Raw genomic sequence first — 218,133 nt, 5'->3', positions numbered from 1 at the left:
CATGATTTAATTCTTCCCCCCCCTGTTTTCTTCCTAAATATGTTGCTTCTGCATCTGCCTCATTCCAAGAAGCTTTCTTTAAAATTATCTTTTGAGGTAACGCTCTTTACCTAATCAGGTTTTTCAGTCTGTTTGAGACAGTCTGTTTCCAGTAAATAATTCTGTCTCTTCTAAAAAAATGACTTCTAAATTTTATCAGATTATCAGATTAGGCAATTGTTTACTTTTCTACCTTTAAGAAATTCTCTAAGCATCTTTCTGAAGTACAAATTCTTGTGCAAGTTAATCTTGTTTAAACACATCTTTTTTTTTTTTTTTTAATTCTCTTTCCAGTTATGCAGAAACAATTTGCCCAAAGCAAAAAAGTGCAGCTTCACTAGGTATTTTGCCATAGGTACAAAAGGGCTTTTCCCTGATTGCTTTGTGTCCTTTGTTGTGCTGAATGCTGTTGTGCATTTTCTTTCTCTTTTAAAAAGCTGAAACAAAGCCGTGACCCAAATCCTCGCTGAAATGAAAATAAATCAGCTCCCAGCAGCGGGAGATGTTTGCAGATGAGACATATACACGTGGCTGGACCCAGGAAGTGTATATAAATAAATAAATAAACAACCCCCAAATCCTTCCCCAGGGCAGCAGCTCTACAGAGGGGACTGGAGACCCTGGGCACGGCCCCTCGGCCAGGAGTCGGGGATGCCCTGACTCGCACAGACATGGCCCCCAGTGACCTGCTGCTGTGGCATCCCCTGCATCTCCTCCTGGTGGGATGGGCTTGGTGGACAATCGGGGAGCTGGGAAACATGGTGCCCCTTGCTGGGACCACTGGGATGGCACCCGAGTCCTCAATGCACATCATCACTGCTGTGAGGTTATCACCACTCTGCAGGAGGAGAAGACTTCTTTTATTGCGTGCTGTTTTGGTGGGAAAGGGTAATTGAAGCTGACAAGTCTGCATGCCAGACTCCACCACCTGCTGAGTCAGCAGATGGTCTCTTGGCTGACAGACAAACACATCCCTAAATAAAAGGATGTCAAACAGGCTTTTGCCACAGGCTTGTGGGCTCCTGGAAGAGCAAGTCTCAGCTGGCCGGCTTGAGGAGGAGCCGAGCTGCTGGTGCACCAGCCAAAATCCTGAGATCCCCAGGGGAGCAGTGGAAGGTTGTGAGGAGCTCTGAAGGCTGGGGGAGAGAGCCACAGGTGTCATGAGAGGGACAGTCTCAGCACCAATCTCTTGTCAACACCAGCTAGTGGGGTGGTCAGGACAGTCCTGGCCCCACAGGTCTCCCTTTCTCTCTGCGCAGCATGGAGAAGTTGGATGGATGCCGTAGGCAGCTTTCCAGTGCCTGGAGGCATCTGATGATCTTGGGTCCTTGCATTGCTCTTTGTCACTTGCTTCTCCATCGGTCATCCTGGAGAACAGGTCACGCTAACCCAATCACAAAAGGACACCTATCTTGGTCTTAAGCCACAAGGGCTGCCACTTGTTCCACCCTGTGATGCCTCCAGCAAAGGTTTGGGGAAGCAGTGGTCTGCTTCCATGTTAAACACCATGCCACATCCCCAGACCCTGCCCAGGCTGTCCTCTTGGCATGTCCTCTGGGAGCAGGAGCAATACCACTTCTTGCTTTCCTCCTCCTAGGAGCCAACAGCTCCCACCCAAGACACACACAGGGGGTTAAGACAGATTGAAATCTTACACAAGCCAGTTGATCTTGTTCAAGCGCTGGTGAGTTTACCAGCCAACACCCTCTTCGTTAAACCATTTCTGGGATGATTGGCACCTGGACCAGCATGCATGGTGCCTCCAAGGGCGCAGCTGTGGGCTGCGGGGCAGGGTGCTCTCATTGCTGGGATGAGGACACCATCACTGGGAGAAGGAGCCCCAGGACCAGGCAGCACAGGGCTGGGACACCCTCTTTGAGGGCTCGCACTAGGTAATTCAGTGTTTTCATGAAAAAGGTGACAGAGGCACGTATTTTCGTAAGCAAAATTCCTCATGCTAAACATGCATTTTAGCCAAAGGTCACGGCATACCCAAACCAGAAATTAAAGAGGAACAAAGATGCTCTTGTCCCCACTCCACCTTTTATGCACTGAAATTATATCAGGATCAGGAATGAAACAGATAGAAGGCAAAAGGCAGGGTTGAAGTCTGAAGACTGCCAGAGGAGAGAGAAAATCGTGAGTGTTATGAGAGGTCAAACCTCAGCCCTTTGGGTTTCTTTCTACCACTGAAGAATGACAGGGGTATCACAGTTCAGACAAGGGGATCATGCCAGGCACAACATGAATTTCACAGTTAATATTTCCTCTTACTTCTCCTCTACTCATGTCTTCCCTTATGTCTTCTTACCAGTTCCCAGCTTTCTGCTCCTTCACCAGGGATTGTTCCAGTCTCTAGGATTTCATTTCTGATTTTTTTTAACAGCTATGAACACAAGTGATAGCTGCCTATTTTTTGATTTATTCATTTTTTACCATAACCAGAACATGCACTTGAGAAAGCAGATATTTGCAGGTGTTAAATACATTTGTATTTCCACTTTCTTATTCAGAAACACCAAAGAAGTTGGGGAAAAAAAATTGTGTCTGGAAAATGATGTCCCAGTATTGACAAGATATGTTGGAAAGAACCAGACAACAGCTGGAGACAGCAGAGAAATGAGGAGGGCAACTGGCAATCCATCCCATTGCTGCTGTGATTTCTCTATTCTGCCCAAATTTCTCATGGCCTGGAAAACTAGCCTTTTTGGGATGGCCTGGAAATCTCTGACTTTATGGACAATGTTTTTTCCTTACTTCTCTTAAGACCAAATACTTTAGAGATATGGGTGCATAGGCAAAGTCTCAGATATAGCCACCAGGGTAAGTCCTGGTTGGCAGTTATTTAAAGGATATTGGTTGAGGCAGCATTTCCTTGCTGTGCTTTGTTGCATATAGATGCAATAAACTTTCCCTGGAAACATTTTGGGCAAGAAAAAGAAATGAGCCATGCTTTGGAGCATTCACCCAAGGAGCCCTCAGAGGCTTCAGTATTTGTAATTGGTCAAAGTAGACTGATGGAGAAATTAAGGAAGATATTGCTCTTCTCATGAGCATTCAGTGCTCTGAAATAATCAGACGTGTCTCATGCTGCAGAATCGTTCTCCCACAAAAGAAGAGCTGGCTCTGGGTGAAACTGGGTGAAACTGGATGAAACAGGTGATGATCTGAAGACAGGTCCATCTGAAGACAAGAACCTGAAAGTAAATCCCTTTAAAATCACACCAGTTAAAAAGGTGAGTGGAATCTTTGTTCAGACAAATGACGTGTCCCTCACAATACATGTAAAGTGATGGTGAAAAGCTTCCTTTTGAGATGGAGATAGCTTCAATAGCATCCGAGGGATATATACTCCCCTGTGCATCCCACAAAATCACGACTGCTGTGGAGATATTTTTCCAAAGCAAAAATGTTCATGTCATCAAGCACAGTGAGGATTGGAGGGAAATTGCAATAAATACCGATTGTAGATGATTTTCTGTCTTCTCTGTATTAAATGGATTGAGTTTTGCTCATTTCAACAGTAAATTAATCAGCCTGGAGGTTCTGTTGAGCAGGTCTGCTAGTGCACATGTTAAGAATTCCTCAGTCGCCTTGATCTGCCTCCTGACTAGTAACTCACAACATGAATCTATAGTAATCTGTTGTAAGGCCAATATATTCCCTTGTATTTTTACCTCTTTATCTGGATCACGAGCTGCCCATTGGTTTTGACAGCTGTCCATACATTTGGTGATTAGGACCTGTGTGGGAAGAAATATACCCTCACCCTATTTTTTAAATTCTAAATAATTAAAGAGGTCAAACCACAATACAGACAAAAGCCCAAAATAGGCCCATGAGCACGTGAGTAGAAATTGGCCATTTTCAAGTTTGGGCTGGAAATCCCAACTCCTGTCTCAAAAGGCAGGTCCCGCTGCAGGCTCTGTAGGAGCAAGGGCACAAAAAATCTGCAGGCTGTTTTTTTGGGTGGAGCTCAGCAAGTTTATACCTGGGTTTGACACAACGCCAGTGACAGCCAGACCTGCTGGTCCTTGTTTCCTGAGTTTCTCTAGTCTGGTGCAGCAAATTCATTCTCCATGAAAGATCCCAATCTGGTAAGCAATATAAAACAGTGGTTAGGACTTTCTCTGAGTTCTCATCATTTTATGGATGAAATAACATGAGTCTGATCTCGTTTCACCTGAAAGAGGAACCTGAAGTGTGTTATTTGAAGGTGCAGTCTTAAGTATGTATGTCATTCATCCTCAATAGCCTCAGCATTATGCTGCAAACTGACAGCAACAGACTCCAATCCTGCATACCAATTTCTTACTCTTATCAACCTTTTATTAGGCAATCTATCGACAGATTGACTTTGACTGATGCTCCCTGAAGTGAATTCTTCTCCTTTTACTATTCAGATACAGGTCAGGGATTGGTATACCTTTGCAAACACTGAGCTGTGCACTCTAAATTAAGCACAGTGTCTTGCAGAGATCCACAATGCAGCTGGTGGTGGTGGTGGTGCCACCAGATGCCTTATGGCAATCGATGCTTTGAGACTAGCTTTCTGGTCCCACAAGCTGCTTGACTGACGTCAGTTTGGGTTAGAGAGCAATGCTTTATCCTTTAAACACATTTTTCACTCTGTTAAAAGGCGAGGGATGTGGAGATTGCAAATTAATCTCACTGAGTCTTAATCCACTGTCAGCATTTTTATTTGCTTTGGATTTGAGGTCCTAAAACCTTCTGCTCTTTGGATCACTGTAGGCATCTTTTACCATGTGCAGAGACTTGCAGGCAGAATCACGCACAACTCTACAGGCAAACAACTATTTTACCTATTGGCGAGCACATGTAATAAATAGGTGGGGCTAGCATACTGTTAGGCTAAACACGAATAAGCTCACTGCACCCGATGCAGGCACTGATGAGTGGCTCTGTTGGTTGGGCAATTATCAGTGAGGTGGGGAGATGCTGGTGTCTGTTCCTTGGAAGCGTTTGAACTCCCTGAGTTGCTGTTTCTGATTGTCCACCTCTTTAGTCAGGTTTACATGCCGAGGTTTTTCTCCCAAGTCCTGGAGTTGCTGACAAGATAGAAATAGCTCAGTTCTGGTCACTGGGCATCACCGAGAGGGACTCCCTGTTGACTCAAGTCATCTTCTTATTGGTGTCAGCTTCATCTATTCAAATTGCAATACTCTGCCATTCCCACCCCCAGCATAAAAGGTGGAGCTCTCAAACCTTTGCTTGCACCACTGAGCAAGGTGAACGGCATATACAGAGGACTCATCCATATCTGGTGCTGGGCTACTCTGCTGCTACAAGCCAACAGATTAATGGCTTTGGCAATTGCAGGACTTATCTCTGAATAGTCCCGTTGGTAAGGTAGAATCAGGAAAACGAGATGCTCTGGAAACATGTCTCAACACTGCTTCTGACTAGTGACATTGTTCAAGGTCCCCTGTTTTCACCTAATTATTAAACATCATTTAGCTGGTTCTTCTGTTTCTGAAGCATCTTTCTCCATTTTTTCTTACTGAACTTGTGGCAAATTTGCACATGCTCTTGGATCTATTTCTGTGCATGTGCCCACACGTGTACTCAAAGAAGGAGAAACGCCTTCTGCAGGTACTCCTCTGCAGATACTGTGACGCTCAGCAGCCAGATAGCTCTGGTTCATGTTAGCCACACTGCATGTGTACAGGCTGCTTTCAGACAACCAGTCTCGTGAGCTGTTCCCAGACTCTGAAACTAAGTCACGGCGCTACGAATTCCTGCCCTGAATGCTGCACAAATACAGGCAAAAAAAAAGATTATATTGGTTGCAAAGAGCCATTAACGACTTAACCTCTCCAGGGTAAACAGTTGCTGGAATTTACTCTTCTTGTCTTGATGTTTTTTTTTCATTTAAACACTAAGAGGCTAAACCGGATGAGCATGAAAAGCTTGGCAAGAAACAATGTGACTGGAGAGGGACAGCTAGGCGGATTTATGAGGTGAGGAAGGGCTCAACCCCCCGAGCTCCTTTTGCACATTTTATCAGCAGAAAATCACCAGTTTTTGAACTTTACTCCGTGTAGCCGAGTCCCTTGCCCTGAGCCCTGTGAAATTCTGTTTTTGACTCCTGCCTTTTGTTCACAGTGCTCTTCCCATGCATCTTAAACTTAGATAGACTTCACCAGGTGAGCATCACACATCTCTTATGGTATGGATGGATGGATGAATGGATGGATAGATAGGCAGATAGATAAGCAGGCAGACAGACAAATAGATAGATAAGTAGGTAAATGGATGGATAGATAGATACATAGATAGATAAATAGAATAAATAGGTAGGTGGAGGGATGGATAGATAGATGGATAGAAAGAATAGATAGGTAAGTAGATAGACAGATATTTTTCAAATATACATGCTAAGAACAGAGCATTATTCTTAGGTAACACTGTGGGCCATGTTAAATTCAACTTCCTAGAAAACACAGCTGGGTTTTTGCCATAAGGTGTATGCCAGGAGGTGACGTGGGATGCTATTCTGGGTGGGTTATCTCCCAGGAAAGACCTAGCCTAACACCAAGGCCCAGATGTTTCCCTTTCACCACCTCTCAGGCATGTGGTGTGCATCAACCTCTCTGGTTTCATTCTACTGGAGGAACGTTTCTCTCCTGCAGTCAGTGCTGACTCCCTCCAGCCTTTCCAGGGCTCACAGACAAGGTCACTTTCCACCCCTCCTTCACCTAAACCTACAACCCAAAGCACACGCTCAATTTCTGGAGTAAAATTTTGTGCTTGCCATGCTCTGAGCCAGCAAAAGCTAAAAAAAAAAAAAACCAAATGGTCTCCTCCACACCTCACCCCAGCAATGGCGTGCAAACACAACCCCCGTGAGGCCCACCAAGCAAAGGGTTGGAGTTTGGCTGTGATGCAAGAGTTTATTGCAATCTCTAGTCACAGAGGGCAGGCAGAAATTACACCATTAATTACATTTAAGGCATTAAATCAGTGTGGAGTAGGGTGATAGGAGACATTTTTAAGACGGGAAGAGCAGAGTGGCAGCCCTCACACAAAACCTGTGCCCCTAGGCACATGCAAATGGGTGGCTCCTCCATCCCTGGGCAGCACATGGACCATTCATGGATTTTGCTCCATCAGAGCGACCATCTGCCTGTACATTCGCTGAGGGGCATCCTGACCCCAGTGGTGGTCGAAGTGGTTCCAGTCAGGGAAGTGCTCGTGACGAACAAGGTTGGTGATGCGGGGGAGCAAGCGCTGGGTCTCCAGAGGGGGATTCACCCAGTCCTCCCCACCGCTCCACAGGGCGATCGGCACTGTCATGTCTTCTATCCTGTACAAGGGCGGGGTGGCCTGGGAGAGGGGAAACGCTCCAGGTATTTGCAGGCTCTGACACTAATAGCACTAATGGATGGGGACTGCTTCCCCTGGCATCCCAGAGGACTCAGACCACACTGGCCACTGGAGGAGGCTACCCCCATCTTGGCGCCAGTCAGCCTCATCCTCTGCTCCTCCTTCCACAAGTGCCCATTTACCTGGTTGTACTTTTCCTGATTCTTCTCCCCATAGTCAAACTGCTTGAACTCTGCGGTTTTGGCAGTCTGGAAGGCAGAGGAGACAAAGGGTTAACCCTGTGCTGGTAATGCCCAGGATCAGACCCACTGCAAGCAAAGGGCAGCAGCAGGGTCCAGGTGAGCACTCTCTGCCCAGCACAGCCCTGGTGTCTGGGCTGGTGTTTGCTGATGCCCATCCCATGGGCCAGAGCAGAGGGAGTCCCAAAAAAACCTACATGGGGTCCTTACCTGGGACAGAGACAGGCATCTGGGTGGCTCTGCCTTGGCCAGCCAGAAGCAGTAGCTAACAGCTGTGGCTTTTGAGACACCTTGGTGCAGCAACTTAAAAAACACTTTTAGTGGCTTTGTCTGACTCTACCTTCTTACCTGTCTCCAAGGACAATGAAGCAGCATTGCAAAATACCGTATTCACAGATTAAAAGAAAAAGCATTGGTTACAGTTGTTATAAAATCAGAGTCTCTACCTGTCCCCAGTGGAGAAGAGTTTTTACTGATGTATAGTCTGGAAAATGAGCTAGGTATACATCCAGTCGGCTCTGCAGGAAAAAGAAAGTATTTTCTAATTGAGTTGGGAATGATGAAAATCTGTCTAGGCGAAAAAAAAAAATCATTTGGTCTTATAACTGCAATATAAATGTTATATGCTTCAGCAGCTTTATCCTGTTCAGAGCTAGGAGTAGCTTTTAAAGGTAAACCAGTTAACCACTGCTTTAAAATGGAAATACAACTGGTCCAGTGAATTTTTTGTTATTTTGTTCTGTAAACTTGTTGCAGATCAGCAGAAAATGAGGCAGGAGTTACCTTTCCTTTGCAGACAAGACCACAAGTGATTCTTTCCTATCAAAGCCTCTATTAGATTTAATACCCCAAGAAATCTCCAAATAACCTCTGCCGTGAACAGTGCTTTTCATACCTTATTTTGGTTTTTTATACTCGTTTTTGTATCTCATTAGCTATCTCCATGTGTCTAGGAAAACTGGAGATAGTTGCGACCTGGAGACCCTAATGCACCCACCACGTTCAAGTTCTTCTTGTTGTACCCGCCAATAAGGAAGATCTCGTTTTCACAGACTTCAGCTGTTAGCAGGTTGCTGCATGTCTTGGCAAGGGTGGCTCTCTCCTTCCTCCCCACCAGAGTCAGCTGTTTTGTTCCAAATATTGCCTGCAAGAGGGCAAGGAAACATGTCACAGTGGGTCTTGCAATACACGTCCCCTCTCCACAGGAACTGCTTGTCCCCAGCCAGTGCTGACAGGCAACTCCTCAATATGGTTGTTGACACATTTGGGCTAGCCAGCCTTTCAAGGAGGTTGACCCACGGTCGCACCTGACTATTAGAGCAACATGAAACCATCACTGTCCTTTCCACACTGGGCTGTTGTCCCCATCATCCTGGTGCATCATCTCTAAGGTACCAGCTTCCAAAGCTCACCCCAGGATGGCCAGGCTCATACCATTCATCTGCCACCTCTGTTGACAGGTGCTCCTCAGGTGGACCGCATCCAGCGAGAGTGTCACCTCCCCTTCCAGCCCTTCTCCAGCCACTGGAGCAAAGGGTGGAAGGGAGGCAGTGTGGGGCTGCTCTGAGCACCTCCTGGGCTATGGGACTGGGGTGTGGTGAGATCAATAAGCAAAAGCATAAACAGTAATGATAGAGAGGTACAGATATTTTAAACAGTGAAAACTGGTTGTGTTCAACTGGGTGAAGAGGGACATCCCTGCTCTTTGGGACCTTGGGATCGCTCATCTTCCCACACGCATCTCCAACGCCTGTCACAGGCATGGGTTCAGTGCATGGCAGCAACACGGGGAATGTGAGTTGCCAAAAGCTCCTGGGTTTTAGTAGCAATAACACACAAAGACCTCACATACCTTCAGCACCACGTCTGGTAAAAACGCTATCTTTAACACAGGGCCTTTGACATGATGAAAGGTGTACAGAGGAGCCAGGGCAAAGAAGAGTTTGATTTTCTCTGCCAGGTGTGGCATGCTCGAAAACGCTATGAAACCTGAAAAGCAGCAAGAGATCACATCGATAACCTCAACAGCAACAGCACTCATCCCAGACCTCCTGTTTGAGACGCAGGGTCTAAACAAAATGAAGCTGCAGCACTCCTGGATGTCAGCACAGCCCAGGATGGATGGGCAAGACGCAGAAAACGTCTCCCATGCAGAAGGACCAAGAAGTCAGGTGGGGAAAGTGGCTGCACAGCCAATGCAGCCCTGCCCCCAGCAGTCTCCAGTTTGGGACAGACACTGATGTCCCTCTCCCGTGGCATCCTGGTGCCCCACTCCCACCCACCACCCTCTCCTTCTCCTCACTCACCCAGAGAGTTGCCCTGAGCATGGCCGATGTAGAACAGTTTCTCCTGCCCAGTTTGCCTTAGGATGAAGCCCACCATAGCAGGGAGGTCGTACATGGCCATCTCATGGAAGCTGGGGAGCAAGGGGAGAAGCTAGAGGAGATGTTCATCTCCCAGCCTCCCATGGACATCAGGTGATTGGCACTGACAGCCCAGCATCCCAGCCCTTGGTGGCCTCCTCACCTGAAATCCCAAAACTCCTCTTTGTCAACAGAAAGGTTCAGGTGCCGGCGGGACCAGCTGTTGCCCCGGCTGTTTCCAATCCAGACGTCATACCCTGCGTCCGCAAGGATGAAGCCCAGGCTGCTGTTGGGGAGGTTGTCCACCCAGTCACCACCATCTAAACTGAACCCGTGCACTATCAACACAGGTGACCTGGATCCTGAAAGATGAGAAATCAGGTACTTCACACAAGAAAACCCTTTCCCATATGGAAATAAAACGGCCTTGTGCATCTCAGTATTATTTTCTGCAGGTTGCACATTAAATATTCCATTCTCCCATTATTTCCCTGGCTCTGCTGGTGCTTTTTTTGTTTGAAGGACTTTTTCCACCCCTGGTCCTGAGCTATCACGGAACCTTGGACCAGGGCAAAGGGTTTGCTCCAGGGAAGGAGCTGCTGCGGCTTGCTGAGTTGTGCTGCCCCATCCTGGATACAGCAAAACATGATGTGGGGCTCCTGCATTCCCAGGGACAGCTCAAGGCAGCTGGGCAAAAACTTCTCGTCCCTCTTCCAGCTGCTGAAACCATGTCTGAAGGCACAGGCATTCGCACTGGCTTCCCGTTGCACACTGCCTCATCTCTGAGCCACTGCTCAGCCCCTGATGTCATGGCTGCTTCACTCTCGCTGAAGCTGAGCCCACCTGAGTGCCCAGCGTCCCCCTTGCCGTGAGGAATCCGGTTGAGGCTGAGGAAGTAGCCGTCCTCTGTCAGCACATCATACTCCTCGCTGGGATACCCATGGAAATGGATCTTCTGGCTCTGCAGGGACAACGGTCCAAGGGGAGAGGGTGACCCATTGGTATCCATTATCCTGTGCCTGACCCAATGACACCCACTCCTGCCACCCACACTCTCCGATGTCACCTCCACCTGTGCACATGAGACCTGAAGGTCCATCTACATAAGAGGAAGACCAGGGAGAGGCCAACCTCAAGCTGAGGGCATGAAGTGAGTGACACCCATGCAAATATTGGAAACTTGATGCCCCAAGCCCTCTGGCTGACCCAAAGTGCAGATGTCAGGGTAAGGGATGGGGAGAGCCCAGCTGGTCCATCGGGGAGGACTTCGGGCACACCACCTGTGGAAGCCCAGGTCCTGCGAGGATGTGTTTGACCTCCCAGCACTTACAATGTTCATGAACTGCTCAGGGTTGTCATGGCTCACTCCAGCATGTGGGATGGCATTGCCCAGCCCCAGGGTCAGGCACAGGGCCACCAGCAGCAGCCACATCTCGCCTCTCCGCAGCACCTGAGGGATAACAGTGTTGGTGTGAGCAGGATGGTGGGTGTGCCAGAGGCACGAGCAAACACCATGCAGCTCTGGCACTGCTGGCAGTGCCGCCAAAGCCTGATGCTGCAATGTGGAGCGGGTGTTTCCAGCCCAAACCATGCCAGCTGCAGCACCATACGGGACCCTCTACCTGGCTCTGGGCACTTTGCAACATCCTGCAGCTCTGGCTGAAGCCAGCTGAGCAAGAGCACCCAGTGGCACACGGGTGGTGAGGGCTGGGGTTCCCCAGGGGGTGCAGGGGATGAAATGGAAAGAGGCCACATCTGGCCTGAGGGGCTCTGAGCCAGGCACAGCTGGGGCTGGCAGGGGCTCAGGGAAAGCCATGTCTGTGGCTGCTGTACTGCCCTTTTGCCCTTCCCCAGGACTCCTCCTCCAGACACTACCAGAGGCTGCTTTTATGGTTCCCACCTTGAGTGTTAAAGCCTTCTGGTGCTGCTGCTCATCACCTGGCACAAGCGAGTCCCCTCTCCAGGTGGGGATTGCTGCTCTGTGGGGATGTGGGATGTGACCAGCCTCTGAGAGCCCATTGTCTGCCTGAGAGCCACATCCACACCATGCGGGTGGAGGGCCACCAGCTTAAGCTTTGTATTTGTAGAGGTGTCTTAATATGTCACTATTATCTCACCATGTGCTCCTGGTGTGCCCTGCCATACCCAGCACCTCAGCCCAAGGGGATCCAGACTTCAGGACAGGTCCAGTGAAGTCCATTTCCCTGGTGACCCTGTTGCAGGAGCTAGAAAAGACTCTCTGCCTCCCAGAGGAGGTGTCTGGGCACATTTTCCCAGCATCCTTCCAGCATGGGAAGGTCTTCCTGGGCTGCTCAGGAAAACGGGAACACCTACCCACTGCACAGCACCATGTGGGCAACAGAAAAAACTCACTATCACCCATTAAAACAAAGTGTCAACTCAAGTCTTGCTTTGTGTTCAAGTACACCACCAACATCTTGGTTCCTGCGTCTCCCTCTGCAGGTGAGTATGTCCTGGGATTAAACTGCTGTAATGGTCGAAGGAAGGAGAGGTTTGATTGCCCCGTGATCCTGTAGACAAACTGCACTGCTAAACCCAATCTCCCTGACTGGCATTTGTCCTGTCCAGTTGCTGAACACCAGTCGCCACAGCTGCAGGCTGGATCCATTGGTGCAAATCACCATTTTAAGGTGCTTTTAGTCTGTAGTCCCTCCAAACTGCATGTGGAAGGACGGTAGGAAGGACAGCAGGAAGGAAGGAATTACAGCGGCCGCCTTCTCACCAGGCTCAGTTGCACACATATGCAGGCAAGACATTGTAGGCCATGCCTGGGGACATCAGAGACAGACCAAATTACTGAAATAGCCACTTCAGCAAGCAGTGTGGAATACAAGGGACAAAGAAGCCAAGCCTGCACAGGAATTAGGAGATGCCAGATACAACAATATGCTTCCCAGTGCTGTTTTCCTGTTGCAAAACCCACCCTGAGTTTTCATACCAATTGCATTTTCTTGATGAGCATGTCACTTAGGAAACAGCTTCTTTCCATTGGGTCTACACCTTGGCTTCCAAGGTTTGGCTGGACAAAGCCAGGGCTGGCCTGAGCTAGCACGGGGGATGGTTCTGCTCTGAGTAGGAAGTTGGACCAGATGTCTGCAGAAGTCCCCTTCAAAAAGCTGTGGCTGAGCTGGACCCAGCCAGAGCAGCCTTTCCCCATCCCCTGGGCAGAGAGGTCTCTATCCTTGCTGAGCTCTGTCCCCATGGTCCATGTCTCCTACATTTGCAGCCAGTCCTGCGCATCATCATATGCAAGAGGACCTTCCACTGCCCCATGACCGGCAACAGCCCACAGGCCTGTGGCTTCTGTGGCTCATGCCTGGCTCACAACCCTGCACGTTTTGTGCAGGGTTGTGAGCCCAATGTCCCCTCACCCAGCTCCTGAGCAGTGGCACTAAGATTTCCCATATGTCTTGGAAGTCACTGAGCTGAAGGCTCTGCTGCCCATGCCAGTGTCATCTAGATACTATGGTGGCACACCATGGTAGCCATGACCTGTGACAAGCTGTGCCACAAAGCCCACAGATGTCAGTGAGAGCACTAACAAGTATTCAGCCACTTACTTACAGAAGCAACCCCTTCTGGTATCCCAAGAGATTAAAGCCTTTGTGGCAAAGGAAGAAGGATTAGTCACTGTACATACCTGTGGCATACACAGCAAGCACTAAAAGACTCCTGGGGTTTGACATAAAAACACGGTAGGAACACATAAAGACCAGCCAAAACGACAGTCCCCACCTCCTGCACCCAAGCCTTGGGGTCACACAAGTCATCAGAGTTGTGTCCATTCCCACATATCCAGCGCGGTCAGGAGCCAGCCTGTGATGGAGCATTCCCTGCTCCCGCCCCAGCAAGGGAGGACTCAGCAGAGGAGATGTCAGCTCACTGCCTCGCAGGGCACCTCCCTGCGCTGCCCAGCAAGCCTTGCCTCCACAGAGCCCAGCCACAGCAGGCCCATCTCCTCCAGCCCCCGACTGTCCATCTCCAGCTGGCACAGCCGCACACTGCCACACTTCAGAGCTTCAGCACCGCCTGATGGCACACCTGGGCTCAGACCCTGGGTGTTTTGGACCACTCAACTCAGCTGTAGGTGCTCCCACCACTTGCCTCTGGCACGAAGCCGAAGTATGTACCAGAGCATATCAACAAACTTGAGAAGAGCCCAACAGTGCCTTCCTCAGAAGAGAGACGGCAATGCATCCCACCATCCAAAACCAGAACTGCTATCTCTAATGGCAAACTGCTGCTCTGCTGTGAGTCCTTGGGCACAGGAAAGCAAGACAAAGGAGAGCAGAGATGGTCTCTGCTCCTTCTCAGGGGTGCCATTCCCCACACATCAGCCATGGGTAATCCAACCAAGACAAAGTTAGGGATACAGGGACACCCCATCCCCTCCACACAGCCAAAATGGATGGAGACTCAAGAAAATGTCTAACCACAGCCAGGAGGACTCACAGCACTCCCTCAGCTCACTGGTAAGCACCACAGCTCATGCTTGCAAAAAACGAGGAGCTCAGATGCAGAACTGCAAAGCAGACCCTTCAGAACACACTTTAACTGCGATGGTGACCAAAACGCCCAAGTTCTCCATGCATAAAATGAACAACTGGAAGGATAATAAAGCGTCTTGACTCGGCTGGGATCCTTTCTTTCAGCAAAAGCCTAGGCTAGAAGGAGAGCACGCATTGCACATCAACCTGACCTGCTGCTCCAGGCCCGTCTGTGCAGTCGGGAGGGTTGGTGGCACTGAGTGAACCTGTCCTCTTGGCTTATAAAGAGACACGGAGAGGCTGGGACTCGTCTGTCAACATCTGAAGGCCCAGTCCCTCTCCGATTACACCGCCCATTCTTCCTTTCCAGCCCAATGATTCAGATGTGTCATCCTGAACCCCAGGGAGCTCAGCAGCAAAGCGCCACATCTTGAAGGTAGATAATGAGCTATTGGGCAACGTCCCCATCACCGAGAACACCCAGGCCTTGTGGCATCCTGCAATTGGGTGTTGCATTTTTGGCATACCTCTGCAGAGGGATTCCAGCTGCCTCGTCTGTAGTACAAAGGGCAACATGCTCTGGGGTTGCCAGACAGGTCACTGGCTGCTCACACTTGGCTTTCCTGGTGTAGGTACCCGTTGGCAATGTGTGTCAGCTCTGCATGTCAGCAGCAGGCACAGGGATGACCATGCTGCCTAGAGGAGGTGGCACAACCATGCCTGGGTTGAAAGGGAAGAGGCAGAACTCACCCAGGAAAGGAGGAAGAAATACCAGGTTCACATGACACTGACAGTCTGACTTTCATCAGTGTGGAGATCCCACGAGTGGAAATCCAAAGGGTGCAAAGCAAATCTCACGTGGGCAGGCATGACAATCATCCCTCCACGATGGCTCTGTGTCCACAGGCCCCTTCAACCACATGTCTTGGAGCTGGAGCTCCATCACCTCTCCTCCTGCCAGGAGAGCAATGGTGGTGGGAAGGGACCGCTGGGGGTCTGCATCCCAGCCTCCCGCTCACCACGGGACTGTTGCCAGCACTGTGGCTCTGTCTAGCTGAGGTGGACCCATGTGACTGCAGAGCAGCATCAAGGAAAAAGCCAGATGGAGGAAAACACTCATAACCAGCCTGGCATATGGGACAATCATCACTGAGCCAGTAATTAATGCATTAACGGTTTCTGGTCTATGCTGTGTTTCAGAGCTCCTGTGCAGTGCTCACTGAGAACAAGAGACTGGGGTCCCACCTGGGTGTACTTCTCCCATATCTCTCATGGTTGAGATATTGGACCTCTCCACTTTCTGCCAGCTGGGGAAAACAGGACAGTCAGTATGGGAGCTGCACAAGGTTATAGCCCAGATCCTCCCTTCCTTGCACCACCCCATGGACCCTCAAGAGCTTGCTGAGAACCTGGGACCCCCTCTTCTCCTGATGGGATGTGGGTATTGATGCACAGACCAAAGCACAGTGGCACCTGCTGCCAAGCCAGGGCCGGTGGAGCCCTGGGACAGCAGGCTTGCAGTTCACACGCCCCAATGTATTGCCTTTGACCATGGTCCCTGCATATAAGACAAACAATAAAATCTGAAGTATTGGCCGTAAACATTGTTTTGAAAGTCCTCTCCCCATGCCACAGCCCTGCTTGTACCCTCCCTGGGCATTTACTGCCAGCCACCTCTGAAGATGTGCCTGCCCTGGCCATGCTGATGTGCCCTTGGTTTTGAACTGCTTTTGGATGTGACTTTCATGGCAGCAAAGATATTAAGTAAGAAGGGTTCCTCCTGCCTGTAGGTTATGTAAGTCCCAGGAACCACAAATCTGACAAGGGACTCCAAGTCAGTGCCTTGATCTGAACAAGTAACAAATGTGTTTTCCCAGCATCAGGTCTCCACAGGACAACCTGCAAGTCACGCTCTTTGCAGGCAGCTTCAAGTCCAAAGTCTGTGACGCAACAGGTCATCTGGGTTAGAAGAAAGCCCAGACCAGGACTAAATTGGAACCCACTCATTTCACAGCACAATTGTTCAATACTCAAGTCAGGATGCATCATTTCCAAGGTCAAACCAGCTTGACTGGAGAAGACCCCTTTCACATCAGCTCCATCTCTCTTCCTTGGGTCCTGACTCATGAGCCTTAATGGTAGAGTTTGCACTCGGAGGTTATTCAAGAACATCACTTTGGAAAGCAAATTGGACTCATGCAGCAAGACATGAGGTGATAGGTCTATTGCCAATGGCTGCCTATACGTTGGTCTAAGGTAGGTTTGCCTGAGCAGCTTGCTCTTCCTGCAGCCAGGTGTATGACAGATGAGGAGCTGCCCTGCCTAAAGCAGATGTAGCTGTTTCATGCACACAGCGGCAGCATCCACTCCATAGATGCTTACTTTTTCTTGAATTAGGGTGCTAGCACAAACACCACAATCCTCCCTGAGAAAAGGAGTCCCCATGCAATGGGAGGATGTCCATCATATTCAGTGCTACCAAACCAACTAGGTTTTGCTCTTGCACCGGATTGCTCTGAGGTGGTGACTGCAGGCCATAGAGATGTCCCGCCCTGTCTTCCATGGACCAAGCTTATCCACAGCCCCGGAAGGACAGTGTCACCTCGGTTGAAGGAGCTCAAGGAATGAGCTTCCAGGTGGGGAATCAGCCCAGCAGAAGACAGAATGTGTCACAAAGTGCTGGTGACTTTTGGAGTGGTATCACCGGTGAGCAGAATATGTCCTCTGTCAGCACGAAATACCTCTAGCTTGGATGGACTCAGGCTTCTTGTGTTTTTCGCCAGCAGAATTGTTGTTTGTTTGTTTGCCTAAATTTAAATGCTCACATGAAAGAGCAGGATGTGGCACTTTGCGAGAGCTTCGTTTAATTACAGGGCCTTTGGACGCCATTCCCAGATGAGGTCCTGGAGGAAGCGGGCTGGTTTGGTAACTCAGTGCAAGGCTGTAACCACTCACATGACATTTCTTTGAGCACAAATGTCAGTACTCAAATTCAGGGCTCACAGTGCTGATAGCACAGTCCAGCAATCCAAAAGGCAGCATTTATTACCCTGCAAACTTGTCCTGTAGCCTTTTCCAAACTCTTTTACAGTGGCTTGTGCAAACCAGAGCATGTATCTCTAGTGCTTCTGGTGAATATAGCATGTTCAGTAGAGGATGTTTAGTATTTTGAAGTATGTGGAGAGGACACAGTGCAAAACCAGTTTGGGGTTTTTTTGAGTCACCTGGGGTATTGGAGAAAATGCAATGAAACCCAAAGGAAGCATAAGAAGTATAGAAGACTTGCAGGAACACTTTCACTGACTCAAGCACCTACAAATAGCTCTGCCAATGACCTTGGTGCTCACTGCACTCCTACTTGGTCCAGATGGCCATGTTTGTAGCCTCTCCTGCCTTGAAAACAGCTACACAGAGGTGGCAAAATACCAGGCTAGGAATGCCCTGCCTTAAGTGACCTTTCAGGCAACATCAGGTGTGGACCTGATGAGGCAAAAGCGAGCATTCTTACAAGAAAAGAGAGTGAAAACCATGCTGAGAAGTGCCATAGAACAAAGTAGGCATTTAATCATCAGCTTGGCCAAGAAAAAGATCCAAGGCTCCTTTTATGCAAGATGTTGTACCTTGTACTGAAAGGCTCAGCCACAGGTACCCAAGAAGAATGTAAACACAAGTAAAAGGTTAAGAAGTGGCAGAAAAGGCCACTGACATGCAATTGCTAGAGCAGAAGACACGCAAGATATTACTGGATGTCAAGAAGCGGAAGATTTCACAACAGCTTCCCATTTGGGGCAAGACACTTTTGTACTCTAATGACTTCTACCCGGCCCTACAGCATTACAGGAATGGTATTTCCTGTATCAACACTCCTAAAGTGTTGTCCCAAGAAAGGCCAACATAATAAATTATCTCTTGTCCAGTCCCCTGCAGAACAAGATCAACAGCTGGTGAAAGGTCCAGCAATACAGCCACATTTTAGGGGGAAAATAATTCTCAACAGATGTAATTAAGCACTGTAAATGTGCTCAGAGTGTTGGCGGAATGTTGTCGTGGTTTAACCCCAGTCGGCAACTAAGCACCACACAGCCACTCGGTCACCCTCCCCACCCTGGGTGGGACTGGGGAGAGAATCAGAAAAAAAAAAGTAAAACCCATGGGCTGAGATAAAGACAGTTTAATAGGACAGCAGAGGAAGAGAAAATATTAATAATAATAAAAGAATATACAAAACAAGTGATGCACGATGCAATTGCTCACCACCTGCCAACCGAGACCCAGCCCAGCCCTGAGCAGTGATCACTGTCCCCCGGCCAACTCCCCCCAGTTTATGTACTGAGCATGACGTCACACGGTATGGAATAGCCCTTTGGCCAGTCTGGCTCAGCTGTCTTGGCTGTGCCCCCTCCCAGCTTCTTGTGCACCTGGCAGAGCATGGGAAGCTGAAAAGTCCTTGACCAGTATAAACACTACTTAGCAACTACTAAAATATCAGTGTGTTATCAACATTATTGTCATCCTAAATCCAAAACAGAGCACTATACCAGCTACTAAGAAGAAAATTAACTCTATCCCAGCCGAAACCAGGACAGATGTCCATCCCTGGAGATGCTCAAAACTGAACAGGACAAAGCCCTAAGCAGCCTGATCTAGTTGGAAAATCACCCTGCTTTGAAACTTGCTAGAGACTAGAGACCTTCAAGGGTCTGTCCAACCTAAACTACATGCCTGTCTGAGCAGAAGCACAGCGGGAGAGATGCCCCAACTGTTAATTGACACACACACTGTTGGACCAGAGGACTGCTAGACAGATGAGGAAGTCTCCTGAGCAGAGGCTTTGGTGCGACTAACCCCCACAGAGGAGTTGATCAGGAGCTTTGAAAGGTGGGGACAGCCAGGACCACTCTGTTGAGCCACCCCGCTCCACAAACCAGGGTCCTGTGACAGCTCAAGTGCAACAGATGCTGTTGAAGCTACAGAGGAGGGCACATAGGTGTACATGTCTGAATGTCCAGCTGTCCTCTAGACCAGACATTCCCTATCCAGACATCATCCTCACATGTGGCAGCCTCTTCTCTGGAGACCTTCCGAGGTTACAAGGCCTACTGTAAGGCCCCAATTGTGCTTTTGTAGTGTAAAGTACTTGGTGCAGAGAAAACATTAAGTTTTGTCTCTTCCTTGCTCCATAAGTTGCAGGCATTGCTCCCATCAAATATTCAACATGACCAATGCTGTGTGTGTCTGTGTGGAGCTCTGCAAGACCTCTGATGAGGGGTAGGCATCTGGTGGTGTTTTAGGTGGATCAAGAGTGGTGCCTGTTCCTTACAGCTCCCCAAAATCTACAGGGCAGCCACATCTGCCCAGTAGCTGCATTCAGGTGTCTGTCCCTGCTGAGACCCACATTTGGCATCACTGATGGCATCACTCCTGAATCCCATGCCTTCTGCCCATGCCCAGATCTCATGCTGACTCATGAGGAAGCTTTCCAAGAGCTCGTCTCAGCACAGATTCCCAGCAGCAATGCTGAGACCTCTGGGACATGCTCCCCTCCAGCACATCACCCATACCACAGCATTCCCACAGCTAGAGGCAGTGATGCTGGCTGTGCTTCGGTCCAAAGCTCAGCCTTCAGGTAACTCCAGGAGCCTGTGCAGGCCAGAGACGCCCCTTTCAGTAACTCATTGGTACAGCGAGGGACCATTACAAGCCATCTGTCCCACTAAGATGCTGACCACCAGGTCTAAAGGCTGCTCCTTCTTTTGTTCCAGGAACAAAAAGTGGCACCCAAGAAAGAGCAGATCATGTGGTCTTGACATCTACAACAGATCAACAGTTAAGTCTTCAGGTGAGATACTGATGAGGCATAATTGGTAGCTCCCACCTGCAGAGACCAGGTGCCCCTGGCAGCTTGGCCATCAGGAAAAGCCTTGGGGAACCCTGGAGCTGTTTCCTGTATAGCAGAAGTTGTTATCAAATAGCAGGTGATGTGTCTGTCCTTCCTGAAGGAGTTGTTTCTTCTACTACTGCCCCAGTCCCTGTGTGCAGACACAGTGGAGAGCCCTTGGTTTTCTGGCGGGCAGAGCAGAAGTGAGAAAATTCACCTTGGAGGGAAGAGGGCACGGGTAAGACAGACTCCAGGAACCACAGTGGGAGCCACCTTGGTCTGGAGTGGCAGTGCCAGCTTCCCCAGCACTCCAATTCCTGGCATACCTGAACTCGCTGGGCACCTCCAGGTACTGGAAAGTTGTCCGCAGCTCTGGGCAGCTCAGTCCATGGCCATGGCACAGCTGAGAACATGCTGTGACCGGCCCTCTCATGACCCTTCTGCCCTCAGAGTCCTTCACAGCCCTCCACTGCTTCCCTGAGGACTTCGTGTGCTTCCAGTACATGACCGTAGCAGCTTGGCTCCTTGCCAAGCTGGCAGGTCACGGCTTGCTCTTCCAAGATCCTGTGAGCCCCACAGCAGAAGTGCGTTTGACATCCTTTTATTTAGGGACACGTTCATTAACACTGGCGGCCACCTGCATGCCACCCAACAGACTCTGAGAAGGTGGCCATGGATGACACTGCACACTGTTTTCAGCTGAAAAAGGAGGAAAGATGTCACAGGGTAGGCAAGCTGCAGAGCTGGGATGACACAAGCTCATTCCTAGCACACATGGGCTAGACTTGGGCCACCATGAATCACTCAGAGACATGGGGATGTGGCCAGGGTGTGAGGGAAGACTGCTCTGAGGACCATTTTCAGGAGCCACCATTTGCATGGCTGCCTTCAAGGCAGATGTCAGAAGCAATGAGAGAAGAGACTAGGCTTGGGAATTACCTTGCCCACTGCATAAAGATGGGCTGGAAAGAGGTCTTGTATTTTATTGCTGTTTAAAGACCAAGGCACCCCATCAATCTGGCTCCCAGCCTTGTCCCAACCCAGAGCTGCCTTTCCCCCACCAATTCCAGCATCAGCGACAGCCTCCACCAGCAGAGGTGACATGAGGGTCTTCTCCCTCGGCTTCCCTACCACCACGGCTTGGGCATCCAATACTAATCCAGCTACACCTCGAAGCCTTACCCTCTCCTTCCCACCACCCTGGAGCCTGCAATGGCTGTTGGGTTGCTCCCCAAAGCCTACTCCTCCCTAGCCCAGCTCACAACCTTCAAGCTGTGGGTCTCTGCGGCACTCACATACCATCCTGTCACCAGAGCACGCTAAGACAGAGGAGACTCCCATAACTCTCAGAAAGGAGCCCTGTGATGCACAGAGCTCTGCAGGCAGACCTGCACAGACCTTCTCCTTGCAGGAGCTCCTCATAAAGCCCCCAGGTTTAACAGAGCCAGCTCCCACCAGGATGCAGGCAGGGACACTCCCCACCAAGGGCAGCAGGTAGAAAGGAGCTACACCCAGCTCTGCCCGTGATTGCTGTGTCCTTGCAGACAGCTCCTGGCCTCCAGGCTCACCTTAGTTTCCCTCAGTGGCTTGCAGCAAAGCCTCCTGAGTCTTCCTTAGTCCTTCAAAAGTCCTTCTTTTCACACCCTCTCCAGAAACACCTGCTCCCCTCCATGCCTCTCTGCACAAGCCCATGGCTCTCCCTATGCCAACCCCCTCTATTTCTTCAGCTCCTGCCCCACCTCCTTAAACTCTCCTCCCAGACAGGCTCAGCTGCTCCAGAGGAAGGATGACTCTTTGCCTGGCCCTCCTGCTCCCCTCAAGACAAAGGAGATGATGCACACACGAATGCAAGCCCCAGGAGGGGGTAATTCCCTCTGCTTGGCACTGGGGAGGCCAAATCACGGTGCTGTATCCAGTTTTGGGTTCCCAGGGACTAGTGAGACACCCCCAAACTGGAGTCAGCCTGGGGACACTGTGGTGATGGTGGGTGGGGGCCAGAGCATGTGAGGAGAGGCTGTGGGAGCTGGGCTTGCTCAGCTGGAGATGAAGAGGTGAAGGGGGGCCCAATGGGAAAGGGGTCACCCCCTGCCCAAAGGGGTCTTAGAGGCACCGGGGCTGGACTCTGCTCAGAGGGGCACAGCAAGAGCCCCAGAGGCACCAGCACAAGCTGCATCATGGGAGACCCCGGCTGGTCCCAAGGAAACAGCCCTTCCCCATGTAAGCGGTGCATGCCTGGGAGGGGGCCCTGAGCAGTGGGGGATCCTCCAGCTCAAAGGCGGGTATCCACCCACTGAACAGGCTCAGATGCATTTCAGCAGGTTGCCTGGCAGATCCAGAAAACCGCTCACTGAATCAAGCCCTCATCTTTTCCTCTCGGCCAGGGCAGCCACATGTCAGCACAAGTCCCTTTTGTCACATCCTTCAGCTTGTGAGCACCCGGGGACCTTTTCTTTCCTATTTGGGGGTGAAAAGCTACTGCATATTCCCTGAGAGCACCCAGCACATGTGTGATGAGTGTCACCTCCCTGTGGCCCCACCCATCCATGTAAGGGTGGGCTCCCAAACGTGCACCTCACCGAGAGGCTCACAGAGCATCTGAGGAGGCTGTTTCTAAACCACCCACTCAGCCACCACCATGTTTCTGTTGGCACAGTTTAAATGGTGCCCAGTACCTTCAGCACAACCAGCATGCGCATGGTCAATAACCAACAAAATCATAGCTGGAGTCAGAATGTGCTTTTCCCCACCAAGCAGGAGCTGAGAGGTGTGAAGGGCCCTGGGGACACTCAGGTGGGAAGTGATGGAACCTGGGAAGATGCATCTCCAGGGCTGGACTTGCCCCTTGGCCAATGCAGCACGCCGTGGCCACACACCCCACTGCCCAGGCAGGAGCCTGCGAGGGGGCTGCTCTACCACTCACAGCCCAGCGTCCAGTGGACAACTGCCTCTCCTTGACGTCAACACGGTCTTTCCACCCTGCTGTCAACCTTTGGTGGATAAGGTAGCAATGGAGCTCAGTGCAGACTGCATGAAACCTTGCTTGTCCCCCTGGTGACAAAGGAGGAAAGCAAACTGGAGACAGAGGTGCCCTGGGGCTTTTGGGTTGGATTTTTTTTCTGTAACAGGCTTTACACTCTGCTACTGACAAACCAGAAAAGCCTGAGCTCAAGTTTTTTGTTAAACTCAACAGCATGACTTATCAATGCATTATAACAAATGCAATGGAAACACACCTCTCACCCAGCTGAAGCAGCACAAAGGTGGCCAGTGTCATTACAGTTCATAACATGGATGGTGAGAGGGCTGGACCTGGCCGGACTGCCCTTTCCCATCCTCCCAGCAGAGACGGCTCCATCCTCAAAGAGTTCCTGCCCTGGGTGGCCATGGCTAGGCTGTAGAACCACCTCATGAGGTGGCACCTCATGCTCAAGGAGAGGTGGACGACCATTCGGGTTTTTTTAAATATACCAAAACGCTACACTTTCTGTGAAGGTTTGGGCAGGAGATCATCTCCCTCACCAGTGCTTTCACAGCACCCTCTCCTGCCCAGGCTTTCCCTTTTCCTTCAGAGAGCACCATCCCATGGACAACAATCAGTCCATGACCAGACATCAGCTAGCTGAAGAGCAGGTAGCACTGAGAAATTTAGGAAGAGTACACGTGATTAAAGTGGCTTTGGGCAGGCGGTCTCCTTGGAAGCAGAGCCATAGCACCGAGGGGATGGGGGACTGAGGAGACAGGAAGGCAGAGTCACCAGGATGCAGTGACCGTAGCCCCCCGAGGCTGTACACCCACCCCAGGGTCTCCCAGAAATGCTGATGCTTCCACAGGAAGCCCCTCAAGAAGCAGGAGACTTTGTAAACATTGCTGTCAAATTGATATAAACAGAATAGAATATTTCAGTTGGAAGGGACCTACAACTATCATGTAGTCCAACTGCCTGACCAATTCAGGGCTGACCAAAAGTTAAAGCGTGTTGTTAAGGGCATTGTCCAAATGCCTCCTAAACACTGACAGGCATGGGACATCAACGACCTCTCTAGGAAACCTGTTCCAATGTTTGAACAACCTCTTGGTAAAGAAATGCTTCCTAATGTCCAGTCTGAACCTCCCCTGACACAGCTTTGAACATTCCCAGGCATCCTGTCACTGGATCCCAGGGAGAAGAGCTCAGCACCTCCCTCTCCATGTCCCCTCCTCAGGAAGCTGCAGAAAGCAATGAGGTCACCCCTCAGCCTCCTTTTCTCCAAGCTAGAAAAACCCAGAGTGCTCAGCCACTCCTCAAAGGACATGCCTTCCAGCCCTGTCACCGGCTTGAAGGATCTTCACATCCTTCTTAAATGGTGGGGCCAGAACTGCACACAGTACTTAAGGTGAGGCCACACCAATGCTTACATACTAAGGCTATGGGTCCTGATGAGATGCATCCCAGAGTCCTGAGGGAGTTGGCTGATGTAGTTCACAAGCCACTCTCCGTGATATTAGAAAAGTCATGGCAGTCAGGTGTAGTCCGTGGGGACTGAAAAAAGGGATGCATTGCACCCATTTTTAAAAAGGGTAAAAAGGAGGACCCTGGGAACTACTGATCTGTCAGCTTCACCTCTGTGCCTGGGAAGATCATGGAACAGATCCTCCTAGAAGCTATGCTAAGGCACATGGAGGACAGGGAGGTGATTCAAGACAGCCAGCATGGCTTCACCAAGGGCAAGTCCTGCCTGACCAACATAGTGACCTTCTATGATGGAGTGACTGCATTGGCAGACAAGGGAAGAGCTATGGAAGTCACCTATCTGGACTTCTGTAAGGCCTTTGACATGGTGCCTCACAATATCCTTCTCTCTAAATTGGAAGGATATGGATTTGATGGGCAGACTGTTCAGTGGATAGCAAACTGGCTGGGTGGTCGCATCCAGAGGGTAGTGGTCAATGGCTCGATGTCCAGATGGAGAACAGTGACGAGTGGTGTCCCTCAGGGGTCTGTATTGGGGCCAGTGCTGTTTAATATCTTCATCAATGACATAGACAGCAGGATCGAGTGCACCTTCAGCAAGTTTGCAGATGACACCAAGCTGAGCAGTGCAGTTGACATGCCTGAAGAACGGGATGCCATCCAGAGGGACCTGGACAAGCTGGAGAAGTGGGCCTGTGTGAACCTCATGAGGTTCAATAAGGCCAAGTGCAAGGTCCTTCACCTGGGTCAGGGCAATCCCTGGTGTCAGTACAGGCTGGGGGATGAAGGTATTGAAAGCAGCCCTGAGGAAAAGGACTTGGGGGTACTGACAGATGAAAAGCTGGATGTGAGCTGGCAATGTGCTCTCACAGTCCTGGGCTGCATCAAAAGAAGCGTGGCCAGCAGGTCGAGGGACGTGATTCTGCCCCTCTACTCTGCTTTGGTGAGACCCTATCAGGAGTACTGCGTCCTGCTCTGGAGTCCTCAGCACAGGAAGGACATGGACCTGTTGGAGCAGGTCCAGAGAAGGGCCGCAAAAATTGTCAGAGGGATGGAACACCTCTCCTATGAGAAAAGGCTGAAAGAGCTGGGGTTGTTCAGCCTGGAGAAGAGAAGGCTGCGGGGAGACCTTATTGCAGCCTTTCAATACTTAAAGGGGGCCTACAAGAAAGATGGGGATAGTCTTTTTAGCAAGGCCTGCTGCAACAGGACAAGGGGTAATGGTTTTAAACTAAAGGAGGGTAGATTTAGACCAAACACAAGGAAAAACTTTTTCACGATGAGGGTGGTGAAACACTGGAACGGGTTGCCCCATCCTTGGAAACATTCAAGGACAGGCTGCATGGGGCTCTGAGCAACCTGATCTAGTTGAATATGTCCCTGCCCATTGCAGGGGGGTTGGACTAGATGACCTTTAAAGGTCCCTTCCATCCCAAAGCATTCTATGATTCTATGATTCTAAATACAGAGGGATAATCCCCTCTCTTGCCTGGCTGGTTACACTGTGTTTGACGCACCCCAGGATGCGGTTTGCCCTCTTGGCTGCCAGGGCACACTGCTGGCTCCTATTGAGCCTGCTGCCAACCAGCACCCCCAGATCCCTTTCTGAAGGGCTGCTCTCCAGCCACTCCTCTCCCAGTTTAGATTCGTGCCCAGCATTACTCTGACCCAGGTGCAGAATCCAGCATTTCAACTTGTTACATTTCATCCCATTAATCATTGCCCAATGCTCCAATCTACCTAGATCCCTCTGCAAGGCCTCTTGTCCCTCAAGAGAGTCAACAGCACCTCCAAGTTCGGTATCATCAGTAAACTTGCTAATGGTGCCTTCAACTCCTGCATCCAGATGGTTGATAAATGTATTGAACAGCACTGGCCCTAGAATTGAACCCTGAGGAACACTGCTGGTGACTGGTTGCCAGCCAGATGTAGCCCCATTCACTACAACCCTTCGAGCTCTGCCCTTTAGCCAGTTCTTCACCTAGCACACTGTGAACCCACTCATCTCACAGTTGGTCAACTTGTCCAGAAGGATGCTGTGAGGGACAGTATCAAAAGCCTTACTAAAATCCAGAAAAACACATCCACCGCCTTCCCTTCATCTGCAAGGTGGATGACTTTATCATAGAAAGATATCAAATTAGTTAAACAGGACTCTCCCTTTGTGAACCCATGTTGACTGTGCCTGATGATTGCATTATTCTTTAAATGCCTTTCAATAGCACCCAGTATAATCTTCTCCATAATTTTTCCAGGAACTGAGGTTAGACTAACAGGTCCGTAGTTCCCTGGATCTTCCCTCACGCCCTTTTTGTAGATTGCAATAACATTGGCTAGCTTCCAGTCAGCACGGACCTCCCCAGACTCCCAAGACCTTTGATAGATGATCGGGAGGGGTCCTGCCATAACATCCATTAGCTCCTTCAGTACTCTGGGATGAATCCCATCAGGCCCCATGGACTTGTGAACACTCAGCTGATGCAGCTGGTCCCTTACAATTTCAGTGTTCACAAATGGAAAGCCACTGTTCCCACACTCGTGGTCCTCCAACTCAGGAGACCGGCCAGCCCAAGGACTATCGGTATCATTAAAGACTGAGGCAAAAAAAACCATTGAGCGCCTCAGCTTTTTCTTCATCCCTATTAGTCCGATGACCATCTTCAACAAGCATCAGTCCAATGTTTTCTTTAGACCTCCTCTTGCTATTAACGTACTTTAAAAAGCCCTTCTTGCTGTCTGACACAACACTGGCCAGTTTCAAGTCTAAATGAGCTTTGGCCTTTCATTTCTTCATATGCGAGCCATGGCTCTGTCATCTTCCTGTGAAGCCTGACCTTGCTTCCAGAGATCGTACAATTCTTTTTTTCCTCTTGAGCTCCGTGAGGAGTTCCCTGTTCAGCCAAGATGGCCTTCTGCCATGCTTGCTTGACTTATGAAACAGTGGAATTGCCTGCTCCTGTGCTTCTCCAAGGTGCTGCTTAAAAACTGACCAGCACTCGCCGACTCCTAAGCTCTCAACAGCAGATTCGCAGGGGACTCTGCTAAGTACATCCCTGAATCTTGAAATCCAGGGTAGCAACTCTGCTGTCCTTTTTTTCTCATTACACTGACAATTTTAAACTCAACTATTTCATGATCACTGCGGCCAAGACAGCTCTAAAGGACCGATAGAAAAATGTGGTTTTGTCTCGACATTGCCGCTGTAGCGCCATCCAGCGTCGCGCTTCGAGAAAACCCTCTTCTCCACAGTTTTGAGAAAAACAACCTCGTGCGCCTGCGCAGGGACTAAAGGCGCGAAAAGAGCCGAGGCAGGGGCTAAAGGCGCGAAAAGAGCCGAGGCGGGGGCAGCACGTCCGTGGCGAACCGCACGTACACATTTGTGGTCTGCGCATGCGTGAGAGCCCCTATATAAGGAGCACACGTGGTTCGCGGCGGTGGCGGTGTGTGAGAGTGTTGCTTCCGTTCCTGTACCCTCCCTCACTCCCTCGGTCCCCGACGAAGCCTGAGGCCACCAAAGATCCAGCGGAAGATCACCAGACTTGAAGCGGTGGTGATAAACTCCTCCTTCTCTTTGTCTCTCTCTCTCCCCTATTATTTTCCTCTCCTCCCTTGCCCTCCCTCCTCCCTCCATTCTCTTCTCCCCTCAAATAAAAGTAAAAGGTTGTATGACATCTGACCGATTCCAGCATCTTAATCTCATCCTTGGGATCGTATCAAAACCTCCCCTGACATTGGATCAGGACATCTAATTGGCGTCATGGACAGGATCCCTTGAGATGAGTGTCATACAGCGTTATGGTGTGCTGAGTGATTGTGTGTGAATGAGGTGTACAAATAAGTACGAAGCGAGTGCGGAGTTCCGATCCGCAGTTCTGCTCTCCCGCGAGGGAAGCAGTCAGAGACAAATGAAGCACAAGGAAGGAGTGGGTGTTGAGACCTTTGTACTGAAATGCGCGTAGTAGTTTGTGATTTGACCTCCTGAGGGAGGATAGGGGAAACTTGAATTTTATGGTGTGACCCCCTCAGGATGATATCCCCTTTGTAGACTCTCCTCTGTCTCATACTAGCTTATGGTCTGGCCTCCTGGGGGAGTACAGGGGAAGCTTGAATTTTACGGCGTGACCCCCTCAGGACGATATCCCCTTTGTAGGCTCGTCTTTGTCTTGTAGTAGTGTGCGGATTGGCCTCCTGGGAGTGTATAGGGGAAACTTGGTTTTTCTAAGGTTTGACCCTCCCGGGATGAACTCCCCTTTGTAGGACATGGCTGCCCAAAAGGCAGGCGATTTTTGTGAAGAGACGGAGAAATTATATGAGTTTTTAGAAACATACCGCTCTTGCCCCTCACCCCCGGGACGAGATTGGGCATGGGACCACTGCTTCCAACTGCAAAGTGTTACGGACCGAATAGCGGTCTTGCATAAAGAAGCTAAAGCGAAGAAGGGGAAGGGGAAGCCATCATTTGTGCTGTGTGAGGAGCATGTCTGGCAGCGGTGGTGGAGGGTAAGAAACGAGCGCCCTGCCAATCGGAGGCTGTGGCCACTTCGTTGCAAGCGGCAATAATACCGCTGCGAGAGCAATTACTAGAGACCAAACGGGCGCTAGAGGAGGAGAAGCACCAAAATATGATTTTGAAGGAGGAGCTGAGGGTTCAGCTCCTGAGGGAGGCAGACACCCCCGCTGAGGCGGAGGGAATGGTGGAAGAGAAAGGGGTATGCCAAATTTATCCCCAGAAAGATTTAAAGCGATTAAGGGAGACTGTGGATAACCCCCGCCATATGTGCCCGCTGGTAAAGACAGAATACATATATGAGGACGATAGCGACAACCGTCCCCAAGTTGTAACCAAAGAAATCCCTTTTACCGCCACTGAATTGGCTAAACTCCGAAAGGATTTTGCTAGGACAGCAAGGGAGTCCGAAACCGAATATGTGTGGAGGGTATCCCTGTCGGGGGGGCGGGATCATGCTATCGGAAGAGGAAGCAGAGGGGTATTGGGGCCCTGGCGTCTTCCTCACAACGGGCGATCACCGGGCCCCATGGTCTCTGACCCAGAGGGCTGCATATTGGGTGGGGGGGCTGAACCCATTAGAGAGGGGGGATTCCCTAGCTATAACTGGTTCGGTCGATCAACTACTAGAAAACGTACAAAAGGCGGCATGCCTGCAAATGATGTATGACCGGGAACTTAAACCAAACCTAAGCTCTCCGATGTTGCTACCGGTAGACCCCGAGCGGCTGACGCCACTAATAAGAGGACTCCCCAACTCGTTAAAACCTATCGGGATCCAATTACAGGGGAGAATTCTAAATGTGCCTCGCGAAGAGCGAATTGCAGCTGCCCTGGAGGGAATGGTAACCCCCGAACAGCGGCAGTGGGGGAGGAAGGTGTGGACCTGGGGGGAGATAGCTCAGGAACTGATAAACTATGGGAGGAAATATGGGCCAGTAGGCAGAACTTACCACAAGGTGGAAACTAGGGCCGTGTGGGCAGCGGAGCCGGCAAATAAACCGCTGGCTTTTTCAGGGGGAAGGCCCGACCCAACAAAAAGGGAAAAAACCCTGCTCCGACAAGAATTGTGGCAGAAGGGACTGCAAAAGGGTGTGCCCTGAGACCTAATGGATGGGCTCCCCACCAAAAAGTTAGAGCTCCTGGTGCGGAGGTGGTCCGGGCAAGGACCCTCTCCCAAACCGAACCCACCTTCCACCCCAGCACTGGACAGGGAGGAGGGGTTCAAGGGGGACGAAAGGGCGGCGGGGAAACTAAAACCTCTGCCCCCTCAGGGTGAGGGGGGAGGCGGGGGGTGGATGTTCATTAGACAAGTCACCTGCAACAATAAAGGGGACCTCCTCATTACCATCGCAGTAGGGCCGAGGAAGAGGCCTATGACCTTTTTAATTGATACGGGGGCCCAAATTACAGTAATAAAACAGAGCAAGGCAGAACGGTGCGACATTTCAACCCCTTCTAAGCACCTGATAGTATTAAATGCCCTAGTGAAAACCCAATCTGTGCCCATGACCCCGGTAACCTTATGGCTACCAGGAGATGAGAGTCCGGTGAACACCATGGCGGCTGTAGGACCTTTTCAAATGAATCTCCTGGGAATAGATGTTTTAAAAGGGAAACAGTGGCGGGACACCCAGGGGAACTCGTGGTCCTTCGGTGTTCCCCAGGTCAGAAGATTAGCCAGGAGCCCTAGTGCAGAAATGCGCCTGCTGCAAGCAGTGCCTCCCCTTCCTCCTTCCTGGTTGACCAATGTGAAACCCTACCCGCTGCCCTTGGGAGCAAGGGAAGGCATCATCCCTGTACTAGAGGACCTGAAATGGCAAGGAGTCATAATTCCCGTACAATCCCTCTTTAACTCTCCTGTGTGGCCTGTTAGAAAACCCAATGGTAAATGGAGATTAACTGTAGATTACCAGTGCCTCTATAGCAATACCGGCCCTTTAACAGCTGCCATGCCAAATATTGCCAAATTAATTGCAACCATTCAGGAGCAAGCCCATCCAGCGATGGCAACCATTGATGTCAAAGACATGTTTTTTATGGTCCCACTGCAGCCTGGGGACCAGGAGCGCTTTGCCTTCACATGGGAGGGACAACAATATACGTTCACTCGACTGCCCCAATGATATAAACACTCCCCTACGTTGGCCCACCATGCACTGGCACAAGAACTTAAAACTATCCCCATACAAGCAGGAGTCAAAACTTATCAGTATATAGATGATGTGCTTATAGGAGGGACCCAGGTAGAGGACGTTGAAAAAAACACAACGTGATATTGTCACCCACCTGGAATGGATAGGATTGACAATCCCACCCAAAAAGGTCCAAACCCTTTCCAGTGAGGTAAAATTTTCAGGAATCTGGTGGAGGGGGGGGATGGCCTATATTCCCCCAGATACCCTATCCTCGTTAGACTCCCTCAAAATACCCGAATCCAAAAAAGACTTGCAACACGCTCTAGGGCTGCTTGTATTTTGGAGAAAACATATTCCAGACTTTTCGATTATTGCTAGACCACTATACAACCTACTAAGGAAAAAGGCTCAGTGGGAGTGGACCCCAATCCACGAGGAAGCCTTGCAGCTACTAATTTTTGAGGCAAACGCCCATCAAGCCCTAGGGCCAATTCACCCCACCAATCCGGTTCAGATTGAATGGGGATTTGCCCGTACCAGGCTCTCCATCCACCTGTGGCAGAAGGGACCCGAAGGGCCCACTCGGCCCATCGGATTCTACTCACGCAGCTTCAAGGACGCCGAAAAGCAATACACTACTTGGGAGAAGGGGTTGTTTGTAGTTAGCCTAGCTGTACGGGAGGCCGAACGAACTATTCGGAAACAGCCGATAGTCCTTCGGGGCCCGTTTAAGGTGACTAAAGCAGTCTTGGCAGGGACCCCACCCCCCGACAGGGTGGCTCAGCGGGCGTCCGTAAGGAAATGGTATGCTCAGATGGAACACTATTGTGAGGTCTTCTCCGTTACGGAAGGGGCCGCTAAAATGCTAACTATACAAGATGAGGCAGACTTAAATAGGGAAAACCCTCCACTTCCCCCCGTGGTCAAAGTAGCTCCCCCGTTTTCAGAGCAGGTCCTAAACGCATGGTTCACTGACGCTTCCTCGAAGCGGGAAGGGAAGGTTTGGAAATATTGGGCTGTAGCCCTTCAAGTAGCAACTAAGGAGAAAATAATTACGGAGGGAGAAGGCAGTGCACAGGTAGGAGAGCTGGTTGCAGTGTGGAGTGTTTTTCAATGCGAAAGCCAGACCACCTCCCCTGTGCACATTTATACAGACTCCTATGCAGTATTCAAGGGCTGCACGGAGTGGCTCCCGTTTTGGGAGCAGAATGTCTGGGAAGTCAACAGACTACCAATCTGGCAGAAGGAGAAGTGGCAAGATATTCTCGAAATCGCAAAACGGGGGACATTTGCGGTGGCGCGGGCAGCTTCCCACCAACAAACCGATACCCCAGCGGGCCGGTGGAATGCAGAGGGGGACGAGTTGGCCCAACTAGCCCCGCTACCGAGCACCCAAGTGCAGGAGAACTGGGAACACCTACTAGAGGGGCTACATGTAAAGCGGAGGCACTCAGGGATCAATGATTTGTACCGGGAAGCACAAGCTCGGGGATGGCCAGTCACCAGGGAGGAGTGCAAGACTTGCATATCCTCCTGTGAACAATGCCGTGTCTGTTTGGACAGACACCCCCTGGAAAACGAGCCCCTGCACCTCAGGGAAGGGAAAGGTTTGTGGGAGGCCTGGCAGATCGACTGTATCGGGCCCTTCCAAAAGTCCACAGGGAAACGTTACGTATTGGTGGGGGTTGAGATAGTCTCCGGACTTGTACAAGCACGGGCTTGTGCGAAAGCAACTGGGGAAAATACTGTAAGGGCCCTCAAATAATGGTTCGGGACCTTCCCTAAACCACAGACCATCCAGTCAGACAACGGCACACACTTCACCGCCAAAATAGTCCAAGAATGGGCGGCTCGGGAAGGGATTTTGTGGATGTTCCACACTCCGTATTATCCACAGGCAAACGGGATTGTGGAACGGACCAACGGGCTGCTTAAGCGCTTTTTAAAACCCCACCAACCAGGATGGGCCGAGCGGGTGGGGGAGGTGGTGACCAATGTCAATAATTGCTGGGGTATAAACGGGTACCCGAAAATTGCGGCATTTTGTCCGCAAGCCCCAGCCATGGTACCTGTCTCTCGAAACCCCAGCTCCCCCAGTGCACCATTTTACTCTCCTAGCCAGCCGGTTCTGGTTGAGCTTCCCACCGTGGGAGCTGTGCCTCTCGTATTAGATACCCCCCCTAAACAAACATACATGGAAAGCAAAAGATACCAGTGGGAGAACCCACAAAATCCACACCAAATGGATTATTCCCTCCTTCTAACCCAAGGAGCGAGTTTTGTTCCTGTTTCTGTTTTTAAGGGCGGCGATAGGACCACGATGCACCTACTACTTTGGATCATTTTAACTCAGGGACACCTCCATGAAAGTGACGAATGACCACTCCCTCTACCTTCCCCTCCTCCATACAATCCCTTCGAGAACAATGAGTTCGTGTTATTAGCGAAAGCCGTGAGTCAAACTTTCAATCTGAGCCACTGTTGGGTTTGCGGCGGACCCCTAGGGCTATCAAGTTGGCCATGGACATCCGCACCCCTCACCCCAGACCAAATTGTAAGCAACTATAGCGAAGCCACAGACAATCCGTGGGATGACAGTGGGACCTGGCCAATTCAGTTTCCAGCTAAGGGGCAATATTGTTTGAATCGCACCCAGAAAGGAGGGGTCAAAGTGGGAGAAAGCAAATGTCAATGGACTCTTACACGTAAGCCCCTCGACAAGGAAAGGGACCTGTGGGTGTGGCTTAATGAAACAGGATGTAACCAGGGGTTTAAGGGATATTGGTCAAGCAAAAATGAAACCTTGATTCTCCGGCATTACAAACAAACTTGTAAATGGAGGGGTACTTATGGGGCTTGGTATTGTACCGGCCGAATAACAGATGGGGCAACCACCTTTTTCAGCCCTCTGGGTGACAAAGACACAACTTACTTTCAGTTTCCACCGGGGAAACACAGGCCATTTGCTCAGGGAAATAAAGCCAAAAAGGGGCATTATTGGATTTGTGGGAATACGGCATATAAATTCTTACCCGCAGGGTGGTCGGGAGTTTGTTATATAGGGATCATAAGGCCCCTATTTTTCCTCCTGCCAAAAACTGGTGGACCCCAACTAGACGTAAAGGTGTATGATAACCTCAGGGATAGAAGTATTGCCCGTAAGACGCGATCTACCAAGGTAAATTTAGGTGGGACACAAAAATGGGGAAATGACTAATGGCTCCCCGAGCGAATAATTGAACATTATGGGCCAGCAACCTGGAATCCTAACGAGCCCATTGCAGGGGCAAGAGAACCAATCTATAATCTAAATCGAATAATCAGACTACAAGCGGCCCTAGAAATTATCACCAACAGGGCCGCTGATGCCATAGACCTATTAACTCGACAATCTCAACAAATGTGCACGGCAATCCTTCAACACCATATGGTTTTAGATTATTTATTGGCTGAAGAGGGAGGGGTGTGTGGAAAATTAAATATCTCTAACTGCTGTCTAGACATGATGATGTGGGAGAAGTAGTTCTCCAATTGATCCAAAATACCAGGAAAATAGCCCACGTCCCTGTTCAAACCTGGAGCGGTTGGAACGGCGATTTGTGGTCCTGGTTACCAGGGGCACCATGGGTCAAACAATTAATATTGTATTTGCTATGTGCAACTGCCACCTTACTGTTCCTACCCTGTATAATTCCATGTTTTATTCAATTAATTTGACATGTGTCAAATATGGAATTTGTTCCTAGCGCTCCACCTGATGGTGTAACAAAAATCCGTACCATCCATCAGCCACAACCAACCTCAGTACCAATCATTTAAACCCGTTCCCAATTCCTCCTGAAGGAAGAAATTGCATATTGCCAGTTATTGTTAACCCCATTTCCAATGTTTACCCTTCAAAGTTAAAGAATTGTTAAAGTCATTCGAGAATGAGCTTGCATTGAGCAATACCTCAGTTAATCTATGTTAAGGTATTCCTTCACCTGAAACAATGTTGTTCCCTTCTTCCTTCCCACAATTTTCCTCCACCCTTATCCCCAACTCTCTCAACTCCCCGTTTTCTTCCTTTCTCCCTTTTTTTTCCTCTCTCTTTCTCTCTCCCTTATGCCACCAAGCTGCAATGTCGAGCCACAGGGTGGTGTAAAGGACCGATAGAAAAGTGTGGTTTTGTCTCGACATTGCCGCTGTAGCGCCATCCAGCGTCGCGCTTCGAGAAAACCCTCTTCTCCACAGTTTTGAGAAAAACAACCTCGCGCGCCTGCGCAGGGACTAAAGGCGCGAAAAGAGCAGAGGCGGGGGCAGCACGTCCGTGGCGAACCGCACGTACACATTTGTGGTTTGTGCATGCGTGAGAGCCCCTATATAAGGAGCACACGTGCCCTTCGACGGGGGCGGTGCGCGGGACTGCTCTTCCTGTTCCTGCACCCTCAAGGCCCCCCCCCCCCCCCCCCCTTTGGTCCCCGACGAAGCCTGAGGCCACCGAAGACCCAGCGGAAGATCACCAGACTCGAAGTGGTGGTGATAAACTCCTCTTTGTCTCTCTCTCTCCCCCCCCTATTATTTTCCTCTCCTTCCTTGCCCTCCCTCCTCCCTCCATTCTCTTCTCCCCTCAAATAAAAGTAAAAGGTTGTATGACATCTGACCGATTCCAGCATCTTAATCTCGTCCTTGGGATCGTATCGAAACCTCCCCCGACATTGGCTCGGGACAACAGCCATCTACCGTCACATCTCCCACGAGTCCTTCTCTATTCACAAATAGCAAGTCTAGGAGGGCATCTTTCCTAGCTGACTCCCTGAGTAGTTGTGACAAGAAGTTGTCTTCTACAAACTTCCAGAATTTCCCAGACCTGCTTGTCACAGCAGTATGGTATTCCCAGTTGATGTCTGGGAAGTTGAAATCTTCCATAAGGACAAGGGCTACCAATCCAGAAATTTCTCCTCATTGCCTATAGAATAACTCATCAGTGCTTACATCCTGGCTGGGCAATCAGTAGTAGATACCCACTACAACATCTCCCTTGTTTTCCATCCCCCTAATCCTCACCCAGAGGCTCTCAACCACATAATCACTGACTGTAAGGGCTGTACCATGAAACCTCTCCCTTACACATAGTGCGACACCTCGCCTGCCCTGCCTACCCTTCCTGAACAGCCTGTATCACTCTATCCCAGCACTCCAGGAATGGGACTCATTCCACCAAGTCTCACCAATACCAATGATACCGTAGCTCTGGGAACTGGCCAATGCTTCCAGTTCATCCTATTTGTTTCTCATACTGCGTGCATTGGTGTGCAAGCATTTCAGGTGCACTCCTGAGCCCTCCATGCTCCTGGGAGCAGTGTAAATGTTCCCACTAGCACAGAATGAAGAGTAGGAATGGATAGCAGTCTGAAGGTTGTACTAGGCTCTGCAGTTGTCTGGTGACTTCCCTAATTCAGGCCCCAGGGAGGCAGCAAACTTCCCTGAAAAGAGGGTCCGGTCTGCAAACGAGTGCTTCCATTGCGCACAGGAGGGTATCACCAACGACCATAACTCACCACTGTTTCTTCTTGGCACTGGTCTTAATGCAGGTTTTGTTGCAAGGTGTTGGTCTCTCTGACCTTGGCAAGACTGCCTGCACAGGTTCCTTCTCTGTCTCTTACGCGCTTCATCTACCGTACCCAGGGCCTTGTACTCTTGTACTTGTTCTGTAAGGGTATCTTAGAAGATAAGGAGGGGTTTCTCTTACCACTCTGTGCTGTAACCATCTTCCACCCCTCCTTGTCCCTTGTGACACTGCCTTCCTCCTGGCACAAAGCAGATCTTGGACCTGACTCTGTAGTGGCCACGCTGACTTGGCTTCTATGTATCAGATATGGCAGAGTACAGCTCCATTGATCAGTCTCCCTCTCAGCCTCTCAACTACTCCTCAGTCTGCCCATCTCCTCTTGCAGCTCAGCCACCAAGCAGAGCAGTTCATCAATCTGGTCACACCTCCCACAGGCTTGCTTGCAATCACTTCCCACCCCTAGGAATATCCCTTCACACATCCCACAGCCAGAAACCTGGGCGGTTGCATGCGTTCAAGCAGGAGCTCTGCCTGGGTGGCTGCATTGGTTCTACCAGGTGCTAGAAGCTCAGGAGAAGCAGAAGACACTGCTTTTTGCCAGGTAGTCACCATGCTGCTGCCGCTGCTGGTGCTCCTTGCACTGCTCCGGCATCCATTGCAATTGCACTGCTCCAGCATCCGATGTGACCTGGCTTTTATGAAAAAAAATTGAATCTGTCTATAGGTGTGTCCCCAAAGGTCATGTATCTTTCAAAAAATTGCATTCCAAACAGTTTCAAAAGGCAGCAAAAACTTTCAAAAACTTGAAAAAATCTAAGAAAATTCAAAATGTACAGATGTTAAAATCTCTGAAAAATCCATTTCAAAAATGAAGCAAGTCCAAAGGTCCCTCGTTCTGCGCTGTCATGCAGGCTGGTAGTCAGCAACATTTTCACATTTCCTTGAACGCCAAGTGCTCTGGTTCACTGGCTCACAGCCAGACAGAAACTGCATCCCGTGGCACTACGGGCAGATAAAACCCATACGTGGTGGATGTTCACTCCCGTGACTCACACTGTGTTCACACCAGTCCTGTTGGGATCCAGTACTAACAGCAGCCCCGATGAGCAAGCAGTCCAATGGTTCACCTTGCAGTTGCTTTCAAGTAATCCCTTCCTCTCTCTCCCCCCTTCAGTGGGTGTCTGTTGTTACAAGAGGAAAATAAAATAACTTTTAAAACCTATGGAATAAGCTTGTTTTTTAAGCTCAGAATTCTTAATTTTTATCCCAATTTTGTACATGGATTTTTTTAATTGCTTCTAGACAGATAAGAGAAATACATTGCTTCTCCAGTAATGACCTTCACTTTGAATCCTGGAAGCCTGGATTGTGCTGTGGTGCTGAGCCTAGCAAGCCCCCTACAGCATCTTCCTTGTTAGCTGATCCTTGGTACGCACTGCATGCTGCAGCCCTTCCCCGTTCAGGGCCAGATGTTGGGCTGAGCTTGCAGCTTCCCAACATAGACCCCTTATACAACCCTCTGCCCGGCTGGGGATGCCAACGCAGTCCAGATGTCCCATCAGCTGCAGGCTGGTCTCCTTTCAGCAGATGGCAGATAAGCCTGCCAGCAAGAAAATGCTGATGCTTTGAGATCTGATTGTGGCTGTTTTTCCTGACTCTCTCATGCCTTAATAGTCCATGCAGTAATTCACCCTGAATTGATGTCATTCTGGGGGCCTCCCAGCCCAATTTTTTCCGTGCTGCAGGAGAGGCAGGGAGTACCCCTGGGGCTGCAGCACTGGCAATAGTGAGATACCGGCTGGGGCTGGTGCAGGAGGCGAGGGGCACATCTGCATCCTGGTGGTGCACAACACCTCATCAGATGTGCTGGATCCTCCCTGGAGAGTCTCCATCCCACAGCAAGAGCCGTGTCATGGTCTGCATGCTGGAAATATCTGGGAACACCTTGCTGAAGGCTCAGTTCCTGCTCTGCTCTCTCTCCATCAAACTCAGGTTACAGGGGAAGTAATGTGGCCCCAGACTTGATGCAAGGACCAGGAGTGGCCATAGCTCCACCAGGATCCTCTCTGATGTCCTGTCCCCAAAAGGAAGGCAAGTTATCTTGGCCTTTATATATGCTGGGAGGAAGAGGCGGTGATTTCTTGTCTCAGCATATTTGATTCTGTTTTTCCACCTCTCCTCCTCTCCTTGCAGGGGAAAAATCAGACTCTGGTCTGAGTCACCACTCATGCAAGGGTGAGCCAGGCTGGGAGGGCTTCTAACACTACCTCCAGCTAGTCTTTAGTAAAGACCAGTCATTACAGCTTCAAATCAAGGTGGAATTATTTAGGCTTTCTAAAGAATGCATGTTTGCATTTTAGCAAGCGTGGCTTGGCCAGACCTGGCAGGTATTGACACCAGCAGAGGCGACAGGAGCCTGCAGGGTGCAAAGCCAGCACTGGGTCGCTGCAGTGTGCCAGCGCGTGGGCATGTTGGCAAGGAGCGGAGAGGTGGCCTCAAAGGCAGTGCTGCCAAAAATGACACCCACAGCCCGTGCCACCCCTCTCTGTCCCTGCAGGGAGCTCCTCAGCCACTGGGCAGTGGCTGGCCAAAGGCATTGCCAGCTAGGAAGAGGCAAAGTCTGTGGGACAAGTGCAGGATGGGCAAAACACACCAACGAGGGCTGTGATAAGTGCCCACAGAGATAATTCACCAGGTGGAGGTAACTGAAAATTGGGTGGGCATAGACACGCAGCAGAGAAAGTTACCTCTCGCTGTGATCCAGATGGGCATCCTTTGTGCTCAGTAAGGCATATCCTTCCACCAAAACTGCACCCCATGGCCAATGAGAGCAAAAGGTAGCTTCATCCCCAGCTTCTTCCCTCCCTGGGGATGGATTTCTTTTTCATTTTTTAAAGAGCACCCCCAACAGTCATTATTGGGGGGACTTGGAGGTTTTGCACTTCCAGGCAGTGTCTTGTTACACACCAGGGGGCAGGGAGAAGAGCCAACAAGAGCTGGATGGGTTTCCCACAGGAGCTTGCTGGGATGAGCTAGGCTGGCCCATGGCCCATTCACCCTGCAGCATCCTGAGCACCCACACCAGCCCCATGCAACACTGCCAGCCCCACGCACCCTGCTGTGCCCCATGCACCAATGCCAGCCCCGTGCACCAAAGCCAGCCCCATGTGCCAACACCAGCCCCTTGCACCAATGCCAGCCCCATGCACCAACACCAGCCCCGTGCACCAACATCGGCCCTATGCACCAACACCAGCCCCATACACTAAAGGCAGCCCCAGTGCAGCTAGAGAGTGGTCCAGAGGTTGTACATCCTCCAGTCCACAGAGGTGACGGGTGACATCAGATGATGCTGTGCTGCATCAAGTGGAAATAACCAGTTTGTTACAGCTCTCAACTCTTCTGTAGTGACACAAAAATATTCCCAAGTGAGCCTGGGTAGGAAGGGTGTCTCCTTTCAGAGCAGACTCCAGCCCTCAGGTAAATTACACGTTTGCAGGAGGAAGGATTAGAAGAGGCAGTGGCGACCTGTGACACTCCTGAATGCATGGAGCAGAGGCAATGCATGGTGGACAAGAGCAGTATGCTCGGGCGGTGGGGACCTCCTGCTTGGCAGACATCAGGAAGAAAGGCACTCATGCCTCTTGTGTTGCAGCGCCTGGACAGTGATGGGTAATCCTTCCTCCTTGGGTGCCTCTGCCTTTGCTTAGGCTGCCAGCAAAGGGTCACCCCTGGGGACAGCAGGAGAGAGCTGTAGGTAGTTGAAGAGCCCCACAGATGGGACAGTGGGGCTTCCCTGGGAGTCCTGGGTCTGAAGGAAAGTCGTTCATGTCGTTCCTTCTTGCAGGAGGGGTGGTGGAAACACTCGGGGGTCAGGACCATGCTACTGGTGGAAGAGTAGCTTCCCTGCTACCCTGCTGCACCTCTTGGAGGTCACCAGGAGCTCTCAAGGTCTGCTGAGCTGAGGAACCCTTCACAAAGGGAATATTTTTGCAGGTTGGCTGTTGGGAGGGAAAGGCCATCCCAGGCAAGGCTCTTCCCTTGAATTTGCATGCTATTCTATTGATGTTACACCATAAAAATGCTTTCTGTCTCTCCTTGCTTTTCTGAAAGGCTCAGTCTTAAAAGTAATGAGACCAAAGTCTTCTGGGGCCAGGCAGCTGCGGGAGGGCTGTGTTGAGTGCACGTGGCTGCTGCCCTTGCTGTGCCTCCCACCTCTGCCCATGTGTCTCAGAGATCCATGTGCTCCTCAGGAGCATCCCAGGAATGATCCCTCAACCGCCCTTCCCCAGGGAAGGAGAGCCCCGCTGCACAGCAGGGGTGTCGGCAGTGACAGGCAATGCAGTGAGGGGTTCCTGGTCCCAAATCACAGCCGGGGGGGTTCAGGGTGGAGGTGAGGAACCCTTCTTCCCCCAGAGTGGGGAGCAGCCAAGGGAGGTGGGGTGTCACTGTTCAGGGGGGCGCAGTCAGGGCTCTGCTGGGCCAAGCCACAGCCACCACGACCTCATGCTGCCGATACCCCACTGTGAGCAGGAAGGTGGACAAGGGGTGTCCCGAGGTTCACTCCAGCAGAGCAGCAGTGTCTGCATGATATTCCATGTATCTGCTCCAGAGACAGCAGAGGGAGCAGGTGGCCTTTTCCCCAGCTGCAAAACCACCTCCTGCAGCATGGGAAGCCAGTGCTTCCAGCAGAAGAGAGAAGGGACGATGAGGGTTAGCTGGGAAATGACAGAAACCTGCTAGTTGTTCTCCTATCTTTTCCCAGGAAGATATTTTGCAGGGAAGCAATGGGGTGGATGCAAGATACCTGGCGCTGGTATCTGGCCGTGATCGCTGCTTCCCATGCTGCCCAGCACAGTCACATGCATTCGTAGGGGATTTGGCAGGGCTCCCTGCTGTGAGCTCCATGCAATTTAAGTATTTAACCATGTTATACAAGAACTGAGGCAGTATTTCTGTTGCAAATTTGTTGTCTCCAAAAAATAAAATGATAGTAAGAGGGTTTGTGGCAGGAACATGCCAAAGCAGATATACTTCAAAACCCCTCCCAGGAAGAACAGCAGGTCTCCTTGGATAGTATTTCACTTAGGTTTGCAAAAACAACTCAAGTGTGTCCCGAGGTCTCTTTCAGCCATAAGGAGAGCCCAACCAAATCACATTATTTGATTTCATATTAAGAACAAAACCTCCATGGTCCTGAAACTTAAAATAGGGTGGTTTACTCCTGATTAGTTCAGTTATCAGTTTAACCAAATAATCTATTCTTCTGACCATCCAAGCCATCATTTTAAATGAATAGTCTATAATCATCCCCTCAAAGACCAGATTTGCCTAGGAGGGTATAGCTGTATACATACACATGCATTTTTCTGAATACAAGGATCTGATGGAGAATGTGTGATTAAAACGTGATGGAGTTTGGACTCTGGCATTATTCAAGATAAGGAAAATGGGCCATTTTTTGAACCAATTAGATGATTTCAAATTTATAATTATTTCACCTGTTGGGAGGTCAGGTTCATATACTAACAGAAGTGTAGTGCAGGCCAAGTGAAATGTGTGCAATCCCTGCCTTCTGTGTCAGTTCCAGCAATGATGTCTCTCACACTGATCATGTTGACAATGTTTTGCAGAGCACCATGATGTGGCTGTTCGTAACCATTGCTTATTTAATGTACATCAGTGACAAGTCAGATGCAAGCCCCAAGGCATCCATGGATGTTGTAAGTCCTGATTTCTCTCCCTTCTTTTCCTGCTTGGGCATGGAAGCTACCTATGCTGCCATAGTCTGGACAGGACCAGTCTCTATGTCTGTATCCTCACCAGCATTTGGTACCAGGGTTTTATTAGAGTTTTTGTCTCCCTGTGCTTACGTACACAGAGATTTATGGCAGACATTTATGGGGGAGTTCGGTCCAAGTCAACAGCTTTGGTCAACACAGCTGTCTCAGGCTTGGAACTTCACTGTCATTGCTGCCCTGCTCTTCACAAACGTTGATTGCAACATGAAAAGCAACAATGGGTCTTTCTTTACCAGACCTGCTCAGGAAGTAAGGAAAACTCACACCTGCCAAAAATTTTAGCTGAAGTCATGACATCACCTCAGCGTTGGTGGAAGGGACATTGGGAGGTCCCTACTCCACCCTCCTGCTGACAGCAGGAGTCACCACCACCACCAGCTCAGGGCAGCCACTGTTGGCTTCGCCCAGCCGGTCTCCCTGATACCCTCCGGGATGGAGACCCTCACCTCCCTGAGGACCCGTCCCACGCTGTCCTTCCCTTACCACAGGGTGAAATTGTCTGCTACCATGGGTACCCCTACGAGGAGCATGAAGTGGTGAGAGACGACAGCTATTATCTCACCATGCAGAGGATTCCTCACGGTAGAGACAACCCAGGAAGCATGAGCACCTCCCATGAAGCAGAGGCACAGGGCTCCAGCATGTTCTATCCCCGTAAGTGCCATGAGAAAGTCGGCCTGCCGGTCCAGGGACCCTGAGAGCTTTGCTGGGCTGGAGTAGGTCATGGTCAGGGCTGCCTTGTCATGGGCTGGGTCCTCAAAGAGACAACTTTCCCTGTAGGATTAACCTCAGGAGCAGAAGAAATGCAGGTGCCCACCATGCCGACCTTCTTGTTCTGAGAGGATCTGCTCCAAAGAGAAAGGAAAAGATAAGGAGAATGAATGGGACAGAGAAATCTTGCCCCAGGTTTTACCTAAGCTCAAAGCCAGCCAGTGGAGCAGCAAAAAGCCATTTGTCAGCAAAAACCCCCACATGTCCAATCCAATGCCATCCACCATTTTGGCTCCTTTCTGATCTTCACTTGAACCACTGTTTCAAAGTGGAGGGGGTGATCCCCCATTCCTGGCAGGCTGTCCCTCTTCTAGGAAGCAGGAGAACTGGAGTATGAACATAGCAAATAAGTGTAAAAAGTCAGCCTTCCATTCAGGACACTTTGTCCTCAGCTGTCCAGGGTGGAAATGTGAGTCTTATATTGAGGGTCTAAAAACCAATGGAAAAAAGAGAAAAAAAAGGAAAAGAAAAGAAAGTCACTTCTATTTCAACTTTTTCATGCTGCAACGTGTGGCTGCCCTACTGCATGAATTCAGATATCCTTGCGATGACCCTGTTGTGGCTGTGAAGTTGGATCTGCTTTCAGCAGGGTATTGGAGCAGAGACCTCCAGAGGTCCTTTCCAAACTGAACCTTTCCCTAATCTCTCTTCTACTCTCTTCCTAAAGCACTTCAGGATTCCTGGTCCTTTGTAACAAAGATCTTAAGTTTGTTCTGGGGAGCTGAGAGTTGCCCATATGGCTTAAAGTGGGCAGAAGTGGGTGGAGGAATGCTCTTGACCCCTCCAGTACCCATGTCTCTTGCAATGGGGCATCATGGTGTTGCCATGCCGTGGGAGGTACTTAGACTCTGCTGGGTTTTCGATGTCTCCTGGTCAGAGCCGGAGTACCTGAGCACCATGAGGAGGGTGGTCTCCATGCAAAGAGCACAGTCAATGTCCAGACAGACATGAGGCTTGGTTTCTTTCTTCCTGGGAGCATGACTTACTGAGCTCTATTCAGTGTGGAGCTGAAACTTTTTTTTCAGATTCACTATATCGATTTTCTCTGCCCTGGGATAACCAAAGACCCTACTTCAAAAACACCTCTCCAAAGAGGCTGAGGACATAGGTGACCATCTCCCTGCACTGGAGTCACTTCCCCAGGGGGTTACTGCCAAAGCAATACCTGGATGTGAACAGTCAGTTTTGCTAGTGGTCAGAGAAAATGATCCTCCTCTCCTTTCTTCAGCTCCAAAGCCCACAGACCTCCTGCAGCATGGCCTGGTGTTGGAGGGAAGCAACTGCCTTACCAACTTGCCCAACAGCAGCCTGGGCTTCATCCTCACCGATACTGGCTATGATGTCTGGATCAGAAACAGCCAGGGGAATAGCTGGTTGCAAAAGCACGAAGAGTTTGAGTTTCACCAGCAGGAATACTCAGCTTACAGGTATTTTCTGTGAAACTGAAGGGTGAGCAAGTACCTGGTACCCTCAACAGTGTCCGTAGGCTGGAGGAGCAGCGCCGCTGACAGTCGCATCATCTGCCAGTGGGCATAAAACAACACCACTAAGATGCCATAGGGATGCCCATACCTGCCAGAGCCCTCACCCGCTCCCGAGATAGTCATAGCACCACTTGCTGTGTCCTGCCCGTCACTCTCAAGGTCAGCAACAGTAATTTTGTCATGTGTCTGTCTCCGTTGCAGCTTTCATGAAATGGCCATGTATGACCTTCCAGCAACGATCAACTATATTCTGCAGAAAACTGGACAGGAGCAGTTATACTACGTGGCTTACTCTCAAGGCACCATCACAGGTACTTAGGAGATCAGACCACTGTCAGAGTTACATTAGCTGCGCACCCCGCATTTGGGAGTGTTCTCCTGAGAGCCTGGACAGGGAGAGTAACGTCCGGGCATCTCCAAACAACGAAGGGAAAAGAGCAGGTGAAAATCCCAGTTCACTTTAACAGAACAGTTTTGAGCAGTGACAGCCCAAAAACGGTTGCAGTGATGGCTTTTGGTGCATCCCACTGCTGCCAGAGCCCCAAGAAGGGCTTGCAGGAGCTGCAGCTGGGCTGAGCAGTCAGGCTGGGAGCTGAAATGCATCAGCAGCAAAGGCTTCAGGTCAAGTCACCAACCTCCTAGAGCCACCTCCAAGGGTCCTTCCAATGGGCACACACGCCTGGGAGTCAACAACTCCTTCAGAGATAAGAGGCTAGGGTCTGCTTCCTTATCCCTCTTGCAGGTTTCATTGCGTTTTCATCCATTCCTGAGCTGGATCGCAAAATCAAGATGTTTTTCGCTTTGGCTTCTATCACCACAAGCTCAAATATGAAGTCACCCTTGGTAAGGGTCTTTGACCTCCCCAAATGGCTGGTTAAGGTATGTCCTTGCCACATGCTTGTCTGGTGTGAAGGGGAAGGAGGGAACGGGAAGGTCTCATCACCTGAGACATGCAGTGCTTGTACATCACTTCCATTTCCCTGCCCTCTGTGTGCCCTTTGCATTGAGCAGGTACACTACTACACTCTTGAGCCTGCGGGGCATTAAACAGTGTAAAGCATGCTCCTGTCCAGCCCTAATCAGAGAAGAGATAAGAAATAAAATATTGGGTTTGGGTCCATCCTCCTAGGAGAAACCTGTTGTAGGAAGATCAGGGCTCTTCCAGGGCCATGGCTATTTCTGAAAAGACAAAATTACAAAGCACAGCAAAGCTGTGGCAAGGAAGACACCTTTTGCCGACTCTCAGGAAATGCTTTTGTTTTCCTTATGTGGGAGAGAGAAGAAAAGTCTGGTGGAAACCAGTAATGAGTCTAACTGTTTTCAGTTTCTGGATTACACTTCTTAATAACATATTGATTAGGGGAGGAATTGTGAATTTGCCTGTTTGTGTCACTATATTCTTAAAATATGCCTAGGAGCAAGCAGGGCAAAGGATAAAGTCCTCTCTCCACAAAGATGTACAAATAATAATAATAATAGTGGTAATAATGAAGTAAGATAGGGTCCACTGGGCTCTGTGTGGTTGTAGTGCCTTAAACCTCCAGAGGAGTAGCGAGGTTTTCAGCACAGACATCTCGCCATGTGCAGGCGAGGGAGAGCTGCTTGTCCAACACTTCCCCTGCTCAGGGATAACTTTCAGTGGCTTGTAACGCTGGCAGATGCCCACCGCCCATGATGCAACTAGCATCCCCCACCCTGTGCCCTGTGGGGAAGAGATGGGTCGCAGAGGGCAGGTTGGAGGGTGAGAAGGGGTATTGAGCCCAGCACAGCAGCTCTCCAGAGACAAACTGTGGGTCTTAGCAGCACACTAAGTGTCTTGAGATGGTGGGATGGGGCTGTTGGTGCATGTCATTGTAGGACAACTGCAGTGGGCTCTGTTTGAGTTACCATCAAAGGGGACCGGCTGCAAAGGTGTTTCTCTTTCCATCCTTACAGCTAGGACTGACCACAGAAGAAAACAGGACGGGGTGAGGTCTCAGGGTGTAAGAATTAGTTATTTACTGCAAGGCTGTGCCCTGGAGCAGCATTCTTGCAGGACTGCACTGTGTTCATGCCATGGATATCAATGCAAATGCAAGACGACTTTTCTGTCTTTGCAAATAAACACCCAAAGCTTGGCAAGATGTTTCCCCAACAGACTTCTGAAAAGTTTGCAAGAACTTACTTATGTTTAGTTAAAAAGTACTAACTTTTTACTTCTGAAAATTTATAAGAATTACAGGGTTTAGTCTCTTCTCTTTCTGTTCAGGTTATAATGTTTCTGCCACTTCTGTAATTATCTGATGCAATGTTTGTATTGTATTGTCTTCATTCATTGGCAGTCTCCCATGACGGAACATTTTGGTGAAGTTGTCTAAATCAGATTCTGGGAGCGCTCTGCTCTCTATGGCACTGCTGCTTGCTTCCCATCTCCTGTTAAAGGATCAACAACAGTTGAAGCGGTGCATTTTGGAAACAAACAGAATGGTAAATAATCAAGGTGCTTGCAGCATAAATATTGTGATGTTCTGTCATCTGGGATTGTCTTGACCAATAAATGGATTGAGTTACATGGCAAGCTGTGTTGATCTTGCTGGGACTGGAGTCCTTGCATGTCTCAAGTCTGTCGGGCAGGTCAAAAGTCATCAGGCAGGTCCATGGTGATGGCATAGGTCCAAGGTCAGGCTGGGACATCAGCCCATGATGTCAGGGTCCAGATCAACTCAATCTCTTGCCCTTAGACTTCACAACGCAGCACAAGGCCTTCACCACCCAAGTGAATGTATTCATGGCACAGCAGTGCTCCCTTTTTATTCTCCATGTGTAGTAAACCAGCCTAAAGTCATATGCCTACATGTGTGGAGGATGTTGGTCATTCAGCCACTTACTTAATTTTCTTCCAGATGTGCTCATGCAAAGCCATTCTTGATCTGCTTGTGTATGGCACACATACACAAGGCAGAAGGCCAAAAGGGATTAAAATTGTGTCACATCCTGTTCAAAATACAGTAGTTACACCATGTTTGCTGACCTAGAATTTTCTATCAATCATTGCAGTCAATGCAAAAAAAGGCAGCACACGCATGAACTGCAGAGCATATAGTCAGCTCCAGGCTGTGTCCACACTAGAGAGGTGTCCTTCCCACTTGAGGATTATGCACAGGCACATGCTTAAAGTGAAGTTGAGCTTTTGTAAGTAACCCTAGGATTGTTTTGGTGTCTGCTTTAAGCAATGTACTGGCCTACGCTGTTATTTAGAAGCTGATTTGTACCAGGGTTAATCTAGGATAAGGTTTAATTGAGTTATGTCAAATGGTGTATCACCTTTTCATGTTTTTTCGATCCTTAACAACAACCCTGAAAACAGTTTCCAGCAGTCACTGGCATTGCTGAGTAGATTCAGAATTTTATTCAGTTGAGGACATGTTGCTTTCTTATTTCAGGAACTATGAGCAATTTCTGTGTTATTTCCTATGTTATTTCCAAATTTTCTTTTGAGATTGCTAGATGAATGCTTGGAAGAGAGACCTGGTGACTAGTCTTTGAGACTTGTATTTTTTTATATTGGTACTTTAGGCAGATGGGAATGGTATAAGGCCATGGAAAGTTACAGTTAGCCAAAATCATGATCAGGTATAATTACCTCCAGCACTCTTCACAAGCCTGTGTTGATCTCCATTCCTGACCCTGGACTATGTCATGTGGGACATGTTACTGCTCCCTGAAAGTCTCTGATAGCCTAGCTGAGGGGCTTTAAACTAGGAGAGGAACAACCAGATAAGCACTGCTTTCCTTATCAGGTTCTTTATTTGAGCAAGGTTCTCCAAGGTTACTGCAAGGGAATCATGCTTATCCGGCAGGAATTACACAAGAGTTGATGTTCTCTTATTGCTAAAATCAGAATGATACTCTCTTTCCCAGTTCAGGATGCCAAGACCAGATGACAGCTAGGTAAGCATCTCCCTGCTTGTGACTGGCTTACCCTTGTGCTTGGCAAGAGGCAACGGATAAAAGGTAACAACCAGCATCCTGGGTGTACAGTCCAGCGGCTTGTACGTGCATGAAAGCACCAGGAGAAACACCAGAGCAGGAGTTAGAGGAATGGTATGCGTTGACAGCCAAGGACATGATTAACCACTAATCAAACTGGTAAGCGCTGAGAAATGTGTTGCTTGCACCATGATGTACCACAGAGAAGGTGACTCATCAGCAGAAGACCTGCACCTGTTAACAGAAGGACAGCAGTGGGAATACAGCACATTTCATGGGTTGTTTCTCTTCCTGTTAGCCCAACAGCAGGATGGGTTACAGTCCTATGATACCTCAAACAAGAAAATGAAAGACACCCAGCAGAAATGTTGCCTAATATTTATGGAGCGTGAAGTTAACAAGATGCAGAAGCAAAATATCACACCATAGTAACTTTTGACTCCTAAAGGACCTTAGAGGCCAAGAAAGAGTTGGCCTTTGGGCCTCAAGCAGAACCCAGAAGGCATATGGAGGACTGGCAGCCCTTGCCTCCCATGTCACACTTAGGTGATCTTGGCCAGACCACTTGGATACACACATTTTGGCCCCTCTGAGAATGTATGTGTGAGAGTGCTGATTGGTACAGTCTACTTGGTTAGAAAGTTAAGTAAAATACCTTTCTGTTTCTAAATGGTCTTGGGTTTTCTTACATTAGTTCCCACAACAATACTGTAACAATATCCTGTGAGTGTGGTTATGCAGCTTTATTTTAGGATGCCCATGACAGGGTATGTAATATTTGTTTGTGCACCCTACCATGTATTATGGGGTACTGACACTGTAGGTTAATTCTAGTGACTAATTACAATTCTGTTAAGGGTACAATAACAGCTGTATTGTGATGGTATTGCTCTTTCCACCTAAATTTGCACCTATGTGTCAAAACACCCAACTCTGGTCTCCTAACTTCAAATAACTCAAAGGTCTTAATTTCTTCTTTTGTCTAAGCTACACAAGAGTTTCTCAGTAAAAAAATAGCTGCTCTTTGTTGGCAACTTCTCTCCTTCCTACCACAGTTATGATAGGTACTGGTGCAAAATCATACACTAGCCACAGCACTGATACACTGCTCTGATAGCCTTGTCCCCTGGCCTGAGGATGCTGGAGAAGTCTCTGCTGCCTTTCTATCAGTACCTAGTACTAGTACTTAGTACCTCTGCTAGATAACTAGTACTCAGTGGAGGTAGAAGGCAGCAGACTTGACAGTGGATGAAGTAGCTGACCATACAAGTAAATGGTGAGGTCTGTCTTGATGCTGTTGAAGGAAACCTGATGGTAGAGTAGAAAAACACAAGCTGGGTAGGGGTTTCTCCATCCGTACGGTGTTTTTTAACTCCTCTTGGGACACACACTGGAATTGCCCTCTACACAACCTGTAAAGTCCATCTTATGTAGTGGGATTTTTGTGCTCATGGGAGTGGGAAGACGTTTTCAAAAGGCCAAAGCAGACAGAGGGACAGAAGTAAGGTAATGAAACAGTGAAGGCTCTGGCCACACCCACCGTCAGGAGGATAGTGCCCACAAACACAGTCCCTTTGTGTCAGAGGCTGCGGCACTAATAGAAAATTACAGTCTGGTGGATGGAGTAACATAGGCGGGTTTTGGGCTGTGTTTCACAGCTCGCATACTGCTCATAGACTATGGCTGGTATGAACATTAGAAGTCAACCTAATCCATGACCAGGAAACGTATACTCAAGTAGAGTACCTGGTAGCCAGCCGACGGCTTGGTCTTTTAGGTGGCTACCAAGCAGCTACAGAAAGGCGTAGGTTGTCAGGTCACAGGCTAGAGGTGGAGAACAAACACTGTGCAATACCTCTCTCTTCACTCAAACAGAGGCATTGCACAAGCTCTCCTCCACTCTGCCATCCATTGGCAAGACACTAAGCTTGCTGCTTTTCCCGAAATCATTCCAGAGGTTTTACAAACTGCCAGTTGCAAATACAATACCACTTAGGCAAAAGGGCTATGTGGAGGTTGCCTGGGCCACTGTCACTTTTGAAGAGTGGTATAATCACCGAGTGTCTCGCACCCAGGCAGCCAGTGAAGCCTGACCTGTCTTTGGTGTGTCTATGGAGAGGTTGGCATGCTCCTGAGGCCTTGTGAAGCTGGTGGAGCCCAAGTCCTGTCACTGCCCCAGGAGCTCTTCTAAGAGGCATTTCCAAGGTCCCCTGGGAGTTAGGAACTGACCCTTTACAAAGAAAATATTTTGACATATTTACTGCAGCTATCATGAGCCTAAGGTGCAAATCCATAGCTGAAATTCCTTGCCACACCACTCCGGCTACTTTTGGAAACATAATCTTTGCAAGCACAAAAGTCATGACCACATGGCCAAGCAGAGGAAGGTATCAAAGATATGACCAGCGCGCACATTGCTTAATTGGAGGACACATGATGTGGTCCAGTGTGGTGCCAACATAGCAGGGCTCTGACACAACGTGCTCTTTTTAACGCTGGTGATGATAGAGCCACCACCATTCACACCACCAGCCTGATCAGATACGACAGTGGGCTCTGTCTGGTAACGTATTCTCCTCCGCGTAATTCAGATTTGCATTGGAGCTATCCTGAGGGTGAAAAAGCATTGATTGCTTTTTTCTTTGTAACTTGCCTCTTGGTAATACCATAGAGAGAATTACTGGGAATATTTTAGAGGGTAGATATGTCTCACAGTGTGGGACATCCATTGGGAGGAGGAAGAAGGGAGGTAGAGAGTAACCAGAAGGCTGGTGAGAAGATTTGTGACTCATGCTACTGAGTTGAAGTTAAGCTCTAACTTTTAAGAGCCTGGTGAAGCATTAGAAATCATATATAATATTAACTGTGTATATTAAGAAAAGAGCTCTGCTCAGGACAGGAGTCTCCAAGGCAGTCAAAAAGGTTTCTGTTTTTTTCAGGCTACACTTTTTTAATAAATAGTCTTCCTATAAGTCTTTACATGTTTCAGTTCATAGGATCCTTGTGTTAATAGCGGCTTCTGGGTGAAAAAGCTAAACAATAGAGAAACAGCAAGAGTATAGATATGTGTCATATTAATGTGTTCCTTGCATGGTGTAAACTCTTACTTCAGATTCATTTGGTTTATGTGACTCTTGGCCTGACAGCATTTTCTATCACTTTAGTTCTTGCATTATAAAGCTGTTTCTCTTCTTTTCACCATTAAAAATACAAAAATGGGTCTTGCCTAGTACCAGATCCAGTCTGTACGGAGGAGTATGAGGAGACTTGCATGGACTGTAATGGAAGCTGGAAGTGGGAATCCTCTCTGGTTCCCCAGCCCAGACCGTGGTATATGGTCTTCAGATACATAAAGAACTTAACCCATCGTAACCAAGTAGAAACAGACATTCATAACAATGTTAAATAATAATAATAGTAATAATAATAATAATAATAATAATAATAATAATAATAATAATAATAATATTATTATTTTACACAGACACAAGATGTGGCTGTTTATTGCAATCCTGTTTTTGCTGCAAGCACCCATGAACTCAACAGATGCCATCAAGCAGAATAAGGCTATAAATCCTGAGACTTTCATGAATGTTGTAAGTCAGAAGTTTGAATTTCCACTCTGAAAGTTTGCAGACATTTAGCTGGGAGAGAGAGGGTTAGAAAGTATGTATGTGGAGGGGGCTCGGGTCACCACGTGTGCTGGTTTTGTTGAACAGTGTGATATGACGTGGCCACCATACCATCATTAACAAGCCCTGCTTCCTGAAGGAGTCCTCTTCCCCCAGCAGTATTAAGTGCAATTATCAGCAGGTCAGTTGTAGAAGGGAGTAATCCCAGCATGGATTTGATCAGACATCTTCCTGGAGGGTAGAAAGTTCTGTGTGGCTCCTCGTCTTCAGCTGCAGCAGGTTGCTCAGGGCCATGTCCAGCCAAGTCCTGAAAGTCTCTGAAGGTGGGTTTAGATGGACCCAAGACTTAGGCAATAAAATGGCTGAAATTAATCTCTTCTGCCAACTGTGTGGCAAAGCAAGCATACAGTGATGTGTAGGCAGGATCACAGCTGAATTTCACCAGACTGAAACTTCCCAATCTGTGGGGTTTTCAGCATAAATAAAGCTCGGGCAGTGCCTCAGAAGCCCTGCAACAAATCCTATGGAGCTTGTTCTGTTGCCCTTCCAGTCAGCCCAGCTCAGCAGGTTCAATATGCCCTGCCATCTTATCTGCCCCACACATCAGCTCAGAGTGTGACATGACATGTCCTGCCAACAGTGTCAGCTGTTAATAAATCATTTTGGTTTCAGTCTTTGTTTTTGGAAACATTTCAAACGCATGTGCTGCTGCATGCTGCAGCAGAGCCCTGCTGCAGCCAGATCCCCTCCTGCTCGCAGGCAGAAGCCCACGGCTGAGTGTCTCCTCTTCCCTTGCACATCTCGCTGGGGCAGGCATGGGATTCAGGCAGAGCATCCTCTCTGAAAAAAGCTCTCAGAGACACCCCAGGCAAAGCAATGTCTCAGCTGCCACTATGTTTTGGTTTTGCAAAGGCATCCCAGTGGATGAGGGATGCGCTCTTTGAGTCAAATGAGCACCTTGGCTATGGAAAGCTTTCCACCTGGGTTCTTCTTTCCCCAGAGCCAAATAATCTGCCACAGAGGGTACCCCAGCGAGGAGTATGAAGTCCTGACTCATGACGGCTACTTTGTCAGCCTGAACAGAATTCCTCATGGGAGAGAAAATCCTGGGAACAAAGGTATGGCTCTATTTCACAAGGAAGCCAGCAAAAAAATAAAAAAAACTTAACACAACAAGCAGGTGAAGGGATGAACCTTACCAGGCCAGGGGAGTATTTATTGTTAAAGCAAAAATACCAAATCCATGGTATTTCTCTGATTTACAGTCAAGGCTTTAGCAGCCAGCATAGGATAGTGTGCGTGCAGCACAGCAACCGCCTTTCATATCAAGCAGAGACTTGGTTTTAAGTCTCAGAGGGTGCAGGCACATCTTAAGAGAGCTCCTCATTTAATTTTTTCCCCATAAACTTGTGACTTTGGGGTTTGAACCATCTCAGGGACGAGCCTGTACATCTGAGCTTTCACATGGTTGTTGTCAGTGGCCATGGTGCTGAGCTTGTACGGATGAGCACCTGGGGTCTGAAAGGCTTAGGAGGGATGTCTGCAGCCCTCCAGCCTGAGACAATGAGAGCAACCACCACAAGACAACTACGGCAAGGATTTCTTCACCAGGAAACATAATTTAAATGCACATTTTATGTCTTCTGGCAGTGCAAGCAAGAGGCTTTATTGGCCTGAATTTGGGGCAAGTAGTGAAATTCTGGGTCAATGAAATGCGCTGTTTCTTTCGCATCCAGGGGCCAAGCCAGTTGTGTTTCTCCAGCACGGGGTATTTGGAGAAGGCAGCCACTGGGTGGAAAATCTGGCTAACAACAGCCTTGGCTTCATACTAGCAGACTCCGGCTATGACGTCTGGCTGGGAAACAGCCGGGGGACAAGCTGGTCCCGGAGACACCAGCACCTTTCAGCTGACCAGGTTGAATTCTGGGATTTCAGGTGGGCTGGAGCAGATTACAAAGGCATGGCAAACTTCCCTGCCTGTCACTAACCTCTAGGCAGATATGGATGTCCCCAAGCATGCAAGTCAGAGCACCTAATCCCTGTGTATGGCCTCCCCCAGACCTCCCAGTGATGTGCCCAGGGAGAAAGGAGGTACCTGTGACATGGTGCCAACACCTCCCTGCAGCTGCCTGGCCCTGCCAAGAGTGCAGGGCACTGCTGCCTGCATGGGGATGCCCATCCTGCAGAGACATCAGCCCTGTCTTGGGCTTCTGCGTGGACCTCCCCAGCCAAGCCCCCCCAGCAAGGTGTCCACAAGCGTCATTGCCACCTCCCCTTCTAGACACTGTCCACAGAAACCTTGTCTCCAAGAATGGCATTTTAAGCTGCTACTGCTGCTCCAGAGCTGATCTTCAGAGCACTCCTGGATTTCCCAAGCTCATAAACATGCTTCTAGTAGAAAAAGCTAATGAAGTAGGTCTGCATTTCACCATATCACACTAAAAGGCACAGGGGCAGGAACTGGTGCTCCATTCCCTTCTTGGAAAGAGCATCTCTAGGAGCAGAGCTGGTGTTGTAATCCTGATGAGAGCCAGCTCTGGGTCTGCAGAACTGCTGTGTATTGCACCTGAATGCACAGCTGGCCAGGCCCTGCAGTTTCTTTACTGCTAGTCATGGTTATGGGAGGACCAAGCCCTTTCAGGGAAGGATGAGGCCATGGCAGGAAGGATGCCTTCAGACTCTCTGCAGTTTCACCCAGCACGGGGGTCTCCTAGCTCATAGGAATTTTCTCCTGGAAAATCAGCCACAGATGTTAAGCCCTTCAGTACACAAGCAATGCAAGGCAGACAAAATTCACAGGTAAGTTTTCTCTCCTGGTGTTACCTTATAACCAATGCACTACTCCTGTGTTGCAGCTTCCATGAAATGGCAATGTACGACCTCCCAGCCATGATCGACTTTGTTCTGCAGAAGACTGGGCAGAAGCAGATATACTACGTTGGCTACTCCCAGGGCTGCACGATCGGTGCGTTAGAAGGGGTTGCACATCATGCTGCCTGGACCACTTTGAAAACTTTGGTGTTTGCAAGCAAAAAGCAGAGAGCTCCCATCTTTGTGGGCTGCCGAGCAGGCAGGCTAGGTAGAAGGTCTCTTGCAGCAAGAAGTCTCACAGCAGCCATGCTTTCCATACAAGACATCTAGGAGGACCAATGTGCTCCTAGGGTAGTAAGAAAGCTCCTGGTGACCTCAGTAAGCTCCTTGTTGCAAATATAATTCAATCTAGAAAACCAAATTGCGGTGTTCCACCTCAAAACCAAAGGTGTTTTGCATGGAAGTCACAGCTTCTGCTTTCTGATGAAATGCATGGTGCTCCTTCTCACCAGCTGGGCCATCAGGGGTATGAGGTAACCTCTGTGACGATGATACCCTTTAGCAGTGGTTGATGGAAAATGACAGTACTGTTCCCTTCACCTGGTGCATGGGGCAGGACTTCCCATCTGTGGTAGTCACTGAAGTGCCTCATCAGCCACTTGTTACCATAGGAATAAAGGTGTTATCTCCTTTTGGACATCTCTAGCACTAATGTTAAGCAGAAAGGTGGCAAGAAATACCAGGTTTCTAATTGGAGCTAATGCCAGCTAAACAGATCTGGGCGGTGGGTCCAAGCGAACCCTTGGATTAAGCACCTGAAGAAAGATCGACCAAGTTTCAGGTTGTTTTTCTGTTTTCTCAGCGTTCATTGCATTTTCATCCATGCCAGAACTGGCTCAAAAAATCAAAATGTTTTTTGCCCTGGCTCCAGCAGTGATAATCAAGCACGCCAAAAGCCCCATCATGAAAATGTCTTTCCTTCTGGACAGGAAATTCAAGATGTTTCAGGTAGGGGATTACTCCATGCTCTCCTCCCCCAAACACACCAGTGCTAGAAAAGGGGTCATGCCCAGACGCAGGCCCCTGGGCTATCCAATGCAGCAGACAACAGTTAATTCCTGCTGATTTATAAGCACAGACATGATTCTGTGCAAGTGCACTCCTGCATGGTCACTTTGGTGAGCGCATCTTCCTTCCATCTGTAGGATCTTCAGGTGTTGAAAGTGGTCTTTCTATGGGGGCACTTGTTGAATTCCCAGACAGACTGCCTGGAAAAGAGCAGCTTTACTGTGTTGATGTTAAAGACAGTGAAAAATGAATCCAATGCTTGGGGGGAGGTGGGGGGAAAGAGGAGAGTCCCGCATATTGATTTCCCTGGTGTGCATTCAATCAGCATCACCTCCTGCAATCAGCTGTGCACATCTCAGTGAGGCAGGAGGGCAAAGGAGAAGCAGGTTTGACTCCTGTGGGCACCCTGTGCCGCACATCCCCTCACTGCCCAGCTGGTGAGACAGCTCACAGAGATGCCGGCCAGCAGTGGGTCAGGGGAGGCAGTCCGAGGGCTAGGCTGCAGGAAGATGCGAGAAATCAACCTTGCCCTTTGCTTCTGCAGCTTCTGCTTGGCAGAACGGACGCCTCACTGTGGATGAGAAAGCTGTGGAGGTTTCTTCCCGAGCTGTGCAGGCACCCACTGCTGCACAAGCCCTGTGCCAACCTCTTCTTTCTGCTGGGCGGCTACAATGAGAAGAACCTCAATATGGTGGGTGTGCTGCCCTGTGTGGGGGCGAGGGAGCTGGAGCCCCAGGGTGCGCCGCTTGGGAGCACCCAGCAGCACCCACTGGCTCTGCCGACCCCCCTGCCTGCTGTCTGTCCCCTCTCTGCCAAACACCCTGCCCAGCCTGCTACAGCTGCTCACACCCAGTGCTCACAGGCAAGCAGGTGCTCCAAAGCCAACACATGTCCCTCTGCCAAAGCTCTCTCTCGCTACTTCTCCTCCCCAGACAGGAGAAGTCCCCAGGCTCTCCTGAGTGAATGTCAGTGGCCAGGTGGCACTTGGTAGCATCTCTGAGTTAGGGCTGCCTGTCACCAAGACCAGCTATACCTCCCACCAGCACCCCTGGGGTTCAGCCCCTGCTCCCACCCACCCTACATCAAGTCTGCTGAAGCAGCATCTGGGTGACCACAGGTAGTCACGAAGGTCTTGAGCACAGTCCCTGAGCCCAGATGAGGTATCTCCAGGAGCTAGGGGTACCCCATCCTTCATCACCATTCTCCTCCTGGAGCTGTCTCAGAGCAATTGATTTTTAATGAAAATTATGTTCCTGAACCTGACCCAACTCTCTAGGCAGCGTGACTCAGCAGTGGCTGTTTTGGGAAATGCATCATCTGGCAACTGCTGTCCTCGCTCCCATCCATTGGAAAGCAATGATAGCTTGAATATGTTTCCTTGTAGACACGGCTGGATGTGTACACATCCCACTATCCAGATGGGACGTCTGTCAAAAACATGATACACTGGGCCCAGGTAGGTTCCCTGAAATGCAGATGCTTCACCCCTGGGATGGTCCCTTCACTGAGAGTCTGGTATGTCCAGGGACGATGTGAGAGGTTGGGGATCTTGGACGTTAGCTGTTCATGAGAAAGTAAAGGCAAGAAATTAGGTGTACAGAAGAGGCGCTGAATGCAGGATGAGCTGCCCTAGTCCCTCTGAGGACCGGGGGACACTGGGGTGTGCGCCCTGGGCTGTGCCAGGCAGGATGAGGGAAGGGATGGGGAGGCCACAGCTGGATGCTGGGACCAGTTTGGGGCTCCCAGGGATCCCCAAAGCAGAGTGAGCCTGGGGACACCATGGTGATGGTGGCTGGAAGCCAGAGCATATAGAGAGGCTGGGGGAGCTGGGCTTGCTCAGCCAGAGAAGAGGAGGCGAAGGGGAATCCAACAGCATCTCCCGCTGCCCAGAGGGGTCTTGGAGACACTGGGGCCAGACTCTGCCAGTCTGAGCAACCTGCTGCAGCTGTGGCATTGGCCCTGCTTGACCCTCAACCTGGTGCCTCCTTGCAGAGCTGAATTATAGGTAACAAGGAAGGCGAAAAAGGTCTTTTTAGTCAATGCAATTATTGTGCAGGTATCTGAGCTTTCTCCACTAGCATAGAAGCAACTCTTATAATAACTGGGCTCACTGATGTCTCTGTACTCTGAGCCCGAAGTGTCATGAGAAGGTAAGGATGATCAGGTTGTTGAAGGAAAACTCGCCAACGTGAAGTCCTCCAGCAGCATCCTGCACACACAGCTGGTGATGAGCAGGTTTTCAGAGGCACAAGCATTGCACTGGGGCAGCCAAGAAGTCGCATGCAACACCTTAGTTTGTCAACCCACAGATAGGGACAGGCGTGGAGCTAGAGGTCAAAGCATCATCCTGTTAAAAAAGGTGGAAAGTCTGGCTTTGCAGGGATGCCACCTCCTCCTGCAATGTCCCATGTGAGCACCCTTTCATTATGTGGTCCCTTGAGGCGGTCGGGAGACGCTGGACCCATGCAGTAGTGCTCGCTGGCCTCCCACCGCAGATCTATCCTCTCCTCCCAGGTGATGAAATCAGGAGAATTCAAAGCTTTCGACTATGGCAGCGAAAACCCAGCCATGTACCACCAGGTAGGAGGCTGCAGCAGCAGTGCTGGCGGCTGGAGAAGCCAGGGGACTGTCCTGGGTGTTGCAGGGACAGACTGGCTTGCTGGGGTTGACCACGACAGCAGTTCCTCAGTGCCCGCTGTGTCCCTCCAGGAGACACCTCCCTCCTACCAGGTGGAGGAAATGCCCGTGCCCACCGCGGTGTGGTCGGGGGGGCAGGACTGGGCAATTGACTCGAGGGATGTCCGCCTGCTGCTGCCCCGCATCACCCATCTCATCACCTACGGCCACATCCCCGACTGGAACCACTGGGACTTCATCTGGGGCTTGGACGCCCCCAGGCGCCTCTACAGCAGCATTCTGGAGCTGATGAAGGGGTCCAAGTAGAGCAGTCACTCCCCAGGGAGATGCCGGTGGCCTGGCTCCTCTCCCTCAGCTGGAACAGCCCGAGGAGGTGGTGGGACATCCCCTGCTGTCCCCTCCTTCCTGCTGGCCTGACACGCTTGTGGTGACAGTGCTTCCCGCACACCCCTTAGTCGTCGACGTTTGTCCTCCTCCTTGCTTGAGAGCTCCTCAAGGACCAGTGGCACTGTGAAGGCAGGGCAGTGCTGGGGTCAGCCAAGACATCGGGGCAGGCAGGAGCCACCGGCTGGGCAGCGCTGCTGGCAGGGCCCCAGGGTGATGGTGGAGCTGCATCCTGGGCTGCACGAAGGACAACAGGGACCCTCCCACGGTGGCTGCCTAGTGGGTTGGGGATTATAGAGCCCAACCCACGAGGAGAAGGGAGGGAGCTGGGCTTGTTGGGTCTGTCCGTGGGGAGGGGAGGGTGTCTGAGAGCAGCCCCCAACCACAGCACAGGCAGGGATGGAGGGGATGGATGAGGCCAAATCCTTCTCGTCAGCAACAGGCAACACAACCAAGGGCCCTGGCCCCAGGTCACAGCCCAGGGGGGTTTAGGTTGGACGTGGGGAACTCTTCTGCCCCAGACAGGTCCCCAGGGAGGTGGAGGGTATCCATCCCGGGGGGGGGGCCGATTCAGGACTCAGCTGGGCCAAGCCAGGCACTTGCCTGCATCATTCAGTCCCGAGGCTGAACAGCTGGAGGTCCCTGGGGATGGCTGCATGGCTCAGCGTTGACATGCCAGGAACGTCTGTCCTCCATCCCTGGGAGCCAGCGGCCCCAAATGCCCCAGGCCCGGGTCCCCAGGCCACGGTCTCCCCATGAAACTGCCACCAGGCTGGTGCCCCGTAGCAGTGCGCAGCACCCCCCTGCCGGTCCCACCCTGCTGCTTGCTGGAAAACCAGAGGCGGGGAAAATCCCTCCAAAATAAATGCTCAAAGGGGATCCCAGGAGCCTGCACCGCAGCTCTGACACCCCCGCCTCTTCCTTGCATGTAAATATTTTCTGGGGGGCTGCCCGTACTTGGGGCCAGCAGGGATAAGTGCTGCACACCCGCAGCGGTGGGGTGACCCCAGCCACAGCCAGCCAGGCTCGCTGCTTGGCAGGGTGGCACGGCGGGTGCTGCCTGGGGGTCCCAGCTGGGGCCACCCCGGTACCTGCGCCCCACCACCGCCAAGGTGGGCAGGAGGCAGGGCATCCCCCGGGCAGCACCGGGGCAGGAGCGATCGCCGGCAAAGAGCCGCCAGGCGGCCTTGGGGACAGGAAGCTTTAGTCGTGCCCGCAACACCTTGGCAATCACCGGCAAGCAGGAGCTCTGGGGCTGGCCCTTGAGGGCAGCTGCCTGCCTGCGGCACCGCTGCCGGCGCCGGCAGCTCTCCCCGGTGCAGCCAGGATGGGTACGGCCAGGACCAAACATCGGCATCCAGCGGCTCCTCCGCCTTGCCAGGCTAGCCGGCCTCGGCACCAGGCAGCTGCCGGCGCAGGAAGGGGCGAGAAGGAGGGCGCTGAGGCGGTCCCGGGATTGCCCCCTGTCCCAGGAAGGGTCCCCTCTCCCAAACCAGCCTCCTCCCGCCCCCCCTTCTGCAAAGCCACCGGGTTCCTGGTCCCGCTCACCGCCGCCGCCATGACCACGCCCTCCCCGTGCCTCGCCCCTCCCGACCCTCCCCGAGGCACGGGGGGGCGGGGCCTGGCGGGGCGGGGGCGGGGCTCACCGGGGCGGGGCCGTGGCGGGCGCAATGGAGGAGGGCGGCGGGCGGCGAGTGGTGGCGGTGGGCGCGGGGCTGGCGGGGCTGGGCGCGGCCCAGCGGCTCCGCGGCCACGGCTCCCTCCGCCTGCTGGAGGCGGCGGCCCGCGCCGGGGGCCGCGTCTGCACCCGCCCCTTCGGTACGGGGGAGGCCCAGGGGTCGGCACCGGGGGACCTGTCCGGGCGGGGGGCGGCGGCTGTACCGGGGCAGGAGCAAGGATGGGGGAGCTGCACTGATTCCCTCGCCCTGCTTCGTGGTGCCAGTCCTGAGTGGATGGACACGGGGCTGGGGGTGTCGAGTCCTGTGGGCGCAGTGGGATCAAACCGAGCCGGTCATGGGTGGCGCAGGGTGTGCAGTGGGTCCAGCTTTGGGGTGCACATGGGGTTGGGGGTCCTGCTGCTCCCCAGGGACTCCTGCCACATGTACACCTTGGGGTGACCCCCTGCCTCCCCTCCCCGCAGCATCGGGGCTGGTGGAGATGGGGGCGCACTGGATCCACGGCCCCTCGCCAGGGAACCCCGTCTTCCGCCTGGCCACCCACTACAGCCTGCTGGGCCCAGAGGCTGCCCGGGAGGAGAACCAGCAGCTGGAGGCGGGGGGCCACCCCCCGCTGCCCTCTGTCACCTACAGCAGCTCGGGGAGGGCGCTGAACACCCAGGCAGTGAGCAAAGCCCACGACCTCTTCGACACCCTCCTGACCTCTGCCCGCGCTTTTCGGGGGTCCCAGGAGCCACCGGCACCCAGCGTGGGACAGTACCTGCGAGCAGAGATCGCCCGGAGGGTCCCAGCTTTGGGAGGGGGTGAGGAGGATGCCTGTCGGCTCCAACTGGCCATCCTTGCCACCTGCCTCAAGCTGGAGTGTTGCATCAGCGGCACCCACAGCATGGACCTGGTGGCCCTGGAGCCCTTCGGGGAGTACGTCTCCCTTCCTGGCCTGGACTGCACCTTCCCGGGGTAAGTGCGGGGCTCTGGAGGGAGACTCAGAAGAGTGTCTTGGGGAACAGCCCCATCCCCAGCGGCGCCTCCTCCTGCAGCGGCTACAGCAGCTTGCCCGATCACATGCTCTCGGCTCTGCCGGAGGGCACCGTCCTGCTCAACAAGGCAGTGAGGACCATCCGGTGGAGAGGGTCGTTCCACGAGGAAGGGGACAACACCAGGGATTTCCCCGTCCAGGTGGAGTGCGAGGATGGAGACACCTTCCTCGCCGACCATGTCATTATCACTGTCCCACTGGGTGAGGACACCATTTCCTTGCCCTGCCTGTCCCCTCCAACCAGCTGGCGTGGTTGGAGATGGGCAGATGGCGGGCAGGGACTTGCCCAAACCCCTTCCCAGGAGGAGAAAGTATCTCAGACCCCATTTAGGAGCCCAGCAAACAGAACTGACTGATCTTCCTGCAGGTTTCCTCAAGGAACACCACCAGCATTTCTTCCAGCCTCCCCTGCCGGAACAGAAAGCAGAGGCCATTCGTCGCCTGGGTTTTGGCACCAACAACAAGATATTCTTGGAGTTCGAGCAGCCTTTCTGGGAACCCCAGCAGCAGCTCCTGGAAGTGGTGTGGGAGGATGAGTCGCCCCTTGAGGAGCCCAGTGCTGACCTGGAGGCCAACTGGTTCAAGAAGCTGATCGGATTCCTGGTCCTCCAACCACCTGAGCAGTACGTGGCCAGGAGTATTAGTGTTGGGGCATCACAGCCAGGGTGGGTTGGGCATTTTCCAGGCAACGTGAAGGAGCATCTTGGTCCTGTCTGGACACAGCAGCTCTCTTGGGGCAGGGAGGGCACGGTTACCGGTGAGCAGTGGGAGGGCAGCAGGCAGCTCTCAGCCCCATCTTTTCGCCCCAGGCATGGGCATGTCCTCTGCGGTTTCATCGCGGGGAGGGAGTCGGAGTACATGGAGACGCTGAGCGACGCGAAGGTTCTCGGCACCATGACGAGCGTCCTCCGCATGCTGACAGGTACTGCCACCTCCTCCACCCTCGTCACCCCAACGCTCCCCCCGGGGAAAGGCACACTTGGATCCCACCCAAAATCCATGCCCACAGGGAACCCCCACCTGCCCGCTCCCAGGAGTGTGCTCAGGTCCCGGTGGCACAGCGCTCCCTACACCCGGGGCTCCTACAGCTACGTGGCCATTGGCAGCTCGGGGGATGACATCGACGTGCTGGCTCAGCCCCTGCCTGAGGACCCTGAGGACCCCAGGGTAATTGCTTTTGGCCCAGGGGATACAGTGACCATGGGGGGAGTGGGAACTCCCGGGTGTGGGGATGGATGGATAGGGGTGGGAACAGGATGCCCCAGGCCTTGAGGAGCACAGGGAGATGGCATTCCCCACTCCCACTCCATTCAAGGGTCACCGATGCTCGGGTCACCAACCAACCCCCCTTGTCTCTTCCCACTGAGCTCCATGGGGGTCGGGGAACCCCATTTGCGTAAAATCTGGGGACGCGTAGCTCCTTCCAACCACTTTCCAGCATCCTCATGGCATGGGGTGGGTTTCTAAGTAAAGGAAGGTGCCCGCTGCTCAGTCTCTACATGGCTGCAGTGTGAGTCATGCATCCGTGGGGTGCGAAAGGGCAGGGAGATGAGGCTGGTTTAGCAGCCCTGGTGTCCCTGCTGGGCCAGGAGAGGCAGCAGGCCCCCGACGCTCACCTCCCGCCTCACCGCAGCCGCTGCAGCTCCTCTTTGCTGGCGAGGCCACCCACCGCACCTTCTACTCCACCACCCACGGGGCCCTGCTGTCAGGCTGGAGAGAGGCCGAGCGACTCAACCAGCTCTTGGAGGCACCCAGCCCTGCTCCTCAGCTCTGAGGCGGGAAAATAAAACACGTGCTTTGCAGGTTGCTGCCAGTCAGCCTCCTTTATTGAGGGCGGAGGGACGTGGAGGCTTCTCTCTCTCTGGAGGGGGGGTGGATGCGGCTCCTCGGCTCGGGTCCGGCGGGGAAAAAGGGGCTGCGGCGTTAGTACCAGTTGGTGCTGGCGATCAGGAAGCGAGTGTCGTCCAGCGGGGCCTGCGTCGGGCCTGGCTCCGGGGTGGGCTGAGGGGCTGGGGGTGGCTGGGGGGCGGGTTGGGGCCCAGGCTCCGCGGCACCGGGGGCGCCGGGCCCCACCGTCGGGCCCCCCGTAGGCCCCCCAGGCCCCACCGTAGGACCCCCCGTAGGCCCCCCAGGCCCCGTAGGTCGCGGCTCCGTCATGGCGCTGGGAAGACGGGAGTGACGCCCGCCGCAGGGAGCGCCCCGCCCCCCCCGCGTGGCCACGCCCCCTGCCCACCTCTCTCGACAGCCGCGTCGTACCCCACCGCCTCCCCGTCCGTCGCGCCGGATGTGACGAACAGGAAAGGCGCCGCCGCCGCCGCCATGAGAGGGTGGGCGGGAGCGCTGCGGGCGGCCGCGAGTGGGCCCCGGCTGGTTCCTGGCGGGTTCCGGGAGCGTTTCGATTTCGGCGGCCGCGATGTGGCCTCCTGGTTCCCGGGGCACATGGCGAAAGGTGAGGGGTGGGAGCGGGGCGGGCGGACCATTCCCCCACCCCGCTGCCGCCGCCGCTCACCCAGCGCTGTGTTGCAGGCCTGCGGCAGATGCGGTCCTCCCTGCGGCGCGCCGACTGCCTCATCGAGGTGCACGACGCTCGCATATCCTCCGGCACGGCTCTTCATCCCCCCTGGGTGTCCGCCGGGGCAATGGGAGCCGGCACCCCGGGACGCCGCCCCCTGCACCGGTCCCCCCGTGTGCCCCAGCTGCCCCGTCTCCCTCCAGGCCGCCCCTTTTCCCAGTCCCGTACCCCCTCCAGCTCCGCACCAGCCCCATCAGTTCCCTAACTGGTTCCCCCCGGTACCTGCTCCCACACCAGCACACAGTCACTCTCCTTAGCGGCACTCACATCCCGCTGTCAGGCCGTAATCCCATGCTGCAGGAGGCGCTGGGCATCCGTCCGCACGTCCTGGTGCTGAACAAGATGGACCTGGCTGATCCCTGCCGGCAGCCGGTGAGCTCCAGGGCAGGGCTGGCTGGGGTCCTGCACGTCACTGCAGGCAGATGCCAGCAATGCCTTTGCCTATCCCCTTCAGACAGCCTTGGAGCACCTGAAGCAGCAGGGATGCTCACACATTGTCTTCACTGACTGCCAGAACAATGGCAACATCAAGAAGGTAACGGGCTGGCAGCCCTGTGCCCAGCCCTGCTCCTCACTGCTGGCAGCCGAGGGCCATGCACTGATCTCCCAGTCCTGTGGAGAAGCTTCAGTGCCCCACCGTGAGAAGGTGGCACTGCCTGGTCCAGAGCAACCCTCTTTCCCAGCTTACCCAAAGCGCCCCGTCCTCTGCTTGGCCCCCATTTTGCACATCCTCCTGGCACAGTGTCCTCTGAGTGAGTGGCTGCTGCCGGCCTGGGCATGGAGCTGCAGTTACAGCCTTCTCTGTGTTTCTCTGCAGATTGTTCCCCTGGTTGCCAAGCTGGTGGGCAACAGCCCACGCTACCACAGGGCCGAGGTGAGAGGTGGCAGTGAGACTGCCAGTGCATGTGCAGGGAGTCAGGGTGGCCATCTGCAGGTCACCTCCCTCTCCAGCTGGAGGGACGAGGCTGCTCACACGCATGCCAGAAGCGCCGGCAAAGGCCGGGCTGTTTCACTGTTGTGGCTTCCCGTTGCTCCTGGGGTGGGTGGCCGATAACTGGCCGCTCCCTGCCCACGTTCTCCTCACTTCCAGAGCACTGAGTACAGCATCCTGGTGATCGGCGTGCCCAACGTGGGCAAGTCATCACTCATCAACTCCCTGCGGAGGCTGCACCTCAAAAAGGGTAATTCTCTGTGGTGCCTGGGCTTGGGGAGGAGCCACTGGTGCAGCCGTGGAGTGGGTGGCGGCGCAGAGCGTTGCTTGCTTCTCTGACTGTGTCTCTCCTTTCCCCGAAGGGAAAGCCACTGCAGTTGGTGGTGAGCCAGGCGTCACCAAGGCAGTGCTGACCAGAATCCAGGTACTGTCCCCACAGCACAGCTGACTGGGTGGGTGCTGGCCTCTGCCCTCCCCATGTCCTCTTGCAGGAGCTGTGGAAAACCTCGAGGCATGCAGACCTGATCTCAAAGGGTTGCTCAGGTCCCCTTTCCAGCGTGACTTTAACAAAAGAGCTCAACGCCTTGCTCATTAGCCATGTCGATGTCCATGGTGCTAATTACTGAGCTGCGCATGCTAACTGCCCTGCCTCCCTCCATCCCAGGTCTGCGAGAAGCCCCTGATGTACCTGGTGGACACGCCTGGCGTGCTGCCCCCAAACCTGGGGGATGTGGAGACGGGCATGAAGCTGGCGCTGTGCGGTGAGGTGGAGGCTGTGGCTGGGGGCACTCCACAATGCGGCTTCGAGCCCTGGCTGGGCCTGGTACCTGAGGCTGGGGCGGGAGTCTGCTGCTCACAGCCCCCCCAGGGCAGCACATGCTGCCTGGATGCCCAGCGATGGCACATGGACAGCAGGAGGGGTGGCCAGGGCTCGGAGCAGGGCTGGGAGGAGCTGGGGCTTGACTTTCTTTTCCAGGAGCCATCCGTGACCACCTGGTGGGGGAGGACATCATGGCTGACTACCTGCTGTACACCCTGAACAAGCAGCAGCAGTTTGGGTGAGCCGGCGGGGGAACCGGAGGGGGCCCTGGGCTGCATCTGCTGCCTGTGGTCCCAAGTGGGTGGTGGAGGAACCATCCCTGGGGAATTGGGGAGGAGAACCGATGCCGGCAGGGTGTGAGCCACCTCCCTCGGCAGGTACGTGCAGTGCTACGGACTGGCAGAGGCCTGTGACGACATCGAGTCTGTGCTGAAGCATGTGGCCCTCACCCAGGGCAGGACGCAGAAGGTGAAGGTGCTGACGGGCACGGGTGAGTGCTCTGGGGGGGATCTCTGCTGCCTGGGGTGCAGGGGCCAGGCTTTTGGGGATCCTGGGGCGGCTCCAGGCTCCGCTGACACCTCCTTCTGCACCCACTGCCCCCATCTCCAGGGAACGTCAATGTGACAATGCTCAACTACCCGGCCGCTGCCTACAAGTTTCTGCGGGATTTCCGGGCAGGATATCTGGGCAGGGTGACACTGGACTGAGACCTGTCCCATGGGGCAGGGCCACCACCTGCAGCCATGTGGGCTGGGAACACCCCGGTGCCCCGTGGGGCTGTGGACACCTTGGCATGGAGCTCTGGTGTGAAATTTGAAGCAGCTCTGCTGGGGCAGCCCCCCAGTTTTGGACCCCGGGCTGTTGCAAGGGGCTGGGGGGGACAGTGTCACCGCAGTGGGGGGCAAGGCTGTGCCATGGTGGCTGCCCCATGGTGTCACCATGCAGGGCAGCGCTCTCCGTGGGGAGCGCAGCTGCCACCTCCAGCCAAGACAGAAGCCCTGTGGAGCTGTTTCCTCACTGCGGTCTTGGCCCTCTCTGGGACCCCCATCCCCAAATAAAAGCTCCGTGGGCAGGGTGCCGGGGCGGTGGCCATCCCAGGGTCCCCGTCCCGAGCCCCTCACCCCACATCCAGCCACACCAGCTGTCCGCCCAGCTTTATTGCCACCTCCTCGTCCTCCAAACACCACGAGACCCGCGTACAGAGGAGTGGCGTGACTGGGGTGCCCGAGCCGGCGGGGTTTGGCACAGGGTGCAGGGGGAGGTGGTGGAGGGACTTCCCGCGGGGTCCTGCCCCGGTGCTGGCGGCGGGTGACTTGGTGAGGCCGGGCACTGGGTGGGCACAGCCCCAGGAGCCACTGCTAGCCCAGGGGGGTGGGCTTAGCCCCAGGTGGCATCCAGTCCTTGCGGCATTGGTAGCTGCACCGGGCATGGTCAGATCCCTCGAAACCGTCAGCGGCGGAGGAGGGCAGCCAGGGGCCAGAGCCAGGACACAGCCCAGCCTGGCAGGTCCCGGGTGGTTGCAGCGGAGGTCCAGGCGCTGGCAGCAGCCGTCCAGTTGCCATCACGGTACTCGACGCCATCACCTGCTTCCAGCTCACTGGCTAGCCGGGCCCGGCGCAGGGCAGCCCCTGCCACCACCCCGGCCGCTGCTCCCGCTGCCGCTGCCCCCGCCACACGCAGGGCTGCCCCGGCTGAGCCGTAGCGGGGCACCACCGCCTTCACCCGGCCGCGGGCGGCCCCACGGGCCCCACCACGGGCGGCCCCACGGGCCCCACCGCGCCCGCCCTTGCCGGCCACCGTGTCGCAGAAGGTGGCAGCCAGCAGCACCAGCACCCAGCACGCTGCCGCACTCCGCCGCATCCCACTGCTCGGCCACACCTGGGCACAAGGAGAGCCCCGGTGCTCAGCCACGGCCCAGCAGCGGCACACGCGTGTGCACGGCACGGCCTCGCATGCCCGTGTGCACCCGCAGACGCGTGCAGGAGGTGCAGGCAGGAGCCTGCCCGTGCATGCACACACAAGCCCCGTGCGCGAGCTGTGTGTGTGCACAGGGGCTGTGTGCCTGTGCTTGAGTTGCACTCCCATGCATTTCACTCATGCGTGTGCTTGGTTTGCACACGCGTGTGTGTCACCCATGCAGCAGCCCATGGGTTGCATAAACACCCTCTCCCCGCTGTGTGGACGAGGTGTGCCTTGAACATGCTTGCACACACAGCCACATGCACTCACACACACCTGTGCACACAGTGCTTGCACATGCATGCCCAAGTTGCATGCACCTGTGCACTCCCGCGTGCGCCCACGCCCGGGTTGCAAGCATGCACGCCTAAGGACGGCCGTGCACAGCTTACACACGCGTATGCACACCCATGCATGGCTGCACACGCAGCCCCGTGCAAGGCTCACAGACACGCACTTGCATGGCTCGCACACCAACGCGCACCGCTGCGCTGATCGCAGCTGCCCGCGGGTGCGTGCACGCCGGCACGCTGCTCACACGCACGCAGGCGCGTCCCTCGCGCACGCCTGTGCACACACCGCACACACGGACGCGGGTCGCACGCCCCCAGCCTCCCCGCAGCAGCACGCGCGCACGCGCACACTCGCACCCTCCCGCGCACGCACACGCGCCCACCCCCCCCCCGGCACCGCGCACGCCGCCCCCGCCTGCGGGTCTCACCGAGCCCGGCGCTGCCGCCGCCTCGCTCCTCTCCGCTCCGCTCCTCCCCACCGGGCGGGGCGCCAGGGGCGGGGCGCGGCCGCACGGCCTGGGCCAATGGGGGTGGCGCACTGCGGGGCGGGGCCGACTCGGCCAATGGGCGCGGGTGAGGGGCGGGGCGGCGAGGCGGGGCGGGGCCGCTCTGCCGCGCTCCGCCATGGCCGCCTCGCTGCGCGCGCTCCTCCGTCCCGGCGCCGCCGCCGCCGCCGCCGCGCGCCGCCGCGCGCTCCTCCCGCCGCCGCCCCGCCCCCTCCTCGGGGCGCGGGCCTGCAGCGCCGGTGAGCGGGGCACCGGGGCGGGAACAGGGGGGCGCCTGGCCCGGGGAGCAGGCGCCGTGTGCGGGCCCGCCCCTGGGCACCGGGGAGCCGACACCGGGCACCGGGCCCCTGCACTGTGCACGGGCCCTGGCACCGGGTCACTGCACCGTGTATGGGCTGTGGCACTGCGTACCAGGGTTCCAGCACCGTGCACAGAGGCCCAGCACCGCGCACCGGGGCCCAGCACCGTTCACTGGGGCCCAGCACCGTTCACTGGGGCTCAGCACCATGCACGGGCCCAGCACCGTGCATCGGGGCCCAGCACCGTGCATCGGGGCCCAGCTCTGTGCACCGGGGCCCAGCTCCGTGCACAGAGGCCCAGCACCGTGCACCGGGGTGCCTGGACCATGCATCGGGTCCCAGCACCGTGCACCGGCCCGGCACAGGATGGTCACTGGGCGGCACCTGCCCTGCTCAGGATGGCACCGGGAACTCCCCGTGAGCCCCGGTCCCAAGCCCCCACGGGTGACATCCCGCTGGCTGCCGGTGACCGCTGGCACACGCCCGCCACCCTGAAGGTCGCCTTAAAATAGCGCGGCACCGTGGCAGCAGCCAGGCCGCACCAGAGGGCAGGCGGGGGGGGCCTCACCGCGTTGCAGGCAGCCGATTGCCTAACGGGGCGGGGGCAGGGGCTCCGTTCCAGTACCTGGCCGTGCAGAAGACGGGGGTGCGGCAGAGCGTGGGCCTGATCCAACTGAACCGGCCGCAGGCGCTCAACGCCCTCTGCCAGGGGCTGATGGAGGAGCTGCGGCAGGCGCTGGAGGCCCTGGAGAATGACCCACAGGTGGGGGCCATCGTCATCACCGGCAGCCAAAAAGCCTTCGCAGGTAGGGCAGGGTGCCTCTCCCCACCCCAGATATTTTGGGGGGGGTTCGGTGTCCCACCCCGTTTCCCTTTGCAGCTGGCGCGGACATCAAGGAGATGCAGAACAAAACCTTCCAGGAGTGCTACAGCAGCGGCTTCCTCACCGGTTGGGACAAGGTCTCCACCGTCCGCAAACCCATCATCGCCGCTGTCAATGGCTACGCCGTGAGTCCTCCCCCACTTCTCTCCGCGCCCCCTGGTTCAGCCCCGGCCACCCCCTGACCCCCCTCTTCCTCTCCTGTCCTAGCTGGGTGGCGGCTGTGAGCTGGCCATGATGTGCGACATCATCTACGCTGGGGAGAAGGCACAGTTCGGGCAACCCGAAATCCTGCTGGGGACCATCCCAGGTGAGTGGGGGGCACCCGCCAAGGGAGGTCCATCCCAGCTGGAGCGGGGACAGCGGGGACACCCAGGTATCCCTCTCTGGACCTTTCCCTTCCCCAAATGACTCCAGGTGCCGGAGGGACGCAGAGGTTGACCAGGGCGGTGGGGAAGTCGCTGGCGATGGAGATGGTCCTCACTGGGGACCGGATTTCGGCAGCAGAGGCGAAGGAGGCAGGTAGGGGCGTGGGCCAGCCCCAGCACTGCGGGGGTCCAGTGGGGAGCCGTCCCCCCACCCCACCACCTGCCACCGTCCATCCTAGGTCTGGTCAGCAAGGTCTTCCCTGTGGAGAAGCTGCTGGACGCGGCCATCGCCTGCGCTGAGAAGATCGCCAGCAACTCCAAGCTCGTGGCTGCCATGGCAAAGGAGTCAGTCAATGCTGGTAGGGGCTGGGGGCCCAACTGGGAACTTCCGCGGGGGGGCTGCGGGGCCAGGCAGCGGGGTCTCCCCAACTTCTCCCTTGCTCTCAGCCTTCGAGACAACGCTGGCGGAGGGGAACAGGACGGAGAAGCGGCTTTTTTACGCCACCTTCGCCACTGTGAGTAGGGGGGTCAGCCCCATTGCAGGAGGGGATGGCAGGGCTGCTGCCCCTGCCCAGCCTCACCTCTTCACTCCTCACAGGGCGACCGCAAGGAGGGGATGACGGCGTTCGTGGAGAAGCGCAAGGCAAACTTCACCGACAGCTAAGCCTGGGGTGGTGCAGGTCCCTGCGGCCGCCTGCTGCCCGTTGGCCCCCTGCATCACCCCACGGAGGGGGTCTGGGACCCGGTGGCGAGTGATACCTGCCTGGGGTGAGACAACCAGCAGCAGGGACCACCTTTGCCATCGCTATTAAAGGTTTTCCTGGCGCTGCCGGGAGATGGGGTGTCCTTGCTGTGGGGTCCCCCCTGAGCTGGGAAATGTTGGGGTTCACTGAGACCCCCCCACTCCATCACACTGCTCTCCAACACTGGGCTGGGCAAGAGCAGGCTCATGGAGCAATAGGTCCGTGTGTCCCCTGGGGAGGGGACAGCCTGCGGCACCTTCTTGGGCATAACACCAATGCACTGAGTTTGCCCAGCCTCAGCTCCACCTGGGCTGAACTGAGGCCGGCGTGATGGGCTGAGTCCCCCACCCCGAGGCATCATCCTCACCCTGCTTGGGGTCTCGGGGGGAGCCCAAGGAGGGGATCCCCCAGATGTGGGGGCCCTGCACTTAAGCAATAGGTTTCTGGCAGCAATGAGGAGCCCACCAGGACGTTGTGGAGGGAATGGGTTTATTGTGGGAGCTCAAGGGTGGGTAGGGAGGGACAACTCCCCTCAGGAAGCCCCAGGAGTGGCTTCCACCCCTCGTTTCACAGCCCAGGCATGTCTCCACTCAGCTGTGGTGGAGATGGTCACGGTCCTCCTCCGGGCCGCTCTGCACTTCCAGGGAAAGCATCTGGGGTGGCCCACGGGCATCGGCCTCCCTGGCATCATCCTGGGGGTGGTGGAGGTGGTCGCGGTCCTCCTCTGGTCCCACCTGGGCTTGGCGGGGGCCCCATCGAGCCCAGGCGCTGCTGGAGAAGACCTTTATACCTGGTTTCACCTCTTCGGTGATCTCGCCCTTCTCCGACAGCTCCACGGCTCGTATGCCCAGGATGCTGGAAGAAGGGAGAGAAAACAGCAAGGAAAGGTCGCAGTGCATCAGGGTTACTAAATATTCCCCTGCCCCAGGGGAATCCCACTCCATCGGGGTGCAGGGGCCCTGGCGAGACCCCGCCCCAGGAGGCTGCAATTAGGATCTCAGGGAGCAAACAGGCTAATTTAGCCACTCATCCCGCAAATGGGCTGGATGGGTTCGGGACATGAGCACTGCAGCACCCGCAGTTCCCCACTGCCGCCAGCAAAGAGAAACCAGCTGGGGCTCGATGCTCAGTTTGGGTGATTTTGGGGGAAGACGGAGCTGAGAGCCCCTTAATTTTGGGGGGATGCAAAGCAACGAGGGAAATTTTTTCCCCCCGTGAAACGCTTTGCATTTTGGGGTGCTGCTTTGTTGGCTTTTACAAGCCAGATGTGGGTGCGCAAAGGTGCAGGGAGCGCGACTGCCTCTTACATTTCCTTGGCCAAATCCTGCTCCACGTTCAGGTCCTGATGTCTGGTGTTGCTCAGAGCCTACGGGGAGAGAGGAGGGTGCCAGGGGGGTGGCACAGATCATGCGTGGATCTCCCTGTGCCCACTTGTCACATGGGGCAGCGGGAGGGCGAGGCTGAGAGTGGGGCTCACCTGGGTGCCCCCGGGGGCAGGCAGGAGGAGGGCGGCGCCCAGCAGGATGGTGATGCTGCAGAGCCGCATGGCCGTGGGGCTGGCAGAGAGATGGCAGAGGAGCCACGCTGGCAGTAGCTGTTGGCTGGTGCCAGCCTGCACCCAGAGCACCTGCCTGCACCCTGCACCCACAGCTCCTGCCTGCCTCTGTCTGTGCCCGCATCTGCCTGTGCCCAGAGTGCCTGCCTGTATCCTGCACTGAGCAGCTGCCTTCACCCTGCACTCACAGTGCCCACCGGTGCCCACAGTACCTGCCTGCACCCGCAACTCCTGCCTGTGCCTGCCTCCACCCACGGTTCCTGCCTATGCCCATAGTCCCTACCTGTACCCCATGACTGCACCCACACCTCCTTCCTGACCCCCAAGCGCACACCCGTACCCATGCTGCCTGCCCCCCCTGCCCTCCAGTGCTGTACCACTCCATGGCTGCCTTCTGCACGTCACTCGGCCTTTGCCCTGCACTTTACCCACAGGCAGGTGCGGCCGCTCCCAGGTCCACCCGTCCCATGCGTCCTGCGTGGCACTGGGTGGGGCCCCCCTACGCACTGGGGTGCGTGTTCCCCCGTGCAGCTGGGCACATGCAATCCCCAGGCACTGGGGCACATGCAATCCCCATGCACCTAGGTGTTTACATCCCCCGTGCACCCAGGGACGTGCATCCCCCATGCACTGGGGCGCCTGCAATCCCCGTGCACCAGAGCACGTGCGTCTCCCCATGCACCAAGGCTCATGCATCCCCATATTTGACAATAAAGCAAACAAACAGCCACGTTTCTGATCTCTGAATAAATGAACTGTGACTAAATGCACTCTGCAAGCAGTGAGCAGAAGCAGGGACCAGCGCAAAGCCTCTTCAGAGCTGACATTCACAGAGTTTTGCTGTGTTACATAAATAAGGCTTATTAGAGCACAACCGGGCCCTTGCAAGCAGTGGATGTCAGAGGGGAGGAAGATGGCCTCCAGGCAGCCTTAGTTCATAGGGTGCTTTGGGTTGGAAGGGTCCTTCCAAGATCATCCAATCCAGCCCCCCTGCCATGGGCAGGGACAGCTTCCACTAGATCAGGTAGCTTAAAGCCCTGTCCAGCCTGACCTTGACCTGTAGAAAAGCACGAGCTTTCCTAACTCATGGGAAACTGAAGAGCCGAATTTGCCCTCTCAAATCAAACTATGATGGGGTGGCAGCTGCAGCAACGCGCCTGGGCTGAAGCCCTCTCCAAGGAAATGCGATTGCCGCAAAGCCCCCAGGAAGGGATGGAGGAGGTGGTCCAGGCAAGGGGCTCAAGAGACAAGGAATGCCTGCTACCTTCTTCTCTACCTTGTGCTGCCAGGGCACTGCTCAGCAGTGAGGAAGCCAAACGAGGTCAGCTTCAGTAAACGCAGCAAAATGAGAGGAGCCTCATCCAGCGCCATGGCTGACCCCCCTCTGCTGTCTGCTCCCCTGTCCAGGCTGCTTGAACCTCTCCCATGGCTTCCCTGCAGCTTGGTGATGTTAGACCATTCTCCCATATCTGGAAGTTCTCCTGGTTGCATTGCAAAGCTTGGAAAACCCTTGCTACCCTCAAATGGCTGCTGCAGGGCTGGCAGGTCTGTGTCCTCCTGCCGGCAGATGATCTCTGTAGGGGGGGATGCACTCCTGAGCCTGCACCCCAAAAGACCCTTCTGTGAGGATGGGGAGTCTTGGGAGAAGTCCCAGCAAGGTGGTGGCCTCTGGCATGGAGCTGCTCCCTCTTGCTCTGTGGGCGGGTGCTGCAGGGGGAAACCTCTTTTGACTTCTCTGCTGGTGCAGGTGCCGATGTCTTGCTCCTGCTGTGGCATTGAGCGCTCCCCCAGGTCGGCTGACAACCCCTCCCCTTGCTTCTCCCCTATGTCCAGCATGATGGGATTCATCTCCATCGCATGGGTGCCTTCATCTCTCCTACAATAGAAGGAAAATGGGTGAATTTGGGGCGTTCAGTCCCCAAACTGTTTGCCAATGCATTTCTTTCCCTAGGAGAAAGCTTTGGAGGTGTGTGTGAGTCGAAAGCCTGTGCCCCCTCTGGCCCTGCTGTGGTGGATTACACCCCGTTTCACCTAGGGGACCCTGTTCTCACGTGGGGCTGGGTGAAGGCAAGCTCCTTCACCATCCAGATGCTGGAGAACCTGAGCGGTGCTTTGCTTACAGACCTGCACAAGGGAGAAGCCAGGGATGCACTTGGGGACACATTGAATATGTTATCAAAATTCTCTTTCCTAGCTATATCAATTTTATACTATGAAAGTGTATTACTTTTGTTAATACTTATATTAATTCACATTATACACTATAATGTGATGACGGAATTAAGTTTTACTGGAGACTTTGGTATTATTGGTCATGCTTTTCTATGCGTTTGCTGTGCCTGTGTTGCGTGCCCCATGTTTGCACACATCTGTGTGTGATGTGTGCAGGTATATGCTGTACACATGTATCATGCTTGTATGCATCTTGGGCCATGTATGTGCTTGCCTGCAGATGCGTGTGCATGCTGTGAGTGTGTGTGCACATGGATTGTGCTGGTGTGTGTGCATGTGTGCTACCTGAGTCCCGCTCTGGGCTTGTGTTTGCTTGCATGCAGTTATTTGCCAGCGCGGGCATATGGGTACGTCCAACCAGTGTGTGTCCTTCTGATGGCCGCTGCTGGGTAACTCCACCTGCTCCTGCCTGCACAAACAAGCAAGGGGCTGGAAAATTTTGCTTATGACAAATGCTACAAAGGGAATTCAAGTTTTGGCTTGAAATAAGGATTTTTGAAAGCCACTGGCCAGCTGGGAAAGACTTTGCCCGTGGACTCTGGAAAAAGTTGGTAACCCAGAAGAGAGCTAGTCATGAGACCTGAGGATGTAATTGCAATTTTTATGTATTTTTTTAATAGCAAGGGCAGGCATTCAGAGACCTGGAGTCTGGGAAAAAGGAAGGAAGGAGTTTCCAGGTGGAAACTTCGGACCTAAACATGTAAGGGAGAGCAGATTGGGCTTCTTCTGCATGACCTTTGTACCATCACATGCCAAAGCCTGCAGGCATCTCCAGCGACATGGTGCCCGTGTCAAATTTCCAGTTATTCCAGCGGGGGAAAAAAAGCCTCGTTACGGGCTTCCAGTGCTGGAAAGTGATTTTTGGTGACTGCTGGTCCCTGCTGATGGCCATCCCCAGGCAGACATGGGTCAGGAGCACCAGGGAAGTGGGCACAAAGGTGGTGACGGAGCCTGGTCTCTACCATGGCCCGGCTCTGGGAGACCAGTGCCCTGCTGGCGTGAGGGCTGCGGAGGTGTGTGTGTGGGTGTGCGTGTTTGTGCGCATGGAGAGGTGTGGAGGTGTGCCTGGGTGCCTGTGGGGGACAAGGGGGTATGTGTGGTGATGCGGGGGGGGGCAGTGCATGTGCAGGGGGATGTGGGTACAGGGGTGTGTGCACAGGACAGCGGTTATTGGGTGTGCGCACAGGTGTGCACAGGGCTATGGGTACAGGGCAGCTCCGTGGGTGTGTCCAAGCCCTGGCCGGCTGCTCCCCTCTCTCCCCTTTCCAACCTGGACTTCCCTCCGTCCTTCCTCCCTTCCTCCTTCTCTCCATCCCTCCCCCCTCTGCTCCTCCTCCTGCCCCCCTGGCCTGGCAGCAGAGACTCCCCAGCGCCCGCTGTGCCTAGTGCTGCCTGCCCTGCGTGCCACGCTGCCAGCCAGTCTCTTCCAGCGCTGCCTGCTCTCCTCCGGCAGCGATCCTGGCCAGAGGGTTTGCCTGCCGGAGACACCTCTCTCCGGAGGCCAAGGAGCCAGAATTAATGCCGGACAAGCTGGCTGAGTTTTAAACACAGCAAAGCATTTCAAAACTCACAGGGAAATGTCCTACATCTCTGTAAGCATCACTCCTTGCTCCTATTCGCAAGGATTTTTCAGACCTTTTTATCCTTTGCTCCTCCCAGAGAGGGGGAAGGGAAAAAAGCAATTACAGATCTTAAGCTTGGATAAGCTTGCTGTTCCAGCAACCTCTTTTTTTCCCTTTATGGACAATTTTATAAGTGTCATGGTTCAACAGGACCTCGAGACCTGGCAGCAGCACGCTGACCCTGGATCATTTCCAATCAATCTTTTCTCCTGGCAGGATGAGATTAAAAAAGAAGGGAATGACGAGAGGAAAAACAACCTCCATCTCAGCCTGATTTTGGGGGTATTTGGAGCAAAGGGAGGTTCATTCTTCACATCTGACTCTGCCTGGGCTTCAAAACAGCATTTAAATTCTCTACGAAGCAGTTTTGTAAAAATTCCTTTTATTTATTCACCTAGTTGGAAGTCACTTTATTTTAACTCCCCATGGAAATGAGCTGCAAGGCATCAGAATGCTTTTCCTGGCCCGGGTAAACCTTTCACATGGGTTTCAGAGCAAGCACCAAGGAGCAGAGCAGACTTCAGCGAGATGAAGGTCAGGATTAAGGATCAACGTTTTTTTTTCTGTTTTCTTTTTGTCAGTGGTTCCAGCTTCCGTACAGTCAGCAGATTTTATCTTGGAATTTCTTGAATCTATTTTTTGTCCAAAAAGGCAAAAATAAAAAAAAATAATCCTGCGTATTCTCAGCTCCAGCAGCTGATTTCCCCTCACCTCCACGTCATAGCGCTCTGCTGCAGTCCGAGACTCTTTCTGTGAGCAACTGATGCAGAGTTCAAGCCGCCCCATGTCTGCGTGCAGTCCCAACGGCTGTCCTTGCTGAGAGCTTTTAAAAACACTGAGAAAATGGAAGAATTAAATTAAAAGAATTAAATTAATTGCTGTAATCTACACTGCTCTTCCTCTGGATTTTACGTTGATTCTCCCCTGTGCAAGCAGGGCTGGCTGGGAAGCATGGCACCCTGCTCCCAGGCCAGCTGAGGAGGCTGGGGGTATGCAGGGCTTCCTACAGGAAGAGGGAATGACGTCCTGCAGGACATCATTAATTTTCCAATTAGCAAAACTACTAACCACCTGTGCCTTGGGAAAGGAATTTGGGAGTGAGCTAAAAGATATGGAAGTGTTTGTGTAAGTAACGAACCATGGAAAATCAACGGCTCTAACCTTGAAGAGTTAACAAGCTGATAGAAGGGAACATCTTGACACCAAAGACTGGACAGCAGCCAGATCTGATAAAACTGCAGAAACTGGGTGAAAGGTAAATGCCACGAGGGGAGATTGTGACCACTGACTCAATTCAGGACTGAAAAGACTTGCCCCCCGACACCTGAAAGGAGCATGTGTGCTGATTTACATAGCAAGCGAGACTTATTTAAATATAGTTAACCAATAGTGTGTGAAATGTTAATCACTAACCAGTAAGTGTGGATTTAGGTGTGTTTATACTAATCATTTAACCTGATAAATATGTCGTGGTTTTGTATGACGGTGTGCTTGATTTGCGGAATTTCCACCGAGCACCCTGCGCAGAATAAAGCAATGTCGGCTCTCTAAACGGGACCTTGTCATTCGTTTGGAGGGTTTTCTCAATTACAAGCAAAAGGAACAGGGTGTATTTTGCTCAGTGTTATCCCTGCTGCATTTCTGGCAGCAGTTCCTTGCAAGTTTTTCACAAAGCCTGTGCGGTCCCCGCAGCTGCCTGGAGTTTCAAAACAGCATTTGCCATTTCCAAGCTCAGGCAGGATGCAACCATCTATCTAGAAAGCCACTGCTGCCCAGAGCAGTCCTGGCACTGATGAGATACAAAAACTCACAGCACAGAGGCAGACAAATTTATTTGTAGTTTGATTTCAGAGGGGATCAGAAAAGAGACTGTTGTGTCTCAGGAAGGATAAACATAAGCATGGGCCAGTTCTGAAATGCTGCCAAAGGGAGGTGGTATGGAGACATAACGGGACTGTAGCAAAGCACCTCCCAAGGTATTGATGCATCCCAAACTGCTGCGACACAATCCCTGTTTTTGCCCTTCTGCCTTTCCTGTACGGAGCGGGACCCTCGCACGCAACTGCAAATATCCCTGCTCAGCCACGCTGCCATTGCTAACAATTGCGGGCGGCAGCAGCCAGCACCTTCTCATCTTGCACAGATCCAGCACACTGACCTTCAGACTTTCTTCCTTGGTCCTTTAAATCCTCGAGTGGCACCTTGTCCAAAGCAAATTGTGGGTGGGATCCTGGAAAGGGAGACACACTTTGATACACATTAACAGTCCACCTCTCACAGGATCACCGGGACACTTTATGCCTTGTGTAGCATTTCAAACTCCCAGAGTGGGAAGAGCAAGGTATTGGAGGAGCAGGACATCTAAATCACCAAAGTGTACCTCAAAAAATGCATGAAATACTGCTCCACTTTCCCATTTATTCTGCACATTTCATTTATGTTCTGGAGGCCTCTCCTCTCTTTACAACCAGGTGTAGCATGTTACAAAATGTAGTATGCCATTGGGCAGTTGCAATGGTTTGTTGTGGAAGCACATGATCGTGAAGAGCAGAAGAGCAGAATGAGCAGTACAAGTGTGGCCTTTTGACAGCAAATTTTCCTTTTGACCTGCAGTATCACATCAAATTCAAGGGACAGTTTCTCTCTGGTTTATAAGCTGTTACGCTGGACAAAGCAGTGAAGTTTAAAATGTCACCGTGGTAGCTGCAAACTCAAACCACAAGAATCCCTTTGCTAAGTGGAATAGTTCAGGCAAAACCATATTAATCTTAATGCTGAGAGATGATCAAAATAATGAATAAAATGACACCAATTTGGGTGCTGGGAAGAAGGTGGTGACCTTTTGATGGCTACCTTGTATTTCATACAGGTTTTACAGCACATGATGAGGGGGATTTCAAAAGTCAAGCCAGCCTTAGGCAATTCAGTTTCAACTTTTAGTAATGATTTTAAAAAAAGAAAAACAAACAGAAAAATGAGAAAAGATGCTCTGGCCTTGCAAAACCTAAGATTCAGAGCAAGACGTTTACCTGCTTTATTTGTGCCTTGTCCTGTGACTGCATGGGAGCACAGACAGTTACAGTGAAACGCATCAGCTCAGTCCTGAGTCAGCTAGGATGGGAAAGTGTTACAAAGCAGGAACGAAACTTGTTTGAGTATTTTAGGACAGAGTTCTTATCTTCAGACCCATGCCATTCTGCAATACCCTGGGAAGAGATCATGGGCAGGCAGACTAACAGAAGCTTATTGACACGGCTTTCACAGTGTACGCATGCTCTGTCCTTCCTTATGCTTTCCTCTTTTAAAAATGGCTTTTCAAACATACATGGAAATCCTACCTCTTTTATCTTCAACACAGAAACACCTTAAGCCATGCTGCAATAGGCACTGCAAAATGCAATTAAGATGATATGGTCCCAGCCCCAGAAGTTTTTGCCTGCAGACGCCAACAGTACAGACCTGGATTTATTGAGTTGTTTCTCTGGCCCCGAGGGGCCGGGGCTGGCTGCAGGCAGAGGGATCTCCATGTTCTCGCTGGGCCCTATTTCCATGGAGTCTACCTGGAATTGCTCCGACATCTCTGTGCTCACATCCATCGGCACACTGGCACCCTGCTTCGTGGGAGAGCTTGCGTGCTTGGGGCCACTGCAGAGAGAAAATTTTACATCCTTTCTCAGCAGCTGTCACATAAGTGCAGAGCAAAGGAAATGAAAGGTGTTTCATGATGAAACAGGTCAAGTCCAACTTGCGTGAGTTACTGCATGGAGGCACAGATATTTGGCTGCACAAACCACCGGGAGCAGCCAAAAGGCTGCTGGAGAGCTGCGCGATAGGCTTCTATGAGTTTCTACTTAAGTATTCAGGGTTGCTGCATTATAGCACACAGCTTTGTCCTCAGATTCTTTCCTTCAGTCCATAAAGCGCAGCTCATTCAATGGGCTTGATTCCCTGAGAGGGCTGTCCTTTAGCTGACCTACTGATGCCATGCCGCAGCCAAAGGCGACCGTTAGCTTTTCATCCCTGGCTAAGGCGTCAGCAGCATTTGTGGTCAGCAGTTTCTTTCTTCCCTAAATGCCAAGTAACTTTAGTAGTAGGCAGCTGGCCCTGCTTGCAAAGTCTTTAACCAGCTCTTCCCTTTACAGCCTGGCGTACCCTGAAATGGTTGGAGCAGAACACGTTTCACCTTTCGTTACCAGACTTGCCCCGAGAACATTATGCTGTGATGTGATGGCAGCGGCTGACAGCCTCTCAAGTCCCCTCACTGCTTCTGTAATCAGCTGTTTCCACGTCCAGAGCTGCCTTACATCACTTCTAACCATTGACACACAGAAAGGAAAGAAGTTCTGAAGATCTCCATATCTGAGCAGCGGGTTGGACTAGAGGGTCCACATCTTAGCTAGACCAGGCTACCCAAGCAAGCTTTGGAAGACTCCACAGACCCAATCCCCTGTCCCTTTGGGCACCCATCCCAGGGCCACACCACCCTGCCAGGCAAGAAATTTTCTCTCTATCCCATCACCCAGGTCTCTGAGGAAGGTGTTAAACAACATCAGTCCTTGTATTAATCCCTGTGGTGAAAGCAGTGCTTGAAGTGAGTGGCCAGCTGAGAAAGCCATTCGCCAAACTTACAAAGCATCCCTCTGCTCTACTTGTGCTTTTTGGGAATGGGAATATTGCAAAGGGTTGGAGGGCAAAGCAAGAAACATGCACAAAACAACGCAGAGAGATGCTGGGCTTTGCATTTACACTTGAGACGATATGAAGGGAGTGGAGCCTGGAGCCACACGAGGAGAGAAATAAGACACGCTTCAACATTCGAAGTAAAACATTGCCACAGAAAGCCTTGCAAGTTTACCTGTTCTTACAAGCAGCAGCAAACGTCATTTCTGAGCCTCTTAGGATATAAACTTGCTTCCTTTGGGAAGGGAGTGAGACAGCAGAGAAGCACATCACCTCTACAGGGGAAAACCAGTTGTGCTATTGCAGTTCTGCAGTTACCTTTTCACTTTCTTCGGTCTATCAAACCGGAAGTCAGCAGGATAAAGGTGAACAGTGACCAAGTGATCCTTTCTGTCCCTGCTGCTCTTGAACTTCTCCGCACAGCCTTCTACCAAACACTTGTACTGAAAGGCAGGAAAAAAAAAAAAGACACAATTGGAAAAGGCAAGCGGTGTCAGCTGGGAACATGGGTGCCCTCCCCGAACAGTCAGTCTCTAAGGACACCGTGCATAGCAACCCCGAGCGAAGGGCTGGGCACAGCGACTCACCATGTTTTGCTTCTCGGCCATTATCTGGAAGAGGGAGTCGTGCCACTCTAAGATGTGAATATCCAAGAGAGGCCCTGATGGAAAGGAGCGCTTGCAGAAGGAGCAGACATTCCTGTGCAGTGTGTTGTAGTGGTGCTCATAGCCCTCCAGTGTATCAAAGACCTGGCAGCACCCAGAGATGTGGCAACTGAATTCTGACACCCTGCAAGCAAATGAGGACGTCCACAACTTAAATTAAATTAGGGCCTTAATTTATACTGCATATGTCCCTCTAGGTGACTTTATTTACTTCTGGCATTTTTTGTGAATAATACATAAATTAAATGAAAGGCACAATGGAATGCAGATTACGATGGTACTGGCAGTTGGAAACTCTTATTTGCTGTTATGGCTTAAGCATCATATATATTATCATTCTCTGAAGTGGTGCTTCAGTTAAGAATAAACGCAAAGCAGCAATGTGAGAAATAAGCTGTTCGACCTTAAAGTTGCAGCTATGGATTAAAACTTCGTGCCAACGCTGTTTAACAGGCATCTGTAGGATAACCTCACACAATCCTCAAAGTAATTCTTCAATTTTATATACAAGAGCAGGTTTTAGAGCAAGATGAAGATTCTCCCCCAGGCTTAGCCTTCCTAATCAGGGCTGTCTGTACCACACAGCTCCCCCACTGTTTTGACTGGGTATATAATAACCTGCCACTTAAATCCTCTTATTTAGCTACAGTCCCAATTTTGAGACATATTTCAGATGCCTTATCTGCTTATGGGGAACTCTCAGTGAAACGACATCATGTCTAGCAAGCACAAGAAGTCAGTATTCAGACAGACAGCTGACTGCAACACAAAATACCAATTTTTGACCTTTTCAGCAGGACGTTGAGGTTTGCAAACTATATCACCTCATTTTCCTTTTCAAACTGTTTTGCAATGCATCTGGATGTTCTCCCTCTTATTTCTCCTCCTTGGACTCTAAAGTCCATGGACAAGAGGAACGGCACCCGACCCAGCCTCGTGCCCATACAATGCGAGCAGGCAGGGTTCATGCCAACGGTGCTGCACACCAACACGATGCATGGAGCAGGACACATGAACTAAGAGGCACACCTGGGGCCATCGCGATGCCAGGGTGGTGTGCCAGCCCTGCCTCACTTACTTGGGTCTCTCTGCCACCTCCGCGAGGCTGGTGAGGACGCCCTGGAGGTAGAGGTGCCTGTGAACGTCCCCATCCTAGGAGAAGAGGAGAAAGAGGCCGTGGGCAGGCAGGCCTGCCGCCACGGGGCACACCTTCTCCACAGAGACAGGCCGCGCTGGGAGAGGCCCGGGGGGGGCGCTCTGAGAGAACACGGCCGTTGCTTTCCACACAGACCGGGCCCGCAGGCCCAGACCCGAGGGGCTCGCTCAGAGCAGGGAGGTCCCAAGCCGGCCGCCGGCGGGAGGGCAGCCCCTCACCTCGAGGAGCGGGTGGTGTGGGCCGAGGCGGAGACGGCGAGGGGCGAAGGCGAAGGGCGGCGGGGCGCGGGGCGGGGGCGGCGGGGCGCGGGGCGGGGGCGGCGGGGGCGGCGGGGGCGGCGGGGGCGGCCCCTCCCGCAGGCGGCGGCGCAGCCCGGGCGGCAGCGGCAGCATGGCGCGGGCGTGCGCATGCGCTGGGGGGGCACACCCCGGCGAGTGCGTGGGGGAGTGCGCATGCGCATCCCGCACTTCCGGGCGCTGGCGCGGGCACTTCCGGGCGGGCAGGTAGGGATGGGATGGGGTTGAGGCGCTGCCGGGAACCGCCGCGGAGCCGGGGAAGGCGGGGGTTCCCCCGGGCGAGCCGGGGCGGGGAGCGACTGGGAAGCGGAGGGACCCGCCGCGGCATCTGGCCCGACCGCGCTCCCAGCAGGGCCAGCGCCTCAGCTGCAGCAGGTGGTTGGGGGCCGTGTCCGGGCGAGTCGGGGCATCCCCAGGGATGGGGATCCCCCACCGTTCCGGGCCCCGTCCCAGGGACGCCCTGCTCGCACGGGGAAGGGCTGTTTCCTTGGGGCCGGACGGGATTTCCTGTGCTGCAGCGGTGCCGGTGCCTCTGCGGCTCTCGCTGTGCCCCTCCGAGCAGAGGAAATCCCAGCTGGATATTAGTAAAAGGTGTTTCCACATGAGCATCGGGGCCCCGAGGGGTGGGGAGTCTGGATCTTTGGAGGTATTTAAGCTTGGACTGGACAAGGCCCTGGACAGCCTGCTCTAATTTGACTCAGGTTTGGGTGGAGAGTTGGACTGAGACTTGCGGAGATCCGTACCAGCCTAAATGGTTCAATGATTTTGGCAAACCAAAAGTGTGTCTATGTGCTTGATATTCTGCATCTGTACAGGGTGTCACATAAAACTTGGTACTTGCATGATGCCGCAATCAGACTCTTAATTCTGCGGCCATCATTTAAGTAACTTTGCAGAATTTGGTGCTTGTCTTTTAATAAAATGGGCAGTAGAATATAAAGACCCCTAAATGTGGAAAAACTGCTTTTGAATAACTTCAGAAGCAGCAGCATGGGCGGGCTGAGCAATTTCAGCTCTGTCTGCAGTCTGTCAGTACACAAAACAGCACTTCTTATGACAACACAGTAACTTTTCCACTGCCAGTGTGATTTTGAGTTTGAAAAATCCTCTGCTGGATCAACTACATTTAAAGTGGGGTTTGTACCAGTATAGTCAAATCAGGCACAATAACGAGTATCTCTTTTTTGCTTGCTTCCTCCCCTTACCTGTATTTCTTTGTTCTAGTCACATATTTTAGCATACCCCGCAGGCTGATAATGTAGTCAGGAAATGTTGTTTGTGCAGGTATATTTTCATTTGCAGCAGCAAAGTAATAACTTACCGCCTTTGTTTCTGCGTCCCACAGAGCTTGTAGCTTCAGGTGGGAGTATGAGCGAGTTCCGCATTCACCATGATGTCAATGAGTTGCTCAGCCTGTTGCGCGTTCATGGTGGAGAAGGAGCCGAAGTCTACATCGATCTTCTGCAGAAGAATCGAACACCTTATGTTACCACGACTGTCTCTGCACACAGTGCGAAGGTAAGCGTCAACGTACTGTAATCACAGCTGAGATGTGTTTCAGACCTTACCCGGAGGAGCCAGCAGGACTTCCTTTGCAATTGTTGATAGAGATTCCATCGGCTCTGAGAGCACAGTACCCCCTAGGGAGAAATTCTATATAAACATTCCTCAGCATAATTTCTCTTGGCCGGTGATGTGAGCTACCTTTTCCTTATTCTGCTCTTCTGTGAGATAATTTGACTTTTGTGGGTGCGGAGCTGGACACATGTTCGGAGGGGTAATGGCTGTCCCGAGTTTTTCTGAGAATAACGGTGAAATCATGTTGGCATTGGTAAAAAAATGGGGTAATCTTATCTGGAATCTCAATTTAGGGTATAAAGTAGAAAGATTATGTCAGGAAAAAGGTAAAATCCTTGCATCTTGGAGAAATTGGTGAAAGAACATGAGAAAGATTGTTAGAACTGTATGTGTGGGAAGTTCAAAGAAGGAGCTTATTTTGTGCCTGTGATTGTAGTTTCAAATTTTAATTACAGGGGTTGTCCTCTGGAGGAATAAACCAAATGAAAAATAGTAACTGTATGAAATGTGATTATATGAACAATACCTGACTTTTTTTCAAAATATCACCCAGGTATTAGGGATTAAAGCCTGACACTCTCATGACCAGGCATGCTTCTGTGGCCATAATACTGGTTTTTATTGTTGTTTTTAAAAGCAATCCATCAGTCAAGGTATAAGTGGTAGAAAATTGCCAACTTTGTCTGAAAGTTCAGATCTTTGTAGCCTGAACTGCATATTTTCTCTAATTCCAGTCTTATGCATCATTTACACTGACAGCTACAGTTTATAGACTTGTACAAAGATTTAAGGAGGCACAGCTGGAGACCTGCAGTCCAACCCCTTGCTCGCAGCAGGGCCAGCATCACAGCTACAGCAGACTGCTTAGCTGCATTTTGAAGATCTCCAGGAGATTCCTCCTCTGTCCGTGTCCCAGGGTCACCTTTCTCCAGAAACGACTGTTTCCCTGGGGCCAGTTGGGATTTTCTGTGTCGCAATTTGTGGCAGTGCCTGTGGTGCTTTTGCTGTGCCCCTCGGAGCAGAGTCTGTAACCCCTTTGGACAACGGGCAGTACGCCCCACCGTCTCTGTGGCTCTGCACTGGGCTCAGTCCAGTTCGTTGATGTCTCTCTTGCCCCCAAAGTGGACCCAGTGTCCAGATGTGGCTTCATCAGTGCCAAATCCCTTAATAAACCTGCTGATAAAAAAATATATTGCTTCAGACTGAGCATGCGCAACACGAGCCCTGCTACAGATCTTGTACTTACCTTTCTCTTTTCTCTTCTGCAGTCCCTTCTCCATCACCTGAAGTGCCAGGACCCCCACTCTCCTCCAGCATAATTATGAGTAGGAGACCAGTGCTGCAGCATTCAGTCCAAAACCCATTCCCTGAAGTACTTCAGCAGCAGTTGCAGCCTGCACCGTGTCTCCATCCCTGCACAATGCTCCTCTCTTGAATGCTGTGATAATAATATACATTAAACATTTAACATTAATGTGGTCTTTTACAGGTAAAAATAGCAGAGTTTTCTCGAACTCCTGAAGATTTTTTAAAGAAGTACGATGAGCTGAAGTCTAAAAATACAAGACATCTAGATTCTTTAGTTTATCTACTGTCGAAACTCACAGAAGACAAAGAGGTTTGTTTCTCCTTTAGAACTGGATGTGTTATAAGTATTCAACAGTAGCAACAGTGCAGTGATTTTAAGTACAGCACGCTTTTTGATGACAGTGTTCAGCCAAGTGCATTGAAATCAACAGATAACCAGTTCTAGCATTTACTTATTTATTAAAGCCCTACTGAGAATTACACTCCTCTTGATATAAACCACTAAGGCACGGCAAACTGGGACAGAAAGACCTGTGGTCTGATTCAGCACAACCGTCTCATGGTCATACGTTTTTTGCTTTAGTGTGTGCTGACCAGCCTTCACAAAATCTTTTCTTTTTTGTGTATGTACAGACACTCCAGTATTTGCAACAAAATGCTAAAGAAAGGGCAGAACTTGCAGCAAATGCAGCAACCAGTGGCAGCACAAATTTTTCCATTCCCTCGTCTGCTTCCAAGATATCTCTACAGGAGCTCGAGGAGCTACGCAAGCAGCTGGGCAGTGTGACAGCCAACTCCAGTGTACAGCAGGTACTGTCTCTTCCCAAGCTTTGGGTACAAAATCTTTACCTTCTGCTCATGTGTATAGCTGTGCTCTTAACTTTTATCATCTAGTGGAATTATAATGTTCCTATCTGTGCAGATAATCTAAATTATCTCTCAAAATTTATTTGTCAGATTATATTAAATCTTTGTGCTGTTCTTAATAAAAATGGCCTTTTTCTATTTAAGTCCGTTAAGGTAAGTCGAGCTTAGGCCACAACAGTTCTAGCTGTCGGGGATTAATGTAACTTCATTTTCCTATTTCAAATGACTGCTTGGTCAGCTGTGCTGATGTTTCCTTTTCTGCCTGTGGCAGTGCTTGCTCAGGAGCTCAGCAGCCATTGTGGTATGTCCCCGTCATTGCCAGGAATTCTGCTCTCCAGATAATGTGGGTACAATGCCTCGTACATACATATGATGAAACCAGCCTTGTTCCACATACACTGTGAAATACATGTCTGCGCAGACTGTTTGCCTGACTCATCCAAATCCTTCATGGATGATCTGAGTCGAGTGGTTGATTTAGATCATGAAGGGAAGATGAATTTCCAGTAAGATAACTGATCTTTTTAATAGGATTTATGTGCGGACTTGCTAAAAGAGGAAAGAAAAGTAAGTGGTGTTCTCTGGGATGTGCAGTTCACAACCAAAAGAATGGAAATGGCAATGCAAGCCAATTAAAAAGATTTGAGCCTTCCTGCTGCTCCGTTTTTACTTTCTTCAGACTTAAAGAGCTGAAACTCTGATAAAAGGCCCTAATGGGCAGGTGCTTAGGGCTATTGAGTCAGTAGGGCTGTATCAACTCACATAGCTGAAATCTCTTGACCCAGAGTTTCTGCTAGAGCCACTTCCCAAGAGGACTGTCAAGTAGTCATAATAATTGTAATTGATTTATTTCTCTAGCACCTACCATCTCTACCTCTCTTCTAGAAGCCAGATTGTGCACTGGCACAAGCCCTGGAGTGATCCTTCACACCATATTAATGGACATGAGGGTCTCACTTGAGCAATTCTGTGATCCTCGTGGCACCATCTTCATTCACTGGACATGGAGGATAGTTGCCAGTGTTTCCACGGATTCGTTGCGGCACTGGTAGAAGGAACCACTGGGGTCGTTCAGTCCAGCCTCCCTCTCACAGCAGGACTGTCACCCACACTAGATCAGGGCAGCTGTTGTTTTGTCCGTCTGAGTCCTGCAGCCCCCCGGGAGGGAGATACACTACCTCCCTGCTGACCCCCCATGGCTGCTCCCCCTCTGCGGGAAGAAGTGTCTCTTCCTGTCTGATCTCAATATCCCAAGAGGCAGCTTGTGTCCATGGCTGTCTGAACCTCCTGCCACTGCTGAGAGGAGCTTGGCTTCACCCATCATCTTGGAACTTGTCCTTCCTGTAGTTGCAGGCTGCTCTTAGGCTTTCTGCTGGCCAGACTCAGCAAAGCCCAGCTGCCCCCACCACGCCTCCTTGATCGTGTGCTCTAGGTCCAGTGGATGCCCGCTGCTGCCCATCTTCCCTGGCACCAGGGCTGTAGTGCAGGGAGCCCTTTGGCGCAGTTGGCATTCATTGAGCATGAAGATGAGCTCTTTCTCTACTTTGATGAATGTGGGCACTGTCATTGCTTAAGATGCCATGCGGGTTCATCAGCATGACATTGGCAAACGGCCACCTTATCCCGTGGGCTTTCAAGTGCCAGACTGACACCTGAAGGCCACGTTTTCAGTCCTGGGAGTTTTATCCAGGCTGTCATTGAAGCCTGTAATGACAGTGGTCTAAATTTTAAGTTGCAGAGAGGAGGTGATTCATGATCCTGAGCCATGTGGTTTGTCACTGGTGCCACAGGTGCTGTGCCATCTGCCCTGTGATTACTTGGCAGTGTCAGAGAGATCATTTGGTGATCTTTCTGTGGTTGGAGTTGCTGCTTGAAACAGTTTTGACCGAAGAATCGAGGTGGTAAAAGTTACGTGTTCCTTTTCAGGTAGGTGTGTCCTTTATAGCCAAAACTGTCAACTTTTTTGAACTCTGCCAGTTAACAAATACACTCTAGAGCTGGTTGAACTCCGACAGAAGCTCCCTGCCTCTTGCCATCCCAGAGAACCACTAGGGAAGAAGAACCAGTCCCTGCGTTTGTTTCAAGGGTTCTGGCTGCCCCTTTTCACGATCACTATAAGGAATAGGCCTCAGTCCCTGCCTTTTTATTAGGGAGAGATAACCACAGCCCACACCCTGACTGCAGGAATGACCCAGCCCATAGGCTGTGAGCTTACAAGGACAGAGGTGCCAGCATGCTCCCTCACAGTGCCATGAGCTCATCTCATTTCAGGGACTTCCCTCAGGAGCTATTGGGCTTATTCTTGTATAGCATGGAAGCAGGGAATTTTACAGTAGGTATTTTCCAGGGCCAAGAAGGAAAGGAGACTACTAGATGGATAAGGAATTGGCTGGATGGCCACATCCAAAGAGTTACAGTCAATGGCTCAATGTCCAAACGGAAACCAGTAACAAGTGGTGTCCCTCAAGGGTCCATATTGGGACCAATACTATTTGATATCAATGACATACCTAGTGGGATTGAGTGCACCCTCAGCAAGTTTGTGGATGACGCCAAGCTGAGTGGTGCAGTCGATACACTGGAGGGAAGGGATGCCAACCAGAGGAACCTTGACAGGCTTGAGGAGTAGGCCTGTATGAACCTCATGACATTTTAGCAAGGCCAAGTGCAAGGTTCTGCACCTGGGTCGGGTCAATCCCCACTATTGGTACAGACTGGGGGATGAAGGGATGGAGTACAGCCCTGTGGAGAAGGACTTGGGGATACTGGTGAAAAAAAAATTGGACATGAGCCGGCAATGTGTGCTTGCAGAACAGAAAGCCAATCATATCCTGGGCTGCATCACAAGAAGTGTGGCCAGCAGGTCAAGGGAGGTGATTCTCCCCCTCTACTCCGTCCTCATGAGACCCCACCTGGAGTACTGTGTCCAGCTCTGGAGTCCTCAGTGTGAGAAAGGCATGGGCCTGTTGGAGTGAGTCCAGAGGAGGCCACGAAAATGATTTGAGGGCTGGAACACCTCTCCCATGGAGAGAGGCTGAGAGAGTTGGGGTTGTTCAGCCTGGAGAAGAGATGGCTCCAAGGAGATGTTGCTGCAGCCTTCTGATATATGAAGGGGGCTTACAAGAAAGACAGAGTAAGACTTTACCAGGGCCTGTAGTGACAGGACATGGGGCAGCGATTTTAAGCAGAAGGAGGGTAGGTTTAGATGGGATGCTCCATCCCTGGCAGTGTTCAAGGTCAGGTTGGACAGGGTTTTGAGCAACCTGATCTAGTGAAAGATGTCCCTGCCCATGGCAGGGGAATTGGACTGGATGATCTTTAAAGGTCCCTTCCAGCCCAAACCATTCTATGAGTCTATGATCTGATTTCATTTTGGCAGTTGAAGACAGGAATTACTTCATGTCTCTGAATTTCCAGGGTGTAACTTTCATACAGTCCATCTCAGTGAAGTAGCTCTATTTTATAGTACTGTCTTCCATCCACATGTGCTGTTGAGATCTTACCTGGCTCTGTTAGGTTCTATGGTCTCCCATACTTAGCACAATGCCTTGGAAGCTTTTGGACTCAGATACTTTCATAGTCTGCGCATAAGTATACATGGTTCATGGACATGTTGTGATGGTGAGGTCTATGGTTTGTGGAGCTTTTCTTCCAGCTCATTCCTCCCTCACATCTTCCCCGCCATTTGGGAAGATGTAATGATGGCTGCCCTTCTCCCAAGCAGAAGCTTGTTCATACAGCCATGTTGCATAGGGCCAGTGCTACAGGGAGATCTTCCATTCCAGGTGTTCCTTTAATGACCTGGAGCTCAAGATGATACAGAAAGTGCACATGATGTTTCGATCTTTTAGCCAATGTCTGGATCATGACGGACAAGTGAACTACTATATACTACTTCAAAAGGTGTATTTTCTCACTGTATGGGTTTAAGATTTATGAAGGAGTTCAAGTTGTTTACCCATGTGAAGGACTCAGTCCTACACCGAGATCTGCAATTTTATATGAAGTTTAGTCATCCTTTGAATTGCTGGCATCTTACTTGACACTTCATCGTTCTCCATACCCTCCTGTCCTGTTTCTGTAAGGGGAGCAGAGGAAATCGAGGTCCTTCTACCAGATCACACATATACAGCATAAGTAGGAATGTAGTGTTGCTTTGGGGTGCCTCTCTGAACTGAGGACGTTGTAATGGCGTTATGCCAGCAGCAAGGCTGCGGCAAACATGCCCGGAACTGGTGCTGCTTGGAGGAGTGGTCCCACACCTGATGCTTGTTTGAAGGATTTCAAGACCCAGCACTGGGCAGCTCTGAGAATATGAAAGATGGCCGGGGCCAGCCACAGTGTGCATCAGCTACCTCTCACATGTAAGAACACCATTCTTTAAGATGCAAAGCTCACACTTATGTTTGCTTCTTTCCCAAGTTCCTCTCTCCTCTGAGATGTCCTATGAGAGGAAAGTAAAATGACCCTGTGCATATCCTATTTCACATACACATCTGTAGAGCTTAAGAAATGGCATTCATAAGCATGTAGCCCATGTTTGTGTGCTTTGGGCTCTAAATGTTCATGTAGGTTGTACATCTCACAGGCCTCTCCAGCTGGTAATTAATCTTGCACTCCATTTATTTTAGTGTCAGAGACCCAGAGCCAGGGGTGGAAAGTCTTTCGATCTTGAAGAGCTTACTTCCTTCACTGACTCCTATTCAGAGTAAAAAAACTCAGTCAATTTCCAGCTATCTGTGGGTGGATTATCTGGATTGCATTTGGCATGCAGCTACTCCGTGAACACTGTGCAGAAAACAAGCTCAGAGGTGTTTGTTAGCCTACCTGCAACTGCCCCTTGAATAAGATGTTGCTGCTTACTGCTTCTGGAAGGAGTTTGCTGCCTTTCATGTGGTGTGCTTTGCAAACTAGTAAGCCACCTGGTGCTTGTGTATGTCCCCATTCTGCTCCCCTATATGTGCCCTAGCACCTAGGCTCATGGGGAGGGGTGCAGAAAGGTGTTATCCGATGTACCCTCTAATAAAAGAAGGCCAACTGTATAAAAAGTCACCTCTGCAGCACTGAGACCAATAGACTAGATGGTATTGGGAGACCAAATCCTACACTGTGCTACTGAAACATCAGCTATTCTCCTTTCTGTTCTCAAGTTATCAGTTTACAGTCAATTTCTGCTTAAAATTCAAAATTTCTTGGACTTCTGAAGATCTCTTTTTCTCCTTTCTCTCTTTTTCTTTTTTCCAACAGCCTCTTGAGCTTACACGAAAAATCCTCCGAGATAAGCAGAACAAGAAGAGTTCTGGTCAGCCCATTCCAGTATTTCCGTCCTGGGTGTATGAGAGACCTGCACTTATTGGTGATTTCTTAATTGGCACCAGTTTAAGCACTGACACAACGGTACCTATAGGTATGTGACACACAGGGAAAATTGCATTAACTTTTTATGTTTTGTACTTGTTCAGAAGTGCTGTTCAGATTTCATGACACTCAGGATGAAAGAAAAACTTCGCTCCTTGCACTATGCAGATAAAGAGCAAGGTTCAAAAAAAAAAACCCCAAAATTATTTTCTTTGAAGTGTTTCTCCTGTGCTGAATTCCAGCCCCACTGTTGATCCATCTGTTCTGGGATCTAATCTGTTTTGAGTTTCCCAGTCCTTTTTCTGTCTTGAGTCACAGCCTCCATAAAATCCTACCATGGGAGTATCACATCTGTATTCTCAGCTGAAAAATCTGTAGTCGTACCTGACAAGGGAATATTCATCAATCCACCCAGCTCAATATCCTCTCCAGTAAGACTATAACAACCTCCCTGATTTGCTGTCTCTCTCCTCGCCAGAGCAGCAGGGGACTAATCTCTCCCCGTTGTATTCTAGCTTTAGGCTGAGCTATGTATAGTTTCTTATTCATAAATTAGATTTAAGAACTTTTTTTGGAAGAGAACAGCTGAATTAGAGACTCATGTTGCCATTCCCCAGAACTGTGGAGGCTCCTACAAGAAACCTGTAGCTTCTTCCTGATATGGTTTGGGCTGTGTCTAAGGGGGACATGAAAATAGTAGGTTCATTCTTGGAGGTACCCTTAAATAGCTTGTCCACCAGTGTGTTTCTGCTGGGGCCTTTTGGGATGTGCTGTGGGGGTATGTTCCTAGCAAGCTCAGAACCATTTGTTTTCTCACATACAGTCCTACAAATGGAGAGGGATTGTTGCCTTGTTTCACGAGATAAACTTTGCCGTAGTTAGTGTTGTAGCCACTCTGTTCCCTGATCTTCTGATGCATTTGACTGTATTTCAGGTTGAGTCCTTTATGCTTCTTTGCAGCTGGTTTGTAGTTGACTGCACCATTCAGAGATCCTACAGTCTGCAGTTCACCTGCAGCATTTGCTGGGCTAGCATTTCTTTGTGTCTGTGTTTGAACTGGTTTCTTGATATTTGAATATTTCAGTGGAGGGGAGGTAGGGGGAGTTGTTGACAAGATTAGAGCTCCTCGGCTCCAGTGTAACCGAGCCCTTTTGGGTGGAAGGAACAGCAGCACAAGCCACAGATGTCGGATGTATAGTCCCATCTACTTGGTTTGCTTTGAGTATAAATGAACAAAGGATTCTGTTTTCCTGGAAAGCAACGTAGATAATTTTGGAGTTGACCCTGACTCAGTTTTATTCCTCTATATCTTGTTTCAGCTTTGTGTGATCTTCCTTTGTTCTCTTTGAATGATAGTATGTCTTCCTTTCAAGCTTCAGTTACTAGATTGAAATGATCTGAATGGACGATCAGGTAGCACTATGTCATCTTCTGATTGTGTTCTTTTTTTGTCTTCTCTTTGAAAACAGGTACCTTGCCATTAGCTTCCCAAGAATCCATGATTGTGGAGGACTTGCTGTATGTTCTGATTGGTGTGGATGGAAGATACATCACAGCACAGCCTCTCGTAGGCAGGCAGAACCGAGCATTTTCAGTTGATGCAAACTTGGACTTGTCCATCAAAGAGCTGGTGACCAGGATTCTTCCCGTAGCAGCAAGTTACTCTGCTGTCACCAGGTACCAAGCTGACTTTTGTCAGAGGAGGATGTTCTCCTTTGAGCAAGGTTGTAGAAGAAAGAATCCGTCATTGTGCAGATGTTAACTTCCAAGCTTAATTTAAACTTATGGGGATATAAAATAAGAATGACAATTTCTTTGAATTGGTTTTAGCTGCATTTCTTTTTGCTGAGTTTCTCCTCTGTCGTGCCAGTTCATTTTTTCACTAACCTCACCTTCACTTTGTCCAAACTTGGTCTTGGTACATTCAAGCAAAGTACAAATAGGGTATATCTGCTTGTTCTGACTTGTCTTTTCCCACTCTGCTATGAATTTCTCCATGTTTCCTGCTTTTTGCTCTCCTTTGGGCATCCAGGACTGAGACAACCTTTGTGTGCTTCTGAGCAGGACAACCTACTGCTGCCTAGTTTCTGGTAGCTACCTTAAGTAATTGTTAAAAGGCCTTAGTGTAAGGTACACCTCACTAACAGCAGATATTTGTTATGTAGATGTCTGCATTTGATTCAAAGTCCCTGAAAGATCAGCAAAGAGAAAGAAACATTTTTAGGATGTGATTCATCCAATCTCTTTTACATGTCTTCTTCCAGATGATATATATGACTTGTGTTCAGAAGCATCTGTCTCTCTCCACTAACATGTATGGAGCCATCTAAATCTGGTCAAATGAATCCCTGCTGTGGCATGTGGTGTCAGAAGCTAGCAACGGTGCTTTCCCCACATGTTTGGGTGCACATTGCTTCCTTTTGAGATCTTTTCCTATCCTTTAATCTGTTGCTTATGCAAAGACAATCACCTTGAAAATCCTGACTCTCCCTTTTTACATCATGGTTTTGCAAATAATTCTAGTTCCCCTGCAATTTGAGAGGAACCATCTTCGCACAGCTTTCTGTACTAGGAAATGTGGCGATGGGAAATAGGCAGGGGGACACAGAGCAAATGTGGAACCTGAAACTCCAGCTGAAGACTGGTGTGCTTTCCAACACACAACCTACTTGTGTGCTTGTACAGTGTCCTGAAGATAAAATTCCTGAAAATGATAGAAGGTGCCTTGCCTGAAAGAGTTTCCATTTTGCCTTTTACAGGTTTATAGAGGAGAAGTCTTCCTTCGAGTATGGACAGGTAAATCATGCTCTGGCTGCTGCTATGCGGACTCTAATCAAGGAATACATGATACTAATTACCCAGCTGGAACATCTTCAGAGACAGGGACTTTTGTCACTGCAGAAACTCTGGTTTTATATCCAGCCCACAATGAGGACCTTAGAGATTCTTGCTTCACTTGGTAAGTTTCAAAAATACAGTCATTACATTTTGATAGGTGCATGACAGTGGCTTCTGAACACTGTACAGGGTAGCTACGCAGGCAGGGCATGTATCGTTTTAATTTTATGTTATATTAAAGAAGAAAGCCAAGGGGAATTGTACTTGTCAGAGCACTGCTCTTTTTTGGGAGCAGAGGGCTCTAGGGCTGAATTGGTCTTTCAGAGCTGTCATAAGGCAAGATGCCTTTTGCCTTCACAATCCATGCCCTTCAGATCAGTTGTTTCCACCACTGCTGTCTCTACTCAGCTTCTTTCCAAATGCCTCTCCAGCTGTGTGTGGATGTATAACCACAAACTGATTCAACCAGAAGGAACCCCTGGAAGTTTCTAGTCCAACCCATTGCTCATAGCTATAGCAGGTTGCTCAGGGCCATGTCCAGGTGAGTCTGGACAATCCCCAGTGATGGTGATCCCCCACCATTCTGGGCCCTTTTGCATGACTTCACCACCCTTTTTGTGAACATTTCTTTCTGCATTGCCAACTGGAATTTCCCTTGTAACTTTTGCCCTTTTGATACCGTCACTGTGCTCCTCCAAGAGAAGTCCCATACTGTCTCCTCTAGAACCATCCGTTGGATAGTGAAGGAATGATATTCAACAACCCCGAGCTTCGTCTTTTAGCTACCAAGCCCAGCTCTCTGAGGCTCTCCTTGTATGCCCTGGGCACCAGCCCCCCACCATCTTATCAACCTCTGCTGGACGCTTCATTTTGTCATTCATACTAGGGACCCCAAACTGAACACAGTGTTCCAGGTGTGGCCTCACCAGTGCTGGGCAGAGGGCAATAATCGCTGGCAGTGCAGCCTTCGGTGCAGTTGGTGTTCATCGCTGCAAGGACATGCTGCCGACCTATGATCAGCTGGTTGTCCACCAGGACCCCCTGGTTGTTCTCTGTAGTGCTGCTCCTCAGCCAGCCGGTCCCAGCCTGTGCTGTTGCATGAGGTTGTTGGTCACAGATGCAGTTATCTCAATAATTTTGGTTAAACTCTTTGGCATGAGAATACTTGTACATTTCTCTCTCCTCAGCCCAGATAATTTATCTGGACGTAAATATCTGTTCTATTTACAATCTAGAATTGGATGATCCCTCTTGGTATTCACATTTCCTGAAATTTTCAGTTTTTTGGAACACAACAGTTAGCCAGCTACATTAAGGTTTACTTCGACGCAAAACTCACGGCAGTACTGTGTTCCTCTGTCCCCACATCTCTTTCGAGATGGCAAAATACAAATTTCACTATCAACCTACCTAAATCCTGGTGTTCGAGCTACATGCACGGCTACCTCAGTGTTACAGTTGAGAACAGAAGTGCTTTTGAGATCAGAGGTTTCTCAAGCAAGCCACTGAAGTGTGTGTTTCTTCCATTATCACCATGGTCCCCTTGGTGTAGGAGGCTTTTGGTCTCTAAGCCACCATGTACCTTGTGTCTACCTGAGTTCAGTTCTCCTTCCCTGCAGGGTTGAGTTTGGTTATTGTTTTTTTAGATTGTGGATCATTTGGGGTTTTGTTTCAGGACATTTCAGGATGTAAGCTTTTGGTTGTGTGGTGGATTGGCTTTGCGTCTTCACATGAGGGGCCTACAGCTGACATGGAGATCTGTGGCTTAGGGTGGTCAGCTAATCAACTGCTAACTTCATTAGGTTTAACAGCATAGCTTGTGCAATTAATCTGTGTCAGATTTGTGTCTTATATCTATATTTTTAAATTTTAGCTACTTCTGTGGATAAAGGTGAGTGTATGGGAGGATCAACGCTGAGCTTACTCCATGACAAGACTTTCAATTACACGGGGGACAGCCAGGCCCAGGAGCTGTGCCTGTATTTAACCAAGGCAGCCAGTGTGCCTTATTTTGAAATTCTGGAAAAGTGGATATATCGAGGCATCATTAATGATCCATACAGGTAAAGAACAGTTAAGGAATGAAAATGAAATGCAAAACTTAAGAAATACTGTTCAGGTCTTTGGCTTCTACTTTTTTAGTGCACCCATCCCTCTGCTCTGTAGAGTCTGCATAGCCTAGGGGCCTGGACCTGGCAGCAGTAGGTAGACAAGGCAGCATTGCAAGGAAGGGGAGCTGCTGGAGTGTGTTTAACTACATTTCTTACTTGATTTAGTGATTATACCGTCAGAGACTCTATTCAAATTCAAGGAAATTATATGCAAAAGTCAATAGCACAACAGTTCAAATGTGCAGTCCACTTGAATTCCACTTTACCATGCCTGTTCCCCTTTAAGTGTTCTCCTCTCACATTCTCATCCTCTTCACAACAGGGGTGAGCCCTCTTCTTATGGGGCACAAGTGTGGACTCAGTCAATCTGTTAAATGTAGTCCACTAAGCTAACAACACTGTGAAGTTTCTTGTCTTTTGTAGAATCATTTGAAGCATTTCACTGTGTTTAATAGTTCATGCAACATTTCTCTTTCCCACATTTTTGGAATCCTAAGCAGGGCAAAACTCAAGTTAGAATAGTTAAAATTAATGCCTTCGTGATGGTGAGAAGGCAGACAAAGGCCAGATTCCTCACCTCTATGCTGACAACCAAATAATGTTTAGACTTGGTTTGTGAACCCTGTAAAATTCTGTTTCTGTCATAATTGGTGGCAGATTAGCAGAAACACTGCATAATGCTTCTGCTCTTACTACAAGTACAAACTAATTTCAGTTCTTGATTGGAATGTATTTTCATGAGACCTTATTTCTGATAGATCATATTACCAGTTTACAGGTCAAAAAAAGTAATCCTCATTGTACCACTTCCTGCTTCTAAACATCTGCTTTAACCGTTCAGTGAGTTCATGGTGGAGGAACATGAGCTGCAGAAGGAGAAGATTCAGGAGGACTATAATGACAAGTATTGGGATCAAAGATATACTGTTGTTCAGCAACAGATACCCTCATTCTTGCAGAAAATGGCTGACAAAATACTAAGTACAGGTAGGTAAAGATATGCTTCTAATGTAAGAGGAATCTTGAGACAAGCATTACCATTCTTAGTGTAAAGATAAAGTAAATGTCGTAGTGCTTTCCCAGTTTATGGGGATGTCCAGCTGAACTTCTCAGAGGAACAGAAGAATCAGATTTAGAAAGAACCCCAAATCCTGTGAATAAAACAACATGTGGGAAGGTGTCCAGCAGCAAGGGGAGCTGTCTGTCTTATTGCTGTTTCATGGGTACAGTTTTCTAGCAGCTAGCTAGATGGAGCTAGACAACTGAGGTTTGAACATGCTGAGTTTTAGTTTGGGTGTTTAAATGAAGCATGCAACCTGATGGCTAACATTGTTCTCTTCCATAAGTACAAAACCCTCCAAAAGCTACTTCTGAAGTGCAGCACCAGATCTTTAAAGTTTCTGGCTATCTGCAGAGATGTTTTGCCACCACTGGGAAACAAAACCATTTCTAAATCTCTCCTTAAATATGGTACCAGGTGCCTAACTTAAAATTCTGTATCATCTTTTGAAAGGTGTCTAAATCCTTTCCAGCTTTCAGTAGAACTTAGTGTAAACATTTCACAGCATATCTTCCGCTTTAGGGTAGTGGTCTGAAAGTTTCCATGTTGGATGTACAGTAGGTATGAATATGGGTCATTCTTTCTTTTTGCTTCTAGGGAAATATTTAAATGTTGTGCGTGAATGTGGACGTGATGTTACCTGCCCTGTGGCTAAAGAGGTCATCTATACTTTAAAAGAGCGAGCATATGTGGAACAAATAGAAAAAGCATATAACTATGCTAGCAAAGTTCTTCTGGATTTCCTAATGGAGGAGAAAGAGCTGGTGGCTCACCTAAGGTTTGATTTATTTTACTAAATGCATGTTAAATAGATTGGTTCTGATGGTGAACATCAGTTTTTGAAGTTAGCTCTCTTTTCTTGGTATATCATTAACGTATTCTTTCTATTTCCATTAGAAAGGTTGACCTGAAAAAATAAGATTTTTTTTTTTCCTGAAGAAAAAAAAAAAGTGTAAAATCATAGAAATGTCGGGTGGAAAGGATGTCTGGGGGTCTCTAGTCCAAGTTCCTTGGAAGGCTGGTGCCAAAACTAGGTCAGGGCAGCTGTGGCTTTGTCCAGCTCAGTCCCAAAACCTGCCCTCAGGTACGGGCATCCCCCACTTCCCTCACGACTTGTCCCATGGCTGCATGTCACTCCCACCCGGGAAAGGAGTTTCCTAATATCATCTGGTAAGATCAAGAAGAGTTTAATGTGAATAAGAAATAGTTTGATATTAAGCATCTCACCAAATATATGCCATGTTTGTTCATGCAAACATAGGTAGTTGGAATAGAGTAAGTGTATTAGCCCAAAGTTCCAGTGCAGGGTTTTTCTTAACATTGTCCTTTTTAAAAGTTAATTTTAATAACCTATATTTTGATTCTTGTAACATATTCAGCCAATAGCAAATGCAAGTGCATTCTAGCATGCGAACTCCAGCTTCCTTGTGTGAACCAAGCTTTTAGTTTATTACTATCTTCAGAAAACAGTAAAAACAGGAATCTTAACTATCCAGAAGACCAAGACAGCAACAAACAGGTAGGAAATTGCAGTTGATAGCTGGTTGTAAGATAGTTTGTAATTGGGCTGAGACCTGATACCAGAGGTTCTACTTCAAACCAGTGACAAAGTGTGAAAGAAAGTGGTCTGTGCTTCATGGGACAAACCTGCCAAGTGACTTGCACAAGGAGATGGCCATTGGGAGACATAAGCTGGAGCAGTAATGGTAACCGAAGTGAATGTGCCTAGCAGGTCAGGTGGAGTTGCTTTGGGCCTGCTTTTTGCTAGGTCTGAAAAAGTTGTAGCTGCAACAAAGGTGTCTGCTCCAGACCTGGGAACACTACGGCTCCAGCTGAGAGAGGTTGTGGGAAGACTTGAAGATCCATGATTCACTCCTTTGAAACTGATACATGCCTTCCTGCCCTGTGAAAACCACCAGAGAACATGCCTTGTTTCATGAAATGTTATGAGAGCTGTCTGAAACCTGCCAGTTGTTAACGAGATTCTTCCTCGCCTTTCTAATGACTGTCATCCCTCCAAGCCTTCTTTGCTTAATAGGACTGTTCAAAAGACACTGGCTTCCAAAGCTCTGGTGGCACATGTCCTCTGTTGGGCCCGTCTGTCACAATGTAGTTTCAGATTAAGGTCAGCCTCTCCAGCAGGGGTTGGTGTCTGTGACCTCCTCATCTTCAAAACAGGCTCTCTGCTAGATCATTCTGCAGCTGTCCTGTATGTAGGTGATCTGCTGGGGTGCAAGTGCAGGGGCAGCTGGTTGAGGAGGAAGCTATTGATCTTTCAGTGCATGTGTGCACTTTGAGGGCTGAAGTAGGATGGTTGTGATCAAACCCCAAGGACCTATGACAGATAACCAATTCTCAGTTAAGCGGGAGTATTGACTCTCTCCACCATCCTGGAAATGTTGGTTGGAAGGGACCAACAACCTTGGCAGGTCTCTAGTTCAGCCTCCTGCTTGAAGTGGGATTGTCGCCAGCATTAGGCCAGGTTTTTATTTGGGTTTGTGCTCTACGGTGTGTCAGCAGTATCTCGCTCCCCTTCCTGTTGTGTCCTCAGTTAACCACTGACACTGTCATGACTTCCTCATGACTGGGGGAGTTTTCTTGGTTCAAGAGAGTAATGACAGTCAGGGAAACGGGCTGAGCGCTATCACAAACTTACAGTCATCAGGAGTCTGCAACCGCATTGTGTTAAGGCTGTGCTGGTCCTGTTTTTGCTCTGAAAACTGCAGTTATCATGTGTATCTTTGGCCAGGCGCTAAGTTAATCCTCAAACTCTCCTCTGAGCTATTTCCAGGCTCCTGGCCCATTGCAGTTAACTCTCCCTGGTGCCAAGTGAAAATTAAAGTTTATGCATCCTACTGTAGCAGAAGTCAATGCAAATACCTGGAGCACTTAAAAAATTAGCACAGATACTTGTTCATTCAGAGGAGTCTAAGATTCTGCTCTGAATTGGCAACTGCCTCTTGGATGGATCTGCATGCCATGGAAGTTGGGGTGTTGTTCAGGATAGCAGTATGAGCCTTTGCCCAGCAATGTAGCGCATACATTTTTTTTTCTAAGGTGCATTTTTCAAGGAAAAAAAGAACAGCAGCAGTCCTGATCTGACTGCGCAAAAGCATCCTGACTGAGGTGGAAAGGAGGAGGGGACATGCATAAAAGACTAGTCTCCAAATGCGTTATTTATGCCTGTGTGTTCTGTATGAAGAGGAACATTTTTTGATCAAACCCAGCAGGCTGGCTGAATTGATTGCTTTTGTTCCTTTAGGTTTAATATGGATTAACTTGGGCTTTAAAAAACATAATCAATCGTCCCTTCATTTTCTTGAGCAGATCTATAAAACACTATTTCCTGATGGATCAAGGGGATTTTTTTGTTCACTTCATGGATCTCACGGAAGAAGAACTTAAGAAGCCTGTAGACGACATCATAACTACAAGGCTAGAGGCTCTGCTTGAATTAGCCCTACGAATGAGCACAGCCAACACAGATCCTTTCAAGGATGATTTAAAGGTAAGGATGTATGTAAGCAGAAGATAATTGAATTTGAGCAGAAGGCTTGCCATGATTTGGGAAGATCTGTGTGCCTGTAAGAACCTGTTGAATGTACAGTGAAGGAAAAGAGAATTGATGGCTGTTCTTCTGTAGACCTTCTCTGCGTTAAGTCGGTTTCATCCAGATTAGCAACTGGAAGCACCCACCCTGGACAAGGGGCTGCATTTTCTTGCTGGTGTCCGAACATGGAGAAGGTGCTTTTGGGTGGCCTCAGGGTGAGGTGTCTCTCATGCTTATTCTCAGCTTGGGTGCTGACTTTGGAGTACAAGAAAATAACCTGATTAGAAGTCCTGCCTATTAATGATTGTGTATTTTACAGATGTGAAGCAGCACAGAGACTGTACCTGGGGAGTGTGAGATCTGAATAGACCTTACAGAGGCCAAGGGCAAGGCGGAGCAATCAGTGGAGTAGTATGCTGATTGTTAAACACTACAGTGACACTGCTCCAGTGTCTGCTGCTGCACTGTCCAGACCTTACCATTCACTGTTGCTTCCTAGGTTGGTCTGATGACTTGAGAGCGACTCTGATACTGTGCACTTCTGCCACACTTCTGTTGCTATGCAGTAGTTGTGAGTATCCTGTGGCTTCATTTTTTTCCTGCTCTTCCTTTATAGATTGACTTGATGCCCCATGACCTCATTACACAGCTCTTGAGAGTATTGGCCATAGAAACGAAACAGGAGAAGGCCGTTATCAGTGCAGATCCCACAGAGCTCACTCTCAGCGGTCTGGAAGCATTTTCCTTTGACTACATTGTTAAATGGCCTCTGTCCCTTATTATAAACAGGTAAAGTATCAATCCACTGAAGGAAAAAAAAGGCAGAAGCTTTTGCATGAGGCTGAAGCATGTTTCCACACAGCAAAATACTGGAAGGCCTTTAAAGTGACGTTATAAGTTGCTGACTAGTCGGGAATGCTTTGGGGTTGTTGAGCCCTGCTTGCTCCACTTGTAGGCTATGGAATATGGATTGTCTCTTCAGTAGAGCCCTACTAGACCACATCTAAGGCATGCTTGGCAAGTCAAGCTTTCATTTTAAATGATGGGAAAACATAGATCAAAGGATGCTTTCTCAGCCTGATCCCTGGTTTTACTTGTGACAGGTCACCCAGTTTTCATTTGTCCATGGCTTTCTGAAGTATCTCCCCTGAGAATATGAACTCTCACAAGAGGGTTTCCATGCAAGAATCAAGCATTTCTCAAATGTAGAGAGCAGAAAAAAATGCACCAGAAATGGTATCCCTGGTTGCAAACTAGAAGGATACAGGCTGTTGCTAGAACTGCTATAGTAAGCTGGTTTGCATTTAATTGAGTTATGAGGGACTGAATGCTTCATTTTTCTGCAGGGATTTGCCCCATTTCCCTGGAGAAACACTGGCAAACCTGTGAGCCAGGAAAAATGGGACAAGCAGTGTTACATGAACAGGGTGACAGATGTTGAATTGTTAAATGCCAACAATTAGTTTGTTCCTTAATTGCCCCTTTAAAAAATCAGTTGACAGAGTGGGACTTTTCTAATGACATGATGCTTTTGAAATGATGTCTCTTTCTTTCAAATTGAGTGTATTAGCTCTGATGGTAGCCATGGAAGTGAAAATATTATTTGGTAAGGTTTCATAAACTGTATCGACTGGAGCTCTGTAGACACCTACACTGAAGTGTCTGAATGCAGACCTGAATCCAGTCCCTGAAGCTATAAATAAGCATCCCCATCTGCTTCTGACAGTGCATTGCTGGTGGGGTAATGCTGCCTGTAGCTTGGTTACAGCTTTTTCTTCATCTTTTCGGAGAATCCTGGTGAATTGTTTTGGTGATCGTAGCAGTCTTAGTGCAGTGGGTACATGACCACAGGCTTTCAGCCCTCTGTCCCAGCATCTGTGTGAGTGACCTATCTGCAGGTAGGTCGAGGAAATTGAAGGAGGCTGGTGATGTACCTGCTGGCAGGAAATACGGAGGAGGGGGACTCCTTGGAGAGAGATTCTTTGGGATGGTTACAAATGTGATTTTTTTTTTCCTTCGGTTCAAATTGTTTCAGTGCAGATCTGTGTGTGTCTGAAGGCGTAAGGAACATATTGTGTAAAGTCTCTTTGCCTTTGAGCAGCCTCAGCCTTCACAGCTTAGTCTGTCAATCAGATCAGGGCTTAATCTGGATGGATTTCTCCTTTCTTTCCAGGAAAGCACTGACAAGATACCAGATGCTTTTCAGACACATGTTCTATTGCAAACATGTGGAAAGGCAGTTGTGCAACGTTTGGGTCAGCAATAAGACGGCCAAGCAATTCTCCCTGCATTCAGCTAAGTGGTATGGCCTTTTTTTCTGCTGGATCAGATGTGAAGTGTTGGTTTTCCTTCTTGCTAGTTAGATATGTCGTGACATGGGTCAGATCATTTTGATGTGAAAAAGATCCTTAGAAATTTCTTACAGGCTTAGAGAGGACAAAATATAACAATTTAAGTTTCAGTAGGAAGTGTCTGCTCAATAATCTTTGTGCTGCTTGGCTTGTTCCTCTTTGTTGGTGTGAAGTTTTGAAAAGGAAGAGATGGTCTTCAGGGTTAGCTCATTATATACTGAACAGTTACAGGAGAAGACATCTGTGCAAATACCGTCTTGGTCATTACTTTAGCATCAGCAAGATTAGTAAGGACCTCAGTAGTTTAAAAGCAATATCCCTCTCTTCTGATCAGATCGCTAGCAAGAACTCATGACCTTCACACACCTTGGCTAGTGTTTGGGGTTTTGGTGTGATACAAATTTAATAAGGTAAAATTGATGGGGTGTTTTCCCAGGAAATCATTCTATCTTGTTCTATCTGTATGGGTAGATTTTAATCTTTGCATCTGCACTCCAAGTGCTGGAGGCACCTGTTCGGAGAGTGAGGCAGACCCCAGCATTGCAAGGTAGTACCTTTGCCTTGCCAATGGTACTTTCTTGGGACAAGGTAACCTTGGCTGCCTTGGCGCTGACCTCAGCCAACATGACTGTAGCTCTGGTTCTCCTGTAATTGTAGAGGTGTTAGCAGAAGAGACCTGTGAGGGTCTCTAGTCCAACCGCCAGCTCACAGGACAACTGTGATCAGCAGGGGACAGGGCAGCCATGGTTGAAAACCCCTAGGCTGGGTATCCCCCACCTCTCCGGTGACTTGTCCCAGTTTGCTCAAGTCAGTTCTTAATTTGCCATCACAGAGCCTGCATAAATTGACATTGAAACAACCTCTATATAATCCCACCATTCTATTTTTAAGGTGAAATTTCATTAAATATCCTAAGTAGCAGGTGATTTGATTAAATATTTGGATCCCCTGAACATATTGATGCAAGGCATAGGATATTTTTAAGTGTTCATTTAACAAGTAAGGCTGGAAAGAAACATGAACCCTTTATCTTGTTAAATTTTGCCCTTCTAGTGAATGCATGTCTGACTAGATAGTTACACTAGTAAAATTGCTTTAATATTTAATAATAAAATTTTATTTGAATATAAGCAAATATTCAAAGTAATTGTACAGTCTACAACAGGTTCAAAACTCTGACTCTAGTAATTGAGGAAAAGCCGTTTGAATATGTGGAAAATGATCAGGGATGGTTTGCATTAACTTTATAATCCCTCTCACACTGCAGCAGTGAATTTGCTAGGACAGAAATATTTAGCTCTGCTTGACTGTGCAAGCCTGGTGATAGTTCTCCATGGCATTTGCTAACTCTAAGTTGTGTGGGTGTGATTTCTCCCCTAGGTTTGCTGGTGCTTTCACACTGCGGCAGCGGATGCTGAATTTTGTACAGAATATCCAGTATTACATGATGTTTGAAGTGATGGAGCCAACATGGCACATTCTTGAGAAGAACCTGAAGTTGGTGAGCATGTGTACTTGAGAGAAGTTGGAATGGAAGTCTTAAGTTAACAAATTTGATATAGGAAAAAGGACCTAATTTTAGTTACTGCAGGTGACTGTTAAATATTTTGTTGGAGGGGCTTAAAGTATCTGGGAACTGTTGTTCTTATCACACTGCAAAGAGTGCTGCTGTTCTATATCACCTTTCTGCTTTATTAGTCATGTATCCCTTTCCTCTTCTGCATCCTCTTATCTATGCCCAGCTCATACTCTGCTCCCTGTTATGTAAAGGTGATGTTCTGCTGGACGTCGCCTTACACAGAAGAAAGAAAACTATGGCAAAGGAAGAAGGATGCAGGGTGCAAAGATCATAAACAGGTCCAGACATCTTCAGTTGATTCCTTGGCAGTGCTCTTTTAAGAGCCAACTCTGTGCTTCCCCTTCCGTGAAGCTGCCAAGGGTTGGCATGTTGGGACTATCTGTTATAAAACAGGGCCTTCCTTGTTCAGGTGGCTATTCTACATGTATATTTCCACTGCAGGTGGGCAAGTCTGGAGAACTTTTCCACTCTGGTATGATAGAATTGTTTAGGTTGGAAAAGACCCTTAAGATCATCAAGTCCAATCATTAATTGACACTGCCAAGTCCACCACTAAGCCATGTCCCTAAGCACCACATCTACACGTCTTTTAAATACCTCCAGGGATGATGACTCAACCACTTCTCTGGGCAGCTTGTTCCAATGCTTGATGCGGTGTTCTGAGCTGTGGGATTTTCCAGGTGTGTTACAGAATATTTCTGGTTCACTAATCCAAGTCACTGGACTTCTCCAGAAATTAACTCTTTGCCCTAGCAAAAACTGCAAGAATCAGTTTTTATCTCCTGATGGGCATGTGAGATGCCTTTATTATCTCACAGAGGAACACATTCTCAGCTAATGTCCCACCTGCCTGTTTTAAACCAAGAATGAGAAGTCATTGGGACTTCACCTTTCAGAACAGTCTGTTCAAGAAGCCCATAAAGGTCTTCTCATATCTGGTTTCATTCACGTCAGATTTGTTGGTTCCATCCTTAACAACAGAGAAAAAAAAATGTCACCAACAGATCAAGGGCTATTCTCAGTCTGTCTAGAGCAAACCCTTCTCTCCCTTTCTTTTTTACCTGACTGTGGTAAAGATCTAAACTTTCAGGGCATACAGAGTTACTGTGGAAGTTCATTAGGCATGCAAAGGATGATGCTCGAGCAATGATGGATCTAGTGAAAGCCACAGCAATGCTGCAAATACACGTTGTCTTCCTTGCCATCAGCTTGGGCCCAGCCCATAGCTTCTTCATTCCCTAGGAACATGTGCTGGAGCCAGAGCACTTGGTTGCCTCACCTCTCAGTGCCAGTGGACCTGCCTGGCTTCTGCTGGTTTCTGGCATACAAACAAGTCTTTGTGGGAGGAAAAAGAGGGCGGAGATGGCATCTTAGGTTACTTCTGTACTGCTGCCTGGAACAAAGGCAGAGACACAGGCTGTCTGCTCCACATTACATAGCAAATGTCTCCACTGGGTCACATGTGGTCCTAACATACAATCATTTAGTGTTCCTCCAGTTTCAAGTGTTTGCAGTGGTCTGGGGAGGGCTGTATTGTAGCTCTTTTCATAGCGTGAGGCTGCAGGGATGCATTGCATGGGCTAGGGTATGTCATGAAGCCCTGTGAAAGTGCTCGAGGGTACAAAGCTTGGTGGAGTAGTGTTTGGAGGGCTTTGCCAAGTGAGGAAATCTGACCTGCTGCCATCTCCTCCATGCCAGGAGACAACTTGAGAAGGCCCTTAGGAAGTGCTATCCCTGAGCTTTGTGTGACGGTTGTCTTGGCGTATGGCACTTGGCACAGGCAAGGGCTGTGCCAGGCAGTTAACTTGTGTTTAATTACAGCAGGTGATCAGTTATCCGTTCCTCAAGCTTGCTTATTTTGCAGCATAACCTTTGTGATTGCTGTAGCCATTTTCCTTATCCCAAGGGACACTGCGTTTCTCATGGTCCTCAGCTTTCTTACCCACTGTGGTGCTGCTGTGTTGGGGCTGGTGTTAGGGTACCCCAGCTACTGTGAGGGAACAGGAGGCAGATGTACGTCACCTTATTCTTCTTCCCTCTTATAGTCATCCTGTGATCAGATGCTTCTGGGTTGCACATCTTTTTCGTCTTATACCATAAAGAACATTTATCTGATGTACCAAACAGCCCAGCACTCCTTCTGCAATATGCCTTAAGCCACCGCAGCTCTCTTGGCAGCTCTCTGATGAGCCTTGTGAACCTTCAGCATCAGCTGACCCTGTCTTACTTTCTGCTGTGTACTGGGGAGTTGTTCTGGGGTCAGCTAACCAACACTTTTTGATGCCCTGTCATCCTTTTTCCTGGAGAATTCACAGGAGATATCAGGTCTAGGGTTGTGAGCATCTCTGCATATTCTTGGCGAGGACTTCTGAACAAGAAGTTGTTATAGGTCAAGCTCCTGGATGATCTGAGAGAAGTGTACTTACTTCTTAATTTTATTGTAAGTTTAGGTTTACAAAATATAATACTCAGTTTACTTTACTTGAATTGAAGCACGTGAACAAGTTATCCTGTCCCGGGTTCTTCCGTACTGATTTAAGGTAGTGTTTCCTTTCAGTCTCTGCTGATTCCAGATGTCCTAGAAGGGACTGTTAGATGCAGTAGGCGTGTGGTCTGTATTGACGGCATCCCCTGCTCAGAAGAGACAATCTCCCGACTCCAGAGTTTTTGCAAAGACTTTCTGTCTGAAGATCCCTCTCTGCTTTGGCTCTCAGCCATTGAGTTTCTCTGCTCCTTCAGAGATACAGTGGTGTTGAAGCATTTGTATTTCAGTTCCAAAAACTGAAAAACTTGCCAATTTATACTGTTACTTAGAGGAGCCCATTCCCAAGAAACATCTATAGATGAAACCTTTTTGATAGCCCAAGTGGACAGAATTTTTCCCTCACTGTGGAACATCTGTGAGCCTCTTTAGCCTGCCAGAGATGTTGAGATAAAGTGACTTTGCTGGCACTGGGGAAAGGTGTTTCCATGACTGTATGGCAAGAAGGAGTTCTGTCCGTGCCTTCACCATATGATTCTTCATTTCTGAAATCTTGAGGGCTACTGCAGCATTTTGTAGAGCATTTCTACCATTGCTCTGTACATGAAGGGCTTCTCCAAGTAATAGTGCAGTAGTAATGACTCAAAGATGCCTGTGATGTGAATATGTACACAAGTCGTCACTTGAAACTGAGAAAGTTTTTTGGCAAGTTAGCAAAATCTTTGAGATGTAATCCAAATGTATGTTTGCCTCCCATCCTCATCAGTGTCCTTCAAGGCTTTTAAATCTCTGGGAAATGGAGCATGCCCTCTACCAGTGCCAGGGAAGGAAAAGTCTGGCTCTAGGCGTTGTTGTGATATGGGCACCTGTGAGATGAACATCTCAACACTGCCAGCTAAAGAAGCTGTTTCAGCAACCACTTTGTTTTGTAGTCCTTTAAAAGAGCTGCTCACCAAGGATGATATATCCCCAGCTACTTGGTAAAATCTTCCTTGATTTAAATAAAAGCATCATTTGTTTCCAGACAGAGGATGCAGAACTGGCTCTTTAACCTCCGTAGCCTACAGACTGGCGTAGGTTTTTCCTTTCATTTGCATTTTAGGAGCGAAAAGGATGATCCTCACTGGTCTCATGTAGTGCCTTATGCTGTTTTTTTATTTGTCAGACTTCTCTCTTGTGCATTTCCACTTAAGTTAAAGCACTTTCTTCCTGAAAATATAACTGGTATCTTCAGCTTCACAACGTCATTGTCTTCATCAACACAACTAGCATCTTCATTGCATTAGAGAGCAGCATTTATCCCTGTTCTATACTAGTTGTTTAAAAGGTTATGGGGTTTTTTTGGCATTGATCCTGATGAAACAATGCGGATACCTTGGCAATTTTAGTCCTGTGGTTCTTTCCTAAGCTTGACTTGTGTTCTCAGCTTCAGCACATCCCATAATTGTACAGAGTGAGAGGGGGTTTTTAATTTATCTTTTAAAACTCGAGACTGAAACAGCCCATTGAAGTAGCAGAGCTGGACAAAAATCTTACAGAATCCTTGCAACACTGCATGTCACAGTTCCTTACTGCGCTCCTAAAACATGTTTCTGAATAACCTGTATGTTTTAAGCCTCATAAACTTACTGACATGTAAGGTTCTTTGATTTATTTTTCTCTTCTCCACTTATTGTAGCTGACTTTACTGAGATTGTGAAGGTGGGAGTGAGCATGACAAGCAGATTTAAAAGCAAAGGAAGTGCCTGTTCATAAAGCAGATAACTCCATCCTGAGCCTCCTTTCTAGGGGAGGGTTTGGATGATTAAAGAAAGCATAATTTGTTTGAGAAGGTGATGTGACAAATCAAAGGTAAAAAGCCTATGAAGGGCTATTAAATGCAGTAATGCAAATACAGTCTCCATCTCAGGATGTTGTTCAAAGCTAGAAGGTACATGAGAAGTATCTCAACCGGCCCTAGAGCATGTCTGAGAGGTCACTGTCAGAGACAGGATGCTGGATTAGAGCTTTGGCCCAGTGCAGCACAGCAGTCCTGGTTTGGTTTTTCATTATTGTACTATCCTGTCACAGGCATCTAATATCGATGATGTCCTGAGCCACCACACAAGCTTCCTGGATAACTGCTTGAAAGACTGCATGCTAACCAACCCGGAGCTGCTGAAGATCTTCTCCAAGCTGATGTCTGTCTGTGTCATGTTCACAAACTGCATGCAGGTATGTACAGCCTCCCCGTATTGACCATGCCATTGCCAGCTGCTTTGGGTGCCAGCCAGCTACGACAATCCCTTTTTTCAACTCGACCCCTCTTGTCCTCGATGCACGTGGAAGAGCCTCTGATCGTCCCACTGGCAGACTTTAGAGCTTGACTGCTCAGACCCTCGTCCTTTCTCCCAAATGGTTTCTGTGGCTTCTCCCTCCACAAAATTCTCTATGCCTTTCTTTTTCAGTGTTGGGATCAGGTTCATATGAACTGAATTACCTCTCTTCAGCCAGTCCTGCAGCAGAATTTGAGGTGTAAGTTGTAGGGCTCTGTAGTTTTTAGCATGCTCTTGAGGGTCAGGCGAGGACTGGTGATTGGACCCATGGAGACTGATCTCTATGGGAACACTCTAGCCAGCATCTCAGGGAGCCCATAGCTTTAAAAAAAAACCAAAACACCTTCCCTTGGGTTTAGGGAGCTTTGTGTATTAACATTGTAAATTTAATCTCAGAGTTAGCTTTCATGGGAGTTAGCTAGCTGCAGGGCTAGCAGAACTGAGTCAGCCTCATGCTTTGCCATAATTGAAAAAATGGGATGTAACCATTTCCCCAACCCTCTGCCCCTCCAAGAGGTTCACCCAGAGCATGAAGCTGGATAATGAGATGGACCGGCTCACCTTAGAGCATGGCACAATGCTGGGCCCACCAACAGAGGAGGAGCGTGCTGAAGAGACTGCGAAGAAGAAGCTGACTAACAAGGTGGGACACGGGATGGACAGCTGGGCCCTTTCCTCTGTGAATGCTGCCTGGGTTGCAGTCTGGTCAGGGTGGCTGTCCTACCTCTTACAGATAGACCTTCCTAGGTCCCAAAAGCAGAATCTTTGCAAAATTGTGCACATTTTTGAGGGCAGTGTGGAGCACTGATGGTGTTCTCAAAGTCTGCTTTGAAGACTGTCTCCCACAGCAGTCACTGCACTTGTTTTTAAGTTCTTAGTTGTATTTTCAGCTGTGCAGTGGTGTCCTGCTTTCAGCTGGGATAGAGTTAATTTTCTTCTTAGTAGCTGGTATAGTGCTCTGTTTTGGATTTAGGATGAGAATAATGATAACACACTGATGCTTTGGTTGTTGCTGAGTAGTGTTTATACTGGTCAAGGACTTTTCAGCTTCCCATGCTCTGCCAGGTGCATAAGAAGCTGGGAGGGAGCACAGCTAGGACAGCTGAGCCAGACTGGCCAAAGGGTTATTCCATACCATATGACCTTATGCTCAGTATATAAGCTGGGGAAAGAAGAAGGAAGGGGGGAACATTTGGCGTGATAGCGTTTGTCTTCCCAAGTAACTGTTATGCGTGATGGAGTGCTGCTTTCCTGGACATGGCTGAACACCTGCCTGCTGATGGACGTAGTGAATGAATTCCTTGCTTTGCTTTACTTGCATGCGTAGCTTTTGCTTTGCCTATTAAACTGTCTTCCTCTCAAACCCATGAGTTTTCTCACTTTTACTCTTCCAATTCTCTCCCCCATCCCATCAGGGGGAAGTGAGCGAGTGGCTGTGTGGCGCTTAGTTGCTGGCTGGGGTTAAACCACGGCAAGTGGGTACCCACATACAGGTTTTCTGCAGCTCAAGAACTTTGTTATTTCCAGAATTAGCATTTTGTAATGGATGAGCCAATAAACTGTCAAGTGTGACTCTTGCAACCCATCCCTTTCATATCTGGGGTATTTGTCTTGTCCATATTTCTCTATCTAGATGCACACGTACTAAGCAATTTGTTTGGTGTGCTCTGCAGTTAGCAGGCTGCCTCCTGTCCTGCTGAAAGCCCCTCTCTGGTACACAGCTGGTAAGGTCCATCACACTGCAAGGCAATCAGAGTGCTCCAGAGGTTACAACTTGTCTTAGGCAACACTCACTTTCTGCTTACTGGCTTTTCCTCCTGCTTGAAAATAAATAATGACAGCATGTATTTGAGGATAGCTCTACTGGGATCTACTCTGGGGTTCTCCCAGATAGGCATAGCAAGGTTTTTAACTACCAAGGACCTTGCAACTGTTTTGAAAGATGTATTTCAGTGGCTGAGTGACTGTTAAGTTTTACGGCAGTATTTTTGAGCAGGTTAGGAAATAGGAAAGGAATAATTACATCTCTTTGGCAAGTGCAAATCAGCAAACAGATGGGGCCACTATGCCTTTGTCTTGATAGCTTTTAGCAGAGCATGCCGACAACCTCCACCTGACATCTGGTTTCGAAGCAACGATCAACAAGTTTGATAGCAATTTCTCAACACATCTGCTGGACCTGTTGGACAAACTGAGCATTTACAGCACCAATGACTGTGAGCACAGCATGCTCAACATCATCTACAGGTGAGCCAGTAGTTTTCTTTCTGTAACTTCCCCTCCTGTTGTTCCCAAATTCAGCTCAAGAAGAATAATGCTGTTTATAACTGTGCAGGTCTGCCCCATCAATGAAAACACTGAAATCACACGAAATATCGCTTTGCATTTCAACCGAAGGCTTTTGAAAAAGAAACCAAACACATTCATTTGAATTATGTGAAATTTGTCTATTAATGCTGTAAATGTGCTGCAAGTGTTAGTTTTCTTGGGGATTATCTCACTGTGTAGATAGTGAATAAGCTGATTCCCAAATACAGCGTAAGTATTCCAAGATGAGAAAACCATACAAGGGATTGATCGTAAGTGGCTATTTTGTTTTAAGTTCATATCTTGTATTTATTTAAATAACCATCCCTTAACATGTTTTTATTGTGGTCTGATCCATGCTTACTAGCTTCTTAGAAATCAAAATTCCTCCAGTAATACCTAATGGCTTGGATAAGTGCACTCTGCGCTGGGTTAAAAACTGGCTGGACGGCCGAGCCCAGAGAGTGGTGGTGAATGGAGTCAAATCCAGTTGGCAGCTGGTCACAAGTGGTGTTCCCCAGGGCTCAGTACTGGGGCCAGTCCTGTTCAATATCTTCATTGATGATCTGGACGAGGGGATTGAGTGCACCCTCAGTAAGTTTGCAGATGACACCAAGTTGGGTGGAAGTGTCGATCTGCTGGAGGGTAGGAAGGCCCTACAATGGGACCTAGACAGGCTGGACCGATGGGCTGGGGCCAACTGTATGAGATTCAACAAGGCTAAGTGCTGGGTCCTGCACTTGGGTCACAACAACCCCATGCAACGCTACAGGCTGGGGGAGGAGTGGCTGGAGAGCTGCCTGGCGGAAAAGGACCTGGGGGTGTTGGTTGACAGCCGCGTGAACATGAGCCAGCAGTGTGCTCAGGTGGCCCAGAAGGCCAATGGCATCCTGGCTTGTATCAGGAACAGTGTGGCCAGCAGGACCAGGAGGTGATAGTGCCCCTGTACTTGGCACTGGTGAGGCCGCACCTCGAGTATTGTGTTCAGTTTTGGGCCCCACACTACAAGAAGGACATTGAGGTGCTGGAGCGTGTCCAGAGGAGGGCAACGAAGTTGGTGAAGGGCCTGGAGAACAAGTCTTACAAGGAACGGCTGAGGGAGCTGGGGTTGTTTAGTCTGGAGAAAAGGAGGCTGAGGGGAGACCTTATTGCTCTCTACAACTACCTGAAAGGAGTTTGTAGTGAGGTGGGGATCGGTCTCTTCTCCCAAGGAACAAACGATAGGACGAGAGGAAATGGCCTCATGTTGCGCCAGGGGAAGTTTGGGCTGGATATTAGGAAAAACTTCTTCACCGAAAGGGTAGTCAGGCACTGGAACAGGCTGCCCAGGGAAGTGGTTGAGTCCCCATTCCTGGAGGTATTTAAAAGATGGGTAGATGTGGTGCTCAAGGACATGGTTTAGTGGTGGACTTGGCAGTGGTAGGTTAACAGTTGGACTCGATGGTCTTAAGGGTCTTTTCCAACCTTAACGATTCCATGATTCTATGAAAAGTCAGGTACATGAGAGACACTGCAGGGAGAGAGGGAGAGAGAGAGATCAGGAGATCTAGGTTTTGCTGCTAGGTTTATAACCTCTGTGTTTCTTTTTCAATAAAATGAGATGCACAAGGCCTTCTTTGGAATGATTAGCATTTGTTTTTTCTATAAAAGTCATACATATTAGTGTTGCTGGGCTTTTTAAGATCTGTGTTACAGATCAATGTAGCATGGAGGGACCTGTCCTGGTACTTTTAGTTTTGAAGAACCACAGATAATGCTCTAGGAGCATTACCCCCAGCTTGAACACGTGCTGTGCAAGCTGAATGCTTCTCACTCTGATACTGCTACCAGCGCTTTAGGAGCAAAACAGAAATAACTGCAACTATGGAGTTTGCTGGCGGGAGCAGCTTTTAGTGTTTGTGGCTGGAATATGTTTTTCGAGAGTTAAGCACCCATGAAACCTAGCAGCTTGCAGATTGGAAATGTTCAGCTGAGGCATGCATATAACCACAGAATAAGAAGGCTAGTGAGGATCAGGAGTTGGCATCTCTTAATTCAAAGAGTCACCTTGGTGGAAGTCACATGTAAGCGCTGCTGGTCATCAGCTGCCTCACACCTAGCAAAGACCGTAACACTTCAGAAATGCTGCCTGCGGACACAGGCACATAGAAAAATGAATTAATTTTTACAGTGACTTATTTTTTCCAGTGAAGAGGCAGGATATATATTGCATATAGGCATAATTTTAAGAGGCTAGGATTTTAATGAATATAAAATATTTCAACACCAACACTTTAAGTGCCTGTTTGATGTCTGAAAGCCTAATAGACACATTTGCACTCTTACAGTGCGTGTGAGCCTACAACACTTGAGACATATTCTTTGTCATTGCTGTCAGCTAGGACACAGAAAACAAAGCCATCCTAAACATCCCTTAGTTTCTTCATGCTGTCTGTAAGCCAGTGTGTAGCCTTATTTTCATGTGTAAGCAATTGTAAACAGCTGTGCCAGAAATTAAGGTAAAAAAATTTCTGGACTAGCCAGAAATTAAGGTAATTTTTAGGTGTTGATTGTTTCCTTTCATCTTTTTCTGAGGAAAGCCCTTGGTTAACCAAGGAGTGCTCCCTACTTTTAAGAACGTTTTTCATCTAAAGTTGTAACACTTTTCAGTGGTATATATGCTAGAATCAGTTGTCGGTGATACGTAATGCCTGATAACTGGTTAATCACATACATTTTCTTTTTTCCCTTGGTGCTGTAGGGATTTGTGCCCCAACCCCTTTGCTATTTAGTACAGAACAGAGTAGATCCTTATTTAGTTCTTTTTAACCACATAGAACTAAAGGGTACTTTGAGCTTTCTCCTAACTGTGCTTTGTCCTCTGTTTTGTTTTATTTTATTTAAGTGTAGTCTTATTGCTCCTCTGCTTTGTTTGGTTTTTGTGAACTGTACTTTTTGTTGGTCATTCTCATCCTTTAACTTAATCTTCAGAAAAACCGTAAGAATATTAACCTGCAACCATTAAGTTCTGTTCACTGCCCTTCTGTACTAGATGTCTTTTATAGCTGGCTGATAATCCTTACACCTCTGCTGAGATGTGCTCCACCTGAAAACAGAGAGAAAAGGTTTCAGGAATGTTTTTTTGAAGCAGGTTGTTGTCCCTTCCTCATGCCGTGTCTCTTGAAGCTTTGATTGTCCTTTTCTAACAGCATCTGACAGGGCTGTCCAGGATTCCTGGTACCAACCTTTGCGAACACTGTTTTGTGAAGTATTCCAGCAGGAGACTGGGCTTCCAGTTGTTCTTTACTTCTGAGAACTTCTTGACTAGCAACTACCATGCATTTACACAGCCCTTGGCCTCCTGTGGTAGCACCTGCTGCTCTATCTGACATGTGGTCACACAGCTGAGACCAAGGCTGAACACTAAAACCTGTCATCCCTGTTACTGTGGGTGCTTTCAAGAGTGGAGTCTAGCCCATCAGCTCCCACAGCACTCTAGAGAATTACATGTCTTCTTCCTTATAGGATTGTATTCCTTATTTAAGGAGGACAGGCATACTCACAGGCATCTGAAAGGAAATGCAATACCACAGGACCACTTGCTGCTCTGAACCCTCCTGCTTCCATTCCCTGTCAGGGTAGGAGCTTATCTTCCTACCACCAGAACTGCCCTTGTCGGTTGATACTCAGTCCCTGAAATGGGAAGGCAGGTGAGGACCCGTTCTCCACAGTCCAAATAACTCTGTTTCACTCCATCTCTGAAGTGACCAGAGGTCACCTCATCTTGGAATGACCAGAGGTCACCTCATCTCAGAGGTCTCCTCATCTTGGAAATTCTTCAAAGACTTTTTTTGTGGCTGTGAGTGGAGGCCCCAACTGTACAAGTGATTGCTGTTCCTTTCAGGACTAACCAGGAGAGCTAAGCCTCTGCAAATCCTTTTAGGAAATGATGGTGCAGCTTATGAAGGCCTTCTGGACATTTTATGTCAACCTTCACCTGCCTGGGCATCACTGTTTATCATCATTGCACTGTTGTAGATTACAGGCAGGATCCATATGTAGAAAAATTGACAGGCCAAAGGGATTAAACTCTTACTCTCCCCTCGCTGTCATCACTCCTAGGTGCCACAGTAGCATACAAGAGTCAGGCTAGATTCAGGGATCGAGACCACAAGCAGTTGAGTCATCGAGGCAAGCACATTTACTCCTCCTCAGTGCTCCAGCCCTGCGTCCTTCTTTATCAAGCACTTACATTTTCATCATTACTGGTACAAGTTCTAACAGATGGGCTTTTTTATGATGTTCCATCCGGGAGATCTTAATGGCAACTAACTCCATGATCCAGCTGCTTGGACATCATTGCGGGTGGCACAGGGCATGGCCAACACCGTGTTGAAGACCAAGTTGCCTGCTCTTTTAATAGGAGAGCATCATGACCCCACAGTCCTTGAGTTTTGTAAAGAATGTGTGGAGGTCATCCCATTGGTGGGATCACCCAGCTCAGTCCAAGGCTGGAGTTGGTTCTCAGCTTACTCAAGAAGTCAACAATGCCAAGTCCTCAACCAGTCTTTACACCATGCAAGGGCAAAAGTCCTGTGGCCTTCCATCATACTTTATCATGTGTGATGCCAGACATTCATGTAAGGCCTTTTCTGGCAGTAGCTCAGGTGATGTCCTCCTTCCAGCACTGCTCCTACACTTAGCATCAGAGGTTCACCCCTTTTATCATTGCCTCCCCACCCTTGTGTCAACTTTATGCTTCTACCAGGATGGTGGGGCAAGCTGATGCTGCACCATGGAGACTGGCTGCGTATCTTGTTCAGTTGTGGGTCCACAGTGCCATGGTCAGGAGCTATCCTCCACCAGATGCCTTTGTGTTTCACAGACCACACAGGAGTGTTAGCTGTGGCAGGAGGTGACTCCTGAGCTGTTGAAGCTCTGGAGCCAGTTCTTCCAAATATGGAGAGGTTGGTTTTTGCAACGAGTACTTCCTGTTTCAGGAGAAAGGAGAAGTATGGTGATTCAGGTGGGTTGTGAGAAAACAAAATGCTTCAGTTAGCAGTTTGCATTGGGAATGGTGACTGGCTGTCTGAGTGCTTTGCCCTCTGGTATTTCCATGTCCCAGTTCTGTTCAAGGGCTGCAGAGGAAATACTGGGTCTTTATGCCATCAGGACTATCATCACTATCAAGTCCCCCAGTTTGGACTGTCTGGGACAATGTGAGTCTTCACCAAGATGTTGGACATAGCTGGACCTTTACTGACAAGTCAGATGTCCCTATTTTGTTAACTGAAATACTGCATGTTAACAGGCCATGTAACAGAACATGTCTTTCCATTTCTACAGGCTGCTCAGTAATGTTTTAAAGACTGGAAGTCCCACAATGAATGCCCAGATGTGACATTTAGCTCTCATTCAGTCTGTAGAGATTATTGGATCGAGTCCTGGACTCTATGGCAACAGGAATCTAAGAACCAGCGTGGAGATGGTTGCCATCTGAAATAACATATTTGACAGACGGAAGAGTTCATAAGACATACCAGCCTTTTCTTTTAGATGATAACTTTTTTATATGACTGCTTTTCAAGGGTGATAGTCAACATGTTAGATAGATAACAAAATATCCCTTTTCATAATTCTGGTACTGTGCTTTTATTTATTTGGTCCTGGTTAATGTTTATTCAGTTTACAGTACTGAGTAACTGAGGCACAGCCATCATAGGCACCAAACAACAGAAGATGGAGATCCAGAGTGTTTCCTTGGAAGCAGGGAAGCTCACACATAACTCGCAGATTTTCAGTGTGCTGAAGTCCTGCTCAGGTGCCTTGGCTCCATCAGTAGCAGTGCTGACAGAGGGTTGGCAGCTGCAGAAAATCTCCCGAGTCACTCCTTCACATCCCAGTAGTGAAAGAGGGGGAGAGTTACAGTCTACAGGACTTTGTCAGAAGGATTACTTAATTCCAAATACTTAGAAGTCTTACCCATCAGGTGCTGTTAGCATTCATCAGATATCCTTCCTTTACCAGTTTGGAGGAAACAGCAATGACTGAGCTTAGAGTAAGACTGGTAGGATGTGTGAAGTGATGCAAACCCTAGTGATTAGAAGTTCCAGCCATAAAACAAGAAACTGAAGTGTAAGCAGAGTTTGAGGAAGCATGACACAAATTCTTAAGAGATAGTTATCAAAGATCATTTAACCCTAAAAACATAGCTGAAAGGGAAGCACATCAAAATCTGCAATTCAAGAAGTTTGGAATAAAGCAACTTTAGAAATGGAACAGATCCTCAAAGCAAGGATGTAAATGAGTCCTGGCCTTATATATGAATCAAAGTTTGGTAAATATGCCCGCCTCAGTGTCATGTTTCCTTTGTATAACACTTAAAGGATGAAAGAGATGTAAGCTTTTCAACCAGGAGAGAGCAACAGATAAATTCCATCTGTTGAGGCTCTGTTTTCTGCAGTCACCAAAAAATGTCAAGGAACAATTTGTTGCCATTTGTGTAAGGTTGTTAAGCAACATGAAACTCAAATATTGTGCCCATTCATTTAGTATTGGAGCAACTTAATTTCAGAAATGAAGAGAGTAATTTTTATGTGATTCACAGGCTTATATCGACTATTGCTTAGTGTTCCCAGGGCACATGTTTTTAAATGCTGCACGTGTCTTAGTTGGCTTCATAGTGCAGAGATCTGCCTAAGGAAGGTGACAGCAGGCTGATTTTGTAGCATCATTTTGGATTATCAAGGAGAGGATTATGATATTGCTGTTCTTGCCCACTTTGGAGAGGCATTTACAAGTATCAGCAATACTTGTGATTTTGGCTGAGCATCTTCCAACCAGTTACTCGTCTTCCTGAATAGTGAATCTGTTTGAAGCATACTTGTGTTAGCAAGGAGGTGGTGGTAATGGAAACTGCAACATTTTGTGGTAGTTACGGTTGATAATATGGTGAATTTCATATGGGAATTAATACCAGAGTTCAATGGTCGTGAACTCTGGCATTAAGCAGTGGTGGGAAGTGGCCAGGAAGGTGTGGAGACTGAGGAGTCCTCACCCCTGGCACCTTGTCTCCGAGTGACACGTCTCCAGGGTTGTGTGGTCAAGCTGTGGCTCCAGAGAAGAAGCTATTAGCAATTGGTCCTTTCTGATGTATTTTATATGCCTGTAAAGAACAGGTGAAATTTAGCCTGTTGTCATGGGACAAGCACAGACGAGGTGTCACCAACAACACCTGTGGCATAGTGCAGATGTTGCTGTCTTGCTCTGAACAAGCCACTGTGTCTACCCAGCCCAGGACAGTCCTGTGCGGGGATGGCAGGTCCAGAGCTTGCTGTGGTGTGGCCACGTTCGGCTGATGCCCTGGGAGAGGTTTCTCCTCCAGGAGCCATGGTTGGGTAAGAGCAAGGCTGTGCTCAGCAGGGTGGGCACAGGGAGTGCGGCCACAGACCCCCTTGCTGCACAAGCAAGCATCCTCCACTTCTTCCTGCAGCGAGACTTGCTTTGCTTTGCTTCACACCCCTCATTTCAACCAACTTGACCCCTATAAAAGAGTTTATGTATTTTTGGATCCCCTTGCAGCCTGTGAGCGCCTTGACAAGCACATGTGCTGCAGCACTTGCAGGGGCCCTTGGCAGCACATTTGGCTTGCTGCGTGCCGCTCTTGGACGGCATTAAGCCAGCAGGCTGCTGAAACTTCAGGGATTTTTGTCTCTCAGGTTGGACTTCAACGGGTTCTACACAGAGCGCTTGGAGCACATGTCTGCTGAGCGCAGCCAGAAGGCAGCTCCCCTGCTTCCCCGCCTGGCCATACCTGCCCAGTGAAGCCCTGCTGCTGCTCCTTTCAGTCACCGCCTCTTCTGCACCAGCAGAGAACCGGACACTCACTCACTTCAAGCTAGGAGTACTCAACCCTCTACATTCACAGTATGAGTTGGAAACGAACTGTAAGGGTTGTCCCAGAGAGATGGGAATAGAGAGATGGGAATATTCAGTCTCCTGAAATGTATGTAATGGATTTTCTCTTCTGAGAGGCTTTTGTTAAGTCCCTTTTTTTTTTTTTTACTACATTGTAAAATGATGTATTTGTGTGTCGTAAAATAAATAAAAAAAAAAATCAGGGTTATTTTGTCTGTTAACAAAACTCAGGGTGCAAAGTAGCCTCTTAGGTGACTAAATTTTGGTCAGCTCATAGAGATCTGGCTCAGCTGCCATGCAGCATTATTTTGGGAGGAGAGCCTAATTGGGGGGTTGCTGGAATGAATCTGATCAGCTGCTCTGACTGATGAGATGGGGTTCGCAGCTGATGAGCAGGTATGTGATGTTCATGTCATATTGGCCAAGTCCTCAGCAGAGGACTTTCAGGGTGTCTTACAGAGTTGTGCAGCCATAAAAATTGCTTGAGCCAGTTTGGAAGAGGGTGTGGTACAGGATGGAAGAGAAGAAAAGTGTCTCCCAGGAACAAGTGGTAACCAAGACATGTGCCAGAGACCCAGAGGCCTCGGTGGCAAGTGTGGGAACCTGGGGAGACATGCAAGGGCTGTGGATACAAGGCTGAGTGCTCCTGTTAATGACCTGCCCTTCGTCTCCACCACCTCCTCCTTTGCAAGGACCTTCTAGAGTGTGTTAAGAGGAAAGAGCCAGGTTCTCTTTGCTCTGGTGGCCTAAAGCTGGTCCTCCAGCTTGGCAGAGGGAGGGAGAACCAAGAAGAGGATGGAGACCACCAGTCAGGAGGACTGAATTCCTTCATCTGAAGGCTGAGGTTGAGGACTGAGACCTCAGCCAGCATCCTCTGGCTCTTCAGGGAAAGGACTTGCACAGTTCATGGGGAAGGGAAAGTTTCCTGTTCCTTGCACCGAGATGGCCTCTCAGTCCAGGGAGGCTTGGAGAAGTTGACCTGCCATTTCCATTAAGTTTCTGTGGATCTACAGACTTCACAGCCTTGAGCTCAGGGCGGAGAGGCAGAGGGGCCCGGGTCCCTGGAGGAACCTGCTTGCCTCTCAGTGCCCAACATCTTAGGCTTGAGAGACCTCCCCCGGGACCTCACTCTGTCACTGTTAGTCACGCACATTTTTTACACCAATGAGCAGTGTAGTGGCTGTTGCAGGACGAAACTCTGTTCACATGATTTAAATTAAATCAGGATGGAAGCCATTTATAGATTAAGAAAACATAATTAACCAGCAAGCATTGAGTCTCACCAAAAGTAATAGATATTTCTGAAATGTTAATCAACAGCAAACTTCTAAGCACCCATCTATGAATAATCCCAAGAAGTCCTGCTCACCCATGCAGACAGTCATGCACAGTCCTCTTGCAGCTTTTAGTGGGGGGAAAGGCATCACTCTCCTAGGAGGGGGGCTCCCCTCCCCTTGCACACTCTTCTGTAGGAGACATGGGTATTCCACCTCTATGGGATGGCATGCTGTTTCCTGTGACCCACAGGTCCACACCTGAGTGAGAAAGCCTCCAGGAGGTCACCTGCACCCCAGGGCTGGGTCCTCCCTGCTTGTGTACCATGTACCGACAGCCCACTAGCTGGATATGTCCCCCTCACTATGCCTGCCCCAGGCAGAGGTGGTGATGCTGGTGGGGCAGCATCATGCCAGCCTTTGGCTCCTGCTGTTTGCATGAGAACACATTGACAGGTAACCAATTAGTTACCCAAAAATTGTGGCCTGCATGTGGATGCCTGGCTGGCTGAGCAGTTACCTTAAAGGCTTGGGGCGCTTGGATGGATCTCTACATAGATCTACCCGCTCCTCTCCGAGAGCAGACTTTGGTCCGGGCCAGATGCCCTACTATTAGCCCTGAGTAGGAGGTGGATGTGTGTCTTCTCCCCTCAACCAGAAGCCAGGAGGTGCTAGGAGAGGGGCAAGAAAATGTTCTGTGTCTGAACCCAGCAGCCCCACATCCCATGGCACGGCAGTCGGGTACCTCCTTGCCCTGAGTCACAATTTGGCTGCTCTGTGTCTCCCTCACAAGCCAGGTTGTTTGCTGTGCTTCACAAACTGTGGGCTGGCCAGTAGCTCCTTCAAGGCCAGCTCAGCTCTGCACACGTCACAAGGGTTACCATCATGGTGGGGACTACTCTACTGGAGACGTTTAGATAGTTATGAACAGACATGACTAGGAGTGTTGAGGGTGAAAGCGTGGAGCTTTAATATTTATTGTTTTTTAAATAAACTTGTCTATTTAGGAAGGAATTACAGAAAAGCTGCAGAAAGAAAGAGGGAAGACACGGGTAGCGCTTGGCTATGGTGGGTTCTGTGCCATTTTGGAGGAAACTTGTCCCCGGTGATGGAGCTCTGCAACAGCCGAATTTGGTGTCCGACCCCACCCTTCTTTCGTTAAATGCAAAAGTTAAATGCAGCATTTCCTGGCTGGTCCTGACCTGAAACACCAAGAAATATAAAAAATCAGTTTGCAGGAGGGGGTTCTCTCTTCACAAGTTGCCACATGGCGAAGACAAGGAGTAATGGGTCGCTCTGGGTGAGGTTTCATCTCAACCTAAGAAATATGTTACAGTGAGAACAATCACTCACTGGGAAAACCTTCCCAGGGACATGGTAGAGTCCCCATTGCTGGAGGGTTTCAAGATGCGACTGGACAGGGTGCGAGATAACCTCATCCAGGCCCCCTTCCCCACTACAGGTCGGACCAGATGACCTTCAGGAGTCCCTTCCAACCTGGGATGTTCTGTGGACAAGGGGGACACAGCAGTCAGCTCTGTGGCAGAGCGGAGAGCTCAGGGCGCAGTGCACCTCCCAGCTCAGCCCCAAATGGTGATCCCAGTCCCTCCAGTCCTTTGGGATCAGGGAGGGTCCCAAGTGCCTCGATGTCCCACTGTCCCCCCCAGCCCCCCGACAGCTCAGCCCTCCATGGTGACCCCAGTATCTCAGTGCTCCATCATCTCAACACCCCACCGACACTCCCCCATGCCTCCCCAGTCCCACTGCTGCCCACTGATAGTCCAGCCACCCCCAGGTGGCTCACCTCATCACCTCAGGGCCACCCCAGTGTCCCGCAGATGCCCCCTTTGTGTCCAATGGACACTGCTCTATGTCCCCAGCCCCTCCAGCCCCTCTGTCACCTTAGAGCCAGGCAGGCACCTCCAGTGCCCCATGGACACCCCCTCCATACCCCACAGGCAGTTCCCAGTGCCCCACGGGACACTCCCAGCCCCACTGCCTCCTGTGGCAGCCCAACCACCCCAGTCCCTCCACCACCTCAGAGCCAAGCTGGGCTTCCCAGTGCCCTCCGCCACACCTGAAGCCCCACTGTCACCCCCTCAGTGCCCTGCAGCCCCCCCTACAGTGCCCCGGGACATGCCCCTAGAGGCCGTGCACCCACCCTGATGCCCCTTGGACTCTGTCTGAAGCCACACAGACAGAACCCAATGCCACTCGGACACCCCGCCCCCCGCCCCAATGCCACATGCACACCCTCTGATATCCCATAAACCCTTTCCGATGCCCCACGGACCCTCCGCAATGTCTCACGGACACCCCCCGATGCCCCACGGACACCCCCCGATACCTCACGGACCCTCTCCTCCCCCGCCTCTCCCAGCCCCGCTCTGCACGGACCCCCCCGCCGGGGGCGGCCCCATCCCCGCCCCGTCCCTCCCCGTCCCGTCCCGCGAGTGGCGGTGAGTCACGGCGGGCGGAGGCTGACGGCGCGGCGCGGTGCGGCGGCGCTTGGGGCCGGGCGCGGCGGGCACCTCCGGAGCCATGGCCCCGGCGCTCGTCCTGCTCTGCCGGCTCTTGCTGCTGCTGCTGGTCCACGGTGAGCGTGGGGCGGGCGGGCGCGGGTCCCCGGCAGGGCAGGCAGCCCGCAGGCAGCCGTGCTCCGCCGACGGGAGGGGCGTGAAGTTTCGGGGGCACAGGGCAAAAGTCCGGCTCCCCCGGGGTCTTCTGCCATGGGGCCGGGTTGGAGGTACAGGGCGGGGGGGGCGGGGGGAATGCTTTTCCCCGCGAGAATGAAGGGGACGCGTGGGAAGCGGCACAGGAGTGGATGCGCAAGGCGGGAGCTGGGCGAGGGGTGGATTTTTGGGACGGGTCGCAGCTCGGCGGGGTTTCGGCTGCTCCGTCTCCCCTAGGGTTATCGGGGGATTACGCGGGTACGGCTGGCATCGCCTCCCCGACCTTCCTCCAGGGCAAAGGATGGAGAAAGGGGCTTTGAGGACCAGAGTCACCTCCCTCGGCCGGCTCCGCTCGCAGGGGATGGGGAAATTTGTCACCGCCAGCCTGCGGCGTGCTCGCGGGGGGGACCGGTGACTCAGCCGGCCGAGGGGGTGGTGACGAGGCTCCTGGCTCCCGCTCGGGCTCCGTGGGCGAGGGCCGCCAGGCACCCGCCGACGGAGCGCCCGGCTCTGCCGCCACCCCGCCGGGGGCTCCGCTGGCCCCGTCTAACCCTGGCTGCAGCGGGAGCTCCTGGGGAAGGTGAAGAGTTTGCGGCAGAAATGTCTCCCTACTGACATAAAAAAAAAAAGAGGATGGGAGGAGGGCTGAGCCAGCCCTGACACTAGCTGTTCTCCAAAACGGCAGCTGCCTGACTCCAAGTCACAAACCGTGGCATCAGGATGGGGAGCTGAAAAACCTCCATCTTTACTTATGCACCAGGGTCTCAGTAGGGTTTTTCCAGCCTTGAAGGAACCCGCTCACCCATGGGTGGTGCTGAACGCCGTGTGGGCACTGGGGCTGGAGGGGCTGGAGCGTCCCTGGAGCCCATCAGGGAGTTGCGTTCCCAGCAGGCATTTCAGGACTTGCTATTTTGGCTCTTCCCTGCACCTTCATGTTGGCTGTTTCCATTATACCGACTCGGTTGTTTCTGGGCATCCCGGCTCAAAGCCCTTTGACTTTTCCCAGACACCACTGCCAGGCTGGAGGAGAAGCTCGCCCATGTCAAGAAGTATGAGACGGTGACACCACACAAGGTGCTGGCAGCTCGAGGGAAGAGGGACTTCTCTGCACCACCAGTGAGTAGCATTGCCTCCCCTCGCTGCCTTTCACGGAGTCCATGGATGGGGGGGGGGGCGTTACAGTCAGCAGAGACCCTTGGCCCATCACTGGGCTCAAAGCTGGAACCCCTTGGCCCACCACTGGGCTCGGAGCTGAACCCTCTTAGCCCTGTGCCAGAAGAATGGCCTGGTGCACATTTTCTTGCATTGCTTCCATCCCAGAGGATGGAGATCTTGGAGTAGTTGGTCAGATCAGGTTTCCTGGCCTGTTTTGGGTCAAAATAGGAACTGCAGATAGCAGGGTGGACTCTTGGAGAGGGGAGGGTGCTTTTTCCAATGCTTGCTTTGGAGACGTTACCCAGCGGTGCCACCTCTTGCAGCCTTGCAGTGATCTTGTGACATCTCATGTTTGCTTAAAGAGGGATTTGCAAAGCCTCATTGAGCTGTAAGCATTTTTCTTGCTGCGTTTGCTGAAGTTGGGTTTTTTGGCCCTTTGGGACAGGGAAATAAGAATCAGAAAGTTGCAGAAACCACATGAAAGAAAGGCAGTGTTATTTTTCTTGGGAAACCTTGTAATTTGGGGGAAGGAATGGGGTTTGACTCAGAAGTTTTGAGTGCTTGGGGTTGACGTCCATAGGATGATGGCGTTGACCTCAAAGATACTTTCCTCATTGCCTTAAAGTGAAATTCAGCCAAATACATGGATTCATTTTCTAGGACTGAAAAGCACCGACTTTAGCACCTGTTGAGATGGATGGGCTGGGGACATTTATTTCCTAGTAAACTCTTCGCACAGCACATTCATCTGTGATTCAAACCCTTTCTGATAAACTAGCTTCAAAAAACACTCCCCGAAAGCATCTGTTTTCTCTGCTCTAGAAACCTAAACTTGTTCACGAGATAAACATTCCCCAGGCTATTTAGAGACACCATCTGTGCTGGGCGGCTCTGCACCGATCCCCCCGGAAAGGGGAGCTCAGCCATCTCGGGGTCCCTCTGCTTTCCACAGCATGGGAGAAGACATCTGCCTTGAGCTATGTACTTTGGGACAGCCATGGGTGGTGTCTGCCGGGTGGCACCTGGATTCGGTCTTGGATTGGGCAGTCCTCGGACCTCCCAGACTTGCTGTGTTGAGGGTATGAGGTCTCCTCCCTTTCAAGCCATTTTCCTCCTCTTCCACAAAAGTTGGGTTTGCTCTCCTAGTAACCTTGGTGGGGAAGAGGTTCTCAGCAAGTCTTGACCACCACCAAGCCCCTCTTTGAAGTGGAGACAAGTAGCTGGATGGGTGTTTTCTGCATCAGCTCCTCCTGTGGCTTTGCATTAGCAGTCTCTGGCTGAGATGGGCATGGGCCAAGAGCTGGTTCCTGGGTCAGAGCAGTTAGGACACATGGGGCTGGTCCGGCAGAGCGTCTGCCAGGTGAGGTTTGAAGCAGATCTGCTCCCCTCTGGCTTTGCTTAAATCAAAATGTTCAGCCCTGGAGACAGGGTGGAGACCTGGGTCCCACAGCACAGGATCTCCTGGTATGCCAGCCTCCCCACAGGCCATGGTCTTCTCTTCCCACCTGCCCTTAGCAGGGACATGTGACAAGCCTGGGTTCTTCATGGAAAGGCACCTGAAAAAAAGAGCAAGAAGGGCCTTCAAAAAGATTTCTATTTACATGCTCTTGATATTGCAGATGTGACCTCTCTCTCTTATCCCCATGCTCCAGCGTCTCAAAAAGCTGTATTGAAATGGGAGGGTGGTTTCCAGCCCATGTAATACCCTGCGTTGCAAGCTGCTGGCTTCTCCCCCAGTGCACCTGTGCTTGCACATCCCTGCTGATCTCCCCCACTGCATCCTAGAGTCAGTTGATGCAAAGAGGCCAGTTCTTTGCCTAGGTGGAGACAGCCCAGCTCTTGCTGGCCCAGCCTGGGGCTCTGCAGGAAGCAGCAGGACGTTGCAGAGCAAGTGGTGGGGCCAGATGGAGCAGAAGCAAGGGATGGTGGTGGCCTAGCAACCCACCTTCTTTTCCTCCTCTCTTGTGCTGCACCTCCTCTGATACATGGCATGGTGCAATGAGCCCCATCCCTACTGTCCTAGAGAGACCCGTTGCCTCTTCCCACCCAGAGAAGAAATACCCTGTGCTGGGGTGAGATGGCATTGTCCTGATCCTCTGCAAGCTCTCTGAGTATCTTATTAAGACCAGCTGGAAGAAATCCCTCCTGTGCGCTGTGGCCACAGATCTGCTTTGCTTACTCAGCATGGTCATGGGGTTAGCAGGGCTTGGGCTGGGGCAGGGCTGAGCTGCCTGCGCTTTCAAAGCTTTTCCATCTGGAGCCCTTGCAAAGCCCATGCTAATAAGGAAGGGGGTGATTCAGAGAAGCTTTATCAGGACTTTTTTTTTTTTTTACTTGCCCTGCGGTTGTCTCCAAGAGATGGTCCCTGACCTACCAAACCCTTCCAAGTGCCTTCCTGCCATTTCTTAAGACCTCTTTCTGGCTCTGGCGCTGCCAACAATAACAAAGCATTGCTTTGTCAGTGGACATGGGATCAGATGGACATGTCAGGCAGCAGACGCTGTTCATAAGAGAAGAATTTTCCAGGGACCAATGAGTGCGCCTGCATGCCAGCAGCGCACTCGCCTGCAGCTGGGGCTGCCTGGCCACCCAGCAGGCTTGTTGTAACCTGCTCAGCAGGCAGAGAGGATGTTTCATGGCCAGCAGCCCATCACTTCAGATTGGAAGTGCAAACTGGGTAGAATTGAGGGCAATAGACTGATGGGCAAACCCTCTTACCTGGCCCTGCTGGTGCTGAGTCAGCAGGACTTTCTGCTCAGCCCCAGCTCCTGCCAGGTTGCAGATCATCCCCCTGGGAGTGCTGAGCCATTGTATGACAGCAGGTGCTGTCATCCTCCCCAGGAAGAGGCCGCACACCTCATCTGGGAGGAATGCTGGCCCTGCGGGAGACACTTGCTTTGCCTTTTGCTCAATTCTCCAACCCTGGGATCCCATAAGAGCTGAAGATGTGTCCTCAGGAGACGTCTCTGTTCTGTGGTGGTGGCTGAGGAGATCCCTGGTGCCAAGGGTGCAGCCTGATACAGGGCACCATGCAAGGGATTATCATCTCTTTCTCGGTGGCCCTGGTGGGACAGGACCGCTGGAGGTCTGTGGCCCAACCTCTGCAGATGGAGATCACAAGACATCTCAGAGGGAACCACTTCTTCTAGAGGGACATCTCCATCCTGGGGCTTCAGGGCTCAGCTGAGCTGAGCCAGTCACCCTGACCCAGCCATAGTGACTGGAGGTTGGACTTGAGAGGCGTTGAGGTCCCTTCCACCAGCACTAGCATGATGCTCAGGGGATATGGCACATGGTGATACTGAAATCTACTCTCAGTAGCAGACAAGAACCAAAAGAAGGTTGTTCTCTAACTGTGATGTTGCATGTTAGATCAGTCAGAGATAAGGAAGTCTCTGCTGATGAGAGCCGTTGGGCACCGGGGATCTTTGTGAGTAAGTGCTGAACTCAGTCTTCAAAAAAAGGAGCTTTGTGATTGATGAGTAGGAAACCTCAGTTTCTGGCACGGCCATCTGCAGCCATGTGTCAGACATGAGAAGTCAGATTTTGCTGACTCTGTTTCATTGCTGGTGACCTGTTCTTTATCTCAGGATGTGCTGGGCATTTGTGTTATTGCCCACATGCTTTCTTTCTTCTCTTCTGACTTCCCGTGTCTTTGCTGGATGCCTCCAGGGTGAGCAGCCAGGCTCCCCATCCTGCAGCCACCTTCCAGCAGGGTACATGCAGACCCCATACCCTTTCTGGGCAGGTCCTCTCTTCTGTAGCACTTGCTCCTGGTGACAGTGGGTCTGTGCTGTCATCTATCTTTCATGCAGAGCACCTACCCAGATCGTGTCCTCTACAGCGTCCGTGCTGAAGGCAGAGACTACCTGCTGCGGCTGGAGAAGAACAAGTGAGTGTGGGTGGGCATAGTGGGACAGCCAGGGGGAGGCTTGATTTCTGCCCTTGCCATGAACATAATTTATCCAAGGTCTGGCATCACCACACCGGCAATCTAAGCCCTCAGCCCAGACCCTTGCTAGCAAAATATTGCATTTTTTCCCTCCTTGCCAAACCCACTTGGGGAAGTTATGGGCCCACCATACCCAACCTGACCAACCTCATCCCCAAAGCTTTCCATTCTCTCCCCAAAACTGGGGTCACTGCTAATGCCCCTTCCCTATCCTGCAGGGAGCTGCTGGGACAGCACTACACTGAGACGCATTACTCAGCTGATGGCACAGAGATCACGGAGAAGCCGGACATTCAGGTACGGGGCTGGCTCTGGGGAGAGCAGTTTTCCCTCTCCTGTGGGGTCCCACCATGCCAACAGCTGGTGCAGACCCCCTTTACACGTCTCCTCTCTCTCGGTGGCAGGATCACTGTTTTTATCAGGGCAGTGTGCAAGGATATGCCGACTCAGCAGTGAGCATCAGCACCTGCAGTGGGCTCAGGTAGGACCTTCAATTCCCCCAGGGCACTGCAGCTGACCGGAGGACAGCATCAAGCCTGGCCTGCTCCTGGCAGATGCGGTGCTGCGTAACAGTGAGCCGGTGTGACCAAGCCCTGGCCAGCCGGATCTGTGCTGATGGAGGGAGAGCTCAGCTTTCCCCTGAGGAAGAGAAGAAGACATTCCTTTTCCTGCTGGCGGTGGGAGTGCTGACTGCCCTGGCTTGGCGCCCAGCAGGAAAGGCGTGCGGTGTTTTGCAGCTAAGCCATTTTTGGGAGGGTTGACTCATGGCATGGGATGAGACTAGAAACCTGAGCATGGGAAGAGGTCCGGGCAGGAGTGGGCAGCAAGGCACGGCTTGTCCTGGATCCGTCCTCTCTTCCCAGGGCAGACTGGACCAAACTTGCCCTGAGTGCTGCAGCCAGTGGCACAAAGGTGTGCTTGTGGCAATGCACTGGCTTGCAGGCAGCCAGCATCTCCTCTGGGCCGTGCCAAGCTCCTAGAGCTGATGGCTGAGCGCCTTTCCAAAAGGAAAAGAAAGCATATGGTGCATCAGGCCAGCTGTGTCTCCCTCTACCCACCAGCTGCTGGCTGTGCTGGTGGTCATTCCTCAAAAGCTGCCTTGGGTCTACCTGCATTTAATGGCAGAAAGCATCCTTGCAGAGTAACCCAAGCCACCAGCTCCATGCAAGGTTGCTCAGTTTGCCATGGAAGATTCGTACTCTGCTGTTCTCTTTCTTTTAAGATCAGCTAGCAGTCAGACATTGCAAAAGAGTAAGACAGAAAGGGAGGCGTCCTTTGCAGGGGGATGTGTGAGGGGGATGGCTGGTCCTTGGAGCACTGAGGGACCTGCAAACACCTATTTGCAGGAGAAACACCCACTGGAGTTGTGTGGTAGCCATACCCTCACTTTGAGAGCAGGGGTTGTGTCTGTGGAGACCTTTTGCACAGATTGTGCATACATTGGACACAATATCCTTGTATAGTAGGAGGACAAGATGTGCAATGGCAGAACAGGAGACAAGAACAATACAGACAGGGCACATGGCACACCTTACAGAAAGCATCTTGAAGGCCAGAGCTGCTCAGCAGAAATGCTGTGCTAAACCTGGCCTGGCAGCGCTGGGCAGTTCTCCTGGTTGAACCCTGGGACATTTCTGCTGCTCAAAGTACAGGATACTCCCCTTGCTACCAGCCACGGATACCATGCCACAGTTTGCTCCCTCCCAGCCCAGCAGCCAGTTTCCAGCCTCCCTAACAGTCCTTTTGTTCAACTGGTGCTTTTGCAGCCTCTGAAAGAAAATGCTATGGACGTTTCCTATTGGTCCCCCTCTCCTGGCATGCCCCAGGTCAGCTCGGTCCTGCAGCACCTCTTTGATGTGCTCTTGGGCCAGTTGAGGTTGCAGGGAAGGCGCATCCAGTCCCTTGCATTGCTGTGAGCTCTTCCACCCCATACCTCTGCGCAGTGATGTGGGGCTTCACGCACTGCCCAAGGGCTGCTTGGGGCTTTATATTGAGTGTGGTTTCATGCACGTGGCCAGAAGGACCTGACTGTCACATCCCACTAGTGTCCTGTAGCTCATCCAAGCTGCTTATGGGAACCATGAGGGGGTAGGGTGGTTTCCTAGCTGGGATTTGGCAGCTGTATTTTGTAGCACAGGCACTTGTGTGGGTGCGTGTAGGGTCTGTCCGCGTCCTGCCGGATATCTCCCCAACCTGACGACCACCCTGTCTCTTGGCAGAGGGTTTTACCGAGTGAATGACACCACCTTCCTGCTGGAGCCTCTGGAGGAGGATGCGGCTGGCCGGCATGCAGTGTACAGAGCAGCTCACCTGCAAGGGAAACATGGCACGTGCCGAGAGTCTGCTGCCACCCTGGAATATGACCACGAACCGAAAATTCCTGCAGCCATGAAGCTCTACCGCTGGGTTAAGGATTGCTTTGCTTCTTCTTCCTGTAGCTGAGTTTGCAAGAGGTCCTGTGACGTCCAGGAGAGGAGTGGGGCCATACCGCATCTCTTGGTGATACTCCTCTCCTGCGCGTTTTTGGTTGGGTACCCAAACACAGGTTGCTCCTAGTGGCCTAGCTCCTGGTGGGAACAAGTCCTCAGGAGCATTCTCCTACCCCATGAGCTCCGTGATGCCTGCAGAGCCTCTCTCATGCCTTATCCCGGTAGCAGGCTTGAGTTTTTCGTTGTGTGTTCGAAGATGTCTGAAACACCCAGCAAAGTAACATCAGAAAGCAGAGCTAGAAGACCTACTAGCCTTGAATAACATTGGAAGATACCCCAGGATCCAACATATCCCACAGGAGGGTCAACCGCAGGGCTCGGCAAGCTGCAGAGCTGAGCCCCTCTTTGCACTCACTTTCCTCTTCCCTTCCAGAAATCAGCTCCGTTACACAAAGATCCCCGATATGTGGAGCTGGTCTTGGTCGTGGACAACGAGGAGGTAAGTGCAGGGGGGACCAAGCTGGTGCCTACATTTTCGCTGTCATACTGCAGTGAGGACGTCGAAGCCAGCCTGGAAATCTCTCTGTGTCCTTCCTGTAGTTCAGGAAACACAAAGACTTGCGCACAGTGCAGAACCGCATGAAGGAAATCGTGAACCACGTTGACAAGGTGAGCCCAGGGGTCTGGATCTGCCCTCCCTGCTCCCACACATGCCCTGCAGTGCCAGCATGGGCATGAACACAGCGGAGGAGAGATTGGCATGGGTAGGGTGATGGCGCTGGAGTGGATCTCAAGCCCGTAGGTGGGCTGCTGCAGGATGACCAGCTCCCGTGGCCAATGGGGTGGACCTGACAAGCAACTCAGCCCTGGGCCCTCAGGAGCATGGGATAGCTGCCTCCTAGCACTTTCATGTCCACTCTCAAGCTGAAGTGGGTGCTAACAAGGGGAGAGTGATGGATGCAGTGCACCAAGGCAGGGTTTCTGCTTGCCTTGCTTCAGCCTCAGTCTTGGGTCAGCAATGTGGGAGCAGCATCCCAGCCTTCACTGGCCAAGAGGGAGCCCGGAGGTCCCGGGGTAAACCCTGTCTACGTGGTCACCCCAGCTTGTGTTATTTATTGAGGGGTGACAGAGCTGATATTGCACAGTGAGGTGGGGTCTTGGGCTTGGTTGCTGTTCCCCAGGGAGGTGGGACCTTCCCTCTGCTTGTGCAGCTCAAATCCAAGCGCTTACTCTGGGCTGTCTCCTGCCCCAGCTTTATCAGCCTCTTCACCTGCGGGTGGCCTTGATCGGCTTGGAGGTGTGGAGCCACAAGGACAAAATCGTGGTCAGTCCCAACCCAGAGGTGACGCTGGACAACTTCCTCCACTGGCGGGAGGCAGAGCTGCTGCGGAGGAAGCCGCATGACAATGCCCAGCTGATCACGTAAGAATGGGGGCCACCACCTCACCATCCTTGCAGCCCTGCTGCCACCCAGGCCATATGGTCACGGTGGCATCTCAATCCCACAGGGGTATAGACTTCCATGGCACGACCGTAGGGCTCGCCAAGAAGCTTGTGATGTGCACCAGGGACTCGGCTGGTGTCAACCAGGTGGGTCCTGCTGCTTGGGCAGCAGTGGTCCCACAGTCTGCACTCCCTGCACTGTATTTTCCAGAGTGGGTCTCACCTCCACTGGTCTCCAGCTTTTGCCCTCCACACCCTTAGGGCTAGATCTGGTTTGTGGTGTCTCCGACCCTTGAGCAACTGACCCCCAGGGAAGTGTTGGGGCTGCAGGGGAAGGGTAGCTGTGGAAACCCAGCTGGGTTCCTGTGGAGGGCTCTGATATACTTGAGCCCTGAAAAGCCTCCCAGAGCAGCTCTGTGGACACAGGGCTTCTCCCACTACCTGTGAGGTGGCTGGGACTTGGTTTGCAATTGCTCTCCAACCACCCTGGCTGTGCTTCTCATCCCTCCCCAGGGAGGGCATCCTTTGCTTGGGCAGGAGCCATGGGACCTCTGGCTGTCCAGAACCACCACAAAGCACTGTTTCAGGGTAGCCACTATATCTAAGCTGACTTACACCCCTGAGATCCCAGTCCAGAGGTCTTTAGGGGCCATGGGACCAAGTCCAGCTTTTGTCTTCCTTTATCTCGGCATGGCAGCATTAGGGAACAAATTGCAGCTGGCGGCAAGACCTGGCACTGAGTGGCTGAAGAGCCCCAGTGGGCCCCATTGAGATGCTGTGGAGATCATCTGAACCACGCTGCACTTCTTGTCCCACAGGACCACAGCATGAATCCTATCGGTGCTGCATCCACCATGGCTCATGAGATGGGGCATAACTTGGGGATGTCTCATGATGAAGACATTGCTGGCTGCCGCTGTCCTGTCCCCAAAGCTGATGGCGGATGTGTCATGGCAGCGAGTGTTGGGTGAGTGAAGGAGAAAAGGGAATATCCCTGGGCAGCAAATATCTTGAGGTGTCCTTTGGCACTGTCCTGATGGGGTGAAGTCTGTGAGATGGTCAGGTCTGGGCGGACACTTCACTTGAAGCTGCACTTCAAAGGTCTGTTGGTGGCCCTCCAGTTTCCTCCTGGGGTAGTGGGTGTGAGGGCCCTCGGGCTCTCATCTCTGCTCATGACTGCCTGTTTTTGTCCCCCTTCAGCTTGGTGTACCCCAAGCTCTTCAGCCGCTGCAGTGAGCAGGACATGTGGCAGTTCCTCGGGGACCCCAGGACCAGTTGCCTGCTAAACGTCCCCAGGGCGGATGAGCTGTATGGGGGGCCGGTGTGCGGGAACCAGTTTGTGGAGCGGGGAGAGCAGTGCGACTGTGGTACACCAGAGGTAGGGATACTCTCTAACAGCCCAGGAAGGAGGGTGGGCGTCAGGGACCTGAGACCTGTCATTCAGACTCAGAAAAGGTTGTATAAGCTTCTTCCCTGGGCATCGTGCTTTGCAAGACTCATCTTCCTTATGTTCCTGGTGCTTCTGCTGAAAAATAACTTGGATGTGAGCCCGCCCTCCCGCCCCCCTTCATGTATCTGGCTGTGATTTTAGCAGGAGCATGCCTAGGAAAGATGGCCATCCCCCAGCATATCCTCCAAAGAGGTGATCCAAGGAGGGGGACATCATGGCATGTTGTCCTTTCAAGAGCAATGCTCAGCTTTTCCTTGTCCCTAGCTGCCCACCACTGCATCACAGGGGTGAGATTTGAGATAAATGTCCAGGCGATGTCTCTGGGATAAATCCCTGGGTCACAGCCCTGCTCTGGGACCTGAAGGGATGCTCCCCCGATGCAGAGAGCACAGAAAGCTCTTGTTTTCTCCTTCCTGGAGATGTGCAAAGGGTGCTACCAGAGAGCAGGGGCCCAGGTCAGGCCCCATCCTCTGAAAATTCCCTTCTGGTCCTTTGGTTTGATGTTGGTAATGGGGGTAGAGAGGTGGCAGAAATGGTTCACAGCTGGGATGATGTGGTTTTGCCCCATAGTTCAGCCTGTGGCAGCTAAGCTGCCATTGGAACCTGGTGACATGGCAACTGCGTCCCCCCAGAAAGGAAGAAAAGGGTCTTTCAGGGGGCTTTTGGTCCCGCCCTGTCTTGCAGGAGTGCTCCGACCGCTGCTGCAACGCCACCACTTGCCGGCTGAGAGAGGGAGCTGAGTGTGCCCGGGGGGACTGCTGCCAGGACTGCAAGGTACTGCCACGGCCAGGGGGACCAGCTTGGCAGGGAAGGCAGTGGGCAGGTGCGTAGTCCTGCCCCAGCCTCCTCCGGAGCTTCCTGGTAGACGCAAGGTGTGTCCATAGCTCGCTGGAGAGCCTGAAGGACCTCTGTAGTAGCCTGCCCAGAGCCAAACACACCCAATGGTTTGGAGGTGGTGGTGGAAATCACACTTTCCAGTCGATGGTCTCACTACATGGACAGTCAGCATCGCCGGTGGGAAGCAGTTGGGAAGGTGAAGCAGCCTCTGTTTCTGGCATCCTGGAGCCCAGGTCCCCTGTCTCTCTTAGGTCAGGTGCAGGATGAAAGGTGTTGAAGAACTGGGCAATGTTCAGCAGAGATCAGTGTGGCCCATTCCTGATTCGGGAAACCAACCTGCCTCTTCTGCTCCATTCGTCCAAGAGAAAGTTAAGAGTTATATGAATTGGTTCCTGCACACAGGCATAAGAAGTGCCTTGATGTGAAGAGGCAGGGCTGGAGGAGGGCGCCAGGACAAGTCCAGACTGAAAGCAAAGCACAAGGTGTTGTCCGCAGGGAGAGACTTAACTATGAGAAGACCCAGTCCAAGGCCTGATGGTGTCTCTGTCCTGTGCAGTAGCTCAGTCAACAGCAAATATCTATGATAGAGTCGCACAAGCTGCTGTGTCTGGATCTGTGGGGTGCCAGGAGGTGTTTTGAAGACAAGGGTGCTGCTAGGTTGTGGTGCCTGCATGGATCTAGGGATGCGAAAGCATCAAGGTAGTGCCAACATCCCCTTTTCTGTGCAGGTGAAGGCTGCCGGTGTGCTCTGCCGGGCCAGCAAGAACGACTGCGACCTGCCTGAGCACTGCACTGGCCTCAGTGCCGAGTGCCCAGAGGATGTCTTCCAGGAGAATGGCATCTCCTGCCAGAACGGCAATGGCTACTGCTACAACGGGGCCTGCCCCTCGCACAGTGAGCAGTGCCGCACGCTCTGGGGCGCAGGTAGTTGCTCCCCCACCCTGTCCACCCTCCTTGCCTCATGTTCTGGGTGATGTGCCTGGACGCCCAGCTCTGCAGGTTGGGGCATTGCTCGGCTGTGGTCCCCTCCTGCATCCCTAGCTGGGGTGCCATGGCTGATGACCCTGAAGTATAGGCACTGGTGCCAGCACCGGTGGCTTGCTGCAGGCTTTGGCTCCATGTGACCCTCTCCGTGTGTCCTGCAGAGGCCCAGGTGGCTCCTGATGTCTGCTTTAAGCACAACAGCGAGCAACACCTTCACCTCCACTGCCTCACTGAGTATGGAAAGCGGCCCTGCAGCCCCAAGTAAGGAACTGGAGACAGGGGGATGGTGGAGTGGTGTCCATGTCTGTCAACAGCACTGCAGGGCCAAGCAAAGCTCCCCAGCTCTGTGCCGCCCCCACCACTGGTGCTCATGGCTGCTTCTCCTGCAGGGATGTGAAGTGCGGCACGCTGCTGTGCCTGAGTGACAATGCCAGCCCCGTCCTTGGTGGTGGCTCCTACTCCCTCTTCTTTGGCCGCTTCAAGTGCAAGGCAGTCATCGCCAGCAACGATGCCAACGAGGTGGTGGCCAAGCTCAGGCTGGTGCCCACTGGCGCCAAGTGTGGAGAGGAGATGGTGAGCGCACTGGTGGCCGTGCTGGGGTGGCGGGGGGTGTGACTGTCAGCCGCGGGGACCCAGGGCAGCCTCAGAGCCCCCTGCCTGCCCCCAGGTCTGCTACGCTGGGCGCTGCCAGAACCTACTGGTCTACGGCAACAAGAACTGCTCAGCCAAGTGCAACAACCACGGGGTATGCTGCTGGATCGTCCTCTCCCAGAGCAGCTGCGGGGACCAGGCAGTGGTCCCGGCCCCTACACCATGTCCATCACCCTGACACTTTCCTCCCTCATCTCAGGTGTGCAACCACAAACGTGAGTGTCACTGCGAGCCGGGCTGGGCAGCGCCCTACTGTGAGCAGAAGATTTCAGGGATGGGGGCAGGTACGGCATCCCCTGTGCATGACCGGCACCAGCTCCCTCGGCCCAATGTGTGTGCCAGGGAGGAAGCCTCAGGAGGGGGTCAGTGGCCTGCCATCATGCTGGTGGGAGCTGTTCCATCCCCACGGGGCGTCCCCGGCATGGGGGTGCCCATCCTGACACCGACTGGGTCTCCACAGGGAGCAGCAGCATGGTCTTAGCGGCTGTGGTGGCCGTGCTGGCGCTCTCCAGCATCCTGCTTGGCATTGGCGTTGTGCTCCTCAGAGGCAGGGGGATGAGGCACTTCCAGAAAGGGTAATTCCCCCCCTCCCCTGCTCCACAGCGGGGCTGAGCCATGTCCACACAGGCTGAGCTTTGGGGGCGCCTGGAGCAGCTCCCGTATTGTTCCTGTGCCCTACAGGAGGACCTCCAGTGGGCCCGCTGCCAGCCTCGCCAACCCACTCTTCCAGGAGGGCAGCCGGATGCAACGCCCCCGCCGCCAGCTGTCCAGCCACGACATCGGCCACCCCAACCTGCTCAGCAGCACAGCGGCCCCACGGGACGCCCGGCCGCTCGGGCCCTGCCACCTGGTCCCACAGGTAAGGGAGCTGAACAGAGCCCCAGCACAGGGCAGCTGTTGCAGCGTGGGTGGGAGGGCAGCCTCTTGCCCTGTATTTTGCTGACCCTGCAGCCACCGATGCCAGTTCCCCAGGTGACATCTCCAGCCTTTTTAGGATGGCCCCTGCAGATAACCACCCCTCCGAAAGCCACTGCTGCCTCGTGGCGGGGTGTCCTGTCCTTCCGGTGGCCAGGAGCCACTCTCACACATCCCCCCCAGCCTACCCTGGCCTGACCAGCCCCAGATGTGTGGGGCACAGCCATGGCACCTGGCCCAGGCGGTTGATGACTTGGGGGGGCCTTCCTCTGCCCCGTCTCCCTCCAGGTCCCTCCTTGGCTTCCAGGTGAGGGACTTGGGTTTCTCCTCTCCTCCCACCAGGCAAAGCCGAAGCCACCCAGCAAGCCTCTCCCAGCACTGAAAAGCAAGGCGCCATGCCATGACGAGGGGCCACCAGGACCAGCTCTCCCTCATCCCCCACCAACACCCCCCTTGGTCATTCAGCGGGCTGTCCCCCTGAAGGTGGCCCTGAAGCCGCCCCTGGCCGGAAGGTGACCAAGGATATTCCATCTGCCACCATGGCTGAGCAGTTGCTGGCTCTGGTGCTTGGGTGGCATGGCTGGGGAGCAGCCATCTTTCTTCCACCCTTACTTGAATTGCTCGTTAGACCCTCCCCTGAGAGGGCACCAGTGTTTACAGATATTTGAGTTGTGCCTTAACAGACCATAGCCTCATGGCTTGCCCAGGGAGAGCCGCCAGCTGCGCTTCGTGAGGGGACCAGCAGCAGGGACAATGCCAGCTCTAGTTCTGAGGCCAGCCCTGAGTTGGTCCAGGCTCTCCTGTGCCCTGGGAGCTGCTGCCTTCTCTCCCGACGTCCTGAATGTGTCTTGCTCCTCCTACCCCTTCCCTGATGGGGCCACGGCGAGGAACTCCTGGCATCACCCACCAGGCTCGCCAGGGCAGGAGGAGCGCTGCACCGTGGGACCATGCCCTGGGGCCACTGCCCCGGCTGGGGACAGTCACAGGGTCTCACCAGGGGCTTTGGCAGGTCCAAGCCAGGCTTGGCCTCCCCGCTGGGCTTTTATCTCTGAAGTTATCACTTGAGTTACTGTTCTCCTGAAAGGGAATTTCCTGGGAGCCTTTTTACTGCAGACATTAACTTATGACCCTTATGTGACCATTTTGAGCCATTTGTTGTGAAACCAGGCCTCCCCATTTTTGATATAATTTAGGTTGAAGGCTTTTATACCAATAAAGACTGAGGGTAGTGGTGTCACAAGGTGTCTCTCGGCAGAAGGGGGCAGCACAGGCAGCACGGCAGGAGGGTAGCAGCAGGCAGGGAGCTGCCCGGGGCTCAGGGTGGATCTGGTATGGGTGGAGCCAGGGGAGAGAAAGGTTTGAGCTGAGCTCCTAAATCCTGTGCCAGAGCCATGGGGGCCAAATGGCAGTGCCTCCTGCCAGCCACACAGAGTGAGGCTGTCACAGGGGCTGCAGGATGCTCCAGAGAGTCCCTGTGATGCCCTGGCACACAGCACTGCAGGCCTCCAGCCCCAGCTGCCAAAACAGGCCCCGGGCTCGCTCTGTGACCAAAGACTGGCCACTGTGACTCCCACCACCAGCTCAGCTCCCATCATCCTGGTCCAAGACAAGCATTCATACTTGCAGGCCACATTGGTGCTCAGTGACCACCATGCGGTCCCCAAGGACACCACTCGTGCACAGTGGCTATGCCTGCTTGGGAAATGCTCCCGCGCTGGCCACATACAAGCAACAGGGCAGCTCAGGTGGGGGCCCAAGGGCCAGGAGGGCTCAGCTCCCACCACAAGCTTCAGAGGATGAGAGTAGAAACACAGCAGGGCTGTAAGTGCTGCCCCTGCTGCTCAGCACCATCCTGCAGTTTTCTTTGAGCCCAGGCTGCTCATGGGGCTCCTAGGGTGACAGTCACTGCAGCTGGGGACATGCAAGTAGATGCAGTGTTACTGCAGGGTGAGAGGAATATGTCCGCCCTCCAGGTGCCTACAGTGACACCAGCCCTAGGACACATAAAGGCACCAGGGAAATGGTAACAAAATAGTTTTATTCTGCTTTATCAAAAGAACTTAACACTGTGCATGTAAACTTCAACATATGTGTCGTGTTTACTTAAAGGTGTGGATCCAGTGGCAGACCCCTTCAGTCACATGAGCACACAGGCCTTTTGAATGGAGAGAAAAACTAGTTCAAACCCACATTCCTGGTTGCACTCATGTTCCTGCTCTGCAGCTCCCAGCTCAGAGAGACTGGGATGTTAAAGCCATGGTGATTCCCTCCTCTTGCACACCTACTCAGGCTTCTGAAGCGGTGTCTGGGGAAGCAGAGGGATGGAGGAGGCCTTTGTAGAAGGCACTGAGCATCATGCACACATTGCTGCAGGACTTCAAACTGCAGGAGCATCCCCAGGTGTCGCTCAGACCACACGGGTAGGAGATGGCTGATGCATACCCAACCAGAGCAGGATGACATTTAGCCAGAGTGACAGACACTAATGGCAAAGCCATGCATCCACCTGGACGGCTGCAGGGAGGCCCAGCAAGGCTCAGATCCAAAGGCAAGTAGCCCTTCCAGTGGCCTGGAAGGCTTTCCTGCTCCCTGCATGGGGATCTTGCTCTGATCACTGCAGGAGAGCTGTGAGCTGCCTGGTTATTGCTTCTACTGGTTCCCCTCGTGCCCTTGCTTCTTGTCATCTCCAGGCTGGCAGAACCTACCCTGTCCAACTAGTCTGATGCCCAAGGATTGATGCCAGCACTGGGTAGTGCCAAACTCCAGTGAGTACCACATGGAGACAAGTCTACATCTCCTCCAGGAGTGTTTCTGTTCTCAAAAGCCTGCCTTTGTCTCAAAATTCAACCAAAGTGGCTGCTGCAAGCCAACAACACCGAGGAGGTGGAGGGTCAAAGATTTGCAACTCCACTGGCTCCTCAAAGCCTTTCCCACAGGAGAAATGGGACCTTGCAAGTCAAACTACTTCCAAGAGACATTTCAAACACCACAGCTACGAAATACTCTGCTATCCTCTCTTTGCCCTGGTACCCTTTCCTTGGGGAGGGCACTGCAGCATCTAATGGGGCTAATGCTGTGCCTGCCCACTCCTCTCCTGCCATCAGCCATGGGTTTCAGCTCTGCCCTGCCTGCTGGCTGAGCTGCCTTCCAGCATGACATGCAGACATCCTTCCTGGTCCTCTGCCCACCAGTGTCCTTCAAAGACTGCTCTTCACCAGGAGGACACCGTTTGTCTGAGCCTTTGGCAGGTGAAGACATGAGCCCCCGCATGCAAAAGCTAGGCTTGGTGCTCCCCAAGCTGTGATCTGCAAGGCACATGGCTGTGCCACAAGCCCTGTGCACCAGGTGTGTACAGCAAAAACTGGAGAAACCTCTCCTCCTGGCAACAGCAGTACCCTTGCTCTCATCCTCAGAGCGTGAGGAAGCATGCTTGCCCACAACCTGGAAGCCAGGACTGGTGCTCAGCACCTTCAGCTGGTCTCTCACTGGGGCAGGGTCCTGGTCCCTGGCTCCTGCCACGGCTGGGTTTGAAGAGGAGCTCGTATCCTGGAACAAAGCATCAACTGGGCCTTGGGAGTATGCAGACAGATGGAGGAAAAGAAAGACCACCTGAAACTGCTGCAAAGTCCCACAGTCATGTATTACCCACGCTGGCCAGCAGCAGGAGAGGCAGGGTTAATGCACCCCTGCTCTGCCCCAGAGATGGAGGGGGGATGCATCCAGGGGAATGCTCCAGCCAGGGCAGGAGCTGAGACAGCATAAGGCACTGTATGTTACCAACCTTCCTTGAGGAGAGATACTACCATCCTCCGAGTCAAGCTACACAGGATAGGAGAGCAGCACTGGAAAGCTAAAAGCCTACACAACTCATTTGGGGAAATCATCAGCAGAGGTGAAGTTCAGGCCGTTTGTTTTGGGTTGAATGTTTCACCAAAGCAAAAGCTAAGCATGTTCCTCCCCTTGCCATGAGGCTGCAGATAGTGCCAGGGACAGAAGATCTCAACACCAGCACCAACAAGCCCCTCAGCACCAACTGGCCAAGTGCCTGGAGTGTCACCACCAACCAGCCCATCCAGTGAACCGCACCAGGACTGAGTGCTACACCTGGCTCCACCCGAGAGGACAGGAAAGCAGGATGAATGTACAGATATCCCAGGCTAGCAGAGGAGAGGCAGTCTCTGAACATGCAGTGGGTTCAGAAGCAGGCAGTGCTACCAGCTGGGGAATGGTGCTCCAGCTCAAGCTCTTGCCAGTTGCTTCCCCAGCCATTGTCTTCTGGGATCGTTGCAGAACGCAATGAGAAACAGGTCCTAGAAACAAGCACGTCCTCACAGGCAAAGGGGAGGACAGAGGAAAAGAGGAAAGCAGATTGTACCAGTAGATTTTTCCCCCCGAGTACATCTCTTTCTCTCACCCTGCAGTGGCATGCCAGGAGCAGGTGTTGGACATATTACAACACACACCAGGAGAAAAGATCATCCTGCCAGCACCACTCATGAGTCAAAAGCCCTGCAACACATCAAAGCCTGGCCAGTGATGAGAGGACCAGTGACAGACTCCCCACTGTAGCTGTTCAAGGACACACAAGGCAGGTCCCACTTCTTGGAGCAGTGGATTTTGCACAAGGGAGCAGTGATGCCTCTCCTACTTTGCAGCAGAGGTGTCAAAACATTTGTAGAGCAGGGTCCCTTCACTCTTCTCTTCACTTTGCCAGCAAGGCACAGCAGTGGAAATTCAGCCCCCTTTCCCTGGTGAAAAGACCTACAGGGAGGCTGGGGTCTGAGCAAAGATTTCCCAGCTCTGTTCCCAACCAGCTGCTCGGAGGTGCTCCATGCACTCTGAAATCTGGTTTAAGGTGCAAGGTGAGACCCAGCCACCCAGCTGAAATGTACTACAGTCAGTCATGGGCAGCCAAAGTGAAGCTCTTGCTTGGAGAGGGGGAGTTAGAGAAGCCCGTTAGAGATTGCTTGCTCTGAGTTGTTATCTAGTGCCACTGCCTACAGGAAAGAAGATTATGGCTATGCAGATCCTATTCAAATAACCTATTCCACACCAAACCACTCCTCGCCAGGCCTCATCCTGAGCAGGAACATGCAGCCTCCACTGGCCAAGGAGAGCCCACTCCACTGGAGTCCTTGAGGAGAGTTAGATAGTGCCGGTAGAAACCGGCCTCAGAGTCCACAAAGCGAAGCTTCATTAGCAGGACGAAGGAAACCTCTTCGCTCAGCCTCAGAGAGGAGCACTGGGGAATGACCAGTGTGCAGCACTCAAAGCCACTTCTCCTACCTCCAGAGTAATGCTTGCTAAATAATTGCACCTACTGCAGAAGGCTTTCCTGGTGTCTGTCTTTTAATATTCCAGTATAGGTATGTTAGTACAGGATTATCCCTCATTTGGAAGCACCAATTTAATAGGGGAAGAAACAGAAGAGGCAGAGCACTTGCAACGTGTTGCTAGCAGAAAGTCAACCCAACTGCCACCTATACACAAGATGTCCATGCATACGCTGCATCCGCCCCACCAGCACAGGGCAACATCCCCATTCACAGCTGTTGAGCTATACCAGGTATCTTTCTACCTCTGTCAGCCAGTGCTTTCCTTGGCTCTGAGGTGGCTTTCTCCAGAGGTCTCCGGGGCCTCCTGTGAAGGAAGGCTGGTTTCTTGGGCAGTCCTCAGATTGGCTGGCTGGAAGGCACAGGAATCCAGAAACACGTTGGGGATGCGGTCACCAAAATACAGCTTGCTTTTTGCAGCTATCGCTTGGTATTTCATTAGTTCCAGATACTCGGGGGTAAGTTTCAGCTACAAAAAGAGAAACCAGAGACTGTAAAAGACAACCTTCTGGGCCCCACATCATTAGATTTCATCTCAGGCAGCTGCTTCCTGGGATGTGGGCTGTTAAATCAAGTGTTTTTCCAGTGCTGCCCACCTGAACCTAATCTCCTGTGCAGAGGAAAAGGCTAAGGAAGTCCTCTTCTGACCAGCTTTCAAGTGCTCACCTTGTTAGAATCAGCCAGCTTCTGAGCAGTGTAGTACTCTGCATCAGCTTTAGCTTTCTCTCTTGCCAGGAATGCAGCATCTAACACAGCAACAGAAGGAGGACAGGAAAAGAAGCATTAGCAAGTGAATAGCCCTATCACATTGAGCACTTGAGCCTTTGTCCCATGGGGATGAGCTGACCTGTGTGCCCATGACCCATGTACCTGCACTGCTGGCTTCTTGGAGAGGTGCCTGCAAAGGGGAGGAATGACCCCAGTGCACAACCTTGCGCTACTGCACCCTTTATTATTTTTGCAGGATGCCAATGCCTGGCAATGCTGTTCTGAGGTCCCTCTACCTGCCACCACCCTTAGCTGGAACATGACCCCAGCAGCACGCTAGCACCACAGTTACCTTCAATCTCAGAAATTCGCTTCTCCGTTTCCTTCTCCATAATCTTCTGTTGATAGTGAATCCTCGCCACCTGAGCAGCCTTCTCTGCCTCTGCAATCAGACATTCACTTCTCAGGGCTTGACCATCAGCACTATGACCCCAGCACCTGGTTGCAGAATCTGCCACACAAGTAATTCGCTCTCTGCTGCCTCCCTTTCTGCTCGGATCCTACAGTCCCAGTTTGTACTCCAAGCAATACAGTTACAGAAAGAAAACACAGTGCTGGTATTTCTAGAGTTGCACTGGCTGACATCCCTTTTACAAGTATGATTCCCCCTGGCACAGGGACGTTTGGCTTCAAGACCAAGCACTTTTTCTGGCAGAACCGTTATCTCTTGGCCTGCTGTAACAGGAGCCCCACTGTAGAACAGAGGTGTTTGCTGCTCTGCTACTATGGGGAACGAGGTGGGACGTAGGTATAGCAGCACAAACATTCATATTTTCTAAATGACTGTTGGTGCAGCCTGGCCATGCTTCCTTCAGGGAGCTGTCAGCGATGCAAGACAACGTCCTACCCCGGCTTACTGGGGGATGTAGGAATGGAAATTCAGTCTGGCCCCTGTCTGCTAGTACTCCCAACTGGTAACATACCAATGAGTGCTTTCTTCCGGTCTGTCTCTGCCTCCTTCTCTACTACCTTCTGCTTCTGGGCTGCAATCAGCAGCTTGGTCTTCTCAGCCTCCCTGCAGGGTGAGAAATGTTATCACAGGGAAACAGAGCTGGGGAGCAGCTCTGCAAACCGGGGCATGAGAGGCCAGGGGGACAAGAAGCTGACCAGTTGCCAGTATCATGTCCTCACAGCCATGAGGACTAGCTCTGTCTTCAGCTGTATGAGCACATGCGTAGCCAGCAGGTCAAAGGAAGGGATGATTCCCCCTCTCTATTTGGCACTGGTGAGGACACATCTGGATGCTATATATAGTTTGAAGCCCTGAGAACGAGGAGCGAGTCCAGTGCAGGGCTACTGCAGATGTGGGGTGGAAGCCAGGGTATATGAGGGGAGGCTGTGGGAGCTGGGCTTGCTCAGATGGAGATGAGGTGGTGAAGGGGGACCCAATGGCATCTCCGCCTGCCCAAAAGGGTCCCAGAGATGCCAGGGACGGACTCTGCTTGGAGGGGCACAGCGAGAGTCCCAGAGGCACCGGCACAGCTGCAGCATGGGAAACTCCATCTGGCCCCAAGGAAACAGCCCTTCCCCATGCGTGTGGGCTGTCCCTGGGACAGGGCCCCAAGCAGTGGGGGAGATCCCCATCCCTGGGGATGCCCTGACTCTCTTGGACATGGCCCCCAGTGACCTGCTGCAGCTGTGGCATTGGCCCTGCTTTGGGAAAGGGCTTGGACAGGAGATCTCCACAGGTACGTATCAGACTAAAATCTGTCTGCAATTCTTTGAGTTTGCTGGAGGGGAGCTTATGGGTGAGACATCAAGACCTGGGAGCCCTGAATTCAGTTTATGAGTCTTCTACACGTTTTCTATAGCACATCAGTGTCCCCTCTACATAAAGGAGCAGGAACATGGCCTTGATATGGGCTCTGTACAGCCTAACAACCACCTTTGTGAAGGGCTGAAAGGCTTCAAGGCTAAAGAGCTATGGAAATAGAGAAACAGAACGCACAAGTGCACCTAGCCAAGCACATGCTGCCTAGAGCGCACCTCTCACCTTCTGAGAACCATGTAAGAGCTTTTCATAGCATTATACCTGTGCTGGACACTCAAAACCAATGCATACAATTTTATGTAAAGCTACTCACATTAGCTCAAAATTTCTTCGGATGGCTTCTGGGATTTTGGGTTTTGTGACACGCACAGCCTACGAAAAAAAAAAGTGAGCGCCTTTTAAATTAAACATTTTGATGCGAGCTGCATAACTAAGAAATATCTTTGCAAAACCAGTTGTAGCGCTCTGGACATTTCCACATTGATCTAAGACCACACAGAATGGTTCCCAGTCCTCTTATACAACACAGCTGAGTACAGCCACTCTTACAGAGGTGCCTTACATTTGTATTTCCTGTCTTTACACCTTTTATGGAACCTAAGTGATCAAGTAAGGCCTGTGGAATGGACTTCTAAAGAGGTCCACTACCTTTGTTAGAAGCAGCTTAGTTCTCCACCCCAAAGACTCTTCAAACATCACCAGACAACACTCCCCAAAGTACTGCTCAAGAAAGGGGCTCACAAACGCAATGAAATTAAACTGCAGGAGCGAGACTTGCAGAACAGAGGCAGGGCTACGAGCTCAGAAATGGATTTTCCAGGACAAAAGCTTGCAAAAGTGACAACACAATGAGAGGCACAGTAGTGAAGACAGGGGAGAGCAACAGGGCATGGGTGGCAGCTGAGAACTGCTGTTATTTGCAACTGCGGATCATCAAAAGTGATGCGCATGGCGATGCTGACGCTACCACTCAGGTACATGCCAGCGACAGCTGTTAAGCTGCTCTGCAGAGGACTCTCTCAAAATATGAGGGAAACACCTCCAGAGACAGGACCAGGAGCTGCTAGTCAGCTGCTCAGCTGGCATTTTGTGTGGCTCATTACTGAGCTTTGGGAGATGCGGATTTGACAGTCCATGGCTGTACAATTGCTTCACAGCCCTCCTGCTCCACCTCCACTGTAGTTCTAGTGCTGAACCTGTTGCCTCTCTCTGGGGTCAGTAATTCTGCAAAGAACCGAGATGCTTCCACAGAGGGAAATGAGATGCGGACATGTCCAGACACATCTTCGTATGCAGTGCGAAAAGGGAACCGTTTCCATGTTACAGGCACCCTGGCCCTGGCAAACACACCCTGCCTGGGGAGAAGGAGCCAGCCTGTCATCAAGGCCAGACACTCAGGAATCACAGAATCGTTTGGGGTAGAAGGGATCTTCCAAGATCATCCAGTCCAACCCCCTCCTGCCATGGGCAGGGACATCTTCCCCTAGATCAGTCAGCTCAAAGCCCCGTCCAACCTGACCTTGAGCACTTTCAGTAATGGGGCATACACAGCTTCTCTGGGCAACCTGTTCCAGTGTCTCACCAGCCTCATTGTAAAACATTTCTTCCTTATATCCAATCTAAACCTACCCTCTTTCAGTTTAAAACCATTGTCCCTTGTCCTGTCACTAGGGGCCTTGGTAAAAAGCCCTCTTCGTACATTGAAAGGCCACAATAAGGTCTCCCTGGACTCTTCTCTTCTCCAGGCTGAACAACCCCAACTCTGCTGCTTCTCTGAACAAGCAAAGAAAGCAGATTTATGGGACATCAGACCAGAACATCCTTCAGTGAAAGGATTTTTCTAAGCTCCTACCAAGTCCCTAGAAAGGTACCGCACGCAGAAAGCTCACCTCACCAGCCACTGCAGGGTATGCAGGGGGATATACTTTCTACCTCCATAATACCCCCTGCACCAAAACAAAAGACCGGTTTCCAGAAGCATGGCTTTTCCAACACGGGCAAAGATTCCTCTGTAATCAGGAAAGCTCCCAGGTCTTTGAAAATCTCCACTAGCTGCTTCTTTTTCAAGCCAATGGCTCAATCTATTTAATGGTGAAATCTACTTAAATCTACTAAATGGAAACACTAGTGTGCACTGTCAACATTGTTAATAGTAAAATGTATATAATAATAAAATGTGTATAATAATAAAATAATAATAATAATAAAAGGCATTGGGAGACGCTGGGACTAACTAGCTGAGTAACAGCTTTGCAAAAAAGAGCATGAAGAAATCAAAAGACAAGCTGACTATATGACAGCATCTTTTCCCTGTGGCCACGAAGTCCAGCCACATCCTGAGCTGCACTGGCAAAAGCTCAGCAGCAGGCTGAAGGCAATGTTTAATCCAGTGTGGGGAACCCAGTATAAAGGATACCAACAAACTGGAAAGTGCAGTTGAAAGCCACTGAGATGGCAATGTAAACACTGCAAAGAATGGGAATACGCTGACAGTACAGTACTTCTCCTCTCCTGTTGATCCTCCTCCTTTATATAGGTGTGACATTTGCCTATTTCCAGTTATTAGGGACCTCCCTTGACCACTGCCACCTTTCAAAGATAAGTGAGTGGCTTCACGATGGTGCGGGCCAGCAACTCAGCACCCTGGGATGCGTCCCACCTGGTTCCACAGACTTGTGTGTGTATCCATCTGCTCAGGTGCCCTCTACTGTGGGTAATGCTTCACCTCTGCAGACTCTGCTGCTAGGGTAAGGAATAGGGAGGTCCAAGGGCAGACCTTGCCAGAAAGAAGTCAAAGAAGGTGTTGAGTACTTCAACTTTTTCCATGTCCTTGGTCACTATGTGCCCTGCCCCACAGCTTCCTCAGCCCTCCTTTTGCTGTGGATGCACCTCAGAAGCTCTCCGTGTTGTACTGCACAGCCATCATTAGGTCCAAGCCTAGCTGAGCTTTGGTTTTCCTAACTCTGTCCCTGCCCTCTCTGTTCAACTAGCTTTATTCCTCCCAGCTCATCTATCCCTACTCCACCTTTTGTGAGCTCCTCTCCTTTCCTTTCCTCTCCTCCTCTCCTTTCCTTTCCTCTCCTCCTCTCCTTTCCTTTCCTCTCCTCCTCTCCTTTCCTTTCCTCTCCTCCTCTCCTTTCCTTTCCTCTCCTCCTCTCCTTTCCTTTCCTCTCCTCCTCTCCTTTCCTTTCCTCTCCTCCTCTCCTTTCCTTTCCTCTCCTCCTCTCCTTTCCTTTCCTCTCCTCCTCTCCTTTCCTTTCCTCTCCTCCTCTCCTCTCCTCCCCTCCTTTCCTCTCCTCTCCTCCTCTCCTCTCCTCCTCTCCTCCTTTCCTTTCCTCTCCTCCTTTCCTTTCCTCTCCTCCTTTCCTTTCCTCTCCTCCTTTCCTTTCCTCTCCTCCTTTCCTTTCCTCTCCTCCTTTCCTTTCCTCTCCTCCTTTCCTTTCCTCTCCTCCTTTCCTTTCCTCTCCTCCTTTCCTTTCCTCTCCTCCTTTCCTTTCCTCTCCTCCTTTCCTTTCCTCTCCTCCTTTCCTTTCCTCTCCTCCTTTCCTTTCCTCTCCTCCTTTCCTTTCCTCTCCTCTCCTTTCCTCTCCCCCTTTCCTTTCCTCTCCTTTCCTCTCCTCCTTTCCTTTCCTCTCCTTTCCTCTCCCCCTTTCCTTTCCTCTCCTTTCCTCTCCTCCTTTCCTTTCCTCTCCTTTCCTCCCTTCCCCTCCCCTCCCCTCCCCTTCTCAGTCAGGAGCTGCTTGTTCATCCACACCATCCTTCTGTCTCACCTGCTTGACTTTCCACACTTTGGGGTGTCCTTAGCAATGATGAGGGGCCTCCTGGCCTCCTTTGCTGACCATGGCAGTCTTCCATTGGACCCTGCCAAGCACATCACGCACAAACTGAGTTGTGTTCTCCTTTAGCCCAGGCCCGTAATTCTCCTGGTTCACCTCGCTCCTCCACGGACCTTGAACTCACCACCTTACAGCTGGTACAGCTCACACTGCTACCAGACTTCACCTTTCAACCAGTTCTTCCTTGTTTCTAAAAGGTCCAGCAGAGCGTCTCCCCCAGTCAGCTTTGCTCTCCACTGCCAAAACCTCTGTTCAACACCCTTCAGTAACATCCAGCATGGCTTGCACCTAGCCTTATTGCCCTGCCAGTGGACACTGAGGTGGTCAGAGACCCCCATGAGTACTAGGGTCTGTGATCATGAGGCTTCCTCTGGTCTTCTACAGGCAGCTTTACCTACTTCATCTTACTAACTGGGCGGTCTGCAGCAGACAAGGACCACGTGGTCCTCCATGTTGCTCTGATTCTTACCTATATTGACTCTTATCTAAGCTCTTCATCATCTATCCCAAAGTGAAGATCCACATGATTTGAGCCAGTCTTTTGCAGGCAGCACAACCTTGCTGCCTCACCTTCTCAGCCTGTCCTCCCTTGAGCATCTGTGCCCATCCACAACAGCACTGCATTCACGTGAGCTATCCCACCAGGCCCTCGGACTGCAAACGTGCATGGATTTCCAGTTTCTCAAGTTTGTTTCCCAGGATGTGTGTGTTTCTGTCCAGACACTTGAGACAAGCCCCAGGGTGTGCTGCATTCACAGGGAAAGTGCAGGAGCCTTCCCTACGACACTGTGCCTAGACACTTCTTATCATCCACTGGCCTCCACTTCTCTTCAGGCTGTGGCCACCATTCCAGTTAGGAAAGAATGGTTTGCATCAGGCAACTTGGAGGACTTGCGAAGGTTTCACATACGCTAGTTTTAATAAACCTAGAAATAAATGCTTGTAATTCCCTCTAACAGCATCTTTTCAATAATGAGTTGTTTTCTGTGTCACTTCTTTCAAAAATGAATTGTCAGTGATCTCTGAAGTATTCGCGCGTGCAAACACGCTCTTCAAGAGGAAAGCGTTATGCTCAAATACAGAATTATTTCCCTTAGAGCTCACAAAACAATTCAATTCTGGGTACAGTTAAGTTAATCTGGGTTACACAGCTGCATGTGGAGAGTTTATAGAAAGCTCAGCTCTTCACCAAAGGAGCAGGGTATTTCCTGACAACAGACACAGCAACATGGCAGAGTTGTATGCTGAGGCATAATTTTACTGGAGACAAGGGTGCAGCTCTGTTTTGAAAGGGAACAATAGGAACACAAGGGCAGGATAACATTGTCTCTTAAGTACTAGAGATGAATCACTTTCCTCACTAGTTATGGGACCTTTTCAAACTGCTGGTCCAGTGAGCTCAGTCTGGGCTGACGCAGGCAGGATATCCTCCAACTTTTGACCAACAGTGAAGATTGGGCATGCCAAATTGAGATGGCATAGCGTATGCTGAAGATCAGATTTAGATCTGTAGTTAACACCTCCCAGCAAAGAGCTGTGAGCTTTGCTTACGCCCTTCCATACCCTGAGATCAAAAAGGGCCTTTACATTACAACAATAATTTTGATCGATGATGAATTTTTGTGGGAAATCTCTCTGTGATCTACAGTGCAAGTTAACTTGGGTATTTGGAAGAGTGGTGCCATCTCAACTTCTTTGTGATAAGACACTGCCTGTGGTTCACCCTCATGAAAACAGAGCAAGCCTATGCACAAATGAGCTACAAAGCAAAACAGTATTTATCGTAGCATTTCACATGCTGTCAATGGGAGGCTTACCCTCCCTGCATGCAGCCAGCCAGCATAGCTAAATCTGGCAACAAGAACGGCAAAACAGATTTGGTCTCGCTGTTCCCTACAGTGGAAATCTCCAGAGATTTCCATCTTAGCCCTTGTGAGACTGAAGTATATTTTTCCCAGTTGGTTGCCCTGAACTTCAACGTGCCAAAAAGCCAGTATGTCCCATAGCCCAGCTAAGGTTAAACATGAGTTTCTAACATTAAGTATAAGCAGAAAATCACTTGAGATATAACATCTTTCCCTATCTCTGGTACAAGCACAGAAAAGATGAAGGTCTCTTCTTTTGCAATTACCTGTAGGAACTGCACTGGCACACTGGAACATCCAGTTTTGCAGGGGCGCCAAAGGTAGTTTAAAGAAAAACATTTTCTTGCTCTTCGCAAATTAAATCCAATACCTGCAGGTTTGTGGCCTAAAAGGTCCTTTTCTCTATCCTGCAGGTCTTCCCCTAACATAAACCTGGTGTTTAGAAGTGGTCACTGTCATATGGACAGTCTTCAACTGACAAACCTCAACTCAACTATTTCATGTTACGTGGAAAATTGAAGCAAGAAACCTCATTAATCTAGTGAAAGGTGAGCAAATTAGAGGTGGAAAAAAGAATAATCTTTGTTAGGGAATGAACCTACCTGAATAGTGAGACCTGGTGCCATGACATTGAGATCTTTCTGCAGGGCCAACTTCAGATTCTCATCTATCTGATCTGTGTTTGGAGGACAAGAGAGAGACCACTTAGCTTATCATAATTTCTCCTACAGCTTGTGTGGCAGAGTCAGCTGGCCTTGAAGTGCAGGTATCTCTATGGTGCAAGATAAAGATGCTTTTTGAGTGCATTCAGTACATTGTTTCTCTTCCTATACCCCCTGGAAAACGTTCCCGAGAGGAGAGCCACATGCTAGTGTCTCTAGAAAGGTTCAGCTATTGATGAACTCATGGTATCTGAGCTGAGGGCAAACAGCTTTCAGCATCTGAGCAAGAAAAAGCACCCAGAGCCTGCAGCAGAAGTCTATCCCTTCCTAGCCAGAGCCACACCAACTCTGCTGCCAGCAGCAAGCTCTGCCTTAAGTCTCTAGGGACCTGCAGGATCCAGTACTTGCTACTGAAAAAATGCATTTTGGCACTTCCAAGCTCCAGGAAGATCTTTCCACAGAAATGGCCCGTTATGAAGTGATTAAGCTGCATGTGCTACCAGGAAACTCCTCTCTGACTATGGATATTTGGCAAGTCTGAGTACAGCAGTCAAAGACTGACAGTCTCTTAATGTTAAAACTCTGACAACCTTTTATCTTCCATAAACCTATTTTCCCCTGCTCTGCCACTCAAGAAGGAACGTGATGCTGTTATGTCTTTGGGGGCACAGGTAGGTACCAAGAAGCAGAACATCAAATTTGCTAATTCCTGAACCACTGCTACCCCCTTGTGAAAAAAATGGAGCATTGCAATGAACTGAGAGCATGTCCCTTCTGGCTCTGACTTGCTAAAACCAGCCAGAAGGAAGCTTTTAAATTAAAAAAAGTCAATTCAGCAACAGAACATGGGCCTAAAAGTAGAAGTAGACAAGACAAAACCATCATCATAGTGAAGGCAATAGGCACAACTGCATGCACAAGAGCAGAGTGGCTACTTTGTGCGTCCAGAATTCAGTCCTAAGCGGAAAAGGACTGAAATCAAATTCCCGCATGCAGTTGCGGAAAGACAAAGAAATCTGAATCATTAAAGAGTAAAGTTACACAAGAAGTGACATATGGATATATAAGGAGCTGGATTCTAGACTGCAACTCCAGCACAGAGGCTGTTTGTTCATAGGAGCCTGCTGTAACACATTCCACAGCAGAACAGGGAGATTACACTGCCCTTGGTGGGTGCATCCAGCTGCCATCCACTTACCAAACAGCTCAATGTATACTTCCTGCAGGGTATGGGCACTGCAGAACTGATTCAGCTCATGATGAATTTTATTGAAGATCAAGGTCTTATCGTAGTCTGCAGTGTAGTTTCTCACAATATCGTACACTGAGGAAGTAAGAGAATTATCACAGGTCACCACTGACATGTTCTGCTTTCTGCAATGCCATAACCGCAAAACAACAGCTCAGGGTATTAGGACAGTAGTGCAGCACTGGGACAGGTGGGTGGGGAATCTCCATCCTTGGGAGTTTTCAGGACTTGGCTGGACAAAGACACAGCTGCCCTGCCCAGCTGTTTGTGAGAAGCCTGATGTGAGCGGGAGGGAGGTTAGAGGAGAAACCTGCAGAGATGCCCTCCACCAGTGCTGCTGGGATTATATGACTTCAAAGAGCAGATATACTGCACGGTCCTGTTTTATGATCTGCATAAACAAATGAAATAGTAAAGCCTGTGCAGAACCTGCGTGCAGAGGAACAGATGCGACTATAAAGCGAAAACAAGTATCATTCCCACAACTCTAACATGAATTCACCCTTCAATGCCTCAGTAATGCTAGCATTTTGCATTAAGCTATGCTGCTGGGGAAAAAAAAAAAAAAAAAAAGCTGTGTGGGTCTTTGGTTTGGGAGCTGGTGAAATAAGAAAGTAAGAGGCTCCTACGCAAGCTTTGCTTTTGTAATTTTCCCAAGAGCTGAACTGGCAAGCACCCAGGGCCTTTGTCCCATGTATTTAGTTTGACAGGTGGTCTCCCCTTCAGCAACAAGAAATAGGACTGCTTGAGCACCCATCACATTTCTAAATGTACAGGGGAGAAGCAATCCTAGAATTTATTTTCATCTTTGCAAATGTTTGGCTTTTTGAAAAGCTTGCAGACGCATGCATGAAACCAAGTGCTACGATACTGGGAACCATAAGGATAACAAGACACAGAAAATGGAAGTCTTGCAAACCAAGACAGAGCAGCTACAGGAGGAGCGAAGACAGTCACAGCACTGCTTGTTGAAACAGGACGGGAAATACCTGCATACGGTGCCAATTTATTCACAACTTCTATTCGGTCAATGTAGATCATAACACCGCCACTGTAAGTGAAAAAGAGAATTCATGAATTATTACCGCAACTGTTAACAGTGGTCCATATTTAAAGCAAAGTTGTCTTTTTTCCTCTTTTACTAAATTCTACTAAATTTATCCGGAACAATTCTGACTTCTTGAGTATTTTGCAATTAGATGACAGCAAACCCCAGCTTCGTAGACTGGTTCCTCTCTCTGCACAAATCAAAAGCATGCTCCAGCAAGTCTGCAAAGCACTTTCACTTCACTTTGTCATCTCCCACTTAGCCAGCAAAAGGAAAACGTTTTTGAATAGGAATGTAGCTGCAACTGTCAGAAAGGGGGAGTCCAGCACAACGAAGGGAAGGCAACAAGGACAGCAGATGACACCTGCAAGCAGCAGGGCAGACACAAACTGCAGACACACCACAGCTCTTCCAGGCAGCAAATACATTTTAAACAGAAAAGCCCTTAAAGTTTATGCATTTACTAACTCCAGCAGGAACCTGACAGGGCCCTGTTAGAAAGGAAGAAAGAAAGCACATAACAGACTTAATTCACATTCCCTACATCAACGTCATGTTGCAAACAGCTCTCCAGTAACACGGCAACTGTGCACACACGCCCAGGCATGTCCACTGTCAAGAAGCTCCAGACACCTCATCAGAAGAAGCCTGCAGGCAGTCCTCTCCCCAAGGGATCACATGCTGCTGGACTGGCAGAGGAAAGAGGGAACCAGAGGTAGGGCTTGATCCCAGCCTCTGATCTTACTGATGTGGCTTTCAGCAGGTCATGCCCATCCCTGGGTACCTGTGGCACCAGGGAAAAGCACAAACTCTACAGTGAAGAAAAAAACCTTAATTTTCAACAGCTCTTAAGTCCCTTGAGAGTGTATTTTTAAAGCGTTCTTGCAATTTTGTCCTCAGGGCAAACGCAAACCATAAACAAGATGCTTTAGCAGAAACTGTTTAGAGACAGCTGATCCCCAGAAGCAGACCTCGTACATTTCCAAACTTAGTCTCTGTGGTGTTTTAACTCAAATGTATCCCCCATAACAAACTCGGTTCTTATTTTACGAATCTTAATCTCTGGCAGTTGAAAGCTAAGTCTGCAGAAAAATCACCTGAACTTGCCCGTGTCTGTGCTCTTTTAGAAAAGGTCTCCCAGGCACAGCCTGCGTTTGTTCTGCAAACCTGCCTGCTTTGCGGCAAGCTACGAGGTAAAAACACTGGTGATGGACTGAACTTGCCTGCTAGAAGGGACAAGCCAGCAGAAAAGATATTTGTGGCTAAAGAGAGACTTCTTTCCCAGTGAGATACTACTATTAAGAGTATTAATCTCTTTTTCACTCAAGATTTCTCTTTAGACCATGGTCATTCTTGCTGGCTCTCTCAAGAAATGTTACTATTATTTTTAAATAAGATAGGCTTATGCATCCTTTTTAGGTACATCAGGCTGCACAAGCAGTTATAATGGCATGGTATATGTGTTTTTCTCCATCTCATCTGTTCTGCACTCTAACTCTCCCATCACATCCAATAAAATGACTATTTATCATTGCAAGTGATCTTCAACAGCATTCCTCATGATCTTCTGAATCTGCTTTCATTCTCCTGATTTGTCCCAGTCACCTTATGACATCTTCACCAGGACACAGAAACCCAGCTACCATCTTGGGGTATCTTCTAGATATCCTGGTGAGGAACCAAAGCAGAGTGCATGGGCTTCTTCCACCAGAATCTCCTCCACTGCACATCCTTATGTTGGGGTCCTTTTGGCATTTCAATTTTATGGGGATGTTAGAAGGAAAAAGGGAGCACTTGAGACAATCTACCTCCTGTGCAGGACTCATCCACAGCCCCTCATTATCTCACATGCAAGAAAGGCTGGCACCTCAGACCAGAGAGGACTGCCTGTCTGACTCAACCAACGCTATCCACAGCAACCCTGCCAAGGACCTCAACCAGCATGGGTCAACAGGGTGGGGCATAAGTGAATTATATCAGTCCTGTTGGTCAGGCAATGGCTTCGAGGAAACAGGTGCCACTCAGAGCCCAAATATGCTGGCCACCTATTTCTCCACTGAGGGCTTAAGGTTAAACCAAGCCTACAAAGCACTTACACTGCGTTTTCCATCCATCTATCCAGCTGATGGACCATCCTCATTTCACATTGTGCAGTGGGGATGGTCCTCTGGACCTCGCTGCTGTAAACCCAGGAGCCAAACTGAACTGTAACACTCTGATCTTAAAGTGAACATGTCAGACAAGACCTCCTCTCAAACAGCTTGGTCCAGTAGATGTTAGTGAACTCCTGGGGTGCAGAAGATACTGCCCTGGGCAGTTTTGGGACAGTTGCTCTGGCAGAGCATCATGCACTGATTCACCCACATTGCTGACCTGGAACTCTACAAATCCTCTCATCATCCACAACTGCTTTACTTGCCCTTTGACACCTATGAATTAAAAGCTGGCTCAGACAGCACTCTTTCCATTCTTACAAGCCACTACCACTCTCAAAACATCCTCATTTGCCAAAGCCTGCTTCTTGCCAGATGCAAGGCAGGGTGACTTCCACAGGGAGACTTCCAGTGCTTGCAACTCTCCACTGCAGTTTCTGCAGCTTAACACTGTCATTTGCAGCCTCTGTGAGGGCTATTCGCACTCCCCAGGGGCCTCACTGCAGAGCTGCTCGTGAGGCTGGGCGGAGCAGCACTGAGTTGAGCAGGCTCTTTGGTCGGGGAGAGAGGAACAAGAAGAAATCCATAGGAAGTCTGAAAGGATGATCGACACATAGACTACATGCACCTGGGAGAAGTTTAAGCATAACTAGGCAGCAATACTGCCTAACTTTGCCTAACTTTACAGGACATGGTGAAAGCGTACAGGGGACTAACATACACTAGCAGGCATTTCAGTAGACCTTAGAAAGCCGCATACATTTCAGGATTTTAGCTTATGCCAGGCCAGGAGAAGACAACAGAAAAACTGAAGGATGTTGCCATAAAAAAGGGGCTGTAAAAAAAGGCAAAGGTTTAATGCTTATTGCTAGAGCTGACCACAAACAAGACCAGACCAGGTTAGCCAATCAGAGCATGTAAAAGTCAGATCTGGTCTGTCTAGAGATACAAGGATTAATGCAGTACATCCACTTGCAATATTCATGACACATTTTTCCACATGACTGGCTAACAAATGGGGATCTGTCCCAGAACAGCATTCCTCCAGTGCTCCGTTTGCATTCCTGCCAACAATCTGCAGCACAAGCACAAGACGACTCTTGCACCTTTGCAAATAAACATCTAATGCAAGAGCAATATTACTGCTTAGCATCCTGGCTATTTACTGTTTCTTGGCATTATAAAAACCTGTACAATATTTAGCATGATTCTTTCCAGTTAAGTTTATTAAAAAAATAAAAGCTACTTACGTAACTCTCTCATGCCATATTTGCACAACACCGTTTTCAACCCATTTATTATATTCCACAATTAATATACTCGTGAGTGTATTAATTCTCGATTAATTCTTCGAGTCAGTCCTTTGGAATACTTTGCTCTTCTAAAACCAGTTTATTGAACTGATTTTCCATCAGTTTTTGGATATCAGCAGACCTGCCGTGAGGAAACTGCTGAACTTTCCGAGGAACTGTGCACACATTTTCTTGTTGGGGAAAGCTAGAAATCTCAGGCACCAGAGGCAATTCACAGCTTAGAGCAGATACATATTCTACCTGTGGCAAGGAAATAGTTTTCGTCTCTGGGGTGACAGCTGTTTTATGAAAAACAATCATCTGGTGACAAAGTATTTTAAAATCTGTATTTAATATATTCATTTGATGCTGTCAAGTATAAATGGGACAGCTAAGGCAGAAATTGGGGACGGGACACCCACACAGCCATTCAGAAGCTTCCTAATGTAGATGAGGATACAGGGAACAGGAATATGAATATGGTGGAAGGGAAACCTAGCCTTTAAAGTCTGATGGTTTAATATACAACTACAGAAATTTAAATTGATTAGGATTTATTATTGTAATGAACTTTGAAACGGGATAGTGAAATTTCAGATTTGATCCATTTGTTATTTACAAGCTAATGTTTTATTACGGAAACGTGGATTCAAAGCTTTGGCATGGAGCAGCTGCAGACTTTGATTCCAAATGCAGCAAATTTAAAGGTTTCTGGAGTAACACCTTAAAAATGGACAGGGCTACTGGGACCTTTGGTCTTAAGCTTATTCAATTATTAACTAAGAACTGCTTCACCAGCTGTTTGGTGTTTTAAAGCATGTTTATTACCTGTAACTTCACAACCACCTGCATTGCACAACTGAATCCTGCAATGTTGAAACGTAACAGAAACTTAATGAACTAACTATACAGAATTAAACAGAATACTTAGCTCCTAAATCACAGACGCACAGAATGGTTGAGGCTGGCAGGGACCTCTGGAGGTCATCTTGTCCAGCCTCCCTGCTCAGCCAGGGTCAAAGCAGCACAGTTTAATTTTGACTGTGTTAGCATCTCTAATGTGGTTAAACTTCAGTGGAAAGCTTTGCTTGGTCTGTTGAGGTGGCTTGCAAGATAGCAAGACACCATCCTTGGCCCAGAGGTGCGATGCTGTTTTACAACATCCAGCAGGTGAAGTATTACTCCTATTTATGCTACTTATGAGCTAAAAGTTGCCATTAAACACATCGCTGAAACGCTGCTCTGCTAACTTATTTTTAACTGTGCCATTTAAAAGATATTGATACAGAACATAAGTCTTACTCCTCCTTCCTGCAGTTACTTTTCGCTTGACCTAAAGACTCTTCACCTGACCACAAAACCCTGGCTGCAGCACTAAACGCTAGCATTATTTACGAACACTCCTGAAAGAGGTTTGAGATCTAAACTAAAACCAGCTAGGGCCCACGAGAACTGTGTGTTAATATTTAAGCCCAAGTGATGTCTGATGAGTTGCTATAGGAATAATTCTAAGAACTCATTTCAATAAGGGCTAAACCAGATCAAAATTAACTCTGCCTCATTAATGTTGCCACTAACATTCAACTTTTAATTTCAACATGGTTGTTATGTGTCATCATTCAAGTCATACTGGCTTTTTCTTTTTTAAACAGAAATATTGTTGAGTACCCTAAAGCTAAAAGACAAGGAGAATCACCAGTTTCATTTTTATCCTGAAGAAACAGATTCAGTCATCACTTCAACTTGTGAATGAACCAACACAACAAGATCTGCAACCCAGCTCAACCAGTCCTCTCCTTCTGTTACTGCTCTGCTTGTTAATATTATACAGATCTGTGCTGACAAAAGCATCAGCTTAATTATGAAGCAGGCAGGTGCCACCCACACATATGATTCTTCTTTATTCTTTCTCACTCTCTTTGTATCAGGTGAAATGTCAATTCCAAAAATGCCCAAACAATTCCAGGAGACTCATTTTCTTGAGCTATGTTTGAAATGAATCATGTCCCATCAGGAGGATTCCCATTCACCATTTACTTCTGCCCACTGCTGGGGTCAATACAAGAATCAGACTAGAAATACTGCAAAGCAGAGGGCAGATCAAAGCACGAGCAACAGGCTATCAGAGTAATTGAGGGAAGAAAGCAAGAAAAATCAAGAGGATATCACTATAAATGCAAATACCCTCTGAACATTAATTTCAATAAAAGCAAGAGCACTCCCACTCATACCTCCTGCTCTATTATTTCCAAGCGTGATATATGTGTGTACTTTTGGGACTAATTTTAGGGTACGTGTCTTCACTTTTCAGCCTCTGTGTAACAGCACTGTAAATAACTAGCTGCAAACTACATGATAGAGTGCATCTGCTCATCACAAGAAGAATCATAGAATTGTTAAGGTAGGAAAAGACCGTTAAGATCATCGAGTCCAACTGTTAACCTATCACTGCCAAGTCCACCACTAAATGAAATACAAAGGAAAAACATACCTTGTCCCACAAGGCACATTTTTCACTTCATCAGTCTGCAACGTGGTCTGAAATAAGAAAAACAACCAGTGCTCTCAAAACCTCTCCATTCTTCAGGAAGATCATGCTGTGCCCAGACTCTCACAACCATTACACAGGAACATGGAGCCAAAAATGTGTCCTCTGCCTCCCTCCTGACTTTTGCAGGTGTGGGCAGAAGACAGACTTCTTTTCAACTTGCCTTTTGGAAGATAGAAGGCAGCTGTGCTCATTTCCCTACTCTCAGCTCCTGCAGCGCTGAGGCCTGCAGTTCTCCTGGGAAACAACTGGGGCCACAAACACACTGTCCTCCCAGAGCAAGACATCTGTCCCAAGCAACACACATGCATGTTGCGGAGATTCCACCAAAAGGAGAAGTCCCACTGCACAGCTGGGTCTGGCACCTAAAGCAGAAGGAACCAAGGGCTTCCTAGGAGCTACTGCTCTGACTACCACATTACTGAGCCCCTCTGCAAACACCAGTTGCCCAAGTCACCCCCATCCAGCGATATCCCTACCGACATCCGCTCCCACTCACCCTATTCCAAGATGGGAAGATACTAACCTGCACGGATTTGAATGTGGTAATAAACGGGAGCATGATGTGGTAGCCTGGTCCACTCGGACTAGTTAACAATGCACCACCCCTACAGAGAGACAGAAAAATGGGGAGAAGACTCAAGCAACCAGAAAATAGTAAGTGCTCTCTTTGAGAGCAAGCAAGTCCATTCAAACCACCAGGGGTCACAGCTGTGGTAGCACAGATTACATTACTCACCTGCATGAAATTTGCCACCAATTCCCCTATAAAAGGGTTGACTACATATGCTACTTGCCTGCTGCAACTCGACAATCATTTGCTTCAGTCCTGTAAGCAATTAACTTTTAGAGAAGGCAGATATTACTAAATTCTTCCATTATTGCAACACTGCAGAGAGCTTCAAGAACACAGATTTTCTTCTCTAAATAGTGCACTGGTAACCATGGAAAAATCCAGCGGTTGATGCGATACCACCAATTTTCATTTCCACAAGGCATTTGGCACAGTCCCTTACCCAAAGCACAAAGAAAATCCACAGTCTTTTGTGGGGACTGGGAGGTGGTTAAAAGACAGGAGACAGGGAAGAGCTCTAAATGGTCAATCCTCATAGCGCAGTAAGGTCTCCTGCAGCGTCCTGCAAGGGCCAATGCTGTTGAAACCACTCGTAATTAAAGGAAAGAGCAGTGCAAAGGAAACTGGCCCATGGTGGTGAGTGCAAAGGGCAGAAGAGACAGGACAGAAATACAACAAAAAACGCAGAAAGGCTGGTACTGAATTTCTCTGTTCCTTCATTCAAATTTGAAGCAAAATCTAGTCAAGACATGGCATTTAGTGACTGTGACCGCTCACTGTTATGGACTGACAATGCATTGCTCTACAGACGCTATTCAGGGCAGCTATGAGCCCCAGGTGAAACTCTGGCCAGAGCCAGGGAGAAGACCCATTTCGAAGCAACAACTAAGTGGGTACTGTGGCTGGCTGACAGTCTTGGGACAGAGGTGAGAGTCCTTGATGTAAGAGGAAGAGATCAACAGATGTTAAAAGACCGGATGGACCAAGAGCTTTGGTCCTCTAAGCTTTGAAATCCAAATTGTGACCCAGAAAAGGGAAGGAAGGAGAGGGAGGAAAAGTAGATGAGGATTCAGAAAGACCAAAACTCGTAACAGTTCTGCACAGAGGCAGGCTATCCAGGCCCACATTGTTTCTGGTACAAGAGAGCTGAAACAACACGGTTCGCCCACCTTGGGGCAAAACCTGGAGGGAAACACAGGAGAGAGCAATCACCTCCTGAGGTGATGTGGGGCCAGGGATGAACCCCTGCTGAGAGAGAGAAACTCAGGGAAGGCTACAGAAGCCATCAAGGCACTGGCAGGGAACAGTACCTGTAATACACAGCCAGGTGACCCTCCTCAACCTTGTGGATGGAGGAGTACAGGAAGAAGACGAGGAGTCCTGTGGCAGCTGCAACTACGGCTCCAGCCTGGGCCATGGTCATCCTCGCATCACCTGCGGGACAGAAAGCGTTACCACCCAGCACAGCATGTCGCCTGGATGATGGGGCGCTGTTTATCCGTGGTCTGCGTGAAGATCTTCACTCTCTCTCCTCTCTCACAGTGTCTCTGCCCCTTTTCCAACAAAACCTTCTCAGCTTTTGGACCAAAAGGCCAGGAAATATCCTCAAGACACTCAGCGGACCTCGCCCTGCAGCAGGGTGCCGTTACCCCCTCACGCTAATTTCAGCGGGCAAAACGCCACCACCAAAGGCGCACGGCGACATTTGGCTGAGGAAACCCCCGGCGCCGGAGGCAAGGTGCGGGCACACTCGCTGCACCGGGGCCGGCAGCCGCCTTGCGAGGGCACCGGTGGATCGCAGGCTGCTCCCCGGCCCGGACGGGCCCGCCGGCGGCCCCCGCACCTCAGGCCGCTTCGTGGGCGGGGACGGCTCCCGGCGGGGAGCCCCCGCCCTGCCCCGGGAGCCGCGCACAGCCGGGCCGGGGCCGCCGGGCCGGGGCCGGGCACCCGGGGGCCGAGGGCCCCGCCGCCGCCGCCGGGCCGGGCCCGGCCCACCCCCCGCTCCGTACCTGCCGCCGCCGCCTGTCCACGTGCGGCCGAAGCCCCGCTCCCGCCGCGCCGCGCACGCGCGCCGCCGCCGCCCCCCGCGACTGCGCGGGGCAGGCGGGGGGGAGGGAGAGCGCCGCCCGGCGCCTACCGATGGCGTCACGACGCGCGGGGCCGCCGCCGCTCTGTTGCCCGGCAACGGCGTGAGGGAGAGGGCCCGCAGCCAGGGAGCACCGCGAGCCTTTCCACAGCATTTATTGCAGTTAATTCTATTTAAAATATATATAATCTATACATTCATAATACACACGTGAGCAGTCGTGACAAGCGGCGAGAGGGCCGCGGCGGGGGAGCAGCAGGGCCCCGGGCCTGAGGCAGCTGCCACCCTTGGTTCTCCTCCCTTTCTTGCCAGGGAAGGTTCTGCGGGGCCGTGGCCCTCAGCACCGGCTCCCCCGGGACACGTATGGCCGGCGACCCCCACAGGGCAGGTGAAGGCAGGCCGCATCTCCAACAAGCAGGTTACTTGTTTAGTCGAAAGCCCAACTAGGCAACAGCCTGTAACACAGTTTGTTACTGCCAATGGTGTATCTGCAATCGACCACCACCTTTGTAATCAGCTCCACTAAGGTTTAAAAATGACAAAAGTGATTGATTGACCAGTCCCCTCCAGCTCGTCACATCGAAGGCTGCCAAGCCACCTCTCAGCACGCAGGCACTTTGCAGATAGCAGCACGTCAGCTCCTTTGGCTATTTCAGCCAGCTCCAATCAAAACTCTGAAAGAAGAAGCAAGGAAACTACTGAAGTACAGGAAACTGCTACTGAACGTGCATTTCCAAGGTGGTGACCAAAGGACGCTCAGTATTCAGTATCTCTCTCTTCTCAAAGAATCACGTTGATCTAACAACTGAAAAGCAATCTCACAATTTCACGACTCAGTTTGCCGCCAATAGAATATCCCCCACACTTATTGAAGTACTCAGGCACGTCACAGACTGTACGCGCCTTGGAAATTATATTTTGCATCTGCACAAAACCCACCACCTGCATTCCTAGCGCACCATGCGATGCACTGGTAGTGCAAGCACACAAATGAAAAAGAAAGAAAGGCTTCAAGTCAAATGTATGCAAGAAGAGAGAAAAGGTTCTTATAGTTATTCATTCTTTTTTCCTCTGTTTTTTCCCAAGTGAATTGAAGAGGACAAATCCCATCTTCTGCTGCTTTCCTATTGCCTAACTTCTGTTCCCTGATGCAAGGAAAAAGGGAAAGAAACCAAACATAACAAAACAGGTGCTGATCTGCAGGGTATGATTCCACAACAATGAATAATCTTTCTGGGCTAAAACATGCCAGAGACAGATGCTGCAGCTTGGAATGAGACAGGGGAGATGACCGAGACGTGGACGATTAACAGGTAAGAAGCCAGTCATATGGCTTCTCACTCATCTCCAGCCATAGCAAGGAGACAAGACAGGAGAGAAGACTGTATTACACAACTTGATACCAACCCTGTTGGAACTGAACAAAGACAAAAAAAGCATGCATCAACCAATGGATGAAGACCACGATATGCATAATTAAGAATGTTTTCCCCACTAACATAATTACTACTAATCAGCAGCTAATTTCATTTCCCCATTCATATTGCTCAATCCCTTGCTATTACAGTGTCATCTGCAACTCCCACTAGTAAGTTTTCATTTCACCATCCCAAATAACTTAGTAACTCCAGTAAACTCTCAGTTCACTGTTTACTATTATTCATAAACATTAGAACATTAAAATGTTTATGAATTATAAGAGCTCCATTTCATCAACCACCTCCATTTCCCCAACCCTCTCTTCCTTGTTATTTCAGCAGTTACAACTGGTAAACAGCTTCAACTTTTTTTATCCCATGAGGATGGAAGTTATCCATAAGGAGAACTTTAAGAAGCTTTTTGAAAATTCAGGTTACACCATATCAGTGGATCTTTGACTTCTTTACATGACTGCATTAAACTTGTGAGACAACCTCACGCTAACAGAAGCGTGACTCTTCTCCATTATAAACAGGTCAATCTACATGCCTAATTGTCCTTTTCTCATTATATTTATACAGGTCCTTCTATGATACAGCCTCTAAAATCAGCTGAGAGCCTCTTCTAGAAGACCGGTGGTGCTCTTCATTCTTCTGCTAACCAGGCTCTTTTGAGCAGTAATGTACTGGCCTCAATTAGTAGTTCAGGAACAGAGTTTTACATTGGATCAGAACATCTGGGTGATCATTATTCACTTTTGTCATTTCTTGCTATTTCAAATACCAATTTGTGCAAAGAACCTTCTTAGGACTCTCTAAAGCCCCACTTCTGCCATAAGGAGAGCTTTAGTTAATGATCAGGAAAGGGCTCTGGAAATGGAGAACCCTGCCCACTCCAGTGCAGGGACACAAACGAGGACTCTCCAGTTGAGAATGCAACCGGCATTCAGAGCAAATTCTACCAGCCAGAGGGTCCCACAAAACAGCCCACTCCGCCACACAGACCACTCAGCTGACACTAGCACCAAGTACTATCTTCCATAAGGACTGGCATGCTAGCATAGTCCAGGAGGGATGACAGACATCACATGCCAGCCACAGAAATTCACATAATCACAAATGACCCTATTTAAGGAGTTCTCCACACCCCCAGAGGACCCTGCTGTGGCTCTTAAAAATCAGGTCCTCAGGGATACATCAACAGACTTACCGTCATGCTGTTGTCCTGCTCCTGTCTCGCCTCCTGCAAAATACTGCTAAAGAGTTCGAGGTAATTCAGATTCTCTTCTATCACATGGACAAAATTTTCCCTGCAGGGAAGGCATAAGATGACAGATTTAAAATACAAAGTAATACCAACATCAAAAGTCTCTGCACTGAGGAGAAAAACCAAAAACCAAAAAACAACCCGAAAAACTCATTTATAGGAGTTCTCTGCAATTGTAAGAGCTACCCTGTGGGGCACAAAATCATGCCTTGAGGTGGCATCCTGCAGATCCCCACTCTGGAATTGTGGATTTGCTCTCCTTTCCTACAGAGGAACTGCACAAACCACACTGAAACTCAGCCTTAACAGAACCTAGGAAGTGGGCTGAGTATGAGGGGCCTGAAATCACTGCCTGCTCCCCGTAAGGTTTACATCTCTTGACTCTTTGTACAGTGCCTCGTACAGTGAAGTCATGGTTCGAAGAGGAGCTCTAAGGCGATCCAAAGGCATCTTGCTCAGGAAAGCACCTATTAAAAGGTGATCACACCGCATTATTCAGAGGCGAAAATTGCCCTGCAGTAGCAGACAGAAAAAAGGAAGCAGAAAAAGTTGCTCAGGATTTCAGAAAAATCAACTGACTTCCAGTGAAAGACTGGTTAGCAGATGTGTATCTTCAGAACCTAGGTATTTCCCTGACCACTCAAAAAGAGATGGCCAAATGGTTTGATGCCGATGTTCACAAAACCAGCACTGCTGCAGATCAAGGGCTGAGCAGTCTTTGAGGGGCGTTTTCCCTTCTGTTATGCTGACTGGAAGTAAAATTGCTAATGAAGTGAAGAGAAAAACCCCTCAGCTCCAGACAACTCTCTTACTCAGCTAGGACTGGCTGAGAGAGAGGGGCCTTAATAACCAAATCCAACCCCAAGACAGAATAACATGAGATGTGAGAAATGAATATCACAGTTCTAGCTGATGGAGATCACAAGCTTTAGCTGAGATTGGTATGTGGAACCTGCTCAGGACCAGAGAGCAGAGGTTTCTGAATAAAGAGTTCAACCTAATTCCTGATTTTTTAGAGCATTAGTAACATACAAGCTACTGTAACATTTTTTGGGAGGATAAAAAAAACCCAGATATTGAACCCGGTGGATTGCTTAGTACTGATCCAGACTTTAGACCTCCATTTGAATTAAGGACTTTTTAGAACCACTGAAGCTGTAAGAAGCACTAAATATGGCCTGATTTATCTGGGACTTGCATCAGAACTTGGGCATGAAAAGAAACTGCATTTTCGCTCAAAATCTCATTGCTGCATTTTGCTGTGGTATGGCCAGAGGTTAAGTTACTAAAACTCCAGTCAGGAGTTGAACAATATTGCCTTCAGAGACAGTCTAGTATGCCAAAACTCTCCCTGCCCACCATATCCAAAAACCACCACATGGGATGTGGTGAAGACATGCCCCTCAGCACTGAAGACTCCAGTGGCAGAGGACGGGATTTCAGAGCGTACGCATACAAAATGGCTACACTGACATCTCTGCAGTGGCCTCCTTTCCCAACAGCTCTTACCCATCTTCGGGAGTTGCCATAGATGACAGAGGGTGAGGTATGTTCCCTGAGCAGCTCTGTGGGAGCCACGCGGCTGCCGGAGTTGAGGCTGTCCCTTCCAGGCTGGAGCTTACCAGTGATCGAGAAGAGCTCTGAGTCTAGAAAAAAATAAATTCATCTGCTGTGATGGACAAAGGCAGAATTTAGTCAGGCTTAGTTATTTTGTACACAAGGCTTGTGATTAAACATAAGCACTGTTTGTAACAGATACACAATCTAGGCCATGCCTGCGGCTGGTAAGTCAGCTGATACAACCCTGCACAGTTCTGCAAATAGCTGGTACCAAATGTCTCTGCATGTAAGTCACCTGTGCTGTACATGGCATGCCTTCTATGCTGAAGAACTAGGAGGCGGTGCCATTTCCTAAACTGTGAGTCGTGCATAGCAACAACCCTCCTGACAGGGGAAAGACATACACATTTCCTATGCTGGCCTTGAATGTAGGCATGTGGAAATCAGGAGATTGCTTCAGCTGTATAGTCACTATAATTGATGCAGAAAAAGCAGTGTAGTCTTAAAACACCTTTAACTAACCAGGAAAGCACCTATTTCACTTTTGCAGCACTAAAATCATGATAGGTTTAATACATCAGGCTGAAGTTCACCTATCCTAGTGTATGCCCTCCAACAGCAGCCAACATTCAGGGAACGTAAGAACAAGGTGCATGGCATGGCATGTCTACCATACTCCAGCCACCAGTGATTTGCAGTTTGATGACTTACTGGGACCAAGGACTCCTCTATTGGGCTTATTTTCTATGAATTTGTCAACCCCCTTTCTAAACTTGCGTCAACTTTTAGCATCTCAAACTTCCCTTCTCTACAGTAAGATCAACCATTGTGTGGAAGTTATCCCTTTTTGGTCTCTTCAGAGTTTCATTTGATGTCCCCTGGCTCCTGCACTGGAAGGAAGAGCAAATGAGTAGTCCAAAACCTACTTACGCAAGCAATTTTCAGCAAATGCCATATCTCCCTTTGTCTTTTGCCCTGCATCTGCATCACTGAGTTGTCAGCTTCCTTGATGTTATTTAGAGCCACTTCAATCTTTGGAAGCAAGTCAATGATCTTCTGCTTACAGCCCAAGAGCTTGCTATAAAAAAAACCAAACACAAAGTTACTTTCCAGCTTGTGTGGCAGTATGTTTTGGCAAAATCAAAAGTCTCACCTTGGGATTCAAGAAAAATTCTGTGAGAACACCTTTCTCTTAGCACAGCACTGTGATAACTGCAGGTACAAAACCTGCAAGACCGGAGGGACCCTTGGACTTTCCCAAGTCCAGTTAAGACTCAAAAAAGCAGACAGATGACACTACTATTAATACCCACAATATAAGCTCTTCTTATTTGAAGTGCAAAAATTGATCCTGATGACAATGGACAGCACAGCAACTCAACCACGGTATTTTATTAATCTGTGCTGGTCTCTGTGGGCTGACCACACCATAGCTAACAACTTACTTTATGGGATCTACTAAGCACAAGCCACACATGAAAAGAAAACTAGATCATGCTTAGCTGACTACCGAGATCTGCGTAATGACATTTGTTCTGAGCTACTTGAAGAATTAATGAACAAATCACTGTGGTATCTTCTCAGTTGTTACATTATTTCTTTTTTTCCCTTTAAGATTTTAGTCCCAACCTAAACACTGGCAGAATTTGTCTCATTTTAAAATGAACTCTTGGATGCTAACAGTACAAGCCGTTCCATTCTCCTCCCCTTCCCTATTAGCTATACACATTAGCTATATGTTTTAAAAATGTAAGTGGAAATTCAACACAGACACAAAGGAGCAGAATTAATATTGCTGAGAAATGTATACCTGTGGATGGAGCTTTTGGGCTCTGCTCTCCATGGTTTTCCCTCTCCTTTCCTGCTACAAAGCTACAAATGCTGCAAGTTGCATTTGTAGTGGTGTGTGTTGGGTTTTTTTTTTTCTGTTTTTTTTTTTTTCCCTGCATAAAGTACCTGAGATGGCCAAAGAGCTCCTTGAGAACTCGGTCTTGGCTCTGTACTGTCTGCACAATGATCTTCACCATGTCCGTGCTGTCACTGTAGGCATGATCTGGAAGGGCCATCAATCATCACATTAGTAAAATGCTCTTCAGCGAGGAGCCACTCTGGACACAAATACCCAGAGTCAAGGAAAGATTTGACTTAATGAGTGCAGCCAAACTGAAACACAATGAAACATCTCAAAATCTGTCACAATCTCTCATTAGGCACAGCTTTTCCTTAATGTCTTTTCTCTCTGCAGTAACGTATACAACTCCAGCCACTCTTGCTGTCTAGATACTGGCTTCAATAAGGACTGCAGGTAGTTGCCAAATGCACAAGTAACTAAATCTTTCTGCTCAGTTACAATGTTCAAAACATAATAATCCCCAAACATGGGACTCTATCCAGTATAATTAGGAGAGAAGAGGAGAGGGAGAGAAGAGAGAGAGAAGAGACTGCCCTTGGGCTGGAGCAATGACAGAGGAAGAGCAGTTGTTCCCCCATTCTGGGGGGACTAAAGCAGTAGTACTGGGGGCATGAAAAAAGGTAGAGAATGCCAGAAGGCAGACATGTCCAGGGCAGATGCTCCGAGACTGAAAACCAAGAGACAAACCCAGGGCTGAGGAACAGGACTACAGTAATTTGGGAGAGTTCCAGGCTCAGCAAAAAGAAGAAATCAGCTTAAGGTATGCTCTTGAGTCTGGTTAACTTTAATACAATCATTTGCCTTCTCCTACTACACAGTATTTTCTGGGTTTGAGTTCAGAAAAATTAGTCGTGGGGTATGAGCATGAAGCAGTCTTTGAACCATCTTCTTCCATACCTGGAGGTCTTGTTTTTAACTGCTTGTAGAGGTCTATGGCTCTCTGTTCCCTTTAAAAAGAAGAAAATGATTCATACATATATCAACAAGTAGGTGACTCAAGAAAAAAAAACCAAAACATTACAATTAAGTTATGCCTTGCTGAACCTCATACGCTCAAGCTGCCACCTTCTTCTACAGCTAGTAGACAAGTACGACATTTGGAACACAGGGATGGTCCTTCTGTGATGGAAACCAACTCTTCCCTAAAAGCTGTCTCTCTTTTCCTCCGATTATGCATTTTCTTCTCAAATAACCATACCAATTGGAGGTTATTTTTAGTTTCAAATTTTCACATGGCTCAGGTCTGTTTTCTTTCTGTAGTATGAAACGTTATGTGGTATGAAACGTAATTTTTGTAACTACAGGTACCTCTGCACAACCACCTGAGAAATTCTTGTTCCTGTTCTGCATTTTTTGCCTGAATTTTACAGTGATATTCTGCAAATGGAAAGAGAGAGCTGCATTACAAAAAAGAGGACAGTGTTTCTCTTCTTCCCATTAAATAAATGTTACTTCTTTCAAATATTTCAAAAGCAGCCACTTTTAAGCAAATTAACTCAAGCTTCCACCCTTAAACAAATCTTCCCTGTTCTAAATCAGAAGTCTGTCAGAAACAAGTAGCAGTTTAGCCAGTTCTAACTCTGCTTTTGGGCCCTCACCAGGCCTCCACTTCTCCTTAGCTGCCCTTAGATCACCCCAATACGGTTTCAAGAGATCATACAAGCTGCTTCTTATGCAAGTCAGCATTTCTAGCATGCTAGGTAGTTATCCGTCTTGAAACTCCTGCATCAGCCAAGGATAGGAGGAGAGGTGCTCTTCAGTCCTGCTGCACTGGGAAAAAGAGAACATTAGCATCCAGCACCGTAGGGTAAATTTGAGACATCACCCAGGATCCTTGTGTGCCTTGTGGCTGTGTATCTCAAACTTTAAGCTAGTGCTCTGCAGTATGCTTTGCTACAGCCCTGAAAACTAAAGAGCAGGAGACTCAATCTGTTCTCCACTTCACTTCTCATTAAGAGGAATATCTTTAGACCAGAATAATCAACAGCTTTGGGCACATTTTAAACACCTTGTAAACAGCTGATACAGCCTTGGGTTTGCAGTGGTGAAAGTGCTTAAAAACAATGTTTTAGGGGTCACATTCATGATTAGTTTAAGCTGCTCTGAACGTGGGCTACTGCTGCAAGAGGTCGTTTCTCCCACCACTTCCTCCCCCGTGCACCAGTTCTGCTGCTCCTGCAGCTACACATGGATGAAAAGCAACTTAGCTGATCTCGTTCTGCAAAGAGAGAGGCAGGGAGAACACACCAGGAACAGGCACGTTTCCTCCCAGAATACCCAGTCATTCAGAAAAGCTCTTATTAACAACAGATTAGTGGCTATTCAATCTTGGTGGCTATTTGATCCCTCTCTTTTATAATTGCTACTTGTGCTCTCAGCAACAGCCCAAACTACGATAATTGCTTCCTGTGTCTTCTTCAGATCAGTAATACCACTTGGCTCTTTCATATTTTAATACTTTTTTAAAAAAAAAATATTAAAGTTTCCAAATATTCAAGTATCCACGACTTGTTAATTATCTTTGCTTTGAAAACACATTGAAGATATTTAACAGGATTTTACAACTATCTCCTAATTTTCTCACTCAACACTATAAAATTCACTCTTTTCCAACGAAAAAAGAAATCCTCTGCGTTTTTCAGTTGAGACCAAGATATATCTTAGGCCCATCCTCTTCTAAGATGGAAGTTTCATAGTCAGTGACAGAGAAGTGTCCTGTCCTCCCCAGCTGTGTTTTCCATGTTTCCGCAGGTCTAGTCATTGTGTGGCTGCAGGGTAAGTTAGGTAAGTTAGATGAGTTTACTCCTGTGACTGAATATTAATCTTTCTTGCACAGCTAGCTTTCGGAGACAGCAGTGTCCTATTCTGCCTTATAATGCTCCCAAGTGATCGTTAGAACTTCAAGGACGAAGGTACAGCCACAAGAGGTGGGATCTTCCCTTTTACCAGCAAAATGATCTTAAACCAATTGCAAACTACTCTGTACTCGCAGTTTGCAAAAAGCAAGGAGTGCATTTCAAAAGTGCTGATGGAACCACCAACAGAGCAAAAAAACCCCTCAGACACCAAAATACACAAAATCCATTTATGTACAATAAAAATAAGCAAAGGACTTACAGGTTCTCCATGACCTCTCCTTGGCGCCTTGCGTACGGACTCTTCTGGAGCTCTACAATCTCTGTGTGCAGAGCCATGATCTGCTCATCCAGATATCCAATATCTTCAGCCTAATGGGGAAATGTAGGTACAAATCAAACTGAAGGAGGAGAGCAACAGAATAGATAAAGATCTCCAGAATACTTGTTTAGATAATGGGCTGACTCCATGCAGAGTTTAGGAGAAAAAAGCTCTTTGACGTGACTCCTGCTACAATAATTGAGGTTACTGTTATTATCTTCTCAGTGAGTGATATCACCTAGATCCAAATCTCTGACAACCGCACTGGATGAGAAAAAAATCAGCTTTTTCATAAATCTTATCTCTTTGAGATGCACACTGCACACACAGACGCTCGCTGGCTCTACATACATTCCAGCAGTGAAGATTTATTCTCCTACTCTTACAGTATGGACAGAGGGTGCTCTCACATTTCACCCTCCCGTATACATTCTGGTTTGACATTTCTCCGGTATTTCACATTTTCCTCAAAGCAATATAAAAGTTACCGATCTTATGCCAAACTCCCACAATAAGTTAGATGAGGCAGCCAACAACAAAATTTCTGAGCATGAGGAGTAGCTATGTGGTGCCAGACGTGCACTGGTCACCATAACGGGTCCTAGCACCATGGACTGTGGGCACTGGTCTGCCTTCCTGAGAAAGTATTTTGAGATATTTCAGCTTTTTCTTTCTGACCTGGGGCTGTAGGACCCAAAAATCAAATATTTTCCAGAACATACCGCTTGCTGAAGCTGCAGAAGTACTTGGTATGAGGCTATATAAATGGGATGTGACCCCTTGACCTGAAAGGGATGTCTGTAGGTCTCGCAGGTAAAGAATAAACCAAGAAGAAGCAGCAGCGAGAAGCCACATAATCAAAGGAGAATCAGATTGTGAGACAAATGTGAAGTAAACCCTGTCTTTATCTGGACCACCATGACTCACCACACAGCATAACTGTGTCTCTTGAATTCACAGAAGTTAAGCTGCCTGCTAGATAGACTGAGATACCACCGTGTATTACAGAGTAAAACATTTTCCATTCCTGATAAATTGACAGGGTGCGGCTATACATATGGACTGCACAGCTTGAAGACAGAACATAATTCTGATGGTCTGCAAAGTAAATATTTGTTGAGGTTCCCGGTTTTCTGGAAATAGCCACTGACAGCTTTGAGTTATTCTACTAGAAGCAGCCTCCCTTTTATCTTTGTTGCTTCCTAACAGGGAACAACCAGATCCCAATTTAAAGAGCTAAATAGAGGTGAATTCAGGTGAAATCCCAATTTCTCTGATCTCCATCATGTGAGCAAGCAGAATCAAGGCTCCAAGAACCTTTTGACTTAAATGAAGACAGGCAATAGATCCCAGAACCTGAACTACCCAGTCTATTCCTTCACAGGGGAAAAAAAATAGGCAATGTAATTTATTGTTTGTGTTTCTAATGGTGTCTGGGATTTTTATGTATTAATCACTGTGCTCTGTGTTACTATGAGAGCCAATACAAGAACTCCCGGCAGGGCAGAGCAGAAATGCAAGACATCAGCCCAGTACACCACGTGACAGTCCTGGTCAGCAGAACATGCAATGTTTTTGGCACTCCTGCAGCTAGCTACTAGCACAGAGCACAAAAAAAGAGAGTACTTTTTGAGGTATTTTAAAGACCTCCACTCTGAGAAATACATTACAAATGTGCTGATTTTTCCTTGCATTCCTTCTGAATGCCACCACTTCTGAATGCTCCCCTCTGAATGCCTCCCCCCTCCCAAGCTTTATTCAGTACATCTGGTAGAAGAAGAAACAGCTTTTGACAATGAACTATGATCATCCTAACTCCATCCCTAGTTTTCACAGCTAAAAGCTTATTCCTTCCCTATAGGTCTGTACAAAACTGTAGGCAGAATTATCCTCTGTCAAAAAGACCTCTCTCTCCTCATTGTTTTCAGTGGAGGTAAAATTAAAATGTTCATTCCCAGAAGACAGAGATCAGAATTCTAAGCAGCAGATAAATTTCAGCTAGCCTTTCTCACAGAACTACCTCTCTGAGAAACAGAAAGCCATTATGTCACCCCAACTGTCCATAAACCACAAGTGAAAACATCTGTTAACTATTAGGACTACTCAGAGTAAGAACTGGCTCTAGCTCTGCTCTAAATTTCTTAAGGATGACTCTTATTAAAAACTAATTTGCGTATTTACTTGTAGAACACCAGAAATTTATGTCTGTATTCTTAAATGAAGTACTGCAATTTTGAAATCACTGCATTGTAAGTGATTAGTATTATTTTCAGCTTTAGCAATGAAAATTTTTGTGTGCAGTAAATCCAACCAGGAAGACTCTTATCTATAGCAACACCATTTCTTTTGGGCAATAAATAACGTGTCTCTATAGTCTACTTTCCTATATAGACAACTGAGTCTAGTGAGATTTGTGCTGGTTTTGTTGAAATCACTAGATTCAAACAACCTGGTGACTGGGGACTCTTTCTTTAATGCACCTGCAATGATATCCTCATTCCCACAGCAGGCAGGATACGAAACACACTGAAGGGACAGGACAGTGGCACATACGACACTAAGTTCCCATCACAATTTCTGTCACAGAGAGATAATGAAGCTTCTTTAACATCCCCTACCTGTGCACACTGAGAGGCCTTCTCTTCCATCTCCTTCCAGGCTTTGAGCATCTTTTCTGAAGCTTAAGAGAAGAGAGTTGTTAATTTATAAAAAGATATAGACAGAAAAATAAAGCATGACCTGTACATCAGTTGAATTTGAACACAAAAGAGCATGACACTGAATCTCCAAGCAGGAATCATGACCCAGAGATCACAGAGAGACAGCAAAGTTGCAACCTTAACTCACATACAAACCCTTTGGATTTCACTGTTTGCAATCACCGGCCTAAAATGAGTTTGAGTCTTTAAACTCCACCATTAAGCTCAACAACTGCCACTTTTGATTAAACACAGACTGTCCAAAACCAGTTCACCAAGTCTTTCGATTTTCCATCATCATCCTTCAGCCCAGTCATCATTTTTGACTCAAGTTTTGGTTTTTAGCCATATATCCAAACTATGCATAAATCTTACTATTCTCCCCTGAATAGTATTTGTAAGTTCCAGATGTTTCTGTGACACTAAAACTGTAGCTGCTGCTTTTTCACCTCATCTCTCATCCTGACTCATGCTACCTCCTGATATCAAGCACAGAAACATCACTCCCTTAGTGCTGTTCAAAACAGTGTTTCTACAGTCATCATGCCTGCTCGTTCTGTCATGGATGGTTAGTGGCCCTTCCACTGTACATCAAGTGCAGCAACTCTGCCCTCTACTTTATGCTCAGTGACAACTCCAAATGAGTCAGACTCTGAACAAATAAATAGCAAACATTTACATCACTAGTACTATTAATACTCCAATTTTCTTAGCTTGGTGTTCTCAGTGGGGAACAGATGACCACCTATTTCACTGTCACTGAAGGTCTCCAAAAACATTTTATTTTTTATCCTCCTGCCTTTGCTTCTGCCAAACTCTTCTCCTGCATCTGCCCCAACTAAAACATACCCATAAAGATGCTAAGGAACACAACGGCAGCTCCTGCATTCATTTTCTTTTAAGCTAGTTCTTACCCATGGCCCTTCGTAGTCACTCTGATCCTTTATAGGATCAGACAAGACATCCAGGCAAGTATTACACAATACCTACATATGCCATAGGCCATCTGGTCACTGTATCTCTCCAGGTCGAGGCGAATGCTTTGATGAAAGAATTCCAGCTTTGCTTTCAGTTGCTGAGATGCTGACACCATATTGTTTTTCATTTTGATTAGGTTGGCGTTATACCGAAGAAGACTGAGCCTAACAAATGAAACAAGAACAGCACGTTAGTTGAAAAGCATTATCTGGACTTATGTGGCCATTAACTGAAGGAAATGCATAGCTAGGAAAAAATGTTGTAAGATTCTTGGAACAGGGAGCCTCAGTGGGGTCACAGACTCCATCTCACATGCTCAGAAGCTGCAGGTCCTCAGCAAGCAAAAGAGAAAGTCCTTCCTCAATTCCCAGATTTTTTGTCAAGCTCAGTTAAACAGTCTTTGCAGCGTAGAGTATTTTTTAGCATTTACAGGGTCCTGTAGTGCATGTTGCCCCTGGTGAATGCTGGCACCTTTTTTATCACTTGAGATGTATGACACTGCCCATTCTGTGATTCAATCACTGGACAAAAATAACGAACAGTTCTACTCATTCTGCCACTTGTGAAACCACTGTACTGGGCTGCATTAGGAGGAATGTTGCCAGCAAGTCGAGGGAGGTGATCCTTCCCCTCTATTGAGCATTGATAGGGCCACACCTGGGTCCAGTTCTGGGCTCCCCAGTACACCAGAGACATGGACATACTGGAGAGAGGCCAATGAAGAGCCATGAAGATTATTAAGGGACTGGGTCATCTCTCCTATGAGGAAAGGCTGAGAGAGCTGGGACTGTTCAGCCTGGAGAAGAGAAGGCTGAGTGGGGATCAAAAGGTACAAATACCTGAGGGAAGGGAGAACAGAGCCAGCCTCTTTTCAGTGGTGCCCAGTGACAGGACCAGAGGCAATGGGCAAAAAATTGAAACACAGGAGGCCCCCTGTGAACATCAGGAAACCCTTTTTCTACTGTGAGGGTGACTGAGCACTGGCCCAGGTTGCCCAGAGAGGTTGTGGAGTCTTCATCCTTAGAGGTATTTAAAAGCCATCTGGACACGGTCCTGTGCGACCAGCTCTAGGTGGCTCTGCTTGAGCAGGGGGGTTGGACTGGATGACCTCCAGAGGTCCCTGCCAATCTCAGCCATTCTGTGAGTCTGTGACTATATTCAAGGTTCACGTTTTTTCAGTTATTATCAATGTCAGGCACTATACAGTAAAATTCCTGGAGTGGAATAAGCTCCCAGCACAAATAAGTTTTATAATGTAAAAGTATAGAACAGCAGACGACTGTAAAACTTCGGATAACCAAAACTCCCCGAGATGTACATTTCCATGCAAACAATCTCTGTATTTGCATAATAATGAATCTTCTGAATGAGGAGTAACAACTTACATGGCAGCTCTCTGGCCCTGGAAAAGCCTGCTATAATCTTCTTTTAGCCCAATCACATAGTGAACTGCTTCTGCCCATACCTTGCGCAGCTGAGGAACTGGCAGTTGGATTTTACTATCCTGTACTGAACGCAAGAAAAACACAGTTGTACACAAATCAAAGGATAACTCTAGAAAAAGATTTCAGTGCTTACAACATTCCTAATTCCTGCTTCAGGTGCCTAAACTAAGGGATCAAGCCACATAAGATCTGCTCAATTTTTATGTGATGCTGCCTAAGTGTGTAACGTTTTCACGTTACAGCTCCCCAGGTATTTGACAGCCTGCTACTGGCCAGGCAACAGCGCATGTTTGAATTCACACCTACAAGAGTACTGATTACTTTGAGCACTTTGGCCTATTGGCTCTAGCAGACATGAGGCACACGGCATGGAACATGGCACAAGGCAGGACCCATGGGTGGTTTTATCCAAAAACTCTATCTAAAGCACCTGCCCAAGTGAGCAAAGCAAGTTAAATGGCTCCATTTAATCAACTGATATTGGTCACTGTCCTGACATGTGTTTCATCTGAAAATGTCTTCAAATCTTTTGTACACTTTCTTCCAGATTCCTGATCTGTATGTTTAAGGGGAAAAGACGCAGGACTTGTGTGTTCCCCTACAGAAACGGGGAACTGTCAGTACACTGGAATATCAATAAAAATGTTGTAAAAGGCCTTAGCTCCAAGAGATTCAGCACAATGCCACCATGCAATGAAAATCACCAGAATAGAATAGCCCAGAACACAGAAAAACCAATCAGAATAAACCTGAGTGACAGTAAAAGGAGACAGGGAAAACCAGCACAGCTTCTGCAGAGTGAGGCCAAAGAAAATTAAGCTACTTAACAGTAACTGTATGTCACAAGGCATTTCCTTTATATGCATTATCCCAGTAGATGCCTCCTATCCCTTGACATAATTTTGTCTTTCATAGAGGTATACAAGGTCTTTCATACAGGTGTATTGGGTATATATATATGCCTTCATAGAGGTATATTAGGTCCTGCAGATGACTGCTGTCATTTCAGGAGACATGTAAGGGAAGCTGTAAGCAGAGAAGCAGCTTTCACGCACAGTCTAAAAGTATAATGATGATGCCAGGGCCTGGCATCAGGACCGGAACTAAAAGGGACCAACTAGAGCAGATCCCACCAGTATCCAAGCAGCAATAGACAGGCTCTACTCCTAACAAGTCAAGAGGAAGGAGGGGCCTGGACTTTCTCAGACACTTGGCTCTGCTTGGTGAGACCAGAAGTAGTATCAGTGCTATGGGCACATTATGATAAAGCTGAAAACTGATAATGATAAAGCTGAAAACTGTTGGGAAGACAGTACAAGAGTGCAGGTTTTGAACCTCTGCCAAGTGTCTCTGAAGACCAGCCCTAACTCATAACCTCCACAGGGGAATGAGAGGAGTTCTGCAACTGGTGGAACATGGCCAAACACACTGGCTTGACTCTGTGATCAGAGCAAGGTGGATTTCCTCATACAGGGCCTGAATGATCAGTAGCATAGAACGGGGGACCTGTTCTTTCACTTAGGTGAGACATGAGAGATGGATCACAGCTGAAATGCAACTATCGCACACAGTACAGGGCAAAAAGTTAATCTGTATCCTCAGGATGCTGATATTGGGTTCAGAAGCATAAACCTAGGAGAGCTGTAGGAGGGCAACTGTTCACGAGCATCCAAAGCACCCAGTCTCAGGAGACCGGACTGCAAGAAGCTGAAGCCTGTTTGTACCTGTGCACAAGGAGGAAGAGAGGAGGAGAAGAAGGGGTATGTGCACAACTTCTACAGATGCTAAACCGTAAGATAAGAAAGTGACTGACCCTTGGTACCACCAAAGGTCGTCTATGTGGGCTATCGCACAAGTTCTGCGAACATCTCGCAGCATGATGTCACTGCAACACTCTGTGGGTATGAAGGGACAAGACCCTTTAGCAGAGCAGAGGACTGTGCAAATGAAATCACAGTCCCCAAGTCAGAATCTTCTTCCCAGGATGTAGTGTGCAGACATAACCAGAAGTTCCCCTCTCTAGGCTACAAGATTAGGTTGCACATATTACATCCCAAGCCTTCATTCACATCGTGGTTCTGTTTAAGTGGGGCAATGCTTCGGTTTAGGTGTTTAGGTGGGATAGATGCTGTTCAGCACACAGAATTTAATACAAGGGTAAAAACCTTAAATGAATCTTAAGTTGCTCTATAGGAGAGTTCCCAAAAGGTGGGCAATAAATTCTCTGAACTGTTACATTTACAAAATGTGGAGATATGGCATCGTAAATGAAACTTTGTTAGGCTGCTTCAGGTTCTTAAATGGTCCTCTTTGAATTAGAGAATGCCTTTCAAGATAACACACAGAGATCTGTAAGGCAAATCTACTTTCATATTACATGAGAAGCAGTGTTTTCAGTTCCCAGCTGTCCTCCAGCATACTTACCAATGTAATTTACACAGTCAGACAGACTTCGAGAAGCAAAGGGTCCATCATAGACAGTTTTGCTTTTATCAAACAAATAGACCATGTAGCTATCCCAGCCTCTCTGGTGAGAAAAGATAAGAGAACATAAACAAGATAAATCCCAAACATAACTCCTACTAACCCAGAGAGTCCTGGTTACTTCAAGAACTAATTATTGTGGGCAGACACTCTTCTTATCAGGTGCCTTAAAAAAGCTGATTTTGATAGGTCCCACAGAAACACGAGACCCTTTGCTAGCAAGTTACTTTATTTAAATATTTAGACAAGAGCGTAACTATAGGAATCTGCTTACATTACCCGATAAAGGAAATAATGCTGGACCTTAAGAGCAATGCTACACTTACAGAGCAAACTGTCTCCAGTGGGAGAAGATTAAGGCAATTTATCTTCCCTAAGATTTTAAATTCCCTGAGAATGTGAAAGACATTAAAGGAACAGAATCATTCTTACTACGCCATCAATAACACACTGGGAAGCAGGTTTCCGAGGGTCCAGGCAAATCCCCGTTTCCAACAGCAGTTCCTGATTTCCAGTACTTATTCCAGTTTCAAACTCAATCCGAATCTGAAGGGAATGAAGGCTTTCCTCGGGATGCAAAAGAAATGAAACAATCTTGGCAGAGGTCATATTTAAGATGTGTACTATCTGTAAAGAGTACAAGTTGATTACAAGTCACTGGCTATCAAAGACAAAGGACACAAAGGCCTGGGAGGGAGTATGTAGCAATGAACATGTTAGACTGAGAGCATCATTTGAGTTTTAATAACCACAATAATCAAGTTCAGCAGTAAAGCCCCACATAATAAAACTCAAAGTCTGGGCCTGTAACTTGTAACTTAATGTCAGAGAAAAATTACAATCAAACCGACTAATAGCCTTCACAAGCCATGTTGCAGCTTAATTGCATCAAAAGAATGGTGACAAACTAGCATAAAGGCCATCTTGAGATGTTGTCTCTGATGCTGGCCAGTACTGCTCCCAAGGGAGTCCCATTTCCTTTAATCCCGCCATACAAAAAAGCTGTTACATACCAGTGCTTGTCTTCTCACCACTCTCATGGCCCTCTCTATAGTTTTACTATATCTGGGCGGAGACTGTAGGACCCAAACAACACCATGATATACAGATTTTGACAAGTCCCAATTATGGGCACAATATTTTGTGTTTTGGGCTTTAATTCCTTTGGAATTCTTCCAGGTCAGACAAAATTATCCTCTGGCTTCTACACATGCTTGCCTCAGCTAGTCTTACTCCAGCAAAGCTCCAATAATTACTTGAAGGGGAAGAGTCAGGTGAATGAAATCTCTGTTCTACTACAGGTACTACTATAGTACATGGACTTGGAGGTCACAGCATCAGCAGTGGAGTTCAGGAAAACTGCTATTAGCAAATATTAAACCATTATTTGATCTTGGTGAATCCTTTCTGAGATGACAGACAGTAATATAGGGTCATTCTTCTACTCCAAGTGTAAAGCTAGAGATTAATATTGCTGTTGACATTTTGCCTTCAGGTATGTACTGGACAGGCTGTACTGTGGATAGTGAGTACTATCCACTCACTTCCTAATACCAACAAAAACATTCCTCATGATCCTGCAGCTGGATGATGCCAGGATTACAGCTTTGCTCCACTGAACACACTTTTTGTCCTCTGAGATGCTTTCAGTAGGCCTTTAACCCCAGTAACAGCCCTCACTCACCTTCAAATTCAGTATGTGATCCATTATTAGGAAACACTTTGGATGACTGGTCTCAGGATCAAAACCTCCACCCCTCTGTTGTGGATCCCAATTCAGCATCAGTTGCAACCAATTTTCCATTGGTTCTACAATTAAACTAAAACAGAAGGGCCGTAAAAAAGAGAAGGCACATATTCTACAACACTCAATCCACTTAGGACACTAGGGTATCACAACAGCAATAAGGTTACAACTCTGGTTAGAGACCATATGTGTGCAACACCCACTGAACATGCATGAAGAACAGTGATTTCACTGCAGTTGCTCATCCTGACAGCAGGGAAAGCCTGAAGGGGAGGAAAGCACATACAGAGTGAGCATCCCCACTGTAACAACAGTTTTCACTGACCTCAGCAGGAGCACACACCCATCCAATATACCTTGCATTATACTTCTCCCTCTTCCTGACTCCTATTCATTGAGTCAAAAGTATCTGGACACATCAGTAAGGTGTGTCAAAACGGATAAGCAGGAGAACTGTTTTTTGTTTTCCTCAAAAACCCATCTGTGATACACATAAAATCAAATAGTTTTCAAAGCCTGGTCTGCAGATTAACCATCCCTGTGCTGCCGAGCTGCCTGGAAGGTTCTCTTCCATGTTTATCCACAGAAAAATGCTTTTTGTAAGTTTATTGTCAAGAACACCTTTAAAGTCAGTACACAGTGCAAAAAGCCCAAAGCACTGGCACAAAGCCACTTATTTCATTCTCAACTCCAGTACTTTTCTTAGAAATCTGCCAGCGCCAATGAGTTGCACTGCACTGCTAGGCACATCTAAAGACACCAGTGCTAAGTAAGTGACAAATGATCAGAGTCTGACTTCTGACTTGGTACAGACCCATTACTTCAGGTTGAAGGCCCTCCTGGAGGTCTTCGGTCTGAGTCCTATCCCACAGCAGGGCCAATGTCACAGCTACAGCAGGCTGCTCAGGACTGTGTCCAAGAGAGTCTGGGCAGTCCCCACAGATGGAGATCCCCTGCTGCTCAGGGCCCTGTGCCAGGGACGTATCACTAGCACAAGGAAACCTTTTTCCTGTGCCCAAATTTCGTTTTCCTTGTTGTAACTTGTGCTGTTGCCTTTGGTCCTTTCACTTTGCCTTTCTGAGAAGAGCCTAGATCCGTTGCTTCTGTAACGCCCAACTAGATAGTAGAAGACAAAATTAGATCCCCCTTTACCCCTTCTCTTCATCAGACTGAAGAAGCCCAGCTTCATGGGCCTCTCCCTGTATGCTCTATTCAACAGGCTCTGACCATCTTTGTGGCCTCTGCTGGACCTGCTGCAGTTTCCCCAACACAAGTAGTAGAAGCTTCTACTTCCATAGAGCAGCTAACTCAAGTACTTGGTTTATGAGATTCAATACCATCAAGTTATCGGGTAGATATTACTCAGTGGCCTTGTGGTAATGAGTGAAAAGCGGTCACAGAGTTGACACTGCAAGGTGGACTGCCATCATCCCACAAACTGCACTGTGAAGTGCCACTGAAGAACTCAAAGTATCAAAAAAGAGCCATGTGGCTACAGGCTATTCCTTAACAGGAAATGGTAGCTTGTCAGGAGCTTGAAACACTCCTCAGGAGAAAGGAGGAGGACCCCTCAGTGCTTGGGATAAAGAAGGAAGAGCCCTCAGTTTAAAAGACAGGCCAAAAATTATCACACGTAGCCACAAGGACACACTTACCCACAGAGGCTGTGAGGCTGTGGCAAATGGGTACTAAAGCGAACTTCCCCATTCATCTCTTCAGAAGCAAAGATGTGCTTTGGATCCTTCTTCTTGATTTTTTCATGCCTAGAAAATAAAATCCTTTGTGGATATGCTGACAATGTTACTTTTGTAAAGGGTCAACTGAATGTGGCAGCAGCAAAAGTGCCACAGTCTAGTAGTTTTAGAAAACAAACTCGTCTTTCAGGACAAAGATGACATCTTCAAACAATCCACCCAGAACATCTCCAAGTGGAAGAGGGAGTCCTTGCAATTAACTCTGTCTCTGGAAACAGTTTTGTACCTGCTTGCAAGGAGGTCTGGACAGCATCAAACAAGAGGATCAACAGGTAACAATTCACTGACCACAGAGCAAGCCTGCACAACAAAATCAGCCTCCATACATTAATGAGACAGACAAGATTTGCAAGAGTCATCTGGCAAAACCACTGCCCTTACCTTGACCCGAGTGAAGCATCTAATAAGCGTTAGAAATGCAGCATGCTTTTGGCTCCAGTACCAGGGAAAGCATCAACAGCAACGCTGCCTCAGTCTCCTCACCTTGGCTCACTTCAGCACTGGTGTGAACCTTGCCTAGAGCTCAGCTGCTCCCAGAGCAGCAGGATTTCCCAGGGCAAGTCAACAGTCATCAGTCAGCTGTGAGGCAGCTGAACACTTCTTGCTCCTGGAGGCTGCCAGCCTGCTCTCTTTCCCAGTCAGCCCCAACTGGAAGTGAAACTACATGTGTGTGGCCTCTGCTGTTCTCTTCCTTCTTTTATGGATAAGGAAGAGCTGTTTCTAATCTTATTCATTCATTAGTTTTCTACTAATTACATTAGGAAATCAAGTTCTCCATGTTGGAAAATATTGAACAAATATTGAACTATTAAAATAGTAAAATCCCAAGAATTAGCAATTAAAAGGGAAACTATTGCAACATATTGGTTAAAATTATTTTTTTGTTAACACATAATAATTTTTTAAGCTAACACTTGCATAAAAACTCAAATTTACCTTTCTCCTGTTATTATTTCAACGCTAACAGAAAAGCAAGTTTTGTATTTTTTATGTTGCAGAATCACCCTTTTAAAAATCAAGCTTACATACACTCCTGGTATTGCAAGGTAGGAAGTGGAAATGTAAAAATATATATTTCTGCCCCTTCTTCTAGCTCTCAAAGAGCAAGCAGAAACCTCCATAGCCACGTTCAAGTCTTTCAGTCACCACTTTTGTAAAGGTACTTACAAACACATAACTATGTGTTTACTACACAAAACATGCTCTGTCTTGCTGTGTTATTTATTACTAAAAAGAAGTAACCTCACAGCCTAGGTGAACAAAGGACCATATCACTCCTTCCCCTTACATTTTTCTGACACCGATACGCAGGCTGGTTTATAATTATGTTTTTTGATTCAAATTTCACTTGTGAAGGAATTATTATGACCAGAGGCTACCACACAATGCCATAAGCACATAATACAATATGTATAAATAGCCAATTGAACTGTCATTGCTACTACTAAAGTATCAATGACTTCTGCAAAGCTTAGCAGACCACCAGTGTCAGCACCTACCAAATACATTTATCATCATGGTTCACGCTGTCACTTCACCACACGCAGTAGCTGTCATTCCTATTGCCTGGCATCACCACTTGCAGAATAAGTGTCTTACCAGGTAAATGGCTGTAGATTATGTAAGAAAGGTCTGAATCCTGCAATGCATTCAAACACCATCGTTCCAAAGCTCCAGTAATCAACAGTAACTGAATAGGATTTATTCTCAAAGAGTTCTGGAGCCTAAAATGGATCATAAAAAGACACTTTGAAAGTGGTATTTCAGGTCATCTATTTTCTTGCATTTCTGCAGAGACAAAGCTGCGCCTAGGCACGTCCCCCAGCTCCAGAGTGGCACAGGGACCCTGATGCAGCCCCGCTTAGGCTGCCCAGTGGGTTGGGGCCTGGAGCACCCAACCCATAAGGAGACAGGAGGGAGCTGGGCTTGTTGGGTCTGGCTGTGGGGAGGCTGGAGGGGGGAATGGAGGGGATGGACAGGGCCAAACTCATCTTGGAAGCAACAATGAGAGGCAATGGCCCCAGATCACCATCTGGGGTCCAGGCTGGATATGAGGAAACACTTCCTCCCCTGGAGAGGGAACACCCTTGGGACAGGTCCCCAGGAAAGTGCGGGATCTCCATTTTCCAAGGTTTCAGGGCTTGGCTGAGCCAAGCCACAGCTGCCCTGACCTAGTGCTGGTGACAAGCCTGCTGCGAGCAGGAGGCTGGACAAGGGACCTCTAGGCTCCTTCTGACACACACTTCTGTGATTCTATAAAATGTGGCAATACCACATCACTTGTATAGATGAAAAAAAAAAATCTTACCAAATATTGTAATGTTCCAACAAATGAGGTGCATAAACTTCCTTGATCCAGATCCTTTGCGTATCCCAGGTCTATTATTTTGTGAACAATCTGTAGACAGTTTAAATAGTTCACAAATAGAGCAAATTCAGAGAAAAAAAAACCCACCACACAACCCAAAATCTGTACAGTGATATCCACAGCATACACTCAAGAAGAGGAAAGCCAGAATAGAAATTCTGAAGAAACTCCATGGCAAAGCTTCAACATGTGACACAGTGCTAAGGCTTGCTGTTTCACCACATAAGCTGGCATTGTCCACCTACCTCAGCTTAGACTCAACTTTATTTAAAGCAGCTTGCCAGTTACAGCTTGGCCAAACAGAGTATTTAGCTTTTTATCTGGGAATTTAAAGTTATTTGTTTGAAGAGTAACAAGAGAGAAAACAACTTTCATTAAGAAATCCATTAGGCTGACTCTCTGAACTAGCCTGATTTTAAATGCAGCCCTCAAAGCCACAAACACAGGGATACACTACAATCTCATATCATTCATATTCTGTTGCAGGCAGGGTTCTTGAATGGAAGCAAGAGTTGTTCATTTTTAATGATAAGGATTTAAGAATAAGCACAATAGAATTTGTGGCTTCAAGAAGACATAAACTTTTAGTAAATTCACAGTGCAGTTTTCAGCCCAGTTCAAATGCCACAAATTACTTGTTCTCTTTTATTTCTCTCAGGCAAGATAAAGCTGTTGACAACTTCCAGAAATGACAGTGGGAACACGACAGACAGAGGCCACCTGACTTACCTTCCCACCTTCATCCTGAAGAACGATATTTTCAGGCTTTAAATCTCTGTGTATAATTCTGTTTTCATGCAAATACTGGATACCAGACCCTGAAAGACATGTTTAATAGAAAATAAATGCACATTGATTAAAGATACATCTAACAAAAATCTAATATCCTTGACTTTGGGGTTGACATCAATAAATTTTCATTTTAAAGCACCATTAAGAACTATTGACTTAAAAGATTCTTCAGATTTATGCTAGGGCTGAACTAGCTCTGTTCCTCTGCTCTGCAGAAATGGAGGTTGCTACGGAGTTCAGACCTCATGGCATAACCGCAGGTCACATCTCTTGCCTTACAGGCAAGAGAGAAGGCAGCTGAATTCTTCTCAAACTGTAGTTACAAAATGAACCACAGCACTCAGACAAGCAAAACAGGTCTCCAAAATGTGCAGGCAGCTTGAAACAGCTCTGCATGTCCTCTAGCCTAAGATCTTGGTAAATTAACACAAGATAACAAACAGACCTATTTATATATGTGAGCACAATATGCAAGATGCTGATGAAAGAAAGCACTGAAATGAATTAAGCAAATGAAAGAAGCTGAGTTTCCCTTTGACCTAAAACTACTGCCAAACAGTGGCTTATAAAGCTTCTAGTAAACTTCCACCATTGCCAAAGCACCACAATGCAAACCATCCCATCAGGGAAGAGACTGCCCAGCTGCAATGAAGCAGAAGCATGGCTGCAGCTAAAAACTGATTCCTGAGCAGCCTCTGGTTAATGCTGGAGCAGCTGACTGAGGTGCCACCAGCCCCAGTCAGTATAAGCAACACTGAACTTAGGGGCTCAAGGCTTCCCCTCTGCTGGTGGGGGACTGGTGTGCTCAAAAGTAGCACCACTTCTATCACTCTCACCACTAAAAATGAAATTCCATGATTGCTTTAAGCCAATCTACGTTGGGGCTGTCCCCAGAAGGAACACAGGTTCCCAAACTCTCCTTTCCCAGATGCAATTTCCATAGCAGCACAAGCATTTATGGCACCATGTGATCAGCTTGATCCTGGGACCAATCCAGTTGGAAACCATTAAAAAAAAAATTTAAAAAATCAGGTTTTAGCCAGGCTGGTTTCCAGAACCTGCTTCTTACCTGGGTACAGGAGTGGCTGCAGTAGGGGAGGGAATAGGAGCACGTGCCCAGGAAAAGGCAAAGAGCAGGACTTTGCCTTGTGGCAACAGTCCACACTTGAACTGCCTTGAGGGGACTGTGGAGGCACTAACAAAAAAGAAACAAGAGAAATCCTACCTGTGGACAGGGGAAAATTCAGTACTGGTCCACCCAAGTAACAACACTGGCCAGTAAATAAAAGATTATCAAGCCTCTGCCACAGGACATAGACACAGACAAAACAGCAAAGGACAACTTTCAAAATTTGAGTTGTGTTTTGGTTTTTTGTTTTTCTTTTGTTTTGTTTTGGTTTTTTTTTGTTCAGGTCATGATTTTTTAGTCTTGGAGATGAGCAAGTGGAAATAAAATAAAAGGTCCTATGAAAGGTCCAAGGCAGATATTGTATTTTCTGATCTCCATCATGAGGTATTTTAAATTTTCCTATGCAAAAGATATTCCAACTGCACATCGTGCAAAGCCTACTTCTAACCAGCCATGACTGTAAATTCTTTACGGGATTATTTTAAGAGAAATATTCAACTAGCATGCCTTGTCCACAGTTTGAACACCTTCTCCCATCGGGTATAGAGTCCCCAGCTTTCACTGATTTATTACTCATTTATATATTTAACAGCTTCTAAGCTGCATTTCTTCTCCACTGCATTTTCAAATCTTTGTCAAAGACATGCCAAAGACATTCAACTTATTACGAAGAAAACAGACCCCGTTCTGCAGGTGGAAGGGGAACAAGGATGAAGGAATGCAGAGTTGCACTTGATTTCAGGAACTCAACTGCAAGCCCTCTGAGCACTGAAAGGACAGAAACCCAGGCCAGTATGTCCAAAATGCTTTCTTGTGCCAAAACCAGCTCCATTCCTGCAAGTACAGATGGGTTATCTGTAAGAGAACTAAAAAACCAAGGAGCTCTACTGAGGAGCAATCCTGGAAAGCCTACTTGCTAGAGAAACCATCTGTAGCAACCCTCAATCAGATGACTTGTCCTCCCCTGGGTGTCCAAGATGCCAGGCACTTCCTATGGACAGGAAGGCCAGTCTGAAGCCTCACATCTTTTATATTCTTACAGTGCTCTCAGTGGTCAAGAATTTGGCATCAAGCAAGCTAAAGCTCAACAGTTTGAAAAATGAGATATTTGATGAAACACTTCTGGAGACCATTAAGTATCACAGAATGATTTCCATGGATTACTACAGCCTTAGGAAATGGTTTTAAAGCAGGCATGCAAAGATATGTGCTATGAGCAGTGCTGTCACCTTGGGCTACTCCCATCCTGTATGGTTTTGCTGCCTGCCTCCTTTCCAAACTGCAGATTCTGAAATCCACATGATATCAGACACCTTCTGTAACACAGATCAAGTTGATGTCTGGCTAATTCACATCCTATTATCACTCTGTCTCCCTGTAGGCTGCCTTGGGCCCCTCCCTAGGGCCATGCACAGCAGTGTTGGTGGGAAAGGTGGTTTCTTCTCCAACCTCGCACTTCAACCTTCCATGGTGCGACGTAGGGCTGATGTCCCTTGTTACACTGCTCACCAAGTACAGTTTGGTCCCATCCATCATCTTTGCATCTGCTCTTTCTGTAGTTACAGGCTGCTCTCAGACCCTCCTCAGTCTCCCTGCGGTCAGACCCAACAAGCCCATCTCCTGGCGGGTTGGATGCTCCAGGCCCTGGGCAGCCTTTGCAGGGTCTTGCCAGGATCTCCACATCCCTCTGGAACTTGCGGTCAGATGCAGCCTCCCCACAGTAAAGGAGACAATGATCTCCATCACTATGCTAGCCACAACTCTAATACAGACCAACAGAATTGCTCTTCCAAAATAAGAAGCTTCTCAACATTGAGGTGCACTTATTTTGGGATCACTTACCTTATTAACCCTCAGTTGAGAGCAAATCATTAGCCAGAAGATTGCTGGACTAGCCACAGCATGGCTGGCTTCATCTTCTGCTATGCTCTTACCTACCTTGCTCTCAGCTCCACTCCAGTTTATCATCTCTTCTGTACTGTCACCCTGAACAAGTGAAATTTCCCTCCTACTAAGCAAACCCTACACAGAGCAGCCACAGGGCAACTTGGGAACTTTCCATGTTGCTCCTGCTTTTTGGCATGTAAAAGTTACATTCCTCCAAATGACATGCAGTTTGGCATCTCCAGAGCCATGAACAGAAACAGGATTTGAACGGAAAACCATGACCTTAACAAAACAAAACAAAATATTAAGGTCATAGCTACCTACAACTGACCACTACACAGCTTTTCCAATCCCATTCCACGGACATGTCATTAGTGCAAGCTTCTCATCTCCGTGATCAGCAGGGACACCAAGTCCTTCCTCTGCAATAGAAACCTGATCCGTTTTAACACCCTGTTCTCATTAGTCCCCTTTTCAGGGACAGCTGAAAAAGCAAAGTGCCACATAATAAAAAAATCCCCAAAAACCAAATCACAAGAAAGGCATTAGGCTACTTACCAATGTCGCTAAGCAGAGAAAGTATTTGACTTTCCTTAAGTCCGCAGCAGTTTTCTGGTTTGTTTAGCAACTACAGTAAAGAAAAAGATGTTTAGACCCACAGTGCAACAGTTAACAGACAAGAACAACATTTTCCATCCCCTGCTGACACAACACAGAAAACAGTACAGCTCAAATACAACTCTAGTTGAATGAGGCAGTTGGCTTTATGAAATAAAAGCATGGGGGGGGAAGAAAACAACACAGACAAAATGAAAATTCCTTGCACAGAGATGGCATTGAAAAGAAGATTTGGACTGCTGGAATACCACAAAAGCATGAAAGCCATCAGAAAGTGAACGGGCAAGAGATGCAGGCAGGGCCATATGGCTGCAGGCAATGGGGATCCTGAGGCTCCTGGAATCTGCTCGTTCCTTATCTGCTGAAGTCTGGCCTGATGGGATCTGGGAACACCCCAAATACCTGAAGCCGGACTGCTGCTTGGAAGAACAACTTTCCAGTGAGGAAAATAAACTGAGTGACAAAAAGCAAAAGGAACGGATACAAATCTAAGCCCTTGGCAATTCAACCACGGGTCACTGATAAAAGGATGAGAAGGGAAACCAACATGTTAACTCCTAAATTCAGTGTAGGCCACAGAAGAGAAGATCACTGCAGTCATTTACAGCTCCCAAACAGTCCAGCTGGCCCAAAGCAATTGCTGGTTTAATCTGAACAAGCTGGCCATGGACTCTAATAGAGCCTGTTTTTCTCAGTGTACTGTACCCAACTGATACCCCGTGCTACGGAAAAGCCACCCATGTATCAGCCCCTGCTGCAAGAGGCTGCCAAACACTGTGCAGCCACCCATTGTCAGTCCCCACTCCCATAACACTGCCTGAGCCCTGCAGGGTGTGAGGCACAGTACCAGCCACCCACCTCACGGTCAGGCACCTTAAAACCAGCAAACGGCATGTTCTCTGATATTGCCACAGGCTGCCCCACTCCACACAAGTCACCTTCTTCAGCTCAGAGCTCTCAATCGCTGGCTAGCTCTGCCTGGGACATGATCTTCCTGACTGCCCTCCCACAACGGGAAGAAGCTGCTCTACACCTCAGCATGCTGGCTTCTCGGCCGCCCACCTAGTTAATCCTGAGCTAAAAAGCAGGTCATTGGCCTGTGGATCACTGGAGTGTCCACAACATGGACCGTGACCTGAACTCTCAACTCTTAAGTACTTCTTCATCTCTGTTTTTCCTTGCCCCAAATTTGTCTCCTGTAGCAAAAGGTATGAGAGAAGCACTGTAGGAAACCTCCTCCTAATTGTTGTCTTAATGATCTGTCAATAAGTAGCTTCAGCAATTTTCCACATATGCCCTGAGTCAATCAACATGTGATCTCATTTTTTGATCACTACAGTGAAAGCTTTTAGATGACTGAGGTACACCTCTGCACTGCAGCCACCCCTCCCATGATGTATCCTCATGTTTTTGCCTGCCTCCCACACTTCAGGCACAACCAGTAGTCAAAGCTCTATGGGGAAGAAGCCAAACGTCCACATCTCACTCATTAAGTTTTGGGTAGATGTGCTGAACAACAAAGGAGGAAAGGGGCGAAGTCAGAAATCAAGCTCAGAGCCCAGAACACCACCCTGAAAGAGCACAAGCATAAAAATGTGTGTGGCCCATAGACAGCAGCAGATGCTTTTCCAAGCTTTATGGAAGATTGCAGACGTGCAATGAGAAATTAATAGCGGTGCAAAACACAAATGATGCCAACTGAGTGCAAGAGAAAGATTTAAAGATGAGCAGGATCAGAAATAAAAAAAATGCATCTTTTTTTTCCTTTAAGGAACAAAGCATTACACGCGATCAAATGAAACGAAGCACATTACTTCCTAAATTGTCCCAGCATCTATGCAATATCTAAGGATTCACTAGAAATTGAATGATCAAATACTGCATTGCAAGTAGAGCTAATGCAACCCCAAATTTCTTTGCCAGGGTCTCCAATTTACCTTCAAGTAGTCTCAGAACTTTTACCGCAAAAATAAAACACCAAAGCGTTGCCGAGAATGTGGTCAGCAACATGTCTTTGCAACATCCAAATACTATTTGGACTTCCTTTCATTGCCAACCTTGTCTCTTAAAATTGTCCCTACTGTTTTAAACAACTTGAAAACATAAAATAAGGCTCAGTAAGTTACTGATACACTAGCTGCTATCACAGATATGCAGTTATTGCATTCAACATCTGCTCACGTTCCTCCAGTGCTATTTAACACCAGTAACAAAAACAACAGAAAAATGAGCTTCCTGATCACTTAGATGAGGTGATTTCTAAGCAAACCTTAATCAATAGGGATTTGCTTCTTCACCCCTATGCAAATAGCTGCTTCCTGAATCCAGCTGTAATGGAAAGGGAGCATAAACTCTATTGGGCCATGCAGCCGCTGCCTGGGGAACTACTGAAAGGTTCCTTTACTCTTGGGTGTTGCTGCTTCGCAGAAGGGCAGTTCCCCATTCAGCAGGAAACAGGAAAGTCTCTGAAGCCCTGGAGGTCCCAATCCAGTACCAAAAGGATCCTTTCCCGTGCCGAGAGGAATACAACACTGTATACACGTGAATCAAAACCAGATCAGACTCCAAACAGATAGAGACATATTGGAGCAAAGCCAAACACGCTGGGTGCGAGTATCTAGGCTATGGGAAGTTATATTAATGCTAAAGCAGTTCCACAAAAGGACACGCTGCTTCAGGATAAAAGAGTATCTGCCCTTGGATTGCTATCTGTCCTCTGGTTTCAAAAACAGAAGCCTCATTTCCCACGTGTGTTTTTTTTCCACTTTGCATTTACTTCCCCACACCTGTGCCTAAAAAGAAAAGTGCCACAGAACATACATGGTTTCACAGACAACCATAGTTACAGAAACAGTGTTAACTCCACTTATTTTGCTACATATTGCAAAGCATACCAGATATTACCTTCCGGAGGTCACCCCCTGAACAATATTCCATTGCCAGAAGAGGAACGTCGTTAACCAGAAAGTTCATCTCCTCAGGAACTTCGCAGGCTCTTACTACATTGGGATGGTTCAACCTAAGCACGTGGAAAGCTGGATGAAAACTCTGACTCCTCTTTTGGAAGAATGAGACAACAGATTGTCAACCAACCATGTTTTATGTTTCAGGTACAATTTCTGTTCCACAAATATATCCTTGCTGAGAAGTACACCCTTCAACTGCTACCTACCAGTATCCAAATGCATAAAATCCATACCTTGGGAATACACAAACCAGTGATGAGCAGAAACGACGTCTCAAAGTCAAGGTACAGGACTTTTGACGATGGGGATCTGGGCTTAAGTTCTGGATTCCTGCACATTCCTGGCAAAGTCATTACATATGTGTGTCTGTTTCTGCATGTGGGGACAGTTTCCCCCTGGCCCAAGGGTTTCATAGGAATCCATTAACAGTTGTGTAACTGTACTAGGGAGGTAGAACCAGGCAGGTGAAATCCATGTACACGGGGAAAGATTCATTTCTGCAACTGAATTCAAACAGCTGCTTCCTGACTGTCTCTAATATACGTTACCCTTGGGAATAAAAGACACATCCAGAAGGAAGACAAATTACTTCTGTGTACACCTTCCAAAGCCTCTGGAAGCCACTACAAGAGCAGCTGTAGCTGTGCAGCTCAATGCTGGTATTCAGAAAACAAATATGGCAAAAACACTAACAAGAACAGTGATCATCAAGCCCTGACTTACAAACTCAGGTTGCTTGCAAGTGGTTTCCTCCAATGTTAGTGCATACAGTGAGCAGATGAGGGTGACAAGGCAGCAGAGCAGGAGCCCAGTAAAGCTCTATGCAGCAGGGGCACTGCAGGCTTTGGTGAGGACAACTCAAAACAAAACTGACCAGCACCCCTCCTCCCAGCAGTGGGATGGAACATTTCATGCTCCAGGACCTCTCTCAAAAGGGAGCAGGAACTCTCAGGACAAGAGAACAACTGTATGAGACCTCAACACCCAGAACGACCATGAGGACAAACCTGGCCAGGTCTGGTTCACAGGTACCTCAGAGTGACATGCTGGAGAGAGGGATGGCGGGCAGCATGGAGCACGCAGTTTCTCATGAGAAAGCGTGAGGAGACATTATTCTGTGCTTGTGGGAGCATAACAGAAAAAAAGCTATTCCTAGCTCCCCAGTTGCTAAATCAAAGATGAATGCACTACATGGTATGGGAACACGCGGGTGTTCTCCTGTCACCACATTAAAACTCAAGACATAGCATGGCATGAGTTTGGAAGAATGTCAGTATCACTAAGGGATGGACAAACAGCCCAGGCAGTGCAGGAGTACAGAGGGTTTGGATGTTGCCAGGTCCCAAGACAAGGCATCAGCTAGTACACCAGAGCAGAACTGCTTGGACATCTTGGGATGACAGATAAACCAGGGCAGAGCTGCTGGGCGACAGGCAGACCCTCACCCCGGCTGACACAGGGGCTGGGGGCTGGCTGCCCCCACGGCCCGGTCCCTCAGCCCGGCCGGGCCTCGGCCGCCCGGGCCGCGCCGTCCCGTCCGCACTCACTTCTTCATGATGTCGATCTCGTGGCACCAACGGTCCTTGTTCTTGACGCTGAGCTCCAGCCGGCAGGACTTGATGGCCACCCGGGCGCCCGAGTCCTGCGGGACACAGCGCCGTCAGCCGCCCCGGCCCGGCCCTCCCCTCCCCGCCGCCGCCCGGCCCCGCTCCGCGCCGCCCCACCTGGTGCTGGTAGAGGCAGACGTTACCGAAGCCGCCGGTGCCCAGGCGGTCGCGCATCTCCCAGGGCCCGCAGCCGCCCGCCGGCTGCCCCCGCAGCGCCGCCCCGCCCGGGGCCCGCTCCGTGCCGCCGCCGGGCCCGGAGGGGCCGCCCCGCTCCATCGCGCCGCAGCCACTCGGCCCCACCGGCTCTCCGCCTTTATTACCGCGTCATCGCGCGCACGCCCGCCCGCCCGCCCGCCAATCGCCGCGCGTCCGCCGCCGCCGTCAGCGCCGCCGTCAGGCCCGGAGGGCGAAGTCGAAGGGCTGGAAGTCGCGGCGGAAGGCGCGGGCCTGCGCGGCCTCCTCCGCCCTCTCCGCCGCGCACCGCCGCCAGTCGGCCCGCTGCGGCAGCGCCAGCAGCGCCTCGCTCGCCAGCACCTCCCTGCAAGCACAGCCGGCGTCACCGCCGACGTCACGCGCCGGGCGTGCCGTCAGCGCCGCGCCCCGCGGGGCCGGGCGGGAGGGACGGGGGAAGAAGGCACCGACCTGCCGAAGTGCAGCGGGAAGCGGCCGCGGATGCGGTGGAAGAGCTTCTCCCCCGTGTCCAGCTCCACGTAGAAGTAGGGCGTCCCCGGCTGCGCCACCTGCGGGGGAAAGGGGCGGGGAGAGGGGAGCCTGCTGCGGACCCCCGCAGCCTCCTGCCAGCAAAGAGCAGGGTTTTTGGAAAAGAGCAGATATTTCCTAACAAGGGAGGCATTTCTTTAGAGAGGAAACTCGGCAAAACAAACCAACCGACGCAGAGACCCAAACTGCATCAGTGGCTGACGTCAAACTGCAACTTCCAAGGAACAATGAAGCGATGGATCGCTTTCCACTAGGATTGTCAGTTGAGGATGCATACAGGGCACTACTATAATATTTTTTGTAGTTTAATTCTGCAGTTACCACTACAGAGTCGTTAAATGAGAGAGCCAGGCAGTTCTGATCATTCTTAACCTGAGCTAAGCGATCCTGTACTAATACGACACACTTTTAGAGGAAGAAAAGCATGCAAAGAGACTACATTCACATTTCTTGGCGGAGAAATCAGCCTCTAAGCTTGCCAACATGGGTATCAATAGCTGCAATGGCTTACAAAGAGACAAGCATGCACACATGCTATTTCTGGCTCCTGCTGCAGATCAGGTCTCCCTGTGACCACTGAGCACAAAGAAAAACAAACCCTATGTCACTACTGACTCATTTCTCTGATGTAACAGGAAGATTTCTTTCAAATTCTTATCCAAGAGAACCTAAACCTACCTAATGTGCAGCGGCACTGAAAGAGGGTTGGTGTTTGGTATCAGAAGGAATGAATTCAGCAAGCCTTACACACAGCTGGAATAATTTTCAGATAAGCAATGCATCTGTCATTCACAGGAACTTCACTCGGAGCAGAATACATCTGGCACATCTCCAAATCAAGTCTACAATGGTCTGCCTCCAACAGCTTAACCCTACCACACACAGTGACCTTGGAAGGAAACAGCAGCCTAGACAGGACAGAGGGAAAGCAACAGGTAAAAACTTGTCGCATACTTGCGTGATATCTGAGTGCTCTGGAATTTCTAATAATTCAATCTGTTGTTCCTGTGCCTGTACAATAAAGGACTCTTTAATGTCTTCGGCAGTACAGTGGTCCAATGGGACAGGAATCACCTGGAGAGGGACGACAACATTTCCATAAAAAGAAGAAAAGACAAAACAAACCACTTGCAGAAAGCAATCAGTCCATCACTGGAGCTGGTATGCTCCTCAGTACTGCTCAGCATCATCAAACAAGACAGGTGAGCACCTGTCTGTACAGGCTTAAACTTATGAGATTTTTTTCTGTAGGAGCCGAACAAAAAGCTGAGAACTAAAAGCTTGAAAAAAGTTCTCAGCACAGCCTTCTCCTTTCTGATGTCTGTGGTAGTTTAAGGCCGGTCTGATACAGTTACAGATCTGCCAAATACAGAAACCACCACAATAAATCCCTAAATGACTGACACACAAGGACAATAAAAAAAAAAAACCAACATAACAAAACACCAAATCAAAGAGCTGGTACTGGTAGACAAAGACCAGAGTTCCACATATATCTTTAGATATTCAGCCTACTTCAGTTACAAACGAGCACCACCATTCGTGTGCCAGTGTGAGCCAATCACAGTCAGAGCAAGGTCTTCCAACTTATCTGAAAACCTTGTGGGCTTTTTAATCAGTTCCATGCAGGGAAAAGTGTTCCTCACCCACTCAACACAACCAACGGTGTGTTGCTGTAACAGGAAGAATTAAATTACTGTGGCAGAACCAGCACACCGGTTTTATTTTTGCTCTGGCTCTATCTGTGGGTAGGATGACTTCTCTCCATACTCTGGGAAGGCACAGAATAAAGAGGGAAATCTGAAGGTGAGCTTTCTCTTTCAATTCATTTGCAGATAAGGGCAAGTTTATATTCTCCCAGGGTGACACTAAAACCATACCTGTAACTGCAGATGCTGACTCCTATAGTTTCTTTCAAATAGGACATATCTCTTTCCCTTGCTTCTGAAAAATTCCTTTAGGGCAGACTTGTACTTGGTCACTTCTTCCACCACTTCTGAAGACAAGTCAACCACTGACTGATAGTGCCCAATAGGCAAAATCAAGACGTGATCAGGTAATAAGCCGCCTTTGGCCAGAGCAAGATAGCACTAGAGTGAAACAATACACACCAGTTACTCACTGCAAGCAACACTTACTTACCATGCTGTGGAAATATACTCTCCAACTGCATTCTGAGCATCCCCCAGCCTAGCAGTTCTGCCTCAGGAACAGGAAAGTCTTCTCCTCTATGTCACTTATTAGGGATTTTTTATTAGCAATTTATTAATTACTAGAGGAATGAAAAAGAGAGAGGGATTGCTAAAGGAAAAAAAAAAAAAAAAAAAAGAAAAATCCTTTGAATGCCAGGGAATGCCTTGTCTGCAGGAAAGCAGCTGAGTGAACTTCACCACTGTGGCTAGAACTTCTTGCTATGACAAGAAAATGCACTTGAAAATTGTTAAGAGCTTTTAAGATAAGCCCATGGACAAACCTGTCCCTGTAGCATTTTGAAGTGGATTATGCTATACAGGAGCAGTAACTTTAAGCAAAGTGAATATACCAGTGATTGAATTAATCTCCAAGATGTACTTCAAGATGTCAACTTTAAAGCTATCTTATCTTCTGTTCAATCTATATATAGCAAAACTGGAACCAATCATCCCAGGGAGATCTGGTATAACTCCAGACAGTGCATCATGCTGGCAAAGCAGGTCCCAGTTTACACTGAATTCATGCTGGAAAAGTTCTGCCAGATGGTAACATAAGCAAACCATGAGGGCTGGCACAGCAAAAAGTGTTCTGGCACCATAATCCAGCTCTGCTGCCAGAGCGAAACTGGGCCATGCTTAATTTTTTAAAAGACTTTATCTATATACTTAGGTCTTTTGTAGGGGACGTGCGAAGAAACTGAAAACAAAACCAAGAGTCAGCTTCAACTAAAGTTTTTTTTGTTGTTGTTTAAATTTAAAAGTGGAGATTGATATTTTATATTGCAGTGTCTTAGGCATGATTCTGCCATCACATAGCAAAGAACGTGCTACGGGTACTTACATGTGTGCCAATACTAACAACCAAGTGCTTCTCAACTTCTGGGCTGGCGAGGCAGAACCAGCAGGGCCCCGTGGGCTGTGCTTTATTGGGAGAGGAAAGAGAAAGAAGTGTTAGCACAAGGCTTATTTGTCAGAACAAGGAATGGAACAAGATCTGGAAGAGCTGTTATTTTCCAGACACCCTTCCCAACTGACAAAGTGCTGAAGATGTCAGAAGGACACAGCTCCTGGAAGCAGATCTGGTCAGAGAACTGGTGCCTCTAGGAAATTCCAGCAAGGGAGTAGGTGGCAGCAGTCACACCCTTGCTGATTGCTATTCTCATTGAGAGCTCTAATTTAATGAAGAGCACTAATTCCTGGGAATTTAGTGGTTACAGCTCACCAATAAGAAAGCACCAGCAAATTTAAACAAGAAAATCAAAATGAGGTAAAATTACTGCATAGGTACAGACCAGGACAGATGCTGTCAAACACACTTGTCAGTTCTGGTCTATTCATCACACTCAAAACACCTGGATTCACACCCAAATTGTGATACCTGAGCTGACCTTTAATATAAGGTGACAGCATTGATAAGCTAGGCCTCTCCTTAGAGTCAAACACTATATTCACATCATCTGCAGGTTGTGTACAAGAATAGACAAGCAGCTTTGCAAATGCAATAAACATGACGGGGCTCTCCCAAGAACTGTAGGAAACCGAACATCCAATTCTGGGGTTCATTTCTGAGCAAAACAGTGTAACAAGGCTCTCTTCTCATGCCATCAAACTCCAGAAGACTTTGGAAGTTCTAAGAATATGCAAAATGGCACATTATGTCCTACAGAAGTGATGGGGGAAAACAAGAAAAAACACACACATTCTTTCATCAAAACTTACTGCCATTACAGCCAGTTGTGCCTCTGCAGGCATGTATGGCGCAATGACACCGCGCTTGTCTTAGCATAAAGTAATTTAGCCTGTAGAACTGTTACGTGCAAGGACTATGCAAAGGGCTTGGAAATCCAATAAATAAAAACTGAACAACTTAGTCTCACATAACAAAGGCAACCAGACTTATCTACCAGAGGCATTTTTGAAGACTATCTTCTTCTACTATATTCTAGCCCTGAGAATAGCTTTCACAGAAACAAAGGGGGAAGGCCAACACCTACATCTGCATTTTAAGCTCAAATTTCTTTATAACTGAAACCAACATTTCTAAAGATACATGCTTGCAATAACACTGTCACTGAGAAGTCACAATCCTTAAAGACTTCATTTCAATTTCTTCAAGTCAGACAAACTCTGATGAGATTTACAGCACAGAAATACAGAGGTAACAGAAGGGCTTCCTCCCTTCCCAGTTCATTAATACTTCATGAATTCACAGCACAGAACAACTGAAGTGGTGTTTCAAGAACTCATCAGCACTGTGATCCAGTCTCTCGCAGTCCCTCTGAATGGAAACATGCTGCTTTGTGCAACTGCTTGTTATCATGTTCCAAGGCCAGTCTGGTTCAGAGGGTAAATGGCATCAGCCCAGCTGCAACCACCACAGATCCAACTAGCTTTTAAACTATGCTTTTGACTTTTCTTTCACCTATTGATTGCCAGGTTTGTAGGAAACAAGGGACTCTTCATTCGTCTGTATTCGCACAGAACCTAGAATAGTGACACAGCACAGTGGCAAGCTGACGTACAGCTTAACAGATTGAGAAAAACAAAGAGATGGTCCAATGCCTCACAGGAAGAGCACAGGAAAAAAGCCTCTGTATACTTACGGGGTTTTTTGGCTTGCTTAGGTTGGGAGTTCCCTCTCTCTTTCCCATCTGAGGGACGTTTCTTTCCTTGATGCTTGTTCAAATCAAAGAAAAACTGACAAGCTGGTTCTTCCTGTTTAGAAAATGAAAACCAAAGCCGATTATAACTGCATCCTGAAGAGTCAGAGTATTTACAAGAATTTGCTTTTTCCTGAAGAGGTGCGTAACCACCTTTGAAAAGCGTCAACAGCTAAAGCATCAATATCCTGGAGCAGAATGAATTGAGCTCTCCCAGTAATGCAGCACACTTTGCCTGCCTGGATACACAGCCTCAGCAAGGGAAAAATTCTGGGAGAGCTGCCCCAAATTGCTACATTCTCCTATTTAGCCTTATGCTGAACATTCAGATTCCTTGATTTTATGGATTATTCAAATATCTTTTTCACTTGACAGCCAGCACCAAAAGAATGTCTTTATTTCATATAGATGTTAACCTCTCAACAGACTCACATAGAGGCTGAAACCACTTGGCTAAGTGGCAACGTAAGGCAAAATGCCACTAGAAGGCTTTAATGCTGCAGAGGAAAGCACTTGGGAAAAGGATGGCAAAGAGCAGGGCTGCTCGTGCAAGCTTAGCTTGGCTCCCGCACGGGAGCACAACTGCAGCCTAAAACCCAGCCTGCACTGTTAGAACTGGCACGTACAGCAGAAGTGTTTTTCCCAGTAAACTTAGCAAGCTCTTGTGCCTGCCATCAATTGTATAGTTCAGCTCAAAGGTACAAGGAGTTTTGCTTCTATCCAGCTATTGACTGATGGGTGTGTTAAAAGCCTTGTTGCCAGGAGTTGAACACCACAGCAAGTCTCAGCTGGGAGACAGGAGGTTGTCCCAGCTAAAGGGATCAGGAGGTGTCTGTCATCCTTGTGCCCACCCACGCTGTCAGCTGGAAGAAGCCAGCCCTTTGCTCTGTGTGCATGCTCCAGGGAGAAAGGCTGGTGAGCAGTGCTTGCACTTCCTACCTGACACACTGGTTCAGCAAAGCCTACTTCAACTCTAATCTCAGGCTCAGTATTTCTCCTCCCCACAATGATTTCCCAATTTGGTTTCCCTACATTACCATAAGATATACAGGCACAGCTGTTCATGTGTGCACATTAGCGGAGTATCTCACAATGCTTACAGGGCAAAACATGCTCTGCACAGGGAAATAATGTGAGTCTCTACACCGATGAACACAACCCACTTGTCTGATGATCAGATTACAAAGTTGGGGATTTCAGAGCTTCTGACACAAACAGCTCAATGTTCAGGCCCCAGGAAGGAACTCTTCTGCCCTCAGGTGGCAAGCAATCGATATTTAAAAGAGCACGGAGTTGGTAACTTAGGACACGTGAGGGAAAAAAAAAAACCAACAGTACCCAACACCTGGCTCACAGACATTGAGGGATACAGTGGAAATGCAACATCAAAAAAAGTAGACTGCTGGCTACTCAGGTGCTAAGGCAGAAAACTGGAGGCCAACTGCAAAGGACTAATTTGTGGTCTACAAGCTTAGAAAGAGTAAGACCATGTGTGCTGAGGTGCCCATAGGGGACAGTCCTGACAAGCAAGCAGATCTAACTACAGCATCACCATGCAGACCTGCAGGAAGAATCATAGAATGGTTTGGGTTGGAAGGGACCTTTAAAGGTCATCTAGTGCTACCCTCCTGGAATGAGCAGGGACATCTTCAACTAGATCAGGTTGCTCAGAGCCCCATCAAACCTGACCTTGAATGTTTCCAGGGATGGGGCATCTACCACCTCTCTGGGCAATCTCTTCCAGTGTTTCACCACCCTCATTGTAGAACATTTCTTCCTTATCTAAATCTACCCTCTTTTAGTTTAAAACCATTACCCCTTGTCCTATCGCTACAGGCTCTAGTAAAAAGTCTGTCCTTATCTTTCTTATAAGCCCCCTTTACGTATTGAAAGGCCACAATAAGGTCTCCCCGCAGCCTTCTCTTCTCCAGGCTGAACAACCCCAACTCTCTCAGCCTTTCCTCATAGGAGAGGTGTTCCAGCCCTCTGGTCATTTTTGTGGTCTCCTCTGGACCCACTCCACCAGGTCCATGTCTTTCCTGAGGACCCCAGAGCTGAACACAGTGCTCCAGGTGGGGTCTTACCAGAGTGGAGGGGCAGAATCACCTCCCTTTACCTTCTGGCCACACTGCTTTGGATGCAGCCCAAGTTACAATTGGCTTAAGAAGGGGCAAACTGTAACAAACTCCTGTGCATTGCATCTATACAATTTGGTTGATGCAAATTGTTTACAAAGAACCCTGCAGTGTTTTGGACAGAAACATTCGAAGGTTAAAGCCAAACGCTGTTCTAAAGCTCCCTGAACACAGAGAGTGAAACCAGAGTGCACACATGAAGGAGAAGGTAGTGGTACCTCTGCACACAGGGGTGCTTTGGTCTTCTGTGTCTCCTTCCGCGATTTTCGGTATGGATTTTCAGTGACATCCTGTGGCTGTTTCACCAGCTCTGCAGGGTCCATCAAGCTCATCGGCACAATGCTGAAGGCGTAGAGATACTAGAACAAAGACAGACAGCTCAAATGCAAGAAGCTTTTGCCATGACTGCAACTCTGAAGAGGTCAGCTGCAACCTAAGCCACCTCGAAATGGTAACACACAGCTTAGCACTACAAGAATTCAGCAAATCAGTGTTTTAAGTTAAGGCAGGACATGAAAAACACACTGTCTGTTCCAGTCTCCCACCCAGTGCAACCAAGAGTTTATGGACTGCTTCCAAGTTGCTCACTCCTTTCACTTTAAGAAAAGATCTTTTTGAAAAGCAGCAGTGTATCCTACTTGAAAAAGAAATGACCTTGATCCTTGCCTGTTTCCAGACCCTCTATCTGTCCAGAACAGATAGACCTTTTTTGTTGACCTTTGTTGTCCAGACTCTTGGACCTTTTTTGTTACTAGGCCTGGTTCCTATGCCTTCTTAATCACTAGCAACCTCTCCTTCTATACCAATATTCTGTAACTTTCTTAAGGGGAGAAGAGAAACAGGTTAAAAAAAAAAAAAAAAGAGCCCCTTCCCATCCCAGAAGTTAGTAATTTTCAGTGATTTGCAAGGGCTCCTTCAGAATTTCACTTCCTTCTTAAAGCAGGCCATGTGAAGAGAAAACATATAAAGCAGCTGGGGAAGAGGAATGAATGGCAGCTTTCTAACCACTTTCCTCTGCAGCTGTTTTCACAGATACATGCCATTTGACCAGGTAGAGAAGAACAACGGTGCCTCAGAACACATCTTGCAGCCCTTACCCTTCTGACACAATGGGCAAATGGTATCTGTTACTCAAGTGAGACAGATCCCTCTAGCCAAGCTTTTAAGTGATCAACACTGTCCTCTAGCTAGCCAGAGCTGGGCTTACTGCCCTATTACTTGTACTTGAGAAAAGAAGAAAAATTCAAGAGTGTCAGTACCTTTTTCTTGCTTGTATTGCCAACATCAGCAAGTGCAATAAACCTCGTCACATGCTGTGGGGTCTCCTGTAGCACTGTGTGATTTCTGTAAGGAAGCAAAACGTGATTGTACTGGCATATAGAATATAAAAAAGGACAGTGGGAAAACCACGTGTCCTCCATGAAGCTACTCAGACAGCATGTCAGCCACATAGTCTTCGCCCAAGAACAAGGAGCCTTAACTCATGAGATCTAACAGCAAACAGCTAAACAGACCAAAATGACATCTCACTGCAGTCCAAATACAGAGATGGATGACAATTCACTAGTCAGAAAACGGCTACACCTTTAAAGTGTTTCCTGTGGAAAGGATAATCTTACCCAACGTTAACATTACAGCCTTAGTTTTATTTGTAGGCTGTTTGACACCTACCTTACATTACTAGTCACATTTTATATACAAAGTTATGACTGAAAACACCAGTCTCTTCACCACACAAGAGCTTTTCCACAATACATTTTCAGAGGTACACCCCTGAATTAGGCTGAACACTGTTTAAATGCAACTAAGGGCAACTAACTTGGCATCAGATTCACAGCAATGTACTCGGACAGGTATTGTCAGCAATGGCACAGTTGTCAAGCCAGCAGGAATTATGGTAATAAGATGCATCTGAGAAACAATCTTGACCCTGTGTTGGGTCTGGATGACTTCATAAAATTATTTTAAAGTTGTCTGCCTGTATTCTTTAAAAATTGAACTCTTATTAGAAAATAAATGAGATTTCACATGGTCTTACAAACCTGTAAGGAAGTCTTTCATAATAGGCCTTCTCCAGGGCAGCAAAGTGATACCTTGGTTTGAGATTTGCAGCTAGATCAGATACTAGCTTGGAGCCACATTTCTTGGTATCTATTTCTCCCTACAAAACACAAACCAAGTTTTATTTAAAAAAACCTGTCAGACTGCTGTGAAAAGAAACAGTTTTATACAGAACTGCATGCTGGAAATGTAGAGACTGACTATAGTGTTTGCCATTCCCTGGAAATGGAAAAAAAAGCCAAAAGGGCTTGATCTCCTATTGCCTACTCATTTATTCCATTCTGTGTGCTCAGGGTTTGCATCCACTCATTTAATCAATCCAAGTTTGTCATATTTTTCTTCTCTTGGTCTTGTGAAGCCAGGGCAGCACAGAGTGAGTTTGGCAAACACCAACAGATGTCAAAATCATTAAGATAAGTTTTGACCACATGCCCAGAGTGCCAAAGTTTTAGTGCATGAGTCAAGCAAATAGGAAAGCTCTGAGGTTTCCTTAGGAGGGAAAATTTTATCCCACTCCCATCCCTGAGAAGTGAGAGCAAAAGAAAACACAACTAAAGAGCAGACTTCAAACAATTTCCTTGGGTGAAGGCTCTTGTGCTGTCTTTTTCCTATTAACCTTAGACTGAGAAGTGAAGTAGAGAAGGAGAATGGCAGGGGAAGAGAGAAGTTCAGAAATAGCCTACATCTGTTACCTTGTTATCTTTGGTAAAAGCACTGGGAACGGGACTCTGACCTGGCAGGCACCTGTCACTCGCAACAGGTGACACATCACATCATCACCTGTCACATCTTCATTGCAGCAGCAGGACAGGCACTAACCCACCCTCAAGAAAGCAGTTTTCCTCTCTGTGCTCCCTCGTGCTGCCCTTGCAGTGGGCATGGCAGAGGGGAACCCAGCAGTGCCTGCACCGAGGGCTGGCTGCTTCCAGTCCCACTGAAGATGCCCAGAGCTACGAAGCATCTCAGGAAAAGGAAACCCACAAACTTCTTCAGGGAGTCAATTCTCATCCATGCAATTTAGCTTCTCACACTGCTTTTGCTGAAAGAGAAACTTCAGGTGACAAAGAGCAAGAGACCTAATTGTTCATTCCTCAAACTTCCTGCTTTGAGTGATGGGATTTCAGGGTCTCAATGCACAAGGGAATCTCCAAGACTTATTACTGTAATCCTCAGGTGATAAAGTACACACTCATATTTGAATATAATCACTATTAATATACTCCTCTGTTAATCCAAGTGAGTATGTTCTCAGCAAATTCATGCTGAGGGAAGCTAAGTGTGGAATGATACACTGAACTACTACAGAGAATCACCATGGGAATTTTAGGACCCAAGTTTTCTTTTTAAGCCAGAACATCCCTACAACTTGTTTCTCTCTAACTCCCTAGGCTAGTGGGGTTGGTTTTTTGGTGGGGGGAGATGAGGGAGGGTTCTTTATGCTTTTAGACTGAGGATCGTATCTCTTTTTGGATGTCGGAGGATACTGAGAGGAAGCAAAAAGTGTACTTTTGCCATGATATGTGGCCTTGCTCTCCAGGAAGGTTTCAGATCGCCTGAACTTATGACTGGAAAAATCACTTCTGCTGAGGAACATTAACAACTGAAAACTGGACACAAACAAAACAACATCCTCAAAATCCAGACACAGGAAGAACCAGACCATTTAGTACAGTTGACTGATACTTGAGGAAATAAACACCAAAATGCTTAAAAAGTTTTGAAGGGGGCAGAAAGAACAACTTAATGTCAAGTGGTATTGAAGATGCTTAGAGCACACCATTCTACATCAGAGACTTGCAGCTTTGTTTCACAGCAGCTGCAACCAACTGAATTCAGAGCAACATTTGTGATCAGATGAAAGCTATTGACTCTGATTTTTCAGGCAGGGACAGATAAAACACCCTGAAGTTTCACAAATCCCCTTCCCCACGGGTCCTTCTTCTCTGAAGAACCAGAACATCCGCTGTCCGTTTTTTAGTTTCAGCTTTCTCAATCACTCAGAGATGGCCCAATAGCCCAAACTGCTGCAGCAAGCAGAAAGGCCATCCTTTGTTAAATCCATCTGGAAACCCATTCCACCAAAAAACAGAACACTTACCGCACTGTTGGCAAAAGTCCCCACATCTCTGGGCCAGGGGGATGTCAACAATATATCCACACCTTTGAAGTTTGGGGTTGATAACAAAGATGTTTTTAATTCTGCCACATCCTTTGCGCTAAAACTGTAGGCAGGAGCTGGCTCATCCTGGGACTCGGTACCACTCAGGTATGCGATCTGCAGTCCAGAAGTACCACTGTAAAGACCTCGACGGCCTGCATTAATACACAGGCACGCCCTTGAGATGTAGACATTGCAAGTAATCTAGTCACGTCATAGACAGACGACCAAATTCAGCAGTCCTGCCTTACTTCTACTGAAACTATCCTTACAAACAGCTAATTTTCTGTTCCCATAAACTGCGGTAAAGACATGTTTTAGCACAATGGCTTGAACCCTGCCTACAGTGAAGAAGTTGTTCAGACAACTCCCAGTCTTCTCTCCTCACTGCTATCTTGCTTCCCAAAAATCAATCCATATCAAAAGCTCAGTATGAAGGCTGAGTAAAAAAGGCCAACTGCAAGTGCCTTTACTTGTTATGTTTTTTGTCAGGTGGTATTCTAGAAAGAAACTATTTTTTTCTTTTAGCTTTGCTACAGCCTCATTACCTTTAAAGATGACACTTCTTACCTCTGCTACTCCAGTACAGCCTCAGAGCATAGCAAAATCATATTTCAAGTAGGAAACCTTCCCCATACAAAGACAGGCATGCTAGGGGAATAAGATCTTCTCAAAGAACAGGCTCTTTCAACCACTCTTCCTTTTGATTATCAAGCTCAGTGTTAGAAAACAACAACAAAAAAAGCAGGGTTCTCTTTCACATTTTACATAGCAGATTGTATCAGCCTTTCAACATAGAGTCCAACTCCAGTCTGAACCCCAGAATAAGAAATACCACCTGAAAATTTCCAGAAAAAGTAAGGGCTCTGAAGTGGGAAGATCAGCAAACATTCATGAAAGCACCACCAGGCAAATGCAAATCCCTTGTCACAAATCACCTGCAGCCTTACCTAAATAAGTGATGTTCTCAGCTAATTCGCAGCCACTGACATCTGGAAAATAGCTTACAGTCTCTTGGTCATTAGCGCCAAGCACATAGGTTGGAATTGGAGCTGCAGAAGAAAACCACATGCACTCAGTCTGCTTTAATTCAAGTACATTAGCACAAGTTCAGTCCACATTTACTAGGAATCACAGTGGGTCCCATCCATTCTTACAGACCCCACCACCACTCCTTTGCAGTGTGCTGAGAAGCAATAAGCACAGAACAAGAAATCTTCCTTCAAAATAAGTCCCCAAGCCTGCTGTTTCCACAGATGCATATGGCACCAGCAGAGAATAACCTCTGCTTTAACTACAACTCACTCCACTGCCTACATAAGAAGATCAGCTCCTAAATGATCCATAGCCCTAAAAACATGAGAGTCTTCCCTACGGCAATGCTAAGTAAATACAGGGACACCTGGTGATTCAGTTTAAGTTGATCTAAATTCACATGGCTATTGAAAAACTGCAAACCATTGATGTTTTAGGGGAAAAGCTCAAGTTAATCAGCTCTTTGATTCACTTGGTAGAAAAACTTGCTGCATGACTTCACCTAGAACTGGTGGATATAATAAAAAAAAGCAATGGGAAGTACCAATTTTAATTTCTCTATGGCTAGGTGCTCAATAAAATTTGATTTCTCCAAACAGCATAAGTCAAATCTTTTCAAGCTATTAAAAGTTAGAAAAAGCAATGAGCGATGTCAGAGACACCTCTTGTACATTTCCTGGCAGACCAGTACACTAGTAAGCTGGTCAACAGTTCACCTGGTCAGCAGGTCCTAAGTTTTTCCCTGAATAAAAACCAGCAATAGTTTCCTATTTAAGAAGGGAGAGCAGCAGCAATACAGCAGCTCTGCTACAGCTGTTGTTAGACTGTTGCTTTAAGTTACACCTCCCACAGTCAGAAGATATAGGAGATTGCTTTTAATTGCAGAGCAGAGTTTGAAAACCTTATGAATGGCTTAAAACCAAAATGAAGTGACATGAATCTTGTTTGTATCTATGTGTGTATAGGTGAGGTTATAAGCTACAGATTTTTTCAACAGTTCAAAGGGTAAAGACAATTCAAGCAAGGATGAACAAAAATGCATCAGTCCAGGGAAGATTTTGCTGTTAACACTCGCTCTTCTCCCTGCACGCACAGGAGAGCTTCCTCAGGGAGCAAAGTTTAAACCAGTAACAATTCTCCTTATATTCTCATAGCAACAAGAACACAAGGCCGCATGCCTCACCATGGTAAGTCCTCAGCCACAAGCAGCAAAGGGGGCAGTCTTTGTCCAGATGCAGAAACAAGTGGGGGATAACTGAGGAGCGACAGAGCAGCAGAGAGGAACTGGAAAGCAAGAGTCTCAGCTCCTTTCTGGCTTGCCTCACGCCAGGGGCAAGAGCCTGAGTAGCACTGAAGAGGAAAGAGGAACACTACAGACGCTCGTGAGGTAGCATCTCCATTACAAGACGGGTGTGGAAAGAGGCAGAGAAGTCCACGTAGGACTTTTCATATCCATGGCTAGGAAAACGTGGGAAAAAGCACAAGGGTTGCAGGGACCAAGGAGAAACAGGCAAACCCTGCTCCTTTGGAAAGCCTTCTGATCTCCATAGCTGAAGAACAGAGACGCTCAGCCCACTAGCACCTCTGCTTTCCCCTTTCTCCTCAGGCCTGAGTGCAGGGAGGGGAAGAACAGCACTCTTACACACCGTGGAGAGGTCTGTGGTGGAAGCGTGAAGGTGAGCGTGAACAGGGAACGACGGCGAATTTCTGCGAGGAAAGCACCAGGAGCGGCAGAAGCAGGGCTACACACTGGCCGGTGTGCTGGGATCCCATGGTCTGCTGACCGAAGCATCAAAACATCTATGTACAGCTTCTCAGGCTAGCCAGGCTGAGAAAACAAGGACTGCCTCACATGGCAGCCTGCAGGCTGAAACTGTAAGGAGGTGATGGTAGGAACAGAAGTGGAACCATAAGGCATCCAGGCAAGGAGAGAGAAGACCCTGACACCAATTAGCAGCATCCTATCTCTTTCCTATGACTGCAAACAGTGCTGGCCAGAGGACCCAGGCACAGGCCCAAATTGTGGCCAGGCCACATGCATCTTCTTGCTCCTGAGTCTGAGAGCATGACAGAAATTAGTTTTGTTTTAAAACAAACTCATCTTTCCCTCCTGTGTGGAGTTTTCCTGAGTTTAACTGCTTTAGCATTACACCATTTAACTGCGACTTCTGAATTCAAAAGCACACTGTGATAAGACAGCGAAGTGGGTCGTGAAATAATGCAATCACCAGCATCCAGAGTGACAATGCCTTCCTTACCTTTCTTGGCCCCTGTGCGATACTCTGCCCATTCTGTCTCTGAAGTAGAGCCAAAAAAATTCCCAACGCACAAAAGCATCTAAAAACATTAGATAAAGTGAGAGTTGCCATTTGACCAAAGACAGAACACACGCAACTTTTTTGCTGATATGCTGTTTTGTCACAACACTGTGACATGCATCACTTCAACAGCATTTTGTTCAGTATCGTAAAGAAGTTCCTCTATGTTTATCTGTGTCCAGTATTAAACACATTAACAGCAACATTAATGGGTTTAAACGTGACAAAGTGGTAGTTGTTCTTCCGCACTCTCTGCCCACAGATTACAGATCCTCCCAACACTGTGGTGCTGGACAAGGAGGGCTGAGGGGGTGCAAAGCCCCCTCCACCGGCCCGTTCCTACACCGAGCAGAGAGAGGAGGCTGACGGCCCTAGAGGGACACGGCTCCGGTCAGCAACGCCAGCCCAAGCACCCCCAGCACATCCCCTCCACACGAAACCCACCCAGGAACTTCTCCCGTGCCACCCCGGGAAGGCTCCTGACCTGAGCAATCCCAACGGCCCTGCTCACCCGCGGGACGGGTACGGAAACCCCAGGCAGAACAGCCTCGCTCACCCCCACCCAGTACCCCGCAGGGAACGGAGCGGGGCACCTCACGCCCGGTCCCCCCCCCAGCCCTCCGGAGCCTTACGTCGAAGCGCCCGCTCTTGCTCTGGATGGCCCGAACCCGCCCGAAGAGCGACTCCAGCCGCCCCTCCACGTCGCCACACGCCAGCCTGCGGGACACAGCGCGTCAGCAGCAACCTCCACAGCCCCGCCGTGCCTCAGCGGCCTCCTTCCCCGCGGCCGGCCGGCCGGCCAGCTGCCCCCCGCCCCACCCCACCCCACCCCACCCCGCCACACTCACACACGCAGCTGCACAGCCGCCATGCCAGAAGTGCTCGACCCAAACAGACGCCGCCGCCGCCGCCGCCGCGCCCCGAACCTCCCGCCGCTTCCGGGTGCACCGCCCAAAGCGCTCCGCCGTCGCTTCCGGGTGCGTCGCCCAAAGCGCTCCGCTGTCACTTCTTGGGAGAACGGCGGTGTCTGGGCGGGAACGAGTGGGCTGGTCAGGGACAGGCCGCCCGGAGCTGTTCCTGTCGCGGGCTGGCACCCACCAGGGCTGCAGGAGCCGCCTGGCGTCCGTGCGGGGCCACTCTCCGTTGTCTTGGGAAGGTCCCAGCAACGGAGAAGGTTCCCGAGGGCTGGAGAAGCGCAAATGTCGCCCCTGCCTTCCAGAAGGGCAAGAAGGAGGATCTGGGGAACTGCTGGGCAGACGGGCCTCGCTGCGGTCCCTGGGAAGGAGGTGGAACAACCAGCCCTGGAAACCATCTCCAGGTACATGAAGGACAGGAAGGTGATCAGGAGGAATCTGCATGGATTTACGGAGGGGAAATCACGCTTCTCCAGCCTGATTGTCTTCTATAGTGAGGTGGCTGCCTTCCTTCATGTAGCTAAGTAGGAGTTCAGCATACAGTCAGCATATCTAGGTGAAAGTTCACAGCTTGCAGTCTAAGGCTTCAGCAGCTCTTTGGATTCTTATTTGAGCTAAAAAGTGACTTCTACAACAAGATGATCATTGGAGGTGCCTTCCAACCCGAGCTTCTCTATGATCTATGAGTCTATGAGTCAGTGGAGCGGGTTGACCTCTGCTAACAGCCAAGCACCCACAGAGCTGCTCGCTCACTCCCCTCTTCCCCAGGACAGGTGGAAAATAGGTGGTGGTAAGATGACTCATGGATCGAGATAAAGACAGTTTAATAGGTGAAGGAAAAGCTGTGTGCACAAACAATGCAAAATAAGGAATTTTTTTTCACTGCTTCCCATCAGCAGGCTGATGTTAAGGCTGATGTTCTGGGAAGCAGGGCCTCAGCACACACAGCGTTTCCTTGGGAAGTCCAGTGTCATCACTGCAATTGTCCCCCCTGTCCTCCTCCTTTTCTTCAGCTGGTGCTGGGGCAGGCTGGCTCTGACTGCCCACTGGATGCTGTAACGGGAGGCAGGAAGGTCCGCATATCCACCCATGATCCCCAACCTGGAGAAGCCCCAGCCCTGGAACGCTTCCCTCCCAGGGTACACAATGGCTCTGCCACCACGCCTGCCCCTAGCCAGGCCCTGCCTGGCCTTGCACCTGGCCCTAGACCTCTGACCAGTGCCTGGCTCCACATAGCCATCACACTCCTGCTGCTCTCCAGTGTCCCCCGGGGAGAAGCACCGGCAGCAGGTCCTGCAGGCGGCAGGCTGGGAGCAAGCAGCTGCTGCTGTGACCACCAAGGACAAAGCGGCCTGAGCGGGACAGTAGCCGGCAGAGCTCCCTAGCCTGGTCCCCTCTCATCACACCCCACCTCTGCTCTCTTGAGACTAGTTAGCCAAGGAGTCGGTTATGAATGATTTGAGCTCTCCCTGTGACACAGCAGCCTCTGCCCACCTGGATGCACAGCCTCAACCAGGGAACATGCACAGGCACGCACACACATGCTCACAGACACAAGCACAGGCACAAACTTGGACACAGGCACACATGCAGACACATGCACTGACACACACACAGACACACAGAGACACATGCACAGACACATGCATACAGAGACACACATACATGCACACACACGAACTCATACAGACACACAAACACACAGAAACGTACACACACAGACACACATGGATGCATACACTGACACAGACACACAAAGACACAGACACACATGGATGCACACACTGACACACACAGACATGCACACAGACGCAGAGACATGCACACTCACACTGACACACACACGTACAGACAGAAACTGACACGAGACACCAGCACACGCACACATGCACACACAGATGCACAGGACTCATACACAGAACACTGGCACGGGTGGTCACGCAGCCTGCCACAGCCCAGGCAATGTTGTCACCATCACACACCAGCACTGGGAGCCATGTCCCCTCCTCCCCTGGGGCTGGGACAGCCAGGAGCTCACTTGTGCAGGCACACGCACACACACACTACATGCTCAGGGCTCACAAGCACACACACATTTGGGGATCCCCACTATGTTTGAGGGGAGTGTGTGTGTGTGTGTGTGTGTGTGTGTGTGAGGGGTGCATGGTCTCTGCGTGTGTGTGTCTTATTGTAAGAGTGGGGGGTGTGTCTGCATGGGAGTGTCAGTGTATGTGTGTGCAGGCTGAATGGGTGTGTGAGGGGCGCGTGGGTCTCTGACTGTGTGTGAATGCAGGGTTTATGGGACTGTGTGTATTGGCATGTCTCAGTGTGTGAGGTGACACATGGAGCTGTGTGTGTGGAGTGCATGGATCTGTGTCTGTGTGTGTGTGCGAAGGGTGTGTGTCTATTGTCTGGGAGCAAACAATGAAGGCCATTTTGATCAGTGTGCCAGGAAGAGTGTGGCACGCGCACACCTGCAGCGGAGGCTGCCCTTGCTCATTCCCCTGAGACCAGAAGACACCGCATCTCTGCACTCAGCATCACACCCCTTGCTGACTGCTGCCACAGGAGCAAGTAAGAGAGGACCCAAGAGTGTACAGGTGCAAACAAGTACTAAGAGAGATCTCTTGGCAAGTTAGAAGGCTCCTACCTAACAGCTGGTTGACTTCGGAACAATTTTTTCATGTAAAATGGCACGAAACCAGCTGGTTGCAGCATGGAACTTGGTTTAGAGGAGCAGCTCTGTTGCATGGTTGCCTGGAACAACAGGACTCATGATGCAGGAGGCCCTCATAGGGCAGTTTCCCTTATCAGCAGCTCTTAGCTATGAGCTTTATTTCATTAGATTACCAATTGTAGCTGTCGGTTGGCTGGACTACAGTTAGTTTTGTCCTACAAGCAGTAAACTAGAGAATAGTGTATCTTCTAGCAAGCATAACATTATGCTTGCTAGAGGACTGTCACCCTGTTGTGGGCAGAGTTAATAAATCTCTCAAATACTGCAAAAAAAAAATACTTGGGCAGTTCCACTGTACTTACTCTCCATGTTGTAGAAGGAAGAGCTTACAAGGTTGTTCTGTTTCCTTAACTTCTTCCCAGTATAAAAGAAGCCAAGGAGAGAGTGAGTGTCGAGGACTGTTATGGAACCAGAATTGTCTCGACATTGCCGTTCTACCGCCATCTTCTGGCTTTGACATCGAGCCCCCAACAAAACCGCCACAGGACGCCTGTGCAGAGACCAGAGCGTGAAAGGCAGGAGCACAAACTGCACGTACGCCTGCGCAGAGATCAGGGCATGAAAAGCAGAGACGAGGCACGAAAGGCAGGACCATGAACTGCATGTACGCCTGCACGGAGACCAGGGCACGAAAAGCAGAAGCACAAACTGCACATATGCAGACCCGTTGTGTGCATGTGCATGGCCCTATAAAAGGACCGCTTGCACCTTTTGAGGGTCTCTTCTTCTCCTCCTACCCCGCGCACTCCTTGGAAGCTGCTCCTGCGGATACAGAGGCTGGACTGCCTGGACCTTTGATCGACGGGATAACACCGGACTCGGAGTGGTGGTAGCTAGTTCCCCTACGTGGCCCTCTTCTCACGTGCCTGAGCACGCTCTTTCTCTCTCTTTTCTCTCGCCCGCTCTTTTGCTCTCTTTCCCTCTCTCTGTCTTCCCCCCGTCTCCCTACCTGGTCCTCACCCCTTTTGTTCACTGAAATAAAGTCAAAGGGTTGTACGGCATTTGACCGCATTTGCGTCTTAATGTCACCCTTGGGATCGTATCGAAACCTCCCCCAACATTGGATCAGGACAGTGAGCTTCTCTATCTGCTTCATCTCCTTCACTGGCTTTTAAGATGGAAGTAAGGACCAAAGAGCGGGCCCTCGCTGAGATGGTGGTCTGACATGGGTATTAGACACTTGCCTGATGTTCTAGTGATCTGGTTTTGTGAGCAAGAGGAACTTGAAGCCCAGTGGTATGCCAATTCAAGCAGCAGCTTCTCCTCCTCTTACTGTGGAGTCTGCCGGATCCCTGGGCTGTGTTGATGCAGTAAGAAAATGGACGTTGAAGCTAACACTAATGCTGGGGAAATAGGAAAGTTGCAAATTAATTTATTCTTGCCCAGATTTAATGCAAGTGTAGAGTGTGTAGTGGTGGGGGGGGTTGTGTGTTTATGGCCTCAGTGGTCTCCAGTACTAGTTACATGGGGCTGGTGCTTACAATGGGGTGTTATTTTTCACCTTCCTTTCTCTAATGCTTGATGCCAACTTTGTTTTGCTCTCTGTTTTAACAGATTTTTTTGACATAAGCAGTTTTTCTACAGTAGTTCAAAAGAGAAGAAATAGATTACTGAAAAACACTTGTAAAGTTCTTAGAAAAGTGGCTGCATATTTCCTTATAATTCATGGGCAGGATTTACAAGTCTTGCAGATCTTCTGCCCTTTAAAAGCTTTACACTCACATTTTGAATTGCATAGTGATTGCTGCATCTTCTTGTTTGGGTTCACTAGAAAACTATGCATTCTTCCCCAGCAAGAAATGGGGAGGCAGCAGCATTAGGCACCCAAGCATTTGTCTGCTTTTGTTTTATATTTAAAGTTTAGAAAACAAACCAACAAAATCAGTCACTGTTCTATACAGAACTGGGAGGAGTAGCTGAGACACCAGGAGATTGCGCTGCCACCCAGAGGAACCTGGATGAGGTGGAGAAATGGGCTGACCGGAACCTCCTGAAGTTCAAGCAAGGGACATGCAAAATCCTGCTCCTGGGGAGGAACAGCCCCAGGCACCAGGACATGCTGGGGGCACCTGGCTGGAAAGCAGGTCTGCAGCGAAGGCCCTGGGGGTCCTGGTGGATACCACGTTGAACTCGAGCCAGAAAAGAAGGCCAACGGTGTCCTAGGCTGCACGAGGAGGAGCATTGCCAGCAGGTCAAGGGAGGGGTGAGTCTACCCCTGGAGTGCTGTGTCCAGTGCTGTGTTCCCCAGGATAAGAGAGACAGGGACAAACTGGAGAGAGTCCAGTGAAGGGTCACCAAGATGGGGAAGGAACTGGAGCATCTCTCCAATGAGGAGGGGATGAGATGGGACTGTTCAGCCTGGAGAAGGCTCAGGGGTTGTTCTCCATATATATAAATATCTGAAGGGAGGGTGCAAAGAAGGTGGAGCCTGGTTCTTTTCAGTGGTGCTCAGGGTCCATCTGGCTCAGGGTGGCCCTTCTTCAGCAGGGGCTTGGCCCAGATGACCTCTGGGGGTCCCTGCCAACCCCAGCTGCTCTGTGAGTGCGTGATGCTGGCACGACAGCCAACAGGAGGTGTGTGAGCAAATGCGGAGGTGTGAAACACGCTGCCAGATGGGCTTTGCATCACAGGGTCTGTCTCTGAAGCTGGGGGAGCTCCTAGGTGGATCCCCGGGTGTGCCCGCAAGAGCTCTGTGATCCCACCAGAGAGTCACAGTCACCCCATGACTTCACTTGTGATGGGCAAGCATACATGCCAGTGTCACGTACTGCCAGTGACACATGAGACGTCGAGTCCTGTGGGCAGCACCTGAGCCATCAAGTCCTGCCAACGACACGCCAGACGTTGTGACCTGTCAGCAGCCGAGGAGCCACCAAGTCCCGCCAGCGGAACCCGAGCCTTCGAGTCCTGTCAGTGGCACCCATCAAGTCCCACCAGCAGCTGACAGGACATTGAGTACCAGCAGCAGCACTGGAGGCGTCC

General features: G+C 49.3%; 13 protein-coding genes, 1 long non-coding RNA gene and 1 other non-coding gene across 38 annotated transcripts; 6 read left to right on the top strand and 9 right to left on the bottom strand.

The window, feature by feature from the left end:
* Window positions 1-7,152: 7,152 nt before the first annotated feature.
* On the bottom strand, window positions 7,153-11,420 carry LOC104013574 (lipase member M). The gene is made up of 9 exons (XM_009466096.1): window positions 11,319-11,420; window positions 10,832-10,949; window positions 10,152-10,350; window positions 9,932-10,041; window positions 9,478-9,614; window positions 8,623-8,769; window positions 8,072-8,143; window positions 7,569-7,634; window positions 7,153-7,386 (listed from the first exon to the last, which is right to left on the bottom strand). The coding sequence occupies exons 1-9, from the start codon at window positions 11,418-11,420 to the stop codon at window positions 7,153-7,155; spliced, it is 1,185 nt and encodes a 394-aa protein (XP_009464371.1).
* Window positions 11,421-42,659: 31,239 nt separating this feature from the next.
* Window positions 42,660-60,466, top strand: LOC104013576 (lipase member M). 3 transcript variants are annotated; one of them, XM_087764512.1, is made up of 10 exons: window positions 51,497-51,608; window positions 52,530-52,641; window positions 53,678-53,795; window positions 54,414-54,612; window positions 55,533-55,642; window positions 56,351-56,496; window positions 57,101-57,247; window positions 57,941-58,012; window positions 59,071-59,136; window positions 59,266-60,466. In XM_087764512.1, the coding sequence occupies exons 2-10, from the start codon at window positions 52,537-52,539 to the stop codon at window positions 59,497-59,499; spliced, it is 1,197 nt and encodes a 398-aa protein (XP_087620638.1). In that variant the 5' UTR covers window positions 51,497-51,608; window positions 52,530-52,536; the 3' UTR covers window positions 59,500-60,466. The 3 variants fall into 3 exon arrangements, with proteins under 3 accessions (XP_087620639.1, XP_087620638.1, XP_087620637.1); XM_087764513.1 differs by lacking the exons at window positions 51,497-51,608; window positions 52,530-52,641; window positions 53,678-53,795; ... (1 more) ...; window positions 55,533-55,642; window positions 56,351-56,496 and adding exons at window positions 42,660-42,743; window positions 43,310-43,475; window positions 44,821-45,019; window positions 45,278-45,387; window positions 45,819-45,955; XM_087764511.1 differs by having other exon boundaries at window positions 59,071-60,466.
* A 777-nt stretch (window positions 60,467-61,243) lies between these two features.
* Window positions 61,244-64,095, top strand: PAOX (polyamine oxidase). Its single transcript, XM_087766882.1, has 7 exons — window positions 61,244-61,395; window positions 61,718-62,210; window positions 62,291-62,490; window positions 62,657-62,912; window positions 63,099-63,211; window positions 63,299-63,456; window positions 63,923-64,095. The coding sequence occupies exons 1-7, from the start codon at window positions 61,248-61,250 to the stop codon at window positions 64,061-64,063; spliced, it is 1,509 nt and encodes a 502-aa protein (XP_087623008.1). The 5' UTR covers window positions 61,244-61,247; the 3' UTR covers window positions 64,064-64,095.
* A 513-nt stretch (window positions 64,096-64,608) lies between these two features.
* On the top strand, window positions 64,609-67,749 carry MTG1 (mitochondrial ribosome associated GTPase 1). Of its 2 annotated transcripts, XM_087766883.1 has the most exons (11): window positions 64,609-64,738; window positions 64,816-64,882; window positions 65,131-65,233; window positions 65,316-65,396; window positions 65,679-65,735; window positions 65,952-66,042; window positions 66,155-66,216; window positions 66,457-66,553; window positions 66,769-66,850; window positions 66,990-67,102; window positions 67,222-67,749. In XM_087766883.1, exons 1-11 carry the CDS (start codon window positions 64,609-64,611, stop codon window positions 67,317-67,319), a joined length of 981 nt encoding a protein of 326 aa, XP_087623009.1. In that variant the 3' UTR covers window positions 67,320-67,749. The 2 variants fall into 2 exon arrangements, with proteins under 2 accessions (XP_087623009.1, XP_087623010.1); XM_087766884.1 differs by lacking the exon at window positions 67,222-67,749 and having other exon boundaries at window positions 66,457-66,615; window positions 66,990-67,106.
* Window positions 67,750-67,751: 2 nt separating this feature from the next.
* SPRN (shadow of prion protein) lies at window positions 67,752-69,342 on the bottom strand. The gene is made up of 2 exons (XM_087766886.1): window positions 69,293-69,342; window positions 67,752-68,490 (listed from the first exon to the last, which is right to left on the bottom strand). Exon 2 carries the CDS (start codon window positions 68,470-68,472, stop codon window positions 68,062-68,064), a length of 411 nt encoding a protein of 136 aa, XP_087623012.1. The 5' UTR covers window positions 68,473-68,490; window positions 69,293-69,342; the 3' UTR covers window positions 67,752-68,061.
* Window positions 69,343-69,472: 130 nt separating this feature from the next.
* On the top strand, window positions 69,473-71,752 carry ECHS1 (enoyl-CoA hydratase, short chain 1). Its single transcript, XM_087766533.1, has 8 exons — window positions 69,473-69,609; window positions 70,278-70,475; window positions 70,550-70,677; window positions 70,760-70,859; window positions 70,967-71,071; window positions 71,157-71,276; window positions 71,365-71,432; window positions 71,516-71,752. The coding sequence occupies exons 1-8, from the start codon at window positions 69,489-69,491 to the stop codon at window positions 71,579-71,581; spliced, it is 906 nt and encodes a 301-aa protein (XP_087622659.1). The 5' UTR covers window positions 69,473-69,488; the 3' UTR covers window positions 71,582-71,752.
* A 146-nt stretch (window positions 71,753-71,898) lies between these two features.
* PRAP1 (proline rich acidic protein 1) lies at window positions 71,899-73,342 on the bottom strand. The gene is made up of 3 exons (XM_009466101.2): window positions 73,138-73,342; window positions 72,968-73,026; window positions 71,899-72,515 (listed from the first exon to the last, which is right to left on the bottom strand). Exons 1-3 carry the CDS (start codon window positions 73,204-73,206, stop codon window positions 72,251-72,253), a joined length of 393 nt encoding a protein of 130 aa, XP_009464376.1. The 5' UTR covers window positions 73,207-73,342; the 3' UTR covers window positions 71,899-72,250.
* Window positions 73,343-77,434: 4,092 nt separating this feature from the next.
* ZNF511 (zinc finger protein 511) lies at window positions 77,435-83,962 on the bottom strand. Its single transcript, XM_087766534.1, has 7 exons — window positions 83,789-83,962; window positions 83,493-83,566; window positions 82,337-82,538; window positions 82,068-82,192; window positions 80,529-80,714; window positions 79,228-79,299; window positions 77,435-77,904 (listed from the first exon to the last, which is right to left on the bottom strand). The coding sequence occupies exons 1-6, from the start codon at window positions 83,960-83,962 to the stop codon at window positions 79,230-79,232; spliced, it is 831 nt and encodes a 276-aa protein (XP_087622660.1). The 3' UTR covers window positions 77,435-77,904; window positions 79,228-79,229.
* An 84-nt stretch (window positions 83,963-84,046) lies between these two features.
* On the top strand, window positions 84,047-121,653 carry TUBGCP2 (tubulin gamma complex component 2). 4 transcript variants are annotated; one of them, XM_087767342.1, is made up of 18 exons: window positions 84,047-84,073; window positions 85,212-85,384; window positions 86,934-87,062; window positions 87,386-87,562; window positions 92,867-93,026; window positions 94,447-94,654; window positions 95,737-95,936; window positions 97,689-97,878; window positions 98,768-98,913; window positions 99,584-99,764; window positions 102,314-102,494; window positions 103,153-103,325; window positions 104,710-104,838; window positions 106,268-106,388; window positions 111,019-111,162; window positions 111,778-111,906; window positions 113,347-113,510; window positions 121,268-121,653. In XM_087767342.1, exons 2-18 carry the CDS (start codon window positions 85,235-85,237, stop codon window positions 121,371-121,373), a joined length of 2,688 nt encoding a protein of 895 aa, XP_087623468.1. In that variant the 5' UTR covers window positions 84,047-84,073; window positions 85,212-85,234; the 3' UTR covers window positions 121,374-121,653. The 4 variants fall into 4 exon arrangements, with proteins under 4 accessions (XP_087623468.1, XP_087623467.1, XP_087623470.1 ...); XM_087767341.1 differs by lacking the exon at window positions 84,047-84,073 and adding an exon at window positions 84,089-84,241; XM_087767343.1 differs by lacking the exon at window positions 84,047-84,073 and adding an exon at window positions 84,264-84,457.
* A 2,051-nt stretch (window positions 121,654-123,704) lies between these two features.
* Window positions 123,705-125,495, bottom strand: LOC148054743 (uncharacterized). The gene is made up of 3 exons (XR_015706508.1): window positions 125,272-125,495; window positions 124,094-124,247; window positions 123,705-123,942 (listed from the first exon to the last, which is right to left on the bottom strand). It is a non-coding gene; the product is annotated as an uncharacterized LOC148054743 (long non-coding RNA).
* ADAM8 (ADAM metallopeptidase domain 8) lies at window positions 125,204-141,130 on the top strand. 2 transcript variants are annotated; one of them, XM_087765905.1, is made up of 21 exons: window positions 125,204-125,336; window positions 126,419-126,528; window positions 130,383-130,459; window positions 130,738-130,816; window positions 130,924-131,000; window positions 132,739-132,925; window positions 133,382-133,447; window positions 133,549-133,617; window positions 134,201-134,370; window positions 134,457-134,538; window positions 135,210-135,358; window positions 135,592-135,769; window positions 136,526-136,615; window positions 137,407-137,602; window positions 137,824-137,923; window positions 138,052-138,235; window positions 138,330-138,407; window positions 138,513-138,597; window positions 138,774-138,888; window positions 138,995-139,172; window positions 139,571-141,130. In XM_087765905.1, the coding sequence occupies exons 1-21, from the start codon at window positions 125,282-125,284 to the stop codon at window positions 139,742-139,744; spliced, it is 2,499 nt and encodes an 832-aa protein (XP_087622031.1). In that variant the 5' UTR covers window positions 125,204-125,281; the 3' UTR covers window positions 139,745-141,130. The 2 variants fall into 2 exon arrangements, with proteins under 2 accessions (XP_087622031.1, XP_087622032.1); XM_087765906.1 differs by lacking the exon at window positions 138,330-138,407.
* A 155-nt stretch (window positions 141,131-141,285) lies between these two features.
* On the bottom strand, window positions 141,286-163,759 carry ERLIN1 (ER lipid raft associated 1). Of its 8 annotated transcripts, none has more exons than XM_009466048.2 (11): window positions 163,638-163,755; window positions 162,280-162,361; window positions 161,697-161,743; window positions 155,702-155,763; window positions 154,662-154,787; window positions 153,404-153,477; window positions 147,414-147,472; window positions 146,253-146,344; window positions 145,622-145,711; window positions 145,228-145,307; window positions 141,287-145,030 (listed from the first exon to the last, which is right to left on the bottom strand). In XM_009466048.2, the coding sequence occupies exons 1-11, from the start codon at window positions 163,748-163,750 to the stop codon at window positions 144,812-144,814; spliced, it is 1,044 nt and encodes a 347-aa protein (XP_009464323.1). In that variant the 5' UTR covers window positions 163,751-163,755; the 3' UTR covers window positions 141,287-144,811. The 8 variants fall into 8 exon arrangements, with proteins under 8 accessions (XP_087622048.1, XP_009464323.1, XP_087622053.1 ...); XM_087765921.1 differs by having other exon boundaries at window positions 141,291-145,030; window positions 162,280-162,889; window positions 163,638-163,654; XM_087765925.1 differs by adding an exon at window positions 161,917-162,118 and having other exon boundaries at window positions 141,291-145,030; window positions 162,280-163,644.
* On the bottom strand, window positions 163,638-196,559 carry CHUK (component of inhibitor of nuclear factor kappa B kinase complex). Of its 7 annotated transcripts, none has more exons than XM_087765908.1 (22): window positions 196,339-196,554; window positions 196,162-196,256; window positions 194,553-194,667; window positions 191,589-191,658; window positions 189,825-189,977; window positions 187,952-188,040; window positions 187,163-187,252; window positions 186,454-186,578; window positions 184,756-184,863; window positions 183,038-183,173; window positions 181,786-181,980; window positions 181,294-181,396; window positions 178,810-178,933; window positions 177,437-177,588; window positions 176,366-176,427; window positions 173,688-173,797; window positions 171,468-171,517; window positions 170,615-170,711; window positions 169,589-169,736; window positions 168,608-168,744; window positions 167,042-167,141; window positions 163,638-163,761 (listed from the first exon to the last, which is right to left on the bottom strand). In XM_087765908.1, the coding sequence occupies exons 1-22, from the start codon at window positions 196,495-196,497 to the stop codon at window positions 163,747-163,749; spliced, it is 2,433 nt and encodes an 810-aa protein (XP_087622034.1). In that variant the 5' UTR covers window positions 196,498-196,554; the 3' UTR covers window positions 163,638-163,746. The 7 variants fall into 7 exon arrangements, with proteins under 7 accessions (XP_087622034.1, XP_087622033.1, XP_087622037.1 ...); XM_087765907.1 differs by lacking the exon at window positions 163,638-163,761 and adding an exon at window positions 164,552-165,087 and having other exon boundaries at window positions 196,339-196,553; XM_087765911.1 differs by lacking the exons at window positions 163,638-163,761; window positions 189,825-189,977 and adding an exon at window positions 164,552-165,087 and having other exon boundaries at window positions 196,339-196,552.
* Window positions 196,554-212,476, bottom strand: CWF19L1 (CWF19 like cell cycle control factor 1). 4 transcript variants are annotated; one of them, XM_087765915.1, is made up of 14 exons: window positions 212,349-212,476; window positions 212,133-212,217; window positions 211,441-211,519; window positions 209,098-209,199; window positions 208,088-208,302; window positions 205,971-206,089; window positions 205,188-205,272; window positions 204,147-204,287; window positions 201,737-201,848; window positions 199,975-200,054; window positions 198,822-199,031; window positions 197,896-198,015; window positions 196,864-196,961; window positions 196,554-196,759 (listed from the first exon to the last, which is right to left on the bottom strand). In XM_087765915.1, exons 1-14 carry the CDS (start codon window positions 212,369-212,371, stop codon window positions 196,615-196,617), a joined length of 1,614 nt encoding a protein of 537 aa, XP_087622041.1. In that variant the 5' UTR covers window positions 212,372-212,476; the 3' UTR covers window positions 196,554-196,614. The 4 variants fall into 4 exon arrangements, with proteins under 4 accessions (XP_087622041.1, XP_087622044.1, XP_087622042.1 ...); XM_087765918.1 differs by lacking the exons at window positions 208,088-208,302; window positions 209,098-209,199 and having other exon boundaries at window positions 212,349-212,471; XM_087765916.1 differs by lacking the exons at window positions 205,971-206,089; window positions 208,088-208,302; window positions 209,098-209,199; window positions 212,349-212,476 and having other exon boundaries at window positions 212,133-212,211.
* LOC148054742 (small nucleolar RNA SNORA12) lies at window positions 198,185-198,327 on the bottom strand. The gene has a single exon (XR_015707134.1). It is a non-coding gene; the product is annotated as a small nucleolar RNA SNORA12 (small nucleolar RNA).
* Window positions 212,477-218,133: the final 5,657 nt, after the last annotated feature.

This window comes from Nipponia nippon, unplaced genomic scaffold (genome assembly GCF_047370975.1).
Source record: "Nipponia nippon isolate SJK-2023a ecotype South Korea unplaced genomic scaffold, ASM4737097v1 scaffold_3, whole genome shotgun sequence".
Lineage (NCBI taxonomy): Eukaryota > Metazoa > Chordata > Aves > Pelecaniformes > Threskiornithidae > Nipponia > Nipponia nippon.
This window is presented reverse-complemented; position numbering and strand designations above follow the sequence as displayed.

Coding starts and splice junctions, on each gene's coding strand:
- LOC104013574 (XM_009466096.1), bottom strand. CDS start 11,420: ATGTGGCTGCTGCTGGTGGCCCTGTGCCTGACCCTGGGGCTGGGCAAT. Junction 10,042..10,151: donor GAGGAGTTTTGGGATTTCAG/GTGAGGAGGCCA, acceptor CTTGCTCCCCAG/CTTCCATGAGATGGCCATGT. Junction 9,615..9,931: donor TGCTCAGGGCAACTCTCTGG/GTGAGTGAGGAG, acceptor GCTGCTTTTCAG/GTTTCATAGCGTTTTCGAGC.
- LOC104013576 (XM_087764511.1), top strand. CDS start 52,537: ATGTGGCTGTTTATTGCAATCCTGTTTTTGCTGCAAGCACCCATGAAC. Junction 54,613..55,532: donor GTTGAATTCTGGGATTTCAG/GTGGGCTGGAGC, acceptor CCTGTGTTGCAG/CTTCCATGAAATGGCAATGT. Junction 56,497..57,100: donor GGAAATTCAAGATGTTTCAG/GTAGGGGATTAC, acceptor TTGCTTCTGCAG/CTTCTGCTTGGCAGAACGGA.
- PAOX (XM_087766882.1), top strand. CDS start 61,248: ATGGAGGAGGGCGGCGGGCGGCGAGTGGTGGCGGTGGGCGCGGGGCTG. Junction 62,211..62,290: donor CTGGACTGCACCTTCCCGGG/GTAAGTGCGGGG, acceptor CTCCTCCTGCAG/CGGCTACAGCAGCTTGCCCG. Junction 62,913..63,098: donor GTCCTCCAACCACCTGAGCA/GTACGTGGCCAG, acceptor TTTTCGCCCCAG/GCATGGGCATGTCCTCTGCG.
- MTG1 (XM_087766883.1), top strand. CDS start 64,609: ATGAGAGGGTGGGCGGGAGCGCTGCGGGCGGCCGCGAGTGGGCCCCGG. Junction 64,883..65,130: donor GAGGTGCACGACGCTCGCAT/ATCCTCCGGCAC, acceptor CGGCACTCACAT/CCCGCTGTCAGGCCGTAATC. Junction 67,103..67,221: donor GAAGGTGCTGACGGGCACGG/GTGAGTGCTCTG, acceptor CCCCATCTCCAG/GGAACGTCAATGTGACAATG.
- SPRN (XM_087766886.1), bottom strand. CDS start 68,472: ATGCGGCGGAGTGCGGCAGCGTGCTGGGTGCTGGTGCTGCTGGCTGCC.
- ECHS1 (XM_087766533.1), top strand. CDS start 69,489: ATGGCCGCCTCGCTGCGCGCGCTCCTCCGTCCCGGCGCCGCCGCCGCC. Junction 69,610..70,277: donor GGCGCGGGCCTGCAGCGCCG/GTGAGCGGGGCA, acceptor GGGCGGGGGCAG/GGGCTCCGTTCCAGTACCTG. Junction 70,860..70,966: donor CCTGCTGGGGACCATCCCAG/GTGAGTGGGGGG, acceptor AAATGACTCCAG/GTGCCGGAGGGACGCAGAGG.
- PRAP1 (XM_009466101.2), bottom strand. CDS start 73,206: ATGCGGCTCTGCAGCATCACCATCCTGCTGGGCGCCGCCCTCCTCCTG. Junction 73,027..73,137: donor CTGCCCCCGGGGGCACCCAG/GTGAGCCCCACT, acceptor CTCTCCCCGTAG/GCTCTGAGCAACACCAGACA. Junction 72,516..72,967: donor CAGGATTTGGCCAAGGAAAT/GTAAGAGGCAGT, acceptor CCCTTCTTCCAG/CATCCTGGGCATACGAGCCG.
- ZNF511 (XM_087766534.1), bottom strand. CDS start 83,962: ATGCTGCCGCTGCCGCCCGGGCTGCGCCGCCGCCTGCGGGAGGGGCCG. Junction 82,539..83,492: donor GAGGTGGCAGAGAGACCCAA/GTAAGTGAGGCA, acceptor ATTTGCTTGCAG/GGTGTCAGAATTCAGTTGCC. Junction 80,715..82,067: donor AGACCGAAGAAAGTGAAAAG/GTAACTGCAGAA, acceptor TTCTCTCTGCAG/TGGCCCCAAGCACGCAAGCT.
- TUBGCP2 (XM_087767342.1), top strand. CDS start 85,235: ATGAGCGAGTTCCGCATTCACCATGATGTCAATGAGTTGCTCAGCCTG. Junction 93,027..94,446: donor TGACACAACGGTACCTATAG/GTATGTGACACA, acceptor CTTTGAAAACAG/GTACCTTGCCATTAGCTTCC. Junction 113,511..121,267: donor ATGCTCAACATCATCTACAG/GTGAGCCAGTAG, acceptor TTTGTCTCTCAG/GTTGGACTTCAACGGGTTCT.
- ADAM8 (XM_087765905.1), top strand. CDS start 125,282: ATGGCCCCGGCGCTCGTCCTGCTCTGCCGGCTCTTGCTGCTGCTGCTG. Junction 131,001..132,738: donor AGCACCTGCAGTGGGCTCAG/GTAGGACCTTCA, acceptor GTCTCTTGGCAG/AGGGTTTTACCGAGTGAATG. Junction 132,926..133,381: donor CCATGAAGCTCTACCGCTGG/GTTAAGGATTGC, acceptor CTTCCCTTCCAG/AAATCAGCTCCGTTACACAA.
- ERLIN1 (XM_087765921.1), bottom strand. CDS start 162,498: ATGCAGGTGAGTAATGTAATCTGTGCTACCACAGCTGTGACCCCTGGT. Junction 153,478..154,661: donor AGTATACATTGAGCTGTTTG/GTAAGTGGATGG, acceptor CTCCAAACACAG/ATCAGATAGATGAGAATCTG. Junction 145,308..145,621: donor GCGAATTTCTGAGATTGAAG/GTAACTGTGGTG, acceptor TTGCTGTGTTAG/ATGCTGCATTCCTGGCAAGA.
- CHUK (XM_087765907.1), bottom strand. CDS start 196,497: ATGGAGCGGGGCGGCCCCTCCGGGCCCGGCGGCGGCACGGAGCGGGCC. Junction 167,142..168,607: donor ATGGCAACTCCCGAAGATGG/GTAAGAGCTGTT, acceptor CCTTCCCTGCAG/GGAAAATTTTGTCCATGTGA. Junction 165,088..167,041: donor AGCAGGACAACAGCATGACG/GTAAGTCTGTTG, acceptor TTCTTCTTTCAG/AGTTTTGATTGGAGCTGGCT.
- CWF19L1 (XM_087765915.1), bottom strand. CDS start 212,371: ATGGCGGCTGTGCAGCTGCGTGT. Junction 206,090..208,087: donor GGACTTTTGCCAACAGTGCG/GTAAGTGTTCTG, acceptor TGTGTTTTGTAG/GGAGAAATAGATACCAAGAA. Junction 198,016..198,821: donor GTCAGCATCTGCAGTTACAG/GTATGGTTTTAG, acceptor GTCCCTCTCCAG/GTGATTCCTGTCCCATTGGA.